Raw genomic sequence first — 234,516 nt, 5'->3', positions numbered from 1 at the left:
GTGTGGTCGAATTTGAAATGCAGATGGAGCATGAGAAGGTTAAATCCAGTACCAATGTCCTGTGCTTAAACAAAGGAGACTATGATGAGATGGAGGAGGAGTTAGCTAAGGTAGAATGAGAGCCAAAACTTTAAGGTGGGTCAATGGAGGAACAGTATAAGACTTTCAAAATGACTTTTCACAGTGCTCAGCAGAAGTATATTCCAGTGATAAAGAAGAACTGTAGGAAAAAGAGACAGTCAGCCATGGATGTCTAAGGAAATAAAGGCAAGTATCAGATTTGGAAAAAAAAACACAGCCAAAAAAGCAAAGAGTAGTGGGAAACTAGTGGACTGGGAAATCTTTAAAGGCCAACAGAAAGTCACAAAAAAGTTATAAAGAAAAGTAAGATAGATTATGAGTTTTTGCATCTGCTTTTTGAGTCCTATCACCTCCATTACTAGCTCAGAATATAAAAACAGGCAGCAAACGTTTCTATAAATATGTGAATCAAAAGAATGGCGAAGTTAAACATTGGTCCTTTAGAGGATGAGAAGGCCAATTTAATAACTGGGAGTAAGGAAATAGCCAAGATATTAAACAGCTATTTTGCGTTGGTCTTCACAGTGGAAGACACAAATAACATGTGGATAACTGATGGCAAGAAGGTGATAGCAGGTGAGGACCTAGAAACTATCATTATCACTAAGGAGGCAGTGCTGGGCAAGCTAATGAGGCTAAAGGCAGACAAGTCTCCTGGCCCTGAATGAAATACATCTCACGGTACTGAAAGAGATGATGGGCAAAATAGCAAATGCACTGGTACTTATTTATCAAAATTCACTGGACTGTGGGGTGGTTCCTGCAGATTGGAAAGCAGCCAATGTGATGCCACTGCTTAAAAAAGGAAGTAGACAAAAAACAGGTAACTACAGGCCAGTTAGCTTAACTTCGGTAGTGGGGGAAATGTTTGAATCTATCATTAAGGAAGAAATAGCAAGGCATCTGGATATAACCTGTCCCATTGGGAACACCCAGCATGGGTTCATGAAGAGTAGGTCATGTTTAACTAATTTGGTGGAATTGTTTGAAGACATTATTTGGATGGTGGACAATGGGGAACCTGTGAATGTGGATTTGGATTTCCAGAAGGCATTTGACAAGGTGCCACACCAAAGGATGCTACATAAGATAATGTTGCACGGTATTACAGGTAATGTGTTGGCATGGATAGAGAGTTGGTTGACTAGTAGAAAACAAAAAGTAGGGGTAAATGGGTGTTTTTCTGGTTGGCAGACAGTGGCTAGTGGTGTGCCTCAGGGATCAGTGTTGGGACCGCAATTGTTTACAATTTACATAGATGATTTGGAGTTGGGGACTAAGTGTGGTGTGTCAAAATTTGCAGAAGACACTAAGATAAGTGATGGTGTGCAGAATGCACTGAAAGCGTGCAGAAGAATGTAGATAGTCTAAGTGAGTGGGCAAAAGTCTGGCAAATGGAGTACAATATTTATAAGTGTGAGGTCATCCATTTTGGTAGGAATAACAGAAAAATGGACGATGTTTTAAAAATTGCAGCACATTGCTGTGCAGAGGGACTTGGGTGTCCTTGTGTATGAATCGCTAAAAGTAGGCTTGCAGGTACAGCAGGTAATTAAAAAGGCAAATGGAATTCTGTCTGTCATTGCTCGAGGGATGGAGTTTAAAAACAGGGAGGCTATGCTCTGTCCTTACAGGGTCCTGGTGAGGCCACACTTGCGAGTACTTTGTGCAGTTTTGGTCTCCTTACTTGAGAAGGGATATACTAGCACTGGAGGGGGTGCAGAGAGAGATTCACTCGGTTGATTCCAGAGTTGAGAGGGTGATATTATGAGGAGAGACTGAGTAGGCTTGGATTATACTCATTGGAATTCACAAGAATGAGGGGAGATCTTATAGAAACATATAAGATTATGAAGGGGATAGATAAAGTGGAGGCAGGGAGGTTGTTTCCGCTAGTAAGTGAAACTAGGACTAGGGGGCATAGCCTCAAAATAAAGGGAAGTAGATGTAGGACTGAAGTCAGGAGGAACTTCTTCACCCAAGGGTTGTGAATCTGTGGAATTCCCTGCCCAGTGAAGCAACCTCGCTGAATGTTTTTAAGGCAAGGCTAGATAAATTTTTGAACAGGAAAGGAATTAAGCATTATGGTGAACAGGGAGGTAACTGGTGCTGAGTCTCAAAGAGATCAGCCATGATCTCATTGAATGACGGGGCAGGCTTGAGGGGCCAGATGGCCTACTCCTGCTCAGAATTCTTATGTTCTCATGATGGCCTTCATTGTCTGAGTGTACCAATATCAAGGAGAGTTTGTTGTGCTGTTTTGCTGCTAGCTGATGTTCATGTATTCTGATGGCTCGTTTCCTTCCTGTCTGTCTGATGTAATGTTTGTGGCAGTTGTTACACGGTATTTTGTAAACCACGTTCGTTCTCTGTGTTGTGGGAATGGGGTCTTTAATCCTTGTAAGTGTTTGTCGTGGACAAAGGGTAGGCTCACTGAAGGACAAACGGACAGACAGTATAAATTCCAACTGGAGCAGAATAACGTCGCTTAATTGGAGGCTCCACTGAGTCGTCACCTAGCACGGTAACAAAACGTCTGAACAAAAATAAGCCAGCTCGGCAAGCAACTCAACAACCTCTTGCATGACCTAAGTTCCAGATCTTTGCTAAAACTTTAAACCAAAACACAGTGGTAGGTATTAAGTACAATCTACAACAACGTGCAGTACAGCCAATCACAAGACTCCTTCAAGTTTCCAAACCACACCCTCAACCATTTGAAAGGACAGAGGTAACGAATGCAGGTACCTGCAAACTCCAAGCCAAACACCATCCTGACTTGAAATTATATCACCTTCCTTCATTGCAAAAAATCATGAATTTTCTTCCTAATGAGGCAGTCAATACATCTACACCTTACGGATAGCAGCAGTTCCAGGTGGCAGCTCTACCACCTTCTCCAGATAACTGGGGAAGGGCAATAAATGTTGGCCTAGCCAGTGAGGCCTACATCCCATGAACACCAAAAAAAAGTCTATCGCCATGTCCTGCTATTTATGTTTGAAAATAGCTTCTTCTGTTAGTCTGCCTTCTCGAAGCTAAATAGCCTGGAGTACAATTGCACAAATTGCAAATGGCTCTGTTTATTTGTGCTAAAATGCTGGGGGTAGCAAGTCTTAGTTGCATAAATGCAAAATCACAATCAAAATAAGATATGTTTAAGGGTATTTCAGCTTTGTGTCACTGAATTATGTGTTTTCTTTTGCAAGCTGATTACTTATTGCAGTCTGCTTTTGTTATAAATCAGTGACAGAAAGTAGAACTGCATTTAATCAACTCAATTCAAACAGTAACAAACTCTGACTGACAAAATTGTACAGATCCGAGTCATTCAGTTACTATCATTTATTTGTGATTTTAATTTTTTAATTTAAAAAATGGGGTTCAAAACCATGACTCTGGGATTATCAGTCCCATTAATTACAAATTGAATTAGCCAGGCTGTGTAGGAGCTTGCTATACAATATCTTTCCAGCTAAACACGTCAGGTGTGAATCTGAGCAATTATGTATCTAAGTATAATTTGGATATTTTGGAATTTGTAGTGTTAGATGGAAATTTTAAATCCACGCAGTTTTTGTTTCGCAAAATAATTTTGAGGAAGAATTCAATTAGTTGCTTATAACTAAATTAAGTCATCTAAAACATAATGGATAAAATCAACAAGCTTCACATTAGTTTGAAACCAAGCAAGCTATTTATACTGAGCACATTTTTTTTTCACAGATTTGCACAGAAGGAACTTTTGTTGAAGTTACCTTATGTTGCAATGGTTGCTGTGTTCCCCACATTATAACAGTGATTAAACATCATTATAAACTTTAATTGACTGCTAAAAACCTTCGAGGTTTGAAAGACACAATATAAATTCACCTTTTATTTGCCCTTTGGTTGTCTCTCTTTCTTGATAACTAAAAATTGAGTTATATGTACTGTAAACCCCATCAGTCAAATGTGGAAAATCTTAGTGGCTTGGGCTTCCTGTTCAGTGTTGCAGAAGCGGATCTATGGGTTAGGCTTTTAAAAATATAGTACAGAGAAGGAAAGGCTGAATTCAGTAGTGTTTAAGACCTTGAGCCGTGCTTTATAATTGAATCCTTATCTGATACATCAATCGAACATCCCTACTTGAGGTCTTTCACCAACCAACCTCAGACTACATTTTAGATTGAACAACCCTGTTCAGCTGTGTTCATAGCTGTGGTTTAATTAGCTGTAATCGATCATTTTAATGGAAAAAGCACGCAGGCTTCTTCCAAGGCTTTCACTGATGTCAATAAGATCTGGTTCACTTCTGTTTTTACTGTTGAATCCCATGCCCACATCCCTGTCATTTTCTCCCTTATTAATGATCTCATGGATGCAGTGTCATAACCCACCAATTTATTCAGCATTGGTGACAGCACAAGCAGCACCAAACATGAGCTGGTTAAAGCCAACATAACATTTAAAATATTTTCTAATCACCTGTGCAGATGTAATTGCACACCACGGCAGCACAAGACTATTTGATATTTTTCTTTTCTCTTGTTCTTTTCAGAAGTGTTACCACACATGACTGAACGGCTTCATCCCACCATCAAATCACCTCTGGGACCTTTCATCCACCACTACTAAATCACCATGTTTTCAATTACTCAAATTAAGTGTACTTGACAGTATTAAATTTAAAATTGGCTAACTCATTGTAGTTGAGAGATGAAGCCAATTTCAGATGCATGTATTAATCATAATGTCATTCTAAAGAGATTAACTATTTCACAGATGTATTATTATGTTATTCAGCGCTGATAAACCATCAACATGGTTTTTTTACCCATTGTAAAATATTTCTCTCTGCATGGTATTTTGAATCCATACAAAATTTTAGAATGTAAAAAAACACATACGATTGATAATCAGTCTGATTAATAGGAACCTTATACTTAAAAGATCATTCTACCAGAAATGAGCCAGAGAAAGAGAGTTCTTAGTCCTGTTTATTTGCCAGGTCCTCTACTGTAAAGTACATGTGGGGGAATTAAATGAGGCACAATAAGATTCAAAAAAAGAACCAGAAGGTAGTTCAGATATTGTTTAACAAGTTGTGATCTGTTAAGTGCTACTTGAAAGTCAATAACTACATATGTGCACAGGGTCAATGGAGCAGTATGGTGTCACAACACACTAGGGGAGCGTATTTAAAGATGGTCCAAAGTACATGACTTTTAGGCTCAGGTTGATTGGAAGCAAGCACCAGGTTTCTGTACTTAACAAGCATCACTATTTATTACATGTGATGAGAACGTAGCTACCTGTAAGCATTTATTAACAGTTGATGCATAACACTAATTCAAAGTTTAATCCTCTTCCACACATACAAAATAGACAAAAGAAAATGCACAGAGAGAAAAATGGAAAAAGCAGTTCAGTAATCTTTGTTCACAAGATGTGTTGAGTTGGTTCATGCTGATTGAAAAGTTTATCCTCAGTTTTCCTTTTTCTGAATGCTTCCATTGGTTGGTAAAAGACACAGGGTGGCCAGTTCTCTCCTGAAAGGCCTCTTTCTTATACTTGAAAGTCACATTTACAGGAACTGCTGAAGGAACGACAAACTGGTTTTCTTAAAGATTTAAAGTAAGTTTTCCAAGTATAACTTATTCCCAGCCCCAAGCTCAAGTTATCTGAGAACAATCCCACAGTTGTCGTCAATCTAAAGGCTTTTGGTCCATGGACTAGTGAGCAATTATCTATGACAATCCATGTCTTGTTGCCAAAGTACCATCTGTAAACAACATCTTCACTCCAGTTAGTCCACAATCTAAACCTCAATTACTGTTTGTTCAAGTAGCTATTTATACAATGTTTGCCATGAGTGTCAGTTTACTTTGTTTTCAAAGCATGTAGCAATCATTTAAAACACTGTTTTACAACAGTTCTTTCACATCAATCCACAATTTTAAAAAGCACTAAAATAAAATCCTTATAGCAGACTGGACGTGCCTGTTGGGACTTTGCAGAATCCCCACACAGCAGACTTTGTCAGAATTGCCTGGGTAATTGAAACTCCTGATTGTCAATTTCCCTCATACAGGAACCTTCTAAAAAAGCCCCTTAAAGTCAGAAACTTTATTAGGTTGTGACTTAGTTAAGCTTATAGTTATCTATAAAAAGTTGTGGATTAAAAATCTACTCCAACTCCTGGGTAAGTATTAAACAGATAATCCTTCCCATTTAAACCCTAACAACCATCCCCCGACCTGACCACATTTCCTCATACCTGCTGTCTGGCTTGTCCCACTCGGACCCAACAAGTGCCTTCTCATCAGACCCAATATACCTCACCTCCAACTGGAACCAAATTCAAGCCAATATTCTGTCTTGTTTGAACCAGCAGTCTCTCTGCTAGTGGTTCACAACCCTCCTACCTGTTAGCCACAAACCCACTACCCATGACTAGACCCTGGTCTGATGAAACATTCTGCTAATCAAATCAACACTGCAGTAGTCCACCATCTTGACTTGACTTATGCACTCATTCTTCGCACCTCAGTTGTAGGGGTACTTGACAAATTGATAGAAGACTCCTGAACAAACAAACATCATTTATTTCATGCGCACTTGGACAGTAGCTTTAACACAGGGTGAAAACCTGCTCTGCCAAATTAAAGAACTCCTTCAAGCTTTATATAGATGAAAGCATGCATATTACAATTCCCCTATTTGATATCTATGTGTCCCATATTATCTGTATTTTCCATGTCTCAGTCAGTATTATCTGTTCTTCACCCAGGGCTGTTGATAACCAATTACCTGGACAGCCTGGATGCCTTCTTCATTAGTTCTAGCTTCACTTATTAACAGTGTGGCTGAAGCTTTAACCCTTACTAATTCTCCCCTTCAGCTCTGGTGCTCCACATTTTGGCATCTCACATGCCTCTCACACTGCTCTTCTCACCCACCTTAACTCTACACTTAATTAGCCTTTCACAGCAGATTTTGAAGTGGCAGGCTGTCCTGCTGGACAAGCAAGTCAACTGAAGTTCTCAGCACACTGATGCAGAATGGGGTGTGGTTTATATGAAGGCTTCTGTGCTGATGGATTCATGGATTTCTGGACAAGCTCACAGCACAAGGCACCTGTCAGGAACTTCCAGTGCAGAAAATATTTAAAGGTAACTGGGTAACTTTTCATTTGATCAGTGTATGAAGTAGGGTTTCTGATCCTGATCAGGATATCTGGGCCAGCGGAGTAGTACCAAAAGCTTGGCCCTGGAGCTTGACATGGGCACATTGACCAATAGTCTTCAGTTGCACGAATGATTCTAATATAGTTTCCATAGTCATAGAATTCTTTCACTGTCCAACTTCTCACACAATCTGGCACCAGACAGTCTCCAGGACTCAACGAAATTGCATATTATCCTATATTGTTTGAGGAGGGAGAAAACTGGGTACAATCAGAGAATTGTAACTCCATTCTTTGTAATTATACGGTGAGTGCTAGTGATAGAATGGAGAACAGCAAGCTAGAGTGTACCAAAGTCAATTATCAACAACCAGAGACAATAGATTGAGGATAATTTAACATTGCACAAAACATCCATTTAAATCACTGATTTTGAATAAATGGTAGCACAGTGGTTGGGATTGGACTAATCATCTAGAGGTTTAGATTAATAATCTAAAATGTCAATTCAAATTACAGCAGCTGGGGAATTTTTTAAACATTAGAAATAAATACCATGATTTTTGATTTACTTATGCACTTTTAGGAAGGAAACTGGCTGTTGTTACCTGGTCTTCCCAACGTGACTCCAGGCCTATAGCATTGTGCTCCTAAAATTTCCTAGTCATCTATTAAGTTGCATGAAGCCGAGTCCACAGCAAAGTGATCATGGAAGTTCAAAATGGCAGCTGACTGCTATATGAATGATTGAAAAAGCCAAGCTGAAGAATTTCAAAAATTCAATTCCCAATCTCATCCACAAGATATTTACTCTATCTCAGTCACAGGATATTTATTCTCCCCCCCCCAACAACAAATTTTGCCTTCATAATGATGTAATTTCATGGTAGTGAGATGTTATTGGGGTAACATCCCTTTGATTTCTATATTGTCTATAAATTAATACTCTTTATCTGCTTATACAGAGGTATGCAGACACTGCCTTAAGCTTCCTGCCTGAATAAAATTATCTTCCTGCACAGGGGTATGTGGAAACTGTCTCAAATAAGATTAGGTGGGCAGCGTTTGCAAAGGTGTGAGACTTCTGCGATCCTGTAAAGAATGTAACTTCTGTTTTTGCTAAAAGGGCCAGGGCACTGACTTTTGTTCAAGCCTGACACTTCGGAGGCTTGAAATTACATTGTCACTTCGGCAACTTTAAATTGCCTCCTGCCGATAGCAGCCACTTCACGAACGCTCAATACTGTATCCTGCTCTCTTTATGTTTATGATGTAGTATTGTTTTTGTATCATGTCATTGTCCGATGTAGTGATTGTTTCATGTATCATGCCATCGTGAGATGCAAAATTGCTTTATGTATTATGCACTCGATAAGGTAATAAAAAGTGGGGACTGTCCGCTGCTCAGGAAGAATCGCTTATGAGACTCTGCATTCTGTGCCGGGTAGAGTACAGTGATCCTCCACAGCTTGTACTTGCTTTGTAATAAGGATTTGTGTTTTTCTAAACAGGTCAGTGTCTTGTTATTGCATCAAGTCCGTGAGGGTCTCCGAAAACGAACCTAACAGTGGTACATCGTTCTGTGATATCTGTTGTTTAACTAATTTACCACTGCTTATTTAACTTAAGTAAGTTAGATTTAACTAGTTGGCTGTTATAGACTAATTCTAACATTTCTCGTCAACACTCAGCCATTTTCTCTTGCACTAACTAGACAGTGAATAAGTAAATATTCCATCCAGAAATTGAGGGCCAAGTCTTTCAACGCATTCTTATGAGGCCAATATGATCTACTTCAGTTTATCTAGAGTAGATCAATGAGAGTGCATATTGCATTTGGAACTACTGCTGCTACTTCTGGAGAAAGAATGTGGGCTCCCAAGTTAGAACATAAATATTTGATTACTCCATAAATAGGTTGTTACTCTCCAGTTCTACAGAGGGTAGTTTATTTAACACTGATAATAGTTATAAAGAACTCCCCCTCATTTAAGAGGTCTGCATCAGACAAGACACAGATTCTTTTAAAACCTCAACTATTTTGTAACAAAAGAAATCCATACTGCATACACGATAACAAAGTGTGAAGCTGGCTGAACACAGCAAGCCAAGCAGCATTTCAGGAGCACAAAAGCTGACGTTTCGGGCCGAGACCCTTCATCAGAGAGGCTCTCTGATGAAGGGTCTGGGCCCGAAACGTCAGCTTTTGTGCTCCTGAGATGCTGCTTGGCCTGCTGTGTTCATCCAGCTTCACACTTTGTTATCTCGGATTCTTCAGCATCTCCAGTTCCCATTATCTCATACTGCATACACTTTGTCCAGGTAATGTTCTTGTCAGTAACTACATTTTATAATCATAATCTAGGTTTAAAGAGACAATACCATTATGGCAAAATATTATTTACAGTGAGGAGAAGGTCTATGCTTGTTGGTTGATAAAACGTCCGTACAAAGTAATTGTTCTTCAGAAAGTTTGCAGAGAACAAATCAATAACACAAACTTTACACAAATGTGAGGTAGAACTACAGCAAATTGTAGGCACAGAAAATAATTAAATTTCTTTTAATAAAGGGATACTTTTATTAATTTTTTTGTTTTTCATCGACACCTGGCAAACTATCGTCATCATAATTGACAATTACTATTGACTAGTACTTTGCTTAGCAGCCACAATTTAAGTGCACAACTAATATCATTCAACAATAAACTGTAATTGTAATTAAGAGTAGTATGTTTTTGGTCTTTGTGCAAAATATTTTAACTTTGTTTTCAGAATGTTGAGAAGTAACAAACAACACTGGCATTTATTACTCAATCTAATTTGGCCTAAGATAGCAGTAGGTCTTCTCTTTGACCCACTACAGTCCTCAGAGTAATGTTAGCTCGCAGTGTGGTATTTAGGAAGAAAAAGTGACCCAGCAGCAATCAAGAAATGGTGATTTATGTCTGTCAAGATTGTGTTCTCAGGATCCTGCATCTCCTCCTCCTCTTTAGTCATATCATAGGACAAGACTCAATGAGGAGTCCAGTTAACTGACCAACCTTAACAGATATTCCAGAATTGGGTCATGGACAGTCCCCTCTAACAGCGCACCTGGCCAACTCTCACACAAATTCTCCAATTTTGGCCTGTAATTGTGAACAGAACACATACTAACAGGGAAGGTCTTAAACTAGAATTAAATCTCTATTCTTCCAATAACAGAATAAGTGAACACTAGTCATCACATATTCAGTTAACAGTATGCAAGATTGGGGCACAATATCCAAAGTTTGCCAGACATACCATTCAGTCACAGTACCACATAAGACTTACAATTAGGATGTCAAAAGAGAGAAAACTGACCATAACAAGTTTGTGTTTGCTTGGACAAAATCATGGGAACACCAGCAGAGACTCAGCCCCATTGAACCCCATCACTAAGTTTGGTCATGGCAGGTCTGTAATAAATTATCAAAGACCAAATGCCAAATACGGTAAATCTGTTGCAATCATGTTGAATCTTAATTATGTAATTATAAGCAAATAATCCAAAAAGGTTCCATTTCTACATATTGTAAGAAATAAAGGCTGAGTGGTATTTAATATCACAGAAGTATTCCAATTGCTACAAGATGCTTATCTATTGTGATTTGGTCAGCTCCAAAATCAAATTAACCTCATTACTGTAAAAGAGGACTCTGAAAATAATCAAAACCTTGGGCACTATTTTAAAACAACTAAAGGTAACGTACTCGTGGAATGCTGCTTTGCCAATTATTCTTCAGACTACTTTTGTTCCAAGATGATTAAAAATACCTATATACTGAAAGGTGTCAGTCTGAGTGAGGTTTAGAGGGAACTATGCAGTGGACAGTCTGTACAGCATCTGCTGTGATACAAAAACACAAAGGATCATTGTTGATGCTATGGTGCACTACCACTGCCCAATATACACATGGGTTAGATTACAGGAAGCACACAGATAGCAAGAACTGCAGATGCTGCAGAAACGAAGAAGGGTCCTGACCCGAAATGTCAACTTTCCTGCTCCTCTAACGCTGTCTGGCCTGCTGTGTTTCTCCAGCTCCATACTGTGTTGTCCCAGGAAGCACAGGTCTGCCTTTGGAAACTTACATTGCTGTAAAGTTTAATAGAGATAATGGGATCCATTGTTACTAGAAATGCACAAAGGGAATGCTACAGATAATAGGCTAAGTGGGCTAAATATCCATTTTCCTGTTGAAACTGTTAATATAGAAGATGAGTAAATTGTTAATTTAGAGATTAAACACAATCTCATCAAACGGCAATACAGGTTCAAGGAGGCATATGGTCTTATCCATTCTTTTAAAGTTGGGAGAGCTAATACTATGACAATGAATTACAAATTTGCTTCATTCCCTTAGCAAAACGTTCTACTCTGGGAGGGATCCATGTATTAAATATGCAAGACACAGTTTACCAGTAACATCCTCAGGGCATCACACTTTCACATTAAATGTCAAGAAAACAAACTAACTTCTTTGGAAAATAAACTTCATTTATAATATTAGAATTTTAAAAATAGTACCAGAGTCACCAGCAGTTGAGTATTGAAATATAACAAATTTTCAATATTTTAAATTATTCTAGGAGGTTCTATATGCTTCCCCCTTTGTCATCTGCTACCTGCTTTTTCATAGGACAAGTCTCATGTTTAAATGATGGCTGCAAAAAAAAACTCAGTTCTAGCATGATGATAATAATTCAGTTGCATGTTAATATTCACAGCTCATCACAGAGAGCTCAAGACCCAAGTCAAAACCCTGAACAGCCAGTCACAACTTCTAATGGCCATTTCTGCAGGGAGACATCTACATGTGAACAGAGGAAGAAATCTAACACAAGTGAGCATTGTAGAAACACAGAATAAGAATGAACACAAAGCAGAACCAGGAAAGTATTAACACTGCATTAACAGAGAGGAAAACATGATAGCATATGTCTGTATGACATGTTGTCACGAACAAACCTGCACCCACAAGTAGTGTAGCCAAGTATTATCCAACAAAACACTTAGCTATGTGCACTAAGTCCCAGTCTTCAGTAACAGACCTTTACCCACTAGAGAGATATTTCAGTATTAGACAACGATACATCTATTTTCAAAGGCCCCCAGTTCTTTATCCCAGTATCCACTAAATCTGAATCTCAATTGTGAAACCTGTACCCGTAAGAACTGAATCCCAATGTTGTAAAGCAGAAATACTCTCCTCAAGCACAACCGAAGTCCAGGAAGTTGGAATTTTAGTCACTTTCACCCCCTGACAAATCAAAGGAATATGAAAGGTTAGTTTCATATTTGCATGGCACTTCACGAAGATCAGTAAGGATGCTGCCTCTAACGTGATAAGGAACTCACAGCAGCTAGTACAGCAATGTACTATAGTAGCTGACCTGTTTCAGAAATAAAGCTATTTAATTCTATGTCTGATATTTTCTGGTGATTGATTTCAAAATGAGATGAAAATCTTGAACTGGAACTGAAAGTGACACATACCCCTGAAACATGACAAACATTAATCTGTTTCAACATGAGAAGCTGAAATATAAACTTTATCTCCTGAGCAGCAACACCTGTTAAAATTTGGACAAACGGAGATTTGAATGAAGTTTTTTGCTCTCCTTCAATCTCATTTCACTCACTGCCCTTAAAACATCCCACCCTCATCCTCAAAAATATAAAAGGCACTATCATTATTTTTAGGAAGTAAACTCTCAAATGGAGGAAACTTCTGATGACTAGTTTTCATAATGGACCCAATACTGTTTCCAGATTCTTCAATGAGGCACTCAGAATAATGCACAAATGAGAACCACAAGGTTCACAAACATCTCACACTGCAAATTCATCACCCATGTTACCAGTGTGGCTGTGTTTCAGCAATTTATTGACAGATACCGTTGCAAGTTCCGTATTAGTGAATCCAGGACAACACTCTACTTGAATGTTGGCAGCATACTGAGAGCTGTTTACGTGGTTTCAGTTGATTTTGGTAGCAAAGGCTAGACACTAGTGAAGCTGCAGCTTTCTCTGTAACCAGTGTTTTCCAATTCATTGCCAAACGTCAGCGTTGGGGGAGAATCAGCGGTTTTGGGGACACTTTGTCCTGGTATGGCCTGGTTGGTGGCACAGCCCACACGTTCGTGGCTTCTTTGTGATTGGACCATTTCTGGGGGAGCTTCCATCACTCCGTTTATTTGTCATTCCTGAGACAATCAGAAATAACATGTTAGGTTAGAAGCTTGGAAGTCACTGAATGATCTCTCCTGTGAATGATGTAAAATCATTACAGACAGCAGTAGTCATTCATTCCATTCACTGCAAGTTAAACAATGATTTCTAGGTATCTAACGGGTGGCTTCATTCAGTGTTCTCGGCTTTCCTCAGCCATATCAATAGCAGGGACTTAGCACATAAGCAATAAGACAAAATCTTAAGTAATTTGCTTGAGATTTATAAATCTTCTGCACTTCCAAACAATTGTGTTTTCCTTGTGTACAGAACTTATCGGCATACTAATAACAAATTATTTCTACACCATTGGATTCCTGAAAGTTACAGAGCTGCAACTTGATCTGCAGTGGGCTGTGATCAATGAAAAAATTTAGAACACTAACTATGGTAGAGTCACTCTGTCACGTACCTGGTGCAACATGCTCATCAGCCCACTGGAAGAAGCCACACTGTTGATCTCTGGGCTTGGCGCACGTGTGAAATGTCCGACCCTTGTTAGGTCCATCTTTCTGCACTGTGCGTGTTACTGCTAGTTGATTGCAAGTGCACACTGCTTCTCTTCCACTTGAAGATCCGCTGCTTCCAGCTTGATGAAAGCTCCCTGCCCCAGGGGTTGAACTGCCCCTACCAACTGATCCTCTACCAGCTGAGTCACTTGCATCCTGGTCAGCCCACAGGAAGAAGTTGCAACTGCCTCCACTGCATTTATAAAACCTCCGCCCCTGATTCGGTCCCTCCTTCCGAACAGTCAGTAGCAGTGCATCCTGGCCACAATTGCACACAACTGCATTATTGTCAGATCCCATATGTGAAGGAACAATGCTGGACAGTGCATCAAAAGCCCGTTCCTGAGGTTTTGGCAGAGTGTTTCTGCGATCCCGAAATGACCTGTTCTCTAACCCTCTCTGCGGCACATGGTTGACAATTTGATTGTTTGATTGTGATGCTCCTCGTAAGTACCTCAGCTCCAAGATCTCTCTCAGCATTTCATCACATCCTCCAATACAACCAACAAATTCCAAGGGGATGAGCGGAGGCACACTACCTCGTTTGAACTTAAACTTTAACCTGGAAGTTTTGAATAAATGAAATATTTATGTTTTCACAAAACAAGGACAATTGTAAAACTGTTCACATTTTGCTGCTATAGTCCTTACCTGTAAATAGGGTGTGGTTTACATGTGGGACATATGCTATCATCTCTGCTGACCTCCAGAACTGAATCAGGAAACCAAACTGCAGACCTGCAATTTGGGTACCCCATACATGAAAGGTAATACCTGCAGTGAGCAAGAAAGAAAGACAGTTGGTGACGATAACACCTGAGCAACTAATCACCAATATCACAAAGGCAAGGAAGGATGACGAACAAAAGTTGGTCTTATCAATTACTCCACAACTCAAAGAAGGACTTCTAAAAATAACCCTGACCCATCTTGGCAGCAGAGTAACAATATATATTCATTTTCCACCTTTAAGACCTCCCAAGACTTTTTTACAAATAACCAAAGTTTAATTACATGTTTACAGAGAAGTTCAGAGATTTATAAAGCCAGTAGATAGAGGTATGAATTGATTGAGCCCATGAATAACCAAACTGCAAAGATTCACTGTGGTCACATTTATCTGGGGAGATTCACACGCTGATGAGAATTTGATTGGTTTTGCCAGTGAGAGTGGTTCTACTGAACAGGAAGGAAGAATTAGCAGCATGACCACATTCTCTGGCACCACAGATTGAGAACAGAAGGCACAGATGACAGTGGGAATAGAAGATTATTACCACAGCATTGTGCAAATGGGAGGCATTTTAATCTTCTAGTCGAATGTGGTGATCTGTATGTGAGAATGTGAAATCCTTGATTTTTCTTTCATAAACAGGCAGTGAATCCATGGGAATATACCATATTGTGTATACTGCTAATAAATTATGCTGAAATTGAGTAAACATTTGACTGGAGAGGACGACATCACCCAACAGCAGCAGCAGGGCACTTCAGGAACAGTGATCAAGTGGAATCGGCAGAAGAGAAGGATTTTTATTGGGGAAGAGAATCAAGAGATATGTAGCAAAAACAGGCTAATGGAGTTGAAGTACAGATTGGCAATATCCTAACCTTCTGGCAGCACAGCCACTAGAAGCTGACTGGTCTTCTATTTCTGTGGAAAATGGTATACTTACCCTCCATCTTTCTTCGGTTTGAGAACCATGTCTCTCCCACACTGAGGACATTTTCGAACAGGTTGTGAAATTTCCATCACAAACTCTTCAGACTGCGTCGCTTCAGCCACCTCCCCAAAGTAATGGGATAGAGCCTCATCCAGCCTATCAAAACACATCACTGAATAATTAAGTGTACTTACTTCGGCATCATATAACTCAAAATAAAATTTTCTACAAGTTTGCACAATCCTCAGAAGCCTGGACCAATAACTTGAAGATTTTAAGTCCTACCACAGCAGTTTGAGAAATTAATTCAGTGATTAAAACAATGTAGAAAAAAGTTCTTCTCAGTACTCATGAATGTGTCACTGTCATAAAAACCTAACTAGTTAACTAGCATCTCTTAAGGAAGGTAATCTGCCATCCTTTCCTGGTCTGGGCTTATGCACGACATTAATATGATTGGCTCTTAACTGCTCGGAATTAGACAAGTTACTTACAGTTGTATCTAAAGGTTAGTGAACAAATAGGTAGTGCTCTAGTGGTAATGTTCAGGGAAGGCAATCTGCTGCCCTTACTCAGCCTGGCCTATATGTGACTCCGCACCCACAGCAATGTGGTTGACTCTAACTGCCCTTTGAGCAATTAATTACAGGCAATAAGTGCCAACTTAGCCAGTGTTGCCCATATCACAAATAAATTAAAAAGGTACAGATAAATAAATACTAGCCATGCTAATGTCAACCACTTCCCAAGAATGAGTAATTTAAACATACTCACTTTTTTGCCTTTGTCACTGCCTCAATGAACACCTGTTTGTATTTCTGAACATGTTGATGAAGCACACTAAACTTGTCTTTTTTGCCCTCGCAAACCAGCTTCAGATCTGCCTCAAGCTCAGCCCGTAGATCTGGCTTTGACATTTCATATCCCATGGAATCATACCCTGCAGCAAAAGCACAAACAGTCACCACTCCAGACATTTACAGTTTGATACAATATGCTAAGCATGTCAGCATTTAAGTGCATGACTAATCTTGAATATCTGCAATACATAAGCTTCACCCACTGATCTTCCAACTAGAACAGCAGAGGTCAAATCCCAGTGACCATTATATGGGGATGGGGAGGTAGATAGGTTTGCCAATGCAGGTATCCAGATCTGGGACGCAACCTTTTCCTCACCCCTCCAAGTTACATACAGAAAGCTTAAAGAGATTTTCTCCCTGGTCTCCCAGCATTCCAGGTAACAGTCACTACACAATTTTCATTGTTATTGCAATAATTTTCCTCATCCCAGTTCACTGGTCTCTTGCCATTTCTGTAAATATCCTTCCTCTAAACAGATATTTCTCTCTTTTGAACACCTGACTTGATTCATCATCAGTAAATGTCTGGGACAGTGAGTTCCATATTCTCACATCCCTGCATCCGTGACACTGTTGTTGTATTTGTTAGTGGATTTAGTTCCAAACTGGTGGGTGCTCCCCTTTTAACATTAAAAGCGTTGTCCTGTTTCCCTCACTCAATTATTATGCATTCACTTTAATTGACTAATTCATCTGAGTGTGGTGAAAAGAGATATTCTGTCAAAAATGTTTAACTTGCATTCATCAGGACCGAATCACTAGAATACTACATTTCAAAGGGAACAATAATTTATATTGCATGAGAACAGGGTGCCGATTAGTTCGCAAATGAATTCTACATGGTAGTTTGTTATCTTTCAGGCCAGACTAAAACAATATGCAGTTAATGGAGAGTCAGCCCAAGATAAACTGGTTTATTCTGACATAAAGAAAGTCAATAAAGTTATCAGACTAGCTGTTATGTCATTGCATGACAGACCAGGCTCAATAGACCTAATAGCCAACTTCTGCTCCCACAACTACGTCAGATCCTAATCTGATGTTCCACTACCTTACATTGAACTCATATCTTGGAACTAGGCAGGCAATTTTACTGAACACCTGAGGATACTTGAAAATCATGCAACCATATTGTGAGTTTGTGAAAATCACATTCCAGTTTAAAAATCAGCATTTTTAGCCAGTTCCTTCTCTTTAAATCCTATGATAATTTCAATATGACGATTTTCTCTTGTAGGTGACTAGAACCATCATCCTTTCCTTTACTGGGATTTCCACTCTCTACATCTTCTTAATTTTTTGCATGATTTCTCCAACTCTTGCCGACTCTAGCTTTTGATGGTATAACGATTCAGAAATCACAATGACTGAAGTCTAAGTCTTCTGCAACTCCATTCAATGATACTTAGACAATGAGGTCCTGTAAATTCTTCATTGGGCACCCTGGTCCTTCTTATTGTGTGTATTTCAACTGATCCCTTATTGACTTGCTGCTATTCAACAGCCATTTGACTCCCATTTCTTGCTGCCAGTGTCTTCTCCATGTACGTTCTCTTGACCTGCCTTGGTGAGATGCCACTTCTTCTTGGGGCTGTAGCACTCTGTCTTCAGAAGCAGACAACTCTGTATCTGATGTTCACCTCGGCACAATAACAGGACTTTGTAACTTCCTATGCTGTCACCTTCAGCTTATTCAGTTTCAACTTATTTACTTCAATAAATGACTGGCAATTGTTAACGTATGTTCCACCATTTTGAAGAAAAATGCTGTTTGGCAAGCTTTGTCGGAAGTTTAGTTTGGCAATGTCAGCAATCTATTGTGAATGTTTCACTTCTTAAACCGCACACAAAAATCAGTCCTCTAATACTCTCTCTTCAAGTTCTTCAAAATTATGATGGACGGAAAGTTTTTTCAAGCCACGATAAACTCTGCAAACTCTCATTGCGTAACCGATCCTTATTCCAAAATGATACGCTTTCTGCAATATCCAATGACTTGGGAATGGCTTGAGTGCTGCTCAAGTGGTAACAAAATGCCTGAGAGCTGTTGGTCTTTTGGTTTAGAAAGTTCAAGCAAACCCCTGTGTATTTCAGATACTTCTGGGCCTGCTTCCATCAGAATATCACCTTGTTTCTTTCACCGCTGCCTGATTGATAGCTGGATTATCAGGAACATCGTATTATTAACAGTGAAAAACATCTCAAGATGCTCCACATATGCACTGAAATACTCTTAATCACCACTGTACTTTTCCAGTCTCCCAATACTTTGTACAGTAGCCACCTTTGAAGGTACAAACAACCTTTCCATAGAAACTGGAGTGAAGAAGATAGATTTTCATTAAATTACAAATCTAAGTGTGAAAAAGGTGAATTCTGAAAATAAAAATGTTCCATTCATTAAAGTGCTTATTTTCAAGAGTTTGTGCTACCTTCTACCAGACCCATGCCTAATTCTCCAGGGAGGAATCTCTGGTCAGCCGTCAAGCCCACGTACATTCGGGATTTGATAGTTTCAATATGTTCTGCATGAGTAGCATCAGTTCCTGAAAGGAAACAAATACACATATCAGTGGCAACAGAAACAAATGGCACAATGCTTGAACACAGACAAAAAACATCTTCTCAAAGTAGAACACCACAATGAGTCTGTACAGGATATTTTGTTGGTTCAATGTCACTGGTCATCTTCTAGGTAGACCCCATGATCTTTATGAACCAAAGTGGATAATTATGGCTCAGTAATTAATTTTTAAAAAACCACAGGGACTGTAATAACCTTTCTGTTACATGTACTGACCACATCCAGGCACTGTCACATGCACTCTCCTCTTTTCAGAAGGCAAACTGATAAATTATATTAGAGGCCAACCATTCGCCAACAGATTGATTTAATTTACACAAAACACATGAATACTTAGTCATTACAAATTTACCTATTTTTTATAGCTCCACAAACCTTGGAAAAAAGCCCTGTTAATGAATAGTCCAACAGTTCTACTGTGGACCAAATTTAGTTTGCAAATTGGCAATCTGTAAACTGACGAGCACTAATCTGTTACATTTGGGTCAAATGTATTCCCAAATCAGTCTCTGGCTGACTTACGACTGCATTATGTTTCTAGACACAAAGGAGGAAAGGTTAATTTCTGACTTCACCTTCAGCTCTGCATTGTTCTAGATTAGTTCACCAAACTGACAATCAAAGCTACCACCTCAAGTGCAAAAACTCCTTTGGTCGAAGCTGTTTAGCTGAGCTCCCTATTTGCATTCTGAATAAAAATTCTTTGGGGCTAAATAGGTTAATAGCTCTAGAATGTGCTCAAAAGCATAAAGTTGGAACAAGAGACACACTCGAGGTGACAAAAGCATTTGAAATTTCGGACACCTGCACATGGCTTACACCACTCTCTGAACCAAATCAAACTGTGCAGCATTTAATACAAATTAAACCAAAACCCATTCTAGGAAAATAGGGAAAATTTAAACATTACAAGGTGAATTAGGAGTGACACGTTCAAACCCTGAAAAGGGTCCCCACCAAAGGTCCACACAAACCAATCCCGGCAGGAGCAACTGGGTAGAAATTGCAAGCAGAAATTATTAACAGTCCCTCCCTATGGTGACAATTCTCTAATTTTGAAAAGACCATGCATTAAATCCAAGATTTGTATCAATATGATTCAGTATCACACCTGGCTTTCAGCCTCAAAGCCACAGGAGGCAACTTAACAAGAGGAATCTTGGGCGTCAGACTAACCTATGCCATGCTTCTCCATCAGAGCAATAAGATCAGCTTCAGTTAGCAACTGAGGTGGACTTGTCTCGCCGTCAACCATCTCAATAGTGGTGGGTTGGAATTTCTTGCCTCTCTCATACACAGGTATAACCTGGAACAAAGATCTCATCAGTTTAAAACCACATAAACTCCTAATCATTTATTTTTCCCAATCCTCCTTATATTCTTTGGCTGTGGATCAGGATAAATTCTGGAATCATACCAAGCTTTTTTTTTCCACTTACTCATCTCTTCCTTTGTGAGTGAGAATGAGTGGGTTCTGTATATTTTCTTACAGCAAACAAATTCGAAAGTTGGGTATAGTCCTGTCACCTATTGGCATACTGAGTCACTGACCTACACTAGGTCCTACAGATTTATCAGCTGAACATTACAATATGTCCAAACAGAGCAGCATCAGAAACACCACCCAGGTCCAGCAACTTGAAGCTAGTTGCAAACTCTGCTGCAGAGCAAATAAAACGTTTAACTCTTGCAACTAATCTACTCAATTTGCCCACCAAATTTTATAAGTTTGTTCCAGTTCCTAACAAAATGACAGCTATATACCCCAATCTGCTATACAATAAACCATTTTCGCTGAGATCAGGTTGGAACAGGAAAACAACACAGAATAACAACATAAAACAAAGAATAATTATTTTAACTTTGGTTACACATAATACCTTAGTGTTCCATTTTTCATATGGATAAACCTCCAGATAATTCCGTGCAATAATCATTAAACCATGACCAGCAAAGAGCTCTCCTGCGATGTCTATCTCTACTGTGGTTTCCTGTCCCTGTGCATCCTGAGAGCAGCATGCCAGAAAATGGCGCACAACAAACTCATAAATACGTTGCTCAGTTCCCTAAAAATAGAGAAATATTTATACGATCTAAACATGTGGATTAAAAAGATTTTGTCATACAAATATTCTAACAATTCATGATTTTCACATGTACGTGACCTTAAATCTGTATAATTGAAAATTAAAGATCACAGCTTTTGTCAATTTTAGAGCTGCTCCTCCCCAGCCCTTCATGTGTCACAGTTCAGACCTCCTCTAAATTCCTCCTACTCTGTTGGCTGCAGCTCAACCCACCCTCCACCCGGAGAGCCACAATTCACTCTTCCCAAAGCCACAGCCACAGCTCAGCCTTCCTTCCACCCCAAGGCCATAGCTCAGCCTTGCGCCAACTGCATAGGTCACAGTTTGGCCTAACCCAATCCCATGGCCTGCTATTCAATCACTGGTTCATTCTGTTGAGCTCTCTCTGCAACTGTGGTAGCAGGTGATTCTCTATCCTCAAAGAATGAAAGTTCCATTTATCAAATTAGCAATACTAGCGCTTCTGTTGCCTCTATTTCTGAATAGTATTTAATTATATTCCCCTATGATTTCTCCCTGTAGAGACTGAAAGAAGACATGCTTCTAGTGACTCAGCAATGTGGGATAAACTTGGAAATACCTCTCCCAATTTTCCCTCTCAAACCACCATGACTCATATGACGCAACCCATTACAAAACTTCCTAAACAAACTTTAAACTTGCTAAAAATATAAAAGTTTTCACCAATTGTAGTTGTTTTAAAAAAAACTGGTTTCCCAAGGTAGGTTCACTCTATTAAACGAACAGATTAAATGTGCATTATTAATGGTGCCAATTACAAAATAATGTAATTACTTGCAGATTGTTGGTGTATTTAGTTGGATGGATAGGTGGATGGGCCTGGTCTGACTTGTTTCCATTTCGTGGTGTCGGCCCACCTCTGTCCAAAATACCCTGAGCAAATGCCCCCCACTGTGGGTCCACGGTTTGCTGCTGCACCAAAGCAGAGAGGTTCAGATCTTTAGGGAAAATGTTGGTTTCAGTGCGTGGGTAGCTGATGTATCTACACAGGCAGAAATGAGGAGCAATGTAAGGAGCTTGCAAACCGAGCAAGGTCTTCAGATCACAAGAATTATCTAACTCTAAAGCCTTTTCTTAATCAAAGATTGAGCGGCAGCGATCCCCAAAACCTCACCCAAACCATTCACTTTTAGCATGAACCTGATCAGGAAGTCTCTGAAAACATTAGGACAGCAAAGCTAAGCCTGACCTAGTCCTCACCCACCCATTCACACCTCGGTGCTCCTCAGCAAAAGTGACTGTAAAGTCCATGAACATAAAATTCAATTTCCATTCCCATATCTCACGATTTGTATTACTCACAAAATTCATATTTATGCAGTAGATCAATCCTACAAGTGGCTGAAAATGTTTCAGCAGAAGTAGATACTAAGCAAATACAGCACAATGAAAAAATATTACCTAAGGCATAATGTAAGAAACAATTGAAAGATCTTAAAAAGGTTGGATGAGGTATATAACAGTGCCTACGCAAGAAGATTGAGAATAGAACTGAGAATGCAGGAAGCTCCAAAATACCTTATATAAAGTTTTTATCATTTCTCATACAAGAAAACACATGCTGAAAACAGCTGTGTGCAACAGAACACTGAGCCTCACCCTTGTGTATACAACTTCTCCGCTATCCTCATTGTCTCCTTTGCATTGATTTTCAGCTTCCTTGAAACTAATTTCTCCAATTCCTGTTTTGTAAAGATAATACATACTTTTTTAAAATTCAAACTACAGTCCTTACTGAGATCATTCAAGTATTTTCTCCTAACAACCAATCCTATATTTGCCCTTAATTAAGGGCCACCAAATGGTTCATTGAAGCAATGACAAACATGAAGCATTAAGAGTAGAAGGATTAAGAAAGTTAATCAAAGATACATCTAAAAGAAAATGGAGAAGATGCACAGAATCAATGTTTTAAAATATACATTTTCTGCCTGTCCTATGTCGTGCCAGTCTTTTCAATCACAGCAACTGTGACGTTTGTCTTTTTTAAACCTTGCTCCTTGTTTTTCTGACCTATGGTTATAGTGTATAATGTTGTAATGTAAATATGTTTTCTTCATTTCTCTATTCTGTAACTAAGGACTGTACCTAGGTTGTCTGTTCTAACATGGCACTGCGTATTGGTGACATTAGTTACACCGTAACTAATCTCGTAACTGAAGAAGCTGTATCTAAGTACCTTTGTACCTAAGATGGCACTGTAAGTGGTGACTTATAAATTTTCCACTGTACTTTTGAGTAAATGTGACAATAAAGCTAATTCAAATTCAATTCAAAACAGGAACCCTCACACTTTATCTAATTTTTCAGGTAATATAAGACATAAGATGTAGGAAGTGTTGCTAATTTGATCCATTGGGTCTGTTTCACCATTCAATGAGAGCATAGTTGATCTGAAAATCCTCAACCCCACTTTCCGGCCTTTTCCCCACAACCCTTGATTTCTTTACCGATTAAAAATCTGTTTCTCGACCTTAAATGTACTTATAGACCTAGCCTTGACAAGCCCTCTGCAGTAAAGAATTTCACAGATTCACCACTCTCAGAGAAGAAATTCCTCGAAATCTCTTCTCAAGTGGGTGACTCTTCACTCTGAAGTTATGCCTTCTGATCAGACACCCTGCCTAAGGGGAAACAACTACTCAGCCAAACTATCAGTCAAATCCATGAATAATTTTCTATGTTTCAATAATAATGTTGCAATCCACTCATTCACCTCAACTCCAATGAATACAAACCCAAGCTACTCAGCCTCTCCTCATGAGAAAATCCCTCTATATCCAGGATCAACTTTGCTGGACTGCTTTCAATGCCAGTACATCTTTCCTTAGATAAAGGGAACTAGAAAAGTTCACAGCTTCCTAGCTGTGGTCTGACCAGTGTCTTGTGTACCTTTAGCAAGAGTTTCCTATTTTTACACACAACTCCATCTGAAATAAGGACTATCTGCTTTCCCTCTTAGGCATTGAACTTGGATGCTCAATTTTGATGATTCATGCACTAAGACAATCAAAATGACGATTACCAGGTTTCAATATGATATTGAAGACACATTTGCCAATTTGTTTATACTTTTTTTAAAGTCTGATGAAGCCATTCAGAACTTAGACAACTTTAAAAGATTCAGTTTGTTTGAAGGAAGGAAAAGAAAGAAGTCTTGGAACTCATTCATAAATCATTCCTCTTTAGCAACGGGAGCATATAGCTATTTAGAGCTATTTAGCACCTAGTGCAGGATTAGGCACTAAATCTAATGGAGGCTCTTGGTGTCACCACAATAGCTGAGCAGCCAATAAATGTACCTGAAGACTGGCTATTTATGGAACACTATAGATTTGTACTCCAGTAAGAGGTGTCACTGGCAAAACAGGAAATGCAAAACTACCAAATTCAGAACTTCAAAGTAGTTCCACTACAATCCAGAAACATTAAACAGTTTGATATGAAAATAATAACACCACAAAATCATGAGCTCAGTGTGTAACTGCCATGTATGGTATTGACTCACCATGGTGCGGGTGATCATATGACTTGTTACCACAGTGAGGGGCAGGTGGTCTCAGCTGCTGAAAATGTTTGGGTTCTGTGTTTCAACACCTGCAGAACATGTGGAAACACATGTCCACCCTTCCTGATGTCACTGATTCCTCACTAGCCTAATGTCCCATTGACATCAGTTGCTCTCCAAATCTATAGCACAGTCAAAGAGACATACGGTATGGAAACAGACCCCTTGGCCCAACATGTCTATGCCAACCAGGTCTCCCAAATTAAGCTAGCTCCATGTTCCTGCAATTGGGCCAAAATCCCTCTAAACCTTTCCTATTCATGAACCTGTCCAAATGTTGTAACTGTACCTACATCTACCACTTCCTTTGGCAGTTCATTCCATATTTGAACCACCCTCTGTGAGAAAAAAGTAACCCCTCAGATCCTTTTAAATCTTTCTCCTCTCACCTTAAACCTATGCTCTTTAGTTTTGAACTCCCTCACACTAGAGTTAGAGTGAATAGCTATCCATGCCCCTCATGATATTATAAACTTCTATAAGGTTATCTCTCAACCTTCGACGCTGCAGGGAAAAATGTCCCAGCCAATCCAGCCCCTCCTTATAACTGAAACACTCCAGTCCAATAACACCCTTGTAAATCTTTTCTGCACCCTCTCCAATTTAATAGTATCCTTTCTATAGCAGGGCAATCAAACTAGTAAACAGTATTCCAAAAGTAGCCTCACCAACATCCTGTGCAGCCATATGACATCCCAACTCCTATAAGCAACGCTCTGACCAATGAAGCCAAGTGTGCCAAATGCCTTCTTCACCACCCTGTCTACCTGTGATGCCACTTTCAAAGAACTATATACCTGAACCCCGAGGTCTCTCTGTTCAAAAACAATCCCCAGGGCTCTACCATTAATTATGCAAGTCCTGCTTTTGTTCATCTTACCATAAATGCACTACATCACATTTATCTAAATTAAACTCCATCTGCCACTCCTCGGCCCTAGGCATCTTTTGTATGCCATGGTTGGTTTTCCTTTCCCATTGCGGCTTTTGTGCCTTAGAGGAGTGTATTTCTGTTGTAAACTATGTAGTGCGTTTTTAAATATTTGCCATTGCATATCTACCATTAAATCTTTTTGTATCTTTTCCCAATCAATCATGGCCAACTTACCTCTCATACCTTCTTAATTTCCCTTGTTCGACTTTAAGACCCTCATTTCAGAATGAACTATAATGCATTCAAGCTTCATGTAAAATTCTTCCTTAATCCATAGACACTGGGCTGAGATTCAATCATTATTATGTAATAATCTTCTCAAGCACACACTGGGTCAATACAGAGGAGCACCAGATATTGGGGGAAAACACATTGGATTTAGAAAATGGGGAATGTTCCAAGGCTTGTGTATGAGTGAACTCCTCCACAAGCACATTCAATGCAATAAATAACAACAGAACATGTACAAGAATTAAGTTTTATAGACAATAGACAATAGGTGTTGGAGTAGGCCATTCAGCCCTTCGAGCCAGCACCACCGTTCATTATGATCATGGCTGATCATCCACAATCAGTATTCTGTCCCTGCCTTATCCCCATAACCCTTGATTCCACTATCTTTAAGAGCTCTATCCATCTCTTTCTTGGAAGTATTCAGAGAGTTGGCCTCCACTGCCTTCTGGGGCAGAGCATTCCATATATCCACCACACTCTGGGTGAAGTAGTTTTCCTCAACTCTGTTCTAAATGGCCTACCCCTTATTTTAAAACTGCGTCCTCTGGTTCTGGACTACCCATCAGCGGAAACATGCTTCCTGCCTCCAGAGTGTCAAGTCCCTTAATAATCGTATACATTTCAATCAGATCCCCCTCTCAGTCTTCTAAACTCAAGCGTATACAAGCCCAGTCCCTTCAATCTTTCAACATGTGAAAGATACACTACTCTTGGTGGTGATTCCTCAAAGTCTGAGAATCACTACAGTGTGAAAACGGGTCCTTCAGCCCAATCGGTCCACACCGACCCTCAGAGCATCCCACCCAGACGTATCCCCCCCATAACCCACCTAATCTACACATCCCTGAACACAATGGATAATTTAGCATGGCCAATCCATCTAGCCTGCACATCTTTGGACTGTGGGAGGAAACCAGAGCACCCAGAGGAAACCCATGCACACAGGGGGAGAATGTGCAAACTCCACACAAACAGTTACCTGAGAGTGAAATCAAACCCTTGCCCCTAGCACTGTGAGGCAACTGTGCTAATCACTGAGCCACCATGCTGCGCCCTAGTGAATTCCTTCAAAGCAGATTCAATGCAGTATAAGATGTTGGGCTGGAATGTAGAACAAAATTTCCATGTCTGGGGAAGTCTCACCAGTACAGTGAATATGCCTGAAGGACAAATATTGAAAATTGAGGAATTGAGTGAGATTCCATATTTGGACATACAAGAGAATCTTCCCAGTGTTGTCATGAGGACAAATCATCACAGGATCACTGAGTATGATTCAGTCCCAAAACCATGTCTGGCTGTATCACTCCAAGTCTGTCATTTGGTGACTAGATTCCAGGACCAGATTGGGAGACTGCATCCCACGTTCATTTTGTGCCAAGATGACCCAAGTACCAGATATGGGATGGGATTTTAACTCTCACGTAGAATGGAATTTGCTGAAAAAAATTCACTAGGGAAATACAAACCAGGACAAGCTAATAGATAGTTATACTCCAGCTGTGGAGAAGGGAATTCCTTCACTGTGCTATTGTCATGGTGGAGTAGATTCCCAGACGCAGATATTGGGGTAGGTCCATAGTATCAGGGTGACAGAATCCTTCGTCCAGTCAGGCACTGGGGGAGTATACAGCAGTACTGGGGATTGTGGGAGGTTCACCATCACAAAAATTACAGGAAAACCCCACATCTTGGGGAATACAATCCAGGAATAGTTACTGGGTGAATGCACCTCAGGTCCAGAAGACAGATAATTCCTGCTACCAATATATCGGTCAATTCCTATTCCCACCTCCCGGACCCACAAAGCAGGTTAAGTAAGAGAAAAGCGCCTGGGAAAAACAGGCTAAGATTCCCAATTTCAATCAAGAGGTAAATCCCCTGTACGATTAATTAGGGAATGCATCCAAGAAGCTTATAGTAGGAAAGATTTCTCGGTATAATTACTGCAATAATGCTCCAGCACGATCCTTGGGGCAAAAAATACCAACATCTAAAATTGGGAGAGATTCCAATTCAAAATATCAGGTAATCTCCCTTCAGTCATTGGAAATTGACTTCATGACCACATATTGTTGGAGATCACCTGGCCTATTTTGAAAGGATTGTCTACACTGCACTCAGTGTGGGAATACACCCTAGGTTAAGATAATCCAGAGGTAATTAGGAAGAAGTTCCCACAATGTACTTCATGGGATTACATCCCAATGCCAGATATTGGAGAATTAATTCCAGAATGAGGTAATATAGAAAGATTTACAGCTCCACATAGGATAGATTCTCTTCAGCAAAGTCATTGGGAAGAAGATTCCGGGATTTTGCTTTAGGAGAATACATCCCAGGATCTCATGTTGTGTAATAATTACAATCCAATGGGCATGAGGGGCTTCCCTTCCCTCATTCCTTTATTGGTTCAGTACATCACTAAACTAGACACAGAAGGAAATACCTAGTCCAAGTGTGAGGAACTTCACAGAACACAGTCCATGGGGAAATACTCCCCAGAGCAAGATAGTTGGGAACAAAATACGAGGCCTGGATGTCCAAGAACACAGTGTGGAGCTGGAGGAACGCCTTCCTGCACTCACTTATCACCATCCCACCTACCTTCCCCAGCCTCTCTCTATTTATTTCAGAGCTCCTGTCCCCCTCCCCCATTTCTGAAGTAGGGTCCCAACCCGAAACATCAGCTTTCCTGCTCCTCTGATGCTGCCTGGCCTGCTCCTCCAGCGACTCCAGAATCAGCAGTTCTTATTATTCTGCCATGATGTCTAAGGTGCCCATCTCATGGTCAAGTATTGGGAGGCATTACAAAGCAGAAGAAAATCTAGGAAAATCTCATCTGTTGTGACAGGAAGAATGTAATCAAGAAACTGACATAATGGAATTGCATCTCAAGAACAGAAATTGGACAAAACAACCCAAGTCAGGATAATTGGGGTAGGTTCTTAGACGCTTGGATAAACGAATTTCCAACTGAGCTCATTTTTTGAGGGAAGTAGACTGCAAAAACTGGTATGGAGAAGAATCCCAGGTCAATGTATGAGGAAAGCCACCCTGTACAAAGAGCTGGGGAATTAGTACTGAATTGGTTGGTTGTCGTCTCCAAATCTTGCCAACATCCTACCATTTCCACTGAAGGTCCCTAGACAGTGATCAGAAGTCCGAGTTCATATCTCCAATTGAGCATCAACACCAATACACTTGCCTGACTGAAATCAGCTTACTCACACAGAATAGGGATTGAAGCTGGAACTTTCACAGTTTGTATGTCACTGCATAAAAAAAATCCCTTGAGCTAAACTAGCAGTTTGCACTGTATTATAATGTTACAAGCACAGAATGTAAGCATTCAGCGTGGACAAATTAAAAACAGAAACAAATACATTGGAAACTCACACTGCAGCATATTGCAACTACATTTCGATATAGGTCCACTTTGTGCTTTTATTTTATAAAGCTGAAAATCGAGGCAGCAATTTCTCTACAAGATAACTTATGCTATTTTCAAATACATACCACTGTGTCAAGGGGTAAAGGTCTCCATTTGCTCTTTGGTTTAGTAAAGACATCAAGTACAGTCGCAACTGGATCCTGCGATTAGCAAACAAAAAACATCAAGAGATCATTCAAAATAAAACTGTTGCTTTTCAAAACCGAAGAGTTAATTATCAATTTTTGCATTTACTAGAATAACTTTTTATGCAAACAGCTAAGAGACTTAGAGTGAAATCCTATTATTTAATAGGGTTCCACTTTCAGCCCTGCCAGTCCTTGCCTCCCCAGAATAAGCTTCCAAAAGTGCCACAATCTCAGCTACACAAAACTGTTGTTTCACTCAAAGTTTGGATTTATCCGGCCAGTTCCCATTTCCACTGATCCAGTGTTCTTTCATGCACCGATCCGAATTATTCAGAATTTCTGCCTCAATCAGCCTGTGAATCTTATGACTTCACAACTGCACATGAAGATGATTCTCCTTTTCTTTCAACAAGCTTATATGATAGCTTCTCATTTTAGGCCCTTCAACTCTTGGTAGCAACACATTTCTACCTATACTGTCCTGTGCCTTCAGAATTTTAAGCACTTCCATAGCAACCGCATCATTCTCATAAAAAAACATGTAATTCTGGCAGCATTCAAATAAATCTTGAGGCTAAAGTTATAGCATAGTGAAATCATTAAAATGGGCTGGCAGAGTGGAACCTAATGCTTCACAATGAAGTCTGCTTAAAGTTGGTATAAGCTTCTCAGGGGAGATAACGTCATGGTAATGTCACTGGATAGTAATCCAGAGGCCCATGCTAATGCCATGGGGATATGGATTCCAATCCAACCAATAAATCTGGAGTTATAACACTAATCTCAGTGTATAACCACGACTGTTGCTGTAAACAGAAAACCCATCTGGTTCACTCATGCCCTTCAAGAATGAAAATCTACTAACTTTAACTGGTATGGCTTATATGCAATACTTGGCCAGGCTTTGGCTCTTATCTTTCCCCGGAAGTGGCCTAACAAATCATCCAGTTTAAGTGTAATTCAGTGTGGGCAGCAAGTACAAGCTTTGCAGCAATGCCAACATCTCTTAAAAGAAAAATATCTCTTGTATTTACATTCAAACTTATGTGTTCAAGTGTGGCCGACCAATACACTTTAGCAGTGGTGGCATTGAAATATTTGTTGTGCATCCATGTTTGTTGCCTCTCATTCACAAACCTCAATTCAGCTTATCACTTTGTTCACTGTGGGCAGGCTGGTGAGAAAATCCACAAGAACAAGCTGAGTAGCAGTCAACCACATTTGGCTCAATTAACTTATTGGTTTATTAAACATCTTTGAAGATTTAAATTTCAGATTCACAGGAGTACTGAGATTTTATGCAAGGGAACATGGCTTGAAACTGGGGAGCTGATACAAAAGACTAATAAACTTTGTTACTGGCCTATGAAGAGGAGAAGCAAGATGAATAAAATATAGCAAAAATTCTAAGCAGCTTGAAAATCAGAATTTTAGCTAAATTGTCTATAAAACATAAACATATCCATACTCAATAATTTTTGCCTATGTCAAACATGTCCTGTTCCTTGGACTAAAGCAGAAAATCTTAGATTTCTGGTTACGCACGAGTGGAATTTCAGGTGAATGCTGCATTGTGGAGATGCCAAAGTACGCCCTCTGCAGTCGTGATGACAGCAAAAGCAGTCTGTTGTAAAATCTAGAATTACATTTGTTTCCAGTCTGACAGAAAGTCATCAATCTGAAAATATGAACTCTTATTCTCCCTCCACAGATGTCTCCTGTACTGCTGTATTTCCAGCATTTTATATATTAATTTTGGTATTTTTTCTTCCAAAGATGCATCAATCCTCAGCTGTCCATAGTATTCTGTGAATCTATTCTAGTCAGATAGAATTATAGACAATAGTATTCTTAAGATCATAATCTAACTTCTCATATTCATGCACACTGAAATCCATTTAACACTGTTCAGACAGTTTTTCACTATCATTAATATCCCTTTGCAAGTTCCTTTGTTCTTCGAAAGAATTAATGGTACCTATGCCTTTGGATCCATTTGTTTTTGTGGGATGCGGGCATTACAGGGTCAATCACTTTTCTGCGGGTCTGGAGATATATGCTGGCCACACCAGATAAAGACAGCAGATTTCCTTCCCTTAGTGACAATAATGAACCTAGATGGAGTTTTACAACAATTGACAGTGTTACATGGCCACCATCAGGTATCTGTTAATTCCGAATAAAAACGGAAAGCTGTGCGAATGCTGTAAATCAGAAACAAAAATAGAGGTTGCTGGAAAAGCTCAGCGAGTCTAGCAGCATCTGTAAAGAGAAATCAAAGTTAATGATCTGGAGAACAGTCACTGGACCCAAAATGTTAACTCTGAATTCCCTTCACAGATGCTGCCAGACCTGCTGATCTTTCCAGCAACTTCTGTTTTTGTTTCAGCTTGTAATAATTCCAGGCTTCTTAAAAATTGAATTCAAATTTCACCTTCAGTTGTGGCAGGAATACGAAATGCAGCCTTAAGGTATGGGCTTACTAGTGGAGTAATATTACCATGGATATCACCGCCTTCCTTCGTAAAAAAATCGTGAATCAACATATTGAACTAAAAGTAGTTCCAGAACAGTAACGCGTGGGACATCACAATCCACTTCAAACTACAGTGAAATATAACCCTCAACTTTCCACTTAATTTTTCCTCTAGTTTGCTTTCCTCCTTCTACTTCTAAATATTTTGGCGTTTAGGTTCATCAGAATGGAATATATGCTCACCTCCATGCAGATCTGGTAAAGTACAAGGCATGCTGTGTGGTTGAAGAGACGATGTCTTTTCCAGTTAAATTCTACATTGCCATCTTCTGTTTCATGGGTGACTGAGACATAAAAACTGTTGCTAATATTTGGAACACTTGATATAAAAACAAAGTTCACAAAACTAACCTTGACTGCAATCACCAGCCCATTAGCAATACAGAAAAATAAGGGAACTCTGTAAAAACGAACCTGTCACCAAAGATGTTTACCCAGTAGACTCAGCCTTTCAAAATTTGGATACCGTAATTTTTGGCAAAGCTTATTATTGCTTAACATTTTGCAGAACCTTACATTTAACTTATTGAAATATCTGACTGCCAAATAATTTATAGCACTAACACTCAATAATAACCTTAAATCAAAATTACGTGCATTGTACTGATAGGAATCTGCAATATTGAGTCTTCCTTAAAGCCAGAGACTTATCCTAAGGTCCACATGTTTCATCCTCAAACTATCACTTTTTACTGCGAACATGAATGGAGTCATCAACTACATAAACAGACAGGAGTCAAGTCCCAAAGCTTGATACCACTGTCACTCAATAACTTCTGAGATGCTAAAATGCACTTCCACTAAGGTTCAGAAACATCAACAGCTACAGCATACCTTTGATTTTATAGAATGTTTCTTGAATAAAAGCCTGGATTGCTTTGAAACGTTCAACCACGAAACCCAGAGTGGGAAACTGACAGCTTCCATAGCTGATCAGTTGATTTGATAGCACATTCGGGAACACTTTCTGTAGTCGTAAGGTCTGAAACCGGGTGAATGAGGCACCTATACCAACAAAATTACACAAAAACAATTCCGGTAGCATTCAAAAGCAATTTCAAATGCATCGCTATCATCTTGGCTCAACTTGTAGCATCCGTGATTGAACATTGGTTCAAACCTCATGCCATAGGCCAACGCACAATCTGAGCTGATAACTCAGTATAACTGAGCGCACTGCATCGTTAACCAACTCTGTACCTATAAAAGGGGACAAGAGATTCTCCACAATACAATTCAACATATAATATTTAACACCACACCAAAAGAAATTAAGTTTCCACATACAAAATGCTGATGTAGTTAAGAAGAAAGTTTTTGAAGATTGGTGAACATGGGGCAAAGGAGAATGTTGTTATTATGAGGTTTAGTTTGACAAGGGAACAAAAAAAAACCAAAAGTGACATCTAGGCCCTTGGGTCCCTCACCTATTCTCAGATCCAACTCTTGCCTTACATCGACAGCATCGCTAATTTTCTGATCAGGTTCTACCAGATTCTCACAGGCTTGTCTGATAGCGTGAGGTGTAATCTCAGAAAATCGAGCTCGCAGGACTTGTAGATTCGGCTTCACTGCCAAGCAAAAAACAAGAGATCTTGAGTAACATGCAGCAAAGTGTTCCAGCAAGACAAGCATTTTTAAAACAACAACAACACAGTCTAGAAGTTACAATATCATAGCTTCATCCACCGTTTGCTAAACGTCAGCCTACCAGCACTTCCCTGCAGAAATCAGCAATTGATTTCTCATTACTTCAGGGTCACTTTAACACTAACTGCTGTGCCATCCTAGCTAACATCGATTTGCTAACATTCTGCTCTGAAGCCCTCAGGGCTGCACCAAGTAATGCTGCACCCACTAAGACTTCAGCAGAAAAATCGCTTCATCAGTCATTTTCCAAATAATGGCAGAGAGATCTGGCATAAATCAGCCGTTACCACAACATTATGTCACACAATCGCGTTGTCAGGAGCTTCTAGGCTCAAACATAACCAATATGTCCTCATTCTTCATTACGTTAGTTAGTTTAGGGTAGAGCCGGTAGAGATCAGAATGTTATCTGGTTCAAAACACTACCTCGTCGATAGACAGTGTAAGATCCTGAGTAAAACTTCTTTACACCCACCACCCAAAAATCAATATATATTCTATAAAATCTTTCAGTGATTATTGAAAGGCACAATTCATGCTTCTAATGCTGTGTATACCGATGTACACATACCTGTTTTACACACATTAATAATTTCAAATCCAATGTTTTCCCCTTCGCGATCACAGTCAGTCCAAAGGATTAAGGCCTGACATTTCCTCACCTCTCGTTCCAGAGTTCTCTATAAAGAAACAGAAGCCAAAAATCAACTACAACGTGATTAATTCTTGATAAAACAGCATCTTTTTATGTAAAGATTCAATATTTGAAATCTTCATATTTTTATTCACGTATATGATCGTAAAGGTGATAACACAGCTTGAATAAAGCACTTTTTCTCTTTCAAACATCTCTCATGAAACACTACTCTACCAAATGCAGCATTTTAGATACAATGCAAAACTCTCTCCCCATTGTCCCAAAAAATACTCCAAACCCACATACTGCATAGTTTAAATACAAAGAAAACATGAGTGCAGCGTGTGATCCTGAGCTTTCCTTAACATTGTACCTTAATGTCCACATAGTTTTCTGGACAGTACTTCTCCACCTCAGTGTCAAAGAGAGTCACAGGGTTACAGCTGCGCCTACAGATATTGAAAACAAAAACTTCAGTGTGCAAAATCCAGACCAAACAGATTCTTCAAATCTTCCTGAATTCTGGAAAATTGTTATTTGTTTAAAACAAGGGTAGAAAGATTCTTATATTCTTCTGAAACTGAGTGATCAAAACAAAATTCCAATTATATTTTCTCCTAAACAGATTGTTTCAAACTAGATCAGTCTAGGTTGGCATATAGTTTACAACTCTCACAATGTTCATCTGATCAGTGCGTTATGAAAACAGGCTAAACATTTACCCAATGCTGTGTTAACACTCTCTCTCTCGCTGCTGAATGAGATTTGAAATTAAATGAGTTTCAGCATGACTTCATTTTTGAATAAAAACTTACCACTTCTGAAAAGGTGATTTGAACTCCAACTCAAGGAGGTGGCCTGAGACAGAGGTCATCACTATAGCAATATTCTGCATTTATGGTAGTAAGACATGGAAAGAGGAAAACTCAAGTAAGCTCAAGTTAACTTTACATTACAGACATGTTCGTGTTTTCATTTTAGTTTTTATTGACTCATACTCTTACACAGAGACAATGAAAGAAAATATTTTTTCATTTACTTGCTTACAAAAGATAATAAAATGATCATCATGACTTTAATATTGATATTAAACTCTTGTAGAAACATGCATAAATTTAAAGATTGTCACAAGTTTGAGCCTTCACCAACTGGCTTTCAGGAGTATAACAGTACAACCTGTAAAACACTCACTACATGTGGCACATTCGTAGTGGCCACCAAACTATAACATCAGCAGCAGCTTGGAAAGGAAGTGGTACAAATAGTTGAAGCAATTCACCACATCAAAATCCTGGCAAGTCACCCTAGTAACCCCTCCTAGTGACTGGTCAGACCAACTCTGAGGCATTTCAGTGGTCAGTAAAACCTTACCTCTCACAACACATATCACAGTGAGAAAAGGGATGAGACATAAGGAAATTCAGTTAAAGTTCTTTTAAGAAAGGTTTATGAATCTGAAGACATACCTGACCGTTCAGATGATACTCATATTCATAGATCTTGTTGAATTTTGAAAGTCCTTCTCTCTAGGTGAAATATAAACAGAGGGATTACGCCAAACAGTGTTGGGAAATTTACTGAAATTGAACTAAATTAAACTGTATCAAGGTATCAAAGCACTGTGCTGGACTTCCCCACATATGATGAGGCATCTCCTGGGCCACTACAGATCAGAAATGCCCATGCTATACCTTACTGCTCTATGATAAATGTTTTATGATAGGGTTTGGTAAGGTTTCCCAACAATTTGTACAAGTGAATGCCCAATGGAATGTTATCACTGTTGTGTGAGACCACTCATTCAAAGCTATAACATGTGACAAAAGCTCTGCTACATCATTTCAATCAACCACAAAAGCTGATCACCCAACTATGCAAAATCTCCAAGATGATGTATTTAGATATTAAACTCCTATGTCAGTAGCACTTGAACCATTTTGACTGACTTAAAATACATGCAGCTAAACCAGTCAGGTGGACAGAGCACTGTAAGTGGAGTGAATAAATAACTGACCATTCAAGCAGTGTCTGTGGCTTCAACACCTGCTGGAGAAACTGATCCTCCAGGAGCAGCTAAAATAATAACAGCTTCAGCTTAAAGGGAATAACGTATATGTAATGGGAGTTACTGAAGAGGAGGCCAAAGCAAAGTTTTTCTAACTCAAGTCTTTAGAACTTGCTTCAATCACCTTTTGATGAAGAGATGTCCTTGACTATTTTTAAGGCAGTTAGTTAAGCAAGGGGGTGAAAAGTTATAAAGGATAACACAGTGTGGAGCTGGAGGAACACAGCAGGCCAGGCAGCATCATAGGAGTAGGAAAGGGACTGAAGAAGGGTCCCAACCTAAAACGTCAATTTTCCTGCTCCTCTGACGCTGCCTGGCCTGCTGTGTTCCTCCAGATCCACACTGTGTTATCTCCGACTCCAGTATCAGCAGTTCAGGAACAGAGTGGCCTATTCATAATCACATATGTACAGAAGTTCATTGCAACATCATGTTTTTGTACTGTATTCTCTATTCACAAAGCTGAGGATCACATATGCATGTTTAACCATGTTTTCAATCTTACCTGCCACTTTCAACTTTTAGTGCACGTGGACTCCCAGGTCATTTTATTTTGTGCCCCTTCATGCTTGCACTCTTTTTTATTTCACATCTCTATACTCACCTATAAAAATGTACTACTTCTCTCTTTTATGCATTAAATTTCAACTGCCACATCCAAAAATTCCACTATTCAATGTCCTAATGAAGTTTTATGACTAGTCTGGTTTCTATTCACAATATTTCCGAGGTCTGTGTCATCTACAAATTTTGAAACAGTATCTGATATGACGAAGTCTAAGTCATTAATACATATTAGTAGCTCTTGTACAAACCTGTGGAGGAACTCTACGATATACCTTCCTCCTGCCTGAAAGCTACTGTGCAATGCTATTCTGTTTTCTGTCACCCAGCCAAATGTCTTCCATGGTGTCACTCAATGGACTTTAACCTCTGTCAAGCCAATTAAGGGGTATTTAAAGAAGTGCATTATCTCTATCTACAACAAAAACAGAAATTGCTGGAAAAAATAGTGCAGCCTGGCTACATCTGTAGTGATAAAGCAGGGTTAATGCTTTGAGTCCAGTGACACCTCAGTGGTGGGATGCCATCACCAAGCACATATTCTCCTCTCCTCCCTGGTCAGCCTCCCACAGGAACAGTTCCCTCCACTCCTCCAACATTTCCCAATACCTCCACTGCACATTCCCATGCAATCACAGAAGGTGTAACACCTGCCTGTTTACTTCCTCCCCCCTCACTATCTATGGCACCAGATACACTTCACTCAATCTAGACCACTGCACTGACTGCTCACAACGTGGCTTCCTCTACACTGGAGAGACAAAGAGCACACCAGGTGAATGCTTTGTAGAACATCTATGTCCTGTCTGCAAAAATGACCCTGGGCTTCCAGTTGCCTGCAATTTCAATATACCAGCATGCTCTCCGGCCAACACCTGTCTCAGGGTTGCTGCAGGACTCCAGTGAAACTCAACAGAAGCCGGACGAACAAGCCCTCATCTTCAGTTTGGAAACCCTGCAGCCTCCTGGACTCAATATTGGGTTGAATAATTTTGCAGCCTGAGCACCTTCTCCCATGTCTTTACTCCAACTCCCGTACACCAGGCCTTATCATCACATGGACTGCTATTACAAACAGTCCACTGTCAGCTTCTAATAGTTCCCTTTAGCAGCTATTCCTATTCTCTCAGACAGACCTTTAACCATTTTTTCATCTACCCAACTGTTCCTCTCTGGACTCCATCTCCACCTATCGTTTACTCCTTTCCCCTTACCACCACACCTTCTTCAGCATATACAGCAATCTTTTCCTAACGACAATCAGTTCTGACGAAGAGTCACTGGATACGAAAAGTTAACTCTGCTTTGTCCACAGATGCTGCTAAGTTTTGCCAGCACTTTCTGTTTCTGTTTCCAATTTCCATCATCTGCGGGGCTTTGGTTTTTTTTTGTTTAGTGTTTACTTTCATCTAACCTCTTTATATCCTTATTAAGGTCAGTTAAATTAATTAAACACAATTTGCCCGAAAACTACTTTTCCCAATTAACCCAAACTTGCTGAAGTGACTTTTAATGCTGTCACAGATTACCTTTTCAAAAGGCACCCTGTCCATTCAGGCTAAATAAATTGCTGAATTTATCCTTGCACCTTTCCTGAACAAGAGTGTATCAATCCCAGGTGATGGTAACAGTGAACGAGTCAGATTCTAGAACAAAACCTAGCCTGACATACCAGAAATTTTATTTTTTCTTTTGTTTACGATGAAGATCAGCCACTGAGGCGTATTCATGTGAGGCTATCATTGTATTATTAACAAAATGACATTAAATAAATAAAAGCATGAACTATACATGAGACAACAACTGAGAACAATTACAAATATCACAAACAAAGGTTGTCTCTTTGACTTCAGCAATACATTTACAGGAATTAAAGTGAAGACTAACCCCTATTTCCATGTTAAAGCTTCCTGCTCAGCTGGAATAACTGAAATCAGTTTCCTACTTACAAATCTCCAACATCGACTGAAAGCACATTTTCTTTGGTTAACGACTCTCTCCGAAATCATAAAATGAACTGCTAACTTAACTCACTCATTCCTTAACAAAGATTCCCTAAACTTGTAACTTCAACGTCCTAGTTGGATGACTTCCTCAAACACAACCTTTTGAAATTCAGAGCTATTTCACAGCTCTGGTTGCTTGGAGACTGCTAATAACAGCATTTCTACTTGTCCACATCGTCAACAACTCCTCTCTTTTAACTCGTCTCATTTTCTTTGGGTCAGAGGGGTGGCCACAGGTACCCGGATGGGCCCCAGTTATGCCGATGATATTATCGGTGCTGCTTCCCTCACTTGTACAGAATTGGAAAAGTTCATTGATTTTGCTTCCAATTTCCACCCTGCCCTCACTTTCACCTGGTCTATCTCTGACTCCTCCTTTCCCTTCCTCAACATCTCCATTTCCATTTCTGGGGATAGACTGGCCACTAACATCCACTATAAACCCACTGACTCCTACACTACCTGGACAATACGTCCTCACACCCTGCTACCTGTAAAGACTCCATCCTGTTCTCTCCATCGCATATGTTCAGATGAGGCAAATTTTGATAAGGGAGCCTCCAAAATATCCACTTTCTTCCTCAACCGTTGCTGACAGGGCCCTCAACAGATCTGACCCATCTCCTGCACTTCCACCCTCACCCCTTCTCTTTCCTCATGCAACAGAAGTAGGGCTTCCCTTGTCCTTATCTACCATCCCATCAGCATCCACATCCAGTAGATCATCAGATGCCACTTCCGCCACCTCCAGACACATATTCCCCTCCCCTCCCTTGTCCACTTTCCGCAGGGGCCATTCCCTCCGGGGCACCCTGGTCCACTCTTCTTCATCCCCAACACATCCCCACAGCCCCACGGCAGCTTCCCCTGCACATTTATCTCCTCCCTCCCCACTATCTAAGGGCCCAAACATACCTTCCAGACCTGCACTTCCCAGAGTCCAGTCTACTGTATTTGTTACTCACACTCTCCTCTATATTGAGGAAGTGAAGTGAAGACTGGGTGATCGCTTCACAGAATATCTACGTTCTGCTTGCCAAAAAGACCCTGAGCTACCTGTTGCCTGACACTTTAATGCAGCACCCTGTTCCCTGGCCAACACCTCTGCCTCTGGCTTGCTGCAGTGTTCCAGCAAATCTCAACACAAGCTAGAAGAACAACAACTCATTTTCCGCTTGGGAACCCTGCAGCCCTCTCAACTCAAGAGTTCAATAATTTTTGTGCCTAAACTCTCCCATGTCCTAGCCTCCTACCTCACACTCCAGGCCTTGATATCACATAGCCTGCCATTACCACACTACCCATTGTTACTCACTAACAGTCCCCATTAACAACTATTCACCCTCCTAGCCAGATTGTTATCAACTCCTTTGTCTATCCAACTGCTCTTCTCTCTCTTTGGGCTCTACCCTATCATTTATTCCATAACCCATTCTCCCTCTCTATTTGCTGCCTATAAATCAACATTTTCCCTGCTGCCATCAGTTCTGAGGAAGGGTTACAAGACCCAAAACATTAATTATGATTCTTTTTCTTCACAGATGCTGCCAGACCTGCTGAACTTCCAGTAATTTCTATTTTTGTTCCAGCATTTCTGCTCTAATGGATCTCTTCTTCCAGTATGAATCTGCTTCAGATCTACTCAGTCTCTCCGGGTCATAAACCTCCAAGCCTCAAACATCCCAGCAATTGTCTCCCAAGCGATTTGCTGATCATTTAGCTGAAATCACATGGCTTCTTGTAAATGCTTTTTGAACTCATGCTCAAGATCCAAGCTTGTTAAAATAAAGTCTCATCTTCACAGAACTAAAAATAAAATCTATTCTTCCTCCACCTTGGAACTTAAGTTCTCAAATACTATTAATATATTGTGAAGTTTTTAATTGATGTAACATGCGAAATTCTCCAGTCATCTGATCCCAACTTCCAGGGAAAAATCAGAAGATCAGTACATCCACAACTGCCTCCCACACTTCCCTCCTTATGGTTATGCATAACCCATACAATTCTGGTAACATATAAATTTTATGTACAATCAGCCTCCCTAATACCTCGTCATCAATATTCCCAATATTCTCAATTACGTTCTTTTTCACTGAAACTTCAGCAGCATCTTGTTCTCTGGTAAAGCTGGATACAAAGTACTTATTTACAGCAACATTTGTTTTAACTAACAAATAATGAACCTCTTTTCTTGGTAAACCAGCTAAAATTATCTACGTCAAATACTGCAAAGTTTACTCTACTATTCTAATTAGTACAGATTTTTAAAATTTATTTACTTCAATGTAATTATACTTGTTCAATTGAATGGCTACATACACAAAATATCAACAGTTAATTCAATTGAGTCAATTTCTCCTCAAATATCACAATCTACCAGAACGTCTGAGTTGAGTTGAGGGTGCAAGTGAGCAGGCTCTCTTTGGCAGTAAGTTTTGTTTAAGGCAAAGATGCATTATTATTTGAGTAATTTCTGCTGTAAATAAAGTATGACAGTGATGTGAATACTCCCTGTAATACATTCCTATTACTTAGTATGTGCTTTTACATGGATTCTGTGGACCTCTTGTTTATCCAGAATATTTGATCGACTGGCACACTCCTGATCACGTAGGTGTTGGTAAATAAAAAATTTACGCTCATACCTTGGCCATGCCCTCTGTCTCCATGCGGCAATCCCTTTCCTTTCATTACAACAGTGACTACTCACTGGCTGTAAAGACTGATGACCAAGAAAAGTGCTAAATAAATGCAGGTCTTTCATTCAATTTTACTTGCTATTGCTTGATCTATCCCCAAAAATTACTTCACCATTATTTTAGTATTTACACACTAAGAGGTCACTGTTGGATTCATTTATATGTTGCTACTCGCCTCCTCACTCTTTGCCTTTCTCACTGTAGAATGTTCAGATGTGAAATGATATTCCCAGTCAGGTTCTTTTTTTATTATCAACTTAGCATCTGTCTTCACACACTTTTCCTGCTTCACCTTATTCTATATGAGCTACATGACCAGGGAGTTCTGGCTTTGGTTTCCCTATTGATCCTTCTCACAAGGATATACTTCAAGGCTTTGGAGTAGATTTGTAGCTTCAATGTTGAGGCTGGTTGGCTGGCTGAGCTGGTTTGTTGTTTCACAGGTGTTTCGTTACCTGTTGGGTAACATCCTGAGCGTAGCATTGAGGTTACCCAGCATGGTAACGAAACGTCTGCGAAACAACAAACCAGCTCGGCAGCTGCACTGAGCATCTTTTTGTAAGGGTAAATATTGGCCAGGTCACCAGGATTAATTTACTTACTGCCCTTCAAAATAGTGCCATGAAATTTAAAAAAAAATACATCTGCCAGTGTAAGTAGGTGGAGATGCAGTTTAATATCTCATATAAAAGACAACATGAAACTCCCAACACTGCAGATTCCTTCGGTATTGTCAGCCTTGATTTTTTTGTTTGACAAATGAGACTCAAACCCAGAACCTTGAGACTCAGAAAGAAGAATGCCACCAAATTAGTCACAGTTGACAATGTGGCTAGCACGAGAGTAGATGAGGTGATAGAATTGCCAAAATGTAGCAAAATGGCATGGGCAGTTATGTATTACTAGTTATTCAGAAGTTATAATGAAGGGTCACGAGATTTCAAAGGAAACGTTTTTGAAAAGGTGGCAATTAAATTAAAAGTACAAATCAGGACTGTTTCTAGATACTGCATCCATTGTACCCGGTGCGGCTTCCTCTACATTGGGGAAACCAAGCGGAGGCTTGGAGACCGCTTTGCAGAACACCTCCGCTCAGTTCGCAACAAACAACTGCAACTCCCAGTCGCAAACCATTTCCACTCCCCCTCCCATTCTCTAGATGATATGTCCATCATGGGCCTCCTGCACTGCCACAATGATGCCACCTGAAGGTTGCAGGAACAGCAACTCGTATTCCGCCTGGGAACCCTGCAGCCATACGGTATCAATGTGGACTTCACCAGTTTCAAAATCTCCCCTTCCCCTACTGCATCCCTAAACCAGCCCAGTTCGTCCCCTCCCCCCACTGCACCACACAACCAGCCCAGCTCTTCCCCCCCACCCACTGCATCCCAAAGCCAGTCCAACCTGTCTCTGCCTCCCTTACCGGTTCTTCCTCTCACCCATCCCTTCCTCCCACACCAAGCCGCACCCCCAGCTACCTACTAACCTCATCCCACCTCCTTGACCTGTCCGTCTTCCCTGGACTGACCTATCCCCTCCCTACCTCCCCACCTGTACTCTCTCCACCTATCTTCTTTACTCTCCATCTTCGGTCCGCCTCCCCCTCTCTCCCTATTTATTCCAGAACCCTCACACCATCCCCCTCTCTGATGAAGGGTCTAGGCCCGAAACGTCAGCTTTTGTGCTCCTGAGATGCTGCTTGGCCTGCTGTGTTCATCCAGCCTCACATTTTATTATCTTGGAATTCTCCAGCATCTGCAGTTCCCATTATCTCTGTTTCTAGATAGAGTTGGTACCTTCAACCTCGTAACGGGCCAGAATTGTTAGTTTAGAATAAAACAAAAACTTGATGGAGAAACTAGGAGTCTGAAGAAGATTCACTGAACACGAAAAGTTAACTCTGTTTCTGACTCCACGGACATTGCCAGACCCGTTGAGTTTCTCCAGCAATTCCTGTTTTTGTTTCAGATCTCCAGCATTCTTTGACTTATATTGATAGGTAGGGAGCCTTTTCCTCCACAAGTGTTGCATCTTATATTCGACGGATTTCACTCAAAATTTGCGTTTTTCCCTCTCACCCTTCGGAAGCGGCCGCCCGACATGATCTCCGCGATGCTTTTGGCCGCGTCGTTTTTTTCAGCTACACATAAGATTTGGCGGGCCTGCAGCAGCCGTCCCACCGCGCCGCTCATCGTCCTGCTGAACACCGATTTCATACCGAGCTAGAGTCAGGCCGAGTCGCTGGCATGTATCCCATCACCATGGCGCCCTCCCGCACCAAGTTAGCGCCATTCCCGATACCAAACAGGCGCATGCGTACCGACACGGGGCAGCGCAGGCACCCGCTCGCACAGACGTTAACGGTTCAATTGTGGAGCCGGACGAACAGAGCAGGTCCAGCATGTATTAAACCAGCTTTACACCTTGTTATCTCAGATTCTCCAGCATCTGCAGTTCCTACTATCTCTGAAACGGTTCAATTGTCACAGGTTTAAAAGTTATTCTTGTCCAAGTACTGCCAGATCTGTAGTATGTTTCTGTCATTTTTTTTAAAAAAGAAAATCCGAGTTACTACAAGGTGTAGAGCTGGATGAACACAGCAGGCCAAGCAGCATCAGAGGAGCAGGAAAGCTGACGTTTCGGACCTAGACCCTTCTTCAGACCCTAGATCCTGTGTTCATCCAGCTCTACACATTATCTCAGATTCTCCAGCATCTGCAGTTCCTACTATCTTTGATTTACTACATCCGTGGGGCTTTGGTCTTTCATTCCAGTTCATTTTATGTCGCTTCTCACTGATTGTTCCTTTTACTTCAACATGATGTTTGTGTTTTTCATAACTATTTGGGATTAAAAGGAACTGCGGATATTTGCAATCTGAAACAAAAATAGGTATTTACTGGAGAATTACAGCAGTTCTGGCAGCATCCGTGGAGCCGCTGTTCGAGTCCAGTGATCCTTTTTCTCTACTGATAGCATGTAGGAAAAAGTGGTATTTATGCTGATGACAAGGGAATGAAAACAGATATTTAGATAAATTCGCAAACGATTTCAAAATTCTTAAATGGAGATTTCCTGTTCGGAGAACTGGTTATAAATCAAAATAATTATAGTTTGACCGTGTTCGTAGTTATTCTGCGTTGTGTCGATACGTTCTTGTTGTATCAGGCGGAACCTTTAACCAGACCGACTGTTTGCTGGAGGGAGTGCTAGGCAGGCGGACTGGGTTCTGTGGGGTGGTGCCGGGCTGATGCACTGATTACTGGGGAAGGACGAAGCTTGTGTTTCGTGTGCGTTATCGTGGGGATGAGGATGATGTTGGCTGGTGTGGGCCTTGTAAGAGCTCTTAAAATTCCTTCACCCTCAACACACCACTTCTTCAGGCCGACTTTTACTGGCTTCTTGGGACAGAGGTGCGTTAATTATAGGCTTTTGGGAACGTTCGGCGCCGGTGTTGCAAGTTTGGGTTGGGGAGGCGCGGCATCGGTGTCTACGGGGGCTTCATGTGGCTCCCAATCACTCAGTTAAAGTGAACTCCAGGATCTTGGCCGTGACCCTTACACAGTAGAAAGTCTAAAAATAAAGTGCTGCGTCTGTAAATCTGAAAGAATAACAGAAAAGTTGGCAAAACTGTGCAGTTTATTTAACATTTGTGGAGGCAAACAGGTAACGTATCAAGAAAACGAACGTTTTGATGAAAGGTCATTAACTTGAAAATTTAACTTTGGTCACTCTATAGGTTCCGCTTGATGAATTTGTTCTTGTACAAATTCCAAATTAGGTTCAGTTCATAGTTAGGAATTTCGAATTTAATACTAGTTGGCTTAATTGGTTTAGTTAAAACACTGCTTAAATTGAACGATTACTTGATTTTGTCGCAACGAAGCGTCATGAGGTTAACCTAGACCTTGGGATGCAATTTGGGTAAAAGCTCGTTCCTCTGTCGTCTTAGCCGCTGTTCCCCTTTTCAAAACAGTTTTTATCGTGAGTTTAGCGATTGAAAATCGACAAGCTGAACCTCTCAAGCTCTCTGATGGGTCTAGGCCCGAAACGTCAGCTTTTGTGCTCCTGAGATGCTGCTTGGCCTGCTGTGTTCATCCAGCTTCACACTTTGTTATCTCGGATTCTCCAGCATCTGCAGTTCCCATTATCTCTCATCTCAAGCAGTGCTGCTTTTGTATGATGTAGAGAACTCGGGAAGATCCCGTTGACATAAAAAAATGCCTCATTGCCAAGTCCGAGTCGATCTCCTGTCAGTAACTGCGAATATTGCAGGGATTTTCAAAGACCTGGCCCCATGTAGGCAGGAAGACAGGCTTAAACGTTTTCGAAGTGTTGAAATGCTTAGGGAAAGTCATTTCAAATGAGAGACGGTGAAATGAGTCTTGATCTCACCGTAATGAAGTTGTAGGCGGGATTGGAGGAGGTGGTTTGAGTATTTTTCGCTTGTATAGAGATAGAAATTTTAAAATAAATTTCTGATGGTAACAGGGAAGATAGAATCAGTGTGTTTTAAAACCAAACCTGGATCAATGGGAGATCTATCTTGGTCTAAAATTTGGACTGTTTTGTCTGTGGATAATTTAGCATACCCAAAAACTTCCCTGGAGCTGCTCCTGCTGTGTATTGATTGGAATGGGGCAACTTTTAAAATTTTGAAGTTAATGTAGCTTCATTAACTTAATTCATAATCATAATTGCAGAGTTGGTGTTTGAAATGCAAGCTGCAGAGAGTTTTTTTGGTCACTTCATAATTATTCATAGAAAGTGGTCAACAATGGGCCCACTTGGATTCTCTGTTTAGCAGGATAATTTTTGTTGAATTAAATTAAGGTGGAATCATAGCTTTTTGATAATATGACGTAAGTATCATCAGAAAACGTGGCTAAGGAGAACTATAGCAAAAGCTTTAAATGCTGACAATGCATCTGAAGATAGGTAGTTTTGTGAAGTTGTTCCAATGTAAATATGCTATTTTCAATTAATTATGCAATTATTGACAACAAAGATCATTGCTGAAGTACTGTCTGTATGTATCAGCTACTTGCCTGGGCCATAATCAAATAACTATCATTTAATCTTCAGTAATTTGTGTTGGGAGACTGGCAAACTTCAGTCATTCAAGAAGGTAGGGGTTTAAGAGCAGCAAGGTCTTTCTGCAACTATATAAGGGAATTTGATGAAACCAGTCCTAAAAGGACATTATACCATTATAGTCCTGTCTTCTAAGGAAGGATATAATTGCCTTGGAAGACATACTTCCTGGGAGTAAAGGACAGATTGAGAGAGAATAAATAGAATGGATTCCTTGAATTTAAAAGAATGAAAAGGTTATCTGATTGTAACATGTAACATTCTTGAAAGACTTGACATTATAAGTATGGAAAGGCTGTTCTGACTGGTTGGGACGTCTTAAACTATGGTATCAGGATAAAGACTTCAAACTGAGAGGAGTTTTTTTTTTCAGTCAGAGGATAAATCATTGGAATTCTCTGCCTCAAAAGTTTGTAGTAGGTCAATCAGTTCGTAAACTCAAGACTGAGACAGATTTTAGTACATGATGGTTTCCCAGGGATATTGGGATTGGATGTTGATTGGGTACTGAACTAGAAACCCAGCCACGATCTTATTGAATGGTGATGGAATAGGCTTGAGAGGTTACAGCCTGAGGTTTACAGCCTGTTGAATCTGCACCAATCAAGAACAAGTCATTCTGCCTTGGGAGCCAACAACCCAATGGTCTCAATGTGGACTTTACTAGTTTGAAAATCTCCCCACCCCTGGCCTCATCCCGTGACCAACCCTTCCTTTTTCTGATGAAGGGTCTAGGCCCGAAATGTCAGCTTTTGTGCTCTTAAGATGCTGCTTGGCCTGCTGTGTTCATCCAGCTCTACACTGTTATCTCCCTTTCATCCCCGCCTCTTTGACCTATCTGTCTTCTCTCCCACCTATCCGGTCCTCCCACCTCACTGACCAATCGCCACCACTGCCTACTTGCACTCACTTATCACCATTCCACTTACTTTCCCCAGCCCCACCCCTCCTCTCTCTAATTGTTTCAGAGCTCCCTTCCCCCTCCCCAATTTCTGAAGAAGGATCCTGACTCGAAATGTCAGCTTTCCTGCTCCTCTGCTGTCAGGCCTGCTGTGTTCCTCCAGCTCCACACTGTGTTATCTCTGACTCCAGCATCAGCAGTTCTTGCTATCTCTACTTAACTATTCTAATTCCATAAAACACTCCAGCCTAGGCTACATCCGGGTAAATCTCTGTACCCTATCCAGTGCAATTACATGCTTCCTGTAATTTGGATTCCAGAATTGAACACACCACTCTAGGTGTGGCCAAGCAAACTCTTCATAAAATTTCAACATCGCCTCCCTGCTCATCAACTCAGTGTCTTGGCTAATAAAGGCAAGTTTCCCATATTCCTTTTTAACGACTTTATCTACCTGTCAGACTATCTTAAGGGACCATGCACGCCAAGGTCTCTCTGATTCATATCTATTTTGTCATATATTCCTTGACTTGTTTGTCCTGCCCATGTGCTTCGTCTCACACTTATCTAGTTTGAATTATATTTGCCAGTAATCAGCCCATCGGACCAACCTATCTATATTCTCCTGTAAGCTAAGGTTATCCTCACTATTTACTATCCCACTGATTTTTGTATCATTCAGGAACTTATTGATCAATATTCCTATGTTCAAGGCCAAATCGTTCATTTTTACAACAAACAGCAAGTGCCCCCACGCTGATTCTTATGGAACCCAACTGGACATGGACTTCCAATCGCAAAAACACCCCTTGAATCTCACGTTATGTTTCCAGCCACTCGGCCAATTCTGGATCTAATTTGCAAAAGTTCCTTGGATTCTACGGGCTCTTGTCTTCACTATCAGTCTGTCATGTGGGACCTTATCAAAAGCCTTGCCAAAGCCCAAGCAGACTACACCTGATGGATTGCCCTCATGTACACACATGGTTACCTCTTTTAATCAAATGGTCAGATACGACCTCCCCTTAAGAAAACCATGCTGAGTATTCTTGATTAATCCTTGCCTCTCCAAGTGCAGATTAACTCTGTCCTTCAAAGTTGTTTCTAAAAGGTCCCCCAATATTGAGGTTAGAATGACTGGCTTGCAGTTTCCTGATTATCCCTTGCTCCCTTGAATAAGGGAACCACATTGGCTCCACTTCAGTTTTCTCACGCCTCTCCTATGACCAGGGAAGAATTGAAAATCAATCACCAGTGTCCCTACTATTTCCTCCCTTGCTTCACTCAACAGCCTATGATACATTTCATCTGGCCTTGAAGATTTATGTATTTTTAAGCCTGCTAGACCACTCGAATCCCTTCTCTGTCAATGCTAATTTATTTTACGTAAATCACAATCCTTGTCCCTGATTTCTATATCCATATCATACTCACGAGTGAACACTGATAGTGTATTCATTCAGAACCTTACGTGTGTCCTCTGGCTCCATACACATGTTACTTCTGTACTCTTTAATGGACCCAATTTATCTAATGATCGTTCTACCCTTTATCATCATTTCTGAGGAAGGGCCACTGAACCCGGAACATTATCCCTGATTTTCTTCTTCACAGATGCTGCCAGATCTGCTGAACTTTCCCAACAACTTCTGTTTCTGTGTCCTTTTACCCTTGCTGCACTTATAACTTAGAGTTTTACTTTCTTTTATTTGCTATCATTCTTTAATGCCCCCTTTTTGCTCTCCAAATTGCCTTTTAAGTTTTCCCTGTGCACATTCTGTAGTCCTCTAGGGCATCTGCTGCTTTGAGCCCTCAGTATCTGCCATAACCTTCCTTTTTTTCTCTTTAGTGAATCCTGTATATGTCTTGATATCCATGTTCACACAATGTGGTTGTCCCATTCTTTGTCTTTATTGGAACATGATTTACTTGAATGCATCCCTCAGCTAGAACACATTTACCTAAAAGTATCTGTTCCCAGTACACAGTGACCAAATCACACCTTATCTTTCAAATTTGCCCTTCTCCCAGTTAAGAACTTTGATTTCAGGCCCACAGTTGTCCTTTTCATTAATAATGTTGAATCTAATGGTGCCCCACTGATACTTCAACCACTTCCCTAGCTTCAGTACCTAAAATTAAATCTAGGACATGCCATGTCTTGTAGGGCCTTCAACATTCTGGCTTAAAAAGCTCTCCTAAGAATTCCACTCCCACTAGGCGACTACCTTAGTTAATGTTGGCAAAGTCGAAATCTGTTTCTGCCAGTACCCTATACGCTCATGTATCTCTGAAATTTGTATACCTATCTATTTCTTGTACCCTGCCAGTGATGTGCTTGATCTTTTTTTTTTGTTTTTAAAGTTCTACCCATATGGGTTTGTATGAGGGGATTTCTAAGATGTTATCCCTTCTGCAGTTGATTCCCTGATCAATGTTGTCACATTCTTTCTCTTTTGTTCCTTCCCTACCTTGTCTGAAGACTCTGTATGCAGAAGTATTGAGCTGCCAGTCTTGGCCCTTTCTCAGCCATGTTCTGCTGATAGCAAATACATCATACTGCAACCCCCATGTTTTAATTTGTGTCCTCAACCCATCTGCCCTGTTTGTCAGACTCTTTACATTAAAATAAATATCATCCACCCTTACCAAACTCCCTTGTGCTTTGACTAGCTTATAATTTCTATGCCTCTTGCTCCCTTTTTGTCTAATTTTGGCCATTCATCCCCCTGCTGAAATGTCTCGAAGCATCTTACCCCGGTGCCAAGTTAGTTTAAAGTCTTCCCAACAACACTAGCAAACCTCTTCCCAACAATGCTGGTTCTATTCTGATTCGGGTACAAATTGTCCATGTTGTACAGGTCCCATCATGCCCCAAAAAGATCCCAATGTCTCAGAGGTCTGAAGCCCTCCCTCCTGCACCACTTTGCCAGCCACATAATCATCTGTACTATCTTCCTGTTTCTATATTCATCAGCACATGGCACTGGAAGTAATCGAAAAATTACTTTAGGTCCTCTTCTTTTATCTTCTACCTAGCTCTCTCAATTCTGCTTGCAGGACCTCACCACCTCTTCTGCCTATTTTGTTGACATCAATATATATCACCTTCATAGTCTGTGTGCCATCCCCCTTCAGAATGCTCTTCAGCCATTCAGTGATACCTCTGACCCTGGCATCAGGAAAGCAACACACCACCTTGGGTCAAAATCCAACTTCTTCCCTCATTTCTCATTTTAATCCGGCCTGATCCTGCCAGCCAGCATGGAGCTTTGTGTCTGATTTATTGATTTGAGATTGAATTTTAAATCCACTTTTAGGAGAAGAGGCAGCAATGAACAAGATTCTGGTATAGTCTAAGCTACAGCTTCTGATCACTCCTGACTAACTGTGAGATCTTTTCTTAGGAACAACAATGAAGCAAAAGTTTCCTTCTCTACAACTCCAGGTGACCAGGAGTCTTGGCCAAACAATAACAAAGACGGTGATGGACCTGTAAAATTTAGCACCAGTAAGGCAAGTCACCGTATTTGGACAGTTGGGAAGTCAATGGGCAGTGATTACCAAAACCCGTGGTGGAAGGTTCTTCCTCTGAGTCTTGCTGGGATTGCATTTTTACTCTGGTGCTTCCTGCGGGAAGAAACTGAAGTTGATGAAATACTGGAACGTACATTGCTTGACCATTTATCTGAATTCAAACAGCTCACACCTGAACCAAAAGAACACACCAAACAAAGAAACGTAGCACAAAACCAAAATACTGCTGATCCTGGAATCTTCAAATAAAAGCAGGAAATTCTGGAACTTCTCGGGAGGTTTGGCAGCTTCTGTGGAGAGAACAACTGTCAACTGATCATATCAAGGACCTTTCATCAATTTATAGCAAATGAACAATGAAAGTCTCCCACACTAGTAGACAAATACTTTGCTGCACATTCAAAATGGTTTGAGCAGAGGATAAAGAACAGTTGATCTAACTGGAGTATTTAAAAAGTTAATTGGTATATGCTTGTGCCAGGTCAAACTTGATTGAATCATTGCAGCACATTCTAGGATTAAATCAAAAGCAGGATTTGAAGGTGAGCCAACCTCCACTGCCTTCCCACTAAAGTATTGGCGAAAGATTAAGAGTTAGGCCACCTGTATAACATCATGGTTTCTCAACAGTATAGGTCTAGCAGAAACACCTGAAATTCTTTCCAGATCAGGAATAGTTTATGTCTGATTCTGTTCTGTCTTCACTTGCCTGATTTGAAGCTGTTGTAGCTGCAGCAGTTGTTGATCCCTGGGCTGTGCAAAAATATCTGTTGAATTTCTTGATCCTGTTTTGTTAGGTATTGATAGAAGGTATTTTGAACCACTTGGGAAAACTGTTTTTGCTTGGCAATTTGTCAACAAACAGACACCTTCCACCTTCAGGGGAGGAGGAGAAGCTGCTGGGGAGAAAATTTATAAACTAAACCTCAAGTTTAACACTTGATAATTCTGGGTGAGACCATGGATGGCAAATGATGAAGAATGGACATGTATAGGTCAGAGAATTCTGCTGTCACAGGAGTATAATTCTGCCATTGTTATCAAACCAACATACCAGTACTTCATCTATGCACTCTTAATTCACTCCTACCATGAGTAAGAAACCTGTATCATTAAACATTGCAACTCCCTGATATCGTATTGAGTAAAGACAGCGTCACAATAGCTATGCTGATGCTAAAATTCTGAACTGGATTTTTGATCTATGCCCAACTGGAGTAAGAGTGCTTTATTGGTCTCAAATCTTGTCCCTATTTTGTGTATTGGGGTCCCACACCTGAATATTATCTATTGACTTTTGTCAGAAAGAGTACTTTGTTCATCTGAGAACATGATCAGATCAGATGTGATGGCCTTGAGTGGAAGATCAGGTACACTGTTGATAATTCTTTGTCCACCTATTGTTCAATTGGATGAAATGCAAATATTTCTCTGTTCCACCTTCCCAAACGTACCACTTCGACTCACTCAGTATTATGTGAAAAGTGGGGTTACAATTAAAAATTCATCTTGTCACACCACGGCTTACCAGGCCTTTATCAGTACAATTCCATACATGTTAACATAATTAAACAGAGAAAAAAATAAATAATTATTGGTACAAATGATTTTTTTAAAAAACTGTTCAGTTGTTAGATCTCTAATAAATGTCTGATAATCATTTCCACCTGAGACAGTCTGTATTGCACAGCACCTAGATTGTACTTGCCTCTGGAGAAATAGCACCCCTTTCTGAAACGCCACTGGCAGCAATGTATTTTGTTATTATGTGATATTGCGCAAGATTTGAGCCTGATCAATGATGCGATTACCAGAGGCTTTTTTTTGTCCTTTGTGAATGTAAACGTTATGTTGACATGTACTTCTCTACAACCAACTCACATTCTTACTCATGTCGGTTTGGTCTGACACTTCTCCAGTTTTGCAGTATTCTGTGATAAATACAATATGTAAATAAAATCTATCTCTGGACTGGTTCATTGATTTAAAGCCCATTTTGTCAGCCTAACTTCTAACTTATTTACCTCAAGCAATTCTGCAGAAAACGCATGGATTATGACTCCTTGCCTGATGTTCCGACCTGGATAAGCAAACATTTCTTCCAGCTTCATATTGGAGTGGCCAAAGTCATTGTCTTCGGCTTCTCTCACAAAGATAGCCTACTTTCACCTCTGCAACATCCTCCTCCACTCTTGCCAACGTTTTGTTGAAACCATCATACATGTTTTTACTCCAAGACTTGCCTATTTGCTGAAATGGACTGGTATTTATTCCATTATATTCCTGGCCAGTCTGCAATTATCCACCCTCTTGAATTCATCCAAAACTTGTGTTGTTTGTTTTTTGTAACTTTCAACTACTTTGAATCACCTGTTTCTTTTTGTAAATTGACTTCTATAGCTCCCAGTCCTCAACTTTAAAATTCTCATCGTTGTTTTCATGTCTCTGTACAACCTCACTTTTCCTTCATCTCCGTATCCAGCCCTAAACCCTTCAAGACCTCATATGCTTTCTTACCTATTGCACACCACTCATTTTAAGTATAATATCATTATTGTTATGTTTGAAAGTATTTCCAGTGCAGCAACACACCATTAAGCCCATTTCAGATTTTAATCCTTGCAGTTTTCTTTATGTGACCCCCATCACTGCTCCCATGGATAGTTTCTGCCAACTGTGAAAACAGTAGGGAATCTAGTGCTAAGGAGGAAGGACGTGCTGCTTAAACTGCCAAAATGTAGTGGTTTATGTCAGCTGCTGATGGTTATCATTAAATCTTTTTGTCAAATGTCTTAGTAGTTAGTACATGCTAGTGTAGAATAAAAAAGAAAGATTAAAAAGTTGATTGAAGTAAATAGACTAAACTTTTGGTAGAGATTATGTGTCTGAACTGCAATATAGGTGAGTTTGCAGACCGTGAAACTATCCTGAGAGAATGCATCAGCATTGTTAATGAAAATGTTTCCAGCAGAGTCATTAAACTGGATGTGAATTAGAGACAGCCGACTAGCCTCTCTTAGGCATCCATCCCAGGACAATTTTAGAGTCATAAAGGTTTACAGCATAGAAACAGGCCCTTTGACCCAACTTGCCCAATGCACTTAGTTTTCACAATTTAAATTAGTCCCATTTGCCTGCATTTTATCCATTTCCTTTCATAACTGTCCTATCCACATACCTGTCTAAATGTTTCTCAAATGATGAAATTGTACCTGCTTCCACCACTACCTCTGGTAACCCGTTCCAGACGCTCGCTACCCTCTGTGTAAAAATATTGCTCCTCTAGACCCTTTGTACCTCTCCCCTCTCATCTTAAACCTATGCCCTCTAGTTTTAGATTGTCCTACCATGGGAGAACGCTGTCAGTTATCTAACTTACCGATGCCCCTCATGATTTTAAAGTCCTCTAATTCACCCCTCAGTCACCTATGCTCCAGGGGAAAAAGTCCCAGCCTATCCTTCCTCTCCATACTCAAGTGTTTTAGTCCAGGTAGCATCTTAATAAGTATTTTCTGCAGTCTTTTTAGTTTAGTAATATCCTTTCTATAGTAGGGCGACCAGAACTGCATGTGCTACTCCAAACGTGACCTTACCAATGTCTTGTACAGCTGCAACAAGATGTCCCAATTCCTGTACTCACTGCTCTGACTGATGAAAGCAAGCATGCTGAAAGCCGTCTTGCCACTCTGCTCCAGATATCAAATGGATTCAGGATGGGGCTACTGTGACAAATAATGTACGGAGTAAACGGAATCCAAGTGAAATAGAGGATAAAAATTTGCAGAATCTTATCTGATTCAACAATGTACTTAACTAGTGATGGGATTAAGAATGAAAACATTCAGAAGGATAGCCAGAATGGCACCTCGAAGCAGAAGATGTCTGAAGGATGGAGGAAAAAGGAAAGCACAAGTGGCAGCTGTAGGAGATTCAACATTCGAGAGGACAGCAGAATCTTTTTAAACACGGTTGAGAATTCCTCTTGGTGTGTTGCTTGCCTGGTGCCAGGTTGAGTCACAAAAAGTAAAGTAGAAATATAATTATGCTTTAAATTACTAAGTTATGCCTTAGTGCACCATCACTTGCCTTAAAATGCAAAATTCCGTCCTTTTTTGATTCGATTCATGCATGGATTCGGATGGCTTCGTGACTAACACATCCCTTTTGACAATTTTCAAGTACCCACTCAGCAACTTTTTTTCTCCTGTTGTGGCCAATTGCTAGGTTTACTTCTGTTGGCATACTTTGGTTTTGGCATTGTCGTAAGTTGGTTCGATATCTTTCTCCAGTCTCTCGAGTTTCTCCAAAACACAAAATTCTCTTGCTGCCACGGTTATTTTTCTTCTCTGCAAATTGAATAACTTCCAGTTTTAACATTGCTGTATTTTTTTTGTTTTTTCTTCTGGAGGGCATTTTTACACGAACTGATGAAGAAATTTCAAAACCTCAACTACGTGCATTACTGTATTCTACGAGTGCCTGATTTACCTGATGTGTCTTAAAATTTTGCGCTAAATTTTTCCATTTCTCTTTGTTTTCTCTCGTCTCCTGTTGTTTTGGTTTTTCAAACTGACATTTTAAGCTTTTATTTCTGATATTTGACACTTATCTCACCAATTATTTCTTCATTGTAACATTTATGTACAGGATTGATACAATACCTTGATTCTCAAATGTTGATCTGTTATCTGGAAAAACTAGAGTTGATTTTTCACACAAGATATATAGAAAATTCAAGATTCTTTGGCCAAAAATAGGGGGTTGACCATTACATGACATCGATTTTCATGCAAGTATATGTGGTAGCTGAGTGGTAGGAGAGCAAAGTGTGGGCGTAATGGACAGGTACTCAAATTGGCAGAATGTGACTGGTGATGTCCAGCAAGGATCTGTGTTCAGGCCACAACTATATTTATTCACAACGTAGATGAGCAAGAATGCTTTGGATCTACATTTGAAATGTCATGAATAAAAATGGTATTGTAAGCAGCACAAATGGAAATCTAAAATCCTGGCAAAATATTAATAGATCAAATTAATGTAGAGGGTTTAGCCCAGGTACAAAAATCGTTAAAATATCTTGAACAAGTACAGAAAATGATCCAAATGTTTAATAAAATGTTGGCCTTCAAGCAATTAGAATACAAAGGCACAAAAATCTTACTTTTCTTACACTAGCTGTATTTGTCCATACCTAAAGTACATTGAGCAATTTTGGTGCTGTACCTTCAGAAGGATATACTGTACTTGGAGGGAGTACAGCATAAGTTCATCGGAAAGATGCATGAGTTCCAAGGGTTAAACTGTGAGAACCCAACCAGAGATATATTTCCTGGAATTTAGATGGTTAAGTGGCAATTTGAGTAAAATTCAAGAGTTTAGGGTGAACAGATAAGTGAAAAACATTTATTCACACTATTAATCAGATTTTTCAGGAGTAAGGTTGGAAAACACTTCGAAAACAGTGATCGAGATTTGGAAATAACAGTGTGCAATTGGAAGAACACAGCAGGCCAGGTAGGATCAGAGCAGGAAAGCTGATGTTTCAGGCTGGGACCCAGAAGTTTCTTTTCTCCTAAAAATAGCAATTGATTCCAGATAATTATGAATTTCAAACAACTTTTTTTAAATAGATAACAGCAAGGGTTGATTAGGTTAGCGCTGTTGGTAAGGTGCATGTGATGCAGTGCCACAGAATAGACCTGCAAGAAGGTATATAGTTCATGGAATAAAAGTAGCAACATGGATACACAACTGGTTGAGTGCTACGAAATATTAGTGATTAATTGATGAGTTTTGGAGTGGAGAAAGAATCTCCACTACAAATCTACGTTCATTGTTGAGACCTTTGTCTTCCCAATTATATGTTGACTTAGATCTTGCTATACATAGCACGCTTTCAAAATATGTGAATGATTTAAAAAACTTTGAACTGTGAGGAAAATGGAGAAATGCGAAAGGATTTGGACAAGTTGGTGTAACAGATAGGCAAATGACAAAAGACATTAAAATTGTGTAGTAATTCATTTTGGTAGGATGAACACATGATATAGAGTGAGTACAATCTAAAAAGAAATAAGAACAGAAGGTCCTTTGTGAATATGTGTTTGAATGATTGAAAATGATGAGACAGGTTGATTGGTAGTTAATAAAACAATAAATGCTGTCCTAGACTTTACTATTAGGGACATAGAAGACAAGAACAAACAGCTTATGTTAAACTTGTATAAATCATTGGTACAGCCTAGCATGCTTGGATATTGTTGGATTCTGGACTTTCAGATATGAGGCTTTAGAGAGAATGTAGAAAACATTCAGAGAAATGATTCCAAGGATGAGAAACTAGTTATGAAGATTGATGCGAGACATTGGTGCAGTTTATCTTGAAGAGAAGGCTGAGGAGATTAGATTTGATAGATGTATTCAAAATCATAAGAGCAATGAAGAGTACTTAAGAAAAAAATTGTTCCCAACTTGCAAAATGATCAAGAACAAGAGATGACAGATTGAACAAAAATAGCAGCAGCATGAAAAATGGTTCCATGCAACAAACGGAGAACATGGTGGAAACATGTAAAGTCATGGTATTCAAAAGTGAAAACTATTGGGAATAGGGGATGGAATCTTCATCCCTAAAATTTCACCCCTAAAATTCCGGCAGAGGCGGAGGAATTGGGAATAGGGGATGGAATCTTCATCCCTAAAATTTCACCCCTAAAATTCCATCCCCTATTCCCAATTCCTCCGCCTCTGCCGCATCTGCTCCCAGGATGAGGCATTGCACTCCCGCACATCCCAGATGTCCACGTTCTTCAAGGACCGCAACTTACCCCCCGCAGTGGTCGCGAACGCCCTTGACCGCGTCTCCCGCATTTCCCGCAACACATCCCTCACACCCTGCCCCCGCCACAACCGCCCCCAGAGGATACCCCTTGTTCTCACATACCATCCCACCAACCTCCGGATACAACGCATCATCCTCTGACACTTCTGCCATCTACAATCCGACCCCACCACCCAAGCCATTTTTCCATCCCCACCCTTGTCTGCCTTCCGGAGAGACCACTCTTTCCGCGTCTCCCTTGTCCGCACCACACTCCCCTCCAACCCCACCACACCCAGCACCTTCCCCTGCAACTGCAGGAAGTGTTACACTTGCCCCCACACCTCCTCCCTCACCCCTATCCCAGGCCCCAAGATGACCTTCCATATCAAGCAGATGTTCACCTGCACATCTGCCAATGTGGTATATTGTATCCATTGTACCCATGTGGCTTCTACATTGGGGAAACCAAGCGGAGTCTTGGGGACTGCTTTGCAGAACACCTCTGCTCGGGTCGCAACAAACAACTGCACCTCCCAGTTGTGAACCATTTTAACTCCCCCTCCCGTTCCTCAGACGATGCGTCCATCATGGGCCTCCTGCAGTGCCACAATGATGCCACCTGAAGGTTGCAAGAACAGCAACTCATATTCCGCTTGGGAACCCTGCAGCCCAATGGTATCAATGTGGACATCACAAGCTTCAAAATCTCCCCTTCCCCCACTGCATCCCAAAACCAGCCCAGTTCCTTCTCCTACCCCCACTGCATCCCAAAACCAGCCCAGCCTGTCTCCGCTTCCCAACCTGTTCTTCCTCTCACCCATCCCTTCCTCCCACCTCAAGCCACACCTCCATTTCCTACCTACCACCTCATCCCCCCTCCTTGACCTGTCCGTCTTCCCTGGACTGACGTATCCCCTCCCTACCTCCTCACCTATACTCTCTACCTATCTTCTTTTTTCTCCGATTTCGGTCCACCTCCCCCTCTCTCCCTATTTATTCCAGTTCCCTCCCCCCATCCCCCTCTCTGATGAAGGGTCTAGGCCCGAAATGTCAGCTTTTGTGCTCCTGAGATGCTGCTTGGCCTGCTGTGTTCATCCAGCTCCACACTTTGTTATCTTGGATTCTCCAGCACCTGCAGTTCCCATTATCACAGATATAATAGGCAGATTGGTCTCCTTTTACGCTATAAGTTTTATGATATTAAGCTACAGACAGCAAAGGTAAGTACATGAAATTCAGTCTTGTATCAACCGTATTGTGATTCAATGATTTCATAGAATCCCTACAGTGCAGAAACAGGCCCTTCAGCCCAACAGGTCCACACCAAACCTCAGGGCATCCCACCCAGACCCATTCCCCTATAATCCTTCTTATCTACATATTTCTGAACACTACGGGAAATTTAGCGTGGCCAATTCTCCGAGCGTGCACATCTTGAAAACCCAAGCAGACATGGGGAGAATATGCAAATTCCACAACAGTTGGTTGAAGGGGAATCAAACCCAGGTCCCTGGCGGTGTGGCAGCAGTGCTAACCGCTGAGCCACTACGTAGAATGTTAGCAAAACATTTGTGACAGTACGGCTTTGTGCATGAGAAATAGTGTCTCATGAATTTGAGGTTTTAAAGGGGTGATCTGAAATGTGGATGAGGGAAGTGCAGTGCATGGACTTCAGAGAAGTCTTTGACAAGATACTGCATGGTCCATTGTTGAGTAAGATCAAATCTCATGGGATCCAGTGACAGCTAACCAATTAGATCCAAAATTAGCTTGTGGGTACAATACAGAGTGGTGGTAGAGCATTGTTTTTCAAACTGGAGGCCTGTGACTTGTAGTGCGCAATAGGGCTCAGTGCTGGGTCCACTGTTATTTGTTATTTATATAAATAATTTGGATGAGAATCTAGGAGGGATGGTTCATATGTTTGCAGATGACACCAATGTTGGTGGTACTGTGGACAGTGAAGGTTATCTAGGATTATAAGTGAGATCTTGATCAACTGAGCCAGTCGGATGGCAGATAGAATTTAATTTAGATAAATGCAAAGTGTCACAGTTTGGTGGGTCAACCCAGGGCAGGATTTACACAATGGTAGGCCTTGGTGGGTGTTATAAAAACCAAAGAGATCCAGCTGTACAGGTTCATAGCTTCTTTAAAGTGGAGTCAGAGGTAGACAGGGTGCTGAAGGCAGCTTTTGGCATGCTTGCTTTCATTAATGGGAGCACTTAGTATAGGAATTGAGATATCTTGGTGTAGCTGTGCAAGACATTGGTAAGGCCATATTTGGAGTATTGCGTTCAGTTCTGGTTGTCCTATTCTAGAAAGAATATTATTAACTCAAAAGACAGCAGAAGATACTTATTGGAATGTTACCTGGACTGAAACACTTGAGTATGAAGGTGAAACAGGACTGGTTGAGACATTTTTCTCCTCCCTCTCGCCCCCCTCATAGCATTCAAGACCAAGGGGGTAGCCTTACAGAAGTTTATAAAAACATGAGGGGTACAGATAGCCAACAGCTATGAGGAGTCTATAACTAGAGGCTATGGGTTTAAAGTGAGAGGGAAAGAGATACAAAAGGGGTCCAGAGGGACAATTTTTTTCCCCGCCAAGAGAATGGTTGGGAATAGGATGCCAGAGGTAATAGTAGAACCAAATACAAGTTTGTCATTTAAGAAATGTTTAAACAGATACACAGATGGAATCAGGACTAGATTAGTTGTGAAATCTGGGCAATCCAGTTATGTTGGGCTGAAAAAAATCTGTTTCCCCGTTATAAGCCTCTGGGTCTTATCTCAGTTTTTTCATCCCTCTATTCCTTTCCCATTCAAGGCAAAGCTGGATAAACTATGCAACTTCTCACTTACCTTGGGATTGAGGAGCTGTCATGGTCCACAAAGTCCCCACCACTAGGTCAGGAAATCAGTTTAAATCCCATCTCTACATATGTGTGATAACAGCTCTCTTTACTGCTTGAATCCAGGAGGTGCACCAGGTAAAAATTTCTCATTACTTCAGTATTTCAAAGTATCAGTGACTTGTTATTTATGCCCTGCGATTCTGATCTTGTCTGTTCTAAGTCTACCTCAAACCTTAAGTGCTCTGACTGGATCCTCAATTATCTTTGAGAACAAAGTACATGAGCTTGTTTAAGCATTTGAAAACAATAAAACACTTTCTTCTGCTATCCTTAAAACTACCTACCTAACACCTCTATCTTTATGGTAGAGAAACTAAGTTCAATGGATCCTCTAGAAAGCTTAATCTTCCAGGGCTTCAAATGGGTTAAGAAATGAGCCTCTACTTAAGCTACTATCTTTATTCATCTATACTTGCACACATGTTGCTTCATTGAGATGTGACAGTACTGTGCAATATTCAGTTGTTAGTTAGTAATACAGAACTCCAATATTGCTGAAAAAAACATTGAAGCTCTTAATCTTGAAGCAGAACAATTCCCCATATGGTTAAAAATGGAAGATATCTAACACTGACATGAATGACTGAAATGTTAGCTCTAAATTTTAAACCAGTTGGGTTAGCTGATTTGACTGTTACCTCAGGGCAATCCCTTACCTGGAGACTAGGTGTCACCTATTGATTAGAAACTGAAGCAGAAGGCTCTGTATTCACTACATAGTTATCCTAAATAAAAATCCTGGAAGCTAACTGTACAGTGAAAGTTTAAGATTAGAGGTGATGATGGTTTGCAAAATTTAAAATACAAAGGAATGGGGCCATTCTGAGCAGCACTAAATTCAAAAGCAGCTGAACTTTCTACACATGAAACCTGATACATGTAAAGTTTGGAATTATACTTCCAATTGTCAAATTGAAGTTTTAGGGATGGGGGTATTAAAACCCCTGAAATGGTCAGTCAAGTACATTTGAAATACAGCACAGTTCCAACAGCTGAGTCAGAATCCATACTAGCCACAGTCCCCTGAACCCATGTCAGATCTTCGGTTTCTGAAATGGAAACAGTGACACCTAAAATACTGTAAACTTGAAGACAGACTCAAATACAGCTGAGGTAGTGGAAAATTTTATTTACAACCCCATTGAAAATCAGAAAATTGTAAGAGGAAGCGCCTACAAGTTCTCTCCCCCCCACCCCCACCCCAAACACATGCAAGGTTAAGAGTCCGGCTGTACACGCTAAAATTAGGAGGTAGCACGGACGAAAGATACAAATGTTTTATTTTGTAACCTGAGCCAGGAGTCTGAAGGAATGTTTACAAAACATTTTACTACTTCCACACTAAGTCACAATCAATACTCAATACTAACAAAAATACAAAATAAAGGCCCAGCCTCCACAAGAAGCCAAGTTTACAGTCCAATAATGCTTTAGAAATCATTTAAATGTCACTTCAAAATCGTTGGAGAAAAAGTCAAGAAGCTGAGTTAAGCACGCTCTCCTCTGATCCGCCGTGCCAGTTGGATGTCTTTGGGCATAATAGTCACTCGTTTGGCATGGATGGCACACAGGTTGGTGTCCTCAAACAGGCCAACCAAGTAAGCCTCACTGGCTTCCTGTAACAAACAAAGTTAATCTTCATAAATAAAACTTGAAAGTTTAGTCTTACACTGTGCCTCAGCACAATTGTCCTTGTTGACAATTCAAGAAAACAAGTCAAAACTCCACGTTTTAAAAATTCTCCAAATACTCCCATTACTCATGTAATAATTTAGTTGAGTATTTGCTTCAAATCCCCCTAATATCCAGGAAAGGGTGCATTTGTAGAGGGCAGCAGGAAGAGAAAAGTAATTAAAAGGCACACATGAACTGCAAGCTATCAAGTCATTAAAGTTCTAAAGCACATACTCAATTGGACCAGGGAAGAAAGTCAACATGCACCAGATTAGCAACAAGGAGAATCAGAAATCCAGACAAGCACATCAATACTGTCTGAAACCCCGAAAGACATTCTAAACCAAACAAATAGCAGGGAACAGCAGAAATACTGGGTTGAACTGTAGCCCCAAGATAGTCAAGATGCAGAATAAAGCTAATATCAAAAAGTTACTTTCTGCCACATCCCAGCTCATATCCTTGCGACAAACAGGGCCACAATGACAGTAAAAGACCCGAGGAAGAGCATCAGAATTATTAAAATTCCACAGGAAAAGATTTAGATATTAGTGGGTAATCACATCAGCGGCCAGTGTCATAACTCAAGGTATCAAACATTGCGTGTCCTACCTGCAAAGCTCCAATTGCAGCACTCTGAAACCTCAGATCAGTTTTGAAGTCCTGAGCGATTTCCCTCACCAGGCGCTGGAAAGGTAACTTACGGATAAGCAACTCCGTGGACTTCTGGTATCGGCGGATTTCTCGGAGCGCGACGGTACCCGGCCTGATTGTGGGAATCCAAGTTAATAAGAAACGAATTTACCAGTTGGTTCAATGGGTGAAAGCAGCCCGAAGGACAAGCTAACAGACGTAACAATATCTCTGCCAACTCCGCAAGAGACGGATATTTGCAATCCGAGTGTGTGGAATCCCAGGCCTACATTTCACAATTTAAAGCTTTAAAAATAGTGGAAGATGTTGAAAGTTAAAAGGAAAATAAAAACGGGCCGAGAAAATCCTGGGAAAGCGTATTTAGAGAAATAAAGCAGAGACATTCTGGTTATCGAAGACGACCATAAGTAACTCACCGGTAACGATGGGGTTTCTTCACTCCGCCGGTGGACGGAGCGCTTTTCCGGGCTGCTTTGGTGGCCAGCTGTTTCCGGGGCGCTTTACCGCCAGTGGATTTACGGGCAGTCTGTTTGGTACGAGCCATCTCCGCTCACAGGGTCTACAAGGAATAAAAGTAGACAGGACAGGTCACTCACCCGCTAGCCTCCCGCTCTGTGCGGAGTAACGAGCGCCAAGTCCAATCAGCATGGAGCGGAGGCGGTACTTACACAAACCCGAATTCACAAAACGAAATGGCGGCTGTGTGGTAGTTTTCTACGTTAGAAGCTGGGAAATCACCTAACCCCGGGGCCCACCCTCAAAGATCAGGCGATCACTTCACTTAAACGCTCCGTCCGGTTACAGTCCCACACAAGCTGACGCAAACTGGAGGTGAAAGAATGATCCCTTCCCTGCGTGATACTACAAGTAGTAATTCCACTTTCCCTTCCGCCACGGGGCCCGCAGCGCCGCTCAAAGAACAAACCCGAACTCTTAATCACTGTACGAAATACAATCAAAACACAGGCCGAGGCCATACCTCGAGTTTATACATGGCCGGAATCAGACACCCATGATTCGCCGACAAGAAAACATACAACTCAGCCACCGAACCAAAGATAAGCGCTAGCGATAACAAAAAAATCTAAACAAATTTCAATCCAAATATAAACAATAACAGGCAACTTTGCAGGACTTCAATACTCACCGAGCACTCTTGACAACAAAAAAAATCCGACTGACTGGCGGCTGGTCTAACACCATTATTTATAACCTACATGACGTCATTCCTGGGTCAGCGTTCCACAACAGCCTGTCCTTGAAGCTCATTGGCCATAGATCATTGTAGCAATTGTAGTATGGTAATTAGCGGGATTGGCTCCGCCTCCTTGTTCCTTCTTGGATTCTGCCGAGTTCCTCCTTCACGTTCATGCACATAAACAACAGAATTATTGCAGCAGTGAAGATCTGATGTTCGTCTAAATTAACCTGGTTAATGCAAATACCAGCTGTCTATTTCTTCAAAACCAATGACTGTTCCCATTTCCAGAATGATATTTCAAAATTAAGATATTATAAAATGCCTTTTGCCATCAAAATCCTACTGCAATCCTTATTGCTCCTTGGTGTAATAAAGTACTTTTGTTTTTGACGATGGCGGGGAGGGTGAGGCAGCATTCGTGTTTAATTGCATGTACTCAAAGGACGTCCTCAAGCCAACTCTCTCGCCCACACGTTTCCCACCCACTGAGATTTCATTCAGCTTCAAACCGGTTTGCATTGCGGTGTAGTCATTTGTGCACCTTTAAATAAAGCTTAAGAAGATATTTTAGTCAGCTTTCAGAGGTTTACACATTTACTACCAACCGGAACTGATCATGAAACATGTGAATATCGTAACAGCATGAATTATGACGAACGCAGCACTCGTGGTTTGTCTCAAATTTTTAATCTGGATCTTATTTATGTACTATTACGTGACCATTTTAAAATAGGTTATTTTAAAGAGATTCAATTATTGCGAGTTCAGTCATAAATTGTGGGGCAGGGCAAAACTTGTTAAAATAAAAATAGGTAATACAAGTTTAATGTAAGAAATATGTTCACTTTTGGAAAATGCTTAGCACAATGATCCATTATATTTAAATTACACAGAGAATTTTACAATATAATTTCAAAAAAGACACTTGTGCTTCATTTATTTTATTATGATTATCCCTGTGATTTGTCCAGTTAAGGAAACAAAAAGGAGGCCATGAGTCCCAGAGCACCAGTAAGGTTTCACCTATTTAAGGCGTTATCCCGTACTTCTGGCTTTTGCCGTCAGGTGAGCTAGTCTAGAGGGTACAGGATAAATCAGCCTCCACGTTTTCAAAAAGTCATTTTTGACTTGAATCATTAATTTTGTTTTTTTTCCATTGGTACTGCCAGTTGAATTGAATTTCCCAGCAGTTATAGTTTTATGGATAAATCAGAGGTCTGCTTATTACCAGGATGTGGTCAGAAGTCACGACACTGGGTTATAGTTCAACTGGTTTATTCGAAATCACAAGTTTTTGGAGTGCTGCTCCTTTGACTTCTCCTGCTGAAAGAGCAGCGCTCGTGATTTCAAATGAACCCGTTGCACTATAACCTGCTGTTGTGTGACTTCTTACCTTGTCCACCTGCACCTCCACATTGTGCCATGATAGCCTTGACAAGTGAGCAGAATGCTCCACCAGTACATATGGGGCATTCACATTTGGGTGTTATTGCAGAGGATAGTGTGTCTTACAAATAAATGTGTAATGACCTTCAAATTTAATTGGTAAGATTAATTTGTTTCTCTTGTAATTTTAAGATGATAATTGGATTACATATTAATTTCTATAATAATGGTGCCTTAATGTGTTAATTCATGATTGTTTATACTGACTCATCCCCACTATATATAAAAACAGTGCCATGACTTATTCAAAACTAAATTTCTGTGGCAACTGGAGATTTAAAATAAAGACAGGAAATATTCTGTAGAAATATTCTGTGGAGGAAAAATGTTAATGTTTCAAGTCGATTGACATTTTCAGGACGTGTTAACTCTTCTTCAAAAGTAATTCATTGGGTGTGGAGCACTTTGAGAAGTCATGAGGATGTGACCAGACGCAACATAAATCTAGTATTTCTTTTAAATGTGGAGCAAAGCCATAAAGCCCAGGCTTTGGGTTTGAAATTTCAAATTACTGAAGTGCGAGATTCCATTGTAGGTGTTACTAAGACATGGGGCTCAGACTGATTTAGCTTGCAATGTTGGAGGATGTTCCAGATGTATTTTTACGTTCATCTACTTAAGATATTCACTCCAGGTGATAATATTCTGTCAAGGTGGTGGAGGCTTAGTGCTACAGCTAAGTGAAAATCAAAAAAAGAACTGTGGATGCTAGAAATCAGAAACAAAAACAGACATTGCTGCAAAGTTTCAGGATGCCTGGAGCATCTGAAGAAGGGTTACTGGACCCAAAATGTTAACTCTGATTTCTCTCCAAAGAACTGCTCAAGTTGCTGAGTTTTTACTGCAGCTGAGTGACCATGCTTTCTGTGAAGATCATAAGTTAGTCTCGCTACTTATTCCAATGGTTTTTTTCCCGCTTGATTTGAACAAAGTTGGAATCACCAGCTGAATCGGCATTCAACTGGGAATGATTTTACTGACTGAGTTTCACACTCACTGGTGCATAATCCCAAGCCCTCCTGTAATATCTGGGTACCTGGGTAGAACTTGGCAACTCCTGCACTGGATGTGGCCATATTTATAATTATTCTCTGCTGTAATTGGCTTTCAGTATGTGAGTGGCACTTCGCTGTGCCTAGGGGAACTTGTATGGTTTTATCTTACTCCATCTTGTGTTACACAACATCAACAGCAAAAGATAAAAAGAAGAAATTTGATTCTTCCAATAATCACATCATGTAAAGCTTGGCAGGCCCTCTCTGACAAGTCACTAATGAGTGGTGAACAGTTTCTGATTTGTATCTGTGTGCAAAAACTAGTTTACAGTAATACTCAAGATGAAAGTGATCGCTAGATCCTGACTAAATCACAGGAGAATTAGCAAGGTTCTTCTGCTGAAGATGGGATGGTGGAGTGAGGAACATAGTTGCCTACCATCAATTGAAAAGTCCTCATTTTTCAAGGGCAACAATTTGAACGCCCGCAGTGGTTGAAAATGCCCTTGACCGCATCCCTTGCATTTCCCGCACTTCAGCCCTCACACCCGCTCCTTGCAATAAAAGCAAAGACAGAACTTCCCTTGTCCTCACATATCACCCCATTAACCTCTGGATTCAACGCATCATTCTCTGCCAGTACTGCCACGTGCAATGTGACCCCACTACAAAGGATATATTTCCCTCCCCACCCTTATGTGCCTTTCAGAGGGACTGCTCTCTCCGTGACTCCCTTGTCTGCTCCACACTCCCCACTAGCCTCACCACCCCTGTCACCTTTCCCTGCAACCACAGGAGGTGCTATACGTGCCCATACACTTCACCCCTCACCTCCATCCCAGGCTTCAAGAAAACCTTCCACGTTAAACAGATGTTCACCTAGACATCCCCTAATGTGGTCTATTGTATCCACTGTTCCCAATGTGGCCTCAGCATCGGGGAGAGCAACCGCAGGCTCGGAGACCGCTTTGTGGAGCACCTCCACTTGGTTCGCGACAATTGACAACACCTCCCAGTCACAAATCACTTCAACTCCCCCTCTCAGTTCCTGACCGACATGTCTATCTTGTCTCCTCCAGTATCACAACGATGCCACCTGGGAACTGAAGAAACAGCACCTCATATTCCGCCTTGGAACCTTACAACCCAATGGTCTCAATGTGGACTTTATGAGCTTCAAAATCTCCCCACCCCCAACCTCATCCCAAGATCAGCAGCCCCTCTCATCCCTGCCTCCTTGACCTGGCCATCTTCTCTTCCATCCATCTGCCCCTCCCTCCTCACTGACCAAACCACATCCCAACTTCCTACCTACATCTACCTTTACAAGCTTCATTCCTGCCTCCTTGAACTGTCCATCTTCTCTCCTATCTGCTCCACTGTCCACTTTCTATCACTGCGCCCCCTCTCTATTTGTTTCAGAGCCCCCTTCCCCTCCCCCATTTCTGAAGAAGGGTCCCGACCCAAAAGGTCAGCTTTCCTGCTCATCTGATGCTGCCTGGCCTGCTGTGTTCCTCCAGCTCCACATCTTGTTATCTCAGACTCCAGCATCAGCAGTTCCTACTATCTCTGAGAAGTTGTAGGCTCCTTTCATGATGTTTTTTTTTCATGATTTTTTTTTAAGCCAGAGGCCACTTGCAATGTCAGAACTGAGAGGTTGAGATGGCTGGAGAGTGTGAATGATGAGAGTTCAAGGAGTCACTGCTCTGAATGATGTGATATCAAAGTCAACTGTTTTTTTTCCAGTTACCTCCTCCCTCACCTCTTTCTGTCTCTACCACATCAGTGCTCACCCCTCTGATCAGTGTTCTTCTGGTAAGTGATTACCCAGTCACTGTTTCCATAATCAGTGCTCCTTCGCGAGTTAATAGTTACCCCAGTCGCTGCTGCCCCCCTCATTCCAATCACCACTGCTTCTCCACATTTCACTCCCTTCCTCTCTCTAGCCTTACCCCAACAGTGGTCCCTCAATGGCTCCCTTCAAGCCATTTACGAACCCCCACTGACTTTGCACTGTACTGAAATCCAAAAAAAAGTCCCTTCAATGCCAGCTAGCATTTTACAACAAATCAATTACTTTTCAAGTTCAATTGTTGTCATAATGTAGGTGAATGTGGTAGTCTGGCACATTGTATGACACCATAAACAGAAGCCTTTGTTGTTTTGTGAGGTGTTTGAACAGACTGGAATGTGTTCCAGGACATCATGCAAATTCTGTGCTTCTTCACATAGTGTCACGGAGATCTATCACATTCACTTAAAAGGGCAGAGATCCAGTTTACCATATTATCTGTTAGAGCTGTCCTCCCCAGAAAGTGTAGCACCACCTTGGCACTTCTTTTCCCTGCCACTGAAATGAACTGCCCTCAGTATTGCCCACTTTCAACAGTGCAGTTTTTGATTTTTTTGATTTGATTTTGATTTTATTGTCCATGTACTGAAATACAGTGAAAAACCTTGTTTACGAGCAGTATATGCAGATCAGTTTCCCAGGAATTACACTCATCACCAAACAACGCAGATCTTCCTTAACACTGCCAGTCAACAATGCAGCCCTCTCTTGGTACCTCATAAGATTCCAACCTGACAATATTTTAGCTCACGTCAGATGAAACGTTGTCCCATAAAACACTTGCAGTACAGGCACAGCATGCTTTAACCAGAGTAAACATTCCCACAGTAGGTGCAGCATGGTTTAGATAAACTAAAGTGTCATCCTTATGATGTCATTAAGCTTCTGAAATTCCGCAGATATTAATTTTAGCATCACTAGATGTGAATTATATCAACTGCAAATTGTCGAGTCATACAGCATGGAAATAGACCCTTTGGTCCAACCAGTACACACCGACCAAACTAAAGTAGTCTTACCTGCCTGTGCATGGCTCATATCCCTTCAAAACTTTCCTATTGATGAACTTATCCAAATGTCTTTCAAACTTTTGTAACTACCTGCATTCACCACTTTCTCTGGCAGTACATCCTACACACAAACCATTCTTAATGGAAAAAAGTTGCCCCTTATGTCCTTTCTAAATCTTTCCTCTCTCACCTTAAAAAATGCATCCTAGCATTGAACTCTCCCACCCTAGGGAAATACCCTTGTCACTTATCTATGTGACAGTTGAGAAGAGAGGTGAGGCCAATGGCAGGAATGAGTGGTGGCGTGGGGGGGCAGAAACAGACAGACAGACAGAGAAAGAGAGGGGGTTAAAGAAAGATTGCTGATGATAAGCTGAGGGTCAGAGATAGGTAGGGTGCAAACAGGAATTCTAAATGTTTGGAAATGGGTTGACTGTACTAGGAGCAGCGCATACAGGATATGACCTAGGCTTGTGATGGTGGTGGTGTTGGGGCTTGGGATAAGGTACAAAGGACCATCAAGGGACAGGTTATGATTTGCCGCCTGTATTTTTGTTCTTTTGATTAGAAATTATGTGCTCATATTCTAAAATTGTTCAACTCAATGTTGAGGCCTGATGCCCCCGTTGTGCCTAGCTGGAAGATGAGGTTTGTCTTTCCTGCTTGCGCTGAGCCTCACTCGTCAGTGATATGTTTGTCTGTTTGTCTGCCTCATCCCTGTTTTGTCCTATCTTTCTGGGCACCATTTCCATGTCCTCTATTTTCTCCCACCACACACTGTCCCTCCCCTCCCACATCAACATAAGTTCCATCCTTCCTCAGTCACTTCAATTAACTATATTCAAAGCTGAGACAGACTTTGAATTAAGGATTACGGGCAAGGGCAGGTAGGTGGCATTGAGGATTAGCTGATCAGCACAATCTCTTGCATGTCAAACCAGTCATGATAGGATGAATGGTCTACTTCTGCTCCTATGTCTTGTGGTCAGAAGGTCTGTGTTCAAGTCTAACCTGCAAAGCAGAATTATTATTATATGTCTCAACAGGTTGATTTAAAAAACATAAAACTAAAGCCAGATACAGGAAAAAATTGTAATCAGGTAAATTTCTATTCAAATTATATGCCAGTTATTGGCATTAAATACAGTCAAATTGATCATTTATAAATTTTACAGGTGCCATGTGAAAAAAAAAGTGGCAGACCAGAGTCACCTTGCTAGAGGGATTGGGTGGATGGGAAATGAAACAGCAGGAAAAGGGACAATGTGGAAATGGCATGAGTGCTACAGAATGTGGGATGGGGAATGCACTGAAGAGGGATGGGAGTGAAATGCAAAGGCACGAAAGAAATGCAATGTGTATGGCATGAGGGTAACAGCATGGGATAATAATTTAAAGTAGTACAGTTGCAATAAAGACACAAATTACACTGCACATGTTTTGCAGGTCTCTGCTGGTATGGAAATGTTTTATTTTTTAAAAATTACCGTCTACACTTACGGTACTATGTTGACTCATTTTAAACAAAAATAAACACACATTGGATTTTCTCCTTTTTTTTCTGCTTGGATCTTACTTGATATTCTGCTATTTGCCACATAAAAAATGCTGGTTTACCGCATAACATTTTTATTCATGTCACTTCAGTACATTTGCTAAAAATCCTTACTGAGATTAATTCTGAGCTTCACTTTTGTAATGCCTTTGACAGTACAACAAGAAATGGAAAAACCTAATCAATAGGTAAGAAAAGCAAACAGTTAAAAACAAAATTGGAAATGGTTGGAAAAACTCAGCAGGTCTAGCAGCATCTGTGGAGACAAAGCAAAGCTAACTTTTTGGGTTCAGTGAGCCTCCTTCAGAACTGTTTCTGATTTTCAGCATCGTCAGTTTTTTTTGTTTTTTGAAAAGAAAATGCTTGCTGGCCCAAGGAAGGAATTAGCAGCACAAGCAATTATAACTTGTTTGTCTATGAATTACATCAGAGTAAGTGAGCTTAGTTTGGTTCACTATGAGGGATCAGGAAAATCTTGCATCTTTAGTAAATTTCCCAAACTATTTATCTGCTGCCAGATTAAAACTATTCCTTTCCCTGTTAGCTCTTGGTTATGAATTGCCTCCAGTATTTTTGTTCCCTTTATTGGAAATTTCCTTCAGCAATTAAGGAGTGTGGCACTGTCTGAGATGCCATTATATCAATGAGGCATTATACAGAAATGCTATTTCTGCTTTCAAGTTGATGTGAAAGATACGCTGTCATTATTTTGATGATGTGCAGGTGCTTGTGTTGGACTGGGCTGGACAAGGTCAGAGATCACATGACACTAGGTTATAGTCCTACAGGTTTTTTTGAAGACACAAGCTTTCAGAGTCTTGCTCCTTCTTCAGGTGTCAGTGAGACAGGTAGCACCAGACACAGAATTTTATAAGCAAAAGATCGAAGAGTCATAGAATTGATGTGAGTGTTAAATAAACCCAACTTGGCTGTTAAACCTTCAATCAGTCAGAAAAAATTAATGTGCAAGTTCAAGAATTTCTTTCAAGTCACAGCCCCAAGATAACTAATTGTTTTTATCAGTTCCCTCAGTATACCAGAGTTAACGTCCCAGATCAGACAATGCATTTTAGGTTTGGGGGCTTGTTCAGAATCTGGCTGTGTATCAAGTTAGAGTTAATCTGGTTTTATTTCCAAAGTAGGAATTTATAAAATGCCACATTGACTGTCTACAGTGTGTGTGTGTGTGTGTGTGTGTGTGTGTGCGCATGCATGTATGTTTGAAGGAGAGAGAGCGTAAAAGTATGTGTGCGAGAGAGTGTGTATGTATGTGCGAATGTGTGAGTGTATAGTGTGGTGGGGTCGCCTGCATTGTTGAGTATCCCAAAGTACACCTTGGAGGACTTTTACCCAAAGATGTGAGGTCAACTGTCCTTGACTGCTCAATTTTTCCTGCACTGGGAGGGAACATCCCTGTCTGGTGATTATTGTTCAGTTACCATTCATCTGCTGTCGTAGTGTCTGCATAGTTTTGCCAATATACCATGCCATGGGCATCCTTGCCTGAAGTATATGAGACAGATGACGTTGGCTGAGTCACACGAGTATCTGCCATGCACATGGTGGATGGTGTTCCCACGTGTGATGTTAGTGTCCATGTCGAAGATCTGATGTGTTCAGAGCTTGCCAAGATAGGGTTGTATAGTGTTGTAGTCCACACACACACGCACACGCACGCATATAAATCTAAGCTTATTTGTAATTGCAGATACATTCTATTTTGTTTAAAAAGCACACAATTTGTAGACATTCAATGTGGCATTTTATAAATTCCTACTTTGGAAATAAAACCAGATTGACTCCAACTTGATACACAGCCAGATTCTGAACAAGCCCCCGCACCTAAAATGCATTGTCTGACCTGGGATGTCACCTCTGGTATACTGAGGGAACTGATTAAAAACAATTAGTTATCTTGGGGCTGTGACTTGAAAGAAATTCTTGAATTTGCATATTAATTTTTTCTGATGGAAGATTTAACAGCTAAGTTGGGTTTATTTAACACACTCACATCAGTTCTATGACCCTTTGATCTTTTGCTTACAAGTTCTGTGTCTGATGCCACCTCTCTCACTGATACTTGATGAAGGAGTGAGACTCCGAAAGCTTGTGTCTTCAAAAAAACCAGTAGGACTATAACACGGTTTTGTGTGATTTTTGACTGTTTTGATGAACAGGGGGCCATTGGCACTCTCAATGATAATTCCACATTCCAGCATCACTAAACAGATTGTCTGATCATTATCTCTTTGTTGTTTGTGAAAGCTCGCTATGTGTCAAGTGGTTGCCTTGTTTCCTACATTACAACAATGACATCAGGACTATTGTCGTGTTTTTACTAATGGGTTTGGGTTAGATAATCAGCCATAGTTCACAAAAAGACCATAGGCTATTTAGAGAAAGGCTACTGGCCATAATTAGATTGAGGGGCACCACTCCACAAGTGTGGGCTGAGCTGCGGTGGCAAGGCCTCTATGAACAAGCACAGCCAGTGTGGGGAATGAACTCATGTTGTTAGCATCATTCTACACCACGCTCTAGTTATCTAGCAAATTGAGCTAAATGACCAAACAACCTGGGGAGTGAAATGGAGCACGGGGAATACCAATGGGAGGGGGAAGAGGATGAAGGGAGTTGTGGAAGTATAAAATAAATATTCTAAAGTCAAACAAAACTGTGATCTAAATAAGGCCCAGGAGATACAGAATGGAGAATAAGTTGAAAAGTGCAATTTTAACTCTAGCTCCCTAACAGTGGGATTCCTGTCTGGTTTAATACGCCATCAGAAAGAAATTTCAATAACTTGTTATGTGACAAAGAAGTTGAAACAATGTTGCCACAAGTGATTTTTATTCAGAACAGTAAAACTAAATAAATTTTAGTGACTAAGAAAAGGTGTTTGATACATGAGGCTTATGCTCGTGCATTGCCACGTTGAAGATCTCTCTCAGATCTCAGCTGCTTTATCTTTTCCCTGAATCCTGAGTGTTTCTCTGATTCCCTCTGTGTCTGATTTCTCTTTAGTAGAACAGTAGGAATGAATTGGACATTAAACTGATGCCCCATCTGGCAGCTCAAATGAATGGTGCTTGAAGAACGGAAGAGCTCTCCTCGTGTCTTGAGTTAACATTTCTCATTACTTGAAGATCAGCAAAGCAGGTTAACAGGTCATTTATCATATACTTATTGGTGAACAATTCCTGCGTGCATTTATTTAAATAATTATGACAGCATTTAAAAACTTAATTTGTATTAAATTATTTGAGTTGTTACCATTACTGTTGTTAATGTCATAAAGCACAATGTGATTGCAAGTCTATACCAAAAGAGGGAGCTGCCTTGAAGGAAAGACCAGACTGGAAGGAACACCTGCTGCATTCAGAGAATATATGTTTTAGTCAAGACAAACAGATGAAATGAGAATTTAGAATGAGGGACTGTTGATATGGAATTAATAGAATCATTAAATTGTAGAATTATATAGCAGAGGGAGGCTCAATAAAAGGGAAGGGCGTGATAGTGCTTAGAACAAGGTCGGTCAGGTGAGTCAAATAGAATATGAGTTCCCTGACTGGACCAGGTCAGCAGCCCCAATCAGGGAGCCCTGGCTGACAGATATAACCAGAGGTGTCAAGGGTTCTGTTCACTCTATGAACTCGCTGTGAGCTAGTTTGGTCAGTGTCATCTACTGCGCACATGAAAATAAAGGGCAACTTGGTGATATGATACCAGTTTTTATTGACATGTTGTGGAGATGCCAGTGCTGAACTGGAGTGGACAAAGTCAGAAATCACATGACACCAGGTTATAGTCCAACACGTTTATTTGAAAGCACAAGCTTTTGGAGCCTGAGTCCTTCTTTAGGTGTTATTGACAGAGGTAGTATCAGATGCAAAATTTGTAAGTAAAAGATTAAAAGTTTGTAAATTCTGTGTCTGATACTATCTCTGTCACTAACACCCAAAGAAGGACTGAGACTCTGAAAGCTGGTGTTCGTGGGGTTATTTCAGTGGCAATGAGAATGGAATTGCCCCTGAAGAGATGTGCTTGCAACAGTTGTTTTGATTTGGGGTGAGCATTTCTGGCGTCATGTTGCTATTTGGAAGGTTTGACTCATTTGATCCTGCCCTCGAAGACTGGGCCCAGAATGCAGAAATAATGCATTATTTTTTCTGGGCATATGACATTGGGCAAGACAAAAAGCAATCAGTAATTCTCTTGATAGCTTGTGAACTCGCAGTTTTTTTCAATTATTAGAAGCCTAACTTTCCCTAAGGTACCAGAAATTAAAACCTTTCAAGAATTGATGGATTTAGTTAAGGAACATTACAACCCCAAGTCTCCTCTAATTCTGAGACACTATCGGTTTTATTTGTCAGTTCACGAACGAGTGGAATCTGTATCAGGATTTTTGATGAGGTTAAGACAACTGGCAGAGGCATGCAATTTTGGTTTAACCCTAAGTGAGATGCTGAGAGACCATTTGGCACGCCGGATTAATGGTGTCCATGATGTGGAGGTGTTGGTGTTGGAGTAGGGTGGACAAAGGCAGAAGTCACATGACACTGGGTTATTATCCAACAGGTTTATTTGAAATCACAAGCTTTTGGAGTGTAGCCCCTTTGTCAAGCGAAGTGAGAGAGAAGGACACAGAACACAGAATTTATGGGCAGAGAGAGATAAAGGGCAGAGAGAGCAAAAGACCATACAAATGATGTGAGTGCCAGCAGTAACCAAGGCTTCCCTGATACCACAGTTGAAACTGGTACCACCACAGAGAAATCCATCATCAACTTGTCTGACCAGATCCCTCAACCAGACAAAACTGAAGTTCTCATCTGAGGGCTCAGTTTCTGCCCAACTATCAAAATCGCCCCTATTGATCTGGCGGCAGACACAGAGGAATTCAAGAGGGCAATGGGGCTCCAGGAATTCTTCCACAAACCCCGAGATGTCAGCAGTGAGCCCAATGAGACAACCAATGAACCAGAACAGTCAACAGAGAGATCTGTGGTGCAGCGACCAAAGAAGAGAGAGTCGAATTGGACCCTTCCAGAAGGCTATTTCCCTAGGCTCGACATATATATTGAAGCTGCCAAGTGATGCATTAACGCCAGATTCCTCAGCTGTGCTCACAAGATAGTACAGAATGTCACTCAAGCACAAAACAACACCATCCATGCTCTCAAGACCAACATCGTCATCAAACCAGCAGACAAAGGAGGAGCCATTGTCATACAGAATAGAACGAACTACTGCAAAGAAGTATACCAACGACTGAACAACCAGGAACATTGCAGAGAACTACCTGCCAATCTGACCAAAGAATGGACTCATGAACTGAACAGACTGATCAAGACCTTTCATCCAGACCTTCAGGGTATCGTATGCACTCTTATCCCATGTGCATCTCATATAGGGGGCTTCTACTACCTTCCAGAGATACACAAGGCCAACATACCAGGCAGTGGGACACTGTGTGAGAACCTCTGTGGCTATGATGAGGACATCTTTAAACCCATTGTACAAAGAATCTCCAGCTTCTATCGCAACTCAACAGATTTCTGACAGGAACACAGCACCCACGGACCAGTTGAGCCAGGAACATTCCTCAGCACAGTGGACATTTTGGCACTCTGTACCAGCATACTCCATGATGGTGGCATTGCTGCAACAATCTCAGGACTCAACACCAACAACTGTCAATTTCAAGATGTTGTCCTGCAATTCATCTGCTTCATCCTTGACCACAATGACTTCACCTTCGAAAACCAGTCCTTTATCCAAACACAGAACAGCCATGGGGACTAAATTCACACCCCAATATGCCAATATTTTCATACAGAAGTTCAAGGAAGAGTTCTTCACTGCGCAGGACCTCCAACCAACGCTATACACTAGATAATGGGAACTGCAGATGCTGGAGAATTCCAAGATAATAAAATGTGAGGCTGGATGAACACAGCAGGCCAAGCAGCATCTCAGGAGCACAAAAGCTGATGTTTCGGGCCTAGACCCTTCATCAGAGAGGGAAATGGGGAGAGGGAACTGGAATAAATAGGGAGAGAGGGGGAGGCAGACCGAAGATGGGGAGTAAAGAAGATAGGTGGAGAGAGTATAGGTGGGGAGGTAGGGAGGGGCTAGGTCAGTCCAGGGAAGACGGACAGGTCAAGGAGGTGGGATGAGGTTAGTAGGTAGATGGGGGTGCGGCTTGGGGTGGGAGGAAGGGATGGGTCTCTCTGATGAAGGGTCTAGGCCCGAAACGTCAGCTTTTGTGCTCCTGAGATGCTGCTTGGCCTGCTGTGTTCATCCAGCCTCACATTTTATTATCTTGCTATACACTAGATACGTTGACAACATTTTCTTCCTTTCAATTTATGGTGAGGAATCACACAACGGCTACATAGTGATATCAACAAGGTTGATCCCATCATCAGATTGACCATGATCTATTCCTTCGAATCAGTCTCATTCTTGGACACACATATCTCCATCAAGCATGGACACCTCAATACCTCACTCTACTGCGAGCCTACAGATAACCTCACAATGCTGCACTTCTGTGCTTCCACCCTAAACGTATTAAAGAAGCCATGCGCTATAGGCGAGCCCTGCACGCGCACACGATCTGCTCAAATGAGGAGGAATGTGATGGCCACCTAAAGATTTTGAAGGACACCCTCATAACAATGGGATACGACACTCAACTCATTGTCAGTTCTGATGTGCCATAGCAAAAAACTGCAATGACTTCCTCAGAAGACAGACACAGGGCGTGACCTATAGAGTATCCTCCATCATCCAGTACTCCTGTACACCAGACAGTCTACACCACGTTCTTCACAGCCCTCAGTATGTAATTGATGACGATTAGTATTTCACCAAAATCATCCCTACACCTTCACTTCACACCTTCAAATGACCTCCAAATCTTAAACAGATCACCATTTACAGCAAACTACCCAGCCTTTAGGAGAACATCGATCACAACACCACACCACTCTGCCATGGCAACCTCGGCAAGATATGTCAGATAATCAACACGGATAATACCATCACACATGGGAACACCACCCATCACATACTTGGCAGACACTCTTGTGTCTCAGCCATCATTGTCTATCTCATCCACTGCAAGCAAGGATGCCTAAGGCATGGCATATTGGCAAGACCATGCAGATGACATGACAACGAATGAATGGATACCACACAACAATTGCCAGGCAGGGATATTCCCTCCCAGTGGGGGAATACTTAAGCAGTCAAGGACATTCAGCCTCTGATCTTCAGCTAAACATCCTCCAAGGTAGCCTTCAAAATACACAACAATATAGAATCATCGAACAGAAACTGATCGCCAAATGCCATACTCATGAAGATGGCCTCAAATGGGATCTTGGGCACATGTTGTGCTACATGTGACTCAACCACGCTGCTTTGTACCTGTAAAATCTTCCTTACTGTCCTGTTTTGACATCATCACCTGGATAAATTGTTATGATCTCTCTATCTTAATTAGTTTATACAGTTTTGGATTACTTATTACATTGTTAAATCATCAGCATGGGACCCTTACACGTATCATGTTATCCCAGCCATTTGGTTTGTCACCAGCACCACCTTATTTTTAATTTTTTGTAATTATCTCTCTGCCTCATTTAATCGGATTAGAGGTCATCCCTTTGCTCATTGTTCAGCTGCTGACACTTTACTCACCCTGTCTGGCACTTCGGATCACCTCCAGAGACTTATTATTCTGTACTCCACCCACACCATTTGCATGGTCTTTTGATCTCTCCCTACCTATAAATTGTGTTATCTGTGCTTCTGTCTCACTTCAACTGATGAAGAGGCTACGCTCTGAAAGCTTGAAATTTCAAATAAATCTGTTGGACTATGACCTGGTGTTGTGTGACTTGTGGATTAATGATGTGATTATGCAAAAGCACCTATTAGCTGAAACCCAACTGGCTTTATCATTAGAAAATATGGCAAGTGGAGCACATGAGTTACAGGGTTGCTAATGGAAGTGGACACACTTGTCAGGCCAACTGAACCTGGGGACTCCACTTGACTGAAGGCAACTGCACAGCCTCACTTAGGGCAGGTCGTGAATAGAGGGACTCTAGGTCACCCCACAGCAAAACTCAAAAACAAAGCCAAGCCTTGGCCAAATGGTTAATGTCTTCTTCAGGATCCAGGCCGGCAAACCATTGTATTTCCTACTGGTATGCAGATTTGAGACAGCAAAAGAGTCCCACTAAATCTAAATTGAGTCAGTAAACTCATAGGCTAGTATCAGTAGAGTGCACACTCTGGAAAGCCCACCTACCTTGGGTTTGGAACAGTTAAATTGCTTAGCAACATCCAAAACAGAACCAATCAAAATAAATGAGATAACAAAATGTAGAGCTGGATGAAAACAGCACGCCAAGCAGCATCTCTACACTTTGTTATCTCAGATTCTCCAGCATCTGCGGTTCCCATTATCTCTGATACAATCAAAATAAATGTCTGGTTGAAACGTCACCCAGTGCAAATTGGGTTCGATACTTGATGGCTGAACCAGCGATTGCGGAACCAGTCTCAACCAAAATTCACTCTTGCCTCCAACCCATAGGTGCAGAAGACCTTGGCCAGGCTCAGAATCTATACTGGTGAACCCTGACAGATTAAGGATACAACTTCAGTCCCTGTCTCTTACAAGAAGCAGCTGGCTTAGTAACCATTGATTGTACTAAAAGGTCTGAGCCCAAGCTTGACAGCACAACATTGGTTGTAAAAGTTTCAACTGGATTAGCTCAACGTTTTTCAATTTAGTGAATGACTGTCTGAGTGAAGTCCTAATTAAATACCCAGAGGGTTTTCAGGAAGATCTAGGGTCTTTTAAAGGAGATAAGACCACCCTACATGTTGACAAAGAAGCAATTCCATGATTCTACAAGGCCCACCCAGTGCCATTTGCTTTATGTACAAAAGTAGAGGCAGAAATCAGGAGGTTAGAAGGCGAAGGAATCATTAAATCAGTACAATTTGCAGAATGGGTAGCAGCTGTCATACCGATTGTGGAGCCCGACATATCAGTTCACGTTCGTAGGGATTTCAAACAAACAGTAAACTGCTTTTTGCAGCTAGATAAATACCAGCAATCCCTTGTGAAGAGGACTTATATGCAAAACTAGTTGGGGCAGGGTGCTGTCCTTCATGAAGCTGGACATGAGCCATGCATACCTGCAATTGCGATCAGATGAAGATTCCCAGACATATGCTACAATTAATACACATAATGGTTTCTATCAATATATGAGACTGCCTTTTGGGGTCTTATCAGCCTGTGCCATTTTCCAGCAGACAATAGAGAATGTTTAATGTCTACCTAGGTTGCATTTATCTGGATGATCTGGATTATCGGGAAGACCAACAAAGATCATTTAGAGAACTTGGACAAAGTGCTTAATTGTTTCTCCAAGGTGGATGTACACCTTAGGAAGGAAAAAAAAATGTGTTCAGGCACCCCAAGTGACGTACTTTTGGCTACAGAGTTGACAAGAGAGGGTTACATCCTTTGGAAGATAAAGTGAGGGCAATTAAAAGTGCCTTGGTTCCCATGCCTGTATCTGAGCTTAGGCCTTTCCTTGGGTTGATGAATTATTACAGAAAATTCACATGTAACCTGTCCTCCATCCTAGCAACCTTTAATCTGCTATTGAAAGCGGGTCTGCCTTCAAAATGGTCTTGTAGCCAAGATTTAGCCTTTAGAGAAGTGAAGAAGCAGTTATTGCTGTCTAAGACGCTGGTACGCCACGATTTCAAGCAAGATGTGGGATTGACATGTGATGCCTCCCCATATGGGATCAGGGAACTGTTGGCTCACAGATGGTCCAGCAGAGAGAAACGTCCGATAGAATATGCTTCCCAGATTTAAACTGATGCTGACCAAAGCTACACTCAGATAGAGAAGGAAGGTTTGGTGGTCATCCTTGGTGTGAAAAGGTTTCACCAATACCTTCATAGATGTAAATTTGTAATAGTAACAGAACACAAACCCCACCCTGGGCTACACAAGGATGACAAGGCCATGCCAACCATAGCTTCAGTTTAAATTCAGTGGTGGGTTCCCATTCTGAGTGCGTACAATTATAAGTCGGAACACAATCGGGAGGTCAGGTGGAAAATGCAGATGTATTGAGCTGCCTCCCATTGGCATATACACCACTGGTGGTGACAGCACGAGAAGAGTCTGTTCTTGTACTAATCTTTCTGGACACACTGCTGACAGTATTCGACTGTGGACACAAAACAATCCTATCCTGACAAGCTAAATCAGCTGGTGGTGATGGGGAAACAAAAGGACCATCACAACCTTTCTGGACCCGGTGAGACCAGATCACCATAGAGGACAGCATGTTATTATGGGGAGCAAGAGTGATTGTCCTGACCTAGTTGTCGCCAGCTACTGGCTGAACTCCGCCAGGGTCATCCAGGGGTTTTGAAAATTAAAATGTTGTTGAGACGTTATGTCCGGTGACTAGGATTGTATGGTGACATAGTCACATAGATGGGGCAGTGGCCAGAGTGCCAACAAGGACAAAAATTACCGCCAGCAGCTTCCCCACAGTTGTGGGAATGGCTGGGTAAACCCTGGATTTGTTTACACATCAACTGTGCAGTCATTTCACTGGCTGTATGTTTTTAGTCATTGTGGACACTCACTGAAAGTGATTGGACATGCATAGATTCATTCGTCAAACACAAGAATGACAACTGAAAAGTTATGAGCATCTTTTGTAATACATGTACTCAAAGAAGTGTTGGTCAGAGACCACAGGCCATCATTGACCAGTAGGGAATTCAAATACTTTCTGAAGTCAAATGGCATTTGGCATGGAAGGACAGCTCTGTACCATCCATCATCTAATGGTCTGGCAGAAACAGTAGTCCCAACTTTGAAGGCAGGCATAAAGAAACAGCCTACAGCTTCACTTGATACCAAACTGTCCTGGTTCCTGTTTGATTATAGGATCACCTTTCATGAAGCTACAGGCATAGCTCCAGAGAATTGCTAATGGGGAGAAGACTCCACACCAGTTTAAACATGATCTTCCTGGACATGCAGGAGGGGGTAAAACGGCATCAGAAATGCCAAAGCTGGACACAAGACTCCTCTAAGTAAGAGAGGCATTTATTTCAGGGGATGATATTTGACAATGGCCCTAGATGGGTAACAAGCAGATTTGGTGTGAGGCCTAGTCCTGTGGCGCACAAAGTTCAAGTAGGACAGGCAGTCCTGAACAAGCACACGGGCCACATGAAAGCTGCGATCTTGCAAATGGGCAGAAGCAAAACATTCCCAGCCAGTCAGAACATCCAGCCTGTGGGTTCTTCCCCTCCACCTAGTTTCGAAGAAACCTCTGAGGATGAAATGGACACAGCAGATATTGTAGCCTCAACGCCATTACCACCTGAAGAAGAAGACGAAATAAAGGGTGACTTGGTGACGGGATATCGTTATTGACCTCTTCAAAGGGAAATAGGTCCTTCCTATTCAATCTTGGCCCCATATGATTCTTTACATATTAATTAAATTCCCCCTCAGCTTACTCTGTTCTAAAGAAAGTAATCTCAACATTTTCAATATTTCCTCAAAATTAAAATATTAATTTGTGGCAAAATCTTTGTTAATGACCTCTAATTTTATAATGCACAATACTCCAGTTGAGTCCTAATGTGTTTTTTTCAGTTGACAGCATAACCTGTTTGATCTTCTATGCCTCAATTAATAATGGTCAAGATCATGCATTCACCGCCTTATTTATCTGATTTGTTACTGCCAGGATCCAAATCCTTCTGTTCCATTACACTTCTCATTTATTCTGTACTCCCTAGCCTTGTTTGTCCTCCACAAATGCATCACCTCTCATTTCACGATATGGAATTGATTTGCTGCTTTTTTGCTCAACTCACCAATTTATTGCTCACATACTGAAGTCTACAATGTAAACCATATGGCCAATTTTTGAATCAGGCCCAAACTTCTATAAATGTAGGGGTCATGTAAGTCTAAATCATTGACCCATTAAAAAGCTAATAATCTAGTCTTGAACCCAGTGGAACACCTTCCAGTTACTAAAGCAGTCGTCAACCATTGCACTTTGGTTCCTGCCATTGAGTCAATTTGAAATTCACCTTTCCACTTTCTGTTCAATCCCATGGACTTTTACCTTTTGCACAGAGGACTTTGTCAAAAGCGTCGTTGAAATCTGCATGGGTTACATTTTATCAAATTGTCCTCCATCGAGGTTAGGCTGATACTTACTTACTCATCCCTTGATCCTGTTTTAGCAGTTGTAAAATGTTAACAGCATTATGGCACCGTGCCTGTAGCCAGAGATGATTGGAAAATTATGGTTAGAGCTTATGCTATTTTCTCCCTTGCTTCTGTTGGTAACTTGCAATACATTTCATCCATGTCTGGTGATTTATCCAAATGTCAAAATCTTAATATTTCTCTCGATCAATGGCTATGACATCAAATGTTTCACACTGTTTCCCATTAAGTGCAATTGTCTCCATTTTATGTGAAGACAGATGCAAACGATTCATTAAGAATCATGGTCACATCAACTGCCTTCATGTATTGGTTCCTTTTTTGATCACTAAAGGACAATTCCTTCTTTAATTTTTTTTGTTTTTTTTATCTATGTATGAATCGTTTTTGGGTTTTGCTTAACTTTGCTTGCCAAATTCTTTGTCTTCAGAACTCTCTCTGTAATGTCACCCTGACAATTTCTATATTCCTTTTGGCTTCCCTTTTTTGCCTTATCTTCTGTACTCCTTGTGGTCTTTGACATCCAGGAGTATCTTATTTGTGGAAATATATTTGTTTCAAAACCTCTTGATCTTCTTGAACATCTTCCATTGCTCTGACACTGATCTATCTTCAAGTAGTTGTCTCCAATCCATCAGAGATAACGGGAACTGCAGATGCTGGAGAATCCAAGATAACAAAGTGTGAAGCTGGATGAACACAGCAGGCCAAGCAGCATCTCAGGAGCACAAAAGCTGACATCAGCTTTTGAGCTCCTGAGATGCTGCTTGGCCTGCTGTGTTCATCCAGCTTCACACTTTGTTATCTTGTTTCCAATCCATGTTTTCCAAATCAAACCTCAACTTAATAAAATCAGCATTTCACTGAATGAAAAAGTATATTCTTGATTCACCTTTGTCCTATTCCACAACTGTGCTGAACATGACCATCAAATGCTCTAATTCTGATATCCTTTCAAGTTCCAAGCTTCATTTCGACAACGTAATGAGAGCTGCACCTTTTCTTGTTGAGCTTGCTATGGAGCGGCAAACCAATGTTCTATTAAATGTATTAACTTAGAATTGCAAAACTTTTATACTGATAAGACCCCAATTAATTTCAGAGTAATTAAATATTGTCGAGACCTTCAACATTTTATCTTTCATTTTTATCATTTTTGGTTAGGTGCTGTCAACTGTGAGCTGTGAGCTGAAGGTGACCTTTGGACTGTAAGTCGCAACATTTTTTCTAAATAAGAAGAGAAGAAACAAACTAATATTCGTTTATAAGGCCAGGCCTGAAAGTGAATTGCAAGTTAATGTTTGATGAACACTGTCGGCATTTCGATTTTGGAGATGAATTATGCTCAAATAAATGACGTGTTAATGTTTATAGGGGCCTCAGAGGGAGACAAGTGTCATCCAGTCAAACAAAGAGAAACCTAAATTTGAACTAGTTTTGAACTTTGCATTTTGTCAGAAGGATTGCGGCTACCAAAGTTGCAGGATGGAGGTTTGGTTGCTCCCTGATTATCCTCCCAATATCAACTTATAGAAAGTTTGGAGAATAGAATCTCAGTTATGTATTAAGCAAATATTCATCAGTCTACTGAAAACTATTTGCATTGACCAATGCCTTTGTCAGCCGTGCAAAATAAAATCCCATGTGCCTGTGATATTACAGATCGTGGAAACTGTTTAAGTGAACTGGCTTGTTACATTCCCTTTATTTTTCTTTAATTTATCTCTCAATTGTGTCTGTCTATGTATGTGTAAATAGGGGCTAGAATCAAAGATTGAATTTCAATCGTAGGTATTAATGAGACTACCTTGTTGTTTAACTTTGTTTTGCTAAAGCTACTGTATTATTAATAGATTGTCAATTCTTTTGTTAAGTGATAAACTTTGTATCTGGTATCGGTAATTCACAAAGTCTGGTTGGAATCCATTGGGGTAACTTTGTAGGCCTGCAAAAAAGACCCTGAGCTTCTAGTTGCCTGCCACTATAACACACCTCCCTGTTCCCTGGCCAACATTTCTATCTCAGGCTTGCTGCAGTGTTCCAGCAAAGCTTAGTGCAAGCTGGCAGAGCAACACCTCATTCACTTGCTTGGGGACCCTGCAGCCCTCTGGACTCAAAACTGAGTTCAATAATTTTAGGGCCCGAACTCTCCCATGTCCTAGCCCCCAAACCCACACACCAGGCCTTGTTAGCACTTCGTCTGTCATTACACATTACCTATTGTTAGCCACTAACAGTCTCCATTAACAGTTATTCGCTCTCCTAGCCAGATCATCATCATCCATACCCTTTGTCTGTCCAGCTGTTTAATTCCCTCTTTGGGCTCTAGCCCCATCTATTGTTTTCTCATTAACCCCTACTCCCACCCTATCTTCTGCTTCGGGGATCAGTATTGGGAACTGAATATCCAAGGATATACATCCTAACAAAAAGATAGGCAGGTGGGCCGAGGGGTTTAGTAGTAAGTCAGTAGGAAGAAACGAGGTAGGGTCAGATGGTGTGGAATCTGTGTGAGGAGAGTTGAGGAACCGCAAAGGTAAAAGAATCCATAGTTGGAGTTGTGTACAGGCCTCCAAGCAGTAGTCAGAATCTGGGGGGCAAAATACACCAGGAGATAGAAAAGGTGTGTAAGAAAGGCAAATTCACAGTGATCATGCAGGATTTCAATATGCAGAGGACTGGGAAAATCATGTTGGTAGTGGATTGCAAGAAAAGGAGTTTGTCTAAGAGATGGTTTTTTGGAGCAGCTCGTGGTGGAGCCCACAAGGGAACAGGCAATATCAGACTTAGTGTTGTGCAATGAGGCAGACTTGATAAGGGAGCTTAAGGTAAAGGAACCCTTAGGAGTCAGTGATCCTAAGATGATAGAATTTACTTTCCAATTTGAGAGGGAGAAGATAGAATTAGAAGTAACGGTATTACAGTTGAATAAAGGCGACTACAGAGATATGGGGGAGGAGCTGGGCCAAATTGACTGGAAGAGGAGCCTAGCAGGAAAGACAGTGGAGCAGCACTGGCATGAGTTTCTGGGAGTAATTCAGGAGACACAGCAAAAATTCATCCCTAGGATAAAGAAACATGGTACAGGGAGGATGATGCGACCACGGCTGACTAAGGAAGTCATAGATAGAATAAAAGCAAAAGAGAAAGCATATAATGTGGCAAAGGGCATTGGGAAACTAGAGGACTGAGAAGCCTACAAAGACCAACAGAGGGCAACAAAACAAGAAATAAGGAGGGAGAATATTAAATATGAGGCTAAGCTAGCTAGTAATATAAATGAAGACTGTAAGAGGTTTTTTAGATATGTACAGGGCAAAAGAGATGCAAAAGTGGACATTGGACTACTGGAAAATGACACTGGAGCGATAATAGTGGGGAACAAGGAGATAGTTGAGGAACTGAATAATTCACGTCAGTCTTCACAGTTGAAGACACGAATAATATCCCAAAAATTCAAGAGAGTCGGGGGCAGAGCTGAGTACGGTGGCCATCACTAAGGAAAAGGTGCTAGTAAAACTGATTCATCTGAAGGTGGATAAATCAGCTGGACCAGATGGACTACGCCCCAGAGTTCTAAAGGAGATAGCTGAAGAGATAGTGGAAGCGTTAGTGTTGATCTTTCAGGAATCACTAGAGTCAGGGAGGGTCCCAGAGGACTGAAAAATCACTAACGTGACACTCTTGTTTAAAAAGGGAGTAAGGCAAAAGATGGAAAATTACAGGCTGACTAGCCTAACCTTGAAGGTAGGTAAGATTTCGGAGTCCATTGTAAAGGATGAGATTTCTGAATATTTGGAAGTGTATGATAAAATAGGGCAAAGTCAGCATGGTTTCATCAAGGGGAGGTCATACCTGACAAATCTGCTAGAATTCTTTGAGGAAGTAACAAGCAGGGTAGATCAAGGAGAGCCAATGGATGTTATCCATCTGGACTTCAAGAAGGCCTTTGTTGCACTGGAGGCTGCTGAGTAAGATAAGGGCCCATGGTGTTAGAGGCAAGGTGCTAGCATGGAAAGAAGATTGGAGATAAAAGGGTCTTTCTCGGGATGGCAGCCAGTGACAAGTGGTGTTCTGCAAGGGTCAATGTTGGGACCACAACTTTTCACTTTACACATTAATGATCTAGATGAAAGAACTGTGGGCATTCTGGCTACGTTTGCAGACAATACAAAGATAGGTAGAGGGACAGGTAGTATTGAGGAGGTGGGGAGGCTGCAGAAGGATTTGGACAGGTTAGGAGAGTGGGGAAAGAAGTGGCTGATGGAGTACAATGTGGGAAAGTGTGAGGTCATGCACTTTGGTAAGAAGAATAAAAGTTTTCTAAATGGGGACAAAGTTCAGAAGTCTGAAGTGCAAAGAGACTTGGGAATTCTAGTCCAGGATTCTGTCAAGGTAAACTTGCAAGTTGAGTCAGTAGTCAGGAAGGCAAATGCAATGTTGGCATTTATTTTGTGAGGACTTGAATATAAAAGCAGGGATGTACTACTGAGGCTTTATAAGGCTCTAGTCAGGCCGCATTTGGAGTATTGTGTGCAGTTTTGGGTACCATATTTCAAGAAGAATGTACTGGCCCTCAAGCGGGTTCAAAGGAGGTTCACAAGAATAGACCCAGAAATGAAAATCTTAACATATGAGAAATGTTTGAGGATTCTGGGACTGTACTCATTGGAGTTGAGAAGGATGAAGTGGGGATCTAATTGAAACTTATGGTATACTGAATGGCCTGGACAGCGTGGATGTTGGAAAGATGTTTTCATTTGTAGGAGAGTCTAGGACCCGAGGGCGCAGTCTTAGAGTGAAGGAAAGACCTATTAGAATAGAGATAAGGGGAAGCTTCTTCAGCCAGAGAGTGGTGAATCCATGGGATTCACTGCCACAGAAGGCTGTGGCGGCCAGGTCATTGAGTACATTTATGTCTGAGATAGATAGGTTCTTGATTATCAAGGGATCAAGGGTCATGGGGAGAAAGCAGGAGAATGGGGTTGAGGAACTTATCAGCCATGATTGAATGGCAGAGCAGACTCAGTGGGTCAAATGGCTGAATTTCTGCTCCTGTATCTTATGGTCTTATATAAACTGACATTTTCCTAGCTACCACCAGTTCTAAAGAGGATCACCAGACCTGAAACATTAAGTTTGATTTGTCTTCAGAGATGCTGCTAGACCTGCTGAGCTTTTCCAGCAACTTCTGTTTTTGTTTTTGAGGGTCATTGAGTATTTTAGTTTTACTGTTTTATGAAGACAGGGATAGGGAGACTGATTTGCATTGATTCTCTGCCTGTCTTGTAACAATATCCTTTTATTATTGCCATAGTATTTTTGCAATTCACATCAATTTATCTCCATCTTCCTCTCCTATCTCCCTCTATGTATTTGGGAAATCTGTTGTGTACTGGCAGTGTTGTGATTTCCCTGCAAGTATGCTCTAAACCTGTTCTTCTAGTTACCTTGTCACCAATGCATAGAAACAAAACATCACTTATTAATTTTGACCTATTAACCTTATCAACTTCTGTAGAAAAATAAACTACCTTATTTTCTTTTATAGCTGTACACTTGCATTCTGATGGCATCCCAATACACCTACATTGCATCTTCCCCAGTAATATTATATCCTTCGAAAAATGAACTCTTCTAAATTGTACACAATATTTTGATATTTTACTGAAAGGAAGAACACAAACCCAGCTTGAAACTATATTTAATGACAAATCAACTACTAATGTTAGGACCTTAACCAGAAAAAAAGCATGCGTATGAAGCGATTGTACCTGAACTGAATCATGGCACTGATGCGTACTGATTCCATTGTGAACAGTAACAAATGTGTCATTAACAAGAATGACAGGGTCAAGCTAGAGATTCCAAGAGTAACGGCCAATAAAGACATCGAGGACAAACTTACGAGAATTTAATCCCAGTGAACAGTTCACCATGAAAACTTTACTTTGATATCAATATTTATTACAGATATCAATAGCAACACAGGAGGGTAATTGAGTCCATACTGATTCTTTCTAAAATCATCTAGCATCTCGCATATAATAAGTTACCTTAGTAGCTCTTAAATCATTTAAACAATGGATTGGATTAAAAATATTTTCACAAAGTGTCTTGTTTGTTTTTCCACAGTCACCCTGCCAACTTAAAATGATTGAGAAGAATTTGCAATATATGTAGATAATCAGCATTTCACAAAATTATTGATTGTGATGTTACATGACTATCTTCTATTTCAATTTAATGTTTTCGATACACAAGGTATCTTTTAAAATCAACAGACAACAATGACTTTAATGTTGTCACTTTTCCACAGAAAATTCTAGGAACACTTTGGTCACAGAGCTGGGAGATCTAATACATTTTTAATACCATACAGATCACAACTGTGTTTATCAAATAGGGTTTATTAAACATTTTCTTTGGCACAGATTCAAGTTATTTCTTTTCTGCATGTACTTGCTTAGGATAGCCTCATAAGTCACTGTGATCCTCAGGGCAACAAGTGCCCGTCAGAGCAAGAGCATAATTCCAAAATGCAAAGGGTGTTTCCTCCATTGTCTGGAGCAGGAGACAAAGAAATAGAGAAAGATGAGAATCAAGAATCAAAAGAGAGTCCAGGCAGAAGCTTCTTACTTCTCTTCACGATCTAGGGTAGGGCCAACAAGCATTAAACACCAAAACACCTTTTCGATTTTAAATCCAAATATTAGTCAAAGTATGTAACTTATGCATGGATGTGGCAAAAATATGCACCTTAAAAATGTTTAATTTTGGGATATCTCTTTAAAGCTTAGTGATTGAATGAATGTCTGAAGTTTCATCTAGTGCTGGGGCTTATTAGACCTGTGTTATTGCAAGGTTTGTGGCTGTGTTCTCAAAAGAAGTGAACTGTTGACCAGAGATGCTGCAAAACATGAAAGGGTTCTGAAAAGATTTACAAGGATTTTGCCAGGGTTGGAGGATTTGAGCAAGAGGGAGAGGCTGAATACACTGGTGTGACTTTCTCTGAAATGTCAGCGGCTGAGTGGTGATCTTATAGAGGTTTATAAGATCATGAGGGGTATGGATAGAGTAAATAGACAAGGTTTTTTTCTCTGGATGGGGGAATCCAAAGCTAGAGGCCAGAGGTTTAAGCTGTGAGGGGAAAGATTTAGAAGGGATCTAAGGGGCAACTTTTTCACTCAGAGAATGGCACATCTAAGGAACGAGCTGCCACAGTGGAGGCTGGTACAATTGCAAGATTTAAAAGACATCTGGATGGGTATATGAATAGGAAACATTTAGTGGGATTTGGGCCAAATGCTGGGAAATGGGACTAGATTTATTTGGGAGGTTGGCATGGACAAGTTGGATCGAAGGGTCTGTTTCCGTCCTGTATATGTCTGTGACTCTCTGACAGCATTCGAACATATGCATGGCTGGTGATTGTTTAGTTTGTAATTGGGTAGCAATTTTTTTTTCTCTAATTTGAGAAGCCAAATCATGAACATCAATATTGAGGGTATCTAGCATTTCCTTCCTGAGCATTAGGGGGAAGCAAAACAATTTCTGACGAGTTAAAAATACCTTGAACAAAAACAAAGTTGCCGGAAAAGCTCGGAGTTCTGAGGAAGGGTCACTGGGCCTGAAATGTTAACTCTGCTTTTTTCTTCACAAATGCTGCCAGACCTGCTGAGCTTTTCCAGCAACTTCTGTTTTTGGTCCTGATTTACAGCATCCACAGTTCTTTCGGTTTTTATTAAAAATATCTTGAGTCTCCTTGACAAACTCAGCAAAAAACAGCATGGCAGGTCTGATAAAAGAGATCATGTCTCTTCAAAAGTTAATGACAGGCTAACTCTTAAAATTTGCAATCTGTTTACTTTAGGTTTTTAAAAAAATTGCTAACAGGACGTTTGAGTGAAAATATTTGTTCGCATTAATTTAATACATTCACTAGATTTTGAAATTCTATCTGATGCTAATAAAAACAAAAAAAGCTAGAATTACTCAGCAGCTTTTGGGAAAATAAATGGAATGAAGCAGACTTAACGTTTCAGGTCTGTAACCTTTCATCAGAAGTGAGAAAAATTAGAGACGTGATAGATGGTCTATTTGATATGTTTTCAAATAATCAAGACGAATTGTGGGAGTGGAATATATTCCTTTTCCTAAACCAGGCTTTGGTGTCGTGAATTGGAATGGGAAGGCCACCACATCGCAAAATCAAACTGTAAAGTACTGTTTCAAGACAATTTAAATATTATTATTTCATAGCCTGCTGTTAGTATTTCGCTACTTGTTGACTCATTCAGACAGTGAGTTGTGCCCTTTCAAAAGTAATCTTAAATCCATCTTAAAATGTGCTGTCATCTGTAAAAATAGCGGATTATATATGTCATGGTTCAGAGAATCCCTTCAGCCTGGAAACAGGCCCTTTGGCCCAACACCGTACACCGACCCTCAGAGCATCCCACCCAGAACCCATCCCATTATAACCCACCTAATCTACACATCCCTGGACACTATGGGCAATTTAGCATGGCCAATCCACCTAGCCTGCACATTTTTGGATTGTGGGAGGAAACAGAGCACCCGTAGGAAACCTACGCAGACACGGGGAGAATGTGCAAACTCCACACAGACAGTCGCCCGGCTGGAATCGAACGCGGGTCCCTGTCACATTTAGAATATTTCTCGAAGGAGAGAGTGGCGTATGCTCGGGAACACAAAGTAAAATCAATCCTGTTGAAGGAATTAAAATATTTAAAAACAGTGATCTCAGATCAGAGTCGCGATGATTTCGGGATTTAAAGGTAAGAAAAGTTCTGAAGAGGGATGGCATCAGCCGGAAATGTGTGCCACAAAATCTTGTGCCATGTCTCTGGTTCAGGAGTAGCCCGCACAGGGACTGTTTCATCCAGGACTTTCAGAGTTCGGATTGAAATATCGACGTTTGGTTGGAATTGTGGACTACATCAAAACTTAACGATATCTGCTTCAGTCCAGACCGACATGTATGAAATCGGTGACACCACCATCAGATTTCTGTGAGAGGAATCGGTGAGAGACACTGTTGTATACGACCGTGCGAACTGCCTGAGGCATTTCTAGAAATGTTCACGACAGTTTCGCTATGCAATGGGGGAGTGCCAGTCTGTGCGTGGTCCTTGTGGGAGTACTAAGCGGATATTTCTAAAGGTTGGGGTGCTTGCGGTTGATGACCCAGGGAAGAGAGCAGACTGCTTGACGAAAGATACAGTTCTATTGAAATTGGCAATCGAACCCTGCGGCGCCAGAGTTTTGCAGTGGTCTGACTGCCGTACAGTTTATACTTGGTCTCCTTGGTAACAGTCAGATGTGGGGTCTAATGTACAATTTTGAAACGTATAGATTCGCTGATGTGTTTGCTTGTATTTGAACACACTCAGTCCTATTTCCAGGTTTGGAGTGACAAAATTCATAATCTGGGTAGGACAGCACGGTACTTTTTCACAACTGTAATTACTGTTCAGAATATGGTGCCTCGGCGACATTTAAAGCATCAGCCCTTTCTATTGTTCGAAAATCAAGGAATTCAAATTGGAATTCTGGATATTCCTCCCTCAGCGAAATCAACAAATTCGTTTTCCCTGCACATCGGTCCTTTTGATATTTTTAGTACTTTAGTAGTTGTGAAATGGTTTCTCGAATAACAAACACCACCTCATTTCTAAGCACTGTCTGAAGAGATTTGCAATATCATTACAGCAGAATTTTATTTGTATTTAGCCACTGGATGGCAACCTGCTGACTCATTCGAGGAATGGGATGTGCCACTTCGAACGCAATCGCAGTTCACAGATTAAATGAGGTTATATTGTCAACAAAGGCTGCGGTCTATACGGAATAGTGGATTAATAATGTCACTTACATTTTCCTGAAGCTGACTACACATCACAGGAGCAATTTCTTCAGGAGTAACTTCTTTTAGAAAGTCGGGACCGGGATTTTGACAGGTCGCAGGGCATGCAAATTTTTGTTGCGGGAAGCTATTTGTTTCATTTGTTAATTCATTTAGAAATAACCGACACTTTCACTGGACACCGAGGTTCGTTGTCATCGAGCGGCACGGAAGTGCATTCCAAAGGCTGAATCGTTGTTACGAGACTTGCATTTCTACAGCATTATTCATTACCTCAGGATAGCTCACAGCACATGACGTACTATAGAAGTTAGTCACTACTATAATGTAAGGAATACCTTAGGCGAGCATCAATTCTAAATTTGGCTTCAGTTTGAATCTGTGGTTTAATTTATTTGATTACACGCAATGCAAATATTTATGATAAGGGAACCTTAAAATTAAAAGTATTCTATTCGGGATTATGACTGATATCACTTCTTCATATAAAACGAAGTGAAAATCTTAAATTGTCCCCGAAAGAGGAACCTTTGCTGGTTGTGAGACGTTTATGATCCAAAGCTATATCCATATGTCAGGGCTCTTGTGCTCCAGTGGTAATTTTACTATCTCTGGACGAAAAGGTCCGGGTGCAAATCCAATCTGCTTCAAAGGTGTACTCCATCTCTGAACAGGTTCATGCCAAAATATCTACAACCACATGTCCCTGCACCAACATTTGAACCATCCCGCCAATTACCCAGTGCGCTCTGTGCTGCGCACGCGTAGTCCATTGTTTTGACTAAAAATGCCGTCGGTTTCGAAAGCTGCGACGAGCGCTTCTCCTCAGACGGAGAAACCGTCTCATTACACGTAAGTACCGATCCCGCCTGCAGCAGTTTCACCGTCACCGCATCCAGCGCAACCCAATATCCGCCCGATGTTAAAAAGATAATGGCAAAAAAGTGTATCAGCCATCCTTCCCACCCCCCGCCCCCACCATTTAATTTAGCCCCGGAGCAGCGACCCTCCCCCGCACGGAACGGAGCCCAGGCCTCGGCCCCGTCAGGCCCAGATCCTCCGTCTGGCCTAACCGACAGACGCTAATCCTGGGGATTTTTATTGCAGATATTTGAAGGAGTTCCGGACAGAGCAATGTCCACTCTTCTTGCAGCACAAGTGCGCCCAGCACAGGCCCTTCACCTGCTTCCACTGGCATTTCCTCAATCAGCGGCGGAGGAGGCCCATCAGGCGGCGGGACGGCACCTTCAACTACAGCCCGGACGTCTATTGCACCAAATACGACGAGACTACCGGAATCTGCCCGGACGGAGATGAGTGAGTCGATTGGGTGTTGCTTTTTGGGGATGGTGTTTTCGGAGGACGGGAGATGAATCCAAGTTCGCTCCCTCGGTTGTTGTGTTCCTGTCGCCGCAGGCTATGGGTGTTTGTTTTGGCGGGCAACGTTTGTAGTTGAGGATAACTCACTCCTGTTACGGCTATGTGCAGTGGACCACGGACCACGGTATTTGAGCGGGAGATTCACTATATATTGTATATTTGGGTTGAATGTTGATTCGTGTGGAGACTGGAGTTCAAAACATTCTGCCTGAAGTCCTCATGTCTTGGGCAAGTATTTAGATGTAGGAGTCCTAGGAGAGCGGATTCATAAAATCGAGAAATGTAGTTCCTTCGATGCGAAACTATACGATGCCTATAGCTAACGAGCCTAACACATAATTTTAAAAAATTCCGCACTAATTAGCAGCGACCTTTGGTATGCACTCAATAGAAGTAAGCTTGCGGTGGCAAACTTTAAAGGCTAGGACTTGAGATGTGGGAGCTGTGTTTTGTTTCTACGTGACTAAATGTTTGGCGGTTTACGTATAGTTTTTGTTGATCATGGAAGAAAGTAAGATGTAGAACGTGTGTAGTTTTGGTTTCAGTATCTTTTTGTTTGCCCGGCATCAAGTTGATATTTTACAAGTTGTGTACACGTTTCTTCAGTTTGTGGGAGGTATTCTTGTCTGTAAATTGTAGTTGAGAACTTATTGTTTTCCAGACTATTTTAAACTTTGGACTTAATATTTTCTATTAAAAGTTATATAAAAGGTAATATTTTGCCTCTATATCGTTACTTTTCAAAATTGTTCAATGCCGTGCAACTGGAGATCGCAGAGATGGTAAAGTCGGATTTTCTTCCCCAATCGCCATTGGTATGGAGGAATTGCAGTGTTTTTTTTTAATGTGTGGTTCTCTTTGGCTACAATGCTAATTTCTCGTTTTTGCTGTAACTTTTTTCCTTGTGCCCCTTTTAATTCTCGTGTTGCGTTCCAATGTCAATATGTTATATAAACGTATATTGTTTGTGTGGGTTTTGACATTTTTTTGAATTTTGCGAACTGATTGTTCCTCAGGTTTGAAGTTTTAATTGTAATGATTTTTATAGGTAGTAACTACTTTATAAATTAGAAATATAAATTAATTTTTTTCCCAAGTTCAAGGTTTTAGCTTTCATGGAGTCAGATAATCATTAACCCAATAAAATTTAGTAAACTGATGTAAACCTTTTAAGTATTTCTTTATGGTGACACAATGCGTACACGACTGAAGTGGTGCTTCCCTGCTGGGCTGGAGTACTCTTTTCTGGAAATATGGAGCAAGGAAGTTTTTAGAATTAGAATCCCTACAGTGTGGAAACAGGCCCTTTTGGCCCAACAGGTCCACACTGAATCTCAGTGCATCCCACCCAGACCCATTCCCCCTATAACCTACCTAAATTACACACCCCTGGACGCTACGGGCAATTTAACATGGCCAGTCCACCTAATCTGCATATCTTTGGACTGTGGGAGGAAACTGGAGGAAACCCACGCAGAGACTGGGAGAAGGTGTAAACTCCACACAGACAGACACCCGAGGCCGGAATTGAACTTGGGTCCCTGGTGCTGTGAGGCAGCAGTGCTAACCACTGTGACATCGTGCCGCTCCTATTTATGTTGTGCTTTTCATAATCACAGGATGTCCTAAACTGCTTCACATCCAATTAAAGAATCCTGATTATTGAAATTGTGTCTTTTATTTCCAAACTATTTGTGACAAAATGGTTTTTTGATCTTATCTGAAATGTTATTTGAATCCTTTGCAGTGACATGTTAAATTGTGCTGACAAAACTTTCTATCAAACTAGACTATGTAAAAACCAATTTCACAGTCAGAGCAAACCTTTGAAAATGTCACCTTTTTAAAATTTTATGAATGTAACTGGAGTTGAGTTGCATGTTTTTAAATAGGTCAGAAATGTTATAATGGCCAGCATATGTTATACTGTTTGGTGTAAACTATGTATGTTCCAAAAATGCTTTAAATTTAACCAGGTACGAGTTTTGCTTATAAGCTTTCTGCTACTTACTGCAGAATAAGGTTGCTGCTAATTAGTATGGAAAGAGCTACTGAAATTTAATTTCACATAGCATTATGATTAAAGTAAGAATATGACACAAAGCTCAGAATCTGGAACTTAACATACACCACCAACAAAATTTATATTTATACAGCAATCTTAATGGATTAAAATGCCCAAAACTGGCTTGGAAAGCGACGTCTGACGCTGAGCAACATTAGATTGCCAAACAAATAATTAAAAGCTTGGTCAAATAGGTGGATTTCAGCAATATCTTGAGGAAAAAAGTTTGAGGAATTTACGGAAATTAGGTAGCTAAGGTTACAGTTTCCAAATAGCAGAACAGTTAAAATTGAGATTGCCTAAAAGACTAATATTAGAGGAAGACAGGTATCTCGGAGGATGGGAACTTGAGGTTGGGGTGGAAGGTGTTGGTGAAGTGGATGAACTATTCGAGCTCCTCTCCTGGACCTCTCAGTCTCCATCTCAGGCAACCAGCTTGTAACTGATGACCATTTCAAGCCCACCGACTCCCACAGCTACCTAGAATACACCACCTCCCACCCACCCTCCTGCAAAAATTCCATCCCCTATTCCCAATTCCTCCGCCACATCTGCTCCCAGAATGAGGCATTCCACTCCCGCACATCCCAGATGTCCACGTTCTTCAAGGACTGCAACATTCCCCCCACAGTGGTCGAGAACGCCCTTGACCGCATTTCCCGCAGCACATCCTCACACCCCGCCCCCGCCACAACCGCCCAAAGAGGATCCCCCTCGTCCTCACACACCACCCCACCAACCTCCGGATACAATGCATCATCCTCCGACACTTCCGCCATCTACAATCCGACCCCACCACCCAAGCTATTTTTCCATCCCCACCCTTGTCTGCTTTCTGGAGAGACCACTCTCCGTGACTCCATTGTTTGCTCCACGCTGCCCTCCAACCCCACCACACCCGGCGCCTTCCCCTGTCACCGCAGGAAGTGCTACACTTGCCCCCACACCTCCTCCCTCACCCCCATCCCAGGCCCCAGGATGACTTTCCATGCACATCTGCCAATGTGGGAAACTGTATCCATTGTACCCAGTGTGGCCTCCTTTACATTGGGGAAACCAAGCGGAGGCTTGGGGACCGCTTTGCAGAACACCTCCGCTTGGTTGGCAATTAACAACTGCACTTCCCAGTCGCGAACAATTTCCACTCCCCCCTCCCATTCTTTAGATGACACGTCCATCATGGGCCTCCTGCAGTGCCACAATGATGCCACCCGAAGGTTGCAGGAACAGCAACACATATGTTCTGCTTGGGAACCCTGCAGCCCAATGGCATCAATGTGGACTTCACCAGCTTCAAAATCTCCCCTTCCCCCACTGCATCCTAAAACCAGCCCAGTTTGTCCCCTCCCCCCCACTGCATCCCAAATCCAGCCCAGCCTATCTCTGCCTCCCTCACCTGTTCTTCCTCTCACCCATCCGTTCCTCCCACCTCAAGCCGTACCTCCATTTCCTACCTACCACCTCAGCCCGCCTCCTTGACCTGTCCATCTTCCCTGGACTGACCTATCCCCTCCCTACCTCGTCACCTATACTCTCTACCTACCTTCTTTTCTCTCCATCTTCGGTCTGCCTCCCCCTCTCTCCCTATTTATTCCATAACCCTCACCCCATCCCCCTCTCTGATGAAGGGTCTAGGCCCGAAACGTCAGCTTTTGTGCTCCTGAGATGCTGCTGGGCCTGCTGTGTTCATCTAGCTCCACATTTTATTATCTTGGAGGATGGTGGGTTTTGAGGAGATGGCAGCGATGGGGGTGGGTGATATCCTGGAATGGACTGAAATAACAAATGAGAATTTTTAAAATTGAGGAATTGCTAACTGGTAGCAAGTCAGTGGATAAACAACAGCTTGGTGCGAGTAAAGACTCAATCTGGATGATAGTCATTTTGGATAACCTCAGTTTGGCAGTGAATAGTCTATGGGAGGCCACGCTTTATAGTGAAATCTGAGCAAATAACTTGCTTAAACTGTATCTTTTTGTAAGCAGCAAGTTATTAATTTATTAAGATTGTATTGATTGACCCAGTGGGCATGTTCCACATGTTTATTCCCATTTAATTCCTGTTGGTTTGTTGTTTGTGTAGTGACATGAGTGATTTTATTTGATTTGGGCTGCCTATGTTTGATAGCAAAAATACTTGTCAGTTCTATGTAGTGTGTGACTGAACTTGTTTGCTGGTTTACAATATGTCATTGTTATGATTTATTAAGAAAGCTTTTAAAATAATGGTGAATAATTTTGCTTTATCTGTAAATGCAATATACAACAAAATCATTAGAACAGAGGAGCAGGCCATTAGCCTATTGTGTCTGTGCCAGTTCTCCAAAGAAATACATCAGTTCCTTCTACCAGGACTAATATTTTGATGCACTACAAGCATACATTGTTGGTGAAATTTTGTTTTTTTTTCTTTTAGAAGTTCACCTTCCTCTGTTTTAAAGTATGGCTATGCTATTTAGTAGCAATGACAATACATTGAGATTCGAAATTCTCAGGTGCAAACATGGCCACCAGTGCAGAAGTAATTAAAATTATGCTGTTCAGCGCAATCAGTGTCTGCTAGGCAGTCAGATAGTTCTATTCACATTTTCTTGCTTTCTTCCCATGTTCCTTTGCACACTGTCCAAACTGAGATAAATATTGACAATTAGTTCTTGCACCATTAACCCTCAAAGTAATTCTGTTGTCTTTTACCTTGGTGTGTAGAAGCTTCTCCTGCCCTGTGTTCTAAATCTCTTTTCTTTATCTATGGTGTTATCAACAATTAACTTTACAAGCTGATTATGCTTCAGAGTGTCCTCTTAAACTTCAGTTGAAGGAAAAGAGATGGTGAATTCCTGGTGACCATCTCAGTTTGGAGAAATGACCATGTGGTCTTGGATTGTTATGGGCAGAGAAATTCAAATAGAAATTCAGTTGGTTGCAAAGTGGTAGTTTTACCACCTAGTAAAGTATGCCATCATGGGGTGGCACAGTGCCTAGCACTGCTGCCTCAGTGCCAGGGACCCGAGTTAAATTCCAGCCCCAGGCGACGTTACAAACTCCACACAGACATTCTCCCTGTGTCTGCATGGGTTTCCTCCCACAGATTTAGATGTGCACGTTAGATGCATTGGCCGTGTTAAATTGTCCATAGTGTCTAGAGATGTGTATGTTAGGTGGATTAGCCACAGGATAGGGAGAGAAATGAGTCTGGGTGGGATGCTTTTCAGAGAGCTAGTGTGGACTTGTTGGGCCAAACTGACCTGTTTCCACACTGTAGGGATTCTATGAATCAAAGAAACAGCTGCAGCTGAGACACTTGCAGGAGTCATGTTGGAATTCTTGCACAGTGGTGTGCCGCAAGGAGCATTGTTGGGTCCACTACTTTTCTTCTTGTATATAAATGATTTGGATGTGAATACAGGAGGTATGATCATCGAACATACAATCATTACAGTGCAGTTGGAGGCTATTTGGCCAAATGAGTCAGCACTGATCCTCTGAAAAGCACCCCACCTTGTTCTTGCCTCCCTCTCCTATCCACTTAACCTTGCATTTACCTGGCTAATCCATCTAGCCTCTACACTCTCTGGATACGATGGACAATATGCTATGGCCAACCTCCTTAACCTGCACATTTTTGGACGGTGGAAGGAAACCAGAGCACCCAAAGGAAACTCATGCAGACAGCCCTCCGAGGCTGGGATTGAACCCAGGTCTCTGGTGTAGTGAGGCAGCAGTGCTAACCACAGCCATTTTTTTGCAGAAGACACTAGTAGTGGACAAGCAGGTTATCAGCGTAGAATCGGACCTTGATCAGATGGGCTATTGGGTTGAGGAGTGGTTCATGGAGTTTAATATAGGTAAATGCGAGATGTTGCATTTTGGTAAAACATCGGTGTAGAACTTGTACGGTTAATGGTAGGGTCCTGGGAAGTGTTACCAAACAATCAGGCCTTGGGATGCAGGTGGATAATTACTTGAAAGTAGAGTTGGACGTGGACAGGGTGGTGAAGTAGGCATTTGGCATGCTTGCCTTCATTGGTCGGTGCATTAAGTGCAGCAGTTGGGGTGACATTTTGCAGCTGTACTGGACATTGGCTAGGCCACTTTTTGGAGGACTGCGTTCAATTCTGGTCTCCCTTCTGTAGGAAGGATCTTGTGAAACTTGAAAGGGTTCAGAAAAGATTTACAAGGATGTTGACAGGGCTAGGGGATTTGAGCAAAAAGGAGAGGCTGAATATGTTGGGGCTGTTTTCCCTGGAATGTTGGAGGCTGAGAGATGACCTTTATAGAAGTTTATAAAATCATGAGGAGCATACATAGGGTGAATAGCCAAAGTCTACTTTTTTTCCCACGGTAGAGGAGTCCAAAACTGAAGGGCATAAGTTTAAGGTGAGAGGGGAGTGATTTTAAAAAGGATCTGAGAAGCAACTTTTTCACGTAGAAGGTGGTGTGCATATGGAACAAGCTGCCAGAGGACAGATGTGGAAGCATTGGAAAGGCTGTGGAGTAGATTTACCAGCATGTTGCCTGGTATGGAGGGACGGTCTAATGAGGAAAGGCTGATGGACTTGAGGCTGTTTTCATTAGAGAGAAGAAGGTTAAGAGGCGATTTAATAGAGACATACAAGATGATCAGAGGGTTAGATAGGGTGGACAGTTAGAGCCTTTTTCCTCAGACAGTGACGTCTAGAACGAGGGAACATACCTTTAAATTGAGGGGTGATACATATAGGACTGATGTCAGAGGTAGATTCCATACTCAGAGTAGCAAGGGCGTGGAATGCCATGCTTGCAACAGTAGTAGACCAACCAACTTTCAGGGCATTTAAATGGTCATTGGATAAACGTATGGATGATAATGAATAGTGTAGGTTAGATGGGCTTCAGATCAGCTTTACAGGTCGGTGCAACATCGAGGGCCGAAGGGCCTGTACTGCGCTGTAATGTTCTATGCTGGAGGTCTGTGCAATTACAGTATTTAAAAGGCACCTGGATGTGTCTGTGAAAAGGTAGGGTTGAGAGAGTTATACACCAAGTGCTGGCAAATGGTACTACGTCTGACAAGGATATCTGGTTGGAATGGGCAAGTTGGACTGAATGGCCTGTTTCCATGCTATATAACTGTAGAGTTCTGTAAAAAATTATGTAGGAGTAAAGGTTTTTGTGCAAAAAACTATTTTCAGATCTGACTAAACATTTTAAATTGGAACTGGAATTCTGTATCATGAGGATGTATGGACCTGAGAGATGGTTTGGGGGGGGTGTGGTGTCGGGGGTTGGGTTGGTGGTGTATATGTCAAGTTATACTTTTTTTCTGATGTTAATTGTATTTGGAAAAACTTTGAATTGGACCAGTTCTCAAAAGGAGACTGGACGCTTCCTAAAAGCCTGATGGGAAGGAGTAAATGTTTGCTGGAGAACTGCAAATATATTTGCAACTGTCCTTTCAATGCTGCCTATCATTCAGAAGCATGATATAATTTCAAAACATTTTGTAAGATCTCTTTCAGTTGTTATTTAATGTGAAGTGCTCTTTTTAACTTTCACTTGATATATCAGTCCCTGTTAATTTAATGTTTAATCTGTTTATTTCAGGTTGTTCATTATAGTACAAGTCTTAAAGTGAAATTTTGTCCATTGGTTTGCTTTTTCTCGTTGTTTGCAGGATTTGTCTCCCAAGTTATTGGTGATTTTTCTGGAGATTGTAACAATGGTCCTTAATCTTTGACCCCTAAACGTATGAGATTAGTCAGCTTCCAAACTGTGATCCAGCCCTACATAATTGTAAATATTTCTGATATTCTTCCTTAATTTGCATTATTTTAAGGAAAATGTTTTAACTTTTCATTATTTTTATTTTCTCGTAATTGGGCAACTTTAATTCATCATTCAGAGATCGTAGGAACTGCTGATATTGGAGTCTGTGGTAACAAGGTGCAGAGCTGAATGAACACAACAGGCCAGGCAGCATCAGAGGAGCAGGAAAGCTGATGTTTCGGGTCGGGACCCTTCTTCACAATTGGGGGTGGGGAAGGGAGCTTAAATAAATAGAGGTGGGGGAGGCAGTGATAGAAGGTGGATAGTCGAGCAGATGGATGGAGACAAGACGGACAGGTGAAGGAGGCGGGGCTGATCTTGGGATGAGGTTGTGGTGCGGAGTTTATGAATCTTATAAAGTTCACATTGAGACTGGTGAGTTGTAGCGTTCCAAGGTGAAATATGAGGTGCTTTTCCTCCAGTTTGTGGGTGGCGACGTTGTGACACTGGAGGAGACCCAGGATGGATATGCCATCCTGGGAGTGGGATTGGGAGGTGGAGTTGAAGTGGTTCGTGACTGAGAGTGGTTGTTGTTTGTGAACCGAGTGTAGGTGTTCCACAAGGCAGTCTCTGAGCCTCCGCTTGGTCTCCCGGATGTAGAAGAGGTCACGTTGGGAACAGCGGACACAGTAGACCACATTAGTGGATGTGCAGGTGAACAGCTGTTTAATGTGGGAGGTTTTCTAGGGGTCTGGGATGGAGGTGAGGGTTGAGGTGTAGTGGCACGTGTAGAACCTCCTGCAGTTGCAGGGAAAGGTGCCGGGGGTGTTGGCGTTAATGGGGTAGTGTGGAGTGGATGAGGGAGTCGTGGAGAGAACGGTCACTCCAGAAGGCAGGCAGGGTGGGGAGGGAAATATGTCCTTTGTAGTTGGATCAGATCGCAGGTTGTGGAAGTGATGGAGAATGATGATTTTGAATCCAGAGGTTAATGGGGTGATATGTGAGGACAAGGGGAATTCTGTCTTTGCTTTTATTGCGGGATGGGGGTATGAGAGCTGAGGAGTGGGAAACGCAAGAGATGCGGTCGAGGGTGTTTTCGACCACTGTAGGGGGGGATATTGCGGTCCTTGAAAAACGAGGACATCTGGGATGTCCTGGAGCGGAACGCCTCATCTTGGGAGCGGATATGGTGGAGGCAGAGGAATTGGGAATGGGGGATTGCATCTTTGCAGGAAGTTGGGTGAGAGGAGGTGGAGACTGATATCTATTTCAAGCCCACTGACTCCCACAGCTACCTACACTACACCTCCTCTCATCCACTCTCACTCCCTCTCATGCTGGGCTGATGACAAATGACAACCTCTCCCGGTCGCGAACCACTTCAGCTGCCCCCTCCCGCTCTCTGGATGACATGTCCATCCTGGACCACCTCGAGTGTCACAATGATGCCACCTGCAAACTGGAGGAAAAGCACCTCATAGTCCGCCTTGGAACCTTACAACCCAATGGTCTCAATGTGAACTTTACGAGCTTGAAATCTCCCCACCCCTGACCTCATCCCAAGAGCAGCCCACCCCTCATCCCTGCCTCCTTCACCTGCCAATCTTCTCTCCCACCTACCCATTCTTCTCCCCCCCCGCCCCCCCACCCCCTCACTGACCAATCCGCATCCCAACTTCCTGCCTGCACCCACCTTTGTTAGCCTCACCCCAGCCTCCTGGACCTGTCAGTCTTCATTCCACTTATCTGCTCCACTATCCACCTCCTATTACCACCTCCCCCTCTCTCTCTGTTTATGTCCAGACCCAAAACATCAGCTTTCCTGCTCCTCTGCTGCCTGGCCTGCTGTGTACATCCAGCTCCACATCTTGTTATCTCTTTGATTCAACATTATTGCATATTCTAATACCTCAAAATCCTGATTGTAACATGCAGCTCAATATTCGACAGAGTACGCTCATTTTGTCTTACTCGGGTTTGCTATAGGGTTATGTTGATCCGTGAATTATTCTGGAACTCTTGGAATAATTTTGGAATAAAATTTGGTTTCATAATAAGTTTATTTTTCTGAGGTGCTACCTCTTTAACATCATGTGAAATTAGACACCTGAATCCAAAACTGAATGCTGTAAGACACTACCCACTTGCAACCTTGTTCTAAAAACAAAACTGATCTCAACTTTGCTTGTTTCTTTCTAGCCAATTTTGTAATCTTTTTCTGCCTAATGCCCCAATAATTCCACACCCCTTTGTCGTTTTGAATTTTGCCCATGTACCTTTTCAAAGTCTCTTGAAATGTATGGATGTCTATGTCATTAATTGCTCATTTTTCCCATCCACGATGCAGTTACATCCTTAAGAATACTCTCTCCAATATGAGTAAGGAGAATGTTTTCCTTTTGATATTAATATTTTCCTCTTCTGCTTTGCTTCTCCCCTTTTATGGCTCCCATAGTTCAGGGGTACAAAGGCCAACTGTTGTTAATAACAAAAAGTTCAGCTTGTGTTGGTATTGGTCTCATCACCCTGGTCCAGTTCCAGGTGGATGAGTTGAAGCCTCAGTATGCCATTGATTTACTTTGTCCATTTCTGGATCTTTCTTGGCATTGCACTTAGTTTTTTTTAAAAAGAAGTACAATTTGCCCAGTCTACAGCTCTTGTAAAGCTGCATTAGTAACTCTAAATAATTGTAATGTAGAGGCCTTTTGTGTTGTCTGTAGTTTTATTGCCTAATCTAGTTAAAACAAAGAGGACAATCTAGGCTGGATGAACACAGCAGGCCCAGCAGCATCTCAGGAGCACAAAAGCTGACATTTCGGGCCTAGACCCTCCTTCAGAGAGGGGGATGGGGCGAGAACACTCCACTCGGTTCGCAATAAACAACTGCATCTCCCAGTCGCAAACCATTTCCACTCCCCCTCCCATTCTTCAGATGACACGTCTATCGTGGGCCTCCTGCAGTGCCACAATGATGCCACCCGAAGGTTGCAGGAACCGCAACTCATATTCCGCTTGGGAACCCTGCAGCCCAATGGTATCAATGTGGACTTCACCAGCTTCAAAATCTCTCCTTCCCCCACCGCATCCCAAAACTAGCCCAGCTCTTCCCCTCCACCCACTGCATCCCAAAACCAGTCCAACCTGTCTCTGCCTCCCTAACCTGTTCTTCCTCTCACCCATCCCTTCCTCCCACCCCAAGCCGCACCTCCATCTCCTACCTACTGACCTCATCCCACCTCCTTGACCTGTCCGTCTTCCCTGGACTGACCTATCTCCTCCCTACCTCCCCACCTATACTCTCCTCTCCACCTATCTTCTTCTCTCTCCTTCAGTCCGCCTCCCCCCCTCTCCCTATTTATTCCAGAACCCTCACCCCATCCCCCTCTCTGATGAAGGGTCTAGGCCTGAAATGTCAGCTTTTGTGCTCCTGAGATGCTGCTGGGCCTGCTGTGCTCATCCAGCCTCACATTTTATTATCTTGGATTCTCCAGCATCTGCAGTTCCCATTATCACAGGACAATCTAGGTATTATTTTAATATAAATAAGGCATTTTTTTTGTTTGCTCTTAACCAGGGCGTAGAGCGTGGATCAAAGATCCTTGGAGTGTTCACAACGAATTGATGGAGCCATCCAGCATGCTGAGCAAATGCTGTGTCTCCCCGTCTGTATTTTTCTGCATTTATTGACTTCTTATTATAGTAACACTGTTGCCAATTTTAAAGCATTACAAATAAGAGGATAAAATGGTACTGGAACCCTTGTGTGCTTGTGAATGTTTAAAGATGTTGATTTTTTTTTAGTTTATTTTCATTTGAAGAGGGTAATTTTAACAAAAAACATTGAAAGGAGAACTCATGGCAAGTCATATTGTTATGCATTATCATTAATAAGGAACTTAATTCTTTCAAGATCAGGAGAATAAAACTTAATTTTTCAGATCCGATTCTGTAGATGTATAACTGGAAGGTGTAGTCAATAATTTAGATTAGCCCTTTCATACCCACATCATATGGTTGAATTAAACTAATTGTCTTTGATTTCATATTAACATTCTGTCCAGTAATATGTAATGATTGAATAAACTAGCACCAATCATGGTTGTGGCTGTTTGGGGGTTTTATATGATTGCTGTTTGTGGCTGTAGCGGAAGTTTGAGTAATAATTTGATATTTATGTACATGATGTGGGTGTAAAAATTGAAGTTTAAGCAGAAATATTTTCTGTTACATTTCTGAAATGAAATAGGAAAATTTTCATTTAACTTCTGTTTTATAAGATGCTGACATGAAGAGATTGGAATGGTTGTAGATTTTGATACATGTAGTGATACAATAACAGCTGTTTAACAGTTGACATCCATAGTCATCGTAATTCAGGTTGTGGAATTTGGACATACCTATACTTGTAGCTAATAAAAGTTCAAGACCTGATATTTTAATGCACCACTTGTCAATTTTATCATGTTCTTGATTTTCTAGAGGTTTGGTTTCTTCAGTTTATATTTCAAGATCATTGACTATTTCTCAACATATTTTCAAAGTGCCTGCATTCTTGATGTCGGCTGACTTGCTTTGCCACAAAGTGCATTACAACTGATGTGAATCCTGTCCCCATGAACCCCTTCCCATGGTGATGGTGAAGAAGTGTCCCTGTCACTGTCATCCGACATTAATGGGACATCTGCGATGATAACTGCATTTGTGTAGTGTATTACAGAACTGTGAGCTATCCCAGAGCACTCTGCAAAATACAATAGTAGAGTACTTTGCCATATAAATTGACTGCTATAAGAGAGCAGATGGCAATGTAATGATGATTGTAGGATGAGTATTGGCCAGGATTCTGAGATTCAGATGAAGGAAATGTTGTAATGTGAATGGCCATGCAGGGCCATGTCTAACTGCTCAAAATATAACCTCTTCAAATACAGTACAGTACTCTCCCTCAGTACTGCAAACAAGGAGCCAGCCTAGATGTGCTCAAGTCTTTGGAATGCAGCACTTTGTTTTTGTGTGCAGGCAAATTTCCTCCTGAAATCCTTGAAACGCCCAGCAAAATTCAATCATGGGGAAGACCAGTTGGAGAAAAGTGTGTAAAGCTGACAGCCAATGAGGAACTGGTCCTCTAATAACAAATGGTTCTTTATCGCATATGGTACTGATAGGTTCAGTGTTAATATTAATAGGAATAGAGGATGTTGATCATTCAAGGGGAAGTAAGAAAAGAGTCTTAGTAGATGACTAAAGCAGCACGTGCTTAAGATGAGCCCAATATGGCTGAGCAACTACGTGTTGGTTATGTGCCACATTAATGTAAAAATGGAGACACATTCCTAAGGATAAAAAAAATTCAACTTTATGAAGTGATTAGTAGTGACTAATACCATTACAGCGTTTAATTGCTTAACCTTTCAATCTTGACTTTGTTTGACAAACCATCTGAATGAATCCCTTTCCTAATTTAATTCTGTCTTTAGTTAAGGTGCACTTTTACATTTTGTCTAATTAATTCCCATGCTCTGCTCCTGTCACACGACTGTCAGCTCTGAGTCCCTCTTTCTCTAACGTCTTTATACTCTATGCCCTCTCCAAATAACTCCTGAATGCCCCATTGATCCAAATTTTAGCCCTTCTTCACTTGTGTGTAGCTCTTCAATGACATCATGTGCAGATAAATGTTCATGTTACCATTAACGTCCAAATCTTTCAGTTACGCAAGTCTGCTGTTGCTTTGTTTCCAGGCTCTTTCTGAACTTTGTCTTGGATAGCATGTTGCTCCTCCTCTTTGTTCCCTTACCTGTATATTCAAGGTTTTGGACATCTTTTTCAGCTTGGTGTCCATTGACCACCTATCACTTTGAAGGATTTTGCTGATATTTTTCTTTATCAAAAACTGTTGCAGTTAAAAATTATTTGCATTTATATGGTTTTTGTTGAGTTTATAACCGTTGGGAATTGATTTGTTTTGATGACTTTTACTCAGCAAGTAAATGTCCATTTCATATTGTTTCACATGAGTGTCACAGGCTAGGCCAACATTTAATACTATTCCCTAAATGCCCTTAAAGTGATTGTGAGCTGCCTTATTGAAAATTACACTTCATTATGGGTAGGTGTATCCACAGTGCTGTTAAAAAGGAAGTTGCAGATTTTGTCGCAACTATGATGAAGGGAGAAGGGACTTGCAGGTGGTGATAATTTTTTTTTCCCATGCATCTGCCCTTGTCCTTCTAGGTGGTTGACGTTGCGGGTTTTGAAGGCATTTGTGTATCTTGTTGATAAGATGGATAATACAGTTAATGTTGTACTTGAGTAGGGGTGTGAATAGTCTTTCATACTCCTGTTGGAAAACTGTCAGCGTCCTTGGCTTTTGCGCTATGTAGCACCTTCAACCATTTCTCAATATGACATACTTTTAATTGAATTGCTTGAAGACTGGTATCTGTGGTGCTGGACCTCTGGAAGGAGGCTTAAATGGGTCGTCTAATTGGTCCTTTTTAGGCTGCAGTTGAAGTAAATGTTTCATCCTAGTTTGTATTTTGCATTGATATTTTGGGCTCCCTCATCATTCAAGATGCAATATTTTTGGAATCTCTTCCTTCAGTTAATTGTTCAATTGTCTGCCATTGATGTTTGCGTGCAAGCAGTCCTGGGTTGATAACTCGTTTTAGTTATTCTTGGTTCTGGTCCTGGCACATCCTCTCGCACTCTTCTTCAAACCAGATATGATATCTCTGCTTGATGGTGATGATAGACTAGGGGAAATGCCAAGTCATGAGATCGCAGATTTTTTTTTAATTTCACGCTGCATTTTCTGGTGACCTTTAGGCCCTCGTGGGTGCTCAGTTTTGATTTGTTAGCTTGTTTTGAAATTTATTCAGTTTAGCATGGAGATGGTGTTGCACAGCACGATGATGGGTTTTCTCAATGTGAAGACCGGACTTCATCTCTAATTATGCTGCACAAGTGGTCACTTTACCAATAGTGTCACAGATATTAGCTGTAACTTGTTGATTGGTAAAGGTGAGGTCAATAGGTTGTTCCTCCTTAGTTCCTCACCCTGTAGCAAACCCAATCATACAACATACTGTTTTAGACTTGGTCAGCTCAGTCAGTTATGAGGCTTGGTGATCAGCATTGAAGACCTCCAATTAATACATTCTGCACCCTTTCCATCATGAGTGCTCCTTTCCAGTGTTCATCATTAAGGAATACTGATTCATCTGCCCATTACCTACTGTGCCTTCTAATCTGCAGGAAGTTTCCTTGCTTAGATTTGACCTTGTGCCAAACAACTTCTTGGTGTCTAGAGTCTCTGAGGAATGTCAGAGAAATTCCTGCTGAATGCCATTGTCACCATCTTAGGAGGGCCATAGCTGTGGGGTGAGACTCTTGAGTATCATTAGGCTATTGGACCGCTCCCAACTTTCTCACACAGCACCCAGATGTTGTATTGGATATTGCCTTGACTGGGGTGGATGTACTGTTTCTGATATCTCTTCTCTGAGGTTTGATGCAAACCTGGCTTGAAAGTCCATTTCAGAGCACCATCAAGAATCAATATGTTAATATAGATCTGGAGTCATCTTATGTTTTAATGCCACTCATTTAATACATCACAGTACTGGGACTAGTTTTTAATTCCACACTAATATCCAATGACATTACTACTGTGACACCGTCATTCCGTAATAGGTTCCTCAGGACCTGAGCTCATGAGATTCACCTACGCATAAGGTTTTGCCAATTATTCTTATGCATTTACTGCATATAAATCAAAATGTTTGCCAATTTGAGCAATTTTGGCCAATATTTTGTTTAGTTGCCCTGTTAACCCTGGAGTGCGACTACATGTAAAATAAATTCTTAAGGTTGTAATGTGATATTGATCGGAAAAGCATTTGAATTGTCGGTGTGATACTTAGTATATTGCACAGCAAAAATTGTGGATTTGAATAAATGATGTGGAGCGTTGAAGCTGTTTGCTGGTTAGATGCACAGAAATGTAGAGTAGTTATTAAATAGTTATAGGCCATTTTTCCCAGTGAGTTGACTTGCTGTCCATGTGAGCAATCGTTCAAATTGCATATCTTCTGTCAACCCTTCAGCCCTTGAATATTGACACTTTTAGCTTCAACTGTTAATTCTGGAAGTCAATTCCATTTCCTCACTTCTGACTGTTCTAAATCCTTTTAGTTTTAGTTTTGTGCCTCTGCTTGCTTCTTCTTGACTTGCCACCTACTTGGAGGAATCTGCCTTCATCTATATTTTCTTAATTTTGAAGTGCATAAGGAAGTATTGTTAATTGATGTTAAGTGTCAACATAAATTTGCATGAATGAAGAATTGTGAAAGTTTATTTGGACCATAAATAAGTAACAAAAAGCAGTTAGCTTAATGTCTGTCATTGGGAAATAATTGTATGCTTTTGAGGAATTCAGAGTTGTGATAATGTAGTCCACTTTTAGCTATACACAGGGGAAAAAAATGCTTGGCTACAAAGACACAATTAACATGTGAAATAAACCTGTGTTTGAACTTTGAGATAGCAAGAAGTGAAGATGCTGGAGTCCGAGATAACACTGTGGACCTCGAGGAACATAGCAGGCCAGGCGGCATCAGAGGAACAGGAAAGTTGACGTTTTTGGTCGGACCCTTCTTCAGAAATGGGTAGGGGGAAGTTAGCTGGGAAATAAATAGAGAGAGGAGGGGTGGGGCTGGGGAGAATGGCATGATTATAGGTGAGTGCAGGTAGGGAGTGGTGGGGATTGGTTGGTGAGGTGGGAGGGGCAGACAGGTGGGAGAGAAGGTGGACAGGTTGTGTCAGGTCAAGGAGGCAGGGATGAGAGGAAGGGTTGGACATGAGCTGAGGTCGGGGTGGGGGGCATTTTTAAAGCTGGTGAAATCCACGTTTAGGCCATTGGATTGTAGGCTCCCGAGATGGAATGTGAGGTGCTGCTGCTCCAGTTTGCGGGTGGCATCATTGTGACACTGGAGGAGGTTTAGGATAGACATGTCCTCCAGGGAGTGGGAGGGCGAGTTAAAATAATTCGCGAGCTGGAGATCATTTTGTAGAGTATCTGTGCTCTGTTCGTTTCAAATGACCACACCTTCCAGTTACAAACCATTTCCATTTACTTCCCAGCTTCTTTCCCCCTCTCCAGGGTCCTGATCCATAACGTCAACTTTCCTACTCCTCTGCTGCCTGGCTTGTTGAGCTCCTCCAGCTCCTCACTTTGTCATCTGTGTTTGAACGTGCTGTATTTATGGGCAGGAACTTAAAACTCATGCAATATCAATAGTTTAAATGTCTCTAGATGTGTCCCTTCAGTGTTTACAAGGCTTTAATGAAAACACACTTTGATCTTTCAACATTATTAAAATATGAAAAAAATGGTAAAACATTATTCTGTTGAAATACCTAACAAGATGATGTATTATTCAGTCACAAATCAATTGTTCCAATATCGGCAGCATGCCATTAACACATCATTGCGGCAAAAATGCAACTCACCAGAACAGCTATGAATCTCGCGTGTTGTCTCTCTCTAGGCCAGAAGAAAGAAACAGTCTGACCCTTTTGATTTTTGTGAGGTAACTTCATTGTCGAGCTCCAGCTTTTAGCTCAACAGCCAGCAGAAATCTTCAACTAACTGAAGGCAAAAGTAAAAGCCTTCCCGAGTCTCTGTGAGCCCAGACACCATCTAGTCATGATTCTTTTGCCCCATTTGAAAGAAAAAACAGGAGTACTCAAAAGCTATTCACCAACTGCTTTCCTGAAGGGGACATTTTGGCAACTCTGTCACATACCCCTCTGCAAGAGAAATAGCACAGGACACCTCTCTCAAAGGCAGTTTTGTCACACTATTATTCTGCTACATGTAGGTTTTCAAGAAGCAAGAGATCACATTGAAAGGACATTTCTACTTGAAAATCTCACAATATACTAACAATACATGGTTAGGCTTTTCAAGCAGGTTTGCCCATAGTAGGCCTTGTCATTTTCAAAGTCTCTTTCAGAGCCTTTGGAAACTGCACTATCTCATCCTTAAATCACAAAAATGAAACATTTCTCATTCTTGCTGTTCCTCTGTTCTCCTAAAATCTGCAGTGTTAGTAATTTACTTCAGCAACAAGGAACTTGGGCAGTGGACGCCAACACTACAACATAGACTGACTGGAACATTCATAAATGTGTTCTTTAATTTTGGTATTTCTAAAATTTGGTATCTGTAAATGCTACTTCAACTCATTATTCTACAGGACCCTTCAGTAATTTCTTGTCTTAAACTAACCTTTATCATGTTTGAACAAAATCTTGACTTCCAGTCTACTATAACTTTGAATTATTATAACTTTTTAAAAGGGGATAAACAACTATGCTGATTCAGTGCACTGATAACTTTGCAGACACACTTGGAATTCGTGACACTGACATCCAGCTTTGTCTGACCACCACATGGAAATGAATTGGGTTTATCGTCACATGTACTCACATGAGTACAGTGAAAGTTTACGAGTTGTCACTTATGGTGCCATCTTATGTACAGAAGTACCTTGGCACTGAATCTTGGTACACAGCAGAAAAATAAACAATTTGAAAAGTTAAGTCTTTCTTACTAAAAAGTAGAAAACAAAGCAACAGCTAACCGTTCAACACCACAGTCCATATGTGCTTAATCATGCTGGGCTTGCACTCCTCACAGAACTTGCCTCCCCACCTTCAGGCTTGACAACACTGCTGTCCTGAGCTTCCTGTTGTCACTCTAGCCATTGGCTACTTGGAATGCATTGACTGCCTGCCTGGGATCTGCAGTTAGTAATTTCCCTTGTATATCACCACCTGGACCAAGGAATCTTGCTGGTTTTTCTCTATGAACTTCATTGATATCACATGAACTAATCAATTACTGTATTGAATATGCTTAACATAGAACATAGAACAATACAGCGCAGAACAGGCCCTTTGGCCCTCGATGTTGTGCCGACCTGTGAACTAATCTAAGCCCCTCCCCCTACACTATCCTATCATTATCCGTATGCTTATCCAAGGACTGTTTAAATGCCCCTGATGTGACTGAGTTAACTACATTGGCAGGCCGGGCGTTCCACGCCCTTACCACTCTCCGAGTAAAGAACCTGCCTCTGACATCTGTCTTAAATCTTATCACCCCTCAATTTGTAGCTATGCCCCCTCGTACAAGTTGAAGTCATCATCCTTGGAAAAAGACTCTCACTGTCCACCCTATCTAATCCTCTGATCATCTTGTATGTCTCTTTTAAATCCCCTCTTAGCAGCCTCTTCTCCAATGAGAACAGACCCAAGTCCCTCAGCCTTTCTTCATAGGGCCTGCGCTCCAGACCAGGCAACATCCTGGTAAATTTCCTCTGCACCTTTTCCAATGCTTCCACATCCTTCCTGTAATGGGGCGACCAGAACTGCACGCAATATTCCAAATGAGGCTGCACTAGCGTTTTGTACAATTGCATCATGACATCACGGCTCCGGAACTCAATCCCTGTACCAATAAAACCTAAAACACAGTAAGCTGCCTTAACAGCACTATCAACCTGGGTGGCAACTTTCAGGGATCTATGTACATGGACACCAAGATCCCTCTGCACATCCACACTACCAAGAATCTTTCCATTGACCTGGTATTCTGCCTTCCTATTATTCCTCCCAAAGTGAATCACCTCACATTTATCCGTATTAAACTCCATTTGCCACCTTTTGGCCCAATTCTGCAGTTTATCCAAGTCTCCCTGCAAATTGCAACATTCTTCCATACTGTCCACCACTCCACCGACTTTAGTATCATCTGCAAACTTACTAACCCATCCACCAATGCCTGTGTCCAAGCCATTTATAAAAATGACAAACAGCAGTGGTCCTAAAACAGATCCTTGAGGCACACCACTAGTAACTGGACTCCAGGCTGAATATTTTCCATCAACCACCACTTGTTGCTTTCTTACAGAAAGCCGGTTTCTAATCCAAACTGCTGAATCTCCCTCAATCCTGTGCCTCTGTATTTTCTCCGAGAGCCTACCATGTGGAACCTTGTCAAAGGCTTTACTGAAGTCCATGTACACCATGTCAACTGCCCTACCCTCATCCACATGCTTGGTCACTTCTCAAAAAACTCAGTGAGGTTTGTGAGACATGACCTGCCCTTGACGAATCCATGCTGACTATCTCCGATCAAATTGTTGCTTGCTAAATCCTATCTTTTACAATCCTTTCCAAAATTTTTCCTACAACAGACGTAAGGCTCACAGGTCTATAATTATCTGGGTCATCCCTACTGCCCTTCTTGAACAAGGGCACAACATTTGCAATCCTCCAGTCCTCTGGTACTAATGAGACAATGAGGACTCAAAGATCAAGGCCAAAGACTCCGCAACCTCCTCCCTAGCTTCCCAGACAATCCTCAGAAAAATCCCATCCGGCCCAGGGGATTTATCTACCTTCACACCTTATGGAATTGATAACACCTCCTCCTTACTAACCTTAATCCTTTCAATTCTAGTAGCCCGTAACTCAGTTATCCTCTCCACAATATTCTCCTGTTCCTCAGTGAAATCGGATGAGAAATAATCATTTAGCACCTCTCCAATCTCCACAGGGTCCACACACAACTTCTCACTTCTGTCTTTGACTGGCCCTATTCCTACCCTAGTCACCCTCTTATTCCTCACATACCTATAGAAAGCTTTAGGGTTCTCCTTTATTCTACCTGCCAATGTCTGCTCATGTCCCCTCCTTGCTCTTCTTAACTCTCTCTTTCAATCCTTCCTAGCTAATCTGTAACACTCCATCGCCTCATCTGAACCATCTCGTCTCATTGTCACATAAGCCTCCCTCTTCCGCTTAACAAGAGATACAATTTCTTCAGCAAACCACGGTTCCCTTAGCTTATCGCTTCCTTCCTGCCTGACAGGGGCATACCTATCAAGGACACGTAATATCTGTTCCTTTAAACCAGCTCCACATTTCGATGGGGGTGGCCCTGTTGATGAGGAATGATATTCAGTCCCTTGCAAGGGTGGACATAGAATCAGGAGATGTAGAGTCTGTATGGATAGAACTGAGGAATTCAAGGGTAGAAAGACCATAATGGGAGTTATCTACAGGCCCCCAAACAGTAGTCTGGATCTAGGGTGTAAGTTGAATCAGGAGTTGAAATTGGCCTGTCGCAAAGGCATTACTATAGTTATATTGGGGGATTTCAACATGCAGGTAGACTGGGAAAATCAGGATGGTACTGGACCCCAAGAAAGGGAGTTTGTGGAGTGCCTCAGAGATGGATTCTTGGAACAGCTAATACTGGAGCCTACCAGGGAGAAGGCAGTTCTGGATCTGGTGTTGTGCAATGAACCGGATTTGATCAGGGACCTCAAAGTAAAGGAGCCGTTAGGAGGTAGCGACCATAATATGATAAGTTTTAACCTGCAGTTTGAGAGGGAGAAAGGAGAATCAGAAGTGTCAGTATTGCAGTTGAACAAAGGGAACTATGGAGCTATGAGGGAGGAGCTGGCCAAAGTTCAATGGTTCAGTACACTATCAGGGATGGCAGTGGAACAACAATGGCAGGTATTTCTGGATATAATGCAGAAGGTGCAGGATCAGTTCATTCCAAAGAGGAAGAAAGATCCTAAGGGGAAGCAGGGGTGGCCATTTCTGACAAGGGAAGTGAAGGACTATATAAAGATAAGAGAAGTATAACATAGCAAAGATGAGCGGGAAGCCGGAGGACTGGAAAAGTTTTAAACAGCAACAGAGGGTAACTAAAAAGGCAATACGTGGAGAAAAAATGAGATACGAAGGCACACTGGCCAAAAATATAAAGGAGGATAGTAAATGCTTTTTTAGGTATGTAAAAAGAAAAAAAATGGTTAAGACTAAAATTGGGCCCTTGAAGACAGAAACGGGTGAATTTATTATGGGGAACAAGGAAATGGCAGAAGAGTTAAATAGGTACTTTGGATCTCTCTTCACTAGGGAAGACACAAGCAATCTCCCAGATGTTATAGTGGTTGAAGGACCTAGGGTAATTAATGAACTGAAGGGAATTTATACTAGGCAGGAAATGGTGTTGGATAGATTGTTATGTCTGAAGGCTGATAAGCCCCTGGGACCTGATGGTCTGCATCCCAGTACTTAAGGAGGTGGCTCTACAGATCGTGGACGTATTGGTAGTTATTTTCCAATGTTCTGTAGACTCAGGATCAGTTCCTGCGGATTGGAGGGTGGCTAATGTTGTCCCACTTTTCAAGAAAGGAGGGAGAGAGAAAACAGGGAATAATAGACCAATTACCCTGACGTCAGTGGTTGGAAAGATGCCGGAGTCAGTTATAAAAGATGAAATTACGAGTCATTTGGATAGCAGTAACAGGATAGGTCAGAGTCAGCATGGATTTATGAAGGGGAAATCGTGCTTGACTAAACTTCTGGAGTTTTTTGAGGATGTAACTATGAAGATGGACACGGGAGAACCAGTGGATGTAGTATACCTGGACTTTCAGAAAGCCTTTGATAAAGTCCCATATAGGAGATTAGTGAGCAAAATTAGGCACATGGTACTGGGGGCAGAATACTGGCTTGGATTGAAAATTGGCTGGCTGACAGGAAGCAAAGAGTAGTGATAAACGTGTCCCTTTCGGAATGGCAGGCAGTGACCAGTGGCGTTCCACAAGGTTCGGTGCTGGGACCGGAGCTATTGACAACACAAATTAATGATGTAGATGAAGGCATTAAAAGTAATATCGGCAAATTTGCTGATGACACAAAGCTGGGTGGCAGGGTGAAATGTGAGGAAGATGTTATGAGAATACAGGGTGACCTGGACAGGCTAGGTTAGTTGGCAGATGCAGTTTAATGTGGATAAATGTGTGGTTATCCACTGGTGGCAAGAACAGGAAGGCAGATTACTATCTAAATGGAGTCAAGTTAGGTAAAGGGGAAGTTCAATGAGATCTGGGTATTCTTGTACATCAGTCAATGAAAGCAAGCATGCAGGTACAGCAGGCAGTGAAGAAAGCTAATGGCATGCTGGCCTTCATAACAGGAGGAATTGAGTATAGGAGCAAAGAGGTCCTTCTGCAGCTGTACAGGGCCCTGGTGAGACCGCACCTGGAGTATTGTGTGCAGTTTTGGTCTCCAAATTTGAGTAAGGACATTCTTGCTATTGAGGGAGTGCAGTGTAGGTTCACGAGGCCAATTCCCGGATGGCAGGACTATCATATGTTGAAAGATTGGAGCGACTGGGCTTGTATACGCTTGAGTTTAGGAGGATGAGAGAGGATCTGATTGAGACATATAAGATTATTGAGGGATTGGACAATCTGGAGGCAGGAAGTATGTTCCCGTTGATGGAGGAGTCCAGAACCAGAGGACACAGTTTGAAAATAAGGGGTAGGCCATTTAGAACAGAGTTGAGGAAAAAACTTCTTCACCCAGAGAGTGGTGGAGAAATGGAATGCTCTGCCCCAGAAGGCAGTGGAGGCCAAGTCTCTGGATAGGTTCAAGAAAGAGATAGATAGAGCTCTTACAGATAGTGGAATCAAGGGTTATGGGGATAAGGCAGGAACAGGATACTGATTGTGGATGATCGGCCATGATCATTATGAATGGTGCTGCCTCGAAGGGCTGAATGGCCTACTCCTGCACCTATTGTCTATTGATTGTCCCCATCCCCTGCATTTTTCTACCCCATTCTGTGCCTCCTAAGTCTTGCCTAATCGCATTATAATTGCCCTTCCCCCATCTATAACTCTTGCCCTGTGGCATGTTTCTATCCCTTTCCATTGCTAAACTAAACATAACCGAATTATGGTCACTCTCTCCAAAGTGCTCACCTACCACTAAATCAAACACCTGACCTGGTTCGTTACCAAGTACCAGATCCAGTGTGGCCTCCCCTCTTGTCGGCCTTTCGACATACTGAGTCAGGAAACCCTCCTGCACACATTGGACAAAAACTGCTCCATCCGACGTACTAGAGGTATAGCATTTCCAGTTAATGTTAGGGAAGTTAAAGTCTCCCATAATGACCACCCTGTTCTTTTCACTCCTGCCCAGAATAGTTTTGCCGATCCTCTCCTCCACACCCCTGGAACTTTGCGGGGGCCTATAAAAAAACTCCCAGCAGTGTTACCTGTCCTCTCCTGTTTCTGACCTCAGCCCATACCACCTCAGTCGACGAGTCCTCGACAAAAGTTCTTTCAGCCACCGTTATACTATCCTTGATTAACAAAGCCAAACTTCCCCCTCTTTTACCACCTTCCCTGACCTTAATGAAAGATCTAAACCCTGGAACCTGCAACATCCATTCCTGACCCTGCTCTATCCATGTCTCCAACATGGCCATAACATCGAGTCTCAGGTACCTATCTAAGCTGCAAGCTCACCTACCTTATTCCGGATACTCTTGGCATTAAAGTAGACACACTTCAACCCAGCTTGCTGTCTGCCAGCACACTCCTGTGACAGTGAGGTCCTGTCCATATCCTCCCAATGCTCATCCTCCTGTGTACTTGGACTACACTTCAGTTTCCCATCCCCCTTCCGAGTTAGTTTAAATCCACTCAAATAGCACTAGCAAGTTTCCCACCCAGGATATTAGTGCCCCTCTGGTTCAAGTGGAGACCGTCCTGTTTGTAGAGGTCACACCTTCCCCAGAATGAGCCCCAATTGTCCATGTACCTGAAGCCCTCCCTCCTGCATCATCCCTGCAGCCACGTGTTCACTAACGATCGAGCATCACAGCCCTTTGGTGTAGAGAATTGCAGAGATTCACCATTCACTGAGTGAAGAGATTCGTCCTCATCTCTGACTTAAATGGCCTCACCCTTATTGTGAGATTATCATCTGGTTTCAGAACTTGCCAACCGGGGAGAACATCAATATCTACCTTTTGTAAGAATTTTGTAAGTTACTTGGAAACTCTAAGGACATGCAACCAGAGTTCTCATCATTTCTTGACCATGCTGCCATCCCAGCATTAATCTGGTGCATTGCTGTCATACTCCTGCCGTGACAAGAGGATTCCTTCTCAGATAGTGGAACTTAAACTGTGCCCATCCTCCCAGGTGAGATATCATCAAGATTCTGCAAAACTACAGCAAGACATCTTTAAACCTGTACTCCAGTCCCGTAGGCCACAAAGGCCAGCATACCATTTGCCTTCAGGTTTCGTGGTATGGTGGTGGTGTCTGAGTTCAAGTCTTACCTGTCCCAGAAGTGTCATAACACAGCTAAATGAGTTGATTAAAATAACTAGTATTTACCTTTTTTAAGCTTGCTGCACCTGCATGCTAACTTTTGGTGCCCCATGATTAAGAGCATCGAAGTCACTTTTGAGCCCCTGACTTCTCAGTCTTCACCATTTAAGAATGTGCCTTTGCACCTTTTTCTACCAAAGGGAATAACTTCATACTTGGATTATATTCCATCTGCCGTGTTCTAACTCATGTACCTTCTCTGTCCTCTTGAAATCTTCTTATATCCTTCTCAAAACCTATCCATTTTGTTCTCATTATCAAATTTAGAAATATTAGATTTTGTCCTTGCATCCAACTCATTCATAGATTTTTGAATAGCTGTGGACCTAGTGTCAATACTTGTAGTAACTGTCATAACAGCCTGCCATTCTGAGAATGGTCTGATTATTACTCCTGTATTTTTTTCCATTAGCCAATTCTCAATCCACATCCATATTTCCCACAACCAGCTAATCTCTTTCTTGTTAACGTCCTGTGTGGCACCTGATCAAATGCCTTCTGAAAGTCTAAATGCACATTGTTCACTGGTTCTCCTTTTTTTAAATGCTCCAAGTTAAATTCTGAAAAAATTCTTCCAAGTTTGTCAAATATGATTTCTCTTTCACAAATCACTGTGCCCACAATAACTTTTTTCTAAATGTCTAGTTGCTGTCTACTTAACTTTAAATGCTAACGTCAGGAGTAGAGAAAATGTTGAATTTACTGTTGAATGTTGGTCTTTCTCCCTTCTTTAAGTTGTGGCGTTGTGTTTTCTATATTCTAGTTAACAGAATCTGTAGAGGTTTGAAATTCAACTACCAATGCAGTCAGTATTTCTGCAGACACTTTGTTCAACACTCTGAGATGAAGCTTAGCTGGTCCTGTGGATTGATCAAATTTGATTCTAGTTAGCATCTCAAATACCACCTCATAACTAGTGCTAATTTCCATTAGATCCTCGTTTTTATAAGTCCCTCAGTTGGCTAGTATTTCTTGGGAATTTTTATGTCATTTTCTGTTGAGATTGATACAAAGTGACTATTTAGTTTTCCAGTCAATTCTCTGTCCTCCACAATAAGTTCTTCTGTTCGCACCTGCAATGTGCCTACATTTGTGTTTGCTGATTTCTTTGGTTTTGATTACCTAAAGAAGCTTTTACACTCCATCTTTCTATCCCCTGCTAACTTGCATTCATATTCTGTCTTCTTTTGGCTCAATCAGTTTCTTCATCCACGTTTTCTGGGTTCTCATTGCACCCAGTCTTCAGGGTCATGATTTTTCTGGCATAATTTTAAGGCACTTTCTTCAATCTTTAACTTGCATTAACCACAGTTGTTTTACCTTTCCCTTTGGGTGTTTGTGTCTTAAAGAAATGTGTATCAATTGTGGTTTGTGATTCGTCAGTGAATATGTAATAAAATAGTACAAGATTCAACTTTTTGTTGCTTTGTTGACATATCATGGACTCTATCTTTTTTAAAAAAGTTGAATGTTAGTGTGGAAAGATAGAAAAGGAGAATAAGTGTTGTATCCTTGTGGGAATTTAAGACTACCCACAGCAACCATTCCCTGTTAAAAGTTGGTTCAGAAGAATGATATGGATCTGTGTGCCTTCAGTTTACTACTCTGATCAAAAGCTGTGATTGTGCTCTATAAATAAGTAGAAATAGTGTATTCTGCTCTACGCAACTTCTATATTTTTAATTCATTCATGGGACATGTGTTTTGCTGGCTAAGCTAGCATTTACTTCTCATCTGTGATTGCCCTTGAGAAGATGGTAGTGAGTTGCGTTATAGAGTTGCCACTGTCCTTAGAGCATAGGAGCACTGGTAGTGCTAGCAAGAAGAGAGTTGTAGGATTTTGACCAAGGACAGTGGGGGGAAAAAGAAAAGTGTTTGTAGTTCCACGTCAGGATAGCGTATCTCTTGCAGGGGAACTTGCAGGTGGTGGTGTTCCTGTGCTGTCGTCCTTGCAAATTTGAAGGTGCTGTCAAAGGAACGATGAGGATAAAGCCAGAGACTAGGCACGCAATGGGGGAGAGGGACTGTGTGCAATGAGGATGAGGAAGAAGGGACCACATGCCAGGAGCATGTGGGGGAGAGTGCACACTGAGGAGAAGGGGGAATGAGAGAAACAGAGACCCTGCTGAGGAGGAGGGAGCGAGGGGAATTGTCTTCTGTGGACTGGGATGAGGTACGGGGTTGGGGAGGAGCATGCACACAATGAGAAGAGAGCATGCGCAAGAGATGAGGGTGAGGACGGGGCAGAGAGCACTTGCACTGAGGATAAGGAGGGGGTGCATCCGTGGAGGAGGGAGAGGGAGCTTGCATGATGAGGATGTGGGGGGAGAGGGTCTGGGTTTAGGGAGCGAGAGCACGCATGGAATGTGAAGCGGACTAGGTGGGATGCCATGTGTGCACGCAGAAAGAGGGAGAGAGGATGGGCACACGAGCACCTTGTGTGTGTGTGTCCTGCATATGCATGTGCTCAAGTTCTCGCTGCTTTGATTGGATCGTGGCTGATCTCATTGAACAGTGAAGCAGCTCCAGGGCTGAATGGCTTATTCCACCTAAATTCTATGCCTCTACGTTGCCTTCTACTTTAATACAAAACATAAATGATCATTATGGACCTGGGAATGGGCAAGGACAAGACTTGACTAATGTAGTTGTAATTAATTTTGAAGAACTTATGTTTGTCATTAGTTTAAAAAGTATTTTTGTCTGTAAAACCATAAAATGTAGCAAAGAAGTAGACTATTTGGTTCATCGAGACAGTTGATGATATAATGGCTGATCTGATTATCTTCAACTCCATTTTCCTGCTTTTACCCCATAACCCTTGATTCTTCTAGTGATCAAAAAAAATTGCCTATCTCCGCCTGGACTACATTTAACAACATGGCCATAACAACCCTCTGCTGTACAGAATTCCACACATTCACTACCCTCTAAGAGATGAAATTTTTCCACATCTCTGACTTGACTGAGTGACCCCCTTACCACGAAATTATACCCTCTGGTCCTACCTTTTTGCACAAGAAGAGAAAAACCACTCCGCATCCACCCTGTCAAGTCTCCTAAGAATCTTATCTTTCAGTAACGTTTCCTTTGCTTTATCTGAACTCCAATGAATGCAGGACAACCGACTCATGAGGAGACGTTGAGACAAACCCTTCACACCTGGGATCAGTCTAGTGAACCTTCCCCCGGATTGCTTCCAATGCCAGTATGCCATTCTATAGCTAAGTGGACCCAAGCTGTTCACTCTTTGAGTTTCTCACAGTTTAAATAATAGTCTTTTGATTCTTCCCACCAAGGTGTATGACCCCTCATTTTCCTTCTGTAAATTCTGTTTGCCAAATTTTTGTCCTGTCACTCAACCTATTTATATCCCATTGGAGATCCTTACATCCTCATCCCATGTTCCCTCACTTATTTTTGGATGTTTTTCTTGCTTCTGTCTCCGTCTTTTCTTGAACATGAGTGTTACGTTTTGAGTCTCCCCATCCATGGAAACCCACTTGGAATTCACTGAGTGCTGGAATATGTCAACCACTATCTCTGCAGACTCTTCCTTTTTAAAATTCTTGGATGCAGGCCTTCTGGTCTGGCAACATGTCTCCTTTATAGGCATGCTGGCTTGCGAAATAAATTCTCTTATGATAGAGACACTCAGGATTTTGCTTATTATTTTGCTTTATAAACCCACATTTCCTATTTGCTCATTAAAATCCCTTTGGCAACTGGGTCTGCCTCTGTAGAAGCACAAGTTTTCAAGCTTTTGCAGTGTTTTGATTCTGGATTATTTGAGACAATTTTTGTTTGGTAACATGACACTTCTTGGAAGACATTTGACTTCTGCATTGCAAATCCTCTTCCAGCTGTGCTCACTGAACACGAAGTGTGAACCACTTTGCTGGAGGGCTCTATATTTCAATCACTGGTTGACTAAGAAACTAACTCAGTTCAGAATGGGTATTAAGCTACAGTAGTTCTATCCTGATCTGTCGTCTCATCTAACGTAACTGATGAATCATGGAATTTTACTTTGAGCATTTTGCTTCGAGCATTTTGACGCTGCTCAACTGAGCACCAATACCGCATGCGATTGTGTTATATATTTTCATCTTTGTGTTCTTCACCAAATGTTAATTGGATATGACTCATTGTTTGCTTTATGTGGTCTTTCTGACAAGTCACTGCAACCATTAGCATGATTTAATGAGATTTCCGTCTGAGTTTAAAAAAAGTTGACCTTTGTAAACATTCTTTATAACATCATGTCTATGTAGTTAATGTTGCATTTGATATCTGCTCTAAGATTGAAACCACAAATAAATGTGATTACGTTACTATACAGCAACAGAAAGCAGTGTTTCATGGCTTGGACTGTGCAGGAAGATATGTTTCAGCTGTTAGAATGGTTGTTATCTTTTGCATTGTTTCCCTTAGTGGAAAAGTTATTTGGGGCTGTTGGAGAAATCATTGGGGAGGGAGGTAGGGAGGGACCATAGAGTCATAGAGATATACAGCATGAAAACAGACCCTTCAGTCCAACTTGTCCCTGCTGACCAGGTATCCTAAGCTCACCTAGTTGCATTTGGCCCATATCCCTCTAACTTATCCTGTTTCTACATGGGTATTCATGTATTTGTCCAGATGCTTTTTAAATGTCATAATTGGAAGGACAAGACTCCGATGCTTCTTGGAGAGGGCTGTCTCCCACTCTGTTCAATGAACAGATTCTTCATACGTTGCAATTTTTATGGATTCAGTGAAAGTCAGATTCCGAAGTCCTGGTTTGATTTTAAGGAGTTGAGAAGACATTGCATGTAGGCAGATAGGATTTGGTTCATCAGATGATGAACTGTACAAATTGACTTTTAAATCTAACCTCCAGTGATTTATTATTTTTGGTGTGGTACTGTAGCATTTTGACAATTCATTAAGGTAGGAACTATTCAATTAGCTTTTTTTTAATGTACTGTTGAACTGGGCAGAGGGGAATTTCTGGGTTATATGCTTCAATTGTGCTGATCTTCAATTGAGGTAATTTTTAGATAGGATTAGAAGTGGGTGTGTTGAGGGTATTTATGTTCCATGTGACCATTTATTAATTAGTGCATATCAACTTTCTGTTGGACCATGGCTGGGTTTGCAGAAAAGTCTGATTCTGGTGGCCCCTAACTATTTATACGTGCACTTTCCTTTGTAAGGTAAATTTTTAAAGCAAATATTCATAAATTAAAAGATGAGAAACATCAGCTAAGTTCTTGTTCCTTTTCAAAAAAATAACTTCTGCTTCAAAGTATATATTCCGTTGCTTATTAGTGAGAATCTGACTAAATTCCATCTGTCCACTTGAGCTGCTGCCATTCTGACCTGAAATATTAAAGGACGACCTTAGCATCTGTAGCTCAGTATGAGTTGTTGCTTTGTACAGAAAATTCTGGGACAGAACGGGGGTAGGTTACCTGTAGAGCAATAATTCCTTTTATTGGCTACTTGACATGAAAGAGTGGTGGATCACAATAAATCATTACGTTTAATTTGAGCAGCACGTTTTCTTCCACAAGTGTGCCTACTACTGTGTGTCCCTCATTGCACAGTAGTACTGCAGATGGGATCTGACCAAAGCTATACAACTGAAGTCAAACCTTCTTGTTATGAAATTAAATCTCATTGAAATTAAGGCCAAAGTTCCATCAGTGTTTTTTTTAAAACTCTGCAGCAGCTTTTAGTGGTTTTGAGTCCCACTCAAATGTTAGTACTTGGATACCTAGTGTGAAAGATTTCTTTTACTCCTACAAACACCACCCCCTCCCCAAAATACCACTGCAAAAATGAATGGGGAAGGTTACCCTGAGGTACCTTGTGAATTGAAGAGTCGGTGTAAAGCGGTAGTTTTCAAACAACATAGTAAATTAGCAAAATGCAAACTGGGAAATCAGCCTGCTTGATACTTGGATAACAGATATTTGAAAATTTATTTATTGTTTGATCTTAGCAATGGATGTTGCTCTTATTTTTGGTGCATATTCCACTGAAATATTATAAGGGTGTTGGACGCATGCTTGCTTATAATGAAATTACATTTTAAGACTACATATTGGAATGCAATGTTAAAAATTGCTTTTAGCTTGAAACAAACATAACTAATCAAAATCTAAAAATTGTTTGAAGTAGAACTTGACGCAAGTTATGTTCTTTTTGAAGTATTTCAAGTGAGACAGACATTGCTTAATCCGTTGCAGTTCAGCAAAATCTCAACATGCACTGATTCTTGCCCAGGTTTGAAGAGGAGTGTTGAGCACTACGCTCCTTCTAAGTTAATATACTTTGCAATGCCTTGACTGTGGAAGAAACAAATAAAGAAAACAGAGTTGGATCACAGTGCAGCTTTCCTCCATCCCCTGTGCGTGCGTGCGTGCGTGTGCGTGCGTGTGTGTGTGTGTGTGTGTGTGTGTGTGTGTGTGTGTGAGAGAGAGAGAGAGAGACAGTGTATGTGTTTAATATAAAAACATAACAGATGGAATAAGCACTGAAACATCCCTGTCTGCTTGTACCTTTTATGCACAAAGTATGTTTGCTGTATGAAAAAACCCCCTCTATTTTCACAATAGTTGGGCAAATTTCCTGATGTCAGAGACCCAAAGAAATTTAATCATGACCACAGTGAATTGAACCTGATAGTTATTTGTATTTAATAACACTTGTCTGCCATTCATGTCACAAAATAAGTTATATTCTTCCAGCAAGTCGTTGTTTGAATCACGATTGTCATTTCTGATTTTTTTTTGCATTTCCATTTTGTTGGTGCATTTTTAAATCCTGGTTTCTTTGCTTAGCATGGGAGAGGGAAATAAGATAAGTATTTTCGATTTCAATTTGTTTGTTTTCAATTTGCGCTTTTTGGCAAGATTTATAGATTCAGTTGGATAAAGATGTTTACTGTTCTGTAAAATTTATTGCCCAATTTTCTGGGTAATCACCTCATTTACTAACTAACAAAAGCAATGACCAGTGCTTGTAGGTGACTGTATGAAATATCCAATAGCAACTGAAAGAGTTTGAGGTCCTGTTAGTGAGTTGGACTTTCCCGAGACTTGCCCTCAATTCAAACTACTACTGAATGTTATTAATTCATGCAATATATGGAATATTGTTTTCCAGAAATATTTGTCTTTTGCTTATATCTAAAATTTCACTTTGAGAATGTTGCGTTTGTTTAACATGACTAGCATGTATTTCTTGTTTTGATTGAGGCTGAACTCGGATTAGGCCTTCAATTACTTCACTGACTGGAATTGTCCAATTTATTCCACTCTTAAGGTTTAGCAAGTTGGATTCTCAGCTCTGAGTTAGTACAGCAAGTGGTAATGAGAAGAGACCTTTTGCATTTAGCCATGGCATGTTGGTGTCATTGGTAACTCCAGCAGTTATAGTCCAACCCTACTTGTCTTGGAAGAGGTGTTGCTGAGCTGCTGCAATCCTTGGGATGTAGGATTTGCAGAGTGCTGTTCAGAGGCAAGTTTCAGGCTATTGACTCTACAACTGTGAAGGAATGGTAATACATTTCCAAGCAAAGTTGTTGTGTGGCTTAGAGTCGAACTTGCGTATGGTCGTGATCTCATGTCCCTGTGCTTGTAGGAGGTAGAGATCATGTGTTTAGAGAATGCACTTGGAGGAGCCATGGTGAGTAACTGCATTGCAACTTGTAGATGGTACACACTGGATTGATGAAGAAGGGTTTGAACGTTGAAGATGGTGGATGAGGTGATGGTTGGACGCTGGCATGTTTTCGAGTTGCGCATCCATTAAGTGTGGAGTATTCCAACACACTCCTGACTTGTGCCTTGTAGATGGCAGAAATTTGGGAGACACAAGTGAGATACTTGCTGCAGAATCTCTAGCCTCTCACTTGCTGTTGGAGGAACAGCATCTATTTGGGGACTAGTTCAGTTTATGGTCAGTGATAACTCCCAGGGTGTTAATAGTACCTGATCCAGCAATGCTAATACCATTGAATATTAAGGATGGATGGTTAGATTCTCTTTTTATAGGTGGACATTGTCTAGCATTTGTGTGTTACAAACTTTACTTGCCACTTATCACTCCAAACTTGCATGTTGTCGAGGTCTTGCTGCATGTGCAAGAGGAACCTGAAATGGTGCTGATCGTTGTGCAATCATCACTGAATGTCTCAACATCTGACAGGATGTTGCTGGGAATGGAAGGTTTGAGTTACAAAAGTAGGCTGGATAAGCTGAGACTTTTTTCACTGGACCCTAGGAGGTTGAGGGCTGACCGTTGTAGAGATTTATAAAATCATGAAGAGCATAGATAAGGTGAATAACAAGGGCCTTTCCCTAGGGCAGGTAAACTCAAAACTAGGGGGTGTACTTTTGAGAGGAGAAAGATTTAAAAAGAACATGTGGGCACCTTCTACATGGAGCAATTCATGCATGCAATGAACTGCCAGAAGAAGTGATGAATGCAGGTACAGTTATAATATTTAAAGGACATTGGGATAAGTTGACGAATAGGAGTGGTATGGATAAAGGGCCAATTGCTGGCACGTGGGCTAGTTTAGTTTGGGACCATGGTCAGCATGGGCTAGTTGGATCAAAGGGTCTTTTCCATGCTGTATGACTGCATGACTGTATGATCTTATGGAGGGGAGGCAGTTGATGAATTTGTTAAAGGTGGCTTTGGCTAGGATACTACCCTGAGGACCTCCTACGATAATGCCCTGCAACTGAGTTGATTGACCTCCAGCAACCACAACCACAACCACTTGCCTTCAAGTAGGTATGATTCTGACCAATGAAGACTTTTTAAAACCACTGAATCTGATTTTGCCAGAGCTCTTTAATATCACACAGTGTCAAAAGCTGCCTTGATGTCAAGAGTATTTACTCTCATTTTGTCTCTGAAGTTTAGTTCTTTTTTTTGGACAAAGGCTATAATGAGCACAGGAACTGAGTAGATTCCAAACCCTGTCAGTGAACAGGTTGTTCCTTTGCCACTGTTAGACCCTTTGATCACTTCAGTGAAAATTGAGAGAAGACTAATGGAATGGTATTTGGTTGCATTTGGATTTTTCCTGCTTTTTGTTGTTAGTACATACCTGGGCAGTTTTTTTCCACATTGTCAGGTGGATACCTGTTGGGCATATAATGGAACAGCTTGCCAAGGTGTGACTGTTTCTGGAGCCCATGTCTTCAGTACTGTTGCTGGGATATTATCAGGGCCCATAGTCTTTGCAGTAACCAGTGCTTCCACTGTGTCTTGATAGCCTGTGGAGTGAATCAAGTTCTATGAAGACTGGCTGCATTGCTGGACTCTTCAGCTGGAGGCTGATTATGGATCATCTAGGTGGTATGTGAGACTGAACAGGGATGCAAATTCTTCAGCCTTTTGCGCAGATGCGTTGGCTCCCTATTCATTTAAGATGGGGATCTTTATGGAGCAGTCTCCCCCTGTTCGTTCTTCAATTGTACACCGCTATGGATATAGCAGTACCGCGGAATCTAGATACGATCTGGTGTTTGTGGGATCATTTATTGTACAATGTTAAGTTGTTCCTTGTAGCTTTATACCAGGTAAATTGAGGTGCTGCTCCTGCACTCTTCTTTGAACCCGGGTTCACGATCTGGCTTAAGTTAATGGTGTAATGGGAAGCCTTCACAGTAGAAGACACTATTAGCATCCAAAAATTACTAATTATTCAAAGAGCAGAAATAGTTTGAGGCACTTATTTCCTGTCCTATCACCAAGGAAGCCAATGGGGTTAAAAGCCAATATTGTCTTCAGACACGATGGTATTAAATAACTAGCCACGGAGATGATGTATGCACTGGTAACAACCTTAGGAATCTTCAGATTCTGGAACAGTGCCAGAAGATAGGAATACAATCTGTGAAACACCTTTATTCGAAACAAGAAGCATGCAAAGAAAGAGGCAATTATAGGTCAGTTAGCTTAATATCTGTTATTGGGAAAATGTTGGAGTCACATGTAAGGAATGTAATGGTATAACATATAGAAATATATGATATTATCAAGCAGAGTCAATCATAAAGGGGAAATCATGTCTGACAAATTTACGAGCATTCTTTTGAGGAGGTAATGAACGGGATCGATAAAGGGGAAGCATTAGATGTAATATGTTTGAAATTTGAGAAGGTGTTTGATAAGGTACCACTTTTGGTGACAGAGTAAGGTAAGAGCCAAGTGTTGGGGGCAGTGTAATAGCGTGGAAAGAAAATGGGCTAACTAAGTGAAGACAGAATTGGAATATTGCATAATCAGGATGGTACTTGTAATGAATACTATGCCACAGGAACAGTGTTGTGGGGTACAATTATTCACAATATGTATGTCAGTATTCAGGTTACGTTCACCATCTGTAATGTGGTACATTGTCTGTTATTTGAACTCCACCTTCGACTCAGATCTGAAGTTCATTGAGTCGCAAATACTCAACACATTTGTGTTCACTCTGAATTACTACAGCATCCAATAGCTTCCATGGGCTGCAGCAGAAACACGTCCCCTTCCTGCTATTGCGTTGTATTGATTTTAAATTAATAAAATAATTAATATAATTTAATTACTTTGCTCTTTACACTCTATTGCAATGATTATTTTGTAAAACAAGTGTGAAAATTAACTTGGCATGCCAAACAAATAGTTATTTTCAAAATATGTTGCCTTATGCTCCTAGGAAATGCTAAACTAATCTGTAATGTGGAAACATTATCTCGTTGCAGTTTCTGGGGCAACTGGTTGCATTCAGTGCCTTTCATTTCACAGTCAGAAATCAGAGATGATTCTGTTTCTCCTATTTTGCTCAGTCCAGTATAATTAAAATAAACACAAATTTCCACCTCAGCCACAGACAAATTACATTTCTGTTTCCTCTTTCAGTTGTTGAAGTGGTCAAAAAATTGAGGCTTCAAATAGAATGAACTGCAAGTTGAATGGTGCTTTTTTTGTAGTCACTGTGCATGAAAGATTTTGTTTTTGCTCATGGTGCTTGTTGGTTTAGATTCTGGGAGATAATGCCCACAGCTGACCACCTGGAGACTTCACCTTGCACTCTCATTCTCCTGTAGGATCATAGATCCCTTTTGTATGAAGTTTAGTGATTTCACTGCTAGGAAAAGAAAGCTTGATATGGTTTAAACATGGATCAATTCACAAATGTAGGGTTGCTGGAATTCCAAAACTAAACTGTGATGTAAAATGGTTCTGTACTCATGCCTTCACAAATATTATAGGTGCTAATATTTTAATTGTATTTTAAAGTATGATTACTCTGAGTATTTTGCTAGCGTTTTGCTTAATTTTTTTTTGTCTTTTTCCCCAAGCTGTTGGCTAACTCAGGGGAGTAGTAAGACCAGTTCTTCTTTTGCTTTTGTATCTACCATGCTTTACAAGGAATTCTGAGCATCAGAAAGATAAATGATCATCAGAAGTCAAGGAGGAGATGAACATTTTAGTTTAATCTCATTCATGTATGGGGAATATATAATGGAAAGAATGAATTGAAGCAAAAAAGTTAACAATAAGAACCTGTTTGAGAATAAGACAAGGACAGACATTTTTGTATTTACAAAGAAACTAATGTTACTGTTATCCTTCTTTCAATTAAAGGAGAGGCGTAGCAAGAAAGTGAGGAGAAATGAAAGCAATTGAAAATATGCGAGAAAGAAAAGAAGAATCACAGATATACACAGAAAGCTGACACCAGGTAGTGCAGTTCTCAGCCTGTTACTTCTGCCAAGCCATTAGTCCATTTGCTCCTAAGTTTTAAACTGTTGAAGCATTGGCTGGAGTAAATGCTGATATAGTAGAACTTGTACATAATTCAGTATGAGATGGAAAAATAAGTAGCTGCTATTGCTGGTGAGTAAAGAGCAACACTGAGTTCCACAATGAAGTTTTAATGGGTAAGACTGCCCTGGTTGTGGGAAGCTGACTCGTCACAAATGTTAGCCATTGTAAACACAATTGTAAATCCTTGTTGCAACATGGAAATGAAGTATGCTTTGAGATTATCTTATCCCAGAAAGCTAGAAAGAGATTCTGATTGTAATTTGTATCAGCTATTGGTCTTTTTGGAAGCTACAAAAGGATGCTTGTGCTGAGGTTAAACAAATGTTATAGAAAATACATTTGGATTTTGTGTTTAACTTCAAATCTTTCAAAAATGAACAATTTTCCCAATCATGAGTTTAAATTATCCATTTCAAAATAGTTTCTTTCTTGCATTTTACCCCCTTTACAGGTTCTTTGGATGATGTGGTCCAGTTCAAGTGGCATTGTTATGAAAGGAGAAAAACTATTGTAGAACTGAGACTAGTAAACTTATTAAATTTAGAATTTAGAGAAGGAAATACACCTAATATCAGAACTGAAGTTTCAGACTAAAGCTCTTTTCTCTTTAAGATCCAGACCGTTATGCTGTGTATTTTTAGCTCCAGTTTTTTTAAAGTTACTTTCTTTTTGTAAAAATTAAAGCTACAAGCTTCTGTAATGTTGATTCCTACGGAGCAGATGGGAAGGAAAAGAAACTCAGATTTAACATGTACTCATTGTGTAGTATGGAATGAAGAACACAGTTGTTTCATTGACAGAAATGTGAGTTGATGTCTTTTCTGTTTTGATTTTGGGAAAAAGAAATCCCCAAAATTTCACAGAAATAAATGAACAAGGAAGTGGATGCTGAGTCTGTTTCAGCATTACTTATTTCCATTGTGCATTTTTAATAACAATTAGCAGTTATATATCTTAAAATAGTACAGTTGTTCATTAAATTAGTAAGAACAAACCATGTCGTAGTTTATTGGGACTGTGGATTATTTTTCATTCTATTTTCTTTTCATTCTCTGCTCCTGCCTGGTTTAAAAAAAATTCAAAGAATCCAATGGCAGTATTCTTTCAATACATGTAGAAATTGTCTTAACTCTGAAGAAGAAAAATAGCTTGAGTCTGATGATGATTTGTTCAGAACAAAAGTCTATCCTTGGTGCATGCAAGTTGAAAAGAAGAACTTTAAATGTAACTTTCAGGTTTTGTTCTGTTGAGCTTGTGTGCATTATAACCTGTTGGAGATCTGCATATTTGAGCTGCCACTTTGGAGCTTTAGTTATTCCTCTTTTTTTTTCCCCTCCCATGTCCCCGGCAGCACCTGTTAGCTTGTGTTCCCTCTCTTGTGTATCTCTGACCAACTTCTTCCGATTCAATTTTTTTACTGTAAATTTCAATAGCTTTAAAGTTAAGGGCAGATAATCTTGCATATAATGTCATAGCTTGGACACCGAGTCAAGATAACTTTAAGACAGGGTGGGACAAATGGAAGACATTTCTCATGTGATGATGTGGTTTGGGTCATGCCCATGTGTCTTCACATAATAGTCAGTGAAAGCTCTTGGTGTTGTTTTGGTAATTGTTTCTCATGTTAAAATTTATGCTCTTGGTTTTAAAAGTTTGTTTCTTAAAATGTCAAACCATTCCAAGAGAATAGTATACAATTTGCTGTGATGACAGGAACAATTGGTTCTGCACACATGTACCGGATCAAGGTGCATTTTTATCCAGGTACAAATTTCATCCAGGACTTTACACATTCACAATATTTCAAAAGGGATGGTGGAGTTCAGAAAGTATAGACAAAGATAATGGAGCAAAGTTTAGATTTCCCAAAAACCTTCAGTTGGGGACTACATAACAGACAGGTGAATAAGGTTGAAACATAAGGAATTGGAAAACAGCAGAATGGATAGCTAGTTATTTGCAGAGCAGAAAATGGAGTAATGGCAGAAGACATTGAATCACATAGCCAGAGGTGAAAATTAGAGTCTGATTTGTTGGTGTGAATTTTGAATGATTGAATAATCACACTTCACATTTCAAGTTTGAGAAGTGTAAATCTTGTTGTGGTTTTGCAGGCTGCTTGTACTGAAGTGCCCTCTAGGTTCAAACAGTATCAGACCAATCTTTTTTTATCTTCTTCACAAATTGCATGTTTTTACAGGCATGATTGTGAAATGTTTGCTACTGAAACACATGTGCAATTTTAGGCTTTGATCTAATATATAGCAGTATGTCATGGACTAGATCAACCCCCCTCAGAATATATTAAGGTGATGATCTAACCCTAACTGTTTCCTTGCTTTATTGGTAACTATAAGGCATTGCATTCCAGATGCAATTCAATTGGTCAAACTACTCAATGTTACACAAATCACAATATAGTTAAAATATAGACAAAATATAATAAGAATTGGCTTGACTCTATAACTATATTGAAACCGTATCAAAATGCTTAACAAAATCATTTATGTGAAGTACTGTTTATTAACTGTTCCAATATAGTAACATCCCATGAACATTTCCTTAGCAAAGGCAAATTCAGTAAAATAGATTATTTCACACGTGATTGTAAGCAGAATTGCCTTTTAGTTACAACAGAGAGGAATAAGAACTTCCACAGCCAGTTTCAAGGTGCCAGCAGCACTACTGAAGGCTAAAACTGGAAAATATTGACTCCACCCATTCAGGGTGCTTCTTTTGTTCCAGAGAATTCCTGGAGGCCTGGCATTCTAACCAGAACTCGATCAACAAACACGCTGAACAAGACGAGAAATACAAACCATTGAAAATTGGGACCAGAAGTGATGCCAACCATCCCAGCAAACCTAGGCGTTTAAGTAACAAGCAGTACAAAACACCAGTGCTTCACCGGAGGTGTACTGATGATGTTACCTGGCAAAGAGTATTTCATTTGTTGATTTATTTCTATCTGCACGTCATTGTCTTGCAAGTGTACAGCATTGACACCCACATCACTTGCATCGATGGTCATGTTGAATGGCTTAGTGTAATTAGGTGTAACTGACACTGGGCACTGGTTAACACTGTTTTCAGGCTGTCAAATGCTTTCTGACATTATTCCATGCACTGAAGTTTTCTGCACTTCTTCCACAAGTCAGTCAGTGGGAGCAACTACTTTGCTAAAATTTGGTATGAACTTCTGCTAAAAACAGTCAAGTCGCAGGAATCCTAGTACTTAGCTCTTCATCAATAGTGTGGGAAACTCCTTACATCCTGTGGGGGTGTGTTTCCATGTCTAGTGGAAGATAATTGAATAATTTATCCTAATTTTTGAAAGCTTCCTAATTGTCCAATTTAATTTGAGGAATGGCTAACTCAGAATCATTTGAATGTAATTCTTCACCCTGTGTGATGTAACCAATGACACATTTCTCCTTTTCCTGTCCTTCCCTACTAGCATACCTTTTGAGCACGTTCACTTGACACACTCTGAGATTCCTTCCTACCTGGCATTCTTATGAAACAGTTCACCTCACTCAATTTTTTAGCGATTTGCTATGGTCCCACTAAAATCTTGCCTTGAAAGATTCACCTACCACTACAAATCTACTAACACTTCTTATCCTCACTCTCCAATATTACAAATTTTTTGAACTCTTGTCTGCTTCCTGTTCTATTGCATGTTCTGCCACTTTGAAATGCTATCTCGTCAACTCACCTGCTCTATTTAATTTTTTCCTAAAGTTTGACACACAGCCCAATTATGTGGTCTCTGAACTCTGACTCACCAATTTCTCCTTAATTAATTTCAATGGCCCTCTGATCTCATGCCTAATAACCAATTCAGATGGCCTGAATATAGTTGGTTCATTATGTACATTGCTAATTGCAGAACACACAAATGGAATTCCTTTATCTGTATCTTCTAGGTAGTCTTGACAGTAAACCCTCAACCTGGTCTTTAAAGTTTGCTGCCATCATTCTAATGCTCCCTGCAATTCTGGATGCTCGGCAGTGCAATTGGATTGTTTAATTCCTTGAACAGCAAAACCATAATGCCTGAAGTCTGGAGGACATAAACTGAAAAGTTGTAAAGTGATGCAAAACTTGTTTTAACCTTAGCTTAGTGTGGCTTTGGAAATTGCCAAAGATCTATCTTTGTCCAAGCTATAAATTAGGGAAAATTTACAACAAGGGAGGAGGTGACCCTTCTGCCCATTATGTGCATGGTGATCGATGAAAAGATACAACCATGTGTGCACACTCACATTCCTGAAATAGATTGGAAGCCTTGCGAGTCTCAATTCTTCATGTCATGTCTGTTTTCGTCTGATCATGTTTTGCTGATCTTGGCCCTTCCTCCAAAGGTAACTTCCTCTTGATTGTGTTCAGTTTCCTCACGACTTTCAAATAAATCTTATCAATTTTCCTCTCAACCATCGTATCTTAAAGGAGAGCAACACCAGCTTCTCTGATCGATCCACACAATCAAAGTGTCTCATACTTAGGAATTTGGATCGAGATTCATTCTCTTGAACGTGTTCTGTCATTTGGTAAGATCATGGCTGACTGTTGCTTCAGCTCTACTTTCTTGCCTACCACCAAAAAGTACGCATAAAATTTTTTAACCTCCCTTCAACTATCTCTTTCTATCTTCCTCCAAGATTGCTATCCACAATTTTACACACTACTCCAGTTCAGACTAAATCAGTGTTTTATGAATATTCACCTTCGCTTCTTTGGTTTCGTGCTGTACCAGTACTTAAAAAAACGCAGACTCCTTTTGTGCATTATAGACCAATTTCTCACTGTGCCTTGCATCTTCAGTGATTTGAGCACATGTGTTCAAGATTCCTCTATTTCTGCAACTACTTTAGAATTGTACAATTTATATTGTCTTGTCCTTGGGTACAAAGAACTGTCGATTCACAGATCTCTGCATTAAATTTCATCTGCCACACGCCCACTTAAAACACCAACTTGGCAATGCTCTCTTTTGTCCTGTTACTACTGTTATGAAGGGATGTAATCCAAATAATTTTGAAGAGATTATGTGGACCTCTATAGATATACCTTTAACTTTTAAACAATGGAAACTTCACAAAAGAAAAAGGCACTGGATTCAACAACAGTATTGTACTTGGAAAGTGCAGGGAGTTCAGATGATGTGGCCTGAAGAACTTTAAGGGAGAGGTCACAATGCCCAGTTTTGATAGTGAGATATGACTATTGTATTTCTGAACTCTGGGAGAGACAGAATTTGAAGTAATAGTTGATTGCTCCCACACACTCTTTGTAAGTGGGCGGCATGGTGGCTCAGTGTTTAGCACTGCAGCCTCACGGCGCCAGGGACCCGGGAGACTGTCTGTGTGGAGTTTGCACCTTCTCCCCATGTCTGCGTGGGTTTTGCCCAGGTACTCCAGTTTCCTCCCACAGTCCAAAGATGTGCAGGCTAGATGGATTGGCCATGCTAAATTGCTCAAAGTGTTCAGGGTGTAGGGGTCACAGGGGGATGGGTCTGAGTGGGATGCTGCATGGAGCAGTGTGGACTTGTTGGGCTGTAGGGCCTGTTTGCACACTGTAGGGAATCTAATCTAATCTAATCTAATCTAATCTAATCCAACTCCTGTCAGCAAAGTATACGAGCTGAAAGCACAGTTGATGTCATTTTTGCCACTCATGGGGGATTTATTGGAATCTACACCACCATCACCAGAAAGGGAATCCAAGCAGCTACAACTGTTGTAGTAACCACAGAGCCAGTGGCTTGAATGTAGAAAACTTCAAAATCAGAACTTTATTTTAGTCAATCCGGAACATATCCTTTCTTTCATGAGTTTGACTAATATTTTGGCCAGTGCTTTAAAGTTGGTACACTTGTATAGCCTTAATTTTATTGTTTCTTCTCAGATTCGTGTGTATGTTAGTTTCAAAAGGTTAGATATTTGTAGTTGCATAACTTAAACTGCCCAATTTTGCACAAAACAAAATTGAGTGCGTGCTGGAAATCTTGAAAAAAAAAGCAGAAAGTGCTGGAGAAACTCAGTAGGCCTGGCAGCATCTTCTGAAGAGAAACAAATAATGCTTCACGTATGATATGAACTTTCAGTTCTGTTAAAGCAACCTATTGGCCTCAAATAGGTAACTCCCTCCCTCCCTCCCTCCCTCCCTCCCTCCCTCCCTCTCTCTCTCTCTCCACAGAAACTGTACAATCATTGCTTTATCACCAAAATCAAACTTACTCAGTGATTTGTTGTAAAAGACTCTGTCTGACTTGTTCTTAACATTGAACCTGATGTAGTCTGACACATAACTGGCTATATCACCAAGTTGGTGAAAATTGAAATTTATTGTGGTCATTGGAGGAGTGGGGCCAGAAAAGTAAACGGTGTAAGCCTTTAACCACAGTGGTAATGCCATTCCTGCAAGTTTATGAAACTTCTAAGGTTCATATTGTGGTCAAAATTTGAAATTGTGCATTTACAATTTGATTTGGGGTCATTAATGTAGAAGTGATCCCTGATTTCAGAACATCCGACTTAGGAACACTCGTACTTACGAATGAGATCCTGTATGGGAGCGTATTAATTTTAGGAATCTGAAATGTGAATGCTTCTTCATTCTTACAAGTGACTATTTTATAATGTCCAGCATTGTGTTCAAACTTGTGTACAAATCAACTTGTGACCATACCCAAATGGAACTGTTTACAACACAAGGATCTCCTGTGAATCAAGAAAAGCAGTGGAGACCTGTTACACATTTATGTCCAGTTAAGATTAACAGTCATTCACCACTAGTGTTTCCTGTCAGTCAGCAAACTTTGTCTTCATGCTGTCCCTGATCCTACATTTCTTTGGGTTTAACTTTGCTGACAAGCCTCTTGTGTGGCACAACATCAGACACTTTTTGCAAGTCTTTGTATGTCGCACCAGCTTCGTAACATTTAACAACCCAAAATTGTTTCGGTGCAGATTAAGGCCATTTGACCTTTGTATCTGCAGTAGCTCTGAGCATTTCAATTTGGTGCCATTGGCTTGCTTTTTCCCCAGAACACTTAATGGTGTTTCTATTTAAATAACAACTATGCAGTGCAGCCTCAAATACCTCCATTAAACCTGCCTTGACCGCATGGCCAAGCAGTGCATTCCATAACTACTTGCTGTGTGGGAAAGCACATCATCTTTTGTGAGACACTTTAAATCAGTGACTTCTTGTCCTCGATCAGTTTAGGTAGGAACAGTTCTCCCTATCCACTTTGATCAGACCCCTCAGAATTTCGAAACTTCTGTCAAATTTCCTCTTTGCCATTTCTCTTACAAGGAAAACAACTCAACTTCTCAAACGTGTTTTCAATTCTGAAGTGTCTCATTTCCTGAGCCATTGTCATAAACATAATACAATCTCTATTTTGCATTCACATCCAACCTATAGTCTTAACACCCAGAATTGTACACTGTACTCTAGCTGAGGTCTAACAGTGTATTTTATAAATTCCCTGTCCTTGTGCTGTATTTCCCTATCAATGAGGCTTGCAATGCTGTATGCTTTAAACACTTATGCACGTGGACATCCAAATCTGTTAGTTGCAAAACACCCTTTTGAGATTGGTACCCTTATTTTTAATACTGGCTCGGTTCTTTGTACCAAAGCATATCACCTTGCAGTTCTCCACATTGAACTTCATCTACCACCTATCTGCCCATTACTCCAATTTTTGATTTGATTTGAATTATTAACTGTCACATTTACCAAGATACAATGCAAAGTATTGTTTTGCATGCTAACCGGACATAAGTACGTCAGGATAATAGAACAGAATGCAGAATATAGTGTTACAGCTTTAGAGGAGGTACATGGAAAGATCAACTGTAATGTATGAGAGGTCTGTTCATAAAGCTGAATCTGTTGCTATGTATTTTCAAACTGTTGTATCTTGTGTCTGATAGAAGAGGGTGGAAGAGAGTATAACCAGGGTGGGAGGGATCTTTGATTATGTTGGCTGCTTTCCTGAGGCAGGGACAAGTGTAGACCGGGTCAATGAAAGGAAGGCTGGTTTTCATGATGGACTGGGCTGCATTCATAACTCTTTGTAACTCCTTGTGGTCTTGATCAGAGCTGTTGCCATACTATGTTACGATGCATCAAGATAGGATGCCTTCTGTGGTGCATCTATAAAAATGGGTAAGGGCCATTGTGGGTATGCCTCCTTCTGAGAAAGGAGTGGATGTGCTTTCTCGATTGTAGTGCCAATGTGGATGGGCCAGGATAGATGGTTGGTGATATTTACTTTTCGGAACTTGAAACTCTAGGCCACCTCTTCCTCGGAATAATTGATCAGACAGGGGCATGTCCTGCTCACCACTGACTGAATTTGATGACTAGCTCTTTTGTCTTGCTGAAATTGAGGGACAGATTGCTATCTTTACATCATGCCAGTACGCTTTCAATCTCTTTTCTATACTCTGTCTTATTGTTGTTTAAGATCTGACCCATTATGATGGTGTCACCAGCAAATTTGTAAATGGAGTTAGACTTGGATTTAGCCACACAGTTGTAAGTGTATAGGGAGTATAGTAAGGGGCTGCGCATGCAGCCATGCGGGGCACTGTGTTGAAGATTATTGTTGAGGAGGTACTGTCATCTATCCTTACTAATTGTGGTTTGTGGTTCAGGAAGTTCTGGATCCATTTCCAGATGGGGCAGCAGAGTCCTAGGTTTTGGAGTTTGGCGAGGAGTTTGGTTTGAATTATGGTATCAAAGTTGGAGCTGAAGTAAATAGAAAGAAGCCTGATGTAGGTATTCTTGTTATCCACACATTCCAGGGATGAGTGCAAGGACAGGGAAATGGCATCAGTCATGGACCTTTGTACAACAGTACACAAATCGTAGTGGATTCGAGGAAGTCTGGGAGGCTGTACTTCGTGTGCCATTACTAACCTGTTGAAGCACTTCATAATGATGGCTGTCAGATCCACCAGACAGTGATCCTTAAGGCAGGTGGTCTGATTTTGCTTTTGCACCCAGTCTTCTTGAAGTAGATGGGAACCTCACGTCATTGTAAGGAGAGGTTAACGATTATCTGCAAATACTCCTGCCAGCTGGTCTGTGCAGGATCTGAATACGTGTCTGGTTTATTCATTCGGGCCAGTTGTTTTCCGTGGGGCAATCTGACGTCTGCACCGGTCATTGTGGGTGCAGCTGCACTTGAGGTTGTCAAGGCAGGTAACATCATTTCACTGACCCTCAGTTCAAAATGAGCACAGAATACATTGAGTTCATTGGGCAGAGATGCATTGTTGTTGGCAATTCTACTTGACTTCACTTTGTAGCTTGTTTACATTGTGTAAGCCTTGCCACAGTTGATGTGTGTTCATGTGGTTAGTCTGGGACTCTAGATGAGTCTGGTATCATCTTTTGGCATCTCTGATTGTTTTGTGAAGATCGTAACAAGATTTTTTTGTATAGGTCAAGGTTACCTGACTGGAAAGGCTCAGACCCAGACTTTGCTCAGGAGTGAATCTGCTGGTTCATCCAAGGTTTCCACTTGGGGAACACTTAGATTAACTTCGTTGGCATGCAGTCCTCTATACATTCACTGAAGTCTGTGACAGTAGTGGCATACTCATTTGGTTGGCTGCTGATTTCTTGAATATGGGTCATTCCATTGACTCTAAGCATTCACGTAGGCATTCTGTTCATAACCTCAGACCAGCACTGTACGACTTTCTGTACCAGATTGTTGCATTTCATTTTGTCTGCTTGCAAACTGTGAGAAGGAGCATAGCTTTAATGTGCTTTTACCAAAATGCAGGTGGGTTGTGGAGCAATAGGTGTCTTTGGTTATGTAGTAGTGGTCCAGCGTGATAAGGCCTATGGCAGAACAGGAGATGTGTTGGTGGTATCTTGGTAAGGACATTCTTGATGACATTCTGGCTGATATGACATGCCATTGATGAACACAGCATCACGGTATTCTGTCTCAAGCCAGTTGTGACAGTGTAGATCTCAAATGCACTCTTCACTTCCATGTAGGTGGGCTGTAAATGGCTGTCGGGATAGCCAAAATGAACTCCCCCAGCAGGTAGAAGGGATGACACTTCACCGTTGGGTATTCTATGTTCAGAGAGTGTAACTCATCAGGTTCATCACATCCGAGCACGAAGTGGCGTTGATCAGAAGGCAGACCCCTTCACCCTTTGCCTTGCCCGAGGACACCATGTAGCCTGTCTAGTGGATTGAGAAGCCCTTGGGTTGTAAGACATGGTCAGGTAAAGCAGGCATGAGCCACGTCTACCTGGAAGAGAAAACGCAGCTGTCTGTCAATTCTCTTGACTAGGTGAGTCTAGTTTTATGTTCGTCCAGCTTCTTTTCAATAGGGGAGATGGGGTGGATTTGAAACAGCATTGTTTCAACTTGGTTATGTCCTTTTTGAAGTTGTACATTTTCTTGTCAATTTATAACTCGCTCTCAAATTTTGTGTTGACTGCAACTTTGAAATTGTCCTGAGAGCTTATTTCTACCCCAGATAATTATTTCTAACTATTTTGCACCTCTGAAGTTAAACTGGCTGGTCTGTAATTGTTGGGCCTTTTAAACCTTTCTTGAATAGGGGTGTCATCACCTTCTGCTTTCTGTCCCCAACCCAATTTTGGATCTACATTGCTTGTATACATGTATGCTGTTGCTTTCTCAACCAGTCTCTTCTGTAATACCTTATTAAAAGCCTTTCTGAAACCCATCAACTGCACTACTGTCATCAGGTTCCTAGTCAACACCTTACAAACCTCGATCAAACTTGTCAGACACTATCTCCCCTTGATAAAGTCAGGCTGTCTATATACTGGGTTATTTTCTGTCTTTCCAAGTGAAAATTATTTCATTCAGTCCCTTGAATTTTTTCCAATCGTCTCCCTGCCACTAAACGAACCTAACATTTGCAGTTCCCTAATTTATCTCTACAACCTTCTTGAATAATGGTTACACATTAGTTGATCTCCAGTCCTCTGACACTTTTTCTATGGCCAAGGAGTGTTTAAAAGTAAATAGTGAGGTCTGTGCAATTTCCTCCCTTTCCTCAAACAGCAGTCATGGGTTGGCAGATTTCTCCAGTTTTAAGCCTACTAAAACTGCTAATATCACCCCTCTCGTTTTAATTTGTGCAAGTATGTCCCAATCCTCTGTGATTTTTGTACTTTGTCTTTCTCTACGGTGAATACAAACACAAAGCAAGCATTTAAAGTTTCACATGCATCTTTCGGCTCCACACAGTTTCACTTTGGCTTCAAATTGATCCTGCTGTGTCTCTGGTTGTCGTCACCCTTAAAAAAAAAACGCACTTTTGGCATTTCCTTTATTTTACCTGCCAGTTTATTTTAATACTGTCTCTTTGCTTTTCTAATTTTTTTCAAGTAATCCTTACTGTATCCTCTGTCTGTAATGCTTCCTGTGTTTGGACCCTCTATCTACCAGAGGCCGCCCTTGTTTCCTAATTCAATCCCAAATCTTCCTTGACATCCAGGGTTCTCTGGACTTCTCCGTTTCGCCCTTCACCTTTTATGGGAAATTTGTTGGCTTTCTTTACTTTTTGAAATACTGTGGTGTGATTTTTCTGCAAGTAACTGTTTTCAGTCCATTTCCTCCACATTCTATTTTATCATTATTGAAAACAACTTGTCCCCAATTCAGAGCTTGTGTTTCGAGCTCATCTTTGTTCTTTCTCATAACTATCTTAAATCTGACTGAATTATGATGACTATCACCAAACTACCGATCCACTGACACTTCTAGCACTTTCCCAGCTTCGTTCCCTAAAACTGAATAAAGTACTGCCCCTTCCCTTGTAGAATTTAGTATGTGTTGTTTTTAAAAAACTCTACTGGACACATTTTAAGAACTCTGCTCCCTCTAAATCTTTCACACTTTGTCCATCCCACTTAATATCAGGCAAGTTAAAATGCCCTACTATTATTACCCTACTTAAATACTCTTGAATTTAATACTTAAGATGACCAAGAACTTGAGAAAGCAGGCACTGAAACAATATCCTTTGCTGGGTTCACACTTGTAAATCTGACGTTTGTCAGATACCAATTTTCACTGGTTCAGCTTCCCCTCTTGTAACCCGGGAGCATTCTGGCTTTCTTTGTCCTGTCTTTTCCCCCATTTGAGGTTTGTACCTTTGATAGCATTGAAGTTACCTCCCCTTTAAAAGCAGGTGATTTTCAAATTGAAGTTTTGCTTGAAAATCTTTTACTCCAGTCTCTCTCTTTCCAGTCTAAATCCTTCTCAGTTAAATTAAGTTGGCCCTTCATCCAATTAATTACTTTTACTCTGAACAGCTGCTTGTCCTTTTCCATAACTAACCTAGGCCATTGGATATTTCCATTTCACTTCCCAAAGTGATGTCCTATTGACATTTGATCCACTGGTCTTATTCTCAAGAGCCAAGTCCAGCTGGAAGCACTATGGTTGGTTTAAGTTGGAGTTTTGAGGAAAGAGACAAACTAGTTTGGAGATGGTAAAATTGACCTTGAAGTTGCTACTGGACAGTTAAATTGGTGCCAGAGCCTTTGTAAGAATCAAAGAGGAAATAGAGTTTGCAAGAAATGGGTCCACATTTTTAAACAAAACAAGTTGATTTCAGATCTAAACCAGTGAAGAGAAGGCTGTTGAGAAGAGCAGAGCAAAAGATGGAACTTGCAGTTCATAGGCACAGATCCCTGATCTCAGCAGAGCAAGTTATACAAGTTATTTGGGATTTTCAGAAATTGCTTTGAGGGATGTGGTTATCACAAGTTGAGCCCACGAGTTGAATTGGGGTGCAGTGAGTGAGGGAAATGGGATACAGTGCCTGAGTGAAATGGGACGCACTGACTGAGTGAAATGGGATGCAGGGACAGAATGAAATGCGATGCAGGGACTGAGTGAAATGCGATGCAGGGACTGAGTGAAATGCGATGCAGGGACTGAGTGAAATGCGATGCAGGGACTGAGTGAAACGGGATGCAGGGACTGAGTGAAACGGGATGCAGGGACTGAGTGAAACGGGATGCAGTGACTGAGTGAAACGGGATGCAGTGACTGAGTGAAACGGGATGCAGTGACTGAGTGAAACGGGATGCAGTGACTGAGTGAAACGGGATGCAGTGACTGAGGGAAATGGGATGCAGTGACTGAGGGACATGGGATGCAGTGACTGAGGGACATGGGATGCAGTGACTGAGGGACATGGGATGCAGTGACTGAGGGACATGGGATGCAGTGACTGAGGGACATGGGATGCAGTGACTGAGGGACATGGGATGCAGTGACTGAGGGACATGGGATGCAGTGACTGAGGGACATGGGATGCAGTGACTGAGGGACATGGGATGCAGTGACTGAGGGACATGGGATGCAGTGACTGAGGGACATGGGATGCAGTGACTGAGGGACATGGGATGCAGTGACTGAGGGACATGGGATGCAGTGACTGAGGGACATGGGATGCAGTGACTGAGGGACATGGGATGCAGTGACTGAGGGACATGGGATGCAGTGACTGAGGGACATGGGATGCAGTGACTGAGGGACATGGGATGCAGTGACTGAGGGACATGGGATGCAGTGACTGAGGGACATGGGATGCAGTGACTGAGGGACATGGGATGCAGTGACTGAGGGACATGGGATGCAGTGACTGAGGGACATGGGATGCAGTGACTGAGGGACATGGGATGCAGTGACTGAGGGACATGGGATGCAGTGACTGAGGGACATGGGATGCAGTGACTGAGGGACATGGGATGCAGTGACTGAGGGACATGGGATGCAGTGACTGAGGGACATGGGATGCAGTGACTGAGGGACATGGGATGCAGTGACTGAGGGACATGGGATGCAGTGACTGAGGGACATGGGATGCAGTGACTGAGGGACATGGGATGCAGTGACTGAGGGACATGGGATGCAGTGACTGAGGGACATGGGATGCAGTGACTGAGGGACATGGGATGCAGTGACTGAGGGACATGGGATGCAGTGACTGAGGGACATGGGATGCAGTGACTGAGGGACATGGGATGCAGTGACTGAGGGACATGGGATGCAGTGACTGAGGGACATGGGATGCAGTGACTGAGGGACATGGGATGCAGTGACTGAGGGACATGGGATGCAGTGACTGAGGGACATGGGATGCAGTGACTGAGGGACATGGGATGCAGTGACTGAGGGACATGGGATGCAGTGACTGAGGGACATGGGATGCAGTGACTGAGGGACATGGGATGCAGTGACTGAGGGACATGGGATGCAGTGACTGAGGGACATGGGATGCAGTGACTGAGGGACATGGGATGCAGTGACTGAGGGACATGGGATGCAGTGACTGAGGGACATGGGATGCAGTGACTGAGGGACATGGGATGCAGTGACTGAGGGACATGGGATGCAGTGACTGAGGGACATGGGATGCAGTGACTGAGGGACATGGGATGCAGTGACTGAGGGACATGGGATGCAGTGACTGAGGGACATGGGATGCAGTGACTGAGGGACATGGGATGCAGTGACTGAGGGACATGGGATGCAGTGACTGAGGGACATGGGATGCAGTGACTGAGGGACATGGGATGCAGTGACTGAGGGACATGGGATGCAGTGACTGAGGGACATGGGATGCAGTGACTGAGGGACATGGGATGCAGTGACTGAGGGACATGGGATGCAGTGACTGAGGGACATGGGATGCAGTGACTGAGGGACATGGGATGCAGTGACTGAGGGACATGGGATGCAGTGACTGAGGGACATGGGATGCAGTGACTGAGGGACATGGGATGCAGTGACTGAGGGACATGGGATGCAGTGACTGAGGGACATGGGATGCAGTGACTGAGGGACATGGGATGCAGTGACTGAGGGACATGGGATGCAGTGACTGAGGGACATGGGATGCAGTGACTGAGGGACATGGGATGCAGTGACTGAGGGACATGGGATGCAGTGACTGAGGGACATGGGATGCAGTGACTGAGGGACATGGGATGCAGTGACTGAGGGACATGGGATGCAGTGACTGAGGGACATGGGATGCAGTGACTGAGGGACATGGGATGCAGTGACTGAGGGACATGGGATGCAGTGACTGAGGGACATGGGATGCAGTGACTGAGGGACATGGGATGCAGTGACTGAGGGACATGGGATGCAGTGACTGAGGGACATGGGATGCAGTGACTGAGGGACATGGGATGCAGTGACTGAGGGACATGGGATGCAGTGACTGAGGGACATGGGATGCAGTGACTGAGGGACATGGGATGCAGTGACTGAGGGACATGGGATGCAGTGACTGAGGGACATGGGATGCAGTGACTGAGGGACATGGGATGCAGTGACTGAGGGACATGGGATGCAGTGACTGAGGGACATGGGATGCAGTGACTGAGGGACATGGGATGCAGTGACTGAGGGACATGGGATGCAGTGACTGAGGGACATGGGATGCAGTGACTGAGGGACATGGGATGCAGTGACTGAGGGACATGGGATGCAGTGACTGAGGGACATGGGATGCAGTGACTGAGGGACATGGGATGCAGTGACTGAGGGACATGGGATGCAGTGACTGAGGGACATGGGATGCAGTGACTGAGGGACATGGGATGCAGTGAGTGTGGGAAATGGGATGCAGTGAGTGTGGGAAATGGGATGCAGTGAGTGTGGGAAATGGGATACAGTGAGTGTGGGAAATGGGATGCAATCACTGAGGGAAATGGGATGCAGTGACTGAGGGAAATGGGATGCAATCACTGAGGGAAATGGGATGCAGTGACTGAGGGAAATGGGATGCAGTGACTGAGGGAAATGGGATGCAGTGACTGAGGGAAATGGGATGCAGTGACTGAGGGAAATGGGATGCAGTGACTGAGGGAAATGGGATGCAGTGACTGAGGGAAATGGGATGCAGTGACTGAGGGAAATGGGATGCAGTGACTGAGGGAAATGGGATGCAATCACTGAGGGAAATGGGATGCAGTGACTGAGGGAAATGGGATGCAGTGACTGAGGGAAATGGGATGCAGTGACTGAGGGAAATGGGATGCAATCACTGAGGGAAATGGGATACAGTGACTGAGGGAAATGGGATGCAATCACTGAGGGAAATGGGATGCAATCACTGAGGGAAATGGGATACAGTGAGTGTGGGAAATGGGATACAGTGAGTGTGGGAAATGGGATGCAATCACTGAGGGAAATGGGATGCAGTGACTGAGGGAAATGGGATGCAGTGACTGAGGGAAATGGGATGCAATCACTGAGGGAAATGGGATGCAATCACTGAGGGAAATGGGATACAGTGAGTGTGGGAAATGGGATACAGTGAGTGTGGGAAATGGGATGCAGTGACTGAGGGAAATGGGATGCAGTGACTGAGGGAAATGGGATGCAGTGACTGAGGGAAATGGGATGCAATCACTGAGGGAAATGGGATACAGTGACTGAGGGAAATGGGATGCAATCACTGAGGGAAATGGGATGCAATCACTGAGGGAAATGGGATACAGTGAGTGTGGGAAATGGGATACAGTGAGTGTGGGAAATGGGATACAGTGAGTGTGGGAAATGGGATGCAATCACTGAGGGAAATGGGATGCAATCACTGAGGGAAATGGGATGCAGTGACTGAGGGAAATGGGATGCAGTGACTGAGGGAAATGGGATGCAGTGACTGAGGGAAATGGGATGCAATCACTGAGGGAAATGGGATGCAGTGACTGAGGGAAATGGGATGCAGTGACTGAGGGAAATGGGATGCAGTGACTGAGGGAAATGGGATGCAATCACTGAGGGAAATGGGATACAGTGACTGAGGGAAATGGGATGCAATCACTGAGGGAAATGGGATGCAATCACTGAGGGAAATGGGATACAGTGAGTGTGGGAAATGGGATACAGTGAGTGTGGGAAATGGGATACAGTGAGTGTGGGAAATGGGATGCAATCACTGAGGGAAATGGGATGCAATCACTGAGGGAAATGGGATGCAGTGACTGAGGGAAATGGGATGCAGTGACTGAGGGAAATGGGATGCAGTGACTGAGGGAAATGGGATGCAGTGACTGAGGGAAATGGGATGCAGTGACTGAGGGAAATGGGATGCAGTGACTGAGGGAAATGGGATGCAGTGACTGAGGGAAATGGGATGCAATCACTGAGGGAAATGGGATACAGTGACTGAGGGAAATGGGATGCAGTGACTGAGGGAAATGGGATGCAGTGACTGAGGGAAATGGGATGCAATCACTGAGGGAAATGGGATACAGTGACTGAGGGAAATGGGATGCAATCACTGAGGGAAATGGGATGCAATCACTGAGGGAAATGGGATACAGTGAGTGTGGGAAATGGGATACAGTGAGTGTGGGAAATGGGATGCAATCACTGAGGGAAATGGGATGCAGTGACTGAGGGAAATGGGATGCAGTGACTGAGGGAAATGGGATGCAATCACTGAGGGAAATGGGATACAGTGAGTGTGGGAAATGGGATGCAATCACTGAGGGAAATGGGATGCAATCACTGAGGGAAATGGGATGCAATCACTGAGGGAAATGGGATACAGTGAGTGTGGGAAATGGGATACAGTGAGTGTGGGAAATGGGATACAGTGAGTGTGGGAAATGGGATGCAATCACTGAGGGAAATGGGATGCAATCACTGAGGGAAATGGGATGCTATCACTGAGGGAAATGGGATGCTATCACTGAGGGAAATGGGATACAGTGAGTGTGGGAAATGGGATACAGTGAGTGTGGAAATGGGATGCAATCACTGAGGGAAATGGGATGCAGTGACTGAGGGAAATGGGATGCAGTGACTGAGGGAAATGGGATGCAATCACTGAGGGAAATGGGATACAGTGACTGAGGGAAATGGGATGCAATCACTGAGGGAAATGGGATGCAATCACTGAGGGAAATGGGATACAGTGAGTGTGGGAAATGGGATACAGTGAGTGTGGGAAATGGGATACAGTGAGTGTGGGAAATGGGATGCAATCACTGAGGGAAATGGGATGCAATCACTGAGGGAAATGGGATGCAGTGACTGAGGGAAATGGGATGCAGTGACTGAGGGAAATGGGATGCAGTGACTGAGGGAAATGGGATGCAATCACTGAGGGAAATGGGATGCAGTGACTGAGGGAAATGGGATGCAGTGACTGAGGGAAATGGGATGCAGTGACTGAGGGAAATGGGATGCAATCACTGAGGGAAATGGGATACAGTGACTGAGGGAAATGGGATGCAATCACTGAGGGAAATGGGATGCAATCACTGAGGGAAATGGGATACAGTGAGTGTGGGAAATGGGATACAGTGAGTGTGGGAAATGGGATACAGTGAGTGTGGGAAATGGGATGCAATCACTGAGGGAAATGGGATGCAATCACTGAGGGAAATGGGATGCAGTGACTGAGGGAAATGGGATGCAGTGACTGAGGGAAATGGGATGCAGTGACTGAGGGAAATGGGATGCAATCACTGAGGGAAATGGGATGCAGTGACTGAGGGAAATGGGATGCAGTGACTGAGGGAAATGGGATGCAGTGACTGAGGGAAATGGGATGCAGTGACTGAGGGAAATGGGATGCAATCACTGAGGGAAATGGGATACAGTGACTGAGGGAAATGGGATGCAATCACTGAGGGAAATGGGATGCAATCACTGAGGGAAATGGGATACAGTGAGTGTGGGAAATGGGATACAGTGAGTGTGGGAAATGGGATGCAATCACTGAGGGAAATGGGATGCAGTGACTGAGGGAAATGGGATGCAGTGACTGAGGGAAATGGGATGCAATCACTGAGGGAAATGGGATACAGTGAGTGTGGGAAATGGGATGCAATCACTGAGGGAAATGGGATGCAATCACTGAGGGAAATGGGATGCAATCACTGAGGGAAATGGGATACAGTGAGTGTGGGAAATGGGATACAGTGAGTGTGGGAAATGGGATGCAGTGACTGAGGGAAATGGGATGCAGTGACTGAGGGAAATGGGATGCAGTGACTGAGGGAAATGGGATGCAATCACTGAGGGAAATGGGATACAGTGACTGAGGGAAATGGGATGCAATCACTGAGGGAAATGGGATGCAATCACTGAGGGAAATGGGATACAGTGAGTGTGGGAAATGGGATACAGTGAGTGTGGGAAATGGGATACAGTGAGTGTGGGAAATGGGATGCAATCACTGAGGGAAATGGGATGCAATCACTGAGGGAAATGGGATGCTATCACTGAGGGAAATGGGATGCTATCACTGAGGGAAATGGGATACAGTGAGTGTGGGAAATGGGATACAGTGAGTGTGGAAATGGGATGCAATCACTGAGGGAAATGGGATGCAGTGACTGAGGGAAATGGGATGCAGTGACTGAGGGAAATGGGATGCAATCACTGAGGGAAATGGGATACAGTGAGTGTGGGAAATGGGATACAGTGAGTGTGGGAAATGGGATACAGTGAGTGTGGGAAATGGGATGCAGTGACTGAGGGAAATGGGATGCAGTGACTGAGGGAAATGGGATGCAGTGACTGAGGGAAATGGGATGCAGTGACTGAGGGAAATGGGATGCAGTGACTGAGGGAAATGGGATGCAGTGACTGAGGGAAATGGGATGCAGTGACTGAGGGAAATGGGATGCAATCACTGAGGGAAATGGGATACAGTGACTGAGGGAAATGGGATGCAATCACTGAGGGAAATGGGATGCAATCACTGAGGGAAATGGGATACAGTGAGTGTGGGAAATGGGATACAGTGAGTGTGGGAAATGGGATGCAATCACTGAGGGAAATGGGATGCAGTGACTGAGGGAAATGGGATGCAGTGACTGAGGGAAATGGGATGCAATCACTGAGGGAAATGGGATACAGTGAGTGTGGGAAATGGGATGCAATCACTGAGGGAAATGGGATGCAATCACTGAGGGAAATGGGATGCAATCACTGAGGGAAATGGGATACAGTGAGTGTGGGAAATGGGATGCAGTGAGTGTGGGAAATGGGATGCAGTGACTGAGGGAAATGGGATGCAGTGACTGAGGGAAATGGGATGCAGTGACTGAGGGAAATGGCATGCAGTGACTGAGGGAAATGGCATACAGTGACTGAGGGAAATGGGATGCAATCACTGAGGGAAATGGGATGCAATCACTGAGGGAAATGGGATGCAATCACTGAGGGAAATGGGATACAGTGAGTGTGGGAAATGGGATACAGTGAGTGTGGGAAATGGGATACAGTGAGTGTGGGAAATGGGATGCAATCACTGAGGGAAATGGGATGCAATCACTGAGGGAAATGGGATGCAATCACTGAGGGAAATGGGATGCTATCACTGAGGGAAATGGGATGCTATCACTGAGGGAAATGGGATACAGTGAGTGTGGGAAATGGGATACAGTGAGTGTGGAAATGGGATGCAATCACTGAGGGAAATGGGATGCAATCACTGAGGGAAATGGGATGCAGTGACTGAGGGAAATGGGATGCAGTGACTGAGGGAAATGGGATGCAATCACTGAGGGAAATGGGATACAGTGAGTGTGGGAAATGGGATACAGTGAGTGTGGGAAATGGGATGCAATCACTGAGGGAAATGGGATGCAGTGACTGAGGGAAATGGGATGCAGTGACTGAGGGAAATGGGATGCAGTGACTGAGGGAAATGGGATGCAGTGACTGAGGGAAATGGGATGCAATCACTGAGGGAAATGGGATGCAATCACTGAGGGAAATGGGATACAGTGAGTGTGGGAAATGGGATGCAATCACTGAGGGAAATGGGATGCAATCACTGAGGGAAATGGGATGCAATCACTGAGGGAAATGGGATACAGTGAGTGTGGGAAATGGGATACAGTGAGTGTGGGAAATGGGATGCAATCACTGAGGGAAATGGGATGCAGTGACTGAGGGAAATGGGATGCAGTGACTGAGGGAAATGGGATGCAGTGACTGAGGGAAATGGGATGCAGTGACTGAGGGAAATGGGATGCAGTGACTGAGGGAAATGGGATGCAATCACTGAGGGAAATGGGATGCAATCACTGAGGGAAATGGGATACAGTGAGTGTGGGAAATGGGATGCAATCACTGAGGGAAATGGGATGCAATCACTGAGGGAAATGGGATGCAATCACTGAGGGAAATGGGATGCAATCACTGAGGGAAATGGGATACAGTGAGTGTGGGAAATGGGATACAGCGAGTGTGGGAAATATAGGAAACAGTGACTGATGGAAATTGGACGCAGTGACTGTGGTGAAGGAGATGCAGTGATTGAGTGAAATGGGATGCAGTGACTGAGGGAAATGGGATGCCTTGACTGACGGACATGGGATGCAGTGACTGAGGGACATGGGATGCAGTGACTGAGGGACATGGGATGCAGTGACTGAGGGACATGGGATGCAGTGACTGAGGGACATGGGATGCAGTGACTGAGGGACATGGGATGCAGTGACTGAGGGACATGGGATGCAGTGACTGAGGGACATGGGATGCAGTGACTGAGGGACATGGGATGCAGTGACTGAGGGACATGGGATGCAGTGACTGAGGGACATGGGATGCAGTGACTGAGGGACATGGGATGCAGTGACTGAGGGACATGGGATGCAGTGACTGAGGGACATGGGATGCCTTGACTGACGGAAATGGGATGCAGTGATTGACGGAAATTGAATGCAGCCTCAAGTGAGAAATGGGATACAGTGACTGAGTGAAATGGGATGCAGTGACTGAGGGAAGTGGGATGCAGTGACTGAGGGAAGTGGGATGCAGTGACTGAGTGAAGTGGGATGTATTGACTGATGGAATTGGGGTGCAGTGACCACATCAGTGCTGGGTGATGATCCTGGCCAGGTGTTAGATTTCAAAGTCGTTGATCACCTTGGTGATAGCGATCACAATTCTGTTATGTTTACTTCAGTGATGGAAAGGGATAGGTGTACACCACTGGGCAAGAGTTATAGCTGGCGGAAAGGCAATTACGAAGAGATTATGCAAGATTTAGGGAGCATAGGATGGGGAAGGAAACTGCAGTGGATGGGCAGAATAGAAATGTGGAGCTTATTCAAGGAAAAGCTCCTGTGTGTCCTAGATAAGTATGTACCTGTCAGGCAGGCAGTAAGCTGTAGGGTGCGGGAGCCGTGGTTTACGAAGGAAGTGGAATCTCTGGTCAAGAGGAAGAAGGCGGCTTCTGTTACTTTCAGATGTGAAGGCTCAGTTAGGGTGATTGAGGGTTACAAGGTAGCCAGGAAAGACCGAAAGAGAGAGCTCAGAAGATCCAGGAGGAGACATGAGAAGTTGTTGGTGGATAGGATCAGGGTAAACCCTCAGGCTTTCTATCGGTATTTAAGGAATAAAAGAATGACAAAAGTAAGATGAGGCCCAATGAAGGATAGTAGTGGTAAGTTGTGTGTGGAGTCAGATGAGATAGGGGATGCGCTAAATGAATATTTTTCAACAGTATTCACTCTGGAAAACCACAATGTTGTCGAGGAGAATACAGACAAACAGGCTACTGGACTAAGTGGGATTGAGGTTCACAAGGAAGAGGTATTTGAAATCCTACAGAGGGTGAAGATAGCTATGTCCCCTGGGCCGGATGGGATTTATCCTCGGATCCTCTGAGAATCCAGGGAGGAGATTGCCGAGCCTTTGGCATTGATCTTTAACTCATCATTGTCTACAGGAATAGTGCCAGATGACTGGAGGATAGCAATTGTGGTTCCCCTGTTCAAGAAGGGGAGTAGAGACAACCCTGGTAATTATCGGCCAGTGAGCCTTACCTCACTTGTCGGTAAAGTGTTGAAAAAGGTTATATGGGATAGGATTTACAATCATCTAGAAAAGAATAAATTGATTCGGGATAGTCAGCACGGTTTTGTGAAGGGAAGGTCGTGCTTCACAAACCTTATTGAGTTCTTTGAGAAGGTGACCAAACAGGTGGATGAGAGTAAACCGGTTGATGTGGTGTATATGGATTTCAGCAAGGCGTTCGATAAGGTTCCCCATAACAGACTATTGTACAAAATGCAGAGGAATGGAATTGTGGGAGATATAGCAGTTTGGATCGGAAATTAGCTTGCTGAAAGAAGACAGAGCGTGGTAGTTGATGGGAAACGTTCATCCTGGAGACCAGTTACTGGTGGTGTACCGCAAGGGTGGGTGTTGGGTCCACTGCTGTTTGTCATTTTTATAAATGACCTGGATGAGGGCGTAGAAGGATGGGTTAGTAAATTTGCAGATGACCCTAAGATCGGTGGACTTGTGGATAGTGACAAAGGATTGGTTGCAGAGGGACATAGATAAGCTGCAGAGCTGGTCTGAGAGGTGGCAAATGGAGTTTAATGCAGACAAGTGTGAGGTGATGCACTTTGGTAGGAGTAACCAGAAGGCAAAGTACAGGGCTAATGGTAAGATGCTTAGTAGTATAGATGAGCAGAGAGATCTTGGTGTCCATGAACACAGATCCTTGAAAGTTGCCACCCAGGGTGACAGGGCTGTTCAGAAGGCATACAGTGTTTTAGCTTTGATTAATAGAGGGATCGAGTTCCGGAACCAAGAGGTTATGGTGAAGCTGTACAAAACTCTGGTGCGTCCGCACTTGGAGTATTGTGTACAGTTCTGGTCACCGCATTATAAGAAGGATGTGGAAGCTTTGAAAAGGGTGCAGAGGAGATTTACTAGGATGTTGCCTGGTATAGAGGGAAGGTCTTACGAGGAAAGGCTGAGGGATTTGAGGCTGTTTTCATTAGAGAGAAGAAGGTTGAGAGGTGACTTAATTGAGACATATAAAATAATCAGAAGGTTAGATAGGGTGGATAGGGAGAGCCTTTTTCCTCGGATGGTGACGGGGAACACGAGGGGGCGTAGCTTTAAATTGAGGGGTGAAAGATATAGGACAGATGTCAGAGGTAGTTTCTTTACTCAGAGAGTAGTAAGGGAATGGAACGCTTTGCCTGCAATGGTCGTAGATTTGCCAACTTTAGGTACATTTAAGTTGCCATTGGATAAGCATATGGGCGTACATGGAATAGTGCAGGTAGATGGGCTTGAGATCGGCATGACAGGTCGGCACAAGATCGAGGGCCGAAGGGCCTGTACTGTGCTGTAATGTTCTATGTTCTATGTTCTATGTTCTATCTCCAGTTACCTTGATCTGAGTGGCTTTCTTGCCTATTTTTAAAGGACACTTAAGAGACCACCGTGTGTCCATGGGTTAGGCATTACATGTTGACCAGACGAAGTGAAAATGACAGATTGTTTTTCTGCATTAAAATTTCAGTGTTTTATTGAAACCCATGTTCGTGGAGCATTTGAGTCTCTGAATTAATAGGGCAGTGGCGTTACCACTCTGCCACTCCTTTCTTGCTTTTGTTAACACAGACAGAAAGCTGGAGTGTAATGAGGTTATGCTGAAACTATGTAAGGTGCTTGCTAGTCCACATGTGGAGTATGGCACCCAGTTCTGTAACAAGGAAGATGAGATTTTATTGAAAGCACATGTAAGCAATGGACAAGTGCGTTTTTCAAGGATAACTGGATGTTCTGGGATTGCTTATCTTTGAACACAGACTGAGTGGGGATTTAATTGAAGTGTATAAAACTTAGTTTATAAGAAATGCCTATTACCATTAGAGCTGTTGTTAATGAGGGCTGTAGATTTAAAGTATTTAGGGGGATGTTTGCAAAGTTTTTCTGCTTGGACTCCAGTTGGTTCTAGAATCCACTGCCTGAAAAGTTGGCTGTGGCAGAAATCATCACTTATTACTTGGATATGCACTTGATTTTCCAGCAAGTAGCTGCTGCCATTCCACTTTCAACAGATCCTGTCTTAGCATATAAAATCCAAGTGTCTGCAATTCAGAGCTTTTATTTCTGGGCTTTTTCTTTACATGACGGGACCACCACAGTTCTGACTTAAGTTGTGGTCACTATCGCCAACATGCCTCCACTGACACTTATACCACCTGTCTCCTTACCTTGGCCCATGTTTGATTTGGAATGGTGCCCTTCAAGCTTTTTATCCAATTTTCTCTTTATTAGAGAGAGATGATTATGATATTTTGTGTTCAGTGACCAATCACAAACGTACAGGACTCTAGACCAAGAATTGGAAAGGGGGATTAAACAAGAAAAACTCTGGCTGGTACAAGTTTGTTGGGCCAATGGGCATATTAATTGTGTGTTAATTTATTGCTGTTAGTGAGATATTGGCTTTGATCACTCATGGAGTACGATGAAGACTTCTGGTTCCTGTTTTGTTAAACAGAGGGGTACTTGAGACCAGTGCAAAGTATAAACTGACATATTTCATGCTCTGATGCAAATTGGATGTCTGTTCTCTTGAAAGGTGAAGGATGAGAGGTGACACTGTTAAGAGTGAGGGCAGGGATTTTCCACTTGTGGGCAAGCACAAAGCTAGAAGCCATCAAATAATAATAGAACCTCTGGTCAGTTAAACTGCAGGTGTTGTCTCTGCAAATATCTCCATTCTTAGTGATGGGGAAGGCCAGCACATTATCGTAAAATTTCAAACAAAGGCGTTTGTACCCATCTTCAGCCAGAAGTGACAAGTGGATGACCCATCTCAAACCCCTTCTGAAGACCCAAGCATCGCAAATGTAAGTCTTCAGCCAATGCAATTCGCTCCAAGAAATAATTGAAGGTACTGGACAATGGAGATACTCTGGACCATACAACATAATGGCAAATCATGACTTGCAGCCCAGAACTGTCTGCTCTCATAGCTAACATGTTTTATTATGGCCACAACACTGGCACCTATCCAACAATATGGGATACTACCATGTTTATCCTGGCCACAAAAAACAGGACAAATCAAACTCTGCTAACACCCCATCACTTTTGATTATCAGTGCTGTAATGAAAGGGATGAATGGAAGTGCTGTCAAGTGGCACTTACTCAGGAAAAAAACAGCTTATTTGTGCTTAGTTTGGGTTCCCCAGACTCTTTAGCACCTAACCTTATGACAGCCTTGTTTAAAATGAGGACCAAAGAATTGAATTTGACTTAACACAAGGGTGGCATTCATCGGAGTGTGGCATCAAACAGTACTGTCAAAATTGGAGTCAGTGGGAATCGAGGAAATCTCCTTAGTTGGAATCATACCAAGCACAAAGAAAGATGGTGATTGTTGGAGGCCAGTTAGCCACAGGATATCACTGTAGATGTTTCCGTTGTTAGTGTCCTAGGCTCACCCGTCTTCACCTGCTTCATCAGTGACCTTCCCTCTATCATAAGGTCAGAAATGGTAGTTCACTGATGACTGCACAATGTTCACTGCCATTCACAGCTCCTCGGATAATGAAGTAGTCTATATCTATATGAAGCAAGCCCTGGACAACATTCAGGATGGTACTGATAATTGGCAAATAACATTTGTTCTCTTCAAGTGCCAGATGTAGGAGCATTTTTCCTGATCTGGAACAAAGACTCAGAAGTTAGACAGGATTCGGGCAAGTGAAAGATGTTTGTTCAAGCAGAAACTGGTTTATGTGGGCAGTGGGCGAAAGAATCTTCCCTGAATCTGTCTTCCGAAGATAGATTAATGACACACCCTCTGCTTTTACAAAGAAATACAGCATTTTTATACGTTTTGTTTTGCAGTAATCAAATACAACATGGTCATCATCCTTCCCCTTAGATCAAACACCCAATCCTGTGGGACACCTAATCAGTGATGCGCACTTCCATGGACAGGCCCGAGTTACCATGATCCTATGGTATTAGCTAGGCATTGTAATCTTGGGGCCTTGAGATTTTCCCATGAATTGTGTTCATTCACATTCCAAAAGTTTTTAATGGCTTTACTCCTTCAGGTCTTTCTCCGGTTTGTTTATCTGTAAGGACAGCTCGAAGTCGATTACCTGTTGTTTTTTGGTGCAGTCTTTCATCACATTCAGTTACTGCTTTTATGTTCCGGCTGTCCCAATTGCATAATATAAAAACAAAATATCACTAATTCTGCTACTACTTGAGCTATCAGCATTTTGTAACTTATGGGTTGTGATCAATCTATCTGGTTCAGGGCACAAGAGAAAGTGTCTTGTAAGGATAGTTAATCTTTACATCTGAACTTAAATTTTTTAAGGCTTGTATTATATCTTGGTTATGAATTGAAAGCAACTTCTACGATTAGATTATTTTTAGCTAGAAACTGTTTAATATTATTGGTAGCTTCAAAGAGCCAACCATTTACTTCAAAATAACTTTAGCAGTTATCCTTGCAGCTGCTCGAGGGCCTAACCTCATGAATGTTATTCATTTACTGGGACAATCACCCTTTCATTAATAAAGCTTGAATTGGTAGTTTACCTGTCCTAAAGCATCCTTTTATCAGAAGTGTCTTGGACGGAAATTTGCAGCATTCTTTTATACTGTAGTATACTGTATCCATTATACCCGGAGTGGCTGCCTCTCCATTGGGGACTGCTTTGCAGAACACCTCCGCTCGGTTCGCAATAAACAACTGCACCTCCCAGTCGCGAACCATTTTAACTCCCCCCTCCCATTCCTCAGACGACATGTCCGTCATGGGCCTCCTGCAGTGCCACAATGATGCCACCCGAAGGTTGCAAGAACAGCAACTCATATTTTGCTTGGGAACCCTGCAGCCCAATGGTATCAATGTGGACTTCACAAGCTTCAAAATCTCCCCTCCCCCAACTGCATCCCAAAACCAGCCCAGCCTGTCTCTGCCTCCCTAACCTGTTCTTCCTCTGACCCATCCCTTGCTCCCACCTCAAGCCGCACATCCATTTCCTACCTAACCTCACCTCGCTGCCTGACCTGGCCATCTTCCCTGGACTGACCTATCCCCTCCCTACCTCCCCACCTATACTCTCCTCTCCGCCTAACTTCTTTTCTCTCCATCTTCGAACCGCCTCCCCCTCTCTCCCTATTTATTCCAGAACCCTCTCCCCATCCCCCTCTCTGATGAAGGGTCTCAGCCCGAAACGTCAGCTTTTGTGCTCCTGAGATGCTGCTTGGCCTGCTGTGTTCATTCAGCTTCGCACTTTGTTATCGAGATCAAAACATTGAATATTTTCAAGAAGGATTTAAATATAGTTCTTGGGGCTAAATGGATCAAAGGATATAAGGAGAAAGTGGGAACAGGGTACTTAGTTGGATGATCATCCATGATCATATTGAACAGTGGGTCAGGCTGCGAGGGCCAAATGGCCCAGTTTTTCTATATCTTGTGCTTCTGTATCGGAGTCAAGGAATGCTGCAGCAAGCAACTCACCTCCTGTTTCCCCAGTACAAAAACAGAAATTACTGGAAAGTCTCAGCAGGTCTGGCAGATCTGTGGAAAGAAAGAGTTTTAGTTCCAGTGACCCTTATGATTGTAACTAGGAAAAGGTTGGCATATATGCCCTTAACTGATATTTTGACTGAAATGTTGGTGGGTATGATCAAGCAGTTGACATATGACGTGAATAGGAGGCAATTAATAGACTTGTCAGGTGGACAAACAGTGGCAAATGGAATTCAACTTGAAAAAATGTGAAGTAGCATGCTCGGTGAGGGCTAGCAAAGCAAGGGATTACATCATGAATGATAGATCTCTGGAAAATACTGAAAAACTGAGGGGCTTCAGTGTGCATGTCCACAGATTATCGAAGGGAGCAGGGCAAGTCAGTAGAATAGAATACCTTTATTGTCACGATGGTATACTTTGCTTTGTTAGCCAAGGCTTGGAAAATAAGAGCTAGGAAGTGATGCATGAACTGTACAAAATTCTGGTTCAGGCACAAATGGAGTACTGCGTGCAGTTCTGGTCACCCCATAAGAAGGACATAATTACTCCAGTAGATGTACCAGGTTGTTGCTTCAGATGGCCTGATCTATGGGGAAAGACCATAAGACATAGGAGTGGAAGCAAGGCCATTCGGCCCATCAAGTCCACGCCGCCATTTAAGTCATGGCTGATGGGCATTTCAACGCCACTTCCCTGCACTCCCCCCGTAGCCCTTGATTCCTTTTGAGATCAAGAATTTGTCGATCTCTGCCTTGAAGGCATCCAACGTCGCGGCCTCAACTGCACTCTGCGGCAATGAATTCCACAAGCCCACCACTCTGGCTGAAGAAATGTCGTCTCATTTCAGTTTTAAATTTACCCCCTCTAATTCTAAGGCTGTGCCCACGGGTCCTAGTCTCCCTGCCTAACGGAAACAACTTCCTAGTGTCCACCCCATCTAAACCGTACGTTATCTTGTAAGTTTCTATTAGATCTCCCCCTCAACCTTCTAAACTCTAATGAGTACAGTCCCAGGATCCTTAGCTGTTCATCATACGTTAAACCTACCATTCCAGGGATCATCCGTGTGAATCCCCGCTGGACACGCTCCACGGCTAGTATATCTTTCCTGAGGTGTGGGGCCCAAAATTGGACACCGTATTCTTAATGGGGCCTAACTAGAGCCTTATAAAGCCTCAGTGGCATGCTTACCCGTTTTTAGATGTTTTATGCTGTTCTTAAACTTTAAACATCCAAGCAACTGAGATCATGAATTTTTGATACAGTCGTACATGAACATGAAACTGTCCTTCCTCATAAATAATGTTGGAAACTGGGGTCTCTGTCATTTTGATTTGTCAGGGGAAAAAAGGATCCAATTTATCTCGGTATGTCATAATTTCTATGCAGTGTTTAAAATTTGTAAAGAACAGGTGTGGAAGAATTGCAGATAATGTAAACCAACTATTTCTTTTATAGTTGTCCGTATCTCCATCGAACGACTGGAGACACAGAAAGAAAATATCATCTACGCTACTATAAGACTGGTACATGCATCCATGAAACAGATGCTCGTGGGCACTGTGTGAAAAATGGACTTCACTGTGCATTTGCTCATGGTCCACATGATCTACGCCCTCCAGTATATGATATAAGGTACTCTTAGTTTTTGCCATTATCATGATATTCAGGCTACTTGTTAGCTCTTATACTTGTGCTGCTTGTAATATATTGTCTGAAAATATATTGTCGAGCAGGTTCCACTTGTCTATGGCCACACATTTTGCAAATAAAATTCATTCAGATTTTAGCCATATCGTGCACTCTTTCTTTAAACCACCTGTTCTTTAAAGGAATGTTAGTGTCATTTGGTAAGGCCAACATTTGTTATTCATCCCTAATTACCTTGAACCGAGTGGCATGTTAGGTCACTTCAGAGGACAGTTTCAAGATCAGCTCTGGATCCAAATTGCATGTAGGCTAAGCCAGATAAGGCTGGCAGGGTACTTAGCTGAAAGGAATTTAAAGAATCAGGTTTTTTTATGACAACTATAATTAGTTTCAATGATCACCATTGTTGAGACTGGCTTTAAGTTTTAGATTTTTAAAATTAAGTTATGTTATAACAGGTGTTACAGTGGGATTTGAGCACATGTCCTTGGAACATTTGCACGGGCCTCTGGATTATTCATCCAGTGACATTAAAACTACACTACGCTCATGAATGCCATTGCAGATTTCTTGTTTATCTCCAGTGAATTCTTTGCATTCTAATGCCATTGAATTTAGTGGTGGGCTGGATCCCATATTAACATATGAAACAGGAACAGAAGTAAACCAGAGATGATAGTAGAACTGCAGATGCTGGCGAATCTGAGATTACAAGGTGTAGAGCTGGAGGAACACAGCAGGCCGAGCAGGAAATTGGGTCTAGGCCCGAAATGTCAGCCTTCCTGCTCCTCTGATGCTGCTTGGCCTGCTGTGTTCATCCAGCTGTACACCTTGTTATCACAAAAGTAAACCATTTCAGTAAAGCGTTTGACAAGGTGCCACATGGTAGACTGAATAGAAAGGTTTAGGCCATGTGAAATCCAGGGGGAGCGAGCTAATTGGATGCAGAATTGGCTTGAAGGTAGTAGACAGAGGGTGATGGTAGAGGGTTGTCTTTTGGACTTGTGATGTGTGACCAGTGATATGCCACAAGAATTGGTGCTGGATCCACTGCTTTTTGTCATTTTTATATAAATGATTTGGATTGGAATATAGGAGGTATGGTTAGTAAGTTTGCACATGACACAAAAAGTGACAGTAAAGAAGGTTGCCTCAGAGTACAACAGGACCTTGATCAGATGTATCAAGAACCAGGGAGTGGCAGATGGAGCTTAATTTAGATAAATGTGAGGTGTTGCCTTTTTGGTAGGGCAAATCAGGGTATTACTTATGCAATTAATGGTAGGGCCCTAGGGAACGTTGCCAAACAAAGAGACTGAGGGCTGCAGGTGCCTCGTTCCTTGAAAGTGGAGTCACAGGTAGACAGGGTGGTGAAGATGATTTTTGGCATGTTTGCCTTCATTGTTTTGTGCATTGAGTGTAGGAGTTAGAAGGTCATGTTGCAGCTGTTCAGAACATGATGAGGCCACTTTCAGAATAATGCGCACAATTCTGGTCATCCTTCTACAGTAAAGAGGTTGTTAAATTCAAAAGGGCACAGAGAAGACGTACAAAGATGTTACTGGGCTTGGAGGGTTTGAGATATAATAGGCTGGGGCTTTTCTCTGTGGAGCGTCAGGCTGAGCGGTGACCTTAGAGTCATAGAGCTATACAGCGTGGAAACATGCCCTTCAGTCCAACTGATCCATCCTGACCAGATATCCTATATAAGTCTAGTCCTCTTGGCCAGTATTTGGCCAATATCCCTCTTAAACCCTTCCTATTCCTATACCCAACCAGATGCCTTTTAAATGTTGTAATCGTACCAGCCTTTACCATTTCTTCTGGCAGCTCATTCCATACGTGCACCACTTGTAAAAAAAGTTGCTTCATAGGCCCCTTTTTATGTTTTTCCCCTGTTACCTGTGCTCTTCAGTTTTGGACTGCTCCACTCCAGGGAAAAGATCTTGCGTAGTTACCCTATCCATGCCCCTCATGATTTTTATAAGTTCACCCCTTAGCCTCCAATGTTCCAGGGAAAATAGCCCCACAGTATGAAGTCTCTCCCAATAACTCAGATCCTCCAACCCTGGCAGCATCTTCATGAATCTTTTATGAGCCTTTTCTAGTTTCACAAGATCCTTCCTGTAGGACATCTATAAAATCATAAAGGCCATAGATAGGATGAATAGTCAAGGTCTCTTTCCTAGGGTGGGGTGTCCAAAATTAGAGGGCATAGGTTTAAGGTGAGAAGGGAAAGATTTAAAAAGGACCCGAGGGGTAATTTTTCAGACAATTTTTCCACAGATGGTAGCGCACGTATGGAATGAGGGGCAAGAGAAAGTGGTGGAGGTAGGTACAAATACAACATTTAAAAGGCATCTGAATGGGTATATGAATAGGAAGGGTTTAGAGGGATATGGGCCAAATGCTGGGAAATGGGACAAGGTCAGGTTGGGGTGTGTGGTCAGTGCAGAAGAGTTGGAGTGAAGGGTCTGTTGCCGTGCTGTATGACCTTTTCCTCCTTGAACCAGCTCTGCTATTCAGTAAGATCATGACTGATCTTGTATTTTAAATTCTGCATTCCTATCAAACCCTGCGCCCCCCCCCCCCCCCCCCCAACACTAATCTTTGATTCCCTTGTCTCACGACAGTATATCCACCTATGTCTGAAAACTGTTTAATGACGGCACCTCCGACCCTTGTGGAGCTGAGTTTCAGTCTTTCAATCCTGTAACACCCTAAAACTGCAACTCTTAATTTTAAAACTATGCCCCAAGGACGACCAGCACTCGCTGCAATGTATGTTGGTTGATTGCAGCTTTATAGTATTAATAATTATTGCTAAAATATGGATTATAGTTTTTATTTGCTTTTTTTATATTGTGTACCCGAATATGTGTTGTTGTGGTTATTAATGTGTTTGTGATTGTCGTGAATGGCTACAAGTTGTGCAGTAATAATCACTAGATCGAAATATTTGTATATTCGAGCTTGTTTATCAGACACATCTCAAAGTTATGATAATTTTTGTACATCTGAGAAACCCCTACAATGATGTTGGTTTAATCGTTCAATCGAAGGATCTATAATGGGCATTTTTCCTGATGCTTTAATTTCCCCCTTGTTACTTGTGAATCCATTTGGAAGAACCGATATTCCCGTTGCTGTTGTAGCATTCAGCCCCTACCATGCACGCTAGTACACAAACTCACGCTGATGCACGTGCACACGTCCCAGGGGGAAAATACCTAAAGGCATCCAGTCTGGATGTTTTTTCTGTAATTTGCCTTCATCCAAGTTCATAATGTTAGTACTTCCATCCCATCCCACCCCCACCCTGCCTGCTCTTCAAGAATTTCCACATAGACCAGGTATGTCCCAAATGAGTTAAGTCTTGTATCCATTTGAGCATACCATCTTAAAATTCAATACCCAATAATTTAAAGTACTGTTTTTTTAATATAGGGAACTCCAGGCACAGGAAGCATTGCAAAATGGTCAACTTGGGGCAGGAGAGGGCCTTCCTGATCTACAACCAGGTGTGCTGGCTAGTCAAGCCATGATAGAGAAAACACTGTCTGAAGATGCAAGATGGCAGGGTAAGGAATGTGATGACCCACTTAACTTGGCAGTATTTATGAAGTGTCATTTCAAACTTGTTTTAATCTCTAGGTACAATTTTGTTTTCTGAGTTAATTCAGTAGCATCATGTAATCATCTCAGCTCTTTGTACGATAGCACCATATATCTTCTATTTGTGTAGCTTTCAAACACATTAAAACTTCTTTTAAACTCGTGTACAATTTGCTTATGCATAAATAACCCAAAGTTTGAGTTAAAATCCTATTACAATTTGAGAGCTTGTATATAACAATCACTAAGACTGACTGTGAAGCTGTCAGATTGCCACACCTGATTCATGTATATAGATGAAGAAGGTCATGTGGTGAGCCACTACCTCAGTGCTGTATGTGTATGAGTGTGTGTTTCCCTATTCAGATCAAAATATATCTTTATTTTAAAAGAAACACCCAGGAGTCCTGTTTTTCAGTCAAAATTCTTCTCCCTTTGTCCTGATGTCCTCTAATTTCTGTGTTTCTACCTGGTCCTGAAATTGGTGTATTGGTCCTCGCCACTAATGATAGCATCTATTCAACAAGTAGGAATAAAAGATACATTAATAATGTCTTGGAGCATATCTGAAATGGACAAATATCAAAATACCTTACAACATGCTTCAATCGTTAGACAAATCACTGATTATAACAGATGCTTTTTTTAAAGTTCTCTTGGAGCTGTACTGAAAGGCAATTAACTTTAATGAAGAATAGTTGTTGATCTTAAAATGATGACAAGAATTAATTCCCCATTGACTGAATAACTCTAGCATTAATTAATACAAGATTGGGGATTGTCACTTCATTGATCTTCTTAGAACCTATACGGTAGGTATTCACACAAGATGAGTTGAATAATTGGAGCTATTCTGATGTCTCAAAGCTGAACAAAATGTAGTTGAGACCATTAATAAATCTCAGGAGCAGGTAGGACATCCTGGCCCAGAGGTAAAGATGCTTCTAGTATACTTGAGCCATTTTTTGATTTCAGTTGTGTGCAGGATTGTCTTCATCGCTGCTGGGACAATGTGGGTTGTAGAGCGCAGGCCGGCTCTACCTCCCTGTTACCTCTTAGTGGAAGAACAAGCATGTTTGGATGTTGAGTCATGAAAGAATGAGGCTATGCTGTGCTATTCCTGCTGTTGAAGAGTGCTACAGTCAAATATTGAAGCATACAAGTGAACAGTGTCCACATATGGGAGATAGCCAAGGGAGCTAGTGGAATAATGCAGTAAAATGTGGTCACTTTGAGGAGGTGGAAGAGGAATAGTTGGTGAGGCAAAGAAAATATAGTTAAAGTAAGCAGATTATGTAATTTGCGTTTTTATTCCTCCAGATGCCATCAAATGCTGAGTGTCTGTAGCATTGTCTGATTTTATTTCAGATTTGCAGCATCTGCAATACTTTGCTTTGGTATGAGTTAATTTGGGAGTTCACGCCATAATTAAATCATTTATGGATGAAATATTGTGGCCTCACTCCTTTCAAAGATTGTTGAGGTTGATTAAGAAATATTTTGTGGCTGTATTATTTTTTAATCAGTGCCGTCTGTCAGTAAACAGTGCAACCAGTAAACACTGCCATCTGCTGGATAGGTGAGTCCAGTAGAGATGCTTCCATTATTAACGTACAATAATGAATAGAGGAACAGAGGAATAGATGAACGTAAACCCTGCGGCCTGGGAAGATCCCATAGGAACTGAAAGAACTGTGAATGTAGGAAATTGGAAACAAAAACTCAAACTGCTAGAAAAGCTCGGCGGGTCTGAGGAAGGGTTACTGGATCAGAAATGTTAATTTTGATTTCTTGCCACAGATGTTGCCAGACCTGCTGAGCTTTTCCAGCAGGAAGATACCATATTTGGCTCAAGCCCAGAGTTGGTGCTTCTCCTGTTCTTTGGGCTCTGTCTTTTATACTGGCGTTCTGTTGCACTTTCACCTACCCCACCTCCTATTCTGATCCTCGTACACTCTCTGGTTCCCCCGATATCTCTCTCTTTCTCTCGCGCTCTGTCTCTCTCGCGCGCTCTCTCTCTCTTCCTCGCGCGCGCGCGCTCTCTCTTCTCCTTCCACCCCCCACTCCCCAATCCAGTGGAGTTGTGAGCTTTTCATGAGATTTTTCTTTGATAAATGTTTGTGGATGAATTCTTTGTTATTAGAATTGATGGAGTGTGGAGAAGGTTGCTGCCCTCTTGGAGATGGAATTATGAACGTTGTAGGCCTAAAACAGGGGGTGGTTGTTATGTGATGGTATAGTGTAAATAGCATTTTCTATTTGCAATGTACTGAATGGAAAGTAAAGTATAGTCTTTGCTATATCGCGTATAAAAGTACACATTTCCAATTGAAATTGTTCAATCAGTATCTCCATGCAATCCTGAACTGGACTGCCATTTAATTTGAAAACAAATCAATGTTAGAGCTCACTGTAAGACACTGATTTGTGTTATAGTATTCGCTTAATCAAGATCCACTTAAAATTCTGCTTTATTGAAGATTTAGGCACACTTTCTTATTGCCAATATGAGATTCTGGGACTCTAGCTGCCTGGATTTACATTACATTCTGCGCTGCCCTGGTGTCAAAATCATAAATGCGTAAAGAAGTGTGTTTAAAATTCCACAACAAGAATGTGAACCCTAATATAACAAACGGTGGAAAGTGAAGCACTGTTGCCTTGGTACTTGTGTGTTACATAATGAATGAACAGAGCAAAATCTCCTTTTGCTGAGGAATGGATCAATCTGTCCTTCCTATGCATCCTTGAATGTGATTTTTTTTGTTAATCTGTGGCTTGCTCTCCAGCTTTCTCACCATTTACGTCTTGACAATAGGTTGAGATTTTACAATAACTTCATGTACAGTAGTAAATATGTTCCAGGCCACTTCCCAGGAAAACGATGAAATAAACCCAAATCTAGCCATAAAAGTTAAAGTGGGAGGTTTCAAGCAGAGTCATAGAAGGAAGAGCGGAAAACAGAGACTTAATTAATTTCAAAAAAAATGAGAGTTAGGGTCAAGACAATTGAAAGTACTATCGTCAACAGTGCACCAATTTAAAATTAAGGATTGATAGAAAATGCCAGAATTCGAGGAAGTTTTCTCATTCTTATTTGGCTGATGGAGGTGAGAGGCATGGAGGGGTGAGGCTCTGGCAGGATCTTGAAAACCATGAAAATTCAAAAACTAACGTTTGGAGAGTAACTCTTGTGCTTTCCTTTTCATCATTTTTAATTTAATGGAGCAATTAAGGATCTTGCTCGCTTAATATGTTTGTTTCTCTTTTGTAATTCACAAAATATGTAATTTCGGATTGTTATTTTTACAGTAAGGATTTGTGTTGTAGTTTGTATAGATCAAAAAGCTCCTGATAACTTTACTACTATTCTAGTTGTTGATGGAGATGTTAATAAAACGTCCAGATGAACTTCCTTCTCGCAGCATTTATGAAGATCATAAAAATACTAAGCTTTAAGATACAAAAGGTTACCTTTTTAAAAAATTTGCAGGCATCTTGTCCCAACAGAGTGAGATCTGTGTACTACATAGTTTTATTCTTGCAATTTAAAACTTATAAATTGGTAAGGTTTCTGACACTTGCATTTTCTGTTAAAGTAAACATTACGGAATTACATTTTTGTGTTCTGTGGTTTCTTGGCAGAAGGTTTAGCTGTCAAAATAGCTGATGAAAAGAATCACAGTGCGACTTTTATATTGATGTTTGGCTCGAGTTGGAGTGTATTTAAGTGGAGACTAAAGGCTTTAATGCAGAGCCATTAATATTTGAATAAGAGATACTGAGTGGGTTCATGCATAGGTATGGAGTGAATGTTGTAGATTTTAAGTTTATGTTCCCAAAAAACTCAGTTTTCAAGAGTGCAGAAAGCACTTCACAGATATTTTTTGGACTTGTTAGTCTTGACAAAATGTATTTATCTTACAGAAACAAACTTTGTACTTGCAAATTATAAGACCGAACAGTGTAATAAGCCACCTAGACTCTGTCGGCAAGGCTATGCCTGCCCTCATTATCATAACAGCCGGGACAGAAGAAGGAACCCTCGAAAATTTAAATACAGGTAAAGAATCTACTTGATTCTTGCAGGCAGAATGTTTGTTTGTTTGTATCGTTAACTTGGGCCTGACCATTAACCCCTGACCACTGGCAGCATCTGTGAAGAAAAAAAATCAGTTAAAGTTTTGGGTCTGGTGACCCATCCTCAGAATCCGGACCTGAAATGTTAACTCAGATTTTTTTTTTCCTCACAGATGCTGCCAGACCTGCTGAACTTTTCGAGCAACTTTGTTTTTATTTCTGATTTACAGCATCTGCAGTTTTTTTTTTGGTTTTTAACCCCTTACCACTCCCTGCCAAGAAAAAGTCAATATAACCATTTGGAATACCTAATGCGCGTGTTGTGTGTTTTTGTTTTTAGATTTTGAAGTTTTTCTCTGTATGAAAGTAAAGCACAACTGTATGTTCTGAGTAACCAGGCAGGGAGCTTGATAATAAGATTGTTGATTGGGAATGTCTTTACTGCCTATTCCTGAAGGTTTCCGTTTTAATTGAATTATCATATTCACGGACTGCTCAGAGGTATCCTCTGCAACTTTCAAAATCATTTCCTGGGCATGAACGTAAGAAATTTTTGTCAATTGATGTGTTAAAGTAGTGATTTTTAAACTCTGTTGAATGGGAAACCAGTCTCATAGTGAACTTCACCATTCTAGTAAGTTATAAGCTAGTAATTAGTTTCTTTTCTGCCATTATTTAAAGATGTTCTGTTTGCAATAAATAGCTTTTCTTTCTTGAGTGCAGAAGCCTGATGAATGTTTTAACCTGGGCTCATTAGTCAGATAAAATGAGGACTTTAGATGGTTTCATTAAATCATTTCACGTTTATAACACGTTCAGGAATAGTGGGGTTAATTTCCAGCACACTACAGTCACTAATGAGTGGTGACATTAAACTAATAGAAAGTGTGCTAGATGTTGGTGTGTTAACGAGTTCCTCCAAATGTATTTCTGCATAAGGTATTGGATTTATTTACAGTGCCTCATTGAATAGTGAGGAATATATTAATACGCTGAAAGTTGTGCATGTGCATAAATGGCAATGTCTACTATCCCGCTTCAGGATGGATTGAATTACTCTATACCACAGAATAATTTCTTCCCTGATAACAAAGTGTGGAGCTGGATAAACACACAGCATGCCAAGCAGCATCTTAGGAGCACAAAAGCTGACATTTCAGGCCTAGACCCTTCAAATGTCAGCTTTTGCGCTCCTAAGATGCTGCTTGGCCTGCTGTGTTCATCCAGCTCCACACTTTGTTATCTCAGATTCTCCAGCATCTGCAGTTCCCATTATCTCTGATGTAATTTCTTCCTTGGTTTCATTTGTAGGTCTACTCCATGTCCTAATGTCAAACATGGGGATGAATGGGGAGAGCCAACGAAATGTGAGAGTGGAGATAACTGCCAGTACTGTCACTCCCGCACTGAGCAACAGTTTCACCCAGAGGCAAGTCTGTAAAATGTGTAATTTGATTAGACGTACACCCATCTGATTTAAGGTGATGAATTCACATATGGATGTGAGATAACTTCGGTACAGTTTTCTAGTCATGGTAACACCATTCTTCTGTATTTATTCACTCATCTTTGGCTTACTGTCTGCTGATGCTTCATCCTGATCTGTTTCCTTGGCAGTTTTTTCTTTTGTCAGTGATGGTTTACCAATGCCTTCCATCTCTTGGGCTTAGTGAGGAGTCGGGTCTCGTGTCTCAAGCTAGGTCAGGAATCAAGCTTGTGCTGTTGGTTTTATTCTTAAACACACGCTAGAGCCAGCTAGCCAACTGAACTAACCAGCCTGCAGGTAGAACTACTTTCCTATTTAACTTCATGGAGTCCTGCATTGCCACAGGGGCCTCAGATGAGACACTTGTTCTGTTAATTGCATACGGGTAGTAAGCATTAACTGGGAACTGATTTGTTGCCATTTAGAAGAATTATAAACAGGAACATATTGAAGCTGCGTTTGGCTTAGGAGATGCATGTTCTGTATGGATATTTCAGCCAATAAAAGCCTATAAAATTGTGTAAATTAGCTCCAGTGCTAACCTTTGTTGTCAGGCTTTCTAGAATAGAACAAGTTGTTCCCCCCTCCAAAAGTAAAAGGCAATGCAAAACATGCAACAGCACAGTCTCTGAACAGATGGATTTTCTGCTTTGGCTCATCATCTTCTGTCAGTCATCTGTCACAGTCATCAAAACAAAAGATCATTGTTCATCATTTCACTGTTTGTGGAATCTTGCTGATTTCAAATTGGCTGTCCCTTTTCTCCCCCATATATAAAAAAAAATGGTGACTGCATTTCAGAAGTAATTTGTTACCCGCACTGGGATCTCCAGAAAATCTGAAAGGAGCAAAATAAATGTGCAGTCTCTCCCTTTTCTTTAGATCCAATAGGAATTGCAAAGTAATATACTAGTTGCCTTTGAGTTGACCAATTAACTACATTTCCTCTGATTGTTGAATCCAATTGTTCTTGGACAAATGTGAGCAAGGTCCAATGCTAGTGTTTATGCTTGTCACCTTAATTTATTTTGTCTGCTAAATAAATTCTGTACAGTGCAAGCCAAGACTTGGAGATTTCCTGCACACCGTATACTTTCAAAATATGTGCACCCTGCTCTGGGCATCTTAAAAATGGACACAGATTGCTTAGTCATGACGTGAGGATTGTAGGTGTGAAGTTGCTGCTGTGAGAGTTGAGAGAAATTGTTTCAGGAACAAGAATCAGTAGTATTGTCAATCCTTCTGCTCCTGCACTCTGGCCCAAAGTTGGATCATGTACAGTAATTCTTCATGGATTTTGTTGCTTCTTTGAATTTATACCATTATAAGGGTGTAAGATGTTTAACTCTGGGTACTAAAATGGATGTGACAGAAATATAACTGTTGTGTGCACATCCAGAAATGTAGTTGTGACATTAAAACTGAAGGACAGCAAGAACCCTTGGAGTAATGAAGGACTCTTGGTATTTTTTGGTCAACTTTTAATCTATCCTTTTTTTTAAAATGAGCATAGAAGTTAGATATAGTTGGGAAAGATTATTTAGCATTCTGCTGTTTCCACATTGGTCAAACTTGTGTCCTGTGACTTGGCTGCCAATACCAGCTATTAGTCAAATTATTTCCTGACTCTGTATATGTTATGAGACCTCCTTGAATTTGAAATTTGTTTTCAAAAAAATGTACTGAACTCTCTTTATTCGGCCTATGATGTGGTAGAGGAGCTAATGTACTAAATATCAGATTAGGTGCACTTACACATAATTGCCTGTGTACATCAGAAGAGCAGGAATGTTGACGTTTTCCTCCAGCATTGGCAGTCCCTACTATCTCTGTCTGTGTACATCGCACATTTTCACGCATGCACAAAAGTAAAAAATTGATTTAAGTGTAATTGTGATACACAGAGGCTGGAGAGTGATGGGGGAATTTAAGGGTTACAAAACATTTAAAGCAACACGGCGGGAGTGAAGTTATGAACATATCTAAATGCAAGGTTGAACATTTTTGATTCGAAGCAGAATTGGGGGGTTGGGGCCAGAGTTGAAGAATATGGGGTAAACCATTTAGGATTGAAGTGTGGAGGAATTCCTTCATGTAGTGAACAGTGATGCTAAGGAATTTGCTACCACAAAGCAACCAAGACCAAAACATTTTGATTTCAAGAAGTAGTTGAATTTAGCACTTGAGGTTAAAGGTTTAAATGAAATAGTGTGAAAAGTGTGAACAGGCTATGAGTTGTAAGATCAGCTATTGTAATGAATGGTAGCATAAGCTCAGAGGAGGCTTGAAGAGCTACTCCTATATTCTGTTTCTATGAAGTATTAGAAATTTTCAGGTCGGTTTGGAAAATTCAAGGCCATTCCAAAGAAGGTTGAAATTGTTCAACACAGTTTATATCATAAATTAAGCGTGTAGATGAGATAAAGGATTTTTCTTGTCATAAATCTTTTTCTTCCTTTCTAGATCTACAAGTCTACAAAATGCAATGATATGCGGCAGACAGGATACTGCCCTCGAGGGCCTTTCTGTGCATTTGCACACGTTGAACGTATGTTGCCATTCATCGTTTCTCATATTGTTCCAATTTGAGGTTTTTGTTCTGCCATGGGTTTGTAGTTGTTAATGGCTACAGAGTTCATGTTGATTCAGAACTATTTTTGATCAGGAATGTAGAAAACACAGAGGAGGCATTTTCATTGTTTTCTGCCAAATGATGTTTGTAACATTTGTCTGCTATTTTCCCTCCCTTTCAAATTTGTTTGGACTTTATTCCATCTTTATTGTTTTCCGTAAGAAACTTGTCTGTTCACAACCTTGGTGTTACACGTAACCTCAAGATACATTTCCAACCACGCATCCTCCTCACTATTCAAACTGCCTGTCTGCCTGTTTCCTATTGTCTGATCTTCAAGAGAAGAAAGTCGTAAAATGCAATATTTCATGGGTTTAAAAGCCATATTCAGTTGAGGTGCTTAATGTAAGATCTTTCAAACTGAACCGTCCCACTTTCAAAGTATATTTTTTTGAACAAGGTATTGCTGAAGTACTGATGACCATCTATTAGTTTTCCTTAAATAAATTTGTCAAGGACTGGTCGTTGAAGGGTAACTAACATGACACTTTTCTTTCAAAGAAGAACAAGTAAGATGGTTGTAGACGCATTTTGAATTTCACATGTCCAGCATCAGTTTTTGAATTCAATAATTTGAAACTAAATTCTACTGCATTTGGAATTGCAGGGTTAAAACAAGGCATCTTGCATGATTAGCTAAAAGCTGTACTTCACAAATTTGAGCTTTCTGAAGATAGGACCAAGATATATTTCAATTTGTTCAGACATATTATGACACTTCTAGAACACGTGGGACTTGAATGCAGGTGTCTCTGTTCAACAGTAAGGACAATACCACTGTGCCACAAGAGTCCCCATAAATGTTCTTTGATTTTCAGGAGGAATTCAATAATTTGGTATCTGTCTTTACTGTGGCTCTCCCTCTCCAACCCTTCTCTGTCTCTTCACTTTTGCTAAAATAACTGCTTGGTCAAATCTAGGATTCGATCAGATATTTCCTTTCCTTTTATTTTAAGCATTGGGAAGACTGAAGTCATCGTCTTCAGCACATAATACAAACTGTTCTCTTGCCACTTACTCTATTTCACTCCATGGGAACTGTCTAAGACTACACTTGTCTGTTCAAAACTGTGGTGTCAAGTATGACCTCTGGGTGCAATTCCACCCACACATTTGTGTCTTCATTCAGGCTGCCTATTTCCACCACCTAGTATTGCCTGATTTTGCTTCTGCCTGAGCTCATCTACTGTTGAAACTTGCATCCATGCCTTTGTGATTTGTAAGTTTAACAGCTCCAACACATTTCTAGCCAGCTTCCCTCATTCAAACTTTGGTAAATGTAAGATTATCCAAAAATTAGCCTCTGTCTTGACTTGCAAAAAGCCCCCTCTTCGAGCTGCTGACTGATGTTGATTTCAATATCCTGATTTTCAAAATTCTGCACTTGTTTTCAGGCCCATGGCCTTTGCATCTCAGCAATCAGCTTCAGGTATAAACCCCTCCAAGACATCTGCACTCTAATTCTAGCTTATTGAGGATCCTTGATTTTGATGATTCCTCTTGTGGTGTAAATTCAATTCCCCAGCTCTTAAACTCTGGAATATCTTCCCGACATGTCACTGACTCTCATATTTGCTCGTTGCATTCCTTAAATTCATGGATGAAGCGTTTGTTTATCAGAATTAGTTTCGGTCTTGTTAAGTGGCCCAGTGTCAATTCGTTTTAAAATGTTCCTGTGAAATGTGTTGAGGCATTTTGTTATGTAAAATGTCATAGAAATTTAATCTTTATGTAAGAATATTTGTTCAACGTCCTTTAAAGTACAATTGCCATTGCTTAAACTTGTCCCAATGGCAAAGCAGTCAACAATTTTCTGCAACTGATTTGTAGTGATGAGCATATAGTTGAGGTTTATAAAGTGGAGTCCTTCAATTAGCCATAATTTGAGTTTTAGGTTGTTTCTAGATCCTTGAAATTACTACCGCTGCATTTTGTAGACGCACTACCTCTAATTAGTGCAAAGAGCATGCAGGCACAGAAACTTTACTTGGCTATGCTATGTCACTGGCAAGCAATAGATCCCTGCTGCCTTCCCACTGGAAGAATAGTCTTCTGCTGAATCAGCACTCAGGTGTTCGATGAAGCAGAGCGAGTCTGGATAACTTCCAGCCACAAAAATGCACACACGCTGCTGGTGTCACGTTATTGCTCATGAAATGTATTAACGTGACCAAGCATCCAAAGTCATTCTGATGTAGGGATGGCTATAGCCAGTAACCTGCAACATTAGGCTCGTTTACACATGTGCAGCCTGCCATTTTGACACCCAACTTTATATTTGTGCCATTTAATCCAAATTAATAACTCTTAACTAACAGGTTATTATTTGTTTTCTAATTAACAGGAGCTCCTAAATAAAGTGTAGCATGAAGTTTCTATTGTGAATTCAAGTTTTCTTTTTTTTTGTAGGAATCCCTTCTACTGAGGAAGTCCAAATTATGAATCAGGTAGCTTCCATGATGCAGGCAGGTGCCGCAGCAGGTGCTCAGTCCAAGCAAAGTGCTAGGCTTTATTCTACAGAAAGTATTGGATCTGCAAGTGACTGGGGCTCAAGTATTAACTCAGGCAGCAATAATGGACAAATAGGAAATGTAAGTAAACCTCTTCACTCCATTATGTGTTATGATCTCAGTGCCATCAAACTCCTTAGCTATGTATAACATGAATCATGACTATTTTAGACAGAACTTGAAGCTCTTCATTCGTATAACATTTTATCCTATTTTGGTCTTGGTGTTTTAATGTTATAAAAACTTAAAGTACAACCTCAAAATAACTGAAATGTAATCATTGCCGTTATGCATCTAATCACGCATAAGACACCTTTGTAATTAATAGATGGGCTGCGGGTCACGAGCATGCTGCCGCTTATTTCTTGACCTGGGCATGAATGTTGAATTAGTTTCGTTTTAGTTCCTTTGAAACAAAATTGCACATTTTTTTTGCAATATTAATTTTAAAGAAGCAGCCTCCCTTTATTTGCACCAATGATACTTTTGACATGCAATGGAAAATCACAGAATCGTTACAGTGCAGAATGAACTATTTGACCGATATGTACTGTTCGTTCTTTGAGCATTTTACACAGAGCCAATGCCTGCCTTTTTCCCAAAGGACTATCAGTTGTTTCTATTCAAATAATCATCCAGTAAAGGGAAGGGAACACCGTCATTGTTCTACCACATAAGAGAGACACGAGTGCTAAGGTTTAACCTGACCATCACTACGCCTCATGGAAGGGAGAAGTTGAGAAGGAGAGTCCCTTGTAATATCTTCAGCTGGTGTGGAAACCGAACCCCTGGTGTTGGCATTGTCGTTCTGCAACCAGCCATCTAGCCAACTGAGCTAACTGACTCCCATTGATTAGTTAATGTCCTTTTGAATGCTTCAATTTAATCTGCCTCCCAGTTGTTCATTCCAAACTGCCTGTGTGAAAGTACTTTTCTCTCCTCATGTTTACATCTTTGGCAAAAAAAACTGCAAAATTGCATCCTCTGGTTCTTGATCCTTTCACAAGCAGGAACTGCTTTCTGCCAGCTACTCTGTCCAGACCCTTTATGATTTTGAAAACTTGTATCAGATCTCCCCTTAGCCTTCACTTCTCCGAGGAAAGTAATCCCATGTTCTTCAATGTATCCTCATAACTGAAATGTCTCATCTCTGGAGATATTCTTGATAACCTCTTGTACACTCATTCCAATGCATTCACACTTTTACTGTATTATGATGCTGTGAAGTATACACATTATTCCAGCTGAGATCTAACCAGTGCCTGATATAGGCTCAGCATAACCTCCTTCCAACCTCCAGGTCAATTTGGTGTATTTTAAAGCATATGCTTTATTAGCAGCTCTGACTATCTATCCTGCCAGTTTTAAAGAGGCATGTACATTCACAACCTGTGCACCTTTTAGAAAATACTCTTTCTTTTATACTGTTGCTTCATGTTCTTTGCACTACCTTGCAGTTCTCTTCATTGAACTTCATCTTCACTGTCCTCCTCAGTTTACAATTTCTAATTTTTTTTCCAACTGCAAACAGAGTTTGTCCCCTACAGGTTAATATCATTTTTGTATATTAAGAAAAGCAGGGATCCCAATAACACTGGAGGTCTCCACTTCAAAACTTTGTCCAGGTCAAGCAGCACACAGTCTTTGCTTTAGAGATAGTAGGAACTGCAAATACTGGAGAATCTGAGATAACAAGGTATAGAGCTGGATGAACACAGCAGGCCAAGCAGCATCAGAGGAGCTGGAAAGCTGGGCCTAGGCCCAAAATGTCAGCTTTCCTGCTCCTCTGCTGCTTGGTCTGCTGTGTTCATCCAGCTCTAAATCTTGTTACCATAAAATCTTTGCTGTCTGTTTTCACCGAATTTGTGTCCACTTTGCTGCTGTCACTTTGTTCTGTGACCTGTCACTTGCCTCACAAGCTTGTTATGTGACTCTGTACCAAATGCCTTTCTGAAATCCAAATATGCCTCAGCAATGGCCTTTTCCGAATCAGCCTTCTCTCTTAACTCTTCAAAAAAAAATTTTCTGAAGTTGATTAGATATGATTTCCCAATAACAAATTCATACAATCTCCTAAATTAGCCCAGTTTTTTTCCATTTGACTATTCATTCTGTTCTGAATACTTATATTTAGACATTTTCCCACTGCTGAAGTTGAACTGACTGGTCTGTAATTGTTGACTCAATCTTTACAACCTTTTTTGAGCAAGTGCGTAATATTTGCAATTTTGCTGTCCTCTAGCTCCACCTCCAATCCCGAGGCATTTGAAAGATAATTACCAGATTCCACACTCCTTTTTTTTCAATGTTTCTGGATGTATCTCATCTGGATTCAGCACCTATCGACATTTAGTGCTGACAGCGTGATACTATTACCATATCAATTTTAAACCTTTCTAGTGATTGCCCATGGCTTGAGCATTGTCTGCCCAATACGTATAGAGAGATGAAACACATTCATTTTACCACCTCAGCTATGCTTCTTGCCTCCAACCGTAAATACCTATTTTTAGTCCCTGATTTGCCCTATTCCTCCTTTTGCGACCTATCAATATTGATGCCCTTGCAGCAGAATGTAGATTAACTGATGAGTAAACTGCTCTTGTTATTACTAAGGATATTGGCAACCATGAATGAACAGGCTTTTGTGCATTCAGCCCAGGTCAATGAACCTTAAATACCCCACGTAACCACGTCGCAGCATGAGAAAGATTGGGGTGTTAGAGTCCTAGAAACGTGTAGCACGTTTTTAATATAGAACTCTTCGGTCCAACTCGCTTATGCCAACTAGATATCCCAAATTAATCAACCCCCATTTGCCAGCATTTAGTCTATATCCCTCCAAACCCTTTCTATTCATATACCTATCCAGATACCTTTTAAATGATGTAATTGAACCAGCCTCCTCTGCTTCCTTTGGCAGCTCATTCCATCACACACCGCCCTTCTATAAAGTCACCCCTCAGCAACTGAAGCTCCAGGGAAAAATAGCCCCAGCCTATTCGGCTTCTCCCTACAGCTCAATCCTCCAACCCTGGCAACATAATTGTCAATCTTTTCTGAATCCTTCTGATAACACGGAAACCAGAATTACACATGGTATTCCAAAAGTAGCCTAATCACTGTCCTGTAGAGCTGCAACATGATCTCTCAACTCCTATTCTTGATGCACTGACTAATAAAAGAAAGCATACCAACCGCCACCTTCATTATCCTATCAAAATGTCACGATTTACTTAATGAGCCTTGTATTTAAATTTATATTTAATATTTTCCCATTTCTGAAGCCGTTATAATTAACTGTCATTTTGTTGTCTTGTAGTTTTTCTTTGAGAGTAAGAATTAATTCTCTAAATATTTTTTCCCCGTCAGGTTTCATCATCTAACAGCCCAACAGTTACTTCAAGTTCAGGTAGTAACAGTTCATTGTCTCCTATTGGACCAATAAGTAGGCCCAAATATTTCACTAATGATCGTTTATGTTCAGATCCTGCGACGTCCAGTGTTTCATCGCCGACATCTACATATCCAAAAGCACCAGGATTTGAGCGAGAAGATCAGGTAACTCTCTTCCAAAATTGTTGTTATAATTGTGGTGAAAGGCTGGTTCGTTTCTAAATATACATTTTCTATTTCTGTTTTGGCAGTCTTGCATACCAAAATCTGTTGTCCTCCTGTGCTTTATGCTGTGAATTCCAGTAGGTGTAACCTTTTGTATGCAACAGTCAGGATCCAGTTTGCTTTAGGTGTCGACTTTCAGTAACTGATGCCTATGATACCTGAACTCAGGTGTCTGCTAATCAAGTATTCCAAGACAATGAACTGTTTTTCTAAGTCAGCGAAGGTCAAAAAGTCTGGCACCAGAGTGATTTTTCAGAGCGCTATTTAATGAAGATTAAGAAAAATACTTTGAAGTTTATTCTGTTTTGGAACGTTTTGCAAAGGCAGTAAGACAACAAAGGCTCTTTTATTCTTGCTCCTCAGTTGTTTTTTTAAAGCTGGTTACAACTGTCTTCCCATACTGCTTGCATGTTTCTCATATGAACATTGAATTGACTTGTATTTGGGGTGTGCTCTGGTGCTGTCCAACTAGCCCTTAGAAAATGCACAGCTAGTTAATACTGTACATTCAACCAGCATCTTCCATATTTCAGAACAACTGAAACTGAGGTAATATTGCTTATTTCAAATATTGAAGGAAAGGCAGTGGGTAGTTTTTAAAAAACAGGCTGTTTCCAGCTCCGTCTCTTGCACGCGTTCTCCGTGTCTCGTGTGACTCGCATTCACTTCCAGGATTATAGATTTGAGGCAAAAACTGTCAACGTTCCAGATTAGCTTCATGAAAAAAAGCCAGAGGCATGTGGGAAGCAGGGTTAGTGAACGTAATCACATGAGCATGGACTGGCTACACTGAATGACCTGTTTCTTTCTTCAACTTCTGTGTATTTCCATGCTATGATAATTTTAATGCAAAGTGTGTCACCATGGCAAACTGCAGGCTGTCTCTTGGGATGTTCCAGTGTTGTAAATTTTCTGTCAGTGTCCTAAGGGAGGAAGAATATGTTTAAGAAATTGATTTGCTGTAAGCTTTGTTTGGGTATGGTGGAATTGTGCGGACAGTGACAGATCAGGCAGCACATGACTGTATATTGTAACTTGCAGCAAAAAGCAAGAGCTTGCATCAGACTGTTCAAAAGATATGGATGAAAGCCAAAAGCAATTTAGGTATCAGTGATGAACTTATTTATCCTGGCAGTTTGAGCCAAAATATGCTTTTACCAGTAGTGGAAATTATGGACCATGTCTTTTTCCTTTCAATTTCTCTTTGGCCTTCCCATGCATTCAGTTACGTGTGCAAGTGGGCATGGTAAGATCGGTGCAGTATTTTGTAACAGTTGCTGTTTACTATGGTTTGAGATGACTACATGGATATCTTCTAGCTGTTTGTCTAGGAATATGTTTATGGCCCTTGCAGAGGTAGTACAAGTGTATATATTTGTTGGTCAATACATTCACCCTTTGCCATCTGGGCTGGGGGGATAGAATTGAAAACTGATGAAAGAAGATGTTTTTGTGGTTCTAGTGGCTGAGGTATTTGAATTGCAACTGAAGTGCTTACAAATGTTTGATTACATGCAGGCAAAGCAACATAAGACCCAAACACTAGAGAGCAACCAGAAATTAAACGAACACGATAGTAAACAGGTGAGTGAGAGGTGAAATTTAAAATTGAATTTTATGACTCTGATAGATTAGGCCTCATTTGAAATTGTCAGCTAGCTACTTGGTTTAGAAAAAAATGACTGGCTTAATTAAGGGGTCGATTGTGACAATGATACTAATGGCCTGTGGGCACTGTTTCCGATCCCATCATGGCATCTGGTAAAAATTAAATACAATTCATTAGTAAATTTGGAATGAAAAAACATGCAAGTCCTGAAAACATCTTTGTAAAAATGCATCTGTTTCACTAATGTCCATTAGAAAAGGAGCCCTGTCGCCTTTGCTTGGCCTGGCCGAGATGTGACTTCAGACCCATAGAAATGTGGTTAACACTTAACTGCTCTCTGAAATGAACAAGCAAACCACTCATGGGCAATTAGGGATGGGCAACAAATGCTTATCTTGCCAGTGTGCTAACATCCTTTAAAAGACTGTAAGCAGTCACCTGAGTATTTGACGTGGGTTCAGTACACTGTTTCATGTAGAGGTTTTTAAACAAACAGAACACCCATCATTATGCCTGAATTACCTAATTCAGTTTGATCAAAAATATTATTTTGTTTAGAAAACATAAATTTGCATCAATCTGGTGATATGAATTTTATTATGGAGGATCTCTGGGAGCAATAATGCTGATTTCTTACCCCACTCAACAAACCCCTTTTAGGTTTCTCCCCATTTCTGTCATATTGTCTCATTGTTCTGATGTGGCTTGCACCAATCCAATACCTCACCTTGAATGGAGGTCATGTGAGTATCAGCAAATGATAGAAATGTGAACAACTTCTTTGCCAGCTTCAATCTTTATATCCAAAAACAGGCACTTTCCCAGGGATCAGTAAATAGTTTTGGGTGGCCCATTGACACTTGGTTGGCTATTTCCTGAATCACAGAATTGTTATGGCACAGAAGGAGGCCATTTGACACATGTTGGTAATGGCTGTCCAAAGAGCATATGGCTCGGTGTCTTTTTTCCTCTTTTCTCCATGTCCTTATCTAATGCCCTCTTGAATACCTCAATTGACTCTGCCTCCACCACACTTGTAAGCAGTTTATTCCTGAAATAAACCACTCATTGTGTGAAAAAATAAAGTTCTGTCATCACATTTTCTTTGTTTTCAAATTTTTAAGATCTGTCTTATCTTGCTGTTGATTCTCGTACAGGTGGGAACTGTTTCTTCCTATCTTATATCCAGACCCCTTATGATTTTGATAGCACCTGTTAGATTTCTTCTTAGCCACCTAGTCTCCAGTGGGAACAGTCTGACCCTCTCCAGTATGTCCATGTAACTAATGATTGTCATCTTTGGAACCATTTTTGTACATCTCTTCTTTTGTACTCTCCAAAGTGTTTGCATCCTTCCTATGGTGTGGGACCCAGAAGTGTGCACAACACTAGTTGAGGTATAACAAATGTTTTGTATAAATTCAGCAAAACCTTCTTGCTGTTGTGCCCTAAATTTGTAAACCTAAAGGATAGAATGCTTTATTTACAGCTCTCTTCAGCTGTCCTGCTATTTTTGATGCTCTGTGCACGCATACAGCCAGGTCCTTTTTGTTCTTGCACGTCATTCAGTATCACCAATTTATATTATCTGTCTATTTTCTACGTATCAAATTGTATCATTTCTCAGATCTGAACATTTTTCTTGTCCATCCACTCTACCAATTCGTCAGTGTTCTTTGAGTTCAACACAGTTTTCACAACCTGTATTGCTTCCAGACTTTGTATCATCTGCACACCTTGAAATTTTCCCCTTCTGCTATATCAGGAAAAGCAAGGATCCTAAAACTGAATAACTGGAAACTTGACCACAAACCTGTCTTTAGCCTGAAAAATATCCATTGTCCATTACTCTGTTACCGATTTACTCAGCAGTTTAGTACCACATTGCTACTATTCTTTTATTCAATGAGTTACAATTTCTTAAATGTCTGTTTGATGGCTTTTGACAATCCATGTACACTACATTAACACCATTACCCTCATGGCCCTTTCTATTTCCTCTTCAAAAATTCCAACAAGTTAATCAAGCATTAATTCCATACTTGCTCTTAGTAAAGAACTCACCTTTTCATTGTGACTACTAATTCTGTCCTAAACAATTGTTTCATGAAATGTCTCCATCACTGATGTGAAACTGACAGGAGTATAATTGCTGGCCTTATTTTTGAACAAGAGTTGATGCCTGAAATTGTCCAGCCCTAGATTTGGGAAAGACTGGAAGACTTTGCCTAGTGCCCTGTAATCTCTACTGTCACGTTTTTCAATATCCTTGGATCCATCTCATCTGGTCCTGACATTTTAACAGCAAGTATTGGTACTATATCCCAACGTTTGTTACTCAATTTTCAGCCGCCCTTGTGGCACCGCTTCTCACCATTGCTTGAACTGTGAAGTCAGATGAAGACAGATGCAAAGTAATTATTTAACACCTCAGTCAAGCCTCTTCCATGTGTAACTCCTTTTTTGGTTCCCAGAAAGGCATCCTTCCTTTTACAACTCTTCTACTGTTTATTTGCCCAGAGAAGACTGAGATTTCCCTTGCTTGTTGGCCATCATCTCTTTTTTACCATTCTCTTTAGAGTCATACAGCATGGAAGCAGACCATTTGGTCCAACCGGTAAATGTTGACTATGCTGCCAAACTAAACTAATCCCACATGCCTGAGTTTGGCCCATATCCCTCCAAACCTTTCCTATTCATATACTTGTCCAAATATCTTTTAAACATCGTAAAAGCATTTACCACTTTCTTTGCCAGTTCATTCCACACACAAACCATTCTTTGTGGAAAAAAAGTTGCCCCTCATGTCCTTTTTAAATCTTTCTGCTCTCGCTTTAAAATGTCCCTGAGATTTGAACTCCCCACCCTAGAGAAAAGGCATTTGTCATTCACCTTATCTACGTCCCTTGGGGTTTTATAAACCTCTAAAAAACCACTCCTTAACCTCCTATCGTCCATCAAAAGTGTCCAGTCTTTCCAGTAAATAATTATACCGCAATCCCTGTATTCTCGGCAACATCTGATTAAATGGTTTCTGAACCCTCTCCAATTTAATACTGTCCTTCCTATAACAGGGCAACTAGAACTGCACACAATACCTCCATCTTCGGTCCGCCTCCCCCTCTCTCCCTATTTATTCCAGAATCCTCACTCCATCCCCCTCTCTGAAGGGTCTAGGCCCGAAACGTCAGCCTTTGTGCTCCTGAGATGCTGCTTGGCCTGCTGTGTTCATCCAGCTTCACATTTTATTATCTTGGATTCTCCAGCATCTGCAGTTCCCATTATCTCTCCTCCCCGCCCGCAACCCCCCCCCCCCCCCCCCCCCCCCCCCACAATACACAAGTCCTGTCCTTGTTTATATTACCAAAATGCAATACCTCACATTTATTCAAATTAAACTCCATTTGCCATCCTCAGCCAATTGATCCAGTTTGACCAAGACCTCTTTGTGATCTTCGATAAACTTCCTCACTGTCCACTTTACACCAATTTTAGTGTCATCTTCAAACTTGCTAATGATGCTCCTATACTGTCGTCCAAATCATTCATTTAATGTTTTATTTTTCTAATATGTTTTCTGGCCCCATCTCACCATCCATTTTTCCCCTCTAAGTTCTCACTATTTTCTACCCGACACTGGTCATAAGTGCTCTTTATTTTAATTTATTTCCTCTTCTTTTAATCTGTGGAGCTCTGGATCTATTTGCGCTCCATTCTGTTTTCAAAGAATGCACCTCTGAATGTACCTCGATCAGCTCCTCTTTTGAAGCTCGCCTACTATTTAGTCACAGTTTTCTCCCAATAACCTTTTGTTCTTTCCCCATTAAAGTCTGCTCGGCCCAATTGATGATTTTTACTCTTGGTTACCTAATGTCTTTTCATGATCACCCTAAACTTTGATACAATAAACAATCTCTTGAATTTGCCTTCGATAATACTTGTTTTACTTGGCCCAACTAATTTTCACTGACTAGGTTCGTCAATGGATCTTTCCTAGGCTACAGACTGCTTCAAGAAAAGTTCATGAAGACAATTTAGAAGCATTCCATCCCCTCCCTCTTTAGCACTACCACTGTACCAGTCTGTGTTTGTATAAAGTCCCAAATTATTATTATATAATATTTGCATCACTCATTCAGATGCTTTCATTTATTGCCTTCTGTACACCTCTGCACAAAGCACTGGAAGTAATCTGGCCCTGTTTGCTGATTTTCTTTGTTACGTAGTTCCTCAAGTCCTGATTATAGGACTACATCTCCCTCCCTCCCTCCCAACCCCAGTCATTGGTACTAATGTGGACTACAATTTGCGAATGTTCAACCTGCCCCAGAAGGATGTGTTGCTCCCTCTCTGTTACATCCTTGACTCTGGCACCGAAGAGGATATGTATCATCCTGGAGTCACATCTATGCCATAAATGCCTGTCTTCTTATCTAACTAATGAATTCCCTATCACTATTTACCCTCCTTTCTCCTTCCTCTTGTACAACTGAGATACTTATGGTGCCGAAAATGTGGCTCTGAATGCAGTCCATTGAAAAGCCAGTGTCCCCTTCTGTTTCTGAAAAAGGAACTTCAATTTGTGAGTAGGACTCCAAGGGACTGCTGAATTATCTCAGTGATAATGGGAACTGCAGATGCTGGAGAATCCAAGATAACAAAGTGTGGAACTGGATGAACACAGCAGGCCAAGCAGCATCTCAGGAGCACAAAAGCTGACGTTTTGGGTTGAGAGCCTTCATCACAGAGGGGGATGGGGAGAGGGAACTGGAATAAATAGGGACATAGGGGGAGGCGGACCGAAGATGCAGAGGAAAGAAGATAGGTAGAGAGGAGAGTATAGGTGAGGAGGTAGGGAGGGGATAGGTCAGTCCAGGGAAGACGGACAGGTCAAGGAGGTGGGCTGAGGTGGTAGGTAGGAAAGGGAGGTGCGGCTTGAGGTCGGAGGAAGGGATGGGTGAGAGGAAGAACAGGTTAGGGAAGCGGATGCAGTGGGGGGAGGGGAAGAACTAGGCTGGTTTTGGGATGCAGTGGTGGAAGGGGAGATTTTGAAGCTTGTGATGTCCACATTGATACCATTGGGCTGCAGGGTTCCCAAGCGGAATATGAGTTGCTGTTCTTGCAATCTTCGGATGGCATCATTATGGCACTGCAGGAGGCCCATGATGGACATGTCGTCTGAGGAATGGGAGGAGGAGTTAAAATGGTTCGCGACTGGGAGGTGCAGTTGTTTGTTGCAAACCGAGCGGAGGTGTTCTGCAAAGCGGTCCCCAAGCCTCCACTTGGTTTCCCCAATGTAGAGGAAGCCACACTGGGTATAATAGATACAATATACCACATGAGCAGATGTGCAGGTGAACATCTGCTTGACATGGAAGGTCATCTTGGGGCCTGGGATGGGGGTGAGGGAGGAGGTGTGGGGGCAAGTGTAGCACTTCCTGCGATTGCTGGAGAAGGTGCCGGGTGTGATGGGGTTGGAGGGGAGTGTAGAGCGGACAAGGGGGCCACGGAGAGAGTGGTCTCTCCGGAAGGCAGACAAGGGTGGGGATGGAAAAGTAGCTTGGGTGGTGGGTTCGGCCGACCCCCTCCACCCATACATCAACGAATACCAGTCACGTTTGGACATGGAGCAGTTTTTCCGCCGCCTTCGCCTCCACACTTACTACTTTAACCGGGAGCCCAACCCTCCCTCCACTGACCCCTTCACCCGCCTCCAACACACTTGGGGACCGCTTTGCAGAACACCTCCGCTCGATTCGCAACGTACAACTGCACCTCCTAGTCGTGAACCATTTTAACTCCTCCTCCCATTCCTCAGACGACATGTCCATCGTGGGCCTCCCGCAGTGCCTCAATGATGCCACCCGAAGGTCCCAAGAACTGCAACTCATTCCGCTTGGGAACCCTGCAGCCCAATGGTATCAATGTGGACTTCACAAGCTGCAAAATCTCCCCTCCTCCTGGACACCACCCCCAGGCCTCCTTCCCTCCCTTGACCTCTTCATCTCCAACTGCCGTTGAGACGTCAACCGCCTCAACCTCTCCACCCCTCTCACCCACTCCAACCTCACCCCCACAGAATGGACAGCCCTCTGCTCCAACCCCAACCTCCCCATCAAACCTGCAGACAAGTGAGGCGCAGTGGTAGTATGGCGCACTGACCTCCACATCGCCGAGGCCAAATGCCAGCTCTCCGACACCACCTCCTACCACCCCCTTGATCATGACCCCACCCCCGAGCACCAAACCATCACCTCCAACACCATCCATGACCTCATCACCTCAGGAGACCTCCCACCCACAGCCTCCAACCTCATTGTACCCCAACCTCGCACGGCCCATTTCTATCTCCTTCCCAAAATCCACAAACCTGCCTGCCCTGGTCGATCCATTGTCTCAGCCTGTTCCTGCCCCACCGAACTCATCTCTACCTATCTGGACTCCATTTTCTCCCCTTCGCTGCAGCAACTCCCTACCTACGTCTGTGGCACCACCCATGCCCTCCATCTCCTCCAGAACTTGCAATTCCCTGGCCCCCAACACCTCATTTTCACCATGGACGTCCAGTCCCTGTACACCTGTATTCCTCATGCAGATGGCCTCAAGGCCCTCTGCTTCTTCCTGTCCCGCAGGCCCATCCAATCCCCTTCCACCGACACCCTCATCCGCCTAGCCGAACTCGTGCTCACCCTCAACAATTTCTCTTCCGATTCCTCCCACTTCCTACAGACGAAGGAGGTGGCCATGGGTACCCGCATGGGCCCCAGCTATGCCTGCCTCTTTGTCGGTTACGTGGAACAGTCCCTCTTCTGCACCTACACAGGCCCCAAACCCCACCTCTTCCTCCGTTACATTGATGACTGTATCAGTGCCGCCTCTTGCTCCCCAGAGGAGCTCGAACAGTTCATCCACTTCACCAACACCTTCCACCCCAACCTCCAGTTCACCTGGGCCATCTCCAACACATCCCTCACCTTCTTGGACCTCTCTGTCTCCATCTCAGGTAACCAGCTAGAAACTGATGTCCATTTCAAGCCCACTGACTCCCACAGCTACCTAGAATACACATCCTCCCACCCACCCTCCTGCAAAAATTCCATCCCCTATTCCCAATTCCTTCGCCGCATCTGCTCCCAGGATGAGGCGTTCCACTCCCGCACATCCCAGATGTACACATTCTTTAAGGACCGCAACTTTCCCCCCGCACTGATCGAGAACGCCCTTGACCGCATTTCCTGCATTTCCTGCAACACATCCCTCACACCCCGCCCTCGCCACACCCGCTCCCAGAGGACCCCCCTCATTCTCGCATACCACCCCACCACCCTCCGGATACAACGCATCATCCTCCGACACTTCCGCCATCTACAATCCGCCCCCACCACCCAAGCTATTTTTCCATCCCCACCCTTGTCTGCTTTCCGGAGAGACCACACTCTCCGTGACTCGCTTGTCCGCTCTACACTCCCCTCCAACCCCACCACACCTGGCATCTTCTCCTGCAACTGCAGGAAGTGCTACACTTGCCTCCACACCTCCTCCCTCACCCCCATCCCAGGCCTCAAGATGACCTTCCATGTCAAGCAGATGTTCACCTGCACATCTGCCAGTGTGGTATATTGTATCCATTGTACCCGGTGTGGCTACCTCTACATTGGGGAAACCAAGCAGAGGCTTGTGGACCGCTTTGCAGAACACTTCCACTCGATTCGCAACGAACAACTGCACCTCCCAGTCGTGAACCATTTTAACTTCTCCTCCCATTCTTCAGATGACATGTTCATCATGGACCTCCTGCAGTGCCACAATGATGCCACCCGAAGGTTGCAGGAACAGCAACTCATATTCCGCTTGGGAACCCTGCAGCCCAATGGTATCAATGTGGACTACACAAGCTTCAAAATCTCCCCTCCCCACACTGCATCCCAAAACCAGCCCAGCTCGTCCCCTCCCCCCACTGCATCCCAAAACCAGCCCAGCCTGTATCCACTTCCCTAACCTGTTCTTCCTCTCACTCATCCCTTCCTCCCACCTCACGCTACACCTCCATTTTCTCCCTCTAACCTCATCCCACCTCCTTGACCTGTCCGTCTTCCCTGGACTGACCTATCCCCTCCCTACCTCCCCACCTATACTCTCCTTCCTACCTATCTCCCTTTCTCTCCATCTTTAGTCCGCCTCCCCCTCTCTCCCTATTTATTCCAGTTCCCTCTCCCCATCCCCCTCTGTGATGAAGGGTCTCAACCCAAAACGTCAGCTTTTGTGCTCCTGAGATGCTGCTTGGCCTGTTGTGTTCATCCAGCTCCACACTTTGTTATGCTGAATTATCTGCCTGTTTCTGTCAGACTGCCTAATGGTTACCCATTCCCTTTATGTCTCCAGGGACAACTGTAGTACCCTAACCGAACTGCCTGAGATTAACTATCTGCTTAACTTAGCAAAACTGTGACCACATCTTCTTGGTCTCTATGACCCTGCATGCCCATGACACATTTGTATTAAAGACAAATGCTTTAGTTTTGACATATTTGGTTTTCCTCCCATCATTCTTGCTGCTTCTGTAGCCTGGGTTTTGGGAGCCAATGTAGAAGATAGTCCTCCTGGGAATTGAGATTCTCCACAGAATTTCGACTTGGCACTTAACTTGAAATTTTGTAATTCGGATGCCATAAAATATATTTTGGTTAACTTGCAGCACAGTGCAATTGATTATTTGTCCTTTTGTGACAAATTAATAAGACCCTGAGTAATATCACTGAAATATTTATAACATGTAGTATTCCCACAATTGGGGAAAAAAATCAAAAATCAATAGTTTACAGAAAAGCTGGATTTACAAGTGGATTTGATTGTTTCTCAAAATGGAGTTTCTGTAATAAATTGCATTTAATAAATGCAATTAGAAATTAATTTTCATTGGTTAGTATGTTCAATCTTGTTCTAATCAAACTGTTTCTGTCCTTTGCAGAATCTTTTAAATGTGTTTTCGGTGGTAAACCCACTAGCCTCCAGTATAACATCCAGTTTGGCATCTAGTATTGGATCTGATACTTCATCTCCCTCTACATTGTCAACTATGAATGCCAAAGCAGTTCCATTTTACCCTGCTAGCAATACAGTAGAATCAGTAATTGGTAAGTTCTAATTTAATTTGGAGAGCTATTTGGATACCTCCTAGAGCTGTGATTTTGAATTATTGGGAGTAACCTTGGTGGTTAAGATTTGCTGCCTTGACCAAAGAGCTATCTTTGATCTGATTTGTGCTGCTTCATTTACTGTTCTACTAGATCTTTGAATATAGAACATTACAGCGCAGTACAGGCCCTTTGGCCCTTGATGTTGCGCCGACCTGTGAAGCTGATCTGAAGCCCATCTAACCTACACTATTCCATTACCATCCATACGTTTATCCAATGACCATTCAAATGCCCTGAAAATTGGTTGGTCTACTACTGTTGCAAGTACGACATTCCAAGCCCTTACTACCCTGAGTATAGAACCTACCTCTGACATCAATCCTATATGTATCACCCCTCAATTTAAAGGTATGTCCCCTCGTTCTAGCCGTCACTGTCCGAGGAAAAAGGCTCTCACTGTCCACCCTATCTAACCCTCTGATCATCTTGTATGTCTCTATTAAATTGCCTCTTAACCTTCTTCTCCCTAACGAAAACAGCCTCAAGTCCCTCAGCCTTTCCTCATAAGACCTTCCCTCCATACCAGGCAACATCTAAATCTACTCCACAGCCTTTCCAATGCTTCCACATCTGTCCTCTGGCAGCTTGTTCCATATGCACACCACCTTCTACGTGAAAAAGTTGCTTCTCAGATCCTTTTTAAAATCACTCCCCTCTCACCTTAAACTTATGCCCTTCAGTTTTGGACTCCTCTACCGTGGGAAAAAAAGTAGACTTTGGCTATTCACCCTATGTATGCTCCTCATGATTTTATAAATTTCTATAAAGGTCAACTCTCAGCCTCCAACATTCCAGGGAAAACAGCCCCAACATATTCAGCCTCTCCTTTTTGCTCAAATCCCCTAGCCCTGTCAACATCTTTGTAAATTTTCACAACATCCTTCCTACAGAAGGGAGACCAGAATTGAACGCAGTACTCCAAAAAGTGACCCCAACTGCTGCACTTAATGCACCGACCAAAGAAGGCAAGCATGCCAAATGCCTACTTCACCACCCTGTCCACGTCCAACTGTACTTTCATAGAACATAGAACATAGAACATAGAACATAGAACATAGAACATAGAACATAGAACATAGAACATAGAACATAGAACATAGAACATAGAACATAGAACATAGAACATAGAACATAGAACAGTACAGCACAGAACAGGCCCTTCAGCCCACAATGTTGTGCCGACCATTGATCCTCATGGATGCACCCTCAAATTTCTGTGACCATATGCATGTCCAGCAGTCTCTTAAATGACCCCAATGACCTTGCTTCCACAACTGCTGCTGGCAACGCATTCCATGCTCTCACAACTCTCTGCGTAAAGAACCTGCCTCTGACATCCCCTCTATACTTTCCACCAACCAGCTTAAAACTATGACCCCTCGTGCTAGCCATTTCTGCCCTGGGAAATAGTCTCTGGCTATCGACTCTATCTATGCCTCTCATTATCTTGTATACCTCAATTAGGTCCCCTCTCCTCCTCCTTTTCTCCAATGAAAAGAGACCGAGCTCAGTCAACCTCTCTTCATAAGATAAGCCCTCCAGTCCAGGCAGCATCCTGGTAAACCTCCTCTGAACCCTCTCCAAAGCATCCACATCTTTCCTATAATAGGGCGCCCAGAACTGGACGCAGTATTCCAAGTGCGGTCTAACCAAAGTTTTATAGAGCTGCAACAAGATCTCACGACTCTTAAACTCAATCCCCCTGTTAATGAAAGCCAAAACACCATATGCTTTCTTAACAACCCTGTCCACTTGGGTGGCCATTTTAAGGGATCTATGTATCTGCACACCAAGATCCCTCTGTTCCTCCACGCTGCCAAGAATCCTATCCTTAATCCTGTACTCAGCTTTCAAATTCGACCTTCCAAAATGCATCACCTCGCATTTATCCAGGTTGAACTCCATCTGCCACCTCTCAGCCCATCTCTGCATCCTGTCAATGTCCCGCTGCAGCCTACAACAGCCCTCTACACTGTCAACGACACCTCCGACCTTTGTGTCGTCTGCAAACTTGCTGACCCATCCTTCAATTCCCTCGTCCAAGTCATTAATAAAAATTACAAACAGTAGAGGCCCAAGGACAGAGCCCTGTGGAACCCCACTCACCACTGACTTCCAGGCAGAATATTTTCCTTCTACTACCACTCGCTGTCTTCTGTTGGCCAGCCAATTCTGTATCCAAGCAGCTAAGTTCCCCTGTATCCCATTCCTCCTGACCTTCTGAATGAGCCTTCCATGGGGAACCTTATCAAATGCCTTACAAGTAATTATCCACCTGCATCCCAAGGTCTGTTTGGTAACACTCCCCAGGACTCTACCATTAACCGTACAAGTTCTACCCTGATGTTTTACCAAAACGCAACATCTCGCATTTACCTATATTAACCTCCATGAACCACTCCTCAACCCAATAGCCCATCTGATCAAGGTCCAATTCTACTCAGATAACCTTCTTGTCCACTACTATTTTAGTGTCTTCTGCAAACAACGGCTCAGTGGTTAGCACTGCTGCCTCACTACACCAGAGACCTCGGTTCAGTCCTAGCCTTGGAGGGCTGTTGTGTGGAGTTTACACCTTCTTGAACGTCAGAAATGGTATTAACATCAAATACTTAGCTTATGTATACAGTGACCCCGACTGAAAGTGCATGTTATTAAGGATACTTCTAGTTTGTATGTGAAAGATTTCTATTGGTCAAGCACTGTTTCCAATCTTGGCTAGATGAGGATGTTTTGGACTGAAAGCCTATGGTTGACTTGCATCTTTGAAACTTCTTTCCAGCTCCTGTTTTATCTTTCTGTTTGCTGCCTCTTTACTGCTAGCTGTTGTTTGTACCCAAGTATTGAATGGAAGTTTCAGGTTCATTATTCTGTAGCACCAAAGCTGGGTCATTACCTGACGTATTCAACATTATGGACCAGACCAGACTCCCTCAAGATATGTCAAGGAGATAGCCTAGACCCTAACATATTCATATTTTAACGGTAGATTGCTCTCTGTATGCAATTTGCCTGGTTAAACTACCAGGCTTGAAGCAAAACACACTTTATTCTTACACTGTAGTTAAAACACGAACAATAAGAAAGAATTGGCTGAACTGCAACTCCATCAAAATACTTAACAAAATAATAACATACCATTAAATAAAGTGTGAAGCTGGATGAACACAGCAGGCCAAGCAGCATCTCAGGAGCACAAAAGCTGACGTTTCGGGCCTAGACCCTTCATCAGAGAGGGGGATGGGGTGAGGGTTCTGGAATAAATAGGGAGAGAGGGGGAGGCGGACCGAAGATGGAGAGAAAAGAAGATAGGTGGGGAGGTAGGGAGGGGATAGGTCAGTCCAGGGAAGACGGACAGGTCAAGGAGATGGGATGAGGTGTTAGGTAGGAAATGGAGGTGCGGCTTGAGGTGGTAGGAAGGGATGGGTGAGAGGAAGAACAGGTTCGGGACGCAGAGACAGGCTGGGCTGGTTTTGGGATGGAGTCGGGGGAGGGGAAGAGTTGGGCTGCTTGTGTAGTGCAGTCGGGGGAGGGGACGAACTGGGCTGGTTTAGAGATGCGGTGGGGGAAGGGGAGATTTTGAAGCCCTACCCCCCCCCCCCACCACATCCCAAAACCAGCCCAGCTCTTCCCCCTCCCCCCACTGCATCCCAAAACCAGCCCAGCCTGTCTCTGCCTTCCTAACCTGTTCTTCCTCTCACCAATCCCTTCCTCCCACCTCAAGCCGCACCTCCATTTCCTACCTACCACCTCATCCCACCTCCTTGACCTGTCCATCTTCCCTGGACTGACCTATCCCCTCCCTACCTCCCCACCTATACTCTCATCTCCACCTATCGTCGTTTCTCTCCATCTTCGGTCCGCCTCCTCCTCTCTCCCTATTTATTCCAGAACCCTCAACCCATCCCCCTCTCTGATGAAGGGTCTCGGCCCGAAACGTCAGCTTTTGTGCTCCTGAGATGCTGCTTGGCCTGCTGTGTTCATCCAGCCTCACACTATTATCTGGGATTCTCCAGTATCTGCAGCTCCCATTATCATCAATAACATACCATTAACTGTTCCAATATAGTAACATCCCATTAACACATCCTTGGCAAAGGTGAAGTCAATACAGTAGATTGTCTCGTGCAATTCCAGTAGTAGGAAGAGAACCCAAACTTTTAGCTGTAACAGAGAGGACAAAACAGCTTCCACCAAGTAAAAGAGATAATGGGAACTGCAGATGCTGGAGATTCCAAGATAATAAAATGTGAGGCTGGATGAACACAGCTGGCCAAGCAGCATCTCAGGAGCACAAAAGCTGACGTTTCGGGCCTAGACCCTTCATCAGAGAGGGAGATGGGGTGAGGGAACTGGAATAAATAGGGAGAGAGGGGGAGGCGGACCGAAGATGGAGAGTAAAGAAGATAGGTGGAGAAGGTGTGGGTGGGGAGGTAGGGAGGGGATAGGTCAGTCCAGGGAAGACGGACAGGTCAAGGAGGTGGGATGAGGTTAGTAGGTAGCTGGGGGTGCGGCTTGGTGTGGGAGGAAGGGATGGGTGAGAGGAAGAACCGGTTAGGGAGGCAGAGACAGGTTGGACTGGTTTTGGGATGCAGTGGGTGGGGGGGAAGAGCTGGGCTGGTTGTGTGGTGCAGTGGGGGGAGGGGATGAACTGGGCTGGTTTAGGGATGCAGTGGGGGAAGGGGAGATTTTGAAACTGGTGAAGTCCACATTGATACCATATGGCTGCAGGGTTCCCAGGCGGAATATGAGTTGCTGTTCCTGCAACCTTCGGGTGGCATCATTGTGGCAGTGCAGGAGGCCCATGATGGACATGTCATCTAGAGAATGGGAGGGGGAGTGGAAATGGTTTGCGACTGGGAGGTGCAGTTGTTTGTTGCGAACTGAGCGGAGGTGTTCTGCAAAGCGGTCCCCAAGCCTCCGCTTGGTTTCCCCAATGTAGAGAAAGCCGCACCGGGTACAGTGGATGCAGTATACCACATTGGCAGATGTGCATCGCAACAAACAACTGCACCTCCCAGTCGCAAACCATTTCCACTCCCCCTCCCATTCTCTTGATGACATGTCCATCATGGGCCTCCTGCACTGCCACAATGATGCCACCCGAAGGTTGCAGGAACAGCAACTCATATTCCGCCTGGGAACCCTGCAGCCATATGGTATCAATGTGGACTTCACCAGTTTCAAAATCTCCCCTTCCCCCACTGCATCCCTAAACCAGCCCAGTTCATCCCCTCCCCCCACTGCACCACACAACCAGCCCAGCTCTTCCCCCCCACCCACTGCATCCCAAAACCAGTCCAACCTGTCTCTGCCTCCCTAACCGGTTCTTCCTCTCACCCATCCCTTCCTCCCACCCCAAGCCGCACCCCCAGCTACCTACTAACCTCATCCCACCTCCTTGACCTGTCCGTCTTCCCTGGACTGACCTATCCCCTCCCTACCTCCCCACCCACACCTTCTCCACCTATCTTCTTTACTCTCCATCTTCGGTCCGCCTCCCCCTCTCTCCCTATTTATTCCAGTTCCCTCCCCCCATCCCCCTCTCTGATGAAGGGTCTAGGCCCGAAACGTCAGCTTTTGTGCTCCTGAGATGCTGCTTGGCCAGCTGTGTTCATCCAGCCTCACATTTTATTATCTTGGAATCTCCAGCATCTGCAGTTCCCATTATCTCTGATACTATTTTAACCTCACTGCGAAGCCTCTTCCAGGGATGCCTAACCTGAAGAAGTTACCCTCCTCCCTCCGGACCAACCTCAGGGAATCTCTCTCCCATTGCAACTCTCTTGTAATCTCTTCGGCCTTGAAACTGCTCGACCATGTCCTGAAGCAAACCAGGTACCACAGCCACATCACCTTCCTCAGCACCTGCCTATGGAACCAGATCATCCCCAAGGGACTACAGTCCACATTTCAGCCTTCCCAATTTGGTCCCAACCGTGACCACCTCTACACCCAGAATATTCAGGCCCTTCAGAAGCGTTTCTCCCTGCGAGTCCTGAAACAGACACTCGCAGCCATGCGCCGGCACCTCCACACACTGCAATCCAGCCTGCCCCAGCTCAGAGCCTCCCTCTCCCAGACCTGCAAAGGACCCCTGCTGTTTTTTATCCTCCGCAGGATCCACAGACTGAACACCCAGTTCCACTCAGCTTTACTGGACACCAAAAATCGTAAGTACAACCAACTCACGGGCCCCTGCCACCCACAAGAGGATTCCTGCGCCTCCCAAATCCCGACTCTGTCCCTGCCCCTCCCCCACCATGCACCCGCCGCCAGTGACCATGAGGACACGGCCGGAGACCCCACCGATGACGTCACATCGGCCTCCGCCGGCCACACCACTTCCGGAACCGCTGCTGCAGTCACCACCTCCACGTCCAGGTACTACAGCCCACACACCACCCTCACCTCAGCTGCTGCCGCCCACCCCGATACTCCCACCGCCGACGGAACCCCGCCCACGGTCGACGTCGACGGAACCCCGCCCACGGTCGACGTCGAACGAACCCCGCCCACGGTCGACGCCGACGGAACCCCGCCCACGGTCGACGCCGACGGAACCCCGCCCACGGCCGACGACATCATCGCTCCGCCCACAACCTCCACAGCCTGCAACCCCAGAGGAGACAGCCACCCTGAGCCCTGCCGAATCTTCACCATCCCCCCAGACCTCCCACTGACTGAGGACGAACGGTCAGTCCTGAGCAAGGGGCTCACCTTTGTCCCCCTACAACCACACATCAACGAATACCAGTCACGGTCGGACACAGAGCAGTTTTTCCGCCGTCTTCGCCTGCATGCCTACTTCTTCAACCGGGAACCCAACCCTCCTTCCACTGACCCCTTCGCCCGCTTCCAACACAAGTCCTCCTCCTGGACACCACCCCCAGGCCTCCTACCCTCCCTCGACCTCTTCATCTCCAACTGCCGTCGAGACATTAACCGCCTCAACCTCTCCACCCCTCTCACCCACTCCAACCTCTCCCCCGCAGAACGGGCAGCCCTCCGCTCCCTCCGCTCCAACCCCAACCTCACCATCAAACCCGCAGACAAGGGTGGCGCAGTGGTAGTATGGCGTACTGACCTCTACATCGCCGAGGCCAGACGCCAACTCTCCGACACCACCTCCTACCGCCTCCTCGATCATGACCCCACACCCGAGCACCAAACCATCATCTCCAACACCATTCATGACCTCATCACCTCAGGGGACCTCCCACCCACAGCCTCCAACCTCATTGTTCCCCAACCCCGCACGGCCCGTTTCTATCTCCTTCCCAAAATCCACAAACCTGCCTGCCCTGGTCGACCCATCGTCTCAGCCTGCTCCTGCCCCACCGAACTCATCTCCACCTATCTGGACTCCATTTTCTCCCCTTTGGTCCAGGAACTCCCCACCTATGTCCGTGACACCACCCACGCCCTCCACCTCCTCCAGGACTTCCAATTCCCTGGCCCCCAACACCTCATATTCACCATGGACGTCCAGTCCCTGTACACCTGCATTCCGCATGGAGATGGCCTCAAGGCCCTCCGCTTCTTCCTGTCCCGCAGGCCCGACCAGGCCCCCTCCACCGACACTCTCATCCGCCTAGCGGAACTCGTCCTCACACTCAACAACTTCTCTTTTGACTCCTCCCACTTCCTACAGACTAAGGGGGTGGCCATGGGCACCCGCATGGGCCCCAGCTATGCCTGCCTCTTTGTAGGTTACGTGGAACAGTCCATCTTCCGCACCTACACAGGCCCCAGACCCCACCTCTTCCTCCGGTACATTGATGACTGTATCGGCGCCGCCTCTTGCTCCCCAGAGGAGCTCGAACAGTTCATCCACTTCACCAACACCTTCCACCCCAACCTTCAGTTCACCTGGGCCATCTCCAGCACATCCCTCACCTTCCTGGACACCTCAGTCTCCATCTCAGGCAACCAGCTTGTAACTGATGTCCATTTCAAGCCCACCGACTCCCACAGCTACCTAGAATACACCTCCTCCCACCCACCCTCCTGCAAAAATTCCATCCCCTATTCCCAATTCCTCCGCCTCCGCCGCATCTGCTCCCACGATAAGACATTCCACTCCCACGATAAGACATTCCACTCCCGCACATCCCAGATGTCCAAGTTCTTTAAGGACCGCAACTTCCCCCCCACGGTGATTGAGAACGCCCTTGACCGCGTCTCCCGCATTTCCCGCGACACATCCCTCACACCCCGCCCCCGCCACAACCGCCCCAAGAGGATCCCCCTCGTTCTCACACACCACCCAACCAACCTCCGGATACAACGCATTATCCTCCGACATTTCCGCCATTTACAATCCGACCCCACCACCCAAGACATTTTTCCATCCCCACCCCTGTCTGCTTTCCGGAGAGACCACTCTCTCCGTGACTCCCTTGTTCGCTCCACACTGCCCTCCAACCCCACCACACCCGGCACCTTCCCCTGCAACCGCAGGAAATGCTACACTTGTCCCCACACCTCCTCCCTCACCCCCATCCCAGGCCCCAAGATGACATTCCACATTAAGCAGAGGTTCACCTGCACATCTGCCAATGTGGTATACTGCATCCACTGTACCCGGTGCGGCTTTCTCTACATTGGGGAAACCAAGCGGAGGCTTGGGGACCGCTTTGCAGAACACCTCCGCTCAGTTCGCAACAAACAACTGCACCTCCCAGTCGCAAACCATTTCCACTCCCCCTCCCATTCTCTTGATGACATGTCCATCATGGGCCTCCTGCACTGCCACAATGATGCCACCCGAAGGTTGCAGGAACAGCAACTCATATTCCGCCTGGGAACCCTGCAGCCATATGGTATCAATGTGGACTTCACCAGTTTCAAAATCTCCCCTTCCCCCACTGCATCCCTAAACCAGCCCAGTTCATCCCCTCCCCCCCACTGCACCACACAACCAGCCCAGCTCTTCCCCCCCACCCACTGCATCCCAAAACCAGTCCAACCTGTCTCTGCCTCCCTAACCGGTTCTTCCTCTCACCCATCCCTTCCTCCCACCCCAAGCCGCACCCCCAGCTACCTACTAACCTCATCCCACCTCCTTGACCTGTCCGTCTTCCCTGGACTGACCTATCCCCTCCCTACCTCCCCACCCACACCTTCTCCACCTATCTTCTTTACTCTCCATCTTCGGTCCGCCTCCCCCTCTCTCCCTATTTATTCCAGTTCCCTCCCCCCATCCCCCTCTCTGATGAAGGGTCTAGGCCCGAAACGTCAGCTTTTGTGCTCCTGAGATGCTGCTTGGCCAGCTGTGTTCATCCAGCCTCACATTTTATTATCCACCAAGTAAAAGCTTGTTTCTGTGGGGGTTTGACGTCACCCTATTTCTGCTATTGTTCCAACTTCCAAAACAAAACCCAAGGCCTCACAAGCTGTTTACTTTACTGGCTTTAAGTAGACTGCTTGACTCCTCTGTCTGAACCTCTCTGCATTTAAAAAAAAGTCCAGGACAAAATGCACCTCTTAAAGCCATTGAAACGTATCACCTCCCGTCTTGGTTTTTAAAAAAGTCATTGCTATACAAAAACGGCAAAATTTTTAAAAAACCTTTTGTTTTGTGCTATCGGTAGACTCTAATGCAATACATATACATTATATTGACTCTAAGCGTGCAAGCGTTCATGTGTACAGTCCATTTCAATCCTTTTATTCCTTGTTACTGAATTCCTATGCCTTTCTTACTTCAAAGTCGCGACAATGCATCGGCAATTACATTCTCTTGTCATGCATATAAATTTCAAATTGATTGGCTGCAATAATAAGCTCCATCCACACAGTCTGAAATTTTTATCCATAAATTTTCCCAAAAATGTTAAGGGATTATGATCAGTGTATATAGTTATTTTAGACACATGACTGGCAATATAAATTTGAAATTTTATGATGACGGCACTAAACTCAACATCTCGTCAATTGAAGAATATTTCTGTTGATAATTATTCAGTTTTTTGGAAAAATACCCAATAGGTCTTTCTATCTTGTCATCTTGCAAGAGTTACGGCACTGACACCCACATCACTTGCATCGACCGCCACCTTTGAATGGCTTTGCATAATTAGGTGTAGCTAACACTGGGCAGTGGTTAACAAAGTTTTCAGGCTGTCAAATGCTTTCTAACATTCATATGTCCACTGAAATTTTCTGCACTACTTCAACAAGGCAGTCAGTGGAGCAACCACACTGCTAAAATTTGGTATGAGCTTCTGCTCAAAAAGAAGTCAGTCCTAGGAATTGTCGTCATCCATTGTATGGGAAACTCCCCATAACCTTTATTTTCACATCCCATGGGGCCAGTTATCCATGTCCAATAACATTGCCAAGGAACATGACCTGAGCTTTTGTGAACTCACTCTTATCCAGGTTTATCACGAAGCCCGCCTCCCGACATTGAAGAATTCCAAAAGATGCCCTGAGTGTTTGTTCCTTCTGTGACTAAATATCACCATGTCGTCAATGTACACCACACAATTATGTAAGCCCCAAATGACCTTATTGGTTATTCTTTAACATGTGGCTGGCACATTTTTCATATCAAATGGTGTAACTTTAAAATTGGTATTGTCCATTCAGTGTCACAAGAGCCGAAATTTCCTTTGCTCTTTTTAGATAAAGGTACCTCCCAGTTAGCTCTGACTAAATCCAATTTTGAAATTACATATAGCTTGTTCCACCTTGTCAGTACAGTATTCCAAACATGGATTAGGATATGAATGAGATTTTGTAACTGCATCAACTTTGATAATCTACACATAATCATTGGGTACTGTTTAGTTTTGGTACCATCACTATGGGTGAGCTGTATTCCTGCAACCCACTTCAATTATATTGTCTTTGAGCATGCGTTCAATTTCTTTTTGAACTTGTGCCAACTTTAGAGGATTATATCTATAAGAATGTTGCTTAATTTGAACAGCGTTTCCTATATTTATATTATGCATATTTAGATTAGTACTCCGGACATATTCCCACATATCTCCCCTTGTGATTGTTATAATTCTTTCAGATAATTTCTGTTTTCCTCTGAAAGGTAATTCAATAATTTATCCCAATTTTTGAGTGCTTCCTCATTTTCCATTTTAATTTGAGGAATGTTCAATTCAGAATCATCTGAACTTGATTCTTCACTCTTGCAACCAGTAGCACGCTGGCTTTTTGTTTTCTTTCACTATCAAAATACCTTTTTGAGTATATTCACATGAGACACTGAGATATCTTTCTATCTGGCATTCTTATCAACTAATTTGCCTCACTCAATTTCCTACCTATTTGATAAGGCCAACTAAACCTTGCCTTTAAAGTTTCACCTGTCTAGCCAACTCACTTGCTCTGTTTAACGTCTGCCTAAAATTTGACACACAGTCCAAATAGGTGGTCTCTGAACTCTGACTCGCCAATTTCTCCTTAATTTCACTGGCCCTCTTACCTCGCACCCAAAGCTAATGCAAATGGACTGAATTTAGTTGTTTCTTATGTGCATCCCTAATTGCAGAACGTGCAAATTGAATTCCTGGCTATAAACCCTTAATTTGGTCTTTAAAGTTTGATGCTACAGTTCTAATGCTCCCTGCAATTCTGGATGGTATGCAGTCAATTTAGATTTGTTTTATTCCCAAGCTATCCATAATTCCCTTCAATAACTTTGATGTAAAATTTGACTTGATCTGATTGCATCTTTGTGGGTAGTGTGTTTCGAGTGCAAAAGTTTGAGTAACTCTTCTACAATCCCTTTAGCTATGACACTGTGTAATGGAATGGCCTCTGGAAATCTAGTAGACACGTCAATTATGGTTAACAAATACTGATTCCTGCTTTTTGTTTTAAATTGAGTTTAAATGCAATCAATTAAGATGCTTGTAAAAGTTCATCAAATGCCAGAATGGGTATTAACGGTATCAGTGGTAATGGGAACTGCAGATGCTGGAGAATCCAAGATAATAAAATGTGAGGCTGGATGAACACAGCAGGCCCAGCAGCATCTCAGGAGCACAAAAGCTGATGTTTCGGGCCTAGACCCTTCATCAGAGAGTATTAAGGGTGCTGGTTTTATCACTGGCTGAAGTTTACCAGTTAGCTGACATAGCAGGTATCGAGCAAATATGAACCAAATCCTTACGCGGTGTGAGATAAAATGTCTTTCTATTTTGGCTTGAATTTGCCTTACTCCTAAATGATGACCTAATGATAATTAGTGTGCTACCTGTTGTACTTCATCCTTTCTTTAAACCACTGGTAATACCACTTGATAAGTATGTGATTGTTTGCATTTCCTCATCAAGACTTCATTTTTAAGGTCGTAACATTCTGGGATACACTGAAATTCTTCTTCTGTGCATGCTTTTTGGTAAAACTGCTTTTGTTTTGCACCTTTCTGTTGTAATTCAGCAAATATCTCTCAACTAAAAATAACCACTTTGTCCTCCATCTGTTCTTGGTATTTTTCTCAATCATTTGATCAAACGTAGTTACTGCTAATTAAAATTCAACTTCCTTATCCTTATTCTTTGGTTTCTCCTCCTGCTTCAGCTTGTGGCTTTGACTTTTTTTAAATTCATTCGCAGGATGAGGGCGTTGCTGACCAGGCAGCATTTATTGCCTGATAATAAAATGTGAGGCTGGATGAACACAGCAGGCCAAGCAGCATCTCAGGAGCACAAAAGCTGACGTTTCGGGCCTAGACCCTTCATCAGAGAGGGGGATGGGGTGAGGGAACTGGAACAAATAGGGAGAGAGGGGGAGGCGGACCGAAGATGGAGAGAAAAGAAGATAGGTGGAGAGAGTATAGGTAGGGAGGGGATAGGTCAGTCCAGGGAAGACGGACAGGCCAAGAAGGTGGGATGAGGTTAATAGGTAGATGGGGGTGCGGCTTGGTGTGGGAGGAAGGGATGGGTGAGAGGAAGAACAGGTTAGGGAGGCAGAGACAGGTTGGACTGATTTTGGGATGCAGTGGGTGGAGGGGAAGAGCTGGGCTGGTTGTGTGGTGCAGTGGGGGGAGGGGACAAACTGGGCTGGTTTAGGGATGCAGTTGGGGGAAGGGGAGATTTTGAAACTGGTGAAGTCCAATCAGTTTCAAAATCTCCCCTTCCCCCAACTGCATCCCTAAACCAGCCCAGTTCGTCCCCTCCCCCCACTGCACCACACAACCAGCCCAGCTCTTCCCCTCCACCCACTGCATCCCAAAACCAGTCCAAGCTGTCTCTGCTTCCCTAACCTGTTCTTCCTCTCACCCATCCCTTCCTCCCACCCCAAGCCGCACCCCCATCTACCTACTAACCTCATCCCACCTCCTTGACCTGTCCGTCTTCCCTGGACTGACCTATCCCCTCCCTACCTCCCCACCTATACTCTCTCCACCTATCTTCTTTTCTCTCCATCTTCGGTCTGCCTCCCCCTCTCTCCCTATTTATTCCAGAACCCTCACCCCATCCCCCTCTCTGATGAAGGGTCTAGGCCCGAAATGTCAGCTTTTGTGCTCCTGAGATGCTGCTTGGCCTGCTGTGTTCATCCAGCCTCACGTTTTATTATCTTGGATTCTCCAGCATCTGCAGTTCCTATTATCTCTGACAGCATTTATTGCCTGTCCCTAATTGCCCAGAGGGCAGCTCAAGTCTACCACATTGCTGTGGGTCTGACGTTGCACGCAGGCCAGACATGTAAAGATGGCAGTGTCCTTTCCTAAAGGACTATAGTGAACCAGATGGATTTTTCCAACAATCAACAATGGGTTCATGGTCATCATTAGATCCTTAATTCCAGTTATTTTATTGAATTCAAATTCCCCCATCTGCTGTGGTGTGATTTGAATCTGAGTCTGGATTGACAGTCCAGTGATAATATCATTGCCATTGTTTCCCCTTGTTACCACACAGTCAGGAAAAATCCCACAATGTCCTTTCTGGTAACACCTCTTCCTGATTTTCCATTGGCTTTTCAACCACAGTTGGCATCACTCCCACCTGTTATCCAGGTAGATCATTACCAAGGATAAATTAGATTTCTGCAACTGAGAATTTCCCTATTACTTCTACCACCTCTTCACCAATTTTCACTTTATATAATGGAACACTGCTGTTCTGACCATGAATTCTACTGCTGGAGGAAATGAGGTGGTACAAAATGACTGCTTTGCCCTGGATTGTTCCAAGCTTGTTGGGTATTGTTGGAGTTATAGTCATCCAGGTAAGTGGAGAATATTCTACCACACTTCTGACTTGTGCCTTGAAGACATGGACAAGCTTCGGAGGGTCAGGAGATGAATTATTCGTTGCAAAATTTCTAGTCTCTGGCTGTTGTAGTCATAGTGTTTGTACACTGTATTTATTTTCTGGTCAGTGTTGGCTCCCCAGAATCTGAGTAGTAGGGTTTTCAGTAATGGCTGTGCCATTGTATGCCAAGAGGCAATGGTTAGATTTGGAGATGTTCGTTACCTGACACTTGTATGGCATGAATGCTACTTGCCCCTTGTCGGCCATGCGTAGATATTGTCCATGTCTTCGTTCATTTGGCCATGATCACCTTCATCTGAGGAGTCATCAAAGATATTGAATATTGTGCAATCATCAATGAACATGTGCAGAATTAGAGCCCAGAAGTTGGTAACGGTTTTCTTGTACTGCCTGATCTGTTTATAAACTCTGCACTAATTCTGAAGAGTTCTGCAAACCTTTGGGAAGATACCTCTCCTGAGTATGTGTACCAAAGATTTATTCTGATATTTTTCTGTGTATAAGTTCATTCAAATTGGATCTTAATGAATTATTTCTTTAAGGTCCCCAAATTTGACACCAGTGTGACAGGAGTAGCGGTCTTGTTGATTTCCAGATTTTTGTGATCTAATTTATCAATTTAATTTTGTAGTCAGTGGTTATATTTAGAAGTAATTGGGAATTGTTGTATTAAGTAGCAGTCATCTGTGCACCATTTAGGCTGCCAACGGATGCACTATAATTGGCCCCTGACTTGTCAGGAGGAGCATGGCAATGAACTCTCTTACATGCTTCTAATTGTAAGCATGTCTGTTGAGGACAAGATCAGCTTTAAAGCATCTCTTGCTTTTCATCTTCCCTTTGCTGTTCTAGCCTACTCATACTCATTTGTCTCGATCAGTTAGTGAAGAATTTTCAATTGAGCTGGATACATGAGTGCCACTACCGCATGTAGTAAAGCATTAGGTAGTAGGAGATGGAATTTAGCTTTATCACAGCACAGGTTAGTTCTGCTTTGATAGCAACCTGAAGCTTCCCATGCAGGCTGTGCACAATTTGGCCTCATAAGCTCACACACCTGCATAAAATAAAACTATTGCACGTGTCAACTGAAGTAAGTCAAATTAGTATTACCAACAAATGTAGAAGGTACTTTGGTCAGAAGGATAGAGGTGATACCTGTATCACAGAATAAAGCATCAGAGATGGCCAAATTAGATAACGATTGCAGTAAGATGGGGACAAGGGAATATTAGAAATGTAACCAAAGCTGAAGACCATCTTCTGTACCTGCCATTTTGTCTCAGTCTGCGGTGAATTTAGGATCAGAGGGTGAACATAAGATATTTGAATATCTTGAGAACTTGGCTCTCTTCCATCTTTAAATATGCTGGCTGATATTGCTGAGGAGCAAATTAAACATGAGAAGTAAATTGATCCACTCCACTGTTCAGTTAAGTCATCAGCTTCACTTTCTTGCTTTGTCCTCATAAATCCTTGATTCCATTGGTGGCCTGTCTCTCTCAGCCTTGAATCTACTTAGTGGGACTGCCCTCTGTGGTAAAGAATTCATCATATTGATTAGTCACTGTGTAGAGGTTCCTCCTAACGGTCTTGAATTGGTGATGGATGTTGTTTTAAGGGAAAACAACCTCTCTGCATCCACCCTTCAAGTCCCCTAGGAATCTTATGTTTCAAAAATGGGGGCGCCTGTCATTCTTCTCAACTCCAGTGAGTACATACTCAACCCCTCCTAATAATTCAGTCCCGCCATATCTGCTATCAGCCTAGTGATTCTTCTGTGGACTGCCTCCAATACAGTATATCTTTTCTTTGATAAGGGGACCAAAATTGTTCACAGTATTCCATGTATCATTTGATTAGTGCCTTTGTATAATTGTAGCAAGGCCTCCATATTTTTATACTCCGTTCTCTTGGGAATAAAAGCCAACAGTCCATTTGTTTAAGATTATACTCTATATCCCAGGTTTTTGCCCCCTTTGACCTGCCTTTGTCCATCTGTAGATTCCATATTGTTACCTTCACTACTTGCCTGCCCACCTGTTTTATGTCATCCGCACACAATGATAGTCTTCCATCATCCAAGGCATTTATGTGTTTGATGGATGATTGTGGCCCCAGCAGTTATCCCTGTGGTGCTGGTTCAGTAGTTGCAAGCTGATATTCCTGAAAATACCAACATTACCCTTGGCTGTCTTCTGTTCGTTGGCCACGCTTCTTGCCATGCTAGCATACTTGCACGAAATTCCATAGTCCCTTGCCTTGTTGGGTGGCCTTGTGTCTGGTGCCTTACTGAATGCATTATGGAAATCTACTGTTTCCATTCTATATGTCTGCTTGTTGTCTCAGGGAATTCTGATGGATTTGTTTGGCATTGTTGTTCCTTCATTGGAGCTGTGCTGACTCTGCTTGATTATGTTATGTATTTCTGGATGCTCTGCTACTGCATTTTTTTTAATAATAGGCTCCAACATTTTCCCCAACATTTCACCCCGAGGTGCCATCTGAAAGAAGTATATAAAATTGAGGCATGGTAAGGATGGATAATTGGAGTCCTTTTCCAGGAGTAGAAATGTCAAGTACTAGGGGCAATGATTTAAAGTGAGAGAGCAATAGTTTAAGGAGATGTGCGAGGAAGGTTTGTTTTGTGCAGAGGTTGGTAAGTGCCTGGCCGTGCTGCCAGGGAAAGTGACAGCAGCAATTAAGAGGCATTTAGACAGACACACAAACAGACAAGGAATGGAGGGATGTGGATCATGTGCAGGTAGTTTGGGTTAGTTTGGCATGGCTTTGTGGTCAGCACAGACAAGTTGGGCTGAAGAGCCTGTTCCTGTGCTGTACTGTTTTAATGTACACTTAAATGGACTCTTTGAATATAGTAACACACCAAAGCTTTTCATTGGAGTGTTATAACTATGTAAAAGATATTAGGGAAAATAACCAAAAGCTTAGTCAAAGAGAGATGTTAATGAGCATTTTAGAAATAAGAGGTGACAAGATTTGGAGAGAACCTAGAGCCTTGGTTGCTGAAAGCTCGACTAACTTTGGACGATCTCTGACTTTTACTCTTCTGTCAAAGTTGAAATGTTGCTATTGTGGACTGGCTCTAGGACATCATGCTGATGGCAATGAGGCAAGATTATGGAGGGAGTTACAAACAATGATGAGAACTTTAATACTGAGATGTTGTCAAACTGGAAGATTGTAGATTTGCAGGCACAAGGTCAAATGGATGAGCAGTCTTAATGGGATTTAGGACATAAGTAGCAGAATTCTGGTGAGCTCAGGTTTACGAAGGACAGCAAAAGCTGGAGGATGATCAAGAGTGCATTGGACTAGTCCAGTCTAAATGAAACTGAAGCATGGCTGAGGGTTTTATTTGCAGAGTCGAGACATTGTAGAAAGGTCTTCATCAGGAGGGGGAAATGTGGCCAGAAACTTATTGAAGATGGAAAATCTTGTGAATAATGGATTCGCTTCAAACAATTAATATGTAGGAAAGGAATGTCATTTGTGTGTTGAGACTCTGAAGGATGCATTGCTGCAAATGTATCTAGCAAAGGTCAAGTGGAGTTATTATGCTTTCAAATAAATTCTAGCAAAGCCTGTGCTGGGAAGAATAATCTTTCTTGATGCAACAATAAGACTTTTGTCCCATACAAAGAGCAGGTTGTTTGGGGCATATACTCTTCTTAAAATTCCTTCACATTGAGCATTAGAAAACCAGACTTCGGCTAGTTTTCATTTTTTATATTTGAAGTGAAAGTCACGTGGTATGGGAGATTGACTGACTGGATTTTGCATAGCATCTTTCAAATTAGGAAGCAGGGTGTGTATTCTCATTGGAAAAGCTTAGATACTGAGAGGGCTTCACAGGTGCCAAGAGTCTCAAACTCTGGGCTAGATCTTAAGTTAAGGGGTCAGCAATGTAAGACTTGAGATGAGCAGAAATTTCTTTAGAATTATGTACCTTTGAAATTCTCTTCCCTCGAAGCCTAAACTTATTTAGTATTTTAGGCCTCCATTCCAAAGTAAGCTTATGTATTGAACTTTCTCTATATATAAAATATTAGGGTATGCACTGTATATTAGGGATGCCGCAGTGCTGAGCTGGCTTGATTATATAATCTGGGTGTGTTCTGCTTTGTACTGGTGCTGCAATATTGAGCAGATTTGCTGATTTTAGTATCAGAGCATGTATGGAACCATTGTGATGCTGCAGTATTAAACTGACTGAGATGCTTGGCATTTATAGTGTTAAATTTGGTGGCTAACTCGCCCAGTTTTTCCATTGAGGTGTCAGATTGCACTGGCAGTTCTGTTAGGCTGCTGAGAACACGTGATGTAAATTGCTGTGATTAGTCAGTTTTTATGGGGGGGGGGGGGTTGGTTGGGGGTGTTGAACTAGAAATGGGTGTGGAATAGAGGCTGGTGCAGAGTGACTCAGCAGTCAGAAGGCCAGCACGAGTCCTGAACTACACAGCTTATTCCGCCCAGCTGAGGACACATTTACTGTGAGAATTCACAATTCTTGTATTGTCTTTCTGCTAAGTTTTTAACAGCAACATCTCATTATTACTGAAATGTTGCAGTGTATGTTTTAATGAGCTGAATGGTAATGTAAACTCATAATAGGGAAAATAATTACAAATGGTCTGAATTTCTTAGGTTTAATGGTAGGTGATAATACCAGAGCTTGAACAGGTCAAAGTTCTGGTGGTGTTTTGAGAAGAAATGTGATCTCTTCCGTACTATGTGCAGTTTGTATTTAAACGGGTATTGTATTTAAGCCTGCTTGTGTTCAATGCAACCTTCAAGTGTAGAGAAGTCAGTTCAGTTTTTGCACAGATGTGTTGACTCAAAAAAACTGCATCTTATGTTACTAAGATATTAGAATAGTACATTTTTGTATTAAATCCTGCTACTATGTTTAGCTGTTGAGTTAAGTAGCTCCCCTTGATGGCTTGGTAGTAAAGTTCATGTCTGTTGAGTCAGACAATCTGTTGGGTTGTACAGTGGGACTTGATGCTCCTGACGTTGAGGATGGGGGAAGACTTAGTCCAGGGCACTACAGCAGTCTGTTCTGGAAATGTATGTACGAATAGCAGAGAATTGACATTCTCAGCAGTTTAATGGCTTGCGACACTCAGTACTCAGGCTTGAGCACAAATAACAGTCACGTAGATAAGGTATAAGACTCTGGCAATGCTCATGGGTCTGCCCTCTGGATGCCTGCCTTCAGATACAATGATACTGATAAAATTTTGAGTTTCAGCAGCCCCGAGATCACTAATAATTACTTAGTGAAGACATTTTATTATTGTAACAGATGTTATACCTTACAGTACCCCTCCAATGTAACTTCAGAAATAACGTTCATTCAGCTCTTTATGCAACATTTTGGCTTGCCGCCTTGGTCTTGTGCTTTACCTGTTAAGAACATATGAGAATAATTGAGTCCTTTGTGTCTCTGCACTTTCATTGCACTAATTGGGTTGGAATATTCCCTCTTTCTACCTGGTGTATAAAATACCTGGTAAACAACCATGTTAGCTAACATCTGTGTCCTTTGACTGTTAAAGCAGTGAACTTTAACCTTTTATCATCAGTGTGGAAGAGACTGATAAATTATGTTTAATGTTTTTGGTGGTTGTAATCTACCTTGTGCTGGTAGCTGTGAAAACATCTTATCTTTGCAGTTAAGATTTTATTTCAACCTGTACATTCAAAGTAAAGCTTACATTTGTTTTTAATTGGAACACCTTTTCTTTGCCAAGTTGATTAAATTAGGAATAGTTTTGTTTGAATTGTGAAGATGCTGTTTCTGTTCCTTTTAGAGCCTGTTACCTCAGTCAGAAGGGTTGTACGTTATTATTGTTGGCCTCAGCTCTTCTGAGTTAGGAAGAGATAAACAGCCCCTCCCCCTCTCTCCCTATTTATTCCAGTTCCCTCTCCCCATCCCCCTCTCTGATAAAGGGTCTAGGCTCGAAACTTCAGCTTTTGTGCTCCTGAGATGCTGCTTGGCGTGCTGTGTTCATCCAGCCTCACATATTATTATCTTGGGTTTCCCGACTCATGGTATCTGGCCTTGAAAATGGATGTCAAATGAAGATGAAAATTGACATGACTAATTTGTGGTTAAGGGCAGGATCCTAACATGTTACAGGACCTGTGGAATTATACCCCAGCAAGGAATCACCTCTTTTATAATAATGAGACAGATTGGACAACAATAAGAGACAGGGATTTTTGAAGTTGGCCTGGATGAAGAGTTGTATTTATTTTTTGTGTTGATTCCTGTATTGCGTGTGACCGCTTCATTTAATTACTGTTCTCCTCCCTCTGGGGTTCCATTCCCTCGTTTCAGTTATCATTCTTCATAACTCATTCCAACTGATACATCTATTATCTGTTTAATGAGAGAAGATATTGTAATTGAGGTCAGCTCCATTCACTTTCACCATCTGCTTGTGCACTGGCTTGTGATCGGGAGCTTTTTCTTGTTATAAAGTGAGCCCAACTGTATCAACCCCACTGTTATTGTGATTGAATTTGGCTAGGTTGGCACAGTGTGAATGAGATGATGTGTTTGGCATAGGTCAGTACTGTACACCAAAATTGAAGCATCGGGGAAGCTTCTGGTTTTATTTTTTGGGGATTCTCATTTCCTAAGGAAATGAATCATGTTTCCCTGCACAGGGAAATAGTGGCTCTGAGGGAAAACAGTAATTTTATGTTTACTGAAAGCAATTGATCTGAAAAATCACTTTGTATGAGAAGTTCAAAGATTCATTGTATTCAGTGACAGTTTTTCTAATCACATTCTTCATGTATTGCAAATCATTACAAATGTGGTAACTGATGTGCTGCTAAAATGTTGTTATATGTGACCTGCTTTTCACAACTTTTTGTCATGCATAAACTAAAAGAGGTGTCCAGTTTTTTGAGGTTGCACCTAGTACCGGAAAATCTACTTCAAAAACAAATTGCTGGAGAAACTCAGCAGGTCTGGCAGCATTGGTGGGAAGAAAGCAGTGTTAACATTTTGAGATTGACTGACTGCAGAACTGGAAGATCTACATTTCCTGAACTTATGTGCCTCGTTGTTACAGCAATGAACCTTCTGAGACAAACCACCAAAAAGGCTTTTCCTAGTGTCAATAATTGTATGTCTTTTCCTATACTGATAAGGCTAAGGTTGATTGCTCAACACATGTTGCCCATGTTAGAAGCACAGAATATGTTCAAGTTGTTAATGATTTTGCTTTGACTGAACAATGAAGTTTCCTTTTCTGTTCCAGGTTCTGCTTTAGATCTTCATTTTAGTGACGTAAATGTTGCATCTCTTGATAAGGAATTAGAGGATCAAGATACTGGTGACATAGGATTAAAAGGTAACCAAGATCACAGTTGAATACTGCAAATGAGCAAAAAAAAACCTAATTCTAGGGATTAATAGACCAGTTATACTGCCTGTATGTTTTCGTTTTTAGGTTCATGTTGAACTTTGGTTTGAAAAGTGAAATTGGTCTATTAATTCTACTGTGAATGGCCAAGTGTGTGTATGTGAAAATGAAGCATGTTCTTGTAGAGCCCAACTGGAGCTTTCTGACGTGAACTATGATGAACCAAAATGATCATTCTGACCTGCTAATTTAAAATTCAACCACCATAATATTCCAAATAAAGGGACCACAAAAATAATTTTGGTACAGGAGTTCAGGGCTTTACTGGAGCTTTTTAAATGGGAAAGTCATGCCCCAAACTCTCAGCCATTGGTTCCCACATTAATTCGACCAGTGAAAATTTAGCCACCATAATGTCGCGATTAAATACTTTTGCATTAATTTCTTAATATTGATCAGCTATTTACTCAACTGCATTTGGAACAGTGTCAGTTGCAGAAATGATTTAATGAAGCGAAGATTGAACAATTTCAAAATTTTTGAAGTGCAGAAACTGGGAAAGGAGTGCTTGAGAGATGACAAGATGTAGAGCTCGATGAACACAGCAGGCCAAGCATATTTTGAAGAAGGGTCCATACCCGAAGCGTCGGCTTTCCTGCTTGTCTGATGCTGCCTGTCCTGCCATGTTCATCCAGCTCTACACCTTTGATATCTTAGATTCTCCAGCATTGACAGTTCCTTCTATCTCCAAAGGAGTGCTTCAGTTATTTCTCCCAACTTTTCAGTCAGCACTGAAAGAGAGTGGAGCATATTTGAAGCTTCCTTCCAGATGACCATGGAGAAAGATTAGGATGATGGAGGAATATCTGTGACAGTAACCTTGGACTGTACAGTATTCCTACTGCCACTGCAGTAATCTGTCCTTCCTGTTACACATTTAACATTTTTTTAACTGGCCTGTACTTCACTGCAAACGTCGAGAGTTACTTTTAGTTGACTGCCACTGGATACTGATCATAGTAAATGTCAACCCCGCGAAGTGATCCCTGATGCCCATCTGATCAGCGGTGCCAGTAGCTGTCATTGAGTGTGAAAATCAAAACCACCAGTAGGCCAACTAATTGCCTAAACTCATTAGTGAATGCAGTGTGTGTCATGCAAGTTATTTGACTGGCTGTCGGGAGATGATAGCTTAGGCTCCTCATATCTCATTACACATCTAGTTCTTCCAGTTGGCCTACTAGTTAATAAACAGCAAGATCCCTGATTGTTTATCTCTCTGATGAAGAACAGAGGTATATTAATCCTAGTAACCCATCCTGCACTTATTTGGTAAATTCTTGGAGACTTAAACAGTGGTTACCAGCTTTTTCTTGCTGTTAGTCTATTTTAATACCTCAGATTTGTTGCAGCACAGAGTGAAAAATTTGGTGAGGTGGTGGGTGTGGCTGTGGAGTAGCCCTTCTTTATTTGCTCACTGCATTATTCGTACAATTCATAGAATCCCTACAGTGTGGAAACAGGCCATTCAGCCCAACAAGTCCACACCACCCATCCAAAGAACATTCCACCCTGATTCATTCCCCTACCCCTGCATATTACCCATGTCTAACCCACCTAATCTACACCTCCTAAATGCTGTGTGCAATTTATCATGGCCAATCCACCTACCCTGAACATCTTTGGACTGGGAGGAAACCCACATAGACATGGGGAGAACATGCAAACTCCACACACAGTCACAGGTGGAATCAAACCCAAGTCCCTAGCACTGTGAGGCAGTAGTGCTACCTACTGAACTACTGTGCCGCCCAAAATGAGAGACAATTTTGTATACCTTTAAAGTTATGAAATACTGTCGAAAACAAGTAGTAATTTGTCTCTGGGAAACAGGTTGCGAGATAGTAAGCAAGAGTAAGTGATGTTGGAAACGTGAAACATTTCCAGTTATTTGCAATAGATTGTTAAGGATGAGGTCAAGTATGTTTCTCCTTCTTGGTCCCGTCACCATCTGTTGCAGATCCAATCTAGCAGCTACGTTGTTTAGGCCTAACAGTTCAATTAGTAGTACTGCTGCCGAGCTAGTCTTGGTGGGCATTGAAATCCCCCACCCAGTGTGCATTTTGTACTCTTGCCCTTGCCATCCTCAGTGCTTCCTCCATGTGTTGTTAAACATGGAGAATCGATTCATCAGCCAAGGGAGGATGGGACATGGTAATCAGTTGGAGGGTTCCTTGCCTATGTTTGACCTGAAGTCATGAGACTTCATGGGGTCCAGAGTCAATGTTGAGAACTCCCAGGGCAATTCCGTTCTTAATGTATCACTGTGCCGCCACCTCTGCTGGATCTGTCCTGCTGGTGGGACAGGACGTATCCGGGGTGGTGATTGTGGAGTGTGGGACATAGTCAAGGTCACAGAATCATAGATTACAGACAGTGTCAGGATGTTGCTTAACTATTCTGTGAGATAGCCGTCCCAATTTTTTGACACTAGCCCTCAGATGTTACCAAGGAAAATTTTGCAAGGTTTTGCCGTTGACTTTTCCATGCCTAAGTCAATGCCAGGCGATCTGCTTGGTTTTATTTTTTTGAGACTTTTTAGCAGTTGATGCAAATGAATGGCTTGTTTGGTCATTTCAGAGGGCAACTGAGAATCAACCACATTGCTGTGGGACTGGAGACATATGTAGGCTAGACCAAGTGAGGATAACAGATTTCCTTCCCTGGATGACATTGGCTTTCGAGATGGGTTTTTCTAACAGTTGACAATGGCTCCATGGTTATCAATAGATTCTTAAAAGTCTAGCAATAATACCACTAAGCCATTGCCTCCCCTTCAAAAACAAACATTAAAGGTTTAAATTCCAAATAAAAAGCTTTTAAGAAAAGACACTATATCAATCCAAGAAATTTCTCATGTTTAGCACTGACTTTGGAAATGTGATCACTGTTTCATGGGAAGTGCAGAAGTAAATCTGTGAACACGATCCCAACAATCTGCCCCATCTGTGTCAGGCCTGTCAGTAATGTGCTAGCATGTTGGCCTAGAGCAAATGCTGACATTTCTGGATTGGATCCCAAAGCTGCAAACTTTGAGCAAGTTATGAAGTCACTTTGCTTTGTCTTTGCTGAAAGCACAGTGTGTCAGTCTTTTATTTTTTCTGAATCCTATTTACAGGGTGGCACAGTGGCTCAGTGGTTAGCACTGTAGCGTCACAGCACCAGGGATCCAGGTTCAATTCCAGCCTTGGGCGACTGTCTGTGTGGAGTTTGCACATTCTCCCCGTGTCTACGTGGGTTTCCTCTGGGTGCTCCGGTTTCCTCCCACAGTCCAAAGATGTGCAGGCTACGTGGATTGGCCATGCTAAATTGCCCGTAGTGTCCAGGGGTGTGTGGGTTATAGGAGGATGGGTTTGGGTGGGATGTTCCAAAGGGCGGTGTGGACTCATTGGGCTGAAGGGCCTGTTTCCACACTGTAGGGGAATCTAAGAATCTATTGGTGTACATCCTATTAGCAATCTTGGCTACAGATTGTTTCCACAAAGAAATCCTGCCCTGTTCTCACTTTTATAGGTTGGATTGAGAACAGCAAAGCCGTATAGAATGGAGGAGGCATTGATACAAATTTTAAGTCTTCAACTGAATACTGAGCTGTTTGTGCCCAGAATTAAATGAAGGTAAACTTGGTAATGTATCATGTCTTCTCATGTAAGAATTTTTTTTTTTAAATAGTCAATTATTTTATTTTCACAGGTCAGAGATTATTGGGCAGTTCAGCACCTGTAAATATTCCAGGATCACTTGCCCGCTCTTCATCCTTGCATTCTTCTTCTTCCCTATCTGCTTCTCCACTTGGTTCCCTTTCCCAGTCTTTTCTTTCGACCAGCATGGCCCCACAACAGCAGTCTCAGCAGTCATCAAAGTCTGAGCATGCTCTCCTGGGTACTTCAGCCTCCTCTCACAGTTCCTTAGGTAAGTCTTTGTAGACTTCCCCAGATATATTGCACGTTTTGATTTGAGTAGCTTTAAATTTAATTTTTAGAAAAATCTGAGTTGAACGGAGTATAGACTTTACATTTTGAAGTAATATTTCAGTAATTTTATTTGTCTTTGAAGGACTTTTAAATAGTCATGTTTAACATACCGAACTGTTTGTAGTGGTGAAACAGTGGGAACTTCTCACAGACATTGTCTTTGCAAGTTGGGCTTGTCCTGGAAAGACTGTCTTAAACATCATGGCAGCAAGTGGGGTTAGCAGAGACGTTAGGTTGGCTGCTATTGGTGGTAGCACAGATGAATTCGCATGATGAGTTTTCCAGAGAACTGTAGAAAAGACTGAATGACTTGCGTGTCATTTTAAATGTGTGAAAGGTCTTCCCTTGGTGTTTATCATTAACAACATACATCAGGAAGAGCAGAAGGCATAAGAACAAAGTGGGGGCAGGAGGAGACCATTTTGTTCCCTTCAGCCTGCTCTGCCTTCAGTAAGATCAAAGCTGATCTGATTTGTGATCTTAACTCCATTTTCCTGCCTGCCCCACATGACCCTTGACTCATTTGTCAGTCAAAAACCTGACTAACTGAACCTTGAATGTATTAAAAACTTGCTCATTTGGGACCCAAATTACAAAGAATAACAGCCTCCTCATTTTCAGTTTAATTTTTTTTGTACTTTTTGTTCTGGACTCTGCCATTAGAAGCAACCTGTCAAGCACCCTCAGAATCTTTCTTTCAATAAGATCACCTTTCGTTTCTGTTAATTCCAATTAATACATTTTCAACCTACTGAACCCCTTGTTGCAACCCCTGGTGCATTTTTTTTCTAAACTGCTTCTAATTTCATTATGTCTCTTTTTGAGGAGATCAGAACTGTACATAGTATTCAAGGTGTAGTCTCCACAAATAGCTGATACAGTTGTAGAAAGACTCCGCTGATTTTATACACCTTCCATTCAATAAAGGCTTATTAAATTTGCATGCTAATGTTGCATTCCCATACACCGATACCCAGATATTTTTGTGCTGTAGCATTTTGTCAATTTAAATCATATTCCGCTTTTCTATTATTTTTACCAAACTGGTTAAGTTCATATGACACACTATACTCACATCTGCGGCATCTTTTCCAACACATTTAATCGACCTATATCCCTTTCTTGAAGGCTCTTTTCTTCACAACTTACTTTCCTACCAATCTTAGTGTCATACACAAATTAGGCTACAATCCAGTCCATTCTTGGGGACCTAACACTGAGCATGGAGATCGCTGTTGCAAACGTTTCTCCAATTCAAAAAAACCCACTATCGTTAACTCCATTCCCTATTGTGCAGCTAATTTTGTCTGCATATTGCTGCTGTCCCTTTTTATTCCATGAACTCTAACATTGTTCACAATTACGGCAGTTTATCAGATGTGTTTTGGAAGTCCACATACACGCATCACCCATCAAGTCTCTCTCTGCTCTCACTAAAGACCTCCAATAAGTTAGATGAGTACAATTTGACCGAAACAAATAGATGCTGACTTTCCATTATTAACCACGTTGGTCCAAGCAGCTATTCATTTTTTATGAATTATTGTTTCCTGAAGCATCCTCGCTACAGATTAGCCTACATGGGCTGGCATTATCCGTACATCCGGTGTTTATATTCACAATTCTTTGGGATTCTGGTACTGTTGGTAAGTCTAAGGAGGACTGAAAAATTATGGCCAGTGCATTAACGCTTTAACGCTTTCCATTCATGCTTGTCTTCATAACCTTGGATGGATCTCATCCAGTCCTTTCACCGTAGCAATTTTTAAATACAGACAGCCTATCCAAAGCTGCTGCCTTATCAGTTTTAAAGTCTTCAGATATCTGAACTCTTTTCTGATCTGACCTGCTCCTATGTTCCTCGGCCAAAACATATGCAAAGTACTCATTCAATACCTGAACTCCATATGTGTAAAACCTTTTTTGGTCTCTAATGATCCCCACTGCTGCTTTTACTACACATTTTTACTATTTATATGCCTATGCAATACTTTTGGATTCACTTTTATATTAGCTATCCAGTCTCTTCTTGCTTTTTTTCTGCTTTTCTAATTCCTTGCTAAACTTTCAGTATTCACCCTGGTTCTTGGTTGTATCATCTGCTTGACATCAGTTATGAGTATACCTTTTTTCTTCACTTGAATCTCCATCTCTTCTGACATCAATGGAACATTTGTTTGCCCTGTCTTTCTCCTGCGAGGACCATATCTCCATTATTCATTTACAGTTTTATCTACCAACGTTTGATTCTAATTTATCTCAGATTCATTCAACTGAAATTGGCTTTCCTGTTAATTACACTGCATGATTTCTTCTAGCCAATCTGAACCTTGTTGAACAATGATCGCTGTTCCCTAATTGTTCTCTTTGCTGTTCTCCATTCAGCCTGCCTCTCCCATGAGACAAGACATATTGCTAGACTATTCTCGTTAGACTAGAAACATTCTGCTGTAGAAGATTCTCCCGAACACCCTGTGGAAGCTCTTGCAGCTTGTTCTTTTACGCTACTGTTATCCCAATCTATATGCACCATTCTAAGTCCACCATTATAATAATTGAGTAATTTTTATGCCTCTTTGTAAATTCCTTTTTACTTTTGTTCCTCTGACTTTCCCACTAGTTGGTGGCCTCTAGACTGTACCAAACAATATAATTGCACCTTTCTTTTTAAGGTTCCTTATTTTGGGGCACATACATTCAAATAGGACCTTCACGTGTCGTAAATATCTGTGCTCTTTGCACTGATCCCTGCCGGACCCCCCAGGTCATAGCCTGCCATTCAGAAAAAGACCTGTTTATTCCCACTCTACTAGTTACATCCTAGATGTCAAAGCCAAGAGCAAAGAGACTCGGAAAAGTGTACCACATTTAAGCAAGTAACTGACATACCTATCCTCTTTCCCTGAAGTCAATATAAATGAAAAACCATTTTCTATAACAGATTAAATAGATGAGTATCTCAGAAAAGATAAAGCAATAAACAGGACAAAAAAAGGTAACTTTTTTGAAGAAACTAGGGAAAGAATTCAGATAAATTTGAGGCAAAGTAGAATCAGGAACTCTGGAAACAGTTGCTGCTATTCATTTTCTTTAGGCCTAGATTTTGTACAATGGGGCAATAACAACTGATATGAGAAGAAGCCATGTCGTTTTGATGCCCGTCATCTTCTTTTAATCAAACACTGTTTGTCATCTGTTTTGAATCAATTAGGTTTGAATGGCGTTTCTGGCAGTATCTGGGATCACTTTGTCAGTGGAAATTTCTCTCCAAGCCCATCTCCAGTATTCAGTAGTAGTGCCACAACCACCTCTGCTGGCTCCAGCAACAGTGAGCTGGCCAGAGTGCGAAGAGAACTCGAGGAGGCTAAGCGAAAAATCAAACAGTGGGAAGATTCATGGCAGCAAGTGAAGCAGGTGAGAGTGAAAGAGATGTATGTCCAAATTTCAAAGCTTGTGGTAATAGGTCCTCCCACTCCACTGTGAATATGAGGAATACTTCGTGAAAAGCTTAAATTATGGATCCACTGATAGCTTAACAAGGAATTTGGATCAATCCTAACTAAGAAAGCAGGCTGACGTTTAGAAGCTCTGAATGTCAGTTTGAATCTTGGGATTCTTGTGTAAAAGTGGCTTTGCTCGTAATTGAAGTAGCCATTCATTGCTTTGTAAGGATGGTATGATGGAAGGAGTGACCTCTTTGTTTTGAGTTTGGTTAAGTTGCTAATGATCAATTGCTTCTGGAGGTGTACTGGTCCTGTTACATCTCACCAACTGCACATGACACACTACTCAGAATCTACTGTAACAAATCATTGCAAGGGAAGGACCTTGGGCTAAGCAAAGATCCATTTCAACAAACATTACACCTATCAAAGTTAATTTTATCTGATTTTGAACATTTCCAAATATCTGTCATGTCCTACCATGTAATTGTTTGGCATTAGGTACTATTTCTATCATGCAATGGGATGCATTGCTATGCTGCCTCCCTGATTCTAGGGTTGAGGTGGTCTCAGATTGGCTACAGAGTGGGAGGGTGAACAGCTATTGTTTGTGGTATATATTAGTTCAAATGACATAGGTTTTAAAAGTGGTGATATCCTGAAAGCAGAATATAGCGAGTTCGGACACAAATTGAAAAGTAGGGTGTTGAAGGTATTGTTCTCCAGGATCAGTGCCATGTACTAGTTGGAAGAAATAGCAGCATCTGTCAAACGAATACCTGACTGAAGAGATACGAGGGGAGTGGTTTTAGTTTTCTGGGGAATTGGTACTGATTCTGGGGGAGGTGAGACCAGTACAAACAAGATGGGTCGCACTCGGGCAGGACCAGCAATGATGGTCTTGGGGAATATTCCAAAGAGTAAATGGAGAGGCTTTAAACTGAAATGGTAGGGGTGGGTGGGTACCATTGTTTGGAGTCAGAAAAAGGGGAATCAAGGACCAAGAACAAAATACAGAAACTGGAATGGGTAAAGTGATAGGTAGAGAAATCAAGACCCAAGAACCAAGAGGCCACGGTGAAAAATACTGGGAATTGATTAACTATGTCAAAACGACAGGCCTTAATGCTTTGTGCCTTTTAATGTGCAAAGCATTCACAGTAAAGTGGATGAATTAATCATGCAAATTGATTAAAAACAGGTATGATATGGTTGAGATTATGGAGACATGGCTGCAGTGTCTCGAGGGATGGGAACTGAACATCCAGGGTATTCAGTGTTTAGGGAAGACGGACGAAAAGGCAAAGGCAGTAGAGTTGCTTTGCTGGTTAAAGATGAAATTAATGCAGCAATTAGGAAGGATATTTGCTCCGACAATGTGGAATGTGTATGGGTAGAGCTGAGAAACAGTAAGGGACAAAAACCATGTGTGGGAGTTGTATATAGAGACCCCCAAACTGTAGGGACATTGTTGGCAATACTGGCAATTAGATGTGCAAAATAAAGGAAATTCTATAATTGTAGGTGATTTAATCTGTATGGACCAATACATTGAGGAACCAACTCTTGAACAGGCCATCATAGACTGTGTATTGTGTAATGAGGAAGGAATAATTAGTAATCTAGTTCTGCGAGACCCCTTGAGTGTGAGCAACCATAATAGAATTCTTTATCAAGGTGCAGAGTGACATTGTTGATTGTGAGACCAGGGTCCTGAATCTAAATAAAGTAATCTGCATGAACTACATATAATATTGTCAAATTTACAGATGATGCAAAGCTGAGTGTGGGGGTGAGCTGCAAGGAGGAACCACCGATGCTTCAGTGCAATTTGAAGAAGCTAAGTGAGTGGGCAAATAAGTGGCAGTTGCCATGTTGTGCGGATAAATGTTAAGTTATCCACGTTGATAGCAACAATTGGAGGGCAGATTATCATCCAAATGGCTATCAATTGAGAGGAGATGCGTATAGAGACTTGGGCATTCTTGTACACCAGTTGTTACAAGGCGGCATGTAGGTTGGTTTGGGACAGGGCAGTGTCCTCGTTGAAACCTATGATATTGGAGCAAGACGGGACAGGTTAGATGCAGGAAGGATGTTCCAGATGGTGGGGAAGTCCAGAACCAGGGATCACAGTCAGAGTACAGGGGTAAGCCATTTAGGACTGATGAGAAGTTACTTCACGCAGAGTGATGAGTCTGTGGAATTTGCTGTATCAGAAAACAGTTGAGGCCAATCATTGTATGATTTGATGAAGGAGCTGAATTTCATATTTGGGGCTAAAGGGATCTAAGGGTGGGGAAGTCTGGCATAGGCTATTGAATTTCATGATCAGCCATGATCACGAGCAGTGGAGCTGGCTTGCTGAGCCAAATGGCCTACAGCTGCTCCTACTTTGTATGTTTCTATGCATTGGAAATTAATTGAATGACAAGCGTAGAAATGTGTGTTGTATTGTAGGTGGCTGCTTTCTTATTAATTCAGTTGTTGTGTTTTGTCAGTTTGGGAACAAATTAATTAAATATCCATAAGAATAAAGTGCCTCTTCCTGTGTATATTTACAATGTTTCTGTTATCAGGCATGTGATGCATGGCAGAAGGAAGCTCAAGAGGCCAAAGAGAGAGCAAAAGCAGCAGATACTGACCGGCAAGTAGTATTACAACAAAAGGAAGAAGTGGATAAACAGCTTAAAAAGCTGCAGGAGGACTTTGATGCTTTATATCGATCTCCAAATTTTCCTCTTCTAAGAAACTATGGAGATATAGACAAGCTTCCACTACCAAAGCTTCATTCTATACAAAGTCAATTGCGTGCAGATTTGGACCTTGTAGATGGGGTGAGTTGAAAATTGGGTTTCACATGTAACAAACAAAAGCAGCATTTTTTAAAAACTATCATTGCCTTAATCAAATTAAAGCTCTGTTGCATTCTTCAGCTTTCTGTATGAACACACAACCTGCTGTAGAACATACCTTGTATACATGAAGAATATCAAAGCAACATTTAGAATGGGCTGTTGTATAGCAGCCGTCATACAGTGCCAAGCAATGACCATGTCCAAAGAGAGAAAAACTGATCATCTCTCCATGACATTCAGTGGCATTATTTGCCATCATTCAATCCACTTCAGGCCAACATCTTGGGAATTATCAATGCATGGCTAGCCACATTAATAGCTTTTGCTACTAGAGCATGTCAGAAGCTGGGAATTCTGCAGTATCTTACCTCTGGATTCCCTCAACCTCTATAAGGTACGAACAGTGTGATGGAATACTCCTTCCTTAACTGAATGAGTGCAGCTCCAACACCACTTGAGAAGTTTGACACTATCCATATTAAATGAGCTGATTTGATAGGTACCCTACCACCACCTAAGTATTCATTCCCTCCTTTTAACAGCACAAAGGCAGCAATGAGTACTGTGTACAAATATGCACTGTGACAACGTGCCAAGCTTCTAGCTACAACGCTTTCAGTAACCTTGTAACTTCTATCAACAAGATGAAGAACAACAGAAGCATGGGAACAAGACCAAATGCACGTTCACCTCCCAGTTGGACACCATCCTAACTTGAACGATTTAACAGTTCCTTGCTGTCAGTAGGTTAAAAACCTCAAAACACTCTCTGGCAATAAACACTGACCTTGTCAGCAGAATTCACATTGCAAAACAAATGAAAAACAATCCTAGTTTCTGAATGATCTATACTGAATTGGTTATATTGATCATTTCAAGCCTGAGGTAGAAAAAGAAATCAACGAGGTTCTTGCTCTTAATTACTGTACAAAGAGTGGAAAGTGTTTGTGTTCATGTTTATTGTCAGTAATGCCTTCAGTGATTGAATAACCCACTAGAGTTTGCTGTTGTGGCATGTAAACATGAAAATCAACTTCAACATGAGCTACAAAAGATGTCTGGTTCCACTTGTGATTTTCAAAAGTTTGTTCACGGGGTTTGGGTGCTGCTGGCTGGACCATCCTTAATTTCCCTGGAGAAGGTGGTGATGAGCTGCTGCCTTAAACCTCTGCAGTTCTTGGGGTTTAGAGACGCCCGTAGAGAGGGAATTCCAGAATTTAGACTCAGACAGCTCCGTGGTAATACTCAGAGAGAGAGAGAGAAAGCTATGTTGTTAGGCTAGATGTTTTATTAACAGCACCTCTACTGTTATGTTGACCATGTGCCCCCAGATTAAAACTACTTATGGCCCCCTTTTTCTCCCAGGTCATAAGATTCCTTAGCAATTATCCTCCTAGGTGGCTTGCTGGTCATTTAGCTGAAATCAGATGACTTCTTGTACATGCAGCAATACCAAGATGTCAACCCACCAGCAGTTCTGATCACTGCCAAAGTGCACAGACAACTGCATGTGAGGTGCTCTTGGTTGTTGGTATGAAAGTGACCATAATGCAGGCCTATTCACAGGCTTTCATCCTATCACTGTAACTCTGACATTGATCACAGAGGCTCTGTCTCTGACCCTCTGGTCTGCTACTGGAAGGCCACCTTGAGTGAGCTGTTGGCTTCTATTAACAGAGGACCCCTCCAACGACAGGAAGACAGCAGTGTCATGGCTATGTAGCTCCTAAATGATGTCTCCATTGGATAAATTGGCCAGCTCTAATTGTAGAGTGGGGAGCTGAACAGTTCCTAATCCTTTTCTTTGAAGGTTCCCTGAGGCGGGAATGCATCAGGGAACTGACCTGACAAAACAACCCTCTACCCCTTTTTCTTAACATCCCTCAGCATCTGGTGGGAAATTCAGATCTGAGAGCATGTAATTGTATGGACTGTTCATTGAAAATATTGAAGGTAATCTTGTGTGCGTAGTGTAAAAACTTTGTGACTTTTAAAACCTTGTCGTGCTTAAGAAAAGAAAGTAGAGTACAAATGTTGGGATTGTTACAAACATAAATCATTACATGCAGATCACATTTTATATTTCCATTCAAAACAGGTAATTTATCAACTCCAGTCGAAGAAATGCATTGTATGCCAGGAGCGGGACCGTTCTATATTACTTCAGCCTTGCCAGCATTATGTCCTCTGTGAGCACTGTGCACCTAACAAAATTGAATGTCCCTATTGCAAAACTAAAGTAATGAATTGGTGATGAATATATTCTAGGTACATGGGACTAGCCTTTTGAAGAACGACTACACTATCCTAACAATTCGAAGCTGTAGTGCCCCCCTCATGTCGGAAATATTTTAAATTACGCAGTGAGTATATCCTACCCTACAAAATATAACATTTATGTCTGTATTTTTTTTTCTTGAATTTTTTTTTAGTATGTATAAGCTCGTCTCTTTCCCTTGGGGAGAAAACTTACCACGTGCATCTTGGTAAACCAGTTTATTAGTGACTTCAGTCCATTCTTGAGCACATTAGCCATACAGTTTACTTTGGTCTGACTGATGTGCTTCACCATGTTGCTGCATTTCCATCACTTTTGCAGATGCCCTGTGTTTACAACTGGTTTCTTACCGCATGCATTCATAAATAAAATTGAAGTAAACTCAAGGCACTTCAGAATCACCGGTGTAGGATCAACTTGCTGTGTATTTCCAATGAATATTGCATGCAGAGCACTGCAGCTTTAGCATTTTTATGTTCTAGTATTTTACATATAAAATTAAAAAGGAAAAAAATTACTAGGTTATGTGAAGAGGTTTAATTTCCTGTAACGCACTTTGTTAACATGGGTTTTTTTCGTTTAGAGGTTATAATAAATTTGCTTTCAAGCTGCTTTGTAGTTTTTTCCAGAACATGTGATAATATAAAGCTTTGTATGTGTACTGTGAAACCTGTTAATAGATATTTGGTATTCAGATTCTTACTGTTAAATCATAGTACAGTGAATATTGTTAGATTTCCTATTCTAATTAAGTACTATTATAAATATTAGTATTGTGCAACTTGCTAGGATTTTTACATTTTTCAATTTATAAATTAAGTGCAAACTTTTATTGCTTAAAAGAATAACCAGCAGCAATTTCATAATGGCACATAATGCTAATCTGAGCAAACAAGCAGTCTGAAAAAAAAGTTTGCTATTTTATATAATAAAATGAACCAGGCTTATTTTATTTTTTTTGTTTCTTCTCTGGAACAAGCTGCATTGACCAGCATGTGGTTGGAGATTTTTGTAACTAGCATCATGGAAGTTTTAATGAATTTTTTTTTTCTTCAGTTGGTGCAACTCTTAGCCTTGTAATCATTTTAAATGACAATGTCTAATTTCTGGCCACTGTTACTAAGTGCCTTCTGCCTTGCCTAAAGCTAAATTGCAATGACAGCTTGTCAGACAGGCAAAGGTACTTTGCGAAATCTTTGCACTGATTATATATATACACACACACACACGTATATATTTAAATATATAATTAATGCAAATCTTAGACCAGCTTTCTCTTACTGTAAAGATGTTAGGTGCATAAAATTCAGGATGAACTCATATTGAATATAGATGTTAAAATTGCCAGTTTCTTATTCTGTCTGATCTAGAATATAGTTAGCACCGGAGGGTGTAACCTGTGCTCACTCTTTCTTACATTTTTCACTTGACTAAACAGCATAATATGTACAGGTTATAATTAAGAATGAAAAGTTGACCTATTACTGTGTTAATTGAAATAATTTGTCTTTTTGTCATTCTGTATCAAGTCCATTAATAACATCGCCATCAAAGTGTGGAAGCAACAGTTAGTGATGGAAAGATACCAGCTGTTTAAAGAAACTAGTTTATTTTCAAAAAAAAGGAAAAAAAATTGGTTCATTTGGAATGTGAACTGTTTGGAGTGAATGAAACATTAATAAATCATGTAAGCCAATTGGCACAAATCTGAGTGTATCTTAAATTTGTAGTGTAACACATCATTGCAAAGTCCATGTGCAAATAAGGATTATTCCTGGTCCTAATTGGAACATTTACTTGATGCAGATAGTATTTGAAATGTTGCATTAGACATGTTCAGTTCAGTATGGAAACGAGTTATTTTCATCAACAGTGCAGTTGCAACAAACCGTAATATGTAAACTTGCCCCAGACCCACTTGCTTCCTTAGTAGAAACCCAAACAAATGTAAGAGCAGAAATGAACTCTTTTTTTAAATATTATTTAATTAGAATATGAGATAATACAATTTGTATTTTCGAAAGATCTTTCAAGCTTACAAACACCATTGCTGTATAAATTGTTGGATTAGTGGCCAAATCAAAGTCAATCTGAACTGATTTCATACTTATACTTTACAAGTTTGAAAAGAAGCATTTTATAAGCACCTAATGAATGTTGGGGCCATTGTTATGTGGAAGTCTAATGCCTGTATATCTGCAGGATGAAGAAGTTAACTTAATACAACGGTTAAGGACCAACTTCACAATGAATAAATCACACTGCCATTGTATATTACTATAAGGATGCATATATACTGAGTGTAGTAAACTGAGCAATTTATGCTGAAGCTTGCTGTGGCAGAGATGGCATTTCAGCATAAAATTCCTGTCTTTGGGATCTCAAATCTCTGTTTGCATCTCAATTTTAATAACGCAACAAATTACAAAATGCTTGAGTAAACACTGATTGTGATTTGCACTTGGCACACAAAATTTCTGCACTTTGCTGAAGAGTTATAATGGACTTCTAGACCACATGTTGTCTTTGCCAAAGAACTGTTCTGTATAGCAATTTATTATCTGTAGTTTTAACAAGACATGTAAATACTAAACGGTAGCTAGTTATAGGCAGAATTACTGAAACAGTGACCAAAATTAGAAATTTTAATTCTGTATTGTGTTCTCAGTAAGGGTAAAGAGATTCCACTTTTTTGTATAAAAATCACGCTTATTACATGAAATGCTCTTTGATCAGAGACTGCTAATGTTTCTTTAAAAAGAATGTGGAATGTATGAAGTTCTACAGTTATAAAGTACATTGTATTGGGTGGAAAAAATACAACATAAAAGCAGTCCAGATTTCAAGGTTTACTTCTGTTCAAGGTTATTGTGAAGTAAAATTTTGCTCGGTATTTTTTTTTAAATATAGTGGCCATACGCATCAATGCTTAGTTAAATTGCTTACAAAATTTTATAGTTTGTTTTTTGTTCTGTTGAAATTTGTCACGTTAATGATAAACCTATTACATATTAATGCTTGTGCACTACTGTTGGCATTGAAGAGGAACTGTAACAAAACTAGCTCGTTCTTTACTGCATGTACTGTACTCTGCCATATTCATTACAGAATAACATTAGTTTTGAAAACAAAATCACTGTTCACAACTGTGGACTGGGATGTGGCACTAATTGTACATTTGCTAAGTTAATCACAGCCCAGCCCTTTGCAAAAACCTGGCAACCCAGCCAGGCAGTAGTAATCAGAAGGGATCTCCCAGTGTAAACTATTGACAGGAGAAACAAAACCAAATGTAAATCAGACTTAATGATTCATTATCACGTTTGGACAGAATTGTCAAAATTCTCAATTTGAGGGGAAGAATTCGCAATCACTTCTACCAAATACTGCTCCTTTAGTTCCAAATGCCAAAGTCTTGAAAATGTCTTGCTGAACTGAGAATATCAGTTTGTTGGCCATACTGTTTCTCTCGTCCCCTTCTTGTTTGAAAATTGTGGATCATTACATTAACAGATCATTAGTTCTTTTGCAACAGCCAGTCAGTCCCAAATTTGTTTATTTAAAATCTCCAGGTGGCAGATCTTTAATTCTGGAGGTCTATTTTTGATGGCCTGTGCTTCAAAGCTTTACTACCATAAGTTGTCTGCATAGGATTTAGCTGTATATCCATCAATATTCTGCATAAATATTCCTATTGAGATAAACTTATCTTTTTGGAGAAGTTGTCTGAGCTACCAGCCTCAGTTGTCCCACCTGAATCAAATATTTTTTCTCTTCTTTAAAGGGTGTGTATACACTAGCACAGTTACTGTTACTGCAGCAATAAACTTTGTGTGTAAATAGATTTCTCAGTCTGAATCCCAAGTATTGGGAGAGAACTTGGGGAAGTCCCAGCTGCTGGAGATTTCAAATACAATTGGAGATTCCTTATCACACTGCAAACACAGTCAATACCCGCTTTGAACTCAAATAAACCACTGTATATTGAAAAGCACAGATGCACCCTATACCAGCGCACAAATATTCATCTCTCATTCTGTCTGTACTGTTCTGTCTATCACTCACAGTTTATATTTATCATGCACTTTTGGAACAGGTGGTCAAAATTAGAGCAATGAAACTCGGTATAAACCATTGCAAGAGAAGGCAGGATCCCATTGGAAGTTGGTTCATTTCGCACTTCCAGCATTTATGTAGTTTTCTATTTGTATAGAAGTGAGATGAAATTGGAACAAGACCCTTGCACCTCCATTGGTGCTTTTATTAATCCCCAATTGCTGTCCAAGTCATTGAATGATCTGGGACTGTGCCTGCCTTGAGCTTAGTGCCTCAGTGTCCCACAGGAACACTGCATTTCTCACTGCTGCAGTGCTTGGCACTATTTTATTTGCCCTGGCTGCCGCCTATCTCTTGTTTCCACCACACACAAACACACACATCTTCACAAATTAAAATACCAGAGCACTTAACTAGAAATCTGCAGTGCATACGTATGGGACACAGAAATATCCCAAAATAACTAACTACAATTTGGTACAGCTGTTTCCTTAAGCTACACAATGAATCAGTATTAATTTTCTTTTTCCATGTTTCTCCTATTTATCAGGTTTCCAGTGTTACTAGTGAAAAATAAATATATTTATAGATTAAACATAGATTTTCTTATCCACGTACTCTCTGTTAGACATTAACTGTTAAATATGTACATAATTATTCAAAGTAATTGATCAAGATCAGCAAAGAGCGCTTTGAAAGTAACTTGCAAGTGCCAAAACTGCCTTAAAAGATCATTCAAACCATTAAACGCCGACATTTACCCCCAAAATTCATTTTACAGAATAAATTAGTTGTGGTTTAACAATATTACAAAACATATTTGAAAGGGAAAGATACCTGAAGATCACAGGGCATCCTTAGTAATGAATTGACTGAAGAAAAAGTCCAGTCCTTCAGGATCAGGAAAATGATGCGGTTACATGCAGTATGCTAACGAGTGAATTGATGAAATTCCCATAGTGAGTAGCTTGTCATTGCTGTACAAGTGGAAATTAATCTCTCCCCAGGTGTGTGAAGTTACTGAAGGTGTTTGTATACAAATTATTTCCTCTATTACAGTAAACTAGTATTAGTTTTCTTGATTCCAGAGTGGAGCACAGTTCTGCATGAGGAAAAGTTGTTTCAAAAGATTTCTCCATCATTACTCAGCTCTCTCTAAATCTCCATTAATTCCTTCTTAAAGATCTGGCTGGTGTGGTTTACCAGGAGACCATTCCACTAGCAAACTGATTTTTCACAATTAATGGACCAGCAATACAAAAGGATCTCGTTAACCATTCCTTTATTGTGAATACCACAGCCTTTTAACTCCTGTGTTCTGCTTCTTTTGGTGAAAAATGACAAGCATGGTGCAGTTCAATGTCATTCTATTTTTAACTGTTGGAGGGCTGATTTGCATGTGCTCAGGCTGCTCTGATAGTACCTCCTGCTGAGGGCTGTACTTGTATGAATAAACCTGAATACTCTCATGGTTTGTTGTTAGTGAGTGCTTTAGGGCACACATACTGTGATTATATTAGGTAATGATCCACTACTGAAATAACTTGCTACCGTCCACAATAAAGTATTACATTTCTCTGGCTATCACTACCAAACTATTTCCTTCAGGAATTGTATGGCAAACTTAAATCTAATCAAACTTATGCTAGGCTTCACCCTTGGTCACATGCAAGAAATTAACTTCTGGCCCTGAACTTTCCACCCTAACACTGGTACTGAATTGGCACATGAGCCTGGACAACTTGTATCTTTCTAAGATTGTGAATCATCAGTAAGTTGTAAAGATTTTAGCTTTGCATTTATTTTACCTCGAAATTTTTACTGCTGGGATTCAGCATGTGGTGGTGTGCCATCATTGTCAGAAGGTGAATGTAGTGTAATGCATGATGACCAAGGGCCTGAGATTGAACTTCAGTACACTGACATAAACCATTCTACTAATAGTCTTAAGATCTTAAAATACTTCTCTCAAAAAAAATCTTAATGGGAACAGTTTCTATACAAACACTTTCAGATTCTTTATATGCAAGTTCCTCAGCCTGGGAAGAGCAGTGAAACAGGAAGTAAAACTCCTTTCTCAGGGTATAAGGAACAATCTGTAATGGGAGTTCATCAAGCATTGTATGGATATTGAGCCGCATTTATCTGTTTATTTTGGAAGCTCACTGAAAGGGAATAGCATTATGATTGGGCAACAGTAATGAAGGGCTGTTGGAAGAATCCTGCAGGCCGTTGCTGTGCACATCACCACTTTAAATACAACACAAATCCAAAAAGATTCTGCTCAATTTATCCCATTTATGATCATGTCTGTGTCTTGCAGCGTTATTTTGTCATGGCATATAAAGTTGACTTAATTTCAAATTTTATTGCACGGGTAGTGTACAGCCAAACCAGTGAATAGTTACTTCAGACCTGTAATAGAGTATTTCATCCACTGTGTTCTCCTGGGAATTTTGACGTTCAAGAAAATCATGGGAGATGCAAGAGTTGAGTGACATTCCTGGCAAAAAATGTATTACAACAGTAACATATCCGGACTCCGTGTTTTATGTATTGACGTGGAATAGCTCCTATCTTAACTCGTGTTTAAATATAACTGAAATATTGTCTTTATTAATTTTGTGGTCGAAGCGAGACCTTAATTGAATATTATGGGAACTTTTTTCATTTTGTGTATTAATTTATGAAAGACTGTTGTATGCGGTCTAGGTGAGTGTATACAAACAGAATGGTGATCTGAATGGAATGTTCTTTTAGAAGGTATTTATAAATGCATAATCATTTTACTCTAGTTCATTGTTTAAATTGTTAACACTTAAGATTTTTACACTATAGCATTTATGCAGTGGTTTACAGAATTCATGGAATTATTTTTATTATCAATATGGGAATTAAAATAATTTTTGATCCTCAATATTCCATTATATTAATTGTTTTCCTTTTTCACCTAGCCTTCATTACATCATGACTTCCTGCTTTACCAGTCATCACTTTGAGCTATAACGCCCTGCAATGTATTGAGGATTTTGCCAGGCTGCCCTTTTAATGCAGTGCTGATTGTTGAATGCGCAAATTTAGGGCATTGTACAGTCGAATGTTTACAATGGCTTCTCTTTGTGACCCAAGTTAAACACACAAATTCTCCATATTTTGGCAAAAGTTAACAGTTTCATTCAGTCCACCTTGACCAATGTGAAAAGTTAGTTTTGCTGTCATTAAAGTTTTATTTTCCTGGATTTGAGACACTTACACGAGGAAGCTATGGCCAGACTTGCAGTTCCCCCATGGGGCAAGCTCCTGATCTAAAGAATGAAGTTGTATTCACATAAAATACTTTAGCAGGACATCAGAAGCAAAATAACCTTTTCATTCTGAAATCAGTGAATCAAACTAGCAGTTTGCATTTAGCAAGTTCACACAATGAAATGGATGACTAGGTAATCTGTTTTGATGTTAGGTAAGGAACACTTGAATTCAGTTGGGCTTGACTCCACCCACAAGAGGGCAGGAGTGTTCTGCTTACCCACTGTTGGGATCAAAGTGAATTTGGAATAGAGCTCTCTGATGAAGGGTCTAGACTCGAAACGTCAGCTTTTGTGCTCCTGAGATGCTGTTTGGCCTGCTGTGTTCATCCAGCAGGATGGAATAGACTGTGCGGTCCTTGAAAGAGCTCTATCCAGCTGTACACCTTGTTATCTAATTAGTACCTGTTCTTTTTGTGTTCGTGAAAAGAATTGATAGCAAGTATTTATTTAATTTCTTTCTGAGGGACACTTTGATTTTGAAAAATGGAGATAATGATATGAAATGCACTTTTTTAAAAAAAAAAGTCCTCATCTTGATTCCAGTACTTTGCTAATCTTAAATGTTGGTAAGCAGAGAACAGATTTATCCCCCTGGAAACAGCTTGCAAATTTAGTGAAAGCTTTGGACGCAAGGTCAATGTCAGCTGAGACCAATACACCACAGAGGTTCTAGATTCTGAAGCTATGCCACATTACAGGTAACTATCTTGCACACAGTCCATCATTTGTGACGAGAGCTGCAGCTTGGAACTTTGGTAAAACTGATTCCGGTGCTGAAAAGTAGACATTTGATTACGTTGGTGCTTATTTTGTTTCTGACTGATTGTAGGTTATAATTTCACCTAGAGCCATAAACCAGAAATGCAGTTTAATTTTTCAGCTGTCGTTAATCTACTTGCACGTGCTAGGCATTGCTGGTTGGCTAGCATTTGCCACTTGTCTATTTATTTGCCCTTGGTGGTGGAGCAGCTATGGCCTTGAATTGCTGTAGTCCATGCGCAGCCAAACTGGATTATTAAGTTGTTACTGAGGGACATGCAATGGAGAAATGTTGTACAGTGTGGTACAAAAATGATGTGCTAAAAGGTACTAATATTAGGAAGAGGTGGCTGAAAATCTGCTAATCATTTATGTGCAAAATATGAGTAGCAGGTAAATACATTGCTCAGTGAGGTAAATAATCACATGATTGAGAATAGGATCTCTATTTTTTAAGAAACAGAAGGAAGGGCTTTTCCCTGGACCTATCCACCATCCTGAAGCTTTAATTAAGGTTCTGTCTCTGAAGACTAAGAGAGACATTTTTCTGCTTCACAACGAATGATTCGTCAGGCACAGCTGCTCCTCCCTGTCCAAAAGATGTATAATTTCATACCAGAAATGGGTCTCTGGCAGTTTAAGAGAAAAATTCAGCCTAGACATGCTCAGTTTCTGTTGGAATGTTGTAATTAGTGCTGGTTCTGCAGCCCTGATTGAGAAACAGCAGTAGCAATCACACTGCCGTACACGTGCTGTGGCAACTTCGTCAAACTGCACAGAAATGGACCCTTTATCCAACTTATCCGTGTCAACCAGTTTCCCAAAACTAGTCCCACTTACCTGCATTTGTCTCATCCCTCAACCTTTCCTACTGATTTAGATAGGTAAATGACTTTTACATGGAACTGTATCTTTCATTTCCTCTGACCGTTCATTCCACACAAACTAGTGAGGAAAAAGTTGCTCAAGTCTATTTAGATCTTACCCCTCCCACATATGTTCCCTAGTTTTGACACCCCCCCCCCCCCCCCCCCTTTCCTACAGTTCAGGAGAAAAATTTCCAGCTTCTCCTTTTATAACAGCAGAACTGCAGTTGCAGCAACATCTTGACATTTTTTTTTAACCTTTTCCAGTTTAATAATATCCTTCCTGTAGCAGGGTAACCAGACCTCTACACAGTTTTCCAAAAGTGGCCTCACCAACAATCTGTACAACTTCAACAATAGCATCTCAACTCCGATATTCAGTGGTCTGAACAATGAAGGCAGGCATGCTAAACACCTTTTTAACCACCCTGTCGACCTGTGATAAAACCTTCAAAGAATGATGTACTTGAATCTCTGTCTGTCTGCTACAACACTAGCCAGGGCCCAACCATTAACTATAATGTCCTGCCTTTGTTTGATTTACCAAAGTACAATTATTTGCATTTATCCAAATTAAACTCCATTTGCCACTCATCAGCCCATTGATCA

The 234,516-nt window shown here is 41.8% G+C and overlaps 4 protein-coding genes and 1 long non-coding RNA gene across 9 annotated transcripts; 3 read left to right on the top strand and 2 right to left on the bottom strand.

Annotated features, from left to right (window-relative positions):
* Positions 1–9,500: 9,500 nt before the first annotated feature.
* On the bottom strand, positions 9,501–44,066 carry top3a (DNA topoisomerase III alpha). 3 transcript variants are annotated; one of them, XM_059654004.1, is made up of 19 exons: positions 43,935–44,066; positions 35,843–35,902; positions 35,192–35,265; positions 34,750–34,825; positions 34,311–34,419; positions 33,517–33,660; positions 32,924–33,094; positions 32,273–32,373; positions 29,491–29,565; positions 22,835–22,917; positions 22,010–22,217; positions 21,008–21,193; positions 20,304–20,433; positions 18,976–19,089; positions 16,455–16,620; positions 15,693–15,836; positions 14,668–14,790; positions 13,920–14,578; positions 9,501–13,482 (listed from the first exon to the last, which is right to left on the bottom strand). In XM_059654004.1, the coding sequence occupies exons 1-19, from the start codon at positions 44,028–44,030 to the stop codon at positions 13,358–13,360; spliced, it is 2,844 nt and encodes a 947-aa protein (XP_059509987.1). In that variant the 5' UTR covers positions 44,031–44,066; the 3' UTR covers positions 9,501–13,357. The 3 variants fall into 3 exon arrangements, with proteins under 3 accessions (XP_059509987.1, XP_048407954.1, XP_048407955.1); XM_048551997.2 differs by having other exon boundaries at positions 43,795–44,043; XM_048551998.2 differs by lacking the exon at positions 43,935–44,066 and adding an exon at positions 43,513–43,898.
* An 838-nt stretch (positions 44,067–44,904) lies between these two features.
* Positions 44,905–53,216, top strand: LOC132210902 (ubiquinol-cytochrome-c reductase complex assembly factor 4). The gene is made up of 2 exons (XM_059654005.1): positions 44,905–45,129; positions 51,119–53,216. Exons 1-2 carry the CDS (start codon positions 45,023–45,025, stop codon positions 51,495–51,497), a joined length of 486 nt encoding a protein of 161 aa, XP_059509988.1. The 5' UTR covers positions 44,905–45,022; the 3' UTR covers positions 51,498–53,216.
* A 9,041-nt stretch (positions 53,217–62,257) lies between these two features.
* On the bottom strand, positions 62,258–64,566 carry h3f3a (H3 histone, family 3A). Its single transcript, XM_048552631.2, has 4 exons — positions 64,470–64,566; positions 63,739–63,881; positions 63,281–63,434; positions 62,258–62,610 (listed from the first exon to the last, which is right to left on the bottom strand). The coding sequence occupies exons 2-4, from the start codon at positions 63,864–63,866 to the stop codon at positions 62,482–62,484; spliced, it is 411 nt and encodes a 136-aa protein (XP_048408588.1). The 5' UTR covers positions 63,867–63,881; positions 64,470–64,566; the 3' UTR covers positions 62,258–62,481.
* A 467-nt stretch (positions 64,567–65,033) lies between these two features.
* On the top strand, positions 65,034–85,394 carry LOC125462104 (uncharacterized). Its single transcript, XR_007249593.1, has 3 exons — positions 65,034–65,193; positions 74,406–74,540; positions 84,874–85,394. It is a non-coding gene; the product is annotated as an uncharacterized LOC125462104 (long non-coding RNA).
* Positions 85,395–94,366: 8,972 nt separating this feature from the next.
* unkl (unk like zinc finger) lies at positions 94,367–231,891 on the top strand. 3 transcript variants are annotated; one of them, XM_059654002.1, is made up of 17 exons: positions 94,367–94,450; positions 94,706–94,915; positions 161,709–161,885; positions 165,348–165,481; positions 169,443–169,578; positions 170,907–171,024; positions 173,545–173,629; positions 176,123–176,304; positions 179,596–179,635; positions 179,711–179,784; positions 181,363–181,428; positions 190,422–190,587; positions 212,201–212,293; positions 216,059–216,277; positions 219,551–219,753; positions 222,362–222,619; positions 224,739–231,891. In XM_059654002.1, the coding sequence occupies exons 1-17, from the start codon at positions 94,386–94,388 to the stop codon at positions 224,892–224,894; spliced, it is 2,382 nt and encodes a 793-aa protein (XP_059509985.1). In that variant the 5' UTR covers positions 94,367–94,385; the 3' UTR covers positions 224,895–231,891. The 3 variants fall into 3 exon arrangements, with proteins under 3 accessions (XP_059509985.1, XP_059509986.1, XP_059509984.1); XM_059654003.1 differs by lacking the exon at positions 181,363–181,428; XM_059654001.1 differs by having other exon boundaries at positions 179,596–179,784.
* The last annotated feature ends 2,625 nt before the right edge of the window (positions 231,892–234,516 follow it).

Source organism: Stegostoma tigrinum, chromosome 23 (assembly GCF_030684315.1).
Source record: "Stegostoma tigrinum isolate sSteTig4 chromosome 23, sSteTig4.hap1, whole genome shotgun sequence".
Lineage (NCBI taxonomy): Eukaryota > Metazoa > Chordata > Chondrichthyes > Orectolobiformes > Stegostomatidae > Stegostoma > Stegostoma tigrinum.
The sequence above is the reverse complement of the archived record's forward strand: the minus strand, read 5'-3'. Positions and strand labels throughout refer to the sequence as shown.

What these genes read in the sequence shown, in the direction of transcription:
- top3a (XM_048551997.2), bottom strand. Translation starts at nt 43,932, where the DNA reads ATGAAATCGGTGTTCAGCAGGACGATGAGCGGCGCGGTGGGACGGCTG. An exon ending in AAATCACCTTTTCAGAAGTG is followed by an intron (nt 34,826 to 35,191) that starts GTAAGTTTTTAT and finishes CAATATCTGTAG; the next exon opens with GCGCAGCTGTAACCCTGTGA. An exon ending in TTTACCAGATCTGCATGGAG is followed by an intron (nt 29,566 to 32,272) that starts GTGAGCATATAT and finishes TGCTAATCGCAG; the next exon opens with GATCCAGTTGCGACTGTACT.
- LOC132210902 (XM_059654005.1), top strand. Translation starts at nt 45,023, where the DNA reads ATGAGGATGATGTTGGCTGGTGTGGGCCTTGTAAGAGCTCTTAAAATT. An exon ending in ACTGGCTTCTTGGGACAGAG is followed by an intron (nt 45,130 to 51,118) that starts GTGCGTTAATTA and finishes ATCTTTTCTTAG; the next exon opens with GAACAACAATGAAGCAAAAG.
- h3f3a (XM_048552631.2), bottom strand. Translation starts at nt 63,866, where the DNA reads ATGGCTCGTACCAAACAGACTGCCCGTAAATCCACTGGCGGTAAAGCG. An exon ending in AAGAAACCCCATCGTTACCG is followed by an intron (nt 63,435 to 63,738) that starts GTGAGTTACTTA and finishes TCCCACAATCAG; the next exon opens with GCCGGGTACCGTCGCGCTCC. An exon ending in CTGCAATTGGAGCTTTGCAG is followed by an intron (nt 62,611 to 63,280) that starts GTAGGACACGCA and finishes TGTTTGTTACAG; the next exon opens with GAAGCCAGTGAGGCTTACTT.
- unkl (XM_059654001.1), top strand. Translation starts at nt 94,386, where the DNA reads ATGCCGTCGGTTTCGAAAGCTGCGACGAGCGCTTCTCCTCAGACGGAG. An exon ending in ATAATGGACAAATAGGAAAT is followed by an intron (nt 176,305 to 179,595) that starts GTAAGTAAACCT and finishes TTTCCCCGTCAG; the next exon opens with GTTTCATCATCTAACAGCCC. An exon ending in TACAGTAGAATCAGTAATTG is followed by an intron (nt 190,588 to 212,200) that starts GTAAGTTCTAAT and finishes TTTCTGTTCCAG; the next exon opens with GTTCTGCTTTAGATCTTCAT.